Source organism: Moschus berezovskii, chromosome 15, assembly GCF_049115385.1.
Source record: "Moschus berezovskii isolate FMDL1 chromosome 15, NW_MosBer_1.0, whole genome shotgun sequence".
In the NCBI taxonomy this organism is placed as follows: domain Eukaryota; kingdom Metazoa; phylum Chordata; class Mammalia; order Artiodactyla; family Moschidae; genus Moschus; species Moschus berezovskii.
In genome coordinates, this window is record NC_142474.1 from 5,792,907 (window position 1) to 6,001,320 (window position 208,414).

Genomic DNA, 208,414 nt, shown 5'->3' on the forward strand with positions numbered 1-208,414 from the left:
GCATGACTGAGCGACTAACACTTAACACTATACGTGGTTCCAGGTGGCTCAGTGATAAAGAATCCGCCTGCCAATGCAGGAGACACAAGAGACACCGGTTTGATCACTGGGTGGGGAATATTCTTGCCTGGAGAAGCCCATGGACAGAGGAGTCTGGTGAGCTACAGTCCATGAGGGTCGCAAAGGGTCAGACAGGACTGAGCATGCAGGCACATGGTTAGTGTCGTGGTCTGTGTGGGTTGGAAAAGAATTTCCAGACACCAGGCAGAATGAAAGGAGAATAAAGTTTATTCCCAAGGCCCCCCTTGGTCTTTTTTTTCCTGCTCTTTTGTCCTTGGGAAACCACAGTTAGCAGTGATCTGTGGGGTTGGGGAAACAGGAAAGAACAAAGTGAAGTTGGAGGGGTAGGAAGGCCTCCACCCGGAGAGCTGGTACCCTCTTGTGAGGCCTTTGGCTTTGATGCCAACTCTGCAGCTACTTCCCTTCCTGGTGGAAAGCATCATAGCTCAGCAGCTGTGATAGCTGATTAAACCCTTTTTCTGACTGCTGTTCTTCCTTAAGCTTTTCCCACAGCGGAGGGACTAAACACACACAACAGAGGCCCCAGTGAACCTTTTAAACTTCAGTCACTCCCCTGCTCAAAGGGTACCCTGGCTTCCAGTCTCAATCAGAGGGAAAAAAAGGTGGAGAAACTCCAGGACTCAACCCCGCCCCCTCTGCCTTGTGAGGTCAATCCCCTCCCCTCCTACTGCACACTTTCCACTATGGTCACAGTGACTTCCTTGGAGGTACCTGAAACACACCAGGATCACTTCTACCTCTGCACTTTCCAAGCCCTTGGTCAGGCATCCTCAGCCCTGGGACTTCCCTGGTGGCCCAGTGGCTAAGACTCTGCACTCTCAATGCAGGCAGCTGGGGTTCCAACCCTGATGAGAGAACTGCATCCCACATGCTGCAACTGAGACCTGGGGCAGCCAAATCAATAAAACCTTTAAAAAAGAATACTCAGCTCCTGGGTTGCTCCCTGACACCCACCTTTCCAACTTTCTGTTTACCCTTTTCTTGTCCAATGTGCCTTCCTGACCAACCTAAAATCCAAACACTCTTCCCTTCCCTGCGTTCTTTCCCTCCATAACCCTGAACATATTATATGTTTACTTATATGTTCATTTATTGTTCTTCTCTCCGTGAGAACATAAACTTCTGGATGCCAAAGTTTTGTTCTCTTTTATTTCCAGTGCCTAGACTAGTACCTGGCATAAAGTAGCTGCTAGAAAGAAAAATGACCCTCAGACGTCCCTGATGCTCCAGTGGTTATGAATCTGCTGCAGGGCGTGAGAGTTTGATTCCTGGTCAGGGAACTAAGATCCCACATGTATTGGTGTAGCCAAAAGTAATTTAATTTAATTTAAAAATGAAAAAATAAGCCATTTTGAGTTTACTTTTGTGTATGGCATTTCAGAGTGTTCTAATATCATTCTCAGGAGAAAATGTTTGCAAGTGAAGCAACCAACAGAGGATTAATCTCCAAAATATACAAATGGCTTATGCAGCTTAATATTTAAAAAAAGCAAAACACAACTGAGTCAAAGAACGGGCAGAAGGTCTAGAGGGGACGTTGTTGTTGTTCAGTCCGTTTGCCGTGTCTGACTCCGCAACCCAGTGGCCTGCAGCGCGCCAGGCTCCCCTGTCCCTCACCACCTCCCTGAGTTTGCTCAGACGCATGTCCGTTGAGTCAGGGATGCCATCCAACCATCTCATCCTCTGTCGCCCCCTTTTCCTGCTTCAGTCTCTCCCAGCATAAGGGTCTTTTCCAAAGAGTTGGTTCTTCGCATCAGGTGGCCAGAGCACTGGAGCTTCAACTTCAGCATTAGTCCTTCTAATGAATATTCAGGACATAAAGATGACCAAAAGAAAACATAAGGATGACCAAAAAGTGCATGTTCAACATCATTAAAGATTCAGTTCAGTTCAGTCGCTCAGTCACGTCCAACTCTTTGTGACCCCATGAATCGCAGCATGACAGGCCTCCCTGTCCATCACCAACCACCAGAGTTCACTCAAACTCATGTCCATCGAGTCGGTGATGCCATCCAGCCATCTCATTCTCTGTCGTCCCCTTCTCCTCCTGACCCCGATCCCTCCCAGAATCAGGGTCTTTTCCAATGAGTCAACTCTTCGCATTTGGTGGCCAAAGTATTGGAGTTTCAGCTTCAGCATCAGTCCTTCCAATGAATACCCAGGACTGGTCTCCTTTAGGCTGGACTGGTTGGATCTCCTTGCAGTCCAAGGGACTCTCAAGAGTCTTCTCCAACACCACAATTCAAAAGCATCAATTCTTCAGTGCTCAGCTTTCTTCACAGTCCAACTCTCATATCCATACATGACCACTGGAAAAACCATAGCCTTGACTAGACAGACCTTTGTTGGCAAAGTAATGTCTCTGCTTTTTAATAGGTTATCTAGGTTGGTCATAACTTTCCTTCCAAGGAGTAAGAATCTTTTACTTACAGGAGTAAGCGATTTCATGGCTGCAATCACCATCTGCAGTGATTTTGGAGCCCAAAAAATTAAGTCTGACACTGTTTCCACTGTTTCCCCTTCTATTTCCCATGAAGTGATGGGACCAGATGCCATGTTTTCTGAATGTTGAGCTTCAAGCCAACCTTTTCATTCTCCTCTTTCTCTTTCATCAAGAGGCTTTTGAGTTCCTCTTCACTTTCTGCCATAAGGGTGGTGTCATCTGCATATCTGAGGTTATTGATATTTCTCCTGGCAATCTTGATTCCAGCTTGTGCTTCTTCCAGCCCAGCGTTCCTCATGATGTACTCTGCATATAAGTTAAATAAGCAGGGTAACAATATACAACCTTGACGCACTCCTTTTCCTATTTGGAACCAGTCTGTTGTTCCATGTCTAGTTCTAACTGTTGCTTCCTGACCTGCATACAGGTTTCTCAAGAGGCAGGTCTTGATGGTATTGCCATCTCTTTCCGAATTTTCCACAGTTTATTGTGATCCACACAGTCAAAGGCTTTGGCATAGTCAATAGAGCAGAAATAGATGTTTTTCTGGAACTCTCTTGCTTTTTCCATGATCCAGTGGATGTTGGCAATTTGATCTCTGGTTCCTCTGCCTTTTCTAAAACTAGCCTGAACATCTGGAAGTTCACGGTTCACGTATTGCTGAAGCCTGGCTTGGAGAATTTTGAGCATGATTTCACTAGCGTGTGAGATGAGTGCAGTTGTGCGGTAGTTTGAGCATTCTTTGGCATTGCCTTTCTTTGGAATTGGAATGAATTAAAGATTAGAGAAAAGCAAATCAAAACTACAGTGCGGCGTTACCATGTGCTATCAAAATGGCCACCATCAAAAAATCTACAAACAATAAATGTTGGAGACAGTGCGGAGAAAAGGGAACCCTCCTACTCTCTTCATGGGAATGTAAATTGGTACACCCACTATACTAAAAATAGAACTACTGTATGACCCAGCAATTCCTGGTCATATACCCAGAGGAAACCGTAGTTCAAAAAAGATACATGCACCCCAATGTTCACTTATCATTTACAATGACCAGGACATAGAAACAAACTAAATGTCCATCAATGGAGGAATGGATAAAGAAGACATGGTATATATATATATATATATATATATATATATATACACAATGGCATATTCGGTTCAGTTCAGTCGCTCAGTCGTGTCCGACTCTTTGCGACCCCATAGCCTGCAGCACGCAAGGCCTTCCTGCCCATCACCAACTCCCGGAGTTTATTCAAACTCATGTCCTTTGAGTCGGTGATGCCATCCAACCATCTCATCCTCTGTCGTCCCCTTCTTCTCCCGCCTTCAATCTTTCCGAGCATCAGGGTTACTCAGCCATAAAAGAATAAAATGATGCCATTTGCAGCAACACAGATTGTCATAGTGAGTGAAGTCAGACACAGAAAACCAAATGTAATATCACTTATATGTGGAATCTTAAAAATATATATATGAATGAAGTTATTTACAAAACAGAAGTTGAGTCACAGGTGATGAAAACAATTACCAGGGGATAAGTAGGGGAGGGATAAATTAGGAGATTGGAACTGACATATGTACACAACTATTTGTAAAATAGGTAACTAGTAAGAACTAGCTGTATAGCGTAGATATTCGATAACTGCTTATAGAGGAAAAGAATCTTAAAAAAAGAGTGGAGGGACTTTCCTAGTAGTCTAGTGGTTAAGAACTCACCTTGTAGTACAGAGGACACAGGTTCAGTCCCTGGTTGGGGAAGTAAGATTCCACATGCCTCGGAGCAACTAAGCCCACACTGCAACTATTGAGTCCAACACAGCCAAATAAATAAATAATTTGAAAACAAGAGTGGATATCTATATATGTAGAGTTGATTCGCTTCGCTGTCCACCTGAAACGAACACAACATTGTAAATCAACTTCACTCCAAATATAGTTTGTTAACTCCAGAAGTGCTAGGAAAAGGAGGGATTTGAAAAGGGGAGTGCTGTGGAGAGTCGGGGGCGGGGTGGGGGGAAGGATGGAAGATCTCAACTAGGAGGCCTTTGCAGTAATCTGGGCGAGAGCTGGTGGCACTTTGAACTAAGGTGATGCTGTGGTATGGTAGGAATGATTGGGCTGTGGGTGGGTATTGAAGGCAGGATTTGCGGGTGGACTTTGAAGACAGAGAGCAGTCAAGGATGATGTCAAGTTGTTGGCCCTTGAACTGGGTGGAGAAAAGATCTATCTATCTGGCTCAAATTCTCTGCCTAAAGGACATAAGCTCTCTTGACGCTTGTGGTCCAAGCTGACTGAGAGAATGGGCTCCTGATCAGCCGATGTTTGCGGTCCTTCCTGTGGGTGTGGTGCTGGGCTATCTTTTCCTCAATTCCTTACGTTTCTTTCAGGCAGGTATTATCATCAAAGCACAGCGACATCAAGCTACTTGCCTGAAGTCACACAGCTAGCAAATACTGAACTGGGATTCAGGTCAGTTCAGTTCAGTTCATTTCAGTCGCTCAGTCATGTCCGACTCTTTGCGACCCAATGGACTGCAGCACGTCAGGCTTCCCTGTCCGTCCCCAACTCCCGGAACCTGCTCAACCTCATGTCCATTGAGCCGGTGATCTCTGAGTCGCATTTATTAACTGAGACCTCAAGGCTGTCACTTTTCTTCTAGTCCCAGAAAACCCCACCTGGCTGGATTTGGGCTCCCGAGGGCTGGAGGTAGGTTTCTTTGCATCAGGCTGCAGGCTATGGGCCAATCATGATGAACACAGGGCCCTGAATTCATCGAGGGCTGCCCGGTTTTTTGTGTTTTTTTCTGTAACATCTTACGGAAAAACCTGAATGAACTTTTTGGCCAACCCAGTAGTCCCTGTGCCACCCACTGCTCTTGCCACAGGTCCTGCTATCAGGGCCAGATCCAGGCTTCATGCCAGTCACGGACCTCTGCCAACTGGGAGGCTGGAGAACACCCGCTCTCAGGACTGTGGGCCAATCCCAGGTCCTTCACACTGATTCCTGGGAATGAATCTAAAATCTCTGGTCACTGCCCTCAGGAAGGTAAATAAAGCCTTTCAGCACGTAGTTCTGGTTTCCTGTGCCATGCCAGCAGAGTGAGGGCATGCTCCAGGATCAGGCAGCCCTGGATCTCCACCCCAACTCAGGACCTGTTGGTTTCATAACCCTGGGACCCGCCCAACACCCTCAGAGCTGCAAGGTCCTATCTTAGTTTTGGATAGAGCCCCTCTTTGGAAGGCTATTGTAAGATTGGAGAGAAAACTCTTGCCTTGGTTCTCTGTTCTCTGTGCCCTCTTACCCCTAATCTTCCTCTTTCTTGGCTATTTAGGTCTCAACTCAAATGTCACCTCCTCAGGGAGGCCCTCCCTGACTGGTCTAAAGCAGGCGTCAGCAAACTTTTTCGGGTAAAGAACCAGACAGTAAATGTTTTAAGCTTTGTGGGCATTCGGCTTTGTGGCAACAACTCAACCCTGCCATCGCAGTGGGGAAGCAGCCATCTCCAGTTTAAATAGGCATGGCCATGTTCCAGCAAAACTCTGTAGATACTGAAATTTGAATTTCTTGTGACTTTCACATGTCATGAACTGTTCTTACTATTTTTTTCAACCATTAAAAAATGTAGAAAGCAGGCTTCTCTGGTAGCTCAGAGGTAAAGAATCTGCCTGCCAATGCAGGAGACATGGGTTCGATCCCTGATCTGGGACGATCCCACATACCCCAGAGCAACGGAGCCTGTGCACGGCAAATACCAAGCCCGCACTCTAGAACCCGGGAGCCACAACTCCTGGGCCCCTGTGCTGTAACTACTGCAGCCTGAATACTCTAGAGCCTGTGCTCCTCAGCAAGAGAAGCAGCCGCAGTAAGTCTGGGAACTGCAACTAGAGAGAAATCCCTGCCCGACACAACTAGAGAGGAGTCCACCCAGCAAGGAAGGCCCAGCACCACCAAATGAATTAACTGATTAAATTATTAAGAAGTATATTTTTTTAAAAATATATATAGAAACCATTCTTCAGTCACAGGCCATATGAAAACAGGTGGCAGTCTGGAATCTGGCCTGCTGTGGGCTGCCAACCCCAGACTAGTTTGTTTTTTTTTTTCCAGCCATTCATCATGGCATGTGAGATCCTAGTTCCCCTACCAAGGATCGAACCTCTGCCCACCCCATTGGAGGTAAAGAGTCTTAACCATTGGACCGCAAGGGAAGTCCCACCCTGGTCTAGTCTTAAACGTGTTTCTGAGACATGCATAGCTATCAGATATTTTCCCCTTTCTTCCCTCCTTCCCTTCTTTCCTTTCTTCTTGAGTTTGTGTGTGTGTGTGTGTGTGTGTGTGTGTATACTCCCTGGACCATCTTTTTTTTAATTAATAAATTAATTTTAATTGGAGGCTAATTACAATATTGTGGTGGTTTTTGCCATACATTGACATGAATCAGCCATGCGTGCACAAATGTCTCTCCATTCCTAACCCTCCTTCCACCTCCCTTCCCATCCCATCCCTCTGAGTTGTCCCAGAGCACCGGTTTTGGCGGCCCTGTTTCATGCATCGAACTTGAACTGGTCATCTATTTTGCATATGGTAATAGACATGTTTCAGTGCTGTTCTCTCAAATCATCCCACCCTCACCTTCTCCCACAGAGTCCAAAAGTCTGTTCTTTATATCTGTGTCTCTTTTGCTGTCTCAAATATAGGGTCATCATTACTATCCTTCTAAATTCCATATATATGTGTCAATATACAGTAGTGGTGTTTTTCTTATTGACTTATTTCACTCTGTGTAATAGGCCCCAGTTTTCCTCTATTTCTTTGCATTGATCGCTGAGGAAGGCTTTCTTATCTCTCCTTGCTATTCTTTGGAACTCTGCATTCAGATGCTTATATCTTTCCTTTTCTCCTTTGCTCTTCGCTTCTCTTCTTTTCACAGCTGTTTGTCAGGCCTCCTCAGACAGCCATTTTGCTTTTTTGCATTTCTTTTCCATGGGGATTGTCTTGGTCCCTGTCTCCTGTACAATGTCACGAACCTCCGTACAGAGTTCATCAGGCACTCTATCTATCAGATCTAGTCCCTTAAATCTATTTCTCACTTCCACTGTATAATCATAAGGGATTTGATTTAGGTCATATCTGAATGGTCTAGTGGTTTTCCCTACTTTCTTCAATTTAAGTCTGAATTTGGCAATAAGGAGTTCGTGATCTGAGCCACAGTCACTGCGGATGCTGATTGCAGCCATGAAATTAAAAGACGCTTACTCCTTGGAAGGAAAGTTATGACCAGCCTAGATAGTATATTAAAAAGCAGAGACATTACTTTGCCAACCAAGGGTCGTCTAGTCAAGGCTATGGTTTTTCCAGTGGTCATGTATGGATGTGAGAGTTGGACTGTGAAGAAAGCTGAGCGCCGAAGAATTGATGCGTTTGAACTGTGGTGCTGGAGAAGACTCTTGAGAGTCTCTTGGACTGCAAGGAGATCCAACCAGTCCATTCTAAAGGAGTTCAGTCCTGGGTGTTCATTGGAAGGACTGATGCTAAAACTGAAACTGCAATACTTTGGCCACCTCATGCGACGAGCTGACTCACTGGAAAAGAGTCTGATGCTGGGAAGGATTGGGGGCGGGAGGAGAAGGGGATGAGATGGCTGGATGGCATCACCAACTTGATGGACATGAGTTTGAGTGAACTCTGGGATTTGGTGATGGACAGGGAGGCCTGGCGTGCTGTGATTCATGGGATCGCAAAGAGTCGGACACGACTGAGCGACTGAACTGAACTGAACTGAATAGGCTCCAGTAACATACACCTCGTTAGAACTGACTCAAATGCGTTCTTTTTAATAGCTGAGTAATAGTCCATTGTTTACATGTACCATAACTTTCTCATCCATTCATCTGCCGATGGACTTCTTGGTTGCTTCCACATCCTAGGTGTTGTAAGCAATGCTGCGATGAACATTGGGGTACACACGTCTCTTTCAGTTCTGGTTTCCTTGGTGTGTATGCCCAGCAGTGCGATTGCTGGGTTGTATGGCAGTTCTATTTCCAGTTTTTTCAGGAATCTCCACACTGTTTTCCATAGTGGCTGTACTAGTTTGCACTCCCACCAACAGTGTAAGAGGGCTCCCTTTTCCCCACACCCTCTCGGGCATTTACTGTTTGTAGTCTTCGCTGTCTTTCTTCTGACCTCTAGCTCTCCTAACATTTCTTGAACATCTACTCTGTACCAGGCATTATTCCCAGTGCATTATGCTCAGCGATTTATTGAATCCACTCAGTAGCCTCATGAGGTACACTGGTTCACCCCATTTCACACATGTGGAAACTTGAAGTCTTATTCATCACTCTGCTCCCAGAGTTTAGAAAACGCTGAAGCTGTCAACAAAACCGAGGTACCAAGGAAAAGTTTTTTGTCAAAAGAAAGAAAATCAAAGTGATTACCACCAAATGATTATCAGTCGAGTTTCAGTCAGAGAAACAGAACAAATAGGAAATATTCACTAAGGGATTTAGTGTAAGGAATTTTCTGCAAACAGCACAGAGTTATTATAACTCCGTAGGTTCGAAGTGTCATGGGGAGATTTCCCTGGCTGTCCCGTAGTCTGTGCTTCCAACTCAGAGGGTGCAGATTCCATCCCAGGTTGGGGAATTAAGATCCTTCATGCCGTGAGATGTAGCCAAAAAACAAAAAAAACACCCCAAAATGCCATGGTCATCACTTCATCTCTGACTCTGACTCTCCTGCCTTCTCTCCTTTTGTGTTTACATTGAGTCCACCCAGATAATCTAGAAGGATCTCCCCACCACCCGGTCAACAGATTTAACCACCTTAATCGCCCCTTGTCATGTGACATAATACATTCACAGTGTCCAGGAATTGGCACGTGGCCATCTTTGGGAGCTAGTATTCTGCCTTCCATGCCATGGAAAATTAAGTTCTGTGTTCGCTTTCCCTGTAAACTTTTTTTAAACTATTTGGTGTTATTCCACACTCATTTACACACTGGGGAGAGCTGTGGATAATTTCTTAAAGCCAGCTGACACCAGTGTTTTAATCTGGTCCTGGCCACTGAGCAGGCACTAGAGTTACCAGGCACAAATGAAAAAACTGAGCTTGTAGACTTCAGTAAAGTCAGGCGCAGTAGATGTGCTTAAGATGTGGTGAAAATGTGCAGATTCCTGCTCTATCACGGACCACTGGATCTTGGGCTGGAGCCTGGGAATCTGAATTTCTTCTTGGCTCTCCCCAACTCTTCTCAGACTCTACTGGTGCCTGCTCATAACACCTTAGAGAGTCCTTCTGCAGCCTAGTGGCTTCCTCTCAGCACAACATGAGCCAGCTGTGCTGGGCAGCTGATGCTCCCAGAACATCCCTCAACCAGTGAATGGAAAGAATTGAGGGATAAACACCCTCACTCCTTTGCCCCTTGGGTAAGACAAGTCTGAGGTTATATGCTAGTGTCCCAGAATCCTCCAGTGGGGTTAAGCTGCCCACCGTGGTGACCCCCTAGAACACACACATGCACCCAGAGCCAGACCACCTTCATACCGTGGGTTCTGCCTCCTCGGATTCAAGCACCTGCAGGTCAAAAATATTTGAAAAGAAAGATTCCAGAAAGTTGCAAAAGCAAAACTCGAGTTTGTTGTGCCCTGGAAAGTATTTACATAGCACTTATTTAATGTATTGTGTCAAGTACTAAAGTAACCCAGAGATGATTTAAAGTACACCGAGGATGTCCTTGGCCATATGCTGAGGCTACATCACTTTATACAAGGGACTTGAGCATCTATGGATTTTGGTCTTCGTGAAGATCCCAGAGCCAGTCCCCCTAAAGATACCAAGGGAGGACTCTGTGTGTGTGTGTTTAGGTATTTATTCTTGGATGATATAAATGTCCAGGAGTTTACTTTGTTTTGAAAGCCTGCTTTGAGGATATCTTGTGAGTTTTGAGATGTGATTCTCTCTTTGTGGCTTATTCTTTGAGACAGACTTACTCAAGGACGTATTTCAGAATTTTGTCCTTATTGAGTAACTTTTGTTATTCATTTCTAAGTTTATTATACCCAGTAGTATATACTAAACATGTTCTGCTTTTATGGCTTCACAGAGATTTAGTTCATTGCCTAATTCATGAATAACTTTTGTGAAGTACAGAGAGAAACAATAAAATTTATGTTTTGCTTTTAGAGTAAAAATATTGATGTGTCTATAGTAACTCATGTTATTTAAACTCTATATACATTTAATTAGGTTTTTAGATCTGAGAAGGTTTTAAATGCATAAGAAATGAAAGAATACCTTTGATAAACATTAACATTCTGTATAATAGACAATGTCCCAAATACCTTCTTCCTAGTTAAATAAAAAATATATACTTTTAAAATACAACTTATAAATGGGACTCTGAACAAGTTTACAATCATATCTGAAGTGTCCTTGATACACAGTATTTTGTTAGTTTCAGGTATACAGCAAAGTGATTCAGTTATACATATTTTTTCAGATTATTCTCCATTATAGGTTATTAGAAGATGATGCTGTGAAAGTACTGCACTCAATATGCCAGCAAATTTGGAAAACTCAGCAGTGGTCACTGGACTGGAAAAAGTCAGTTTTTGTTCTAATCCCAAGGAAAGGCAATGCCAAAGAATGCTCAAACTACTGCACAATTGCACTCATCTCACATGCTAGTAAAGTAATGCTCAAAACTCTCCAAGTCAGGCTTCAACAGTATGTGAACCAAGAAATTCCAGATGTTCAAGCTGGATTTAGAAAAGGCAGAGGAATCAGAGATCAAATTGCCAACATCCGTTGGATCATCAAAAAGGCAAGAGAATTCCAGAAATACATCTACTTCTGCTTTATTGACTACGCCAAAGCCTTTGACTGTGTGGATCACAGCAAACTGTGGAAAATTCTTAAAGAGATGGGAATACCAGACCACCTTACCTGCCTCCTGAGAAATCTGTATGCAGGTCAAGAAGCAAAAGAAGCGAACATGGTAGAGCAGACTGGTTCCAAATTGGGAAAGGAGTATATCAAGGCTGTATATTTAACTTATATGCAGAGTACATCATGCGAAATGCCGGGCTGGATGAAGCACAAGCTGGAATCAAGATTGCCAGGAGAAATATCAATAACCTCAGATATGCAGATGATACCACCCTTAGAGCAGAAAGTGAAGAAGAACTAAAGAGCCTCTTGATGAAAGTGAAAGAGGAGAGTGAAAATGTTGGTTTAAAACTGAACATTCAAAAAACTAAGATCATGGCATCTGTCTTATCACTTCATGGCAAATAGATGGGGAAAAAGTGGAAACAGTGAGAGATTTTATTTTGGGGGGCTCCAAAAATCACTGCAGATGGTGTCTGCAGCCATGAAATTAAAAGACGCTTGCTCCTTGGAAGAAGAACGATGACCAACCTAGACAGCATATTAAAAATCAGGGACATTATTTTGTCAACAAAGGTCTGTTCTAGTCGAAGCTATGGTTTTTCCAGTAGTCATGTATGGATGTGAGAGTTGGACTATAAAGAAAGCTGAGCACTGAAGAATTGATGCTTTTGAACTGTGGTGTTGGAGAAGACTCTTGAGAGTCCCTTGGACTTCAAGAAGATCAAACCAGTCCATCCTAAAGGAAATCAGTCCTGAATATTCATTGGAAGGACTGATGTTGAAGCTGAAGCTCTAATACTTTGGCCACCTGATGTGAAGAACTGACTCATTGGAAAATACCCTGATGTTGGGAAAGACTGAAGACAGGAGAAGGGGATGACAGAGGATGAGATGGTTGGATGGCATCACCGACTCAATAGACATGGGTTTGAGCAAGCTCCAGAAGTTGGTGATGGACTGGGAGGCCTGGTGTGCTGCAGTCCATGGGGTTGCAAAGCGTCAGGCATGACTGAACAACTGAACTGAATTGATAGGTAATTATAAGATATTCAATATAGTTCCCTGTGCATGTGTGCTAAGTCACTTCAGTTGCGTCTGACTCTTTGTGACACTATGGACTGTAGCCCGCCAGCCTCCTCTGATCCTTGGGATTCTCCAGGCAAGAATACTGGAGTGGGTTGCCGTGCCCTTCTCCAGGGCATCTTCCCAATCCAGGGATCAAACCCAGGTCTCCTGCATTGGCAGGCAGATTCTTTACCATTGGTGCCACCTGGGACAGTTTCCTATGCTATAGAGTAAATCCTCATTGCTTATCTATTTTATATACAGTGGCATGTATCTGTTTATGCCATACTCCTAATTTATCCCTCCCTCCTTCCCCCATCAGTAACCGCAGATTTGTTTTCTGTGTCTGTGAAGTTTACAACCGTGTTGATTTCAGAGTCCTAAAATTAAGACTGTTAATGTTCTCCCTCCCTATAGACTTAATTTTTTATTTTTTACAAGCCCAAATTTTATTTTTAGATTAATCAGAAAATGGCATTTCAGTAAATACAATCAAGATAAACATCATGGGAAGAATAAAAGAATTATACAAACTGGACATGTTCTTTGGAAGGCTGTGTAGGCAATAGAAATAGAAAATTCCAACTACACTCATGGGGTTTTGCCACTCAGCAGTTGGAATCTTGTTCTCCCTATAGACTTTAAAAAATATATATGTAGTTTTTATTTGATCTGTAATTGACAGACAGCATACCTATACTGACTTCTTTGTCTTCCCAATCTTAGTTCTCCACTTCTGTACCTGGGCAAACTAAGACGTCCTCTTCCAGAATTTCTTACAATAATCACACTTGGTAACAACTGCTGGGGATGATCCTGTTTTAAAAAAAAATCCCTGTGCTTACCATGTGGCGGGCCCCACTCTTGGCATGGGTAACAGAGAGATGAGTCAGGCTTGGATCTCTAAGAAAGGAGGAAGTGGGATTTCAGCAGGTGTTCAGAGCATCATCTTGACGTTAACCCACTGAGACTCAGGGAAAGAAGGCCAAATGAGTGCAGACTTCTACTTTTTCTTTTTTTAGCTGCACCAGGTCTTTCTTAGTTGCTGCACGCAGGATGTTTTGGCATGTGAAATCTTCAGTTGCAGCATGCAGGATCTAGTCTCCTGACCAGGGATTGAACTTGGGCCCCTGCACTGGGAACTTGGAGTCTTAGCCCCTGCACCACCAGGGAAGCCCCTGGACTCCTACTTTTGCTATACCCCTTGACTCCTCTAGGTTGACAATAAAGGGTTTTTTGGCTGTTTTTTTTTAACCCTTAAGGACTGGAGAACAGGAAAGGAGACAAGAGTGAGAACATTTTGGAGAAAGCACGTGGATTAATCAGCAGAATTGAGAAGAACCCATTGTCAGGCAGCACTGGGGAAAGTCAAGGCCAACCTGATTTACCCCCAGAAATTCCTCCCAAAGGGTCAGGAGTTGGTGGCACCAGGTAACTCTGAAAGTAAAATTGAATGGGCAGGGGAGTGGGCCTCAGAGTGGAGGCTGGGAAATAAAAGAAATTGCCTAGAAGTCTGTTTAAGAAGCAGTCAAAGTTTCAGATCCTCCCAGCCCCTACCCAGCTCGAGGTAACTGGGCACCTACTTTGGCAAAAGGCTGGAGGTTTCTTCTTTGGAGGCAGTAAAACAGAGGGTCTGGGGGTGGGGACCCCAGCACATTTTAGGGCAGAGGTACTATATTGAAAGCAGGAGTATTAAGTGAAATCTTGTGTCTTAATTTCCTGGGAGTGCTGTAACAAATGACCATGAACTGGATGGCTTAAACAATAGAAGTATATCCTCTTACAGTTCTGGAGGCCAAACGGCCGAAATCAAAGTGTTGGCACGGCCATCCTCTTCCAGAGGCTCTGGGAGAGAATCCAGCCCTTGCCTCTTCCAGCTTTTGGTGTCTGTCAGCACTCTTCGGCTTGTGGCCCTATCTCTTTCTGCTGCATCTCCGCACTGTCTTCTCCAAGCTCCTCATCTCCATCTGCCTGTCTCTTAGAAGGACATTTGTGATGGCACATAGGGCCCACCTCTATATGCCAGAACTATCTCCTCATCTCAAGAGCCTTAACTTGGCACTTCCCTGGTGGTCAAGTGGTTAAGACTTCATCTTCCAATCTGGGGGTACCAGTTTGACCCCTGGTCAGGGCTGGTGACTCAGCAGTAAAGAATCCGCTTTCAATGAAGGAGACGTGGATAGACCCAGGATAGATCCCTGGGTCTGGAAGATCCCCTGGAGGAGGAAATGGCAATCCACAACACTTTTCTTGCCTGGAAAATTCCATAGACAGAGGAGCCTGGCAAGGTGTAGTCTGTAGGATCACAGAGAGTCAGACTCGACTGAGCACAGAGCATAAGCTCACAGAACTAGCCCACAGATGCTATAGTGTAAAGCACTAAAAAACAGGGAGCTAAGATCCCACATGCTTTGAGGCCAATAAACAAAACGTAAAACAGAAGTAATATTGTGACAAATTCAGTAAATACTTTAAAAATGGTCCACATCAAAATATATATATGGTCCTTTTTTTTTTTTTAAAGTCTTAACTTAATCATAGTTACAAAGACCCTTTTTCACAATGAGGTAACATTCACAGGTTCCAGGAATTTAACATGGAATCTTTGGGAGGAGTCTTTTGGGGCCTGCATGCTGAAGATAACCCTTTCCAGTCCTTCACCACATCTGCAGAGCTGGCCCCATGGCTCACATCAGGAGCCAGGCAAATCATATGCAGCAATCTTTCCCAGGTCATTCCACTCCAGGTAGGAGACTGGGGGAGTCTTCTCCAAAAAAATCTGGCTAGACTCAGAGGAATCACCTAAATACATTTTTATTTATTTGCTTGTGTTGGATCATAGCTGCTTTACAATATTGTGTTAGTTTCTGTCGTTACCTAAATATATTTTAGCATCAGGAGAATCCCAACAAATGGTCCAGTTCAATGTCAACAGCCCACTTCCCAACATATACAATGATCAGCTTCTTGGTCCCCTACTCTTAAATAGGATCAGAAAATCAAGAAATATCAGACATCTGAGAACACCCTCTTAAATGAAAAATTGAGACCATAGCAAATAGAGAAAAGTAACTAGAGGAAATAGAGACAATATAGGAAGGGAAAAAAAAACTAACAAAAATTGAAAAACAGCTTTTCAGAGAGTTACCCTGAAGCAAGAAAAAGATGCCATTAAAAGTGGGTATATTTTGAGGGCTTCTTGGAAATGAAAAGCAGAGATATTAAAAAATTAACAACAGGAGCAGAAGATAAATGTGAGGGTTTGTCTCAGAAAGTAGAACAAAAAGACAAAGATAGAAAATAGGAGAAAAATGAGAAGCTGTTTAGGGGGCCAGTCTAAAAAAATTCTACGTCTGAAAAATAGTCAATTTTATCAAGGAAGAAGAGAAACAGAGGAATCATCAATAAAATAATTCACAAAAATTCTCCAGAATGAAAGGACATACATTTCCAAATTGAAAATGTTTACTGAGTGCCCAGTGCACTGAATAAAAATAGATCCATAGCAAAGAAGATCACTGTGAAATTTCAAAATACCAAGAACAGACTTGCAAAGAAAAGGGGAAATGGGTCACGTTTAAAGTAACGAAAGCAGAATAATTTTGGACTTCTCCTCAAAAATGCAGACATAAGAAGGCAGGGGATTGATGCCTTCAAAAATCTGAGTGAAAATGACTTCCAACCTAGAATTCTCTACCCAGCCAAACAATCATCAAGGGAGCGGAAAGAATAAAACCATTTTCAGATATGGGAAATTGAAAATTTCCTACTTCCCACACGCCCTTTCTCAGGGAGTTACTGGAGGCTGTGCTACACCAAAAAGGGTGTGTGTATGGTTGCATAGGTATGTGTGTGTGGTCAGACAAGGAAGAACAAGACACAGAATCCAGGAAACAAACCCAGCACGTGGGAGAAGCAGACGGAATTCCCAGATGATGATGAAGGGACATCCTAGGATAACAGTTGTGCACCAGAGGGGTTAACTGGTCCAGACTCTGGCAGGCCTGAAGGCTCCAGGGAGATGTCTTTACAAAGGTGAACACACAGAGTTTCTGATGTATTGGAAGGAGCTGGGAGGATGCTTGGACCATTGGCAAAGAACTTGGAGTAGAACTGATAACAAATACTGAGAAAATGAGGTCACCTTGGGGTGGGGGTGGAGAACAAGATGATAATCAACTTAAAGAAAAACAAAACAAAACACTGTGGGGAAAAGCTAAAGGACATCACAGTTTACCATGGTGTTCAGTGATGAATGGTATATACGTAGTCACAGTTATGTAAATAGTAACCATTGGTCTCACCAAAATTACCATCCCCCTGTCCTGAGAGGATAGGGGAGTGGGAAGGGTGTAAACATCTGTGCTGGGGCCAACTTGAGAGAATGAAAGAGAACAGGACCCTCATATCCCGGAGTGGGAAAGCAGATTATTTTCTAAATATTTCCCTCTTTCTTTGACCGCAGTAGGTCTTAGCTGTGGCATATGGCGTCTAGTTCCCCGACCAGGGATTGAACCCAGGCCCCCTGCCTTGAGAGCTCAGAGTCTCAGCCAGTGAGGGGAGTTTCAAGCAGATTACCCTGAAAACCAAAACATTTAGAAGGGGCAATCAGTGGAAGCATGTTATTTAGAGAGATGAAATTGAGTATTTAAAAATTTAGCTAAAAGCAGTCAGAGGCGTTGCCTTTGGGGAGAGGAAAATGGGAGGGAGAAATGAAGTGAGGACTTCTATTTTTAGGAAATTTGGTACTTCCATTCGGGTGCATGTATCAGTTCAGTCAGTTCAGCTCAGTCACTCAGTCCTGTCCAGCTCTTTGTGACCCCAAGAATCGCAGCACGCCAGGCCTCCTTGTCCATCACCAGCTCCTTGAGTTCACCCAAACTCATGTGCATCGAGTCGGTGATGCCATCCAGCCATCTCAAATAAAGTCTAAAAATAAAAAACGATAGGCGCATTATACACTAAAATGTTGTTTTGATAATGATTGTCTGCATTGTATACCTTGGGTATTCCCTCCCATTTTCCTAACTATTATTTTAATAATTTTTGTCTGCAAATGATATATGGCATGAAATGAGAAAAAAAAAAAGGATCTTTTTAAAAGGAGAAAGGAAAAAAAGGTCTGCTTGGGGGCAGCCTGGAAACCAGTGTTTCCATCTGTCACCAGGTCTCAAAGCAGGGACGGTGAAAAGGATACAAAGGTGAACGGGAGGCGGGTCGGGGAGGAAGCGTTGTCAGAGCGTGATGACTCAGAGTGGGGAGCTGAGGCAGCGTCACAGACGGAAATATCAAATAACCACGGCCTTGACTTCCTGCTTTAAATAAATATGACAAGTTGGCATGTCTCTAGTTTATGAAAGACGACTGGCAGTTACTAAATGTTCCTAGTCACAGCGCAGTGTCAAAGGGCTTTGCTTACAGTTTATGCTTCTACTTTTACTCACCTGTTACTTACTTTATGTGGCAGTCCAAGTGGTCCTTCTTTTAAAAAGTTTTATTTTTTTAATTTATTTGACTGGGCCAGGTCTTAGCTGTGGCACTAAGAATCTTTAGTTGCCGCACGCAAACTCTTAGTTTTGGCATGTGGGATCTAGTTCCCTGACCAGGAAATCAAACCTAGGCTCTCTGTATTGGGAGCATGGAGTCAGCCACTGGACCACCAGGGAAGTCCCGTAAGTGGTCCTTTTTAAGCATTTGTCTGATCACGTTTCTCTTTTGCTCAAAACCATCCCTGGCTCCCCCACTGTGCTGTGAGCTAAACCCAAAGTCTTAGCTATCTACAAGTGCCCAGTTTGGTCTGCTTTCTGCCCCTGCAGAGGTCTCTGATCTCTTGTGTCTTTTCCTCTGCAACCCAACTCTATGGACTTCAGTTCATTGAATGCGCCAAGCTCATCCCCCAAACTCAGGACCTTTGCACTTGCTGAGCCTTCATCTATTAATACCTTCTTGTTGATATTTATATAGAGCCTCCGACAAGCCACTCCAGTACTCTTGCCTAGAAAATCCCCTGGATGGAGGAGCCTGGTAGGCTGCAGTCCATGGGGTTGCTAAGGGTCGGGCAAGACTGAGCGACTTCACTTTCACTTTTCACTTTCACACATTGGAGAAAGGAAATGGCAACCCACTCCAGTGTTCTTGCCTGGAGAATCCCAGGGACAGGGGAGCCTGGTGGGCTTCCATCTATGGGGTCACACAGAGTCGGACATGACTGAAGTGACTTAGCAGCAGCAGCAGCAGCAGTCATAATTCAGGTTTCATCACAAGTGTCACTTTGGGGACTTCCCTGGCAATCCAATGGTTAACACTCCACATTTCCAGTGCAGGAGGCTGGGATTCAATCCCTGTTCCGAAAACTAAGATCCTGTGTGCCGTGTGACGTGGCCAAAACAGAAACAAATGTCATTTCCTCAGAGGGGCCTTCAGGAACCACTTTGTCCACTTGCCCCAATCAGCTACTATCTCCTGAACATTTTACTTTCTTATCTTTCAATGTGCATATCACCATGTGAAATTATCCTGTTTTTCTCTTTTTAAAATGTTTTTAAAATAGTGTTTGGATGTAATTCATATAAACTTTAGCATTCAAAAGTATACAATTCAGTGGCTTTTAATATATTTATTATGTTGTACTACCATCACCACGGCCTGATTCCTAATTGTTTCCATCACCCCAACAAGGAACCCTGCACCTGTTAGCAGTCATTCTTTCCTCCCTCTATCCCCTAGCAGTAGAAACTAATCTACTTGCTGTCTCTATGGATTAACTATTCTGAATGTTTCATACAAGTAGAATCATATATATGTCATTTTTGTGTCTGGCTTCTTTCACTTAACATAATATTGTTTCTTTTAAAAATTTGCTTCCTTATTATCTATCATCTCCTTTAGACTCCTTTAGACTCTCAGAAGCTCTGGTACCTAGAATAGTGCTGGTATAAGTCATTACATGTGGATTAAGCACCTATTATGTGTTAGGCACACAGTAGCACAAAAAATTCTCTCAAAGAAAACTCTCTTTAATCTTTCTTTTTTCCTAAGTAGTCTTTAAGCCTCCCCTCATACATCCCCAAGGAGTGTGATGGCTCAAGTCTCAGTGGGCTGGTTTGGGGAAGTCTTCCCCTTCTTTTTATAAAAAATATTTTGTTTATGTATTCATTTATTTGGCTGTGCCAGGTCTTAATCGCAGCACGTGAGATCTTCGATTTTTCTTGTTGCAACATGTGAACTCTTTAGTTGCGGTATGTGGGATCTAGTTCCTCAACGAGGAATTGTACCCCGGCCCCTTGCATTGAGAGTGTGGAGACTTAACTACTGGACCACAAGGGAAGTACCAAGTCTCCGCTTTCTTGATCCACCAGACGCGATCCAGCTCCCTCCGGAAAGAGACACCTCAATCAGCATCGGGGCCCCAACCAGCACTGCAACAAAAGACAGGTCCCGACCAAGCACCTGCTTCTGAGGGGTTTCCCTGTCCCTTTGATTCTTAGTCAAGACAAATATATGAGACAGTTAAGCCACATTAAAAACATTTTGAAGAGACCGTGGGGCAAGGAATATCGGAGACATCTGGCTGCAGAGAGAATAGCCTCCACAACCAATAAGCAAGGAAATTAAGACCTCATTCCCACAACCACAAGGAACTGAATTCTGCCAACAACCTAAATGAGCCCGGACGTGGAGTCTTCCCAGAACCTCCAGATATGGACACAGACACGCTGCCGTCTAGACTTCACTTTTGGGACCCTGAGCATGGAACACAGCAGAGCCGGCATAGATTTAGGACCTAAGAACTCTGAGCTGGATGTAATTTAAAAGACAACAACAACAACAAAAATTCACTTTGCTGCCTGCGGTTCCTCCCTAAATGTAGGCTTGCTTTGAGGATCCTAGGGCTGGTTGGCTCATTTGGGCTGGTGGGTAGACCCAGAGGCTACTTAGAATAGGAGTTAAGAAACTAGATGCTGGAGCCAAATTTCCAGGGTCCAGACCCCAGCACTGCCACTTATTACTTCTATCATCTTGGGCAAGTTACCCTCCCTGTGCCTCAGTTTCCCTCAGTATAATGTACTATACTGTATATTTTTAGCCTGGAGTGCTGATATTCGTGAAGTCTTAGAACCATGCCAGGTACACGTTTCTTAAATAAACGTATCACACACACCCCCAAGATGGTGCATGTGTGCCTAACGGGGCAACTAGTTGCCAGTAATGCTGCTCTGCTCTCTGTAGGGTCTCCTGGGTTGGAAATACTGGTTGTGGTGACATCTAACCACAAGCTTTTTGGTTTTGTTTTTAACCTCATTTAAAGACCAAAAGGGAAATTCGTCTCTGTTCCCTAGTAGGAGAAAGGTGGAAACATCCCAATTATCCATTAATAGAAGAGCAAACGCAGATGCTTTAAATGGTGACTCACAGCTATGGATATTGGGTTAGGAGAGGGCCCGCGTTCTGCCTTGGTTAAGATCACGGGCCTTGAGGCCAGACGACCTGGTTCTGAGTCCCAGCTTGACTGCGTATAGCTGTGTGACTTTGGTAACCCACTCAGCCTCTCTAGGTCTCAGCTTCCCCATTTGTAAGGTTGTTGCTGTTCAGTTGCTAAGTTGTGTTCAACTCTTTGTAACCCCATGGACTGAAGCTGCCAGGCCTCCCTGTCCCTCACTGTCTCCCAGAGTTAGTGCTTATGTAAGTATTTGTCATCATAATAATAGCCCTTATCACACAGAACCATAAAATGAACACATTTTATCCTCACACAGAAGATAAAATGAAGTCATACACAGAATGCAATTAGCACGAGCACTGTCAGTACTCAAAAGGCCTTTGCTGCTGCTGCTGCTGCTGCTAAGTCACTTCAGTCGTGTCCAACTCTGTGCAACCCCATAGATGGCAGCCCACCAGGCTCCCCTGTCCCTGGGATTCTCCAGGCAAGAACACTGGAGTGGGTTGCCATTTCCTTCTCCAATGCATGAAAGTGAAAAGTGAAAGTGAAGTCACTCAGTTGTGTCCGACTCTTAGCAACCCCATGGAGTGCAGGCTACCAGGCTCCTCTGCCCATGGGATTTTCCAGGCAAGAGTACTGGAGTGGGGTGCCATTGCCTGCTTAATAAAAAAAAGTAGCGCAAATGAACTTTAGGGTTCAAGCATATTTCTATGCACTGAAAAAAATCTAGGAGATAGTTTATAAATGGCTCTAAAATTGTAACTGTTTCCCACACCCTTCTTCACGCTTTCCTGTATTGCCTGGAAAAAAATTTAATATTAATAAGCCAATACTACCTTTGTAACCAGAAAAAATTTTTTCAAGTTAATTCCACCTGGGGGTGTGGGCCTTAATAAACAACTCCACCCTCCACTGCAGAGGCAATCAATGCGTTACTTGCCTGTCCTTGCCTTTTGTGTTTGAAGACTGTTTTTGCCTGGGAAATTTTTGTGAGAACACAAAGTTAACCCTATTTACTCAGCTTCTCTCCCTGTGAATCAACCTGTTAAAAGCTGGGTAGGCTCTCCTTCCCCCTGCCTGATTCTGTTGCAGGGGAGGAAGTACTGACTCACGCATCCTCTGGTTCATCTGGCCATTTATTTCACTTACAGTCATTCAACAGGGTTGGGAAACAAACATGGCCCACCCAGTCAACAGAATTTCATGGGTTCGTCTCAAAGATCAAGACTGATTCATATCTATTACCCTGGAGAGATGCTTGCACTCAGTGAAAACAAACCAACCAACTACAGAATGATATTTATTCAACGAGTATCAAATACTTCGCCCCTTTGTTCAAAGCACTAGGAACACAGCAGAGAAAAATTCCTGCCCTTTCAGAGCAGAAACTCTGGAAGAAGAGAAAGAGTTTACAAGGAAAAGATAAGTTCATCTAGGTCATGAAAATTACTAGAGAGTGAGAAAATTGCAAGAGAGTTAGGAGGCAGGAATACTCAGGCGGCATGCCCATGGAAGGCCTCTCTAAGGAAGCGGTGTTTGAATTGAAAATATACAGTGACTCCGTTTCTGTGAAATGTACTCCTCTGTGTGTGAGAATACATCTGTTTACTGTAAACATAGAATAATTCTCAGGACACTAAGACGATTCAGGCAGGTATGGTCCTGGCCTCAGAGGACTATCTCCTTTTCTCATTCCCCACATCAGCTGGACTGGGCTGGACTCCACACTGATCACTGCAAGTAACAGAACCTCAAACTAGTTTAAAAGAGAATTTTTTGGTTCACATAAGGAAAAGTCCAGGGATATCATGGGTTCAGGCACAGCTGTATTCAGGAGCTCGATGATGTCATCACGTCTCTGCCTCCCTTCATCCCCCATCTCTGCTTTCCCTTCAGTCGGCCTCACTCTGAGGCAGGCTCTTCCCATGAGGTGACAAAGATGTCTTCAGCTTCTGTCCTCCCAACTCGCGATCCCAGGGAGAGGAGAGCACCCTTCTCCCTGGCAACACCGGCAAAGTTCTTGAGCTGCCTGTCATTGGGTCACTTTTGATCACATGCTTTCCCTGAGCCAATCACGTTGGCTTGAGGGATGCAAAACTCCAGGTGAGGATAATACATCTACTCTTGGAGTCAAAATGGAGTCTCCCTCACCTGGACCACATCTACTGAGGAGGGGGAAAAGACCACCCCGAAAGCATTATCAGCACGGATTGAGCATTAACTTTTTGCCACACAGTAATGACATAGATGGGGCTCCCCAGCTGGCACAGGGGTCAAGAATCCGCCTGCCAGTGCAGGAGACACAGGAGACGCGGGTTCAATACCTGGGTCAGGAAGATCCCCTGGAGAAGGAAATGGCAACCTGTTCCAGTATTCTTGCCTGGAGAATCCCATGGACAGAGGAGCTATAGTCCATGAGGTTGCGGGCTATAGTCTGTGAGATTGCCAGAATCGGACACAACTCAGCTATTAAATCAACATTACCACCCTGTGACCTACATCTGCCAAAGGGAGAGATTTGCCGGAGGCTTCTTAGGAAGTTAGTCCTCACTGTTTCAGGAGAAGGTCTGGAAGTGACCCTGTTCTCCTACTGGACATGGAAGAGAATGCCTGTAGCTCTGAGAGCTCTTGGCAGTCATTCTGCGATGACAAGGAGAACCAACATTGTGGCCGGCAGAGTGGAGAGGCCTAAAGAACATGGGTGCTTGGTGATACCATTAGGTCACAGAACTACCTCTGTCCTACATCTGATCTGAGCTGGGCGCCCCGTGAAGGGAGGCAGGATAGCCTGTTCTGGTTAAGCCAGTTTGAGTTTTATCGACTCCTTCTTTCTAGCAAAAGGCGTTCTAACGGACTTACTGTGGATGTTTAAATCTTTATTTCACAGATGGGGAGACTGAAGCTCAGAGACATCAAGTGAGTTCTTTAAGGTCACACAGCACGCCAGGCTTTAATCCAGGGTTTGTCTGATTCCAAGCTCGTCTCACGGTGTGATTTCTACACAGCAGTAGTCTTCCTTCCACTAGATACTTTTTTAAGCACTGAGACACTGAATCCTCACAACTATTCTGTGAACTAAGCGTTTTTATTATCCCCAATTTGCAGATTAGAAACATCCGCAAGGGAGGGGAGGGTTGTTTAGCAGATGGACTTTTGGATCCGAGGCTTTCCTTTCAGGTTTATGATTCAGAGCCAAGGGCAGATAATGGTCAAGTGGAAAGGGAGGGGAGTAGGATTGGGGAAAAGGAAATCCTGGAGGTTGGAAAATGCAAGAATCTTATTTTAACCCTGCCGAAGTATTGAGCCAGGAGGATTGGGAAATAGAGCCCCAGAAACTCTTTTGAAATTGGCTCTTAATTCATTTTAATTTGGTTTAAAAAATTCATGTAGGGAATACATTACCATTTTAGAAAAACATTGAAAATAAAAGCACATAGCAAGATAACATGATTTTAAAATCGTACCGATACTCCAGCTGTGTAATTGTCGACAATTATGTTTAATCCCTTTGTGCTTCTGTTTCCTCTACTCGAGGAGTTAGGAAAGCCTTTCCGAGGAGGCAGCGTTTGAGCCAAGGCTAGAAGGATGAGATGCAACCACCACTGGGAGATTATTCTAGGCAGAGGGACGAGCATATGCAAAGGCCCTGAGGTGGGAGTGAAGTTGGCTGATAGGAAGGTTAGGACGCCGGCCCGATGGCCCGTGGGGTTCATGAGAAACAAGGGAAAGGGGAGTTGAGGGAGATGCGGTCGGGGAGGGAGAGTCGGATCACAGAGGGGGCAATGGCTCTGGGGACAGGAAGCTGCCCAAAACACAGGTGAGCAGCCAGTAATCCAAGCAGAAGGTTTATTAATTAGCATCAAGCTTCTGGGAGGAAGGGCAGGTGAGAGACCCTGCCAGTTAGTACATTTTTACCAAGTGTCTGTTCTGTGCCAGGCCCTGCCTGGAGTTCTGGTTTCCAGGAACATTTGCTTTGAAGATCAGAATTTCAGGGGCAGCCAAGTCTATAAAGAGGCATTTTTCCAAAGAGGACGCCTGACTAGCCAACAAATGGATGGCAACATCCTCAAGAGCCCTCCAAAGCAGGCAGCACAGGTGAAATGCCAGAGAGATTTCCCAGCTGTGGACTGGCAACAGTTTGAATATAAAAAAACACCAAGCTGTAGAAGAGTGGGTAACAGCTCAGGCTCTGAGACCAGCTCACCTGGGTTTGTACCATGCTCTGCTATTTCTAGCTGGGTGATTTGAGGCTAGTTATATCCCCTCTCTGTGTCTCCATTTCTGTCAAGTGGGGATGATAGCTGTCTTTAACTTAAAGTTTCTTAGTAAGGTTACATGAGTCCCTGGAGGTTAACTGTTGAGAAAGGTGCTTGTCACATAGTTACCGCCATATGTGATGGTGGTACTATTATTGGTGAGGAAGTGGGAAACAGAACTTTCGTATACTGCTGTTTGGCATTTGAAAGGCATGTGACCTGTGACCAGTAATCTCCCTTGCAGACATCCACCCTAGAGCAGCTCTTACACAGGTAAGAGTGGGTGCGGCAGCTTCACCCCTAGTAGGCCAAAAGTGGAACTGACAGAACAGGAGTCAGCGGGTGAGTGAGTATAACAAGCCGTGACATATCCCTGTAAAGGAATACCAGTGAGCAATAACAATGATGAGCTAGATTTAAAGAGGTCTAAGGCTTCCCTGGCGGCTCAGATGGCAAACAGCCAGCCTGCAATGCAGGAAACCCAGGTTCGATCCCTGGGTCAGTGACAACCCCTTGGAGAAGAGAATGGCTACCCACTCCTGTATTCTTGCCTGAAGAGTTCCATGAACAGAGGAGCCTGGCAGGCTACAGCCCATATGGGTCATAAAGAGCTGGACACAACTGAGCAACTAACATTTTCACTTTTCAAAGAGGTCTTAAAAATATAACGCCGAATGAGTAAAGAAACTCTCAGGGACTTCCCTAATGGTCCAGTGGCTAAGACTCCCCGCTTCCCGAGCAGGGGGCTCAGGTTTGATCCCTGATCAGGGAAATAGATCACACATGCTGCAACTAAGACCCGGCACAGTAAAAAAAATATATATATATATATATATATATTTTTTTTTTTTTTAAGAAAAGAAAATATTCTTCCAGAAGTGAACTCTTAGTATGATACCATTTATGTAAATATTAAAGCCACAAAACAACATTATACAGACAGGAGTAGCAGGGTGATATTAAGCATTTAATAACTGGCATGACCCAGGCACCGACCAAGCAGAGGCTGACCATGTGGGCCCCAACAGGCTGTCCAGAAGTGGCTTCTCCATGTTCATAAGCCCTTCCCAGCCTCCCCGCTCCTCTCCTGTCCGTTCTATCGCTCATTAGCTATGTGATGTCAGGCAAGTTGATGAATCTCTCTGGGCATCAGCTTTTCCATCTGTAACCCAGGAATAATAGTGACAAAGATGAACAATGCAGAGTTCCCATGTGCCAAACCCTTATTGTCATCGTCATAGGAACCATCCGTGTTAAATTCTATTATTACTCCCATACGTATATGTGGAAACTGAGGCATAGATGGGGCTGAGAAACCTGCTCATGGTCTGTAGAACTTACCCTATAGGATTATTGCAAATATATAGTCGATGATGCGTGGTAAGAGCTTAGGGGAAGGTCTAGCACTGCACAGTGCTCAATAAAGGCCAACAGCGATTCTTATGTCACTGCCCTACTCGTAGGCTGCAGTGGCCACCATCGCCCTTAGGGGACAGTTTGAATTCATCGTGGGCTACAAGGTCACGGTCTTTTCCCTTCCCACCCCTCTATCTTATTCACCTGTTTCCCCTTGTTCTCTGTTCTCCAGTCAGCTGGCCTTCTCTCAATTCCTCCCACACCCCTCACCTTCCCTGCCACTGGGCCTTTGCATATCTTCTCCCTCGCCTGAAATGCTGTTTCCACCTGCTCTTGTTTTATCTGCTTAGCCTCTAAACACCTTCACAACCACATACAATGACCCCTTTTTCAGGAGACCCTGTTGAAGTAGGAGGGGTCCTCCTGGTCTATATTCTCATAACTATTTTTTAAGTTATTTTTTTCTTTTGATGGGGACCATTTTTGTAAAGTCTTTATTGAATTTGTTGCAATATTGCTCCTGTTTTATGGCTGGCTTTTTTTTTTTTCCCTAAGGCATGCGGAATCTTAGCTCCCCAACCAGGGACCAAACCCATATCCTCTGCAAAGTCTTAACCCCTGAACCACCAGGGAAGTCCCTGTGTTCTCGTAACTTTAAACAAATGTCCTTAAGTAATACTTTCCCCTCCTGGAATTACTTCTTCAACGTTGGTCTGCCCCACTCGACAGTAGCTCTTGGAAAACAGGGAAGTTTTCTGACTTCATTGTTGTTGCTGGCTTGTGGCAGGCAGTACAGCCTGGCTCTCGCTCAACACTTGTCCCAACCCCCTGTAATGTGGATTCTTGTGCAGTAACAGCTAGAAGTGAAAAACTAGATTCCTCAGACTTCTGTGAAGCAGGTGTGATACATGCAGCCCTGGTCGCCCTGGTAAGCCTTAGAGGCAGAAACAAGCTGCAGGGGTGCCAAGGGGTGGAATCTTCCAGCAAGCACCTTGGTGGAGATATCGGGTCCTTCCAGGGAGTCATAGAGGAGTTCGAGCTCCAGCCCCAGCTCCCTACTCCCTGAGCAGCAGGGGCAGAGATGTTTCTGTTGGAACAGTTCAGCCGTGAGGTTGTTTATTTCTCCTGGCTTTGATGCTCCTGGTTATACTGGAGTTATTTAGCATCTGTAGTACTCTTGCCTAGAAAATCCCATGGATGGAGGAGCCTGGTAGGCTGCAGTCCGTGGGGTCGCTAAGGGTCGGACACGACTGAGCGACTTCCCTTTCACTTTCCACTTTCACACATTGGAGAAGGAAATGGCAACCCCCTCCAGTGTTCTTGCCTGGAGAATCCCAGGGATGGGGGAGCCTGGTGGGCTTCCGTCTATGGGGTCACACAGAGTCGGACACGACTGAAGTGACTTAGCAGCAGCAGCAGCAGCAGTACTGCTTAATGCCTTGAATAAGTCCCTCGTTGCCTAAGCTGGCTCTCACTGATTCTGTTGTTTGCAACTTAGAACGCCTTGCTCGAGAAATCTTAGTTGGATGAGTGAGTGAGTGAGTGAGTGAGTGAGTGATGGCCTCTCGGCAACCTCCCCGTTCCCACTGATCCTATCCTCGAGTGGTGACGCCGAAAGCCCTGGATGGTTACCGTTCTTTCAAAGGTCAGGGACAGGAAGACGACGTGGACTGTCTTATCACTGGCAGGCCTTGCAGATGAAAGAGACTCCTAGGAAGGAACTGGGGTTATTCCCCGGGGGCTGGCAGGGGAGCTGGCTGGAGCCTGAGAATGATCGGACTCTGGGGAAGAATGGTGTGTGAGAAAGAGGGAAGAGGCAGGGTGGACCACTGAGCTGTCCCAGGTCCATTGGAGTGGGGGTTCTCTTATTGGGGATCACCATAGGTCAGTGCGTGTACTGCGTTTCAGCTGAAAAGCATGTTAGAAAAATACAGTCCGGAGCCAAATATTTTCTAAGAAAGCTTAAACTACGTGTCAGCCAGAGTACTTTTGGCTGTGAGTGACAGAAAACCAATATCAGGAAAGGCTTAGGTTGGGTTCCAGCAGAAGCAGATCTGAGATAAGGATTTGTGTGCAAGTAGTTCATTTGGGAGATGATTCTGGGACGAGCTGGCAGTGGGGGAGTGGCGAGTGAGACGAAGGAGGGAAAGAAGCCGATAGAAGGTGAGTTACTGAGCAGGGATTTGTGATGTGTAGCTGAGGCTAGACTCCACCGCGGGGCCCTGGAACACAGAGTAGAACACACTTCAGAACTGTCCACTCAGGGGGCAAGTGAATCCGGGTATTTGTCCACCAACTCCCATTGCTCCTCGGGGAAGGTGAACCCCCCAACATTCTCAGTCTGTTTGTACTAAACACTCATGGGGGGTGAAGCTCTTAGAGAGCACAGGGGCTGGGAATTGGAAGCTGTAAGGTCACTGAGCGTCAAAACAGTGATTGCCAAGGGGATATGGACAGAGGATCTGCTACAGTGACTTCAGCCAAAAAATAAAATAAAATCAAACACATTTGGCTCATGGAGAATAACGTGTCCCAGGATATGCTGGCTTCACGGACAGCTCAATTCAGGGGCTCATTAGTTATCGGGACACAGTCTCTCTCTTACTCTCCCAGCTGTGGTCCCCTTTGAGCTCTAGGCTCTCTTCATACTGGCCTAGCACAGCAGAAAGAAAACGGTGCTCCCCAATGATCGTAGCAAAAACTGGCATTGATCCACCTGGGGCACATGCCCACCCCTGAACCAGTCCCTGCGGGCAGAGGGTGCAGTGTTGACTGACTGCCTTAGAGCCTCCAGTGGAGGCAAGGATGGGATTAGCCCCATGTACTTCACACGGACAGGGAGCAAAGAAGGGCCGTCCCGGGAAAATCAGGGAGCTGTTACCACAGGATGGGGCGCCGCATACTGAGAAGGTGAACCCAGAGGACCGGTGTCGTCCAAACTCCCCACGTGTAGACGAGAACCAGCCGCCAGATAGCGAAAGGGACTTGCCCAGGCCCATTCAGTCAGACGGTGGCAACCTAGCTTCCTGTCTTAACCCCATTGTTGACCACAAACCGGTGGCCTCTCAGTGAATAGGATTGGTTTATCCAGCGCCAACCCTCTAACATCCTCCCATCCTAGCTACTTCTCTCAGTCCACGAGAGCCCCGTGTGACTCTGACACATTTCTTCCTGCTTTTGTTAAATAAGTATGTAATCCCCCATTTTCCAGGCAGAGAAGCTGAGGTTTGTTTATTTCTTTTAATGGTATTAATTCAGAGGTTAGCAAACTTTTTCTGTAAAAGATCAAATAGTAGATATTTTCCACTTGCAGGCCACTGAAGCTCTCTCTTGCATAGTCCTCTTCTTCTCCACCTCCTCCTTCTCCTTTCTTCAGCCCTTTAAAAAGGTTAAAACGATCTTCAGCTGCAAGGGCCCACAGGCCAGTTTGCCCATCTCTGACATTCTGGAAGAGCAGCAATCCTTGGTGTCCCAGAAGGTGGACTCTGCTGCTGTTCTAGAGCAAATCCCTGAATCTCTGAGCCTCAGGCCCTCAACCGTGAAAGGCAGGCCATGCTCCTTCTCTCTGAGGCTTAAAATCTGAGACATAAAGATTGTGAATATATATATATATTATGAATATATATTATATAATATGTACTATATAATAAGTAAAAACTGGGAACATAAAATAACCATGGCTTACCCAGGGAAAAATTGTTTTTGCAATCGAGATAAAATACACACAGTGCAACATTCACCATTTTAACCACTTAAAAATGTATACAGCAGTGAAGACAGCAGTTTTTTTATTTCTTTTTTCAATCTATCTTGGGTCTGCGTGGGTATGAGTGCTCCAGGGCCAGGATGCCATTGCTCCATGGAGTGGGGGCCCAGGCCCCTTCTCCCTGGTTGCTCCTCCATCCCTAGAGAGACGTCTTTGGTCACAAGGTCCCAGCTGGCTTCCCAGTACCTTGCCTGTCACTTCAGCCCAGCTGGAAGGGAGCAGTGAAGGGCAGAACATTGCCCATTCCTTGTGAAGGGCAGGACCCGGAAGTAGATCCAGGGGCTTTGTAAGGGAGGAGCTTTCCATTAGCTGTAAGTTAGTGCCAGGACTCCATCTCACTACCAAGAAGCCTGGGATATGTGGGAAGCTGTGTGTCCAGCTAAGAACCAGGCGATCTCTCATTAGGAAAGAGTGGGCCGGAACGGATATTGAGGGGAATCATCCATAATCTTTGCCCAAAGCATCTGGCTCAAAGAAGCTCTGCGAAAGATAACTGCTATTGTTGTCTCTTCTCTGAAAAACCCAGAGGCTGAATTTGAAAGGTGCACATAAATACTGGATACCAATACTGTCCCGCATTAGACTTTGGAATCAACACAGGAGGATTTAAATCTATTTTCATGCCTTCCTAGGTTGTGTGACCTCTTTGAATCCCGCTTTCATCATTTGTCAAGCAGGGCAAAAGTTATACCGTTCTTGGGAAAAATCAATGAACATAAAGCTTAAGTGCAATGTCCAGCCCAAAGGGGGTGCTCAATAAATGGCCATTATATTGATAAGAAATGTGTATGATATTTGTGATGAGCTCAGAGATCACACAGGTCTGGGTTCCAATGTGGACTCTGGTACTTCCTAGTGGGGCAAAGTCGATAACCTGGCCGTGCCTCAGTCTCCTCACTGTGAAATGGAGCAGAAACAGTTCCAGCCCACGAGATGGGTTTCAGGCTCCAAGGAATCGCTGACACATTGAAACCAGCAGCAGAGAGAGTTATTACCAGGTCCCCTTTCCCATTCTGAGCTTGCAGAGCAAGAGGCAGGGTCAAAAGGCTGTTGCTGGTCTTCCCCGGCGGTGCAGTGGTAAAGAATCTATCAGCCAATGCAGGAGACACGGGTTTGATCCCTGGTCCGGGAAGATCCCATATGCCACAGAGCAACTAAGCCCGTGGGCCACAACTACTGAGCATGTGCTCTAGAGCTCGGGAGCAGCAACTACTGAGCCTGTGGCCACAACCAGAGAAAAGCCCAAAGAGCAAGCAAAATCCACCACAGTCAAAAATAAATAAATAATGTTTTTTAAAAGGCTGTTGCTGCAAACATAATTTTGTGCAAAGAAGTCATGCATGAAAGAATCAATGCTGTGTTATGCCAGCTCATAAAGTCCGTGCGTGTGTGCTCAGTTGCTTTGTCGTGTCACTTTCCTTTGTGATACTATGGATCATAGCCAGGTTCTTCGGTCTGTGGGATTCTCCAGGCAAGAATACTGGAGTGGGTTGTCATGTCCTTCTCCAGAGGGTTTTCCTGACCCAGGAATCAAACCCGCATCTCCTGCACCGCAGGCAGATTCTTTACCGACTGAGCCACCAGAGAAGCACATAAAGTTTGGTTACCATTCAGGGTGTCAATAGAGACTGGCAGGGGGCTTCGAGAGGACTGGGAAAGCTCTGATCCTTGGTCAGAGGGCTTGCTACCCTGCTATGTTGCCTTGGTGAAAATTTATCGAGCTGTCACTGGTGTGCGAACTTTTCTATATGTAGGTTGCTGCTGCTGCAGCAGCTGCTAAGTCACTTCAGTCGTGTCCAACTCTGTGCAACGCCATAGATGGCAGCCCACCAGGATCCCCCGTCCCTGAGATTCTCCAGGCAAGAACACTGGAGTGGGTCCTTCTCCAATGCATGAAAGTGAAAAGTGAAAGTGAAATCGCTCAGTCGTGTCTGACTCTTAGTGACCCCATGCACTGCAGCCTACCAGGCTCCTCTGTCCATGGGATTTTCCAGGCAAGAGTACTGGAGTGGGATATGTAGGTTACCCTTCAATAAAAAGTTTCCTCCAGAGCATAGTTGTGGTCTGTTAGAAGCTGGCCATGGCTGAGGGGCACAGATAGGGACATCCTTCCTTGCCAGCCACCACAGTTTCTGTTTCAGCTTGAGGTACAGGTGTCAGCTTCCCCCTCAACCTAGCCTCTACCCCTGGAGCCTCGGGCCGCAAAGTTCCCTTTCCCCTGCGATGTGGCCTGATTACCACATCCAGGGCCAGTCTGGAGCCAGCAAGCATGACTGCCCAGGTTATCAACTCCTGGACTGTGGGAGAAACTTATTGAGACGGGGAACTTCAATAAGTCACCTGGAACAACAGCCTCGTTTCACTGAACTTACAGAAGGGACTAGTGTTGCTCAGCCTCCATTTCATTAATCCAGACATAATGTATGTAGTTCTCCACAAGGTTTGTGGTTGGTTTTTGTTGTTCAGTTGCTAAGCTGTGTCTGACTCTTTGCGACCCCATGGACTGCAGCATGCCAGGCTTCCCTGTCTTTCACCATTTCCTGGAGCTTGCTCAAACTCATGTCTATTGAGTCGGTTGTGGTTGGTACAAAGACATTTCATTCAATCACGCCATAAACATTAATTGAGCACCCACGAGGCACTATGCTAGGTACTGGGGTTACCTCTGTAGAGAACACAGACATGGTCCTTGCTTTCCTGAAACATTCTATGCAATTAACTGGCCTGCTTTCTTCAAAATGTTAATGTCATAAAAGACAAAGGAACGCTAAGGCATCAATCCAAATTAAAGAAAACTAAAGAGACATAATAACAAAAGGCATAACATGGTCTTGAACTGAATCCTGTACTTGACAGGAAAAAATGCTGTAAAGGTTATTGTAACAATTGACAAAATTGGAATATGGAAGGTATTAAAGTATTAAAGATTAAAGTATTATATTGAGGTAAATTTCCTGAATATGGTAACCGTGCTTGGTTACTTAAAATAATATCCTCTTCTTTGGAAAGATATGCTGAGATATTAAAGTGTAAATGGGCATGATGTATGTAATCTATTCTTAAATGGTTTAAAAAAAATGAATGTGAGTAATGAATAAATATTCACATGAAGAAAGAGAAGATGATAAAGCAAATGCAGCAAAATATGAAAAACTGCTGAATCTGGGTAAAGGGCATCCTGAAATACTCTGAATTATTCTTGCAACATTTCTATAAATTCAAAACTATCTTGTAACCTGTAATTGTGGTTGCATCTGGGGTGAGAAAGGAACAGGGAGGAAGGAAGATTCGCTTTTCTGCCCTTTTGTACTTTTTAGAACATTATCTAGTCAAATAAATAAATAGAAAGAGTGAAAAAATGAAGTTCATTTATTAGATACATGTTCTAGAAACTGTGCTACTTCTTAAATACTCCAGATAATTCTCATTTCTTCCTCTCTATTATGACCATGCACAGAGGAGAAAACTTAGTCTCAAAAAAGAGAGGTGATTCATTCAAGGCAGAACTCAGAATAAAGAATTCAGCCGGGTCAGTCTCATCTCAAAGGCCTCCAAGTCAGTTGAGCAGGATCTTTGCCTGTCAAGAGAGGTTTCTCAAAACCTTCTTCATTGTTTAAAGGAAGAGAAAAATGCGTCTGGCTCTTACTCTGTGGGTGTGGTTTGTCCATTGTGAAGATTAATCAGGGGTGTAGCTATTTGACCAATTAGTCATTCAACAAACATTTATGGAAAACCTTTATTGGGCTCAAAGGCAGAATGACCATGATTTATAAGTACAGGGAGGTATTAGGAGTTCTAGAGTGTTCCGGGGTGATTAAGGGGCAGCCAGGGGACAATCAGGAAGCATTTCTGTGTAAACTGCCCAAAGAGAATTCAGAAGCTGACTCTCCAAATGTCCAACAATTTGAGCTGAGTTTTATTTTTTGTCAATAAATACTTTCTTACCTATTTCATATGAATAGCTTGTTTTCCTAAAATTGCAAGAACTCCAAAACCCAAACCACTAAGAGTCGGGTAGGGGGCTCACAGTCTGGGGTGCTGAGCAGCTACAGGTGATGGGTGCTCTGCTGGGGGAGTAGAGGTACCGCAGGGGGCCCTGATCTGGTCATGCAGAAGTCCAAAGGCTGTCTCTCCCACTTCCGCACAAGCTCCTATTTGAGCGGAAATTGATATTTTTATTAATCGGGTGGCATGGGTTAACTGGTGATAGCTCTGTAATGTGACAGTATTAGGTAACATAATGAAGACTTGGTGTGTGCTGGCAGCCCAAGTGTGAATTTACTGAATTTATCTCATTTAAGGTCTTCCCTGGTGGCTCAGATGGTAAAGAATCCACCTGCAATGCAGGAGACTTGGCTTCGATCCCTGGGATGGGAAGATCCCCTGGAGGAGGGCATGGCAACCCACTCCAGTATTCTTGCTTAAAGAATCCCCTGGACAGAGGGGACTCTTTATAGGCCTAGAAGGGACACACTTTATCACCATTTTGCAGCTGAAGAGATTGAGGCATGGAAAGGTTAAGTCTTTGCCAAGGACATGGCGCTGGCACAGAGGGAAGCAAAACTCAAACTTGGGCGGCGTAGTGAGGGTCCCCCAATATTGTGGGCATCTGAGGCTCACACCTGCCCAGAATCCTAGTTTTCCTTTGGAAATTCACCCACTTTCACTTTGGACCACGGGTTTGGGTGAGGCTGACCATGCCCCTTGGCTCTGGAGTAGATCATGTCACCAATCCTGGCCCATCAGAGCTAGACCACAGTGATTAATTCAAAAGTGACCCCATGGAGAAGGAAATGGCAACAGTACTCTTGCCTGGGAAATCCCAGGGACAGAGGTGCCTGGAGGGGGCTACAGTCCATGGGGTTGGAAAGAATCAAACAAGACTTAGCAACTAAACAAAACAACAACGGCTAGGAGTGATGGGGGCAAACTGGAGAGTGATGGTTACAGGGTATGCAATTTCTTTTAGAGATTTGGAAAGTTCTCACGTTGGTTGTGGTGATGGCTGCATGATTATGTGAATATAATAAAAACCATTGCACTCTAAGGATAAAACAAAAACAAAAACACACAAAGGTGATCCCAGCAGGGTCAGTGAGAACCCTCCCTCAAACCTTTATCAGAACTATGTGGATGGGGGACTTCCCTGGCAGTCCAGCAGTTAAAGACTTTACCTTTTAATGCAGGGGGCCCAGGTTCCATCCTTGGCCCAGGAACAAAGATCCCACATCTTGCTTGCCATGTGGCGTGGCCAAAAAAAGCAAAATAAAAAAACCTGAAAATAACAACAAAAAACCTATGTGGAAAAAGGACCCCTCAGGATGGTTGGGATGGTAAGAGGGAAGCAGACTAGACTACTGAGAACATCTTTCTTACCTGCTTGAGAAGGAAGGCAACAGAGGCCAATCTGAGCATGACAGAGTCCCCACTGACATTGCATGAGTCCTAGATCCATCCATACCTGAAATGTCTACGAGCTTTTCCATTTAGTTCAGTTCACTTCAGTCGCTTAGTCGAGTCCGACTCTTTGCGACCCCATGAATCGCAGCACGCCAGGCCTCCCTGTCCATCACCAACTCCCGGAGTTCACTCAAATTCACGTCCACCGAGTCGGTGATGCCATCCAGCCATCTCATTCTCTGTCGTACCCGTCTCCTCCTGCCCCCAATCCCTCCCAGCATCAGTCTTTTCCAGTGAGTCAACTCGTCGCATGAGGTGGCCAAAGTATTGGAGTTTCAGCTTTAGCATCGGTCCTTCCAATGAACACCCAGGACTGATCTCCTTTAGAATGGACTGGTTGGATCTCCTTGCAGTCCAAGGGACTCTCAAGAGTCTTCTCCAGCACCACAGTTCAAAAGCATCAATTCTTCAGCGATCAGTTTTCTTCACAGTCCAACTCTCGCATCCATACATGACCATGAGAAAAACCATAGCCTTGACTAGATCGACCTTTGTTGGCAAAGTAAAGTCTCTGCTTTTTAAAATGCTATCTAGGTTGGTCATAACTTTCCTTCCAAGGAGTGAGCGTCTTTTAACTTCATGACTGCAATCACCATCTGCAGTGATTTTGGAGCCCGAAAAAATAGTCTGACACTGTTTCCACTGTTTCCCCATCTATTTCCCATGAAGTGATGGGACCAGATGTCATGATCTTAGTTTTCTGAATGTTGAGCTTTAAGTCAACTTTTTCACTCTCCTCTTTCACTTTCATCAAGAGGCTTTTTAGTTCCTCTTCACTTTCTGCCATAAGGATGGTGTCATCTGCATGTCTGAGGTTACTGATATTTCTCCCAGCAATCTTGATTTCAGCTTGTGCTTCTTCCAGCCCAGCATTCCTCATGATATACTCTGCATATAAGTTAAACAAGCAGGGTGACAATATGCAGCCTTGACAGACTCCTATTCCTATTTGGAGTCTGTTGTTCCATGTCCAATTCTAACTGTTGCTTCCTGACCTGCATATAGGTTTTTCAAGAGGCAGGTCAAGTGGTCTGGTATTCTCATCTCTTTCAGAATTTTCCACAGTAAAGGTAATATATTCTGTTTTCCTCCCCTGTTTTGTTGGCTCAGGCTAGTTAAGCACACAGTAGGAGCAGATGTTCAAACAGCAGTGGTGGTTTTGCTTATAGTCACAGGCCCATCCCCTTACTTAAAAAAAAAAACAAAACATTTTTTTTCTTTAATAGCTTTGGTGATGTGTCAAGGCAATGGCAAGCCACTCCAGTACTCTTGCCTAGAAAATCCCATGGATGGAGGAGCCTGGTAGGCTGCAGTCCGTGGGGTTGCTAAGGGTTGGACACGACTGAACGACTTCACTTTCACTTTTCACTTTCACACATTGGAGAAGGAAATGGCAACCCACTCCACTGTTCTTGCCTGGAGAATCCTGGGGATGGGGGAGCCTGGTGGGCTGCCGTCTATGGGGTCACACAGAATCAGACACGACTGAAGTGACTTAGCAGCAGCAGCAGCATGTGGAAGTCACTCCATCATGTCCAATTTTTGTGACCCCATGGACTATAGCTGGCCAGGCTCCTCTGTCCATGACATTCCCCAGGCAAAAATATTGGAGTGGGTTGCCATGCCCTTCTCCAGGATATCTTCCCTACCGAGGGATCGAACCTGGGTCTCCTGCAATCCAAGCAGGTTCTTTACCATCTGAGCCATGTTGAAATATAACTCACATACCATATAATTCACCCATTTAAGGTGTACATCATAGGGGACTGGAATGCAAAAGTAGGAAGTCAAGAGATACCTGGAGTAAGAGGCAAGTTTGGCCTTGGAATATAAAATGAAGCAGGGCAAAGGCTAACAGAGTTTTGCCAAGAAAATGCACTGGTCATAGCAAACACCCTCTTCCAATAACACAAGAGATGACTCTACACATGGACATCACCAGATAGTCAATGCTGAAATCAGATTGATTATATTCTTTACAGTCGAAGAAGGAGAGGCTCCATACACTCAGCAAAAATAAGACCGGGAGCTAACCATGGCTCAGATCATGAACTCCTTATTGCCAAATTCAGACTTAAACTGAAGAAAGTAGGGAAAACCACTAGGCCATTAAGGTATGACCTAAATCAAATCCCTTATGATTATACAGTAGAAGTGAGAAATAGATTCAAGGGACTAGATCTGATAGACAGAGTTCCTGAAGAACTATGGACAGAGATTCATGACACTGTACAGGAGGCGGTGATCAAAACCATCCCCAAGAAAAAGAAATGCAAAAAGGCAAAATGGCTGTCTGAGGAGGCCTTACAAATAGCTGAGAAAAGAAGAGAAGCGAAAGGCAAAGGAGAAAAGGAAAGATATACCCATCTGAATGCAGAGTTCCAAAGAATAGTAAGGAGAGATAAGAAAGCCTTCCTAAGTGAACAACACAAAGAAATAAAGGAAAACAATAGAATGGGAAAGACTAGAGATATCTTCAAAAAAAAATTAGAGATACCAAGGGAACATTTCATGCAAAGATGGGCACAATTAAGGACAGAAAGGGTATGGACCTAACAGAAGCAGAAGAATCTAAGAATTTACAGAAAAACTATACAAAAAAGATCTTCATGACCCAGATAATCATGATGCTGTGATCACTTACCTAGAGCCAGACATCTCGGAGTGTGAAGTCAAGTGAGCCTTAGGAAGCATCACTATGAACAAAGCTAGTGGAGGTGACGGAATTCCAGCTAAGCTATTTCAAATCCTAAAAGATGATGCTGTGAAAGTGCTGCACTCAATATGCCAGCAAGTTTGGAAAGCTCAGTGGTGGCCACAGGGCTGCCAAAGGTCAGCTTTCATTCCAATCCCAAAGAAGGGAAATGCCAAAGAATGTCCAAACTACCACACAATTGTTCTCATTTCACACGCTAGCAAAGTAATGCTCAAAATTCTCCAACCCAGGCTTAATCAGTACATGAACCAAGAACTTCCAGAAGTTCAAGCTGGATTTAGAAAAGGCAGAGGAACCAGAGATCAAATTGCCACCATCTTTTGGATCATAGAAAAAGCAAAAGAATTCCAGAAAAACATCTGCTTCACTGACTATGCTAAAGCATTTGACTGTGTGGATCACACCAAATTGTGGAAAATTCTTAAAGAGATAGGGATAACAGACCACCGTAACTGTCTCCTGAGAAATCTGTATGCAGGTCAAGAAGCAACAGTTAGAACTGGACATGGAACAGCGCACTGGTTCCAAATTGGGAAAGGAGTACGTCAAGGCTGTATATTGTCACCCTGCTTATTTAACTTCTATGCAGAGTACATTATGTGAAATGCTGGGCTAGATGAAGCACAAGCTGGAATCAAGATTGCCTGGAGAAATATCAATAACCTCACATATGCAGATGACTTCTGTTTCTACACATTTGTGTATACTGGACATTTTATATAAATGACCTCATATACTATGAGTTCTTCTGTATCTTTCACTTAGTGAATTTTCAGCGTTCATCCGTGTTGTAGTATTTGCCACTACTTCACGCCTTCTTGGGCTTCCCTTGTGGCTCAGCTGGTAAAGAATCCGCCTGCAATGCAGGAGACCTGGGTTCAATCCCTGGATTGGGAAGATCCCCTGGAGAAGGGAAAAGCTACCCACTTCAGTATTCTGGCCTAGAGAATTCCATGGACTGTATAGTCCCTGGGGTCGCAAAGAGACAGACTCGACTGAGCAACTTTCACTCACTCATTCTTTCTCGTTGTTTAGTAAGACGCCCTTGTAAGGGTGTATCACATTTTATGTATACAGTCATCAGCCTTGGGGTTGTTTCTGCTCTTGTCTATAACAAAGAATACTGCTATGAACCTACATGTACATGGTTTTATGTGGACATATGTTTTCCATTCTTGGATATGTATCTGGCAGTGGAATGGCCGGGTGATATGGCAGTTCTATGTTTAACCTCTTAAGGAACTGTCATCCTGTCTTCCAAATGACTGTACTATTTAACTTCTCCACCAGCAGTGTGTGAGCGCCCTGCTTCCCCAACTTACTTCTTTTGCTGTGTAACTCTAGCAAGTTGCTTCAGTTCTCTGTGCCTCAGATTTCCACATTTGAAATGAAGATATCCCATAGCTGGGTGATATGGCAATTAAAAAGAGATCATGCCTATGAGATTTAGGGCAAATCTCTTAAGTTCTGGACTTTTTCTTTTTTTAATAGTAAATTTTATGTTTATGTTTATTTTACTACAGAAATGGGGATAGCAAAAGCATTTCCTTCATCGGGTTCATCTGGGGAGGAAAGGGGACTCAGCTGCAAGACTCAGGACACACACAGTAAAAGGTGAGGTGGCGTTAGTGGTAAAGAACCCTCCTGCCAAAGCAGGAAACGTAAAAGATGCGGGTTCGATCCCTGGGATGGGAAAATCCCCTGGAGGAGGGCATGGCAACTCACTCCAGTATTCTTGCCTGGAGAATCCCCATGCACAGAGGAGCCTGGCGGGCTACATAGGGTACAAAGAGTCAGACACAACTGAAGCGACTTAGTACACACACAGACCTCCTGAGAGTGTGATTCCCTCTTTCCAGCTGAGCAAAACTTGCCTGCACGTCTGTGAACTACGCACCAAACTGTATCGTATGTATTAATGCCTCCCTGATTTTCAAGTCGGAATTCTTTTGCCTTGCGAAACCCTGGAAGACTTGCGACCTAATCTCTGGTGATCAGCTGACGTTAAGGAACACACAGAGTGTTTCAGTGGGGGACGTGATCTGCTGATGAATGACATACTCCTTTGGATATAGAAACTGTGCTTGAAGCAAGAGAGTGTGAAAACCTCATGACTGGTGAGTGGGATGGGGGTGGGGGAGGGTTGGACACAATCGCAGTCCCCTGAAGGCATCCCGCCTTTCTCTCTGATCTCACCTCTCACTCTCCTTCCTCCCACAGTGCCCATCAGTCAAAGTAAATCATTCACATTTTTCTGGAAGAAGCAACGCTCTCCAGACCTTCCTACATGCTGTTGCCTCTGCCAGAAGTGCCCTTTCTGCTCCTTTCTTCCCTGCTACCTAGCACAGTCCGGTTCATCCTTGAGTTTGCAAATTAGAGGTGAACTTCTCCAGGAAGCTTTCTGAAGTGGGGATCAGTTTTTTTTTAATAGCAAATTTTATGTTTGCATATACTTTACCCCCCAAATTTTTAAAATAGGAGTATGATTGCTTTACAGTATTGTTAGTTTCTGCAGTATAATGAAGCTGTATAATATAGCCATATGTATACATTTATCCCCTCCCTCTTGGACCTCCCGTCCCCCCTTACCATCCCAACTACCCCTCTAGGTCATCACAGAGCACCCTATGCTGGACGGCAGCTTCCCACTAGCTATCTGTTTCACACGTGGTAGTGGATATATGTCAGTCCTCATTTTCCATTTCAACCCACCCTCTTCTTCCCTTCCTGGGTCCACATGTCCGTTCCCTACGTCTGCGTCTCTATTTCTGCTCTAGAGTCTAGATAGGCTGGAGTCTATCATACACAGTGAAGTAAGTCAGAGAAAAGCAAATATCTTATATTAACACATATATGTGGAATCTAAAAAAATGGTATGAATGAACCTTTTTGCAGTGGGAATCTTTCATCTTGCCTATGCAACACTTCGGAGAAGGCAATGGCAAGCCACTCCAGTACTCTTGCCTAGAAAATCCCATGGATGGAGGAGCCTGGTAAGCTGCAGTCCGTGGGGTCGCTAAGGGTCAGACACGACTGAGCGACTTTACTTTCACTTTTCGCTTTCACACATTGGAGAAGGAAATGGCAACCCACTCCAGTGTTCTTGCCTGGAGAATCCCAGGGAAGGGGGAGCCTGGTGGGCTTCCGTCTATGGGGTCACACAGAGTCGGACACGACTGAAGTGACTTAGTAGCAGCATGCAACACTTATTTCCTCTGGGTCAGAAAACAGCATCTCGATTTCTCTTTGGGGAGCCATTGCCGCCCCATCTCTTATGCATGGGGTTCAGATGTGAGACCCTGGCTCGATAAGTGAGCCTGGCCAATGAGCATATCCGATTAGTGATTGGCTCCTGTGGGAGCCAATTGGGTGGGTGTATCATTCCAGTGAGGCCAATGAGACTCCTTCCCAGGAGTCTTGTTGGAATTGTTGGGAAAGACAACTGTTGGGGTTGCCAGTTACAAGAATTTAGCGAGCTTGCAGTTGCCCCTGGCTATCTTTGCCATTCACAGAAAGCCTCTCTGAGAGTAAATCTGAAACAGAGGAAAGCCGAGCCGAAAAGAGGAGAGAGAAAGATGAAAACGAGAGAGAGGTAGATATTTTCTGACACCGTTTGAGTCCTGGAGTCATGCCTCCAGGCAGTTTTGCAGCTTCATTTCTTATAAAATCCCCTCCCACTTTTATTTCACTAGTTTGGTGGGTATTCTTTCACTTACAACATGAATGTGTGCGTACGTGCTCAGTCACTTCAGTCATGTCTGATTCTTTGTGACCCCGTGGACTGTAGCCCACCAGGCTCCCCTGTTCATGAGTTTCTCCAGCAAGGATATTGGAGACAGTTGTCATGCCCTCCTCCAGGGATCTTTCCGACGCAGGGATTGAACTTGTGTCCCCTCAGTCTCCTGAATTACAGGCAGATTGTTTGCCCACTGAGCCACCTGGGAAGCCCTAAGCATAGACACACCTGAATAATTCTCCCCGATTCCATACACACCCTTCAGCTGGGATACCCTTTCTAGGCTTTCACACAACTCCATTTCCTCCATTTTCTTTGCATTTATTAGATTGTATTCTAATGATCTCTTTGTTCAGCTGTATCCCTCATGAGAAGGCAATGGCACCCCACTCCAGTACTCTTGCCTGGAAAATCCCATGGATGGAGGAGCCTGGTGGGCTGCAGTCCATGGGGTCACTGAGAGTCAGACATGACTGAACGACTTCACTTTGACTTTTCACTTTCATGCATTGGAGAAGGAAATGGCAACCCACTCCAGTATTCTTGCCTGGAGAATCCCAGGGACGGGGGAGCCGGATAGGCTGCCATCTATGGGGTCGCACAGAGTCGGACACGACTGCAGCGACTTAGCAGCAGCAGCAGCAGCAGCATCCCTCATGAGACTCAAGGAGCCTCTGTGCCTGGTTTGCTGCTATATCTGGAGCACCTAGCCAGGCCGAGCACATGATAACACCTCGATTCAATGTTCATTGCTTCTTTAAAAAAAAAAAAAAAAAGAAAGTCACAGACTGGGGATTTCACTCAGTCACTTTGCGCTAGAAGATGCTGGATTCGAGGTCTCTGCACGCCACACCCCATGAGCCAGTAAAACTAGACTAAGAACAAAAGAAAAAAAAAGTAGCCTGTAACCAAGCCTGCAGTATCTTCTAAGTCTGCCTGTGTACAATTGATGAGTCTGGGTATATGCAAACGGGGCTTCCGTTGTGGCTCGGCTGGTAAAGAATCTGCCTGCAATGCGGGAGACCTGGGTTCAATCCCTGGGTTGGGAAGATCCCCCGGAGAAGGGAACGGCTACCCACTCCGGGGTTCCGGCCTGGAGAGTTCAGAGTCAGACATGATGGAGCGACTTTCCCTATCACTTTCATATGCGAACACTCCTGAAACCATCATCATGGTCAAGGTGCTGCTGCAATTGCAGCCTGGGATAAAAAGGTAACACTCTAATGCTGAAAATGAGAGAAAGGGAAACAATCTTGAGAGCTTCCATCAAGATGATCGGATCCTGCGCTCGTCATTTCACGGAAGAGAAACCACGCCTTAGAGAAGGCTCCACAGATGACTGAGCAGAGTCAGACAGCAAGCCGTGCTAATGTCTTAGCTGAAGATCCCATGCCTGTTCCAGAGCCTTTTCAGGAAGTCCTTCTGATCTGCTCACTTTTTCCTACCTCTGGTAGGTCTGGAAGAGTTCAGAGCACAGGTGACAAGAAGTCTATGGAAGTTCTGTTCCTGGTCTGGGGACGTGGGCCCCAACAGGAATCATCTCTACCCCCAGAAAGGTGTATTGGACTAGTAAACACGACGGAATGGAATGCCTGCCGAGGGCCTGGCCAAGAATTTGACTTTCTGCTCCTTAGAAATTGATTTCTACTAAACCAGGACGCCAGTTATCAGATGGGAATGGCATTTCATCATCCTGGCCTTTGGTGGTGTTGTTCAGTCACTCAGTCCTGTCTGACTCTTTGCGACCTCGTGGACTGCAACACGCCAGGCCTCCCTGTCCTTCACCATCTCCTGGAGTTTGCTCAAACCCATGTCCATTGAGTCGGTGATCATCCAACCATCTCATCCTCTGTTGTCCCCTTCTCCTCCTACCCCTAGTCTTCCCCAGCATCAGAGTCTTTTCCAATGAGTCAGCTCTTCACATCAGGTGGCCAAAGTATTGGAGCTTCAGCTTCAACATCAGTCCTTCCAATGAATATTCAGGGTTGAGTGCTTTTAGGATTGACTGGTTTGCTCTCCTTGCTGCTCAGGGGACTCTCAAGAGTCTTCTCCAAACCACATTTTGAAAGGTCACCAGACACCCAGAGGTTAAAGTCTTTCGGACATAGTCCCCAGACTAGACCATCCTTCTGACTTAAGAGTGTGGGAGAGGAATGCGTTATGGGGACCTAATCTTTGAAGAGCACGATGTTGTACGTGAGAATGTGCAGCCGTGAACTCTGAGAACCCTTCAGTCAAGAAAGATGTTGGGTGAAGGGCCTCCCAAACACCATCCACGCAGCCCGGAGGGGACAGTCTGGAGAAGCTGCAAGGGGCTGCCTTGTTCGTTAACAGGAAGTGGGAACCTGTTTGTGTCTCTGTTGCTGAGGATAGAATGAAAACGAGTGGGCTTGGGTTTCCCTGCTGGCTCAGAAGTGGAGAATTTGCCTGCAGGTGTGGGAGATACGGGTTCGATCCCTGATCTGAGAGGATCTCAAACGCTGCGGAGCAACTGAGCCCGAGCACCTCAACTACTGAGCCTGTGCTCTGAGCCCAGGAGCCGCAACTACTGAACCCATGTGCTGCAAACATTGAAACCCACGTGCCCTAGAGCCTGTGCTTCTCAACAAGAGAAGCCACCACAGTGAGAAGCCCATGGACTGCAGCCAGAGAAAAGCGCACGCAGCAATGAGGACCCAACACAATAAGGAATAAATAAATACATTAAAAAAAATACCCTCCAAAAACAAATGGGCTTGAGAATACCAACCGAGGGAGACTGTAGAACCTCTATCTCTCACTGTAGATTTTAAAAACATGATAGCTTTTTACCATTTCAGGAACTATTTGATTACAGTGAGTTTTGAAAGCAGAAGCCCAGTTCCCAGTTGGGGGATGGGGACCACTACGGCTAAGAGCACTTAATCCAATACAGTCAAGAAGGGATAAAGCCAGGAAGTTCATATTTATTGATTGTCTGTAATAGGCTACTCAAAAAAAAAAAATCACAGACTAATTCATAGTAACATACGCACTGCTGCTGCTGCTGCTGCTAAGTCACTTCAGTCGTGTCCGACTCTGTGTGACCCCATAGACGGAAGCCCACCAGGCTCCCCCGTCCCTGGGATTCTCCAGGCATGAACACTGGAGTGGGTTGCCATTTCCTTCTCCAATGTGTGAAAGTGGAAAGTGAAAAGTGAAAGTGAAGTCGCTCAGTCGTGTCCGACCCTTAGCGACCCCACGGACTGCAGCCTACCAGGCTCCTCCATCCATGGGATTTCTAGGCAACAGTACTGGAGTGGCTTGCCATTGCCTTCTCCGAACATACGCACAGGTACACACAAAATGAATCTATAATTTTCTACAGGTCTATATGGAAATGCCCAGATATCTTTGGAAAGATTCCACCTGTGCATTAAGGTATAAGTTACCTCGCTCCATGATAGTCACAAGGAGTATGTACTTGTGTATCACTTATTATCAGAAATGAAAAACGAAGCTTAACAAACAAAAGCGGCTCATGTTCTTTGTAGTAACGAATGCAAACAATTCAAAAGTGTGTAGTTAAAAGTGCGAATTACCTTGCCCTTCCCAATAAATATTTGTTGAATGAAGGAATAAATGTCATAACCCAAAATAGTTGGTGAACGAGTGATTAAATAAGAGAACAGTTTGGCCCAGAGAGATCTCCATTCAAGGTGACCTCCCCTCCCCCACCAGCCCCCAGGAGGCCAGCTGGCTTCCCTGAAAGTCTGGGCCTCGGGCCAAGGTTTTCTTTCTTTCTAGACCGGGGCCCTGTCTGGGAGTCCTTTTCCCCCTGAGCCTCGTAGAATGATTCATGGGGATTTTTGTGGACAGAGTCCCCTGGTGACCAGAGCGTCACCTCCTGTTCTTCAAGCAGGTGGGTTCTGAGTAGACGTCTCAGAACTGGCTGGTGAAGGACGGGGCTTCCTGAGTGCCTGTATGACCCGCGGCTGAATGCTGTCCCCTAGCAATCGGCCTCCAGCGGACCGTCCATCCCTAGTTGTAACAGTCTACGAGGAGACACTGCTGGCCCAGACAGTGAACCCAAGGTCCAGTCCTGCCAATTAACTTGCTGTGGGGTCTTTCCCATCCATAGAATGAGGGGCGGGTGTGGCAGACACTGGCACTTGCCTGTCTAGTAACCGTCCTGTCCCTTTCTCCTTGCTTCCAAAACCTCAGTGGTGGGGGCTGGGGGGGTGGGGAATTGGATTGCCTTGTGTTTAAGGGGACGGTTGGACCTCTCCCCATTCCCAGTGTTTCTGTGTGCAAGTGAGAGTGCACGCACACGTGTATCTTTGTGTACACACACAAATCTTATGTAGTCTGAGTGAATAATTTTATGTCCTTACTGCAGTGTAGTTGCTTTACAATGTTGAGTTAGTTTCTGCGGTACAGCAGCATGAATCGGTCATACATATACATACATCCCCCCTCTCGAACCTCGCTCCCATCCCACACCCCTGTATCACCCAGCTAGGTCGTCACAAAGCCCTAAGCTGGGCTTCTTGTGCTTTACAGAAGGCTCCTGCTAGCTATCTGCACAGGCAGTATCCACATGCCAATCCTGATCTCCCAGCTTGTCCCACGTGCCCCTTCTCCCGCTGTGTCCACACGTCTGTTCCTTACCACTGCAGCTGTATTCCTGCCCTGGAAATAAGTTCATCTGTATCATTTTTCTAGCTTCTACATATATGCATTAACATACGATATTTGTTTTTCTCTTTCTGACTTACTTTACTCTGTACAACAGACTCTAGGTCCATCCACATCTCTACAAATGACCCCATGTCTCCACATCTCCTCTTCACGGCTGAGTAATATTCCATTATATATATGTGTGTGTGTGTCTGTGTATACCACTTTTTTTTTATCCATTCATCTGTTGATGGACATTTAGGTGGTTTTAGCAATCCCACTCCTGGGCATTTACCCTGCTGCTGCTGCTGCTGCTGCTTACCCTGAGAAAACCATAATTCAAAAGGACATGTGTACCCCAGTGTTCATTGCAGCACCGAGGGAATCATTTGAACTCCAGAATACCCCCTTGGTAGTAATGGGGTGAGGGCGCAATAACTGTCTTCGGTGTGTTTTGGACAAGTCACTTAATCTCTTGGTGCCTCAGTCTCTTTTGTAAATTGGGAAGAGTCCTTCCATTCTAATATTTGCTATGGGCCTTAAAAGTAAGCCAGCTCAAGGGCCCAACATCCAGCAGGAGTTAGAGTAGCAGTTCTCAGACAAACCCTGTTGACTTAATCCCCTGGTTGAGGGCTTCTTTGTTCTTTTCACAGGAAACGGTGTGACAATCAGTTTATTAACTACATTTGCTAGTCCCACTTGGAATATGTATAAGTTATCATGTTGTAAACACATTTTCTTCAATAAGCAAGTTCATCTCAAAATATTAAGGGTAGGTAGGAGGAGAAAGGCTATGGTTTTTCCAGTGGTCATGTATGGATGTGAGAGTTGGACTATAAAGAAAGCTGAGCACCGAAGAATTGATGCTTTTGAACCGTGGTGTTGGAGAAGACTCTTGAGAGTCCCTTGAACTGCAAGGAGATCCAACCAGTCAATCCTAAAGGAAATCAGGCCTGAATATTCATTGGAAAGACTGATATTGAAGCTGAAACTCCAATACTTTGGCCACCTGATGCGAAGAACTGACTCATTTGAAAAGACCCTGATGCTGGGAAAGATTGAAGGCAGAAGGAGGAGGGGGCAACAGAGGATGAGATGGTTGGATGGCATCACCGACACAATGGACATGAGTTTGAGTAAACTCCAGGAGGTGGTGACGGACAGGGAGGCCTTGCGTGCTGCAGTCCATGGGGTCGCCAAGAGTGGGACACGACTTAGCGGCTGAACTGAACTGAGGAGGAAAAAGGCTCTAAGGACAGAGGATGTGGGCTGTGACGTACGGAGATCCGCTGGGTGTCTGGAAATCACCCGTGTCTGAAAAGCCAGCCTGTGGGAAATACAGAATGGCTGGCCCCTTCCCTATCGTTCCAGATGTGCTGGGGTCTGGGATGGCACTAGGGCCTCTGTTAACAAGAATTGAATCCGTTGAAGAATTTGGGAAACACCGGTTCTAGAGATTCATTCTAATCTCTGATTTAACCCTTTACCATCTGGGGAAGGCATCCTACTTCCATAAGCCCTGGTTTTCTCATCTGTAAAACGGTAATGATGTTACCAGCCTACAGTTTGTAGAATGAGTCAACAGTGGCTCCCAAATGAGGTGACTTTGTCCCCCAGAGGACATGTGGCTGTCTAGAGACATTTTTGGTTGTCATTCCTGGGGAGGGGGGTGGTGAAAGGATGGTGCCACCGGTATCTAGTGGGTAGAGGCTAGAGATGCTGCTAAACATCTTACAGTGAGAGCATGGCCTCCACTGCAGAGAACTGTCTGCTCCCAAATGTCAATGGTGCTGAGGCTGAGAAGCTCCAGGGTACGTGTATTAACATGCCATGAGTTCTACAGACGGTGAAATCAAGGAGACTAGTTTTTTAATGAATGGATTGTATTTATTTATTTACCTTTTGGTCATGCCCAACAGCATGTGGGATCCTAGTTCCCTATCAGGACTCAAACCCACACCCCCTGCATTGGAATTCGAGTCTTAACCACTGGACTGCCAGGGGAGTCCCCGGAGGAGATTTTTTAATTGCCTTAGAACAAACAAAGCATCAGCCCTGGTGGCTCAGAAGGTGAAGAAGCCACTTGGGTTCAATCCCTGGGTCAGGAAGATCCCCTGGCGAAGGGAATGGCAATCCATTCCAATGTTCTTGCCTGGAGAATCCCATGGACAGAGAAGCCTGGTGGGCTGCGTCCATGGGGTAACAAAGAGTCGGACATGACAGAGCGACTAACACACATCAACAAAGCTGCCCACAACATAAAGGCCATCCCCAGTTCAGTGAAAAGTGAAAGTGAAAGTTGCTCAGTCGTGTCCGACTCTTTGCAACCCCATGGACTATACAGTCCATGGAATTCTCCAGGCCAGAATACTGGAGTGGGTAGCCTTTCCCTCCTCCACGGGATCTTCCCGACCCAGAGATTGAACCCAGATCTCCCACATTGCAGGTGGATTCTTTACCAGCTGAGTTATCAGGGAAGCCCTTCCCCAGTTTAGTAAAACAGTTAAGAGTGGGGCGTGGAGAAGGAGAAGGTCGGAGAGCCAAAGAGAGCTCTGTTATTCTGTGTAAAGGCTGGTGGGGAGGTGGCAGTGGTGCCAACATCTCTGTGTGTGACCCACTGGGAAAAGCCCACTGCCCACCAGGGGTTGTCAGGGTCTTTACTGCTGGTTGTGTCATGTGTCAAGCTTGAGGTTAATACATAGGTGGGATCTACAGCTCAATGAAAGTGACTCTGTTTTCTGAAGTTGCTGGTTTACCCCTCAGTCGTCATTCACCTAGACAGCATATTAAAAAGCAGAGACCTTGCCGACAAAGGTCCGTATAGTCAAAGCCACGGTTATCCCAGTGGTCATGTACGGATGTGAGAGCTGGACCATAAAGAAGGCTGAGCACCAAAGAATTGATGCTTTCGAACTGTGATGTTGGAGAAGACTGTTGAGAGCCCCTTGGACTGCAAGGAGATCAAACCAGTCAATTCTAAAGGAAATTAAACCTGAATATTCTTTGGAAGGACTGATGCTGAAGCTGAAACTCCAATTCTTTTACCACCTGATTCAAAGAGCTGACTCATTGGAAAAGACCCTGATGCTGGGAAAGATTGAAGACAGGAGGAGAAGGGGACAACAGAGGATGAGATGGTTGGATGGCATCACTGACTCAGTGGACATGAGTTTGAGCAAATTCTGGGAGATGGTAAGAACAGGGAAGCTTGACGTGCTGCAGTCCCCGGGGGGTCGCAAAAAGTCGGACATGACTTAGCAACTGAACAACAACATCATTCAGAACGTGAAGGATTTACCTCATGGCCCAAAATGTCTGCCTTAGCTCCAGTCATCATGTTTCCATTCTTGCTAGCAGTTAAAAAAAAAAGGCTCACCACCATCTTTGAGAACATATTCTGAAAGTTACACACACTATCCTTACTTTCATCTCATTGACCGGATCATAGTCACATGGTCACAACTAGTTACTAAGGGAGACTGGGAAATGTAGTCTGTATTCCAGTGTCCATGTTCCCAACTAAACCTGGGGTTTCTATTATTCATGAAGTAGAAATAACATGAGTAATCAACTGCCTTTCAACTTCCCAACTCTAGGTTCATTGGGAAAGAATTAAAGGTATTTCCCTGACTCTTGACCCAGAAGGTAGCCAGAATCCTGTGATTGAAAGATCTGGATATTTTTTTAGCCCCTGGATGGAATTAACAGGCCATTCTTTCCCCAGGTCAGAGTCTCAGATTGTGGTGGGCAAAACAGCCTACACTGAGGGGCCTGGAGGAGCATTTTCCAAAGTGGAGTCTCAGGCCCCAGCCCAGGTGACCCAGTCACAGTTTTGGGGAATCAGACCTTGGGATTTGCCTTTTGAACAAGTGTCTCCAACGGCTAAGAAAGTTAGGATTCTTTTATTTGTAAATGACAGAAAACCATCTGAAATTGGCTTATGGAAAAATTCAATTTATTGACTTAAGTAACCGAAAAAGGACTGGCTTAAGTAATGGAAGAGTTCTGGCTTCAGGCCTGGTTGGATCATGAGCCCAAGTGAGGTTGCCAGATACAGCCTTTTGCCATCTCTTGGCTTTGCTTTTTGGTACATGGCTCCCTTCTCAGTCACCACTTAACAAGATGGTAACCAGTAGCCTCATCTTGCCAGATAAAAGTCTGGTGGGAAAGAGGATCATTTCCTGGAAACTCTACTGAAGTTCCAGCATTTGCTCTGATTGCACTGATTTAGGTCATGGCCCATCTCAGAACTAATCCCTGTCCCACTCAAGGATGGCAGTGCTTTGATTGTCCAGGTCTGGTCACTTGTCTGTTGGGATACGTACAGCCTCACCTGAACTGCAGGGACTAAACATGGGGGAGGGAGTTAACCAAAGAAATACTGGATGCTGTGAGCAAATTGGAGTTGAATGCTGGACAGGCGGGGCAATTGTTTTCTGTGTAGAATCAGTCCTAGGTCCTACATCTCCCCAACCTGCCCAGGGACTCTAGACTTCTTGGCACTCTTGTGGGTGGGTACAAGCTGCCCTTTGGTCCAGATCATGAAAGGAGAACTAAGGTACCCAGTCAGGAGACCATCGGAGCATGAAGCAGGCTTTGTGGATTCCTTTATTCCCCTTCTTCCTTGCCAATAGAACCTAATTTTTGATGGGTCCAAGCCAGCCATGACTATCCTGTCTCCCTTTGTCTTAGTCTTGGGATAAGCTTAGGACCCAGTCCTGGCTAGTGAGGCAGGAGGGGAAGTCTGCTGAGGGTTTCTGGGAAGGATCTTCCTCCCTGTTAAAAGAAAGAGAAGCCCTGTCATTGCAGGAGACACGGATTCAATCCCTGGTCTGGGAAGATCCCACTTGCCGAGAAGCCACTAAGCCCATGTGCCACAACTATTGAGCCTGAGCTCTGGAGCCCAGGAACTGCAACTACTGAGCCCACGTGCCCTAGAGACCATGCTCTGCAAGAAGGGAGGCCATCACAATGAGAAGCCTTAGCACTGCAACCAGAGAGTAGCCCCTGCTCACCACAACTAAAGAAAAGCCTGAGCAGCAACGAAGACACAGCACAGTCAAAAATAAATAAATAAAATTAATTTTAAAAAAAGAGAAACTTTCTCCCCCAATCTCTTTTCTTTCACAGATGTCTTCTTATAGCTTTTGGATGTTGTTGTGACATTTGGAGCTGCAGCAGTCATTTTGAGATCATGAAGGAAAGATCAAGGGACTCCTCCAAAAGGTGACTCATTGTCCTAATACTGAGATGCTGAATTATCCAACCTTGAAACATCCTACTTGTTAGCTTATTGTTACCCAAGATAAAAAATATCTTCATAATTTAAGGCCCTCTTAACAGTATATAGTATCTGTAGTCCAAACCACCCCAATAAATCTACCTCTGTACTAAGTTGCTTCAGTCATGTCCAACTCTTTGCAACCCTGTGGACTGTAGCCCATCAGGCTCCTCTATCCATGGGATTCTCCAGGCAAGAATACTGGAGTAGGTTGTCATGTCTTCCTCCAGGGGATCTTCCCAACCCAGGGATATAGAACCTGGCCATATTATCCTAAGCAAATTATACTGCTCTTTGAGCCTTGGCTTCCTTATAGGTAACAAAAGAGGATTGATTAGAACCCCTTCCTAGAATTCTACTATCATTTTTCTTATGACACCAACCTTGTCAATTCTTTCCTTCTTTTCTTCTAACAGGAAAAAAAATGAATAAAAAGAATTAATAGTAGAAGTAAATAGTCACTGACAATTTTGGAATCATTCATTCAATAACTATTAACTGTTCACCCATGTTGACCAGGACTCTCTCAGTTGGAAGGAACTTTATTCATCCTAGTCTGAACCACAAACAGAGAAAGTCCAGAGGTAGCTTTAGCTTCAGGTAAAGTTGGGTGAGGATCCTCAGGTGATAACACGCGGAATCTACACCCCTCCCTTTCTCCATCCTGCTTTTCTTTCTGTTGGCTTCATTTTCTGGGGGGCCCTCTCCACATTGTGGGGAGACGGTCACCAGCATCTCCAGATTTGCAAACAACCAGCTTAGTAACAGAAAAGGAAAGATGGTTTCTACCTTCCAGCTCTCATAAATCCTGGTGCGGGCTCTCATTGGCCAGGGTTGGGTCATGAGCTCATACCTGAACCAATCGCTGCAGACAGGAAAGTAGAATTACCTGAATGGGGGCCTGGATCATGACTCCACCCAAGAGCCAGAAGGTAGTGCCTGTCCTGGATTGTGTGTCGATCAGGGGAACAGAGTCACTGTGAGGGACTATCCCATAGGACAGGAGATTATAGGAAGTAAACCTACAAGTGTGGGAGGAGGAGGGGGTGGAAGGCTTGGAAGAGGACTCAGCAGTTCAAATAGGAGTCATCAGTCAGATTGAGAGACCAGGGGAGTTCACTGAGAGATCCATAGGAAACAGTTGCCTCTGTGAGTCTGTAGCCAAGAGTCTGACCGTGGGCCTCAGCCTTTTGGTCAGCAGGGCCAGCGCTCAGGAAAAAGAGCTGGAAGAACCATAGTGGAGGGCAAGGACAAGGTCGCCCGTCACAAAGACGGACAGTGATGGCCCAGTTTGAAAAGTGCTCTAACAGAGGAAAGCATAAGGCACAATTGAGTCCTGAGGGCTTGCTGAATCCTCTCTAGAAATCAAGAAGGTCTTCCTGGAGGAGACAACATTTGAGCTGAGACCTGAAGAATGAAGAGAGGACCAGATGAAATGGGGGGTGGGGGGGGAGGTAGAGGAATTAGCACATGCAAGAGCCTAGAGCCAAGATAAGATATAAGAGAGCTAAAAGTAATTTAATCTGGCTAGGACCAAAGTATGAAGTAAGAAGGGTTAGGGGTCATGCTTGAGGCCAGCAGGGACCAGATTGCAGGTCCTTATAATGAGGAATTTGAACTCTGTCCTAAGAGCAAAGGTGAGTCATGGGAGGATTTGTAGCAAGGGAGAGGTAAGCGTCACATTTCGGCGCTGGCGATTTGGAGACAGGAGGGTTTTCCTAAACATCTTTCTAGGAAAAGCCCAGATATTTCACTTGGAACTCTGAGTCTTTACCTTCATGGGTTTGCTAGCTCTGGTTTCCTTCCTTGCAATCTGGGCAATAAGACATTGGGAAGGTGACCCTGTTGGTTATGATATTTTTAACTTCAAGTTACAGCATGCCTGACTCACAGTGGCTTAAGGAAAGAAACAAATGTTGATATCTTTTATAACAAAATGTCTGGAGGTTGGCAGCTCCAAGGTTGTTGCAGTTGGTGGTGTTCTCAGGGACCCAGGCTCTTCTCATCTTTCTGCTCCGTCATCTCCAGCCATTGGCTTCCATCCTCAGACTCATCGCCCACAACAGCTGCTTCCAGTGCCCTGCGTCGTGTAGTTGCAGGACACTCACTGGTCAAAGCAGAGAGGAAGGGGCAGGGGCCAAAGACTCTCACCTCCCCAGATTCTGTTATTAGTGAAACTAACCCCCAGATTTACCCTGACCTCACATTGGCTAAGAGTTGAATCGTGTGCCCATCCTGGACCAATCACTGTTGAATGGGGAATGGGATTACTTAAGATGGATAATGATTTATCGCCTGGGGCTGGAAAACAACCTATCTTTCAAAGATCAGGGGATTTCTGTCCCTTAGCTAAGCCCCAAATCAAGATTTCTGGTGAAGGAAAGATGTGGAAATGGAATGCAAATACCTGTGGGGTAGCAAAGACAGGGCCAGATTGCAGGTCCTTATAATGAGGAATTTGAACTCGGTCCTAAGAGCAAAGGTGAGTCATGGGAGGATTTGTATCTGTTCAGGTCCTCTGTGAAGACCTCTGTGAAGCAGATGCTCAAGTGGAGTTAAGAAGGCAAGAGGCTGAGGGTGTTATTTTGTATTTTAAGTTAAAGGACACCCAGAGCCTTGTCTGAGGGGCTACATTTCTCTGCATCATTGAGCCACAGAACAAGGAATCTGCTCTGGGAAGCCAGGAGGCAGTGAGATAGGAAAGGGGTAGGGCACAACCTCTAAAAGAATGGCATAAGCTTTTCAACAACAAATATAAATAGTATGTAAAATATACACATATTTTAGAAAACTTATGGATTTTTGCCTAACTAAAAAATTCATCACATTTTGATTCCACTTGTTTGACTTAGTATGAATAGAATGTTATATTTCTAATTAAAAAAATAGATATGCAATAAGCAACACAGATTTACTTCAGCACAGGGAACTATAGTCAATATCTTGTTATAACCTATAATGGAAAATAATCTGAAAAATAATATATGTATGTGTGTATAACTGAATCACCTTGCTATGCACCAGAAACATTGTGAGTCAACCATACTTCAATAAAATATATAAAGAAAAAATTTTAAAAAATAAGAGTAAGAAGGCAAGAAGTTTATAGTAAGTGGGAGGAGTGTTGTACTTATGAAAGATAGAATATGGGAGATAGCAGAATTGATCAAGGGAGCTTCAGACTGCAATGCAGATCCGACAAAGCCTTCGTCAACACCCTGGGGAGCTCCAGAGCAAAGACTGTTGATTAGAAAAGTCCTAGGACAGAAATGGCCAGCCTGGAGACTTTCCTGGTGGTCCAGTGGTTAAGAATCCACTTTGCAATGCAGAGGACACAGGTTCGATCCCTGGTTGGGGGACTAAGATCCCACATGTCACTGGGCAACTAAACCCATGCACACCACAATAATGGAGCCCGCGAGCTTCAACGTAAGAGCCTGCATGGTGCGACTAAGGCCCGAGCCAGCCAGATAAATAATTTTTAAAAAGAGAGAGAGAGATGGCTAGCCCAAGTCCCCCACTGTACTCAATCATTGCCTGGGGGCTACTTAGGAAGAGACTGGCCTTGGCTTTAAGTTTAGACGGATCCCAAAAACACTGCAACTGGAGGCTGTCTGCTCACTGAACTCTTCTCAGGGGAGCAGCGTGCCCTTCCTTGAAGCCGTGTCCCTCCAGGACTGCTCCAGGGCACCTGGGACCTGGTTTGGTTGTATCATAAGAAAGTCAACTTTGAGGTGAGAAATCTATTTTTGCCCAGATCAGCATCAGCCTTGACAGATGGAATCAGAACAATTGTGAGATGAAGCTCAACTCAGAAATTGAGTTTTTTTTAGAAAAATATTTTTTCCCCACACATAGACTATTTTCATTATGGTAAAATTAGAAATTACACATATACACCAAAATTTTTAAAAATCAGCCATAATTCTTACACCATTGATGAGGATGAGATTAATAAGATAGCACCAGGTGACATTTACAGGGTGGTGATCATGTGCCAGGCAGTGTGATAAACAATTTATATTCCTTACCTTGTGTAATCCCAGCTCTGCCGCTTGAGTGTGTTACTTAGTGCCTCTGTGCCTCAGTGAGAACATCTGCCTAATGGGTACGTATGACAGTATCAACCACACGGGGTTGTTCTGTGGATTCAGTGATGTTAATTCATGTGAAGTGCTTGGAATACGGCCTGACTCAATAAATGCTCAATAAATATTAGCTATTCTTTTCACTGCAAGTCCTCATTCTTTTAGCCACAATCCTAAAATTTTTTTAAAAAGTGATGAAAACCAACAGCTGCTTCCTAAAGTCTGGTTGGTGCCAAAACTCATCTGAGAACAAACCCTCACGTGATCTGAGGTTATGTACTGGCTTGTTGAACCCACTTGGTGTGAATATTCAGGAGTTTCCTGTCAATGGGTTTGACTATTTTTCCGAAATGTAAAAATTTCCAAATTTTGAAACGTTGATTTCTGATAATGGTTTGTGGACTCGTGCTCTCAATCCCCATGACAACTCTGTGAGGATCAGTAGCCTTATTTTATAGACGAGGAACCTGAGTGTCAGAACCGCTTATGTGAATTGCCCTGCCCACCTGCCTAGGAAGTGAAAGAGTAAGGATTTGAACCCAGGCCAACTGACTCCAGAGCTTATGTTTGGGGAAATTTTTTTAAAAACAAAGAGTAGTTTCCTTTACTGAGGACTTTCCAGAGACTTTAACCTGTTAACATGCTCTGTAAGTCTCCAGGTGGGGCTTCTAGAAGGTGGCATTCCCCACACTCATAGGATGTGGATGTCAAGGTCATTTTCGCATAGGGGATCTCCAGAGTGCTAACACCGCGAACCAGGAAGTCCCCTCAGAAGAGATAAGAAACCTGTGCTGGCCAGGATCATGAAGGGGCCAAACCACGTGCACTTGGGCCAGCAGGGGAACCCTTGGCAACTCCCACCCTGTCACCAATTGACTATGTTTGACCTTGAAAAAAAAATTCCGTGTCCTGACTTGTATGACAGATGATGAAACTGTCTTGAGATTTCTTAGCCCACCAGAAGCATTTTGGTGGGGTGGATGGCGGGGGGATGGGCCATTCAGCATCTGGGATCTTAGTTCCCAGACTAGGGATCAAACCCGCGTCCCCTGCAACCTGCTTCAGAAGCACACAATCTTAGCCACTGGACTTCCGGAGAAGCCCATTTTTTCTCTTACCACCAGCAGCATTTTGTACAGTCTTTAGAATTGACTCAATGGGAAAAACCTGATGCTGGGAGGGATTGGAGGCAGGAGGAGGAGGGGATGACAGAGGATGAGATGGCTGGATGGCATCACCAACTTGATGGACATGAGTCTGGGTAAACTCCAGGAGTTGATGGACAGGGAGGCCTGGCGTGCTGTGATTCATGGGGTAGCAAAGAGTCGGACACGACTGAGCGACTGAACTGAACTGAACTGAATTGAAGAAGAGGCAGGCTAACGCACTTGAAGTAGATATTCAAAAAGAACTTCAAGGGGGTGCAACTGGTGTCCAGTTCCTGGAAACCCTCTGAAACATGGGGCAGGGCTGGTGGCACTGCTCGCTGGCAGGAAGGCAGGCAGGAGACGTTCTGAACATCCCTCAGGCTCTGCCCTGTGGAGTCCCAGATCACCTTCCAGGCCTTCAATAGCTGAATCTGTCAACATCGCTTTTTTGGCTGTCCTACCATTTGTAGTAAGGACCGGGCTGGCCAGATTCAATTTCTTTATTTCACGCCTTTAAAAGAAATGTAAAACTCAATTGTTCCCCTGGCTTTTGAAGTTTTATTTTCCAGTTTTTGAAATGCTAAAGGCTGACCCCAGAGAAACAAAATTCAAGCAGAATGAAAATATCCAGAAAAAGCAAATCTTCCGTTCATCTTCTTCCCCTGACTGCCTCCTGGTCCCTTCCCCACAGTCATTCACGGTTACACTTACGGATCTCCTTCCAGGTAAACTTGAGACGTATATAAGCGTATATTATTGTATCTATTGAGATGCTTTGGGCTGCAAAACATGCAGCCTACAAGCATACAATTTACTTGGAAGATGCGTGGATGTAGAACAGTTTTTAAGCTGGTTCTTTTAATGCTAGGACCCCCAGCCTCCAGGTCCAGGCCAGTACCTCCTTTCAGATCAGGCATTAGATTAGAAATAAAGTGCACAATAGATATAATGCTCTTGAATCCATTTCCCTCCTTCACCGATCCATGGAAAAATTGTCTTCCATGAAACTGGTCCCTGGTGCCAAAAATGTTGGGGACCACTGATTTAAGGGACCAATAATACATTGTCAAGAATTCAGGTTCTTTCCTTCTTTCTGCTCTGGCCTTTGCAGTGTGACCTCTGGCCCTGCACTTTTGAGTCTTGATAGCAGATGAATCAGGAGTGTGGGCAATCGGAATATTCTGGAAGCCACTCCTATGCCAGGACAGCCAGCAGTACTTTGGCTCTGCAAGGAAGAGCTTTTGAACTCTGTGATCACATCCACTGGACCCAGACTGAATGTGTCCCCAGTCCAGCTTCTCTTTAGCTGCCCCTGCCCCTGAATGCCCATGCTTCCCCAGTGCCACCGGGTGCCGAGGCAGGGAGTATGGAGGAGGTGGAGAGATAGCCGTCTTTATGACTACAGTTAAAAGTCCTCACCTTGGGCTTCTCTGGTGGCTCCGTGGTAAAGAACGGAGTAAAGAACCCTCCTGCCACGGAGGCAGCAGATGTAAATTGCTCGTCTCGCTGCCTACCTGAATCATAGGCATCACTCCCGCCTCACCCACTCCCTCCCCCTACAGGGCCTTAGCACATACTGTTCCGTCTGCCCGGGATGCTTTTCCCTTTCCTATTTGCCTAATTAATGGCTGTCTGTCCTTCAGATCCTCCAACGTTTGACCGTAACTTTCATGAGGGCAGGATCACTTTTGCCCTCCACTGTGATCCCGACATCCAGCACACACAAATTTAATATGCAATCGGCATTCATTCAATATGTGCTCGGAGAGTGAATGATTAAGTGAGTAAGCGAGGTAAGCGGGCAGTTAATGCTAAATCATTCAACAAATGCTCTGCGAGTGAGGAAAAGAAGTACCTCAGTCGCTGTATCACTGTGGGATTAAATATGTTGTACATTTAAAGTACCCGGAGTGATGCCTGGCTGTAGTGCTTAGTAAGGATTTCTCTTAGCACTGTTTTGTGTTGTTGCCACGGTTATTATTTCCTGTAGGTGTTCTTGCAGCTTCCTGGTGGCAATGGGCCCTCTTGGTCCTGCTCTGATTGGATGCTTCTCTGGGGACCCTGTAGAGCTCCACCCCGACAACTGGGTCCACGCGTTCATCCAGGCAGTTTCATCCATTCCCCAGAGGCAAGGATTGGTCCCGTCCGGAGGGAACACATTCTTGGTGTCCTGTACTGCTTCTGGGTCTTGGCTCATCTGGATACAGAGTATCGTGGACACAGTAAGTGGCACCTACCAGTCCATGGTGACTTTTCTCTCTGAAACGGGGGTGGGCACCCCGGAAAGCCGTGCTTACAACTGCACAACCCTGCCCTCAAGCCAGAATTGACTGGATAAAGGTGGGTACCTGACTTGATGAGCCAATCAGATCCTCTCTCCTGTGAATTTGGGATTATGGCCCAGTGACTTCTGTGGGTAGTTGCTTAAAGAAAGGGGTGATGGACTAAGGCTCTGTGAGGCAGCCATATTTGGTCGCAGGCTTAGAGAAGAAGAGGGAAGGGGGAAGAGAAACAGAGGTGATGGAATCTGTGGGCAGGGTGATGGAGGAACACAAAATACGCTGCCAGAATTCCTGCTGGTGTTTCAGATGCTAGTTTGAGAAATGTCTGAAGCCACTGCCCTTCCTATTCTCCTGTTTGCTATAACAGTGGTTTTCACATAAAGGTAGTTGGGTGCTTGAGTGGACACCTATCGTCTTAGCTTTGCAGGTCTTGTTCTCCCCTCTTTCAAAAATAGGACTTTGATTTTCCCAGGGGAACTACCTCCATTTTACTTTCTGTCCTTGGTGTTCAGCAAAGCTGATTCTATCTTCGAGTGGCTCTAAGCTGGCCCTATCACATTTTATCCCCTGAAGATAAGTAACTGGCTCAGAAATGAACACAAGACGCAGCTAGATCCAATGAGACTCCATCTGGGGACATTGGGAGCAGTGAGAAGACAGATTCGCTTGACCCTGCAGTTGCTGAGAGGGCTGGAGCCACTGGTGCCTTGTTCCCAGGAGGAGAGGCTCACCTCTGAAATGGAGGGGATGGACCTGGAGCATCATTTTAGCCTTAGATCCAGCTGTGCCTGAAGCTGGTCTTTTCAATTAAGTGAGCCAAATGACTTCTCTTTTTGCTTAACCCGATTTTTTGTTGGTTTCTTCTGTCACACATGAAATGCTCCTCCTTTTCACTTGAGCTAGTGATGATTTGGAAGGACTGATGCTGAAGCTGAAGCTCCAATACTTTGGCCACCTGATGCAAAGAATTGACTCATTTGAAAAGATCCTGATGCTGGGAAAGATTGAAGGTGGGAGGAGAAGGGCACGGCAGAGGATGAGATGGTTGGGTGGCATCACTGACTCAGTGGACATGAGTTTGAATGAACTGCAGAAGTTGGTGATGGACAGGGAGGCCTGGTGTGCTGCAGTCCATAGGGTCACAAAGAGTTGGATATGACTGAGCGACTGGACTGAACTGAACAGTGATGATTTAAAGACGCTGGGTTAGGATTAGAATTGAGTTTCTATTCTGATGACCATGCTTCCACTTCTTTCCCAATGACTCTCCTTCTCCTCACTTTCTATTTTGAGAAACTGTCTGGGAAAAAGAGAGCTTGGGACTCCCCTTCATCAAACGATGACAATTTTAATTGTATCTCTGAGGAGGGGATTATAATCAGCCAGAAGTGAAAAGAGGATCAGTGAAGGCAGGGTTGTACAGATTGGGAAACTGAGGCTCAAACAGGTGAAATGACTTGCCCCAAATTAGCCACATAGTGGGTAGCCAATCTGGGATTTGAACCCTGATCTATATGACTTTGCAGCCTGGCCTTTAACCACCACCTGTCCTGCTCAGCAATAAGAACACACCCACGCTCCACCACCTGCTAACATTATATACGTGGAAAGGCTCCCCAGTCGATGCTCTTTGACCTGCAAATCCCGGGTCAAAGGTTTGTTTTAAGAACTGAAGATGTGCTTCACAACACGGAAAGTTAAACCTGGAGATAATGTGAATGCCTCTGAAAGGAGATTCGATCAATTACGATATCACAAATTGTGCTAGGAAAGCTATATTTATATATATTACATGATTGTTGTTAAGGTCATAGACTCTGGAATCAGACTTTCTTGAGTTCAAGTCCTGACTCTACAGTTTACTAACCATAAATGGCATATGTGCGTGCTCAGTCGTGTCCAACTCTTTGCGACCCCATGGGCTGTAGCCTGCAAAGTTCCTCTGTCCATGGGATTCCCCAGCCAGGAACACTGGAGCGGGTTGCTCTTTCCTTCTCCAGGGGATCTTCCTGACCCAGGGATCGCAGCCTTGTTCCCTGTGTCTTCTGCATTGGTAGGTGAATTCTTTTACCACTGAGCCACCTGGGAAGCTTCTTTCTAATCATATACTCTTAAGTCAATTTACTTGACCGCTATGAGCTTCACTGTCCTCTTCTGTAAAATGGTTATAACAATGGTCCCCAACCCAGAGCAGAGGGTGCCTAGAAATATCACTGGGTGTAAGCAATTGTGGGCTCTGGAATTAGATTCTATGGGTGAAGCTTCTAGCCCTGCTGTTTAATTTCTCTTCTTTCCCCATCTGTAAAGTGGGCCTAAGAATAGGATTATAGTGATCAGTGAATACATACATTTAAGTACAGTGCTTTGGACAAGGCTTGGCATAGAGCAAGGATTTAATAAATCTTAGCTATGAATGGGGAAGGGTCCTGGTTCCTCCTCAAGGACATACTCACGTGACAATCTGGTACGTATCTCTGAGTTCTTCTACACGAACTAAAGCCCCCATCAAGATGGAGAATGATAACTTCAGGCTGAGCATAAGCCCTGGACCCCAGATTGGTTGGAACCAGAAAGCCGATGATTGAGATTCTGGAAACACCATCCTGTTACCTCACCACCAATCAATCAGACGAAGATCACACATCCTGCAGACCACCTCTCAAATTTTGCTTATAAACATTCTTCCCCCAAAACCATAGGGGAGTTCAGGTCTTTTGAGCATGGGCCACCTGTACTTCTTGCATGGCTGTTGCAACAAACCTTTCTCAGCTCAAAAAAAAATTTTTTTTTTAAATACTATTATTATTATACCTGCTAAAGTCTTAGGAGATCCAACCAGTCCATTCTAAAGGAGATCAATCCTGGGTGTTCATTGGAAGGACTGATGCTAAAGCTGAAACTCCAATACTTTGGCCACCTCATGCAAAGAGTTGACTCACTGGAAAAGACTCTGATGCTGGGAGGGGTTGGGGGCAGGAGGAGAAGGGGACGACAGAATGAGATGGCTGGATGGCATCACCGACTTGATGGACATGAGTTTGAGTGAACTCCGGGAGCTGGTGATGGACAGGGAGGCCTGGCGTGCTGTGGTTCACGGAGTCGCAAAGAGTCGGACACGACTGAGCGACTGAACTGAACTGAAAGTCTTATAGGGGCTTCCCAGGTAGCACTAATGGTAAAGAACACGCTCACTAATGTAGGAAACATAAGAGACAAGGAATCAATTGCTGGGTTACAATCCCATGGACAGAGAGCCTGGCAGGCTACAGTCCACAGGGTTGCAAAGAGTCGGACACGACTCAAACAGCTTAGCATGAGTGCACACACACAGTCTTACAGAGCCACCTGTATCTACTTTTTACATATTCTAAGTGTTCCCCTCAATGTGGTAACTGTTAATGTTCTGGAGCCCTTATATGTGCCAGATACTGTGTTTAACTCTGTGCTGAGTCCTCTACCTGATTGCTTGTTTTCCTAGATGGGAGATTTATAGTTTGATTCTCCAGTGACATATTTATGGTTGAATATAAATTAAAAGTCTACTTGCACACCAAAGCCGGGTCCTTTGGGAGGACATCACCTGCTTTTGTACACCTCTAGGGCTAAGATTTCCTTTTTTTTTTTTTTTTTTGAGCTAAGGTTTCTTTTTACATTTTTAAATGGTTTACAAAACTCAAAAGCTGAAAGTTCCCTGGTGGCCTAGTGGTTAGGATTCCAGGCTTTCACTGCTGTGACCCAGGGTTCAATCCCTGGTCGGGAAACTGAGATCTGACAAGCTGATCTGTGTGGTCAAAAAAAGTCAAAAGCTGAAAAACGTTTCGTGCCACATGAAAATGATATGAAATTCAAATTTCAGTATACAAAAATAAAGTTTTATTGGCACACAGCTGTATCTATGTGTTTTCTTGCTGCCTGTGGTTGCCTTAGCCTCTGATGGCAGAATTGAGCAGTTGTGGCAGAGACTGAGTGGCCCTCAGATATTTACTAAGTGACTTTAATCTAAAATGTTTGTGAACCTCAGTCTTATTTGGGCCTTATAACATTTTTATCCCCTTTGTACCAATCCCATTTGAATCTGCTCTCCTGTTCTTATTTTCTTTCCATTAAGGAGAGGAATCAGAGGTTATGCCTGGCCTGGGGTCATTCCCCAGTTCACCCTGATACTCAGGTATCCTGGCTTCTGAGTTCAGGGCCTGCCCAACGAGCTACAGTAGACCCTGATGCTGGGAAGGATGGAAGGAGGGAGGAGAAGGGAACGGCAGAGGACGAGATGGTTGGATGGCATCACCGATTGAATGGTGAGTTTGAGCAAGTTCCAGGAGATGGTGAAGGACAGGGAAGCCGGGCGTGCTGCATCCCATGGGGTCGCAGAGAGTCAGACATGACTGAGTGACTGAACGACCACACTGGGCTAGAACCTGGCTCCTGAGCCCTGCGGGAGACTCACCCTGGGACTCACGCTGGCCGTCAGCTGGGTTTCAGCAGAGGCAGGAGCAGCAGCGTCTCCTGGTCTAGAGACCGCAGCGTCTCCTCAGATGGCCCCGCGGGGCGCCTCGCCAGCCCTTTCTTCCTCCGGAGCCCGGCCTGGCTCACACAGGCTGCTCTGGGAGGCTGTGGGCAGGCGGCCTCTGTCTCCAGCAGTGTTCAGTTACCCCAGTGACATTCAATTGTTCCTGGGAGAGGAGGCCCGCGGTTGGCAGCTCCTAGACCTGGATTCCAGGAAGCCTCTGCCTGACTCCTGTTTGTTTCCAATCAGCAAGCGGCCTGTATCGCTTTCCCCCAGTTGCGTAAGTCCGCCTGCCACTCTCGCCGCCTCTCTTGCTATCGTCTTTATGTCGTGGAGCTCACTGCCGGTCGTGGAGCTCACTGCCGGTCGGGGAGGAAGACCTGGGGCCTCTTCGGGGAGGGGGCACGATGCGGGCGTGTCCCCGGGAGCTCACCGCTGGGGACACACCGCAGCCCACACAGCAGATCCGCGGGCCGCCTGGCCGAGCCCTGAAGTTTGCAGGGCTGCGCGTCTCAGGCAGGCTCTCCGCTCCGAAAAGAGACCCCCGAGGCGGCAGGTCAGGCCCGCAGGGGAGGCGCCTGCGTCTGTGTGTACGCTGATGTGTGCCCTCCGCACGGCGGTTTGGCAGGAGCTTAAAGCTGAAACTGCAATACTTTGGCCACCTCATGCGACGAGTTGACTCACTGGAGAAGAGTCTGATGCTGGGAGGGATTGGGGGCGGGAGGAGACGGGGAGGACAGAAAAATGAGATGGCTGGATGGCATCACCGACTCTGGACACGAGTTTGAGTGAACTCCGGGAGTTGGTGATGGACAGGGAGGCCTGGCGTGCTGTGGTTCATGGGGTCGCGGAGAGTCGGACACGACTGAGCGACTGAACTGAACTGAACTGAACTGGAAAACCGACGTTGAACACACAGCTCGCCCGGGTTCAAACGCTGGCTGTGCCACTCGCTGGCTGTGCCTCTGGGCAAACTGCTGAGCCTCTGTGCCTCGGCTTCTGTGTCCGTACTGTGGGAGTGATAATAAAACCAACGTTTTTAGACTGGAATAGGAATTGAATCATTTAACACATGTACAGGGCTTAGCACAATGCCTTCTACATACTAAAGCCGCAACAAATGCAAGTGATTTTACTGTAATTACAGTAATAACTATTATTATTTTTAAACTTTTATTGGAGTATAGTTGCTTTACAATGTTGTGTTAGCTTCTACTGTACAACAAAGTGAATCAGCCACATGTATACACATATCCTCTCTTTGCATTTCCTTCCCATTTAGGTCACCTGTGAACTCCGAGTTTTCTATGCTATACAGAAGGTTCTCATTAGTTACCTACTTTAACTCACTGGAAAAGACTCTGATGCTGGGAAGGATTGGGGGCGGGAGGAGAAGGGGACGACAGAGAATGAGATGGCTGGATGGCATCACCGACTCGATGGACATGAGTTTGAGTGAACTCCGGGAGTTGGTGATGCACAGGGAGGCCTGGCGTGCTGTGATTCATGGGGTTGCAAAGAGTCGGACACGACTGAGTGACTGAACTGAACTGAACTGAATATTTATATTCAGAGAGCAAAGGTCACATTTGTGCCCAAGGAGATAGGAACGATAGCATTTATTGAAGCACTGTTTTTAATAATGGCAAATGGGAAGCCATCTAAATATCTCTCAGTAGGGAATGGCTAAACAAGTTATGGTAGTCACACACTGTGGATTTCTGAGCAGCAGTTCAAAGAAAGGGGCAGATTTATACAGCCTGATGTGAAAAGACTTCCAAAATATAATGTTCAGTGACAAAAAGCAGGAAGCCGAAGGATACACAAACAGGAACACAGATGTAAAACACAAATAAGCAACACAGTCTGTGAGCAACATTAATATGGAAATACACAGGGAAAACGTCTGGGACGCACCATCTGAGATGGTTGTCGGTAGCCACACACGTCGCTATTTACATTCAAATACAAGTTCATTTGAAAAGTTTAATTAAGATTAAATAAACAATTCAGTGTCTCCATGGCATCAGTCACACCCCAAGTGCTTAGTAAGTCACCTGTGGCCAGTGGCTAATATATTGGACATTGTGGACACAGACTAGCTCATCAGTGTAGAACATTCTATTGGATGGTGCTGGTCTAGATGGGTGAAAAAGCCAAACTGATAGTAGTGGTTGCCTTGTGAGGAGGAGGCAAGGGTCTCATTTATTCTATTTATTCTATTTTTGGACTGCAGCATACCACATGTGGGACCTCAGTTCCCTGACCAGGCACCGAGCCTGCATCTGCTGCAGTGGAAGCAGGGAGTCTTAGCTACTGGACTGACTGCCAGGGAACAGTGCTTACTGAGCACTGACTCTGTACCCGCGCTACACCGGAACCACAGCTAGGAGTCACACAGATCAAACTACTTGCCCTCTTGTTTTCCAGTGGGTGATATGTCAAGTGGAAACTGAGGCTTCGGTGAAAAATAGAGCAGGCACCTGGATAAAGAATGTTGGCAGACCGCATGGGGTGATTGTTAAGAGACACTTTCCACATTTACCTGAATCTTTAAAAAATGTGTAATTAAAAATTTATAAAAGGAAACCAAAGTACCTCAGCCCTGGAGAGAAGAAACCTGGTTACCTGCCCCAGCTCTGTCCCTAACCCTTGCACCCTGTGCCTAGTGGCTTAAGCTTTCCGGCCCCCATTTGTCTATCCTGATGCGCCTCAGATAACTCTTCCGAAACCCCACCCCCAGCCCCTCCATCCTGTAGTTGATGTTTCCGCCAGTCTCTTCATCTGTCCAGGAAACCCATGGATCACTGGAGTCCTTTGGAAGTGTTAACACGTAAAGACTCTGCAGGAAGCTGTTGCAAGAATCACAACAACCCAAGAAGGAAAAGGAGGATAGGAAGGAGGGGGCGGAGGAGGAGGACTGGGGAGGACGGGGGAGACCACTTGCAGTCAGCAGAGGCTTGGATCTCCAGCAAACTTAGCCTGAGAGCTGCTTCAGCACACCCAGTAAAGTCCACACAGAGTTCTTGCTGTAGTCGTGCAGACAGACACTTCATAATCAAAGCTGATATCTATTGAGATTGACCATGCTGCAGGCACGCATTCCGTGGATTAGCTCATTTCATCCTCACGATAGCTTTATTGAGGTCAGTGTAATTTATCAACCCCACTTTACAGATGAAAAAACTGAGGTTGCAACAAACTAAATAACACCCAGTTGTTAGGAGGAGAGGCTGGACTTTCCAACCCAGATGTGTTTACCACCATGCTTCAGCACCTGTGGCTTACAGTCAACGGGAACAGAGTGAAGGCTTTTGCTTGTTGAAAGTGGTCCGTGCATGTATTCTGGGGACATAGATCAAGCGGAGGTTAATTCTGATTGAGGGTGTTGGGTCTTCTTGCTTCTGCCCTTGCCGGCCACTCCCCAGTAGCCAAAGGAATCCTCAGTCAGATGCTGACCCTCTGCACAAAGACTGCCCTGGCTCCCAGCTCACTTAGAGTAAAATGCTTTACACGATCAGCAGGGCCTTCTGCGATGGCCCCCAGCCCACATTGCTTCTGGTATCAGTCACTCGCTCCTCTCACTCCCCTCCAGCCACATAGGCCTCCCTCTCTGCTGCTCCCACTGGCAGCTGGGTCCCTTCCCTGGGCTCCCGTGGGAGCTGTAGCCGCCCAGGACTTCCTGGAGGAGGTGAGCTCTGAGCTGAGCCTGGCAGGGTGTGTGGGTGTATGTTAGCCCCAGAGAGTGGGAAAAGAGGGGAGGTTTTCAGAGAAAAGGGGGCATGGGGGTGAGAGAGACAGACAGGGAGAGAGAGGCTCATGCAAGGGGCACAGAGAAAAGCGGCAAGGCCCGTGTTCCCGAGAAAAGAGACAGTGGCCGCGCGGCTCTCGTCAAAGACTATGCGGACTCTCTCTTGAGGGTCCCTGGGGGTTATGGGAGAGTTTGAGCAATGGCCGGACACATTCGAATTGGCTTTTCCGCCGCTCACTCAGTCCTTCCTGGGAACACTTTGCAGCTCATGACTTGCCATCTGGTTGGGTTCCAGGTGACTCTCTGTTCCACCTCTGTCAGTAACTCTAACTGTATATATAGTTCAAAATTATGTCTTTTTCCCTCCTGAGGAATGTGTCTGGGTGCATGTTAATTTTTGCTCTGTTTTCTTTAAGTGCAGTTTTAAGTTAAGAACAAAATTGAAAGGGAGGTACAGAGATTTACATAAACTCCCCCACCCTACCCCCTGCCATGCATAGACTTGCCCATTGTCAACATCACTGGCCAGAAGGGTACGTTTGTTTTTCTTTTTAATCAACGATGCACCTACATGGCCACTTCATAATCACCCGGAGGCTACAGTTTACCTTAGGCTTGTATGTTTGCTCTTATTGCAGATCCTATGGGTTTGGAGAAATGTACAATGACACATGCACGTGTGCTAAGTCGCTTCAGTCGTGACGGAGTCTGTGCGACCCTAGGGACTGTAGCCCATCAGGCTCCTCTGTCCAGGAGCATTCTCCAGGCAAGGATACTGGAATGGGTTGCCATGTCCTCCTCCAGGGGATCTTCCTGACCCAGGGATGGAATCCACATCTCGTGCATCTCCTGCCTTGCAGGCAGATTCGTTCCTACTGAGTCATCGGGGAAGCCCTCTTGTCTCCATAGCTTTGCCTTTTCCAAAATGTCATATAGTTGACCTCATAGAGTGTGCAGCCCTTTCAGATTCGTTCCTTTCACTGAGTAATGTGCTTATAAGGTTTCCACTCTTTGGCTCCTATGACCGTTTATGTACAGGTTTTTGTGTGGACACGTAGTTTCACGTAATTTTGGAGTATACCTCAGAGTGAAACTTCTGGGTTGTGTGGTAACTAACTCTATGTTTAACCGATTAAGAAACTGCCAGATTGTTCCCCAATGTGGCTGCGCCATTTGCATTCCTACCAGGCTGCGCATGAGGGCTCCAACCGACAGCTTTTTATACTTGTTTTTCCAGTCACACACTGTATGATCATATATATAGAGAGAAGAAAGGTGAAGATAGGGTGACCAGCGGGGGTCAGAGGGGAAGGCTTGTTGGTACCTGATCCTGCAGGGTCTATAGGCCTCAGGGAGGTGTTGAATTTAATTGTGACTTTAAGGGGTGGCTATTGGAGGTTTTTAAGCAGGGAAAGAGCATGAACTGATTTGCATGTGCGTGTGTATGTGTGTGTTTTCATTATTTAGACATTTAATCCATTTTACCCATTTAATAAACGGGTAATGAATGATTTATATGGTTCCTTCCCCCTGCAACAAGCTTCACTGTTTATTTTCATGCAAATACAAACATATAGTCTTGCTTTCCTACTGTTTTTATGTAAGGTAGATATCATCACACTTATTTTTTCACATGACAATGTATTTTAGAGATTTTTCCATATTGGTATATACAGAGCTTCATCATTTTTTTTTTTTTTATTCCTGCATCATATTCTGTTACATGGATGGATCACAGTTTATCTTAGGGCTTCCCAAGGAGTATGTCAAGGCTGTATATTGTCACCCTGCTTATTTAACTTATATGCAGAGTACATCATGAGGAACACTAGGCTGGAAGAAGCACAAGCTGGAATCAAGATTACCGGGAGAAATATCAATAACCTCAGATATGCAGATGACACCATCCTTATGGCAGAAAGTGAAGAGGAACTAAAAAGCCTCTTGATGAAAGTGAAAGAGGAGAGTGAAAAAGTTGGCTTAAAGCTCAACATTCAGATAACTAAGATCATGGCATCTGGTCCCATCACTTCATGGGAAATAGATGGGGAAACAGTGGAAACAGTGTCAGACTTTATTTTTTGGGGCTCCAGAATCACTGCAGATGGCGACTGCAGCCATGAAATTGAAAGACGCTCACTCCTTGGAAGGAAAGTTATGACCAACCTAGATAGCATATTAAAAAGCAGAGACATTACTTTGCCAACAAAGGTCCATCTAGTCAAGGCTATGGTTTTTCCTGTGGTCATGTATGGATGTGAGATTTGGACTGTGAAGAAAGCTGATCGCCGAAGAATTGATGCTTTTGAACTGTGGTGTTGGAGAAGACTCATGAGAGTCCCTTGGACTGCAAGGAGATCCAACCAGTCCATTCTAAAGGAGATCAGTCCTGGGTGTTCATTGGAAGGACCGATGCTAAAGCTGAAACTCCAGTACTTTGGCTACATCATGCGAAGAGTTGACTCACTGGAAAAGACTCTGATGCTGGGAGGGATTGGGGGCAGGAGGAGAAGGGGACGACAGAGAATGAGATGGCTGGATGGCATCACCGACTTTATGGACATGAGTTTGAGTGAACTCCGGGAGTTGGTGATGGACAGGGAGGCCTGGCATACTGTGATTCATGGGGTCGCAAAGAGTCGGACACAACTGAGCAACTGAACCGAACTGAGGTGGTGCTAGTAGTAAATAACCTGCCTGCCAATGCAGGAGACATAAGAACCCTGGGTTCGATCTCTGGGTCGGGAAAATCCCCTGGAGGAGGCATGGCAACCCACTCCAGTATTCTTGCCTGGAGAATCCCATGGACAGAGGAGCCTGGCGGGCTACAATCCATAGGGTCGCAAAGAGTCTGAAGTGACTTAGCAAGCATGCACACTCCTCTTAATGGGTAATATATTTTTGTTTTTATTTTGCTTTTGTGACCCATGTTTTTTTTAAATAAATAATTCCATACAAATGTCATCTCACACATATGTAGGGTTATTTGTGGGACGAATTCCCAGAAATGAACTTGCTGGATCAAAATGTATATGCATTTACCATTTTGATAGATTTTGCCAAATTGCCCTTCAGAGAGGTTGAACCAATTTATTCCCCACCAGGAATTATGAAGGTTCCTGTGCCTCAAACCCCTATCACTCTTATCAAGCTTCTGGAACTTTGCCAGTGTGATAGATGGAACATAGTGGTTCCTGTAATTCTAATTTGCGTTACTTAGACGGAGACAGGCTAAACAGCTTTCCATATGTTTAACAGTCATTCGAATTCCCTTTTCTATGAACTGTTTACATCCTTTGTCCATTTTTCTTATCTGTCTCTATGAGCTCTTCTTACATGAGGGAGAGTAGTTCCTTGTGGGGTGAGTTGCAAGGATTTTTTTCTGGCTTTTCATTTGTGTTTTGACTGCATCTGGTGGGTTTTTTTTCTTTTTCTCTCTTTCTCCCTCTCCTTGCCGTAAGTTTTTTTAAAAAAACATAGTCAAATTTATCAATCTTTAAAAAAAAAAAATATTTTTTTTTTAGCCACACCGCACAGCATGCAGGACCTTAGTTCCCCAACCAGGAATTGAAACTGCACCCCCTGCAGTGGAACCTGGAATCTCACCACCGGACGGCCAGGGAAGTCCTCAATCAATCTTTTCTTTTATGGCTTCTGGACATTGAATCATAGTTAGAAAGCCCTTTTTCGTATTTTTTTTTTTTTTTTAGTATTTATAGTTCCATTGTTTATGTGTTTTAAATTCCGCCAAATGTTCTCCTGTATGTCTCATTTGCGGTTCTTGCTAGCAAAGCTTTATTTCATTCATTTTAACTGTTGCATAGTATGTCATTATTTGACCAGTAAAACCACTTTCCCCCACAACTCCCCTAATAGCGACTTCAGGTTGCCTGTAATTTTTCATTATTGCGCTCCGGGCTACAGTGAACACCTTTGTGTGTATCTCCTTATGCTCACTTGCCAGGATGTCTTTGGAGTGTGTATCTAGAAGCAGAATTTCTGTCAGTCTCTGGATGTAAAACAGTATCCGACTCTGGCTTTAGCTTGTATTTCACTGTTCTAGACCGGGCATCTTACCTCTGCTCGCAGAAAAGCTTTCCAAACCCTTTAGTCCTTTTTCATTGGGGTGATGGTCTTTTATTATTATTATTATTTATTGATCCGTAAGAATTCTTTATAAATTCTGGATATAATTTCTTTGTTAGATTGATCGTGAGTATCTTCTCTGGCTTGTCACTTGTCTTTTCCCTTTGCGGGGTCTTTTGTCATAGAAGGATACTCAATTTTGATGTATTAATAGTACAATAGGCTAATCTTTTCCTTTGTGCCTTTCATGCGTGGTTTAGGAAATCCCTTGCTCTCCAAGATCATAAAGATATTCTTTCATATGTTCTTTTAATCATTTTAGAGTTTGAGGGAAAAAAGATTCTTTTGAAATCTAAATGATGCCCGAGGAGATGGAGGTGCTTTTATGTGAAACTGGGTATAGGGTCAGAAAACAGAGGAACAGCTCTAAGCTCTGCCCATCCTGAGGCCTCTCGCTCAGGGCAATATTACATCTGCTGCCATGTGGGCTGATTGATTATGGCCAGGCTCCGGGATGTTTAGACCCCACACTCAGATGATCTCTCACTGCCTTTGATCAAGACTCCTCATCCCCGCCTAAGACCCTGGGGCGTAGCTGCAGCCACAGTGTCTCCCTCCGGCCCCATCACTGCTCAGAGCACTGCTGCTGGCTCAGAGGATGCGAGAGGGGAGCGGCAGACACAGCTGTGTTTCCTTTCCGAGACTGTGACAACATCTGATTGCTCCAGACACCTGCTGCAACATAATGCCTTTGGCTAATTGGCTTTCCTGGTTGCGGACATGGGTGGCCTTTCCTCCAACTGTGGGGTGATATTTGGAGCTGTGTCCGTCTCCTGGGAGTTGGGGTATTTTCGCATCCCAGCAGAGAATGAACTGAGCCCAGCTTTGGAATGTCAGCACTCTGTTCAGGAGCTGGGCTGGCAGCGGGCAGCAAGTGGGTTGGATGTGAGAGTCCTCTGACCTTCCCACGGGAACTTTCCAGCGACTTTCCCATCTAGGGTCAGGTCATTTTAGGATTTTCCTGGGCCGCTGGCACTGTTACTTTGTAAGGACCCATTCACATCCTGTTAAGCAGAACAAAATGCCTCCCCATGGCTCAGTAGATACAATCAGAGGCACATGTGAGTTCAGAGGCAGATGACTAGTGGACCTAACATAACATGTATCTTTTTTATGGTTATTTATTTATGGCTGTGCTGGGTGTTTGTTGCTGCGCTCAGGCTTGCTCTCCTCTAGTTGTGGTTAGCTGTGGCTCCTTTTTCTTGCGGTATGTGGACTTACTGCGGTGGTTTCCCTTGTGGAGCACAGGCTTAGTTGCCCCAGGATGTGTGGAATCTTCCCGAACCAGGGATCGAGTCCATGTCCCTTGCATTGCCAGTCAGGTTCCTGTCCACTGTACCAGGAGGGAAGTCCCTAATATTATATTTTGTAGATATTTTCATTAAATGTTAGTTTCATTTTCTGCTGTTTTCTTTTTATATTTTGGAGTCAGTGTTGGCCTCAAACATCTTTATGCACCCTTGAAACATTTAGGGACTTTGGGCTTTGTCCTTTGGTGTTCCTTGATAAAACTGCCCAACCCCCAGCTTTCCTTCCTAAGATGAGATTTGCCAAGCCCACTACAGCCTGCAGAATCCCCAGACACTCACTAAGCACTCGCTTGTGTATTAAATCACGAACTGCTTCCAAACCCTCCTGTGTGTAACATCAAGGGATATTTGTAGAGATTCTTTGTCTTCTCAGCAAAATCAAGGAGCATTTGCTGGACTCCCTTCATCTGTGCAAAATCTTGGAATGTGTTTGAATCCCCTCCTACATATAAAATGAAGAGATATTTGCAGACTGCTCCCTGTGTGAAATCAAGGAATATTTACAGAACACCCTCCTATCTGTAGCATCATTAACTGCACACAGAGTTTCCTGTGTTTGGTGCCATTCAATCTTTACAGAGCATCCCTGTTCTAGGTAGAATCTGGGAAATGATCACCTTTCTCCAAGTAGAATCATTAATTGCTTGCAGATCCCTCTCTGGGATGACCAACGGTTTGCAAAACACCTTGGAAAATCAAGGGAGAGTCACACAGCTCTTTTCTATTTATGGAATTATGTAATATTTGTAAGTCTCTTCCCAGGTATGAAATCATAAAATGTTTACAGAGCTCTTGCTGTGTATAGAATTTTAGGGTGTTTGATCACTTTTCCTTCCTGTATATAGAATTATGGACTGTTTTTGAGGAACATTCCTATATATATAGAATCATGGAATGTTTGCAGAGCCCCTTTTTGTGGTTTGAATCTTGTACTGTTTGCAGAACACCTGCTTCTGTAAAATCATTGGATGTTTGCAGAGCCTCTTTGCTTATCATTATGGAATGTCTATAGACCTTCCTCATCTGTATAAACTCAAGGAATGTTAGCTGAAACCCCGTCTCCTGTGTAGAGTCATGGAATGTCACCTAAGCACACTGCTCAGTACAGAACTTGACATATTTCCTCTCTATCCCCACTTACACCTTGGAGGGAGGGAAGAGATACATGGCCAGGTCATGGGGTCTTGAAGGTCAAATGAAGATTATACTTTCTTCTATAAGCTAGAGAGAGCCACTGAAGTTTTTTTGATAAAAAGAGTGACATGATGAAAACTATGTTCCAGGAAGTTGAACATACTGAAGGAAATAAAGGGGATAAACTGAAAGGTGGTAACTTAAAAAACATTTTTCATAACAAAGTAAAAATTAAGGTACTGATGCATTTTTACTAAGTGTGATAATCTGTAGTAAACACTTTGATACATTAAAAACTCATTCTCTGTTGCAGGGGTTAGCGAACTACAACTCATGGGCCAAATCTGGCCCACCGCCTATCTTTGAAAATAAAGTTTTATTGGAACACAGCCGCATACCTATGGCTGCATCCGTACCACAGCAGCAGAATGAGGTGGCTGTGACGGCAACTGTATGCCCTGCGAAACCAATAATATTTGTCACCTGGCCCTTTACAGAAGAAGTTTGCTCACCCATGCTTTAGAGGGGAAAGACATACCTTGAAACATTTTAAAAATGATTCCATGAAAGGGGTAATTTTTCGTTTTCTTACAGCAGAGTCAGTTGAGTTCATAAACAGTTTTATTCATTTAACCAATAGTTGCTAAAAATCTACCACGTGCCAGGCCCAGTTTTAGGCACAAAGAGTGCAAAGATGAAAAAGAGACATTTTCTTGTCCTCAAGGAAATGTATAATCTAGCCATAACCATCACATAACTCATACAAAACCAGCTGTGTGACCTTGGGCAAGTTCCTTAATCCTTCTAGACTTGAGTTTCTTCTTCTGTGAATGAGGGTGATAATATCTACCTCAAGATGTTGTTGTAAGGATTGAGTAAGTTCCTATTTTCCACAGTGCTTAGAATAGCACCTGATACAGAGTAAGTGCTATTTAAGTGCTTGTTTTATTATGTACACACTCATGCATATACACCCACATGCTCGTATGTGCATATAAAACAGTGTGATCGGTGCTCTCACAGAAGTGTCTGATTATTCTACATAGGAGAATTTTATGTCAGGAGGTAGTTCAGGAAATAGAAACCACTCCAGGTATTTTAGTTAAAAACAGATTTTTAAAAAATAGATATTTATTTATTTGGCTGCACCAGGTCTTCCTTGCAGTATGTGGAATCTAGTTCCATGACCAAGGATTGAACCCTAGGCCCTTGAATTGGGACCACAGAGTCTTAGCCACTGGACTACCAGGGAAGTCCCAAAAAAGGATCTGATACAGGATTTTGGTGCTTGCAAAAATGCCAGGAGGGCAGTAAGAGTGGTCAGAGTGACTTAATTTTAAGGTTCCTCCACCACGCCATGCTTCAGAAGTCACCAACTGCTGCTGCTCCTGCCATCACCACCCACCTCCTTCTCCTCATGCCCTCCAAACTGGGGACTAGATGGTGGACTCCACTGCCCATACTCCTCCCCTCTTCTAGGACTGGCTGGCCAGCTTAGAGCCACAGGGAGAGGACCACTGCCTCCCTTTCACCCTTCAGATTTCACGCAAATGCATCTAGTTGACAGAGCTTAATTTACAATTGACTTCCTTGCTCCAGAAGAGTCTGGTAAATGTCATTTTAAGCCTCTTGCAATAGAAGGAGAGGGAAATGGAGGTCAAGAGCACCCATCTGAGTATCCAGACCCAGAATTCTGCAAGATTTCATGATAGGGAAACAAATTTGAGCTGGGTCTCAAAGGATGAAGAGAGATGAGAAACCAAGGTTTCCAGGAAGCAGAAACAAAGTATGTAGAGTCACGAAGGCATAAGAAAACTTAGTATAGTCCACAGATATCTGTTGGTGTCACTGCTCAGCATCTATTCCACTGCACTGCACAACAGCTGCACAGTTGGTCTGCCTTTGGGGAGTCACCCTTTTCCACTATCAGCCACATGGTTCATATGAAGCTCTTCTTGCTCCTTGGCTCTAGAGGTGGGCATGTGACCAGGTCCAGCCAATCAGCACACTCCATCCCCTTAGTCACAGCAACTGGTTCAGGGAGGATCATGTGACTGAAAGCAGACCAATTAGACTTGATCACAAATACTGTTTTTTGGGCGCAGATCCCTTAGCTGTGGGGACCACCTTCTCAGGGCTGGTCAACAGATGAATCTGATGAAGCCAACCCAAAGGAAAGCAGAGCTAAGATACGGAGAGAAATTGTGTGCTGATGATATTACACTGAGCCCTTGGATTCAGCTATGCCTGAAGCCGTGTAAACTTGCCTCAGGCCATTATAGTCAAGGCAATAAATTCCTTTTTCCTTTAAGCCAGTTTGAGTTGAAAGTCCTACTTATACATTATGTCAAGAGAGTAGTTTACTAGTATCAGGGCCACTACACTAAAGATTTTACAGCGGCATTATTTATAGCAGCCTCCAACTAAAAACTTCCCAAATTCCTGATGATAGCTGATTGGATAAGAAACTGTGGAATACTATTCAGCATTAAAATGAAATACTTGCAACCTCACTCCTCCATATGATTGAATCTCAAATATAATGCTGAACAAAAGAAGTCAGACATAAAAGAATATGCACTGTGATTCTACTTAAACAAGTGAGAACCAGTGATGTTCTTTATCTTAAGTGCTTGTTCAATGGGTATATTCAGTTTTAAAAATTCACTGTGCTATACATTTGAGATATGTGTACGTTTCTGTGTGTGTGTTATACTTCTATTAAAAACAAAACAGAAAAACCTCAGCAGGTAGAAAACAGGGGACAGGATTGGGGGAGCAAATGGCAGGCCAGGACTAGGTGGATTCGTGACAGAAATTATGTCATCAGGACTCAATTTCTCTTTGTTTCTTGCACCAGTTCCTCTCCACATGCTGTCTTGATCCCCAGGTGCCACATGTTGATAAAATGGCTGCCATTGCTCCAGTCTCACAACCTTTCATATGTATGTCTAGCATGAAGGGGAAAGTTGGCTCTCCAAAAGCACAAATTTAAATGTCTAGGAATTGAGTCTCACTGGCTCTGATGGGTCTACCCAACCCTGAACCAATTATTACTACCAGAGGAATACCATATTCTGACTAACCAGGCTAGCTCACCTAACGAGTCAGAAATGGAGTTTCTGAGAGACTGAGAGAAGAGGAGGAGGAGACTGGAGCTGCTGCGGAAGAGAATGGGTGTGAAGCAGGAAGAAGTCCAGTAAATGCTGGCACCTATTCTTTGGGCTCCAAAATCACTGCGGACACTGACTGCAGCCATGAAATTAAAAGACGTTCACTCCTTGCAAGAAAAGTTATGACCAGCCTAGACAGCATATCAAAAAGCAGAGACATTACTTTGCCAACCAACATCCGTCTCGTCAAGACTATGGTTTTTCCCGTGGTCATGTATGGATGTGAGAGTTGGACTATGAAGAAGGCTGATCGCTGAAGAACTGATGCTTTTGAACTGTGGTGCTGGAGAAGACTCTGGAGAAGACTCTGGAGAGTCCCTTGGACTGCAAGGAGATCCAACCAGTCCATTCTAAAGGAGATCAGTCCTGGGTGTTCATTGGAAGAACTGATGCTGAAGCTGAAACTCCAATACTTTGGCCACCTCATGCAAAGAGTTGACTCACTGGAAAAGACTCTGATGCTGGGAGGGATTGGGGGCGGGAGGAGACGGGGACGACAGAGAATGAGATGGCTGGAGGGCATCACCGACTCGATGGACGTGAGTTTGAGTGAACTCCAGGAGTTGGTGATGGACAGGGAGGCCTGGCGTGCTGTGATTCATGGGGTTGCAAAGACACGACTGAGCAACTGAACTGAACTGATACTTCTCCTCCTCCTCCTCCCCTTTCTTCGCATAGCATTTAGAAAAATGCCTGGCACCTACTTTGATAGATATAAATCACTTCTATCACTGGACACTCGGAAGCGACCCAGGCATGCCCTAGGCCAGGCTGTTCAGGGTAGAAAAAACAGCGTCAAAATGTAGAAAGGGGGTGTGAATCAGTCTTGATAGCAAAGCCATAGCGCGCCATAGAATCAATGCTACCAGAGGACTTCTGCTAACTTTTTATGCCAGTTCCTCCTATCTTACTCTCCTTCTTCAGAGGGATCTCGTGGCAGAGGGACAGAACCCTGGAACAGTCTCATCGCAGAAACTGTGGGTGAGGCAGGAAGTCACGAAATCCTTGTTCACTGCTGCGGAGAGTGTAAACTGGCACACCCGTTTCAGAGAACAATTTGGAAACTTCATCAGGAGAGGTGCATTCCTACTGCCCAACAGACTGCGCTCACATGGACGTGCTCTGGAGAAAGTCTCGCCCTGGTGCGCAGGGCACATGCAGAATGGGACTGTTACAGGTCCTAATGCTGTGCAGCAAACCACCCCGGACTTCACGGTGTAAACGAGGATGACTTGACAGCTGGGGGCTCGGCTGTCTGAAGGTTGCTCTCTCCAGGATCTGGTGACTGATGCTGCCTGGCATTGGGGACCTCTGCCAGGGCCTTGACCAGGGTACCTGGACATGGCCTCTTTACATGGCCTGGACTTCCTCAAAGTGTGGTAGCTAAAGGCTCCCAAGGTGGGTGTTTCAACCAACACGTCAGAAGCCACATTTCCTCAGAAATTATGTGCACTGTCATTTCCACTTCTTTTTCTTGGCTACAAGTGATTCACAATCCCAGCTAGATTCAAAGGGAGGCAAATTAAAGAAAGTTCCAGAAGAACATGGCAATGGGAAATATTGCTGAGGCCACCTTTGTGAGTGGCATCCTGCCAGAGATGCTCATTGCAGCTATGTTCGTCCTGGGCCACCATCCCTTATCCAAACCCCTTGGGGTCTGATTGGTTTGCAATTTTGTAAGAATCTCAGAATTTTGAAAGGTAATATGGTATATACACTGAACATTTACATAACACCCTTTGAGAGGACTGGGTCAACTTCTAAGTAAAAATCTAAATATTTGCTCATATAGGAACATAGGAATATTCATATTAAGTGCGATAAAGACTATCATTTCTGTCTATTAAGGTAAGTTTTGTTACTAGTTCAAGTCAGGTTGAGTTTTACTGCCAAATAAATTATGAAGAAACACTTAAGTTTTAGATTTTTTTAGATTTTGAATAGTGGCTAAGGATCTGTGGACCAGTAATAGCAAAAAAAAAAAAGGAAACAAAATAAGCACCATTAAGAAATGAACAAGCTCCTGCCACATGTTTCATTGCAGCTATATCTTATTAAAACATATTGAGAGAAAGCAAATTGCAAAAGAGTTTATTTGTGATCGGCTAGGATAAGCCAGGTTGCATATGTGCATGCATAGTCACTCCGTTGTGTCCAACTCTCTGCAATCCTATGGACTGCAGCCCACCAGGCTCCTCTGTTCATAGGATTTTCTAGGCAAGGATACTGGAGTAGGTTGCCATTTCCTCCTCCAGGAGACTGAACCTGACCCAGGGATTGAACCTGTGTTTCCTGCGACTCTTGCATTGGCAGGCAGATTCTTTACCACTGAGTCATAAGCCTGGTTATATTGAAGTAAAACGAACAGCCCCTGGGACTTCCCTAGTGGTCTGGTGGCTAAGACTCTGAACTCCCGATACAGGGGACCCGGTTTCAATCACTAGTCAGGGAACTAGCTCCCACATGGCGCAACTAAGAGTTCTGCATGCTGCAAGAAGGTTCGACGGTCCTGGGTGCCATAACCAAGAGCCAGCGCAGCCAAATGAATAAATAAATATTAAATAAAGGAAACCAAAGCAAACCCAAATAGCCCTTGTATCTCAGAGGCTTAAAACAAAGTCTTATTTCTTGCTCAGGTTGTATGTTCATCCCCACCCGGTGGGCTCGGGGGAGTTGTTTCCTCTCTCCGGGACTCAGCCGGGGGCAGCTGGTCCGTGAGCACCGAGGTGGAAGGGCGGGAGGACCCCCTGGCTCGTAAAGCTGCTGGCAGGAGATGATGCCTGTTTCTTCTGCTCCGTGCCTCAGTTTCTTCTGGAAGGGCTGAGGGACTACCCAGCTGGAGCTTACCAGGGGGACCTCCCAGTCAGGGTTTCCTCGGCAGGGGTTTCTGGCACCAGAAGTAGTCGATGCCAAGGCTCCTGGGGCCTGGAAAGCAGTCAGGACAAGTCAGCAATCTTTATCTACTCGCTGCCTCTGGGAGGGTGAACTCAGCTGTCACTGCTGTGTGATGTTATCACACTGCTGGTGATTAGCATTTACGGATTAGGCAATGGTTTCCTCAGGGCAGGTGCCTGGAACAGGAGAGTTTGAGGGGTTGGGGAGGGCATGGTGCTATTTCTGACTCACTGTAGGTTCTAGATCCTTTGAGGTGTTTTACTCCAGCGAGTCTGTAACAGAGTGTTGACTAGCATGTGAGGCCCAACTCACGCTTTCCTGGAATTTCTCCAGGGACCCCCAGCCCCCACCGCCCTCCACCTTTCTTTAGGTCACTCCTCTCCTCCAAAACCTTTAAGGGCTCCCTGTGGCCCATAGGAAAAAAAAAGGTGTAAGAACAGGACAGTTCCCATTGACTGAGAGCCTGCTACATGCCAGCCTCTTTACAGACACTCTCTCAAATCCTCACAGCAACCCCAGGAAGAAGGAGCTATGATCCCATTTTACAGATGTGGACATGGAGGCTCTGAGAGGTGCAGAGACTTGCCAAGGTCATGCAGTCAGGGTCAAAAAGAGGCAGAACTGGTTGGTCACAAGATCTTTCTGACTCCGAGGCCTCTACTGAGCTACAGGGTCAGGGCCCTTTTCCTTGGAGGAACCAGCTGCTCCAGGCAGGCTGGCCTCCCCTCCCTGCCCCTCGAGCAAGTATGTCTCAACTCCCTTTCAAAGGCCACCTAGAATCTCACAGGCCACCTCCCCAGACTGCTGGTCGTATGAGTCCCGCATTGTGCCGCAGTTACTCACTTTCCTGACCGCCCTGCCACCAGGCTGCAGGTACCTCCTCTTAGTCACCTGTGCATTTGTCATGCCCAGATGTGCTCTGTGCAATCTGCTATTCATTCAGCATCCCTTCAACAACTATTGAGCACCTACCCATTGGAAAGTGAAGTTGCTCAGTCGTGTCCGACTCTTTGGGACTCCATGGACTGTAGCCTATGAGGGGATCTTCCTGACCCAGGGATTGAACCCGGGTCTCCCGCATTGCAAGCAGATGCTTTTACCATCTGAGCCACCAGGGAAGTGGCTCAATGGGTAAATCTGCCTGCAGGAGGCACAGGAGACAAAGGTTTTGATCCCTGGGTCGGGAAGATCCCCTGGAGGAAGAAATAGCAACCCACTCCAGTATTTTTGCCTGGAAAACCCCATGGACCCAGAAGCCTGGTGGGCTATACGGTCCATGGGGTCACAAAGAGTCGGACATGACTGAGTGCTGATGCACACTGTGTGCCAGGCACTGTGCTGGGTGCAAAGATTCAGCAGAGAATGAAACAAAATCTCTGACCTCATGGAGCTTATGTTCCAAGGTGGGAGACAGAAAAGGAGCAAATAAAGACGTACATGTGATGCCAAGGATGAAAAGTAACATGAAGAAAGAGAAACTGGGTAAGGAGATAAAGAGTTCTGGGTGGGGAGAAGGAAAATAGTTTAGAGGAAAATCTCTTGGAGGAGGTAACATGTGAGCAGAGACCAGAAAGCAGAGAGCTTGTGTGACGCAGAGACTGGATAGTGAATGAATGAAGGCTTGAGTGAGTTGGAAACCCGACTTGGAGATGAAAGGTGTGGAAGAAAGATTTTACCATCTTTTCCCCCCTTCCATTTGAAAACAATAACCAATCAATGCTTTGTTATTTCAGATGAATCTGAGTGGAGATTGGCCATCCGTATACAGTCCATGTGGAAGGGTCTCCCTATCTCTTTTCTTGGGGAACAGGGGAATTCCTTGCCCGCCTAGGCTAGGGTAGAGATGGATGGTAAGGGAATCCAACTGTGGAGGACACTTGTTCTGAGTCAGCTTGATCCCTGCCACCCACTTCTTAACTGGAGCCCATTTTGGATCTGACTCTTTGCAACCCCATGGACCATACACCGTCAGGCTCCTCTGTCCATGGGATTCTCCAGGCAAGAATACTGGAGTCGGTTGCCATGCCCTCCTCCAGGGGATCTTCCCAACCCAGGGATTTAATATCTCCTGCATTGGCAGGCAGGTTCTTTACCACTAGCACCACCTGGGAAGCCCACAGAGGGGACAGACCCTCTTTTTCCCTGTCCCAGCATGGTTAGCACTCTGAGGAAGTCAGTCCTGTGAGTGTCATTTACCGTGCAATGATGGAGGGAGGGGTTCTAAATGACGCATCCAAGGATGGTTATTGATCCCACTCACAAATGCAGGGGCACCTCTTCCCTCAGCTTCCAGAACACCCAGCCTCCAACCTCTCTGACTCCTTGGCAGAGTCACAATTTCTTGCTCTGCCATTCAAGGTAGACTTCCTCCAGGCTCAGCCCTAGATGTTCCCTTTTTTCCTCTGAACCAGCAGCCAATGTTGTATCAAGGTGTGGTTTTAATTTGCATTTTTCAGATGACAATAAATGCAAGCATCTTTTCATGTGCTTATTGGCCATTTGCATATCTTCTAGCTTTTTCCTTCTTTCTTTCTCTTTGGCTGCACCGTGGGGCAGGTGGGATCTTAGTACCTGGAATGAACCCATGGCCCCTGCAATGGAAGTGTGGAGTGTTAACCACTGGATCACCAGGGAAGTCCCAAAGATATTTTTTAAACCCAGGGGGAAATTTGGGAATTGCTGTTGTTGTCTCACTAAGTCATGTCCAAATCTTTGTGGCCCCATGGGCTATAGCACACCAGGCTTCCCTGTCCAAATTTGGGAATGGACTGGATATTACACTTCACTGTAGTATAACTATTCATTTTCTTAGGTGTAATAATATTTTTGTGGTTATGTAGGAAAATGTACTTTTTCTTAGGATTTCCTGTGGAAGTATTGAAGCATGAAGTACCAATAAGGCAGCAACTAATTTAAATAATTCAGGAAAAAAACTACATATGACTACAGATAAATCTGAAAAAAATAGGAGGAGGGGCAATGTAGGGATGAGAGAGTGGAACGAATAAACTATTGGATGTAAGATAGACTCAAAGGTGTATTGTACAGCATGGGGAACAAAGCCAATATTTTGTAATAACTGTAAATGGAAAGTAACATTTACAAATTGTATACAAATAAATTTGCTTTTAAATCTGGAAAAAGAACAGTCCAGGCGGAGAGTATACAGTTGCTCCTCATACTAGTGTTTGAACTTGTCTGTGTGCTTGTAAACTCATTCAAGACAGAGTTGGCAGGGAGGCAGCGTTGCACGGTTCAAAGAAAAGAAGTAGCAGGTCAGATTATTCCAGTTAGTTTGAGGTTTCTGGTCTAAGGCCTCACCTCTGTATCTCACTTACCCTGCAGTACTTTCCTATAGGATGGGCACCACTGGGCCCATTTCACAGGTAGTGAATAGAGGCTCAAAGGGTGAAGGGACTTGCTCAAGGTTACACAGCCAGTTGAGACCAAGTTAAGATTTGAATTCACGTCTGTCTGAGTCAGAATATTTGCTTTTCTTTTTTGTCGTTCAAGCCTCTTTTCTCTCATCCCATTTCTCAGGGGTATTGCTCAGCTGAGAACTAGCGTGCATGTATTGCTCAAATTCTCACAACAATCTGATGCAGTCCTTAATGATAATATCCACCATTTTACTGAGAGGCAGAGAGGTTAAGTAACTTGCCTAAGGTCGTGTTCAGCAAAGAATGCAAGAGACAGGAGTCAATGAACCAGGACAGTCTGACTCTAGAAGCCCTCATTTAAAGAGCCAAAGAAACACTGTGAAAAGTGTAAACCACTTTAGGAATACAAAGCAGGATAACTGTTGGTTTTCACAGAATCCCTGCAAAGTCCTTTCTTCCTCTGACTGCTCTAGCATTCCAAGGGGATACTTGGCTCCCCAGTTCAGCTGGCGGCCCACTGAGGCTGAGGCAGGTTCTACTGCGCCCACTGCCTCAGAGGTCTTCCAGCCTGAGGCTGATCGTAAAGTGTTGTTTGGCTATGACCGCACACTATCCTACACAGGAGGATACCAATTTGTCTTCAGGACAGGAATTAGGGTCCAGATGGAATGCTGAGGCACTTAAAATCTACAATCTACTCATCAAGGGTACTTTGAGATGGATCATTTTAAAAATATTTTATTTATTTATTCATTTATTTTTGGCTTATGTGGGCTTTAGTTGCGGCGAGAGGGGGCTACTCTCTAGCTGTGGTGCACGGGCTTGTTACTGCTGTGGCTTTAGGGCACGGGGTCAGCAGTTGTCTTGCAAGGGTGTAATTACCCCACAGCATTTGGAACCTTCCCGAACCAGGGATCAAACCTATGTCTCCTGCATTGGTAGCCACATCAGGGAAGTCTGAGACCCATCATTTTTTATTTAATCCCTTACTGCAAGGCTTGGGTGGATTGCTTCTCCATCCAGGAGCCTCACTCTTCATTTGTACAATAGGAATAACAAGAGCACACATCTCAAGGTTGTTGGGGGTGATTTAATGAGGTTAAGTAAAGGGCAGTGTCTCTCAAGGGCAAGTCTTCCCTTTGATGACTGTTATCATTAAGTTCCTTAGGAGTCTTTGGGATGTGGAATCTGCCCAGAGCTACAACCTGTCCTTGGATTTTATCCATGCTTGAGTCAACCTGGGGTCAGATCAAGCTTTTTTAACCTCAGGGCTTTGGCAACTGCTGTTCACCCTTTGATTTGACTCCTTAGGGAGGGCTTCCCTGACGTTAGTCCCCCTCAAACATATTCTCCTGTTTTATTGTGTTCACATCACTTATCAGCACCTGACATTATGAATTGATCTTTCTTTTTCTCCTCCCGTTTGAGTATTAGGTTCAAGAAGACAGAGATTTTGCCTGTTTTGTCCTATGTAGCATCCCGACCGCCAAAACATGCTCACGCACCCGTCTGACTTGCAATAAACGCTGAACCGAATGGATGATTGAATGAAGGTGTGTACTGAGCCCCCTTGCTTACGATCCCCGCTGTCCTGTCGCAGTGGGTGACCAGCCGCGTCAGACATTGCAGAGTGTCCCTGGGCTCCCAGGTTGGGGGCGTCCGACGGGCACTTCAGCGACGCTCCCCAAAAGCCAGGGCGGCGGCCGCTCCGGTGAGAGGGGCTGTCGCCATTTGGCGACGTTCCCCGCGGGCCGCCGCGGGGGGCCGCACGGCGGGGGCAGCGCGCGGTGAGCGCGCGCGCGGGTCTTTTGCGACGGTGCCCGGCGGCGCTGGCCCCGCCCCCGCCCCGCCCCGCCCCGCCCCTGCCGCTGCGCTCTCCGCCGGGCCGCTCAGGCCCCCGCCCGCTTCATGTGGCCGGGCCCGCGGCGGCCGGCGGCTGGGAGGGCGCGGCGGCGGCAAGAGGCGGCCGGCGAGGCCGGGGAGGTGGAGGCCGAGGCCCGCGCGGCGGCGGCGGCGGCCCGGGGGGCGGCAGACGGGGAGCGGCGGGAGCAGGCCCGGCCCGGCGCCCGAGCGGCGGCCCGGCTGCAGCATGCGCGTCCGCCGGGGGCTGCTGCGGCTGCCGCGCCGCTCGCTGCTCGCCGCGCTCTTCTTCTTCTCGCTGTCGTCCTCGCTGCTCTACTTCGTCTATGTGGCGCCGGGTATAGGTAGGAGGGGGCCCCGGGGCGGGGGGTGCCGCTCTGGCCTCCGGGTGGGGGGGACTCCGGGAACACCCCGCCCCGCCCCGGGGGACCCCGGCTTTCGGAGGACACCCGGCTGGGAGGCGACTGGGAGCCTGGCGCTTGAAAAACTACGGGGACTCCGGCCCGATCCTCGGGGGGCCAGGACCTTCCCGCGCTCTGAACCCCGACGGGCTCCGGAGCCCCCACACCCCGCCAGCCTCCCGCCCACCCGCTGCCCTCCTTCAGCTCCATCTCCCCGCGCTAACCCTGCGGTGCCTGCGCGCGCGCACACGCCGATACACACACACACACACACACACGCACGCACGCTCGTCGTGCGGGGACGCCCCCTGTTCTGGCCCTGGCCTTCCCAGAGCCCCCACTTCCCGCTGCTCGCCTCGGGAGCTCCCGCCCCGGGGTCTCCTCCAGCCCCGGCTCCCGGCATTCCGCGGGCCCCGAAACCCCCGCCGCCCGCAGCCCGCCCGCCCGTGCCCGCGGAGCCCCGGTGGGGGGTCTCCCGGCGTCCCACCTTCCCGGTTCCCATCCATCCTTCCCCTCTCCGTTCGCCGGCGACTCCACCGTTTCCTGCTCGCTCCCCCTCCCTGCCCTTTCTTCCCTTCACTTTCCCTCGTTACATCCTCCTCCTGGTCCTCCGCCCCAACGCACACAGCCTCCTCCGAGTGGCCAGATCCCTCTCCTCGCCGGGTGCCATCCCGCCGCTCCCCCCGGAGTTCCACCCCCCATTCAATCTGCGAGCCCCGGAGCGTCCCACGCCGCCAACTCCATCCCCTCCCCCTGCCCCGCCTACCCCCAAGGGCACACCCTTGTCGTTCCCCGCTCCCTGCCCTCCTGCCTATCTTTCCCCGGCCCTCACCACCCCTCTCTGGTCCTCAGCCAGTTTCTTCCCAGCTGAAGTCTCGGGGAAGGGGTGCTGTGTGGCCTCTTCCTTTCTTCCGTTCTTTCACTTGTGGCCTCTCCTGGCGTTAAGGGTGGAAGGGGACCTGTTCAGGGGCCGGGGCGGGGGTGGAGGGCCCTAGAGGAGGAGCTGTGACAAGGGCCTTGGGGAAATGGTGCAGGTGGGAAAGGAGGAGCGAGGAGAGAAGAGGCAATGGGTACTGATTCTTCTCGCGAAGGCTTAGCCTTTAAAGGAAAGGCAGCTCTGGAGAAACTGAGCCTTGCCCAAGTAGAGGCTGTCTGAGACCACAGAGCAGACAACAGGGAGGAGGGGAAAGATACTAGAAGGAAGTAGCCGCGTGAGGATTAAGGTCAGGGAATTTGGAGGTCAGGCTTGGATTCTGGTCCCTGCCCAGTATGACCTTGAGCAAGTTACTTAGCCTCAACTTTTCTCCTCTGTAAAATGGGGTTGTGCATTAGGATTTTAAACCCCATTGGGTTTTAAAGCTGAAAGTAGATAAATACCTTTTTAAGGCACTTACCACTGTACTTGATGCTTAGAGAGTTTTAAAAGAAAGAGCTATTGTATGTAGCTTTTGAGAAAGGAGAGAGTAGGTGAAAGGTTTAAGGTATGTATTTGCTTGACTTGGCCTGACCATGAGGCCATGAGAAAACCTCAGTTTAAGGTGAAAAATGATCAGAAGATGCTGTTGTGGGTGGGGCAGTTTTGCTCTAAAAAGGCTGGATTATTTGGATGTTAGGAAAGGGTTGATGGTTTAACTCTAGAAAAAAACCCTTTAGGATTGTAGTAATGATTAGTGCCTTTCTGTTGACCTGTCATCACTGAACTAGCTGAATACAGAAATTTCCAGAGACAGCAAAAGATTCTTTCCTGATTTTTTTTGAAGAGCATATTTCATTTGGTTAATATTGATGATTTGAACTGCAGACTCGATCTTGAAGATAGAACAGGTAACATCAGGTTGCTGTGAGTGTTTTAGGAGAAGCAGCTCCCTCTGGGAAGGAACTGTGGGTGGCCTGGTGAAGAGGTAGGAATTTGGACAGAATAAGAACAGGTGAGTAATTAGGGGAATTAATTGAGAAAAGAGTTCATTAGCATATTGGATATTAGACTCTAATAAAAATGAGTGTAAAATGATGGATTTGAACCCAGAGGCAATCTTGGAGCCATAACCCCTTTTGTGAAAGGAACAGGTTTTTTCCCTGGTGTGGGTGCATATATCAACTATGTCTAAATGGAAAAATACATCCCACTGGGTTGGTAATCACCCTGTTGATTAGAGAGATTAGAAGCAGGATTCTGAAACAAAATGGAACTTATCAACTTAATTAAAATTCTTCAGTGGTAGATTTTTAGGTCAGTGAAATCCCAGTGTAAAGCAGTGGGCTCTGCCACACCTCAATTCCTACCTCATTAGTAACTGGAAAAGATGGAAAGCACTGAAATAGTCACTAATTTCTCCTTAAGTGTAAGTCTTCTAAAGGGCAGATCAAGTTAGGATTCAAATTCTGTTAGTTGGAAAGGGGAATGGTGGGAAGGATGTGGAGCGGTTTTTGAGTTCTCACATTGAGGAGTTTGGTGGTTTTCTTTATCTTGGCTTTCCTGTTAGTTAACTGACTTAATTTTTTTAAATCAGCTTTGGACAGAGGGTGGCAAATCTTCAAAAGGTTAAGGCAAACTAGAGAAAGAGAAGCTTTTTATATGCCTTGGGCTGTGAAGACCTTATTTGAGACAATTATTAAAATGAGCTTAGAAAATAATATTAGATGATATTCATGTGAAATTTCTGTTTTTGCAGGTCAAAACCAGTTGTATGTCGGCAGTTTGATATAGCTCAACCTAATACATTTTCAATTAATGACAATTCTGTGTTCTGGAATAACGGGAAGTATCAGGCTTGTATTTCCTTCCAGGTTTCATTTTTTCCAGTCCTGCTTTTGGTTTGCTTTGTATACCCTGTGGCCACATTGTGCTCAAGGGCTAAAATGAAGTCCTTAATCCAAGAGTGTGTTACAGCTGTACTCGGAAATAGGCAGACTTGAATTTGAGATGTGAGAAAAATCACGTTAGTTATAAATATTTTAAAGTTGCTCACATGTAATATAGCCGAGCTACAGTTTCAGCGTAACTATTGTTGATATTTTTGAGATCTGATGCTGTCTGTCAATATCAGTAACCCATGTAGTCTGAGAGCGAAGGGAAATTTTCTTGGGCTTGAGGGTCATCTGAAATGGGTGGTACCATTTGACTTGGAAAATTGGATGTGAGGAGGATCACTATAAATAGGGCTATAATGTGTTTGTAACAAATACAGAGTGCTCTTAACTACTTTGATATATCCACATGATCCGGTTTAAGGAATTTAAAAATACAGCTTCATTGGCCATTATGTTTTTGTTATTAAATCAAAAGCAGTGTTTTAATATCAGCAGCTTAAAAGTAGAAATGAAAAGGATGGGGCAGAAGTGTCAGGGAGGTGGGGGTTTTGAAAAAGGAAGAGGAAAGGAATGTGGTTATGAAAGTGCGTACGTGCCTCTTCTCTGTAGCCCCCTGCCCTCTACAGCCTGAGTGGTTACTGTTGATTTCATCACTTGTTTCACCTGCACTGGTGAAATATCCCTGTTCCTTTCAGAATTCTGAAGAGAACTTTGGACATATTTATGATCTTTTAACTTAAAAAAAAAATCCAAGAGCTCAGAGTACCTCTGTTCCAGTCTGACCAGGTCTTTTAGAAGATAAGTGAACTATTTATGGATGTACATTTGAAGGGCTGATTTTTAAACTCTTACGAAGTTTATGGTGCTGTCACATGGGAAGATTGTTACAGCAGTTACTCACGTTTGCAAATCGTTTCAGTTACTGATTTTGAGACATGCCTGTGCATTGTTAGAGCAGTAGTCTATATACTGAGGAAATTTTATTAAAGTTCCACTGTTTAATTTTGCTTTTGATTGTTGAGGGAAGGAAAGGAGGAGTGATTTTTCCCTTTGGGCCTGCTTAGTTCTAAGACAAGTTTGATGTGTGGCTGGCTTTTGGAAGGCAGAGATCAGTCATTTCAATCCCACCTGATTTGACCAGATGACCTTGAGCAAGTTCCCTTGATTCTCTGATCTGATCCTTGACCACAAAACAGAGCTGTTTGAAAAACTAGATCTGCGTCTTAGCCAAACTTCTAGTGAGAAGTTTTTTTGTATAGAAAGTTGTTAATTCATGCACATTCTATACGAGATTTGGACCTAAGATTCTAGGTAAGATACATGTTTTATATAATCAAACGCAACCTTTTCTAATAACCCCAGGAAAATTTCAGATCCCCTCCTGAGTGTAGTATGAAAATTGTTGTTCCTCACATGAAAGTCGCCTCAAAATACTTCGGTGCACTTAGTTCCTGAGCTTTTCTGGAGTGAAATACGCACTGTGAATGTGGATTATTTAGAGAATTAAAAGGCACCACCCCTTTTAAGGACCTGCTTCTCCCCCCTGCTGGCTCCCTCAGATCCTTCCTCTGAGTGAGTATTACATTGTATCAGTCTGCTTAGAAGGAAAGCACATTTGGAGAGCAGATTGAGGTTATAAAACTGAACAGCGGCACATTTGAACAGGATTTTGGTGATGTTTTATGTCTTTCTGCAGTTTGTTGCGTCCCAAGCAAAGTCATTGGAAGGACTGATGCTAAAGCTGAAACTCCAATACTTAAGCCACCTCATGCTACGAGTTGACTCACTGGAAAAGACTCTGATGCTGGGAAAGGTTGGGGGCGGAAGGAGAAGGGGATGACAGAGAATGAGATGGCTGGATGGCATCACCGACTCTGTGGACATGAGTTTGAGTGAACTCCGGGAGTTGGTGATGGACAGGGAGGCCTGGTGTGCTGTGATTCATGGGGTCGCGGAGAGTTGGACATGACTGAGCGACTGAACTGAACTGAACTGAAACAAAGTCTTAGGTTTGAAGTTGAAGTCTCTCGAACAGTGAAAATGTGCTTGTCCCACACAGACTTGGGAAGCAGTGTTCAGACAGTATCAGTTGCCATTCCAGGGCCTCAGTACTCCAGCCAGTAGCTAATTCTGCTCCGACCCTGACATTTCCCCAGTGAGCTTGACAGGCCCGTGGGAGCTGCCCTTAATACGGTATAAGATCGCCAGGAAGGAGGGTCTCCTTGTGTGGCCACGACTCTTTAGAGCTCTCCAAGACTGTGGAATGCTAAAGCCATAGAGGCTGAAGTGCTGCTGACTTACTTGCTTCCTTAAGAATCTGCCTGCAATTCAGGAGACCTGGGTTAGATCCTTGGGTCGAGAAGGTTCTCTTGGAGAAAGGGAATGGCTACCCACTCCAGTATTATTGCCTGGACAATCCCATGGACAGAGGAGCCTGGCAGGCTACAGTCTGCTGCTGCTTCTGCTAAGTCACTTCAGTTGTGTCCGACTCTGTGTGACCCCATAGACGGAAGCCCACCAGGCTCCCCCGTCCCTGGGATTCTCCAGGCAAGAACATTGGAGTGGGTTGCCATTTCCTTCTCCAACGTGTGAAAGTGAAAAGTGAAACTGTATGGGGTCGCAAAAGAGTTGGACACGACTGAGCGACTTAACACTAATTTTGCAGCTTTTATTTTTTAAAAGATTTTTCTGGTGTGGACCATTCTTAAAAGTCTTTATTGAATTTGTTACAGCCTTGCTTCTGTTTTACATTTTGGTTGTTTGGCCATGAGGCATGTGGGATCGTCTTAGCTCCCCGATCAGCAGTCAAACCCGCATCCCTGGCCAGCGGTCGAACCCGCATCCCCGGCATTGGAAGGCAAAGTCTTAACCACTGGACCACCACGGAAGTCCCAGCAGCTTTTTAGATCATGGAAGATATGTTGTGCACATCCAGCTGCACAAAGCAAATAGAACTTCAGCAAGCGAGAAGTAGGTGCTGTGATGCTGCAGAGGCCTGCCAGAGAATGAGAGAGAGAACTAGTGGTTAACACTAGCCACAGTGAAGGTTCGGTTCAGTTCAGTCACTCAGTCGTGTCTGGCCCTTTGCGACCCCCATGGACTATAGCACGCCAGGCCTCCCTGTCCATCACCACCTCCCGGAGTTGAAGGTTAATCAGAAGCAGAAGAAGCAAACGGACTGGGTGTTGGCTTCAAAGAAGTTCAAGGAGATAACGTAAGAGGAGGCAGGCCTGTGTACACTGTTAGTGAAAGGGCAGTTATTCTTTCAGTTCAGCCAATTCGGTCGCTCAGTCCTGTCTGACTCTGTGACCCCATGGACTGCAGCACGCCAGGCCTCCCAGTCTATCACCAACTCCCAGAGTTTACTCACACTCACGTCCATCGAATCGGTGATGCCATCCAGCCATCTCATCCTCTGTCGTCCCCTTCTCCTCCAGCCTGCAGTCTTTCCCAGCATTGGGGTCTTTTCAAATGAGTCAGCTCTTTGCATCAGGTGGCCAAAGTATTGGAGTTTCAGCTGCAGCATCAGTCCTTCCAATGAATATTCAGGACTGATTTCCTTTAGGATGGACTGGTTTGAGTTATTCTTTAGTTTCTAGATTTTTGGCTGCTTTATAAGCCCGGATTGAGTCATTAACTTGTCCAAAGTTGAGAATTTTTATAAAATATCCCTGAGGCACACACCACATAATTGAAAAGATAAGGTTCATCATGAGAAACACTTAGAGAAAAATTGAAGATAGTACGTAATCAATTGATGCTTCCTGTGTAGCCCACTCCAGTATTCTTGCCTGGAGAATCTCACGGAGAGAGGAGCCTGGCAAGCTATAGTCCATGGGGTTACAAGAATCAGACATGACTTAGTGACTCAACCACCACAACCAGCTAATCAATTTCTAAATTCTCTGATACTAGCTGTTAATGAGGTGGAGGTTCAGATATAGGCATTCATTCATTTATTGAATAAGTAAGTGTTTTTTGATTGCCGCCCCTCTTGTCAGATACTCTTTTGGGTATTGGGCAGTCTAGAAATGAGTAAGGCAGAACATTTCTGCCGTCCTGGTGCTTTCATTCTAGTGGGAGGTTTTTCCCCTTTGTGGTGCTTTTATTCTGGTGGGGAGACAGCCAATATGCAAGATATTTTTGGATAGTGGTAGGAGTAACTGAGGGTCTATTTTAGACTAAGTGGTTAGGGAAAGCTTCATTGAAGAGGTAATGTTTGACTTGAAGGGTAGAACTGGTCACTGTCAGGTCTGGAGATTAGGGTGTTGATGGGGGTGTCAAGCGTATGTAAAGGCCCTGAGGCAGAACACCTAGTGAAGGTTGACTGGATTTTTATAAGTAATGGGAAGTGGTAGGAAGTGAGCTTAGAAAGACTATAGGTATCAGGCCACATAGGACCCTGTAGGCCAAGGTAAGGGCCTTAGGATAAAGGTGAACTAGTGGCTCACACGGGAGAAGGCAGTGGCAGCCCACTCCAGTACTCTTGCCTGGAAAATCCCATGGGTGGAGGAGCTTGGCAGGCTGCAGTCCATGGGGTCGCTAAGAGTGGGACATGACTGAGCGCCTTCACTTTCACTTTTCACTTGGAAGTGAAAAGTGCATTGGAGAAGGAAATGGCAGCCCACTCCAGTGTTCTTGCCTGGAGAATCCCAGGGACGTGGGAGCCTGGTAGGCTGCTATCTATGGGGTCGCACAGAGTTGGACACGACTGAAGTGACTTAGCAGCAGCAGCAACAGTGGCTCAGACAGTAAAAAATCTGCCTCTGATGAAGGAGACCCGGGTTTGATCCTGGGTTGGGAATATCGCCTGGAGAAGGGCATGGGTACCCACTCCAGTATTCTTGCCTGGAGAATTCCGTGGACAGAGAAGCCTGGCAGGCTACAGCCCATGGGGTCATAAAGAGTCAGCCTCGACTAACACTGGAGTTAACTGTTAGAAATCAATCAGACCTGGGTTTGAGTCAACTCTGACTGAGTGGGCAAACTATTTTCAGTTTTCTCATCTGCCCAGTGGAGGATACCATCTTCCTCAGGGTTGCTGTGAGCATTGAGTGGAATATGCATGGAAGGGGGCTTGGCACAGAGCCTGGCACAAACACTTGATAGGCTCAGAATTGTTATAACCATAGGAGATGTCCTATAACAATTGTATAAATTGTTATAGCCATAGGAGATGTCCTTTTGGCCTAATGCTAGTGCTAAACTCAGAGGAGGATCGGGCGCCAGTCCAACTTGACCAGTAACTAGATGGAAGCCTTTTATTTCAGTTTTCCCATCTATAAACTGAAGCAATGAACTCAAGTACAGATTCCAGGGTCCCTCTCAGACCCGAAGTTCCAAGGTTCTGAGCAAGTGTGAGTTGAACCTTTCAGGGGAAGGAATAGTGAGTTCTGTCAAGTAAAGGTGTCCCATTTATTAATTAAAAAATTCGGACCTCTCATTCACTTAGTTTCCCACCTTTAGTGAAATACTCAGCGGTGGGTTCTGTGAAGTGTTGGTGTGTAACCAGACACAGTTGTGTGTAACCATCATGAGGACAGTCTGCCCTGAAAATAAGACTTAGAACGTCTGCATCACAGTCTGTCTTTGAAATCCCTGTGACAAAGAATGGTCAAAGGGAAAACACCCTAAAGAATTCTGTGGAGATATCTTTGGGGTGGTACGGCTTTTTTTTTTTTTTTTTTTAACTTCTTTCTTTGCCCCCTTTTGTCACCTGGGTAATCCTTTTAAGTTTTAATCTGCTAAATCAGTTTTTTTTTCCCCTCTAGCTTCACACTTTTGCTTTTAAGCATGAAATAGAGCCCTGACTCCTTAGCTTCTGCTCCATCTTCAGTCCTCTAGGTAATTGGATGTTAAATGAAAAATGACTGTTACATTTTGACCCAGTAATTCTTTTTAATATTGTGGCTTGTATCGAAGAGCATTCATACCTCCTGCTGATCACATGAATCCAGTGTTTTTCCCAAGCCTGGGAATCACACTGAATAATTTAAAGTGGTGTCCCTTCTCAGATTCCACCCCTTCCCGCCCCTTTTGTTAGTTTGAGTGAGTAATTATTAGACTATAAGTAGTGTTCCGCCTCCTTCCCAGGTGACAGAGATCCTAGGTACTTTGCCATGACTAGAAGGAAAGCTGGTCATTGTTCTGAAGTACCTTAGTTACTATCATCAATTATGAACAGTTCTCTGAGGCGATGAGTAGCATAATTATAATGATGAAAAATGTTGTGGAGTGTCATGTGCAGGGATGTGTGGATTGTAGGAAAGTTCAGTGTCATGTTTTAAAGCTTAACCTAGAAGTGTGCTAGTGAGCACAGCTGTTTATTATTTTTCTTAAAGAGCAGTAAAACATTTAAATATCCATGGAGAAGGAATTTTTTTCACCCCCAAGTGGTCCTAAAAGTATGGTTAATAGACACTTAAACTTTTTGCTTAATTTTCAGGTGTTGAACAACTGTGTACTTGGAACGATGGAAAAATAGTAGATTTTTTTTTTTTTTTTAAACTCATGGAACTGCTAGTTGCCCCATTGTGAGGAGGTGTGCTTTTTAAGCACTAAGCTTAAATTATACTCACGATTGTGATGTTTATCAGTATTTTCTGATTGGTAGACTGTAGGCTTTTAAAGGTCAGAAAATGGTATTTTCTTAAATGTTGTGTTGTGGTCTTGTTTGTGTAGTTAAAAAAATAATAATCCTTTATTCTCTTGTAGAAAAATGAAAAAAAAAAATTGCCAGTTTAGGAAAGTTAAATCAGGTGGGCCAGAGGTGACAGTAGACTGACTTCAGGATTCTCGATGTACTTATTGTAAACCTTTGTATTTTAAATAGACCCAATTTAATCATTAACTTTTAAAGAAAAACTCATTTTATCCATATCTTCATGGTCTATGGAGTCGTGATAGGGAGGTTCTCTGGGCTGGAATGTCCTTGTTGTGCTTAGCACACTAGAAGCACTTAAATGTTAATTGAAATGAATGGAGAAACTGTTGTGTGGTCAAACTAGCCTCTTTGTTGTTGGATTGCATTTAACCTGGGGAAAGAGTCGATTCTTCAGTTAATCCTTATTTTGAGTTTTAATGGGGGTGAGGGGAGGGAGTTTGAGAAGAGACACCAATTTAAATGATTCAGTGATTTTGTGATTTTGAATTCACTTTGCCCAAAACAACTCTGTCCTTTTTTTCCCCTTGCTATTTCTCTGTGGTAAAATATTTCTGACATGAAATTTGCCATGTATTTTGGTAATTTAGATGTGCAATTCAGTGGCATTAATTGCATTCACAATGTTAAGCAACCAGGACCACTATTTCCAAAAATTTCTGTTGCCCCAAACAGAAATTCACTATTAAGCAATAACTCCTTATCCACTGGCCCACCCCCCAACTGCTAATCTGCTGTGAATCTGACTGCTCCAGGTACCTCATGTAGGTGGAATCTTAACAATCCTTGTCCCTTAGTGTCTTCCCTGTTGACTTGGCAGAATGTTTGCATGCTTCACTCCTAGCATAGCATGTGTCAGAGCTGTATTCTTTTTATGTATGAGTATATTCCATCATGTGTATACCCCATTTTGTTTTCTCATCTGTTGACAAACACTTGAGTCGCTTCCACCTTTCGGCTGTTGTAAATAGCACTGCTGCAAATGTTGGCACACACGTATCTGTTTGAGTCCCTGCTTTCAATTCTTGGCGTATTTACCTGGAAATGGAATCGTTGGGTCATATGGTAATTCTAGGGCTTCCCAGCTGGCTCAGTGGTAAAGAAGCTGCCTGCCAAGCAAAAGATATGGGTTCGATCCCTGGGTCAGGAAGATCCCTGGAGTTAGAAATGGCAACTGATACTCCAGTATTCTTGCCTGGAAAATTCCATGGACAGAGGAGCCTGGCGGGTTACATTCCATGGTCACAAAAGAGCTGGACATGACACAGCGACTAAACAGTAACAGTACAACAACAGTAATTCTGTTTAATTCTCGGAGGAACTGCCAGACTTTCCACAGTGCCTGCACCGTTTTATATTCCTACCAGCAGTATGTGGGGTTTCCAATTTCTCCAGTGTGTATCTGTTTAAGTGTAGGGCGTCCCCATAGGTGTGAAATGGTAGCTCCTTGTACTTTTGGTTTGCATTTCCTTAGTGAGTAATGAGGTTGAGTGTCTTTGCATGTGTTTATTGGCTATTTGTATATCTTGTTTAGTGAAAGGTCTGTTCAGGTTCCCTTACCCTTTTTGTTTATTTCTTTTTTTTTCTTTTTTGATTTTATATCCTGCAACTTTACTATATTCATTGATTAGCTCTAGTAATTTTCTGGTAGAGTCTTTAGGGTTTTCTGTGTAGAGGATCATGTCATCTGCAAACAGTGAGAGTTTTTATTTCTTTTCTTTTTTTTCTTTTACCCTCCTTACATTGGATTGTCTGTTGTTAAGAGCTCTTTATGTTGCTCAAACATTTAACCATTACAGACACATGATTTGTAAGTGTTTTCTCCCATCCTGTGTTGTCTTTGCATTCTATTGGTGTCATTTGATACGCAAAAGCTTTTAACTTTAATGAGATTCAGTTTATTTATATTTTTCCTTTTTACTTTAAAAAAATATACTACTTGGTAAGTTTTATGACTTAACTTCTGCTCCCTACATTGTACCCATTTCTTTTTTATTTATTTATTTATTTTTGCTTGAGAAAGGTTTCCATAGGCAGCCTGTCAGTAACTTATGGAAACCTTTCACGAGCAACTGAGCTGATTTTTGAGAAAGCAGAAGGCAAGGTTTTCTGGTTTATCTTTCTCTTACTTTTTTTTTTCCCTCTTGTTTAAGTTTGATCTTCATTTCTTGATTTCTGATTCTTGGTCTTTGAAATGATTACTCTTTTTGCCAAAGTTGACACGCTCTGCAGATTCCATTCGATATTTCAAGTATTTGGAGAGTCCTATGACTGTTCCGATAAAGGAGGGGAAATCTAAATCTTTCTGATGTTTGTTGATTATTTTGCTCAGTAGGACTGAAACGTCACTTGCATTTAAGTATTTTTTGTTTCTAATCGCAGTTCTCCGAAAATCCATGTAAGACAGGGCCAGATGTTAGAACACCAAATTTTTGGTGTTGGGGACAGTACAATTTAGTGATTAAACATAAGATTTAGAAGAGAAATTTAGAAAGTGTTATAGATTGATAAGCATAGTCCATGAAACACTGGGCTCACTCTTTCTTCCATACAGAAATGAAAGCATATGTTGATTTTGACGACAGTGAAAAGTAAATATCACTTGGCATTTTGTTGGCCTCGGATCTGGATTAACCAGCACTTTTCATGTTTTGCTGTTTAATACGTGGTGACACTTAGAGTGTAGACCTGGATGCATGGCTTTGAGTTTGATGTTAAGTATGATTGTCTTTTTCCCTTCTGATTGTTTGAATACCAATAATTCTTTATTCAGGAGAGTACTGTTTCCCCAGTCCCCGGCACAGGCACAGGGTGGCAGGCGGTGATGGGGAACAACCTGCCAGCATGGTGGCCTGGCTGACTTAGGAGCAGTATGATCGGAACACGTGATTTCTTTCTTTCCGGTTTCCTTTATAATATCAGAAAATGAAGAAAATGTTAAAGAATGAGGAAATAGAAGAGTCTAACATGTAAAACCTGCTGGACAACGGTGACATAGTAAAATTTGGTACTTTGATTTTTTTTTTTCCCTCTGGTATCAGCTTAGTTTCAAATGTACTTACCCAAATGTGAGTGCTAATGATAGTGACTTAAAACAGGTGGGTCCTTGGGAAATTTTTGTGTTTGGAGCCTGTAATAAAAGAAAAAATTTACAAACCTGACTTTGTGTTCATCTGATTTGGCTGTTTTCTTAAAGGTAGCTTAATCTCTGTGTTAACTGCTTACTGTGTGCTAGGTCTGGGGATACAGTGATGAATCATCTGAACACCATTGCTCTGTTACTTTTAAGTCTTCAACAAGAGAGCTTGGCTTCATTTGAGTAAAAGCGTCTCAGAATTTTGAGTGATTTTTATATTCCCAGAGGGTGTGTTTAATTGAGGGTCAGTTGATGTTGACATTCCTTAATTGCCATGAATAATAGTGGATATGTTTTATTGTAAGTATTTAAGGCAGCAAAATTTTTAAAGAAATTCATGAAGACATTTCATTTCTTTACACCCTCCCCCATGCCCCCGCCTGGGCCCATTGGTTGTACCTGTTTTTGGTGGTGTTTATATTTGTTATTCTTTAGTCACTAAGTCACGCCAGACTCTTTTGTGACCCCATGGACTGTAGCCCACCAGGCTCCTCTGTTCATGAGATTTCCCTGGCAAGAATTCTGGAGTGGGTTGCCATTTCTTACTCCAGGGGATCTTCCCAACCCAGGGATAGAGACCGAATCTCCTGCATTGCAGGTAGATTCTTTCCCCCTGAGCCACCCAGGGGTGTTTATATTTAAACATGGAATGTTTCCGATGTTTATCTCCTGAACAGAGTCATGGCAATGGTGGTGAGCAGTGACCTGAAGTTTCTTAATAACGTAGATGCTCTCGACCAGCAGAGGGAGGATGGGTTTATATGCTGAGGCCTCTTCCTTTTCACCTGGAAGTATCAGTTTTAGAGTAGAGGCCTGGTACTTTCTCAGTGCCACAGAGAGAAAGTGCCCAGAGGGACCAGTCTGCCCTCTGCCCTTCAGTGCTTTCGTGGCTTTCAGGGTGAAGTTCAGTCCCCTTACGGTAGCTGAGAAAACTTTTTGTGGTCTGGCCTCTACCTTCCTCTCCAGTTTTACTTATGCCTTTTCTCTCCCTCCCACCCCATGGACTTCCTGCCTGGTTTCCAGCACAGATGAGGCTCTTCCCTTAAGCGTTTCTCTGGCTGACTCAGATACTCTTGCTTGTCCTTGGATCTGTAATTCGGTGTCAGATGCATGGGCCTCATCTTTCTTGTTCACTGTTGTATCCCTGCCTAGAACGTTGGTTTGGCACACCGCAGTGTTAGTTGCTCAGCCGTGTCCGATCCTCTTGCAACCCCATGAACTGTAACCCATCAGGTTCCTCTGTCCATGGAGTTCTCCGGGCGAGAATACTGGAGTGGGTTGCTATACCCTCCTCCAGGAGATCTTCCCGACCCAGGGATCTAACCTGGGTCTCTTAACGTTGCTGGCAGATTCCTTACCATCTGAGCCATCAGGGAAGTAGGTTCTCAATAAATATTTCTTAAATCGGTAAAGTAAGGTGGAGGTGGACAGATCTGAGGTCCTGAAAAGTACAATTAGCTGATTCTCTGCTTATTTGGGCATGTTGTGCTATTAAGACTTCAAGGTGAAGAATTAAAAAGAATCAAATGAAAACACAATGGATTTGTAAAGATATTAATTGTAATAAAAAGTATGATTCCTAGCTCAGTTGCAGATTAATTATGCCCAGTTCAGTCAGATGTTTGTTTTTGAGCTTGGGGGGTGTGGGTGGGTGCTGGTTTGTGGGCAGATGACAAGTAGGGGTTCTAAACTTTTACCTATTTGAGATTCAACATGGATTTTAACCCTCTGAGGTGCTTTGTATCTTACACAGTATGTGTAGGATAATGCTTCGAACTTGCAAATCACAAATGAATGTACTAATGATTTGTCTTGTTCCTTAAGTTGAAATTAGATGAAAAATGATAAACAGGGAATTCCCTGGCAGTTCGGTGGTAAAGACTCAGCACTTTAACTGCTGTGGGCCTGGGTTCAATCCCTGGTTGGGGAAACCAAGATCCTGCAAATCACATGGCATGGCCAAAAAAATGAAGATAAAATAAAAATCGATAAACAGGAAAACACTCAGTCCTGATTTAGGAAGAAGCAGATACAGTAATTCTTGTATATTGCCAGGGGCATTGCTTCTATTTTTGAATTAGAAAAATATTTAGGTTAGTGGTTTTGGTGTTTTCAAATTTGTGATCAAAGCTATACTCTTTGTCTTGAGTATGCTCATCAGTATTTAATTTGAGAGGTAGTTTTTGCCTCGGCAATGAGAAATTGTTTTATATTTTACTTCTTCCGAGGAATGATAAGGAAGAAACCCTTTCTGAAATTGCAAGTCCATATGGTTGGTATGAAAAGTAAGTCTGTTATTGCTAAGCAGCTAGTCTTGCTGATGGGTGGAAGGTGGAAATAAGCTTGCCTCTGTTGCTGAGCGTATTTGTGAGCTGACTTGTGTTAGGCTGGCGCCCATCGTTTGCTTTGTCTGCACGGGACGAGTGGAATCCCAGAGAGAGAGAGTGTGGCTGTGAGTGGGACGAAGTGAAACATTTGGGTTTGGCGTTGGCTTGCTTTTTCTGTGTCGTGTTGACTCGGCACGCCTGGCTTTTTCTTTCTGCTTGTAAGTATCCAGAAATCCTCAGGTCTCTGTGAATTAGAAGGTTTGGATTTAATTGAATTTTATTTGGCACTGTGGGAAATTAACTTTAGGTAAGAGTTACTTTTTGGGTTAGCTTAATGACGAAGGTATTTTTTCCCCCTTAATTGTTGTATTTCATTATAGAAAATTTCAAACATATATACAAAAGTAGAATGCATAGTATAATGGACTCCCATGAACAAAGGTGATTTTCCATGTGACCTTTATATTTGTGAAAAATGTAAATGTGAAACGGCCGCTTCCCCTGCAACAAGACAAAAGTCTAAGCTTAGGCTAGTTAATAACCCGTACTTTTAAAACCTTTGGATAATTGAGTTTCATTTTTGTTCAGCTGTCTTGCTGATCCAGTTACCTAAATGAGTGTTTCTTGATATATCGAAAGGGAAGACTAGAAGTCTATAAATGTAGGCTTATTGAGAGGATTAAAGGAGAGAGTGTTTGTCAGAGTTTGCGTGGCTTGGTACCAGGTAGATGCTGAACAGATGATTGTCCTGTGCCCTCTCGCAGTTCTTCAAACAGGGCTCGGCTGGAGTAGAGCGGGGCAGACACGTGGCTGAACTGGTACCCAGTGGAGCGTTTCCAGAGGATTTGTTTTTTCTATTATCCCATCCTTCTTTCGAGCCTTGGATGTTTAGAGCTGGAAGAACAGAGGTCAGATTTTGCCACGGATAGACCTTTCTGTGCTCTGGTGATGCCTTGAAGGCAGTCCTGAGCTTGAGAAGCAGGTGCTATGGTTGAAGATGCTGAAGCCTGCCCTGGGAGGTGCCCTGGGAGCAGATGGTTGCTGCTCGCGTGTGTACCACCTGTGTTCTTTTGGTTCTCTTGGCCTGTTTTTCTGAGACTGTATTGGTGGGGTTTGCAGCAGTTATTTATGAGTTTGGGTAAACTCCGGGAGTTGGTGTTGGACAGGGAGGCCTGGTGTGCTGCATTTCATGGGGTTGCAAAGAGTCAGACACGACTGAGCGACTGAACCGAACTTGGCCAAAGCCAGGTGCCAACCTTGCACAGGAAAGAATGCAAAAATACAACTTTTAGGACTTGTGTTGGCACAGATTTTGTGATTTGTGTTTAGTAACATTCCCAAGCAACCACACACGAACACCACCACCGATTTAATTGTATTATTAGTTATATTAATTTATTAGTTCTATCATTAAAAAAGTAAAACAGGCAGCATAGGTGAAGCCATAGTTTTGGGTTGTATTGTTTCTGTGAAAAACTGTCTTCATTGTGAATTTTGAACAAACTCAGTAGATTATTTTAGTAAGCTTGTGTCATCAGAAGCATTCCAGGATGAATCATGTTTTTTAGGATCTAACAAATGTTACCACCCTTGTTCTGTTGAGCAATGTTTTTAAACTATTTAATCAACTTTAAGGATGATAAAGGAATTTACCGTAATTTATTCATAATCATCTTTTCATCCCAAGTGTTTTCATTTCATTGTTTTCTTCTTTTTATATATACAAACATATTTAAAAATTTTATACAGTAGGAGTTGCTAGGCTGAGAGAATTGACATTATAAGGGTGGCGGCAGTTTAATGAATGCTGTGAGTGTGTAGGAATAATCTTGTACCATCTCTTTGCTGTAATATCTTTTCCTGGTTAGTTCTGTTTCTCTCATTTTAACTAAACATAGCATCTTTATATAAGATTATTTCTGGCAGATGACTCTTGAAAGCTCTGAAGAAAACATGTGGAAAACTTGATGGGAAATTCTAGACCTTGTGACGTCACATCAGTTTAGTCTCATTCCTAAACACTTATTAATAAAGTTAAAATAGAAGGACCTCAAATTTTATTAAATGTTGCAGTGTGGCTAATTTAATGGGAAAGTGTAATATTTGATATATCTCCTCCTTTGATTGGGTTCTACAAAACAAATAAAATCTTTCTTAAAAACCTGTTAACAGAGTTCCCTGGTGGTCCAGTGGCTGAGACTATGCCCTCTTAATTAATGAAGGGGGCCTTGGTTCAATCCCTAGTTGGGGAACGAGATCCCACATGCTGCAGCTGAGACCCAGTGCAGCCAACTAAATAAATAAGTAAAATATATATAGAAAAACCCTACTTGTCCTTGGTTATTTTTCTCGTCTGATGTTTTTTTCTCCAGTTTGTCAAGAGTTAACCAAACTTTCTTTCTCCACCCTCTTTTTTCCCCATTCCTATATGTACAGAAGGGGGACACCATTGATGTCATGCAATTTATTCTTTTTGGTAAAGATGATTATATCAAATGCAGTTAGTTCCGTTATAACATGATTTAAATGTTCCTGAAAATCATTATGCTGTACAAAACTGTTGAAGAAAAACCATAGAGCTTATGGGCAAGATGGGGTTAGGCACACAACACTTAAAAACTAAATTAGTGTCGTATTAACAAAAAAATACGGAACCTAATGAAACCAGCACAGTTTTACACATGTTAAATGGTTAAGAAACACCAAAAAATAGGGCACTTTGTTTTGAAAAAGACCTGAAATGTGCTGGTGCAAGTGGGCAATCCGAAGAATTGCAACTCCAGAGTTACTGTGAAGTGTGCTGAAAGAGTACTGGATGTTGTAACACCCAGTGTATATGGGATGCTCGCTCGAGATGAACTGAGGTCGCCGGCAGATGTTGGACATAGGTGTGTGTCTGGTCAGTCAGTTGTACTTTTCTGGGTGTCGCTCATGGACGAAACTGCACATAAGCAACACAAAATTCCAGTTATCCTCAGGTTGGTCCCAAATATGTCACTTGTGTTGGAACAAATGTGTACTTTCAGAATAAGTCTGATAGCGGAACTGACTTTAAGACAAAATAATGGTGTATTTTGAATAAATATGTGAAATAAAAAGCTTTTTCAGTTTCTATTGAAGTATGGTTGATTTACAGTGTTGTGCCTATCTCTATCGCACAGCAGAGTGACTCAGTTATACACGTACAGACATCGTTTAAAAAAAAGGTTTTAAAAACGTTTTGAAATCTCAAGCTTCCAAAAGAGTTGCGTGTGTAGTACACTGACTTTTTCTCAAACCATCTGGTGACATTATGTCCCCTCGCTCCCAAATATCGGAGTGCGTTTTTCAACAAAGAAGGATATTCCAGCCAAGGACAATCCGTTAACGTTAATGTTGATACTCTACCTCTGTGGCCGTCTAATCCCTGACCCCCATTCAGGCTTTGCCAGTTGCCCCAGTAAGTCCCTCATGTCAGAAGGGTACAGTTCAGAATCGCCCACTGTGCTCCATGTAATGTTTCTTTAGTCTCCTTCAGGAAAATCTGGGAGAGTTCCTCAGTTTCTCCTTGGAATTCACGACCTCGACATGTCTGAGGATGATAGGCCAGCTCTTGTAGCCTGTCTTTTACTTTGATGTTTCCTTGTGGTTAGATCCAGGTTCTGCATCTTTGGCGCTGAAATCGCAGAAGTGGTGTTAACGTCCTCATGATGCGTGTCAGAGGACCCGAGACCGTGACTTGCCCCATCGCCGGGGACGTTTGCTCTGATCCCTCGACTGAGGAGGTATCTGAGGAGGGTTTCCGCCATAAAGTGACTCCCTTCCCTTCTGTATTCAGTATGTATTTTGTGGGAAGGTCCTTAATAAATTTAAAGGAAAATAAAGAAAGAAAAACTATAAATATCTGGTTCTTCATCAGACTTCTCCATGTATTTATTTATTTATATAAAACCATGCTTTTTTAATGAAGAAATTTGTTATCAGCATAGACGTGTGGTTTTAATCTATTTACTCTTATTATTTGTATTCATGCTTAATTGTCCTGATCAGGCCAGGGGGGCTCCCTTGCCCTGGTGTCGGTCCTTTTGTCTCACTCATTCTCGAACACTTCCTTACTTCCTGGAATAACAAGTTGTTCTAGGCACACTTTGTGCTTTCTTTATCCCAGACCTGGAATCAGCTGTTTATCTAAAACATGATGCTTTTTAGTGGAGAATGGGTTCTTAGAAGCCAAGATCCTGGTTCTGGATGTACTCATTGCTGTTGGAGTGTTGTGACTTATAGGTTTTCTTACCAATGTATAGAGATCTGGAATATATGTAGGTATACACACACTGTTACACACCCACACACTACATCTGTATTTATTTCTCCGTGTGTGTGTGTGTAAAATAGTGAGTTCACAGCAGTATCCACAATTTAAACCTAACATCTTGGGGTTCATTTTAGTGTTTTTTTTTAATATATATTTGTCACTCCTTTCTCTAACAGTGAGAGTCACAACTCCCATTTTCCTTGCTGTTATTAAAATTTCCTTATTTGATTAATCCCCTGTGTGTAACCCTCTGTTCCTCTGTGTCCAGTCCCTGTTTGGACATGTTTCTCACCCTGAACATAGTTTGACTCTCTCTCTTGGCTGGGCTGTCTTCCCTCATCATCCCACTTGGGTTCTCTACAAGCGTGCCCCAAGCTGCTCCTTCCACCCGTGCTTGGGCTCTGGAGCCCCACCGTGGCATCCCCTCTTCTCTTTTGGATGCTTTTCTCGCCCTTCCTGGCTCTGACTCCGTGCAGGGCAGTGCCCTCGTCCTGCGCGGCTCAGACATCCCTCTGTGTCCCCCCTGTCTGTCCCTGATGCATGCATCTACCTAGCTCGGTGTGGCGACCCCATGGACTGCAGCCCACCAGGCTCCTCTGTCCATGGAATTTCCCAGTCAGGAATACTGGAGTGCAGTACCATTTCCTTCTCCAGGGGTCTTCCCGACCCAGGGATTGAAACCTGCATCTCCTGCGTTGGCAGGTGGATTCTTTACCACGGTGCCACCTGCGAAGTCCCACTTAGCTTGGCCCCACCTAATGGCTTCCTTTAAGGCTGAATTTTTTTTTTAAACTTTTTAGAAGGAAATGGAAAGGAGATGGCACTGTATAAAACTTCTTTGATAAGTAAATTCACATTTTTGGGGGAAAAATTATTTGCCTTGAGCATGTCACCTGAGTTTTGCATACTGAAAATAGTGTCACCATGCTGCTGCTGCTGCTAAGTCACTTCAGTCGTGTCCGACTCTGTGTGACCCCATAGACGGCAGCCAACCAGGCTCCCCCGTCCCTGGGATTCTCCAGGCAAGAACACTGGAGTGGGTTGCCATTTCCTTCTCCAAGTGTCACCATACCTGTCTGGATTTCTTTTTAGACTATTTTCTGTGTCTCTTGACGCACAAGCTACTCTTGATTTCTTCCTATAGACTCCACATATGTAGCTAACTAGAGGCTGACAAAGTGACATTTAGCCCATGTAATTGTGATGACTCTTCTTTCCCTCTTGAGTGTTTCTTCTGACTGAGGGGCCGGGGTGTTGGAGAAACCCTATTTTGCAGAAGTGACTGTGTCTGCAGTAGTTTGTGTTTCTGGCTGGCTTTCTCCCAGCTCAGTGGTCCGTCTTTCTGAGGCAGCAGGTGCCGCTTCCATTTGTTGAGCCTTTCTAGGAGTGTTTTGCATTTATTATTCTCTTAAATTGACACTCTAGCTCCTTGAGACAGATGTTTTAGAGATGAAGAGACCAAGGCTTGGAGAGGTTAAATAATCTGTTCAAGGTCATAGAACTTGTTTTGAGGCCAAGCCTGCTTTTTCTTTAGAGTGGATGCTCTTGGATAATCCTACGCTGCTAACGGACATGACTTTGAGCAAACTCCTGGAGATAGTGGAGGACAGAGGAGTCTAGCGTGCTGCTGTCCATGGGGTCCCAGAGTCAGACACGACTGCACAGCAGCAGTGATGCTGCCCTAGAAGAGGAAGAGGAATTTGATTATACTGTTTTCCAGTCATCATGTTTGATTCCTTTTGATTTAGGAGGAGGAAGTATAAACTCTTTACAGTTGGAAGAAGAGAAATAGATGTCATTAGCTGAGTGGAAATACTGACACTTAAATGACTGTATTACTGGAATAGGCCCACAGAAGCGGTAGGTGTGAAGCCTAGATAAGCCCTCTTTTTTTTTTCCTCTGATCTGGGCACAATTCATCTCTTTGTACTTAGAAAGGGTACTTTGAAGTAGGAGGATCAAAACTTTTCAAACTTCTTTTTGGAAACTAATGTGAAAATTAAGGTCTTCAAAGTATACTTAAGCTGTCTGTTGCTTTTTAAGGAAGAGCAGCTTAGACTTCTTAACTTATCAGGCCATCTCTGTGCTGTCATTTCTTGGCGAATGGAATGATGTGGCTAATTGTCAGGTTGAAAGTGCATTTCCGTCATGTGGTTTTGAGTTATTTTCCAGGTACAGAGATGATTTTGTGCCTGTGTCTCCATTACGCTAGCTCTCCCTTGTGACTGGTGTTAAGTGTGAGGAACACGTCAGGGATTGGGGAATTTCCCCCAGGGCTTCCCTGGTGGTTCAGCTGGTAAAGAATCCGCCTGCCATGTGGGAGGCCTGGGTTCGATCCCTGGGTGGGGAAGATCCCCTGGAGGAGGGCGTGGCCACCCACTCTGGTGTTCTCGCCTGGAGAATCCCCTGGTGGGCTGCAGTCCATGAGGTTGCAAAGAGGCGGACACGACTGAGAGCTCAGCACAGCACAGCGCAGCACCCCAGGCCCCTCCTCCTGCTCAGAGTTGTTCTTTCCACAAAGCTGCAGGCCTGCCCTGGGGGTCAGACTGGCACCGTAACCTCGTTTGCACTGCTGTCTAACGGCAGAGCACAAACGCAGTCAAGTCGGTCAGGCTTTTGGAAAATGGTGAGGAAAGGAAGCTTGTTCTTGATCGTGTATAACCGTGAGACCAGTAAGGATGTTTGCACTTAGAATTCCTAGGGCGCCGGCAGTCAGAGGTATGGCATGCTTTCTCTCCTTCTCCCTCCCTCCCCTTTTGCTCCACTTTTCCTCCCTCCCGCCTCCCTCCCTCTCTCCAACAGCCAGTCAGTCATCTTTCTCACAGGCCTTTAGAAACACGAGTCTTACTGTCCGCCTGCCAGTTTAGGAGGAGAATTTGCCTGCCCCGGGGAGATGTAAACCCGCAGTGAGTTCTGGAGTCACACCTTCGAAGCTCTTGTCCCACCTCTACAGTCTGCTGGTTCTGTGACTTCAGGCAAGTTTATTGAACCATTCTGTACCTCCTTCAGTTTCCTCGCGGGGTAATGTCAGTTTCCTACCTCATAGTGAAGCGCTTAGCAAGGTCCTCGGCGATGGTGAACATGCCCCATAAATGTTAACTGGCCACGATGGTGGATAGTCTGCCTGCTGGGAGCCTGTAACCTTGGATGTGTTTTCCAGACCAAGTCACAGACACAGGGTCACAGCGAGAAAGAGTGGGAGAGGACGTTCAGGATTACTGCAGCAGCCTCTGTACGGTGCAGGCGGGGAATGGAATCTGAGAGACGCTCCAAGGTGGACTCAGTCTCCCTGCGATACCAAGACCAGAGCTGATTCTCAGTCTCATAATTCCAGGGACTTTTCATCAAGATGGCATTGAATGATGGTGATATGATGATACCAGGATTTTTTTTTTCCTTTTTCTTTTTTTGGTGGGGGATGAGGCAGAGAGAGGTTTGTGTATAAATAGAAAAAGCTCGCTCAACATACCTATTGTTTTTATAATGCAGACTACAGTGAATAAGTTAAAAAAAAACAAAAAAACTTGGCAGGTGGGACTGCACCAAAGGTAGAAAGCGTGATTGCAGGGGGACATAGGTTTAAAACAGTTGAATCACTGTTGCCCTTTCAAACATGGGGTAGGTAAGATGTCGTATTGGTTTGCTGCTGGGAGAACCAGGCTATATGCAGGTGAGCAGAAAGATAGAACAGATACGAAGGGCATTGTAGGTCTGTAACCAGGGTGAGATGGGGGTTGTTACAGGTCAGTTGCTGCTATAGTTTTTGCTTGTTTTATTTTTTTAAGTATGTGTTTATTTTGGATTGTAAAACTAATACATTCACTGTTTAAATCTGGAAGATACAGCAAAGCACAAAGAAAATAAAGACAGCCTAAAATCGCAACCCAAAGATAAATTGCTGTTAACATTTTGTGCTATTGTTTCTCTCTCTTCTTTTTCTCGCTATGTGTGTAATATTTTAAAAATATATTCGAGCTCATATGATGTGTGCAGTTTGATATACTGATTTAAAGTGTTAATCTAGAAGCAGAGTGGCTATCCTGTCTTCAGTCCTGTAAGGAAATCTGGACTTCACCTCTGGTGTAGAAGAACGTTCTTTATTGGGTGCTGCATTTAGTACCGATGTCTAAAGCGGCCTGTTTGTGCTGCACCTTCACTTTTATCAGAATGACTCATATTTCCTCGCCTATTGGAAGGCTCGGAAATGAAAAGGATAATTAATCCTCAAGGAAGTTTTGCCTGGTTCAACAAGCACCATTTGATCACTTACTTGCTCAGCTCTTATCTGCTATCTGTCTAATAATATTCCAGGACCAGAGTACAGGCATGATCTGTTAATTTATGTTAAATTAACTGGTTGCCAAATACCGCCAGGTAACTCCAGTTCATAGTAGAGAGAGCAATCAAGTCTTGCCACAAGACATTCATTTTGGTCATATGCAGAAAGGAAAGCCAAATATTCATGAAATGTAAATTATAGATAAAATGGAAGTCTGAGGGTAAGGATTCTTCCCTAGATTACTTTGTGCTTGCCTGGATTCATAAAAGTAGAATTTTAGAAAATAAGAACAGTTGTTAAATAACGGCTACATACGTTGGACTTAGCAATCAGAGTGTCTTCTTTGGCGCTAAATATGATCACATTGAGAGATACTGGCAGAAAATTAGCTGTTATTAATACCACACTTTAGGTAGTTTATTGGAATTGAAAGATATCACTTTCCTACTTGTATAGACACATTTAACTTCAGGAATGTGCTTCCATTTAATGTATAATTAAAATATTCATCCTTTTAATTTTTTGTCCTTAAAACATTACTTTTCTAAGATTGACTCTTTATACTAGAGACTTGTGAAGATGTTTTAAATGCAGTTCTGAAAAATAGTGAGTTAAAAGTAGCACTTGTCCTGGGAGTGGGGAGTGAGCATGGAGACGGATAGGAGGGTCTCAGGGAAACTTCAGGGCGATGGTTGTGTTTCTATCTTAATAGGGATTTGGGTTACACAGGTATGTGCATCTGTGAGAACTCAGCAAATGACGCGCTCATTTTATGGAATATTTATGTAGATATTGATCTCTCATTAATGATATGTATGCTGAAGTATTTAGAGGGCAGTACACTAAAGCTAGTGGAGGTGATGGGATTCCAGTTGAGCTATTTCAAGTCTTGAAAGATGATGCTGTGAAAGTGCTGCACTCAATATGCCAGCAGATTTGGAAAACTCAGCAGTGGCCACAGGACTGGAAGAGGTCAGTCTTCATTCCAATCCCAAAGAAAGGCAATGCCAAAGAATGCTCAAACTACTGCACAATTGCACTCATCTCACACGCTAGTAAAGTCATGCTCAAAATTCTCCAAGCCAGGCTTCAGCAGTATGTAAACTGTGAACTCCCAGATGTTCAAGCAGGTTTTAGAAAAGGCAGAGGCACCAGAGATCAAATTGCCAACATCCGCTGGATCATGGAGAAAGCAAGAGAGTTTCAGAAAGACATCTATTTCGGCTTCATTGACTATGCCAAAGCCTTTGACTGTGTGGATCACAATAAACTGTGGAACATTCTGAATGAGATGGGAATCCCAGACCACCTGACCTGCCTTTTGAGAAACCTGTATGCAGGTCAGGAAGCAACAGTTAGAACTGGACATGGAACAACAGACTGGTTCCAAATAGGAAAAGGTGTACGTCAAGGTTGTATATTGTCACCTTGCTTATTTAACTTATATGCAGAGTACATCATGAGGAATGCTGGGCTGGAAGAAACACAAGCTGGAATAAAGATTGCAGGGAGAAATATCAATAACCTCAGATATGCAGATGACACTACCCTTATGGCAGAAAGTGAAGAGGAACTCAAAAGCCTCTTGATGAAAGTGAAAGAGGAGAGTGAAAAGGTTGGCTTGAAGCTCAACATTCAGAAAACAAAGATCATGGCATCTGGTCCCATCACTTCATGGGAAATAGATGGAAAAACAGTGGAAACAGTGTCAGACTTTATTTTTTTGGGCTCCAAAATCACTGCAGATACTGATTGCAGCCATGAAATTAAAAGACGCTTGCTCCTTGGAAGGAAAGTTATGACCAACCTTGATAGTATATTAAAAAGCAGAGACATTACTTTGCCAACCAAGGTCCATCTAGTCAAGGCTATGGTTTTTCCCGTGGTCATGTATGGATGTGAGAGTTGGACTGTGAAGAAAGCTGATCGCTGAAGAATCGATGCTTTTGAACTGTGGTGTTGGAGAAGACTCTTGAGAGTCCCTTATACTGCAAGGAGATCCAACCAGTCCATTCTAAAGGAGATCAATCCTGGATGTTCATTGGAAGGACTGATGCTAAAGCTGAAACTGCAATACTTTGGCCACCTCATGCGACGAGTTGACTCACTGGAAAAGACTCTGATGCTGGGAAAGGTTGGGGGTGGGAGGAGAAGGGGACGACGGAGAATGAGATGGCTGGATGGCATCACCGACTCTGTGGACATGAGTTTGAGTGAACTCCGGGAGTTGGTGATGGACAGGGAGGCCTGGCGTGCTGTGATTCATGGGGTCGCGGAGAGTCGGACACGACTGAGCGACTGAACTGAACTGAACTGAACTGATACTGATCTGTGTAATTTGCTTGGAAATGCATGAAAAAATAAGATGAATTGATGGATAGGTAGATGGAGATATTTATGATGAGAAAGTTAAGAGTGAAGGAGGGCAGGGGAGAGATGAACTGAGAATTTGGGATTAGCAGATGCAAACTATAATGCAGAGACTGGATAAACAGCAAGACTTTATTGTTTATCCCAGGGAGCTGTCTTCAATACCCTGTGATAAACCATAATGGCAAGGAGTATATATATTTATGTATGTATGCATAACTGAATCGCTTTGCTGTATACCAGAAATTAATATAACATTGTAAATCAACTATATACTTCAAAAGAAAAAATGTTAAGTGGAATCAAGATGGTGAGTATCTGGGTTCACTATAAAATTCAACTTTGCTGTATGTTTGAAATTTTTCGTAGTAAATATTGGTTGAAAATGTTATAAATTAGTATTTTTAAGGTTCTAGTTACCATAGGGCAGAAATGGAGCCATTTGAATCTGACCACCGACTTGATCATTTTAATTTTGAGACAGATAGCAAGTGAAGAATTGTTAAATTCTCTGTCTTCACTACGTGAAGGCACTCACAGTCTTTCTCATTGAGTCCAGAGATTATTTTTCTGATTATTGTACTGTCCTGGAAATGGCCAGGTAACATAAACCCTGTATAATTGTCAAAGGTCGCACCAGTGTTCATTTCTACATGCAATATCCAGTGGGTTCATAAACACTACTTTGCTAAGGCACTTTCTAAGGCTAGTGCTCAGTTCAAACCTGTATTTTTCTAGTCTCTTCCCCTACTCTGCAAGCTTCAGTCTGGATGTTTTCAGTTGTCATGACTTCTAGTTCACTAATTCTTCTTTTTGCTATGTCTAATCCAATATTAAACTCAATATTAAATTCTTAATTTCTGAAATTTTATTTGATACTTTAAAAAAAAAAGATTCCAGTTCATGGTGAAATTCTTTTTTCTCCCCATCTTTTTTCTTAAAATTTTTTCTCTCTTTTCTCAAATGTACTTATTTTGAAAACTCATGAGTGATGACTCCAATACCTGTATCCCTGATGAATTTTTTTTTCCTGTTGTTTAGTTCTTTTGATATTCAATCATCTGGTGTCCTGTCTCTTGGCATGCCTGGTAATTAAGATTGAAAACTGGTTGTTGTGTGTAAAAAAGTGTAGTTGGCCTTACATGATTCATCCTCGACTAGAGAAGGCTCGCTTCATTTGCCAGGCAAAGCGGATGGGAGCTGATCCCATTGTCCTGCCGGAGACCGAGCTGACCGCAGCCAGGTGGGGTTTACTTCTGCTCACCTGCTCTTGGGTCGTAGCCCTGCAGGAGTTCCAGCTGACAACCTGGGCTGTTTCCCATGGCCCTCCTCCGCGACGTGCCCTGAACTTTGATCTTTGACTCCTCAGCACAGGGGATGGATAAAAACCCAGCTGTGCTCTTCAGAGGCTTTCTGCCCTCTTAGCCTCCGGACCTGTGCATCTTTGGGATTCTACTGTACAAATCTCTTAAAGGGAAAACTGGTGCAGTTCTTTTCAGTGGGATCCTGGCCCCTTAAGACTAGATTCTTTAGACCGGAGATAACAGCCCAGAGCTCTGCTGATTCCTCTGCCTCATAGTGGCGTCTTCTGTCCTTTGCCCAGACCGTCTGCTTCCTTTTTCAGCGTTGTCCTTGGTTCCCAGAATTGGCAAATACCCTGAAGAACAAACCAGCTGCAGTGTGTTGGCTCACACTGCCAAGGGATTCTCCCTTTCCAGGATCTTGTCTCCTTGAGTCCTGGTTACCTCAGCAACTCTCTGAAGTTTTCAAGTTTTTTTCTTTTTTTTTTTTTTGACTTTTCTAGCTGTTCTCCGAGGAATCCCTGGTCTGAAGTAGCTACTTAGTAATAGTCGGAAGCATACACTGGTTTATATAAATCTTGCTCAAGTGTTTTTTCTTTATGTTGTAGAAAAGATGGTATTAGTCTTTGCTCCATTTAAGGAAGACTATTCAGTTCAAAGGGAATTTGAAAGAAATATGACCTGTTGATTAATCTAAAAGTGAATATATAAGTAAGTCATCATCACTAGTGTGCTTTTTGTCTAACAGTGTTAATGGTTAATTTAAAAGTGTTTTATTTCAGTTGCTGAGTCTTGTCCGGCTCTTTGTGGCCCCACGGACTGGAGCACGCCAGCCCCTTCTGTCCTCTTCTGTGTCCCGGAGTTCCTCAGATTCGTGTCCATTGAGTCGGTGATACGCTCTAACCGTCTCACCCTCTGCCGCCCACTTCTCCTCCTACCCTCAGTCTTTCCCAGCATCAGGGTGTTTTCCAGTGAATCAGCTCTTTGTATCAGGTGGCCAAAGTACTGGAGCTTCAGCTTCAGTATCAGACCTTCCAATGAATATTCGGGTTGATTTCCTTTAGGATTGACCAGTTTGATCTCCTTGCAGTCCAAGGGACTCTCAGGAGTCTAATCCAGCACCACAATTCAGAAGCATCAATTCTTTGGTGCTCAGCCTTCTTTAGGGTCCAACTCTCACATCTCTACGTAACTGCTGGAAAACCCATAGCTTTGACTATACAAAAAGAAAATAAGTGTTTTATTACACTTACAAGTGTTAGTCTTAGGCAGGCACAAACAAGTTAAATGGTTTATCTAAGGCAGAGTTTCTCAATACCTGCACCAGTGACATACTGGGTTGGATAATTCTTTGTTGCTGGGGGCGGTTCTGTGCAGTGTGGAATGTGTAGCAGCATCTCTGGCCTTTTACTTAGTAAGATCCTCTAGCAATGTCCACCCCCAGCTATGATAACCCAGAATGTCTCCAGATACTGCCAGGTGTTCCCTGGGGAGCAAAGTCACTCCTGGTTGAGAGCCACTAGTCTAAGAGAAGGGCTTAGTTGTCCTAATTTGATATTTTGCCAGAGAAGTGGAATTGAATTTTGATTTACTCGAGTTATTGTCTTTAACCATTGAACTATTCTCCAGCTGCATTCTTGCCTAATCATTCCATGGTAGACCCTGGGGCCCTTAAATGGTTATCAGAAGAAATAGGTTCAAGAGGGAGAGGGTGTAAGTGTACTTAATGGCTGATTTAGATCCTGGTATGGCAGAGACCGACACACCGTTGTAAAGCAATTATCCTCCAATTAAAAACAAATATAAAAAATAAGAACATCTACCTACAAGAGAAAAAGAATATATCAATTTTATCACCCTTAGCTTGCCTATTGTGAATTGGGAGCATAGGTCACTCTTGAAGACAGACTCTTGACTTGCAGGTGGATGGTAAGGGGTCCAGCCTGTGTGTGGCGTCTCCTTGGGCTTCTGCAGAGCAGTACTGTGGCCGGCTGTTTCCACTGTGATCTCACACATGGCCAGGCCAAGCGGACAGGAGCAAGTTAACACAGAGAGGTCCGCTCAGAATGTAAACAACTCTTTGGAATCTAAAAGACAAAGGGCACAGAGAGATCAGAATTCGGGCTGAAACTAAGGGTTAAAAGCAGAAAAGACAGCTTAGAAGAAAAGTGAGCTGGAGGGGACTTTCTGACACTGGCAAAAATGACTTAAACTTTTTGCTACTCTTTCTCTTACTCTGCAGACATTTGCCTGTTTTCCAGTTCATTCTGCTTTGATGCCAAGGCTCTTATTAATAATGCATGGCTTTTTTCTGGTACTCCCTGCCCATCGAGCCTCTTAGGTGCTGAGTCAGAGAAGATTGTTAGAGCAGCAGCTCAGCGCTGTGGAGAAGCCCCGAGGCGGTGCTCAAAGGCTGCCCTCTTTCCCGCACGCGAATCCTGTAGCAGCTCTCACCTTAGTTACTCTAAACCTCCCGTTCAGAGGTTGCTCTTTTCTTTCTCTTAAAGGCTTTCAAAATTATCCAGAAATGTCTATGACAGAAGGTTTCTGAGAGCTCTTAAAAAAGTGGGTCTGAAAAAGAAAAAAATTTGGTCTGAATGTTAATGTGAACTGCATTTGATTTCTGGTACAGTATTGTTCTTTATTTCAGTACTTTTCCAGCTGTTGCCTACATATGTTGATCCTAAGTTCCCTAATATCTGTTTTGTACGATTTAAAATGATATTTTCGGCTTACCTTTTTGATAGGCAGCTGCTAGGAGTCAGCGGAGAAGGCAATGGCAAGCCACTCCAGTACTCTTGCCTAGAAAATCCCATGGATGGAGGAGCCTGGTAGGCTGCAGTCCGTGGGGTCGCTAAGGGTCGGACACGACTGAGCAACTTCACTTTCACTTTTCACTTTCCACTTTCACACATTGGAGAAGGAAATGGCAACCCACTCCAGTGTTCTTGCCTGGAGAATCCCAGGGAAGGGGGAGCCTGGTGGGCTTCCGTCTATGGGGTCACACAGAGTCGGACACGACTGAAGTGACTTAGCAGCAGCAGGAGTCAGACAGATGTAAAAGAATGGGACAAGCAATTAATTGCCTGGGGAGCACTCAGGTGCAGGCTTGGAGCCAACATTTTCCTCCCTGCCCTTTGCCAGCCCACGACCTTCTGGATGGCCACTCAGAGCCTGACCTTTGAGAGCCCAGCCACTGCTGTGCCTGCGGTTGTCAAAAGCAGGTCTGTCTGGGCCACAGTTTTATTTCTGGTCGGTTAGGAAGTAGCCGTGTTGGGATGCGCTCTGCGAACAGAGAAGTTGTGGACACTGCGGGGTTTGTGCTGCAGGTGGAGGGGAGCGCGTGCACCTGCTGCCCCTTTTGGTGCAGCTGGTCACGTGGGGCAGGGGTGGCGCGGTCTTGGACGCGTCCTGCAGCCTCTTTCTCAAGTCAGCCTTTAAACCACAACACATCTGAACAAACTCGTTAAATCAGTTTATGGACCTGCTGCCGTGCGTTTAAATGCTGATTTTCCCAGAACAATCATCCTCTTTGTTACCCTGGGTTTTAAAGGTAGCTTAGAAGTTATTTACCTCTCTTCACAATCAGAAATAACAATATGGATAAAAAGAATACTGGAGTGGAAAAACTCACAAATATCATCACAGCTTTTTTTTTTCTGGAAGATTATCCTAAAACAAGACTTACGAAAATAACAACTGGAACTCATACGGAAGGCCCACTCCGTTCTATTTGCTAACTTTGGGGTCTGAGATTTGTTCTTTCCAACCTTCACAGGACTGTGAGACCCTCAGTCTTGAGCTGCAGACCACACGGCCGAGCAGGGTCCAGACTCAGCTGTTGGTCTTAGCTGAATGGAAGACTGATCCCACCCCATCTCGCTTCCTCTCTGTTTGGAGAAAGGGGATAGCGTTATTTGAACGAGTGGCTCTCCAGTGGGTCATTTAAGTCTACACGGAAGCCTTGATCGCTTTCTGTTTTAGCACTGATAGTGTTGCACAGCACATCATTAATTTGCACGCTCATGTTCTTGGCATTATATGTGGCCTCCATTAGTTCAGGGACCAACTTTTTTTTTAATTAAAAGAAATTCTAAGCTAGCATGTGAGCGCTAACCATACGCAAGTTCCTGCTCTGTGAGCGTTGTGGGTGTACTCATCTTCCTTACCTGATGAGGTAGGTGTTATCTCCTTCATTTTACAGGTGAGGAAATTGAGGTACAGAGAGTCTAGGTAACTTGACCAAGGTTCTTTTTTTTTTTTTAATTGATTAATTTTGTTTTTGGCTGTGCTGGGTCTCCATTGCCGTGCACCGGGCTCTTGTTGCAGTGTGTGGACTTCTCTTGTCATGGGTCACGGGCTCTAGGGTTCTCAGGCTTCAGTGGCTGTGGCTTACGGGCTGAGTTGCCCACAACACGTGGGATCTTCCTGGACCAGGGATCGAACCTGTGTCCTCTGCAATGGCAGGCAGATTCTTAACCACTGGACCACCAAGGAAGTCCTTGATTAAAGTCAGCACTCAAGCCCAGGTTGTCTTATTTTGGAAGCCAAGCTCTTAAATGCTAAGATGTAGTCCCATTTTAATGTATTTGGATCCCCATTGCTTTGTAGTAGAAGCTTAAATATTGATGAGTGGTTAGATTAAAAAGTTGATGACTATAAAAGCAACTCCTTGGAGGCTGGGCACAATGAAATTCTGATTTTAGAACGTATTTTCCTTTTTCAGGTAGATCAGGGTGTAAATGCTGGTAAGGACTGGACAGGCCCTGGTGAGGATTAGAGGCAATTTAGAAGATGTAGTCTGTTGAAAGGGGACAGCCACTAGGCTCTGCAACACTGAAATTTTAAGAGAATCTAGAAATCTGGGTTGAATAATAATAATAGCAAATATTTAAATAAGTCTAGTGCTTATTATGTTCTGGGCTTTATTCTTAGTATGTCACAAATGTTAACTCATTTAATCCTAAATGAGATAGGAGTATTGTTATCCCCATTTTATTGATGAAGAAACTGAGGCACAGAATGGTTTTTTTTTTTAATTTGCCCAAGGTCATTTAGCTGACTGGGAGTTATCCCTAGGTAGTTCTCTTCCAAAATTGTTACTTTTAAGCACTACACTGTCTGGCAGTTAAATAATGTTTGAAAGTGAAAGGAAAACCAGAAGCCATCTGATCAGCCGGACACCACGTCTGTGTGTAGATAATTTGCAGCTTCTCATCTGAACCGTAGCTTTTTGTGAGATGAAAACAATTTATTTCTGAGATAACTGCTTTCCTTGATCATTCTTAGTTGGCAGTTTTTTTCTGTTGTATACAAACTTACTTCTAAATCATTTCAGGTATGCTAGTGTTGTTAAATCATTAAACCCTCTACCTGCAGGGCTGGTTTGCTACTTGATAAATTCAAAACCTGGAGTTCTTACAGATTTCGGGGTTCCTTGGTATTTTTGATAGTGGGGCAAAAAAGTTACCATCCTAACATTTTTAACTTTACTTGCATGATGCATTTTGCTTCTTTAAAATATTGCTTATAAAAACTAGAGTTGCCAATTTTGTTAGCACAGGGTTGTTGATTTTTTTTTGTTTTTTTTTTTTGGCAAACATCATTTTTTTAATCTACTTCTTTAAAACAGGGTTTTTCTTCCTCTAGTTCTGGTCATTTCAGCTAAAAGGGTGATAGTGAAAAGCAATGTTAATGGGCTGTTGGCATAGAATAACCAGAAATGTATAAGTTACGATGTTGATTTTTGAAGTTTAAAAATTGTTGAGTAGGATATCAATAACTTGGAGATTTACAGCTTAAAACAGGTTTTGAATTGAGCATGTATGGTATTTATTACTTGATTGAAACTCTAGGCTGGTGTTTTGATTATTTTAATTGAGAGATTTAGCTTTGGAAGTATTTGTCTCTATTTGAAATGTGTTAGAAGCCAAAATTGTGTTTCAGATTCTTTTAAAGATCAGATCCTAATTTTCCCCATCTCTTTTGTGAATTATTTGATTTTTACCCCCAACGATTAGAGCAGAAATCTTGAATTTGGCCATAGGCTAACCAACTGTACCACACCTACTCTTTCAACCATATTTAACAAATCTTTATTGGGTTGCTATGGTATGCCAGGCCCTGTTGTATAGACATTGGGATAATGAACAAAACATACAAAAAAAAAATCTCTGCCCTCATGGAGCTAATATTCTAATGTGTTGCGGTCAAATCAGACCAAAAAAGAAAATCATGACTCATATTAGATGATTAGTGATATGGAGAAAGATCATTGGTGAGGGGGAGGTGTGGATACGTGGGGTTTTTTTTGAGGCGGGGGAGGGTTGCCATTTGAAATGAAGTGTGGTTCGGGCTCCTGCCTGAGTTGGATGAGCAAGCCATGCAGTTGTCTGCAGCAGAGCAGCCCCACCAGAGAGCCACGTGGGCAGGGCCTCCAGGGGCCAGCTTGCCTGGTACCCTTGAAGCGGCAAGGAAGCCGCGGTGGCTGGTGCAGAGCGAGTGAGGCGGAGGGTGAAAGGGGATGCTGGCAGGAGGGTGAGGGCGAGATGCAGGTCTTTGCGAGCCGGGGTGGGCAGGTTGACCCGGTGAAGGGCCAGGCGTGAGCGCTTCAGGCCCTGCCGTCTCCGTGGTCGCCACTCTGCTCCGCCCTGTTGCTGCCGGCCCTGAAGCAGCCCGAGACAATACAGACCCCAGCCGGCGGTGTGCCAGTAATACTTTGTTTATAGAAACAGGCGGTGGCCCCCAGCATTTGCTGACTCCTGGTTTAGAGCCTTGGAGACCATTGTCCACAGTTTGACTTCTTCTCTCAGTGAAATGAGAATTCACTGGAGGGTTTTGAATGGAGAGGAGTGAGATTATTTGACTGCTGTTTCAAAAGGATGCTGCTGCCTGCCTTGACACCCCTGCCTGTGAAGGGGTGATGAGGGTGAAAGGGTAGAGTTACCATTAACCAGGATAGGAGGACCATAGTGGAGCAGGTTCGTGGGCAGGAACAACTGTGCTTTGACTTTGGACCAGTTGAGTTTGGACATCCAGGTGGAGACGTGGACGATGCGATTGGTACACGGACAAGGTGTTGAGGGAGCAGTCCAGGCTGAACTTACATGTGGTGTGTGAGGTCCTGAGGCTGGATGAGCACAGCAGCATAATAGCAGCAGTTAGCTTTCTCTGCATTGTTTTGACACTTTGGGAGTTTTGACTCTTTCAACTCTTAAGTGGATTTTATTTTAATATTGTTAAAAAAATTTTTTTTATTGAGGTGTAGTTGATTTACAATATCATGTAGGTTTCAGGTATACAGCACAGTGATTCAGTTATGTGTGTGTGTGGGTGTACTTTTTCAGATTCTTTTCCCTTATAGGTTGTTACATAATATTGAATATGTTTCCCCGTGGTATACAGTAGGGAGGGTCCTTCATTGGTTACCCTCAATGAATTTTAGAGAAAATTTGTGCCCCTTTGGTTCGGTTTATTATTTATCACCTATAATTTTATTGTTATAATTCTGGTATTTTACATGCGGCTTTTTAAAAAGTATGGTGATATAAACAAAGTTAAAATTTACTGTTGTAACCTCCTTAAGTATAAAATCCAGCGGCATTAAGTACCTTCACAGTATTGTGTGGACGCCACCACTGTCCTTATCTAGAACCTTTTCATCATCCCAGAGATGATGGGATGATGCACTCTTTAAGCAATTCCCAGCCCCCCTTTCTGTGGGCCCTTGGTCATCACATTTCTGCTCTGTTCCTATGAGTTTGTCTGTTCCAGGCACCGAATGTAAGCAGAATCATGCAATGTTTGTGCTTTTGTCTCTGACTTAGCGTAATGTTTTCCAGGTTTATCCATGTCATAGGACATGTAAGTGCTTTTATTATTCTTTGAAACGTCTTGGAATAATTACTACAGACTTCTTGTACTGAGTCTTACTTCTAAGAGGAGTACTTTGCTACACAGCAGTCTCGAACACCCATCCTTGTCACCCAGAACACCCAGGGTCCCTGTGTCTGGAACTTGAAGAGTTGGTGAGGGGCCTCTGCAGCCTGTGCAGCCCTCTTTATTTGTGCTCGTTGAACAACAGTGACGATGGTAGTGCATAGCTGGATGGTTTACTCTCCGGCCAACATGACTTGATGGGTTTTCTGATATTATATGGCATGTTTAATCACAGGATAAGCTTGTCTCATTTGGAATAGACAGAAAACCTGAAAAAGTGGCACTGTAAAGGAAATGATCCAGATTCCTTCTGGAAGAGGGTGGAGAGGTATTTGGGGGAGTGGAATTCTACAACTGGCTTATCTGACAAATGGCTGAGCTTGGGGTCAAGTCCTGTAAGCCTGCCCCTCCCGTCAAAGCAGTTACAGTGTTACTTGCCATGTCTCCTAAGTAACCTCTTCACTGTTTGCTTGATGACAGCAGTGTTTATGGCATTGTGTGCATTGAGGAAGAATCTGGCTGTCCTTTGGGCTTGGGGGTTAAGTCCACTGTGAGCCCAGCCGACATGTGAACAAGGTGATATTTGTTTAACCAGCATTAGGTCTCACTCGGAGAAGGCAATGGCAACCCACTCCAGTACTCTTGCCTGGAAAATCCCATGGGCGAAGGAGCCTGGTAGGCTGCAGTCCATGGGGTCGCTAAGAGTCAGACGCGACTGAGCGACTTCACTTTCACTTTTCACTTTCATCATTGGAGAAGGCAGTGGCACCCCATTCCAGTGTTCTTGCCTGGAGAATCCCAGGGACGGGGAGCCTGGTGGGCTGCCGTCTGTGGGGTCGCACAGAGTCGGACACGACTGAAGCGACTTAGCAGCAGCAGCAGCAGCTGCAGGTCTCACTGGTATGGCTCCGTGATGTTCCTGCCTGTGGCGGCGAGAACGACAGATAGAAGAGAGCCATGAAGGACAGAATGAAAGTGAACACTCACCTTGACTTCAGAACTGGCAATCGCGAAAAACCTGAAGAACAGATTAGTTTAAAAAAAAATTGAAGAACAAAATTAGAGACAAGAGGGCTTTTTCAAGATGCAGTCCCAGTTTAGTGGCTGCAGCGGCTCTTTCAGGTCATTTCCCATAATTGAGCCCCGCAGTGCTGAAAACAGCGTGGAGGAGAGGCGAAAAGGATGATGAGAGTATCTGTTGTTCTTTCGAATCGTAGTTGGCTTTGGGTCTTGGCCCTCGGTTTTGAATTTTTTTTTTCTTCTTTTATCAAGTGGGCAAAGGGTAAAATTATTGTATCTGGCAGGTTGGAGGGGACATTGCTTGGGGCTTCAGGAACCCAAGAACTTTTCACTTTTATCCCTGTTGGCAGTAACAGCAGTAACAGTGTGTGTTGAGAATATATGGAGGCCAAGGGTCTCCACCGTCTTAGTAGCATGATGAATGGGCACTTTTAAGCCAGGTCAGAGCAATGATGGACTCCCAGGTTGTTTTTCTATAGAAGGGTAATAATAATACTTGGTAAAAATGAAATGAAACCCCCTGATCCCTTCATCTTGATCAAGGCTTGTGAAAGGAGGGAATTTGGGAGGAGTATGTCCTTACCCTGTTGCACCTGTGTCACTTCACCCTTCCAAAGACCTGGGGAGCTCCTGGATGGCTTCCAGGGCTCAGCGATTATGTGTTTTAGCAGCCTTACGTTGGGAGGCATTTTTCAGGACCTCGTGGCCAGCCGATTATACTTCTTGCCCTTCAGAGGCATGCCTGCCGGTACCAAAGGGTGTATCCATTAAGGACGCCCCGCTGGCATCTAGCTGGTGGCTACACTGAGAAAGGCATGTGCCTCCTTTGAACAGTAGGCGAAGAAACTCAGAAAGGGCCTACACTCTTTTCCAGCCAAATTATTATCCACTTGTCCTGGGCTCTAATTAATGCTGTGACATGCCTTCCATCCTGTCTGAGTTCCAGGGTTGGTTCTGCTTTTCTCTTTTGCTTCCCCTGGACTGTCTCTGGGAAATTAGTAACCAAGTTGACCTTCATCTTCTACTTTAGCCCAGGAGCCCTCAGCTGTATCTGATTGGCATCTGGGCAGGGGTGAGACCTAGGCTCTCTTCCAGTGCTGTCTGATTCTCTACCGTACCGTTCTTGGCTCTGAAGAAATAAAATTAGTTTGTTCTGAGTTCTAGGGTGGGACTGTCTTTAGAGCACTTGCTCACATTTGTTGTAAAAGATACTTCACCTGTCATCAAATCCATATGTAATTTTGGAGAGTGTGGCTTATTTTGTATCGTGTTCTGGTTATATTTTATTTTTTGTGCATAATAAATGATAAAAGGCTGCATCATAATAATAATAATAAAAAGCAATTTCAACTCTCTTCCTCAGTAGACAGTTCCACTTCAGAAATCAGACAAGGATCAAATAAAATTAAAAAAGCTTGACTTTAACATAATCGCCAAGGGTTTGCACCTAGCATTTCGGATTAGAGATTTGTGTGTTTATGGTCTAAATGGTGTGAAATGGGATTTTAAAAAAAGTAGAAATGATAGTGCACTTTAGTTAGTGTTGAAGCTTCTGGTGGATTGAAGATTTGTGTTGTTGGAAACACTGCTTTGGGGAAACTAGAGTGGAGTTCCGGTGCTGGGGGGTGGGGAGGGCTGGAAAGACCTCGTGAACCTTTTACCAGGAGGGGCTGCCATGTGACCTCAGGGCCAGACTTTGGGGAGGGAGACTACTCGAAGTGTTCTCGTACCCAGGACGAACTTGTGCTGGAGCTGAGTGTGGATCATCTTCTCACAATAGGTGGTGTGGTTGTGGTCATCTTTGAAGCCTGTGGTTCCCTTTCTAGCCCACGTCCCCTACTGACATCAGAAAGTTGTAGCGTTTCTGGCTGATATCAAGGTGCCTCTGAAAAGACTGTGGAAATTCCCTTGGGAAGAAAGACATCATCAAAACCGTAGCATGTTTCTTTTAAAAAAAAAAGAGGCACGCACACAGCTCATAGGTTGCTATTAGAAGGGCCCAGCCCCAGCGTTAGAGTGATGACGCCTTTGTGTGGTAGAGGAATATGGAACTATTATAATTCTCTGCTTTCCTGGATGACTTTCCCTCCTCACTCACCAGAAAGCAGCAGGCACTAGCCATCTTAGAGAATGGATGCCATCGTGATTCCTTTAAAGGCTGAAGACTATTGTTACTTGGTTTTTTTGTCTCTCCTTCCTTTGAGGTGGGGCCAGGACAGGCTGGCCACAGCCTTGTGTCCCTTGTACCGCCCTTCCCGCCGGCGGGCTTCCTGCTGGTTTTGCATGTGCCAGCTCGAGTGGTGGTAGAGAGTGCCTTCACAGACTTCACAGCCCCGCGCAGCTGCCAGGGGCGGAGAGTGCACTCTGGAGAGCAGCGGGGTTTCTAAAGGAGGAGGAGACGAGTTAGCAGGATCTTGCTAACACTGGATCCAGTCAGCACTGGATCTTGAAGGGACTCATTCATCCTTCTCTCTCCTTTTTTGGGGGGGGGCAGGCGGAGGTGATCACGTTGGTACAATTTCCAGTCAATAGCTTAACTTCATCTCTGCTTTTATTACCACTCCCAGCATAATTTAGCGCAAAGGCAGGCAGAATCTCACAGAATTACTTAGCACTAGTATCCTGCTGTGAGCATCATTTCCTCAAGCTGTGCTCTAACCACAAATTAGCACAAGACACTTTAAGAAACTCTTCTGTGGATCCACGTAGAGAGGTCATATGGGTAGAAGGTTACAGTTGGAACTCCCTGATTTTTTTTTTTCTTTTGGGTGAGTTTTTTCCTTTTTTCTTATGTAATTCATTGCTCTACTAGAACAGTGTTTTTTTTTTTTAACCCACTTCTTACCTGATAATATTTCAATCCCTTAAAAATTTACCAGTGACCCCATCTGTAGACTTGAGTCATTTTATGAGCAGGGATCCAGAAAGTGCCAGGCTTTGTCTGGGGAGCTAGAGTTGGAGTAGGGGAAGGCGAGGCAGTAATAAAGCTTCAAACAAAAGATCCAGGGCCTACGGTTGCGTTCAAGAACTAGGTTTGTTTCAGGGTGGCCTCAGAGTACCGTGACCCTACCCTTAAGATGAAGTCACTCGCTCACCCCTTTAATGATCTGCCCGATTGCTGAAGTCAAGTCTGGAGCTGAAAATTTTGCTCCTTTTAACAGGGATCTAATTGTGAAAAGCACAGATGGCCACCGACGGTTTACAAATGTTGGGCATTTGCTGATTTTAAAAATAACTGTGAGAAGGGAAAACCAAGGTGAGAAGAGAGAAAACCAAGTGGTCACGTTAGACTTTGGATTGTCAGACAGCAAAAGACAAAAAAACAAAACACAGGCAGTACTGAGTTTGCTCAGCTAGTTCTCTCTTGCGGTTCAGGTTTTCCTCCTGGTACGCTGAACCCCTAGTGCATTCACTGTAATAGTTTTTGGTCAGAGGCACCTACTAACAAATCCACAGGGTCATAAGCAACGCTGAAGTCCTGGAGAGCCAGCGTAGTTGGGCGTGGTGGGAAATGGTAATTGGCCAGGATTCCTATCCCTTGATAAACTTAACTCCCTCTGGCAGCCTTGTTAATACTTAAAGTGCTGAATCTATCACAGAGGACCGTAATTTAATTTTCATGACATTTCAGTCCCATATGGTTGCCAGCAGAGCTGTTGTTTTCAGTCGCTAAGTCGTGTCTGACTCTTTGCAACCCCAGACTCCTCTGTCCTCCTCTCTCTCCCAGAGTTTGCTCAGATTCATGTCCACAGAGTCGGTGATGCTATCTAACCATCTCACACTCTGACGCCCCCTTCTCCTTTTGCCTTCAATCTTTGCCAGTATCAGAGTCTTTTCCGAGTCGGCTCTTCGCATCAGGTGGCCAGAGTACTGCAGCTTCAGCTTCAACATCAGTCCTTCCAGTGAATATTCAGGTTTGATTTCCTTTAGGATTGACTGGTTTGATCTCCATGCAGTCCAAGGGACTCTCAAGAATCTTTTCCAGCACTGCAGTTTGAAAGCGTCAATTCTTTGGCGCTCAGCCTTCCTTATGATCCAACCCTCACAGCAGAGAGTCAGTGTCTTAAGGTCTTTGGACATACTGCAGTTTTTTGATTGTGGGGTGTGCAGGCCTAGGGATTGGCCTAGAGAATAAGTCCAATCTCAGAAATTAGTCATGGTTAATCTGGTGAACCTACGAATGGAACTGAAGAGAGCCACAAGCAGGGCGCCCCCAGGAACGTGTGAAGGGAGAGGGAGGCGCAGCTGGGTTTGCTCTTCCCTGGAATCTTTTCTCCTCCCCTCCCTGTTCACCCCAAACACATGATTTTTCTCAGTGAAGGTGCAGGCAGTGGAAGCGGCCCTGTCTGAGATCCTGGAGGACTGCTGATGTCCCTTGTGACTGGAATTGGGGCGTGGCAAGATCTGAAATTGTAGCAACAGGGGACAGGTTTTATGATCACTCAGTCACCTAAGCATAAGGAATTTAGAACTTGACCTTGGCGGCTGTGGAAAGTCATTCAGAGATTAAGTGAGGGAGCAACAGGAAGATTTATGTATAATTTCTCTTCGGTTCTCCTGAGATAAAGAATAAGTGCAATTTTGGGTTCCAAAAACAAAGAATTGGGGAGTGAGGGGCATAGAATAGCCCCTGAATGCTCTAAGTTTGTATGTGACCATTACCAAGGTGTTTATCCCTGTATTATAATTTATGACACGGTTAGAGAATTCTTGGTGCAGTATTACTATAACTTAGATTTAGTTGTCATTTTAGGTACATCCAAAATCAGACTTTGCCCCCAAATTTTTATTATGAAAAAAATTCAAGCATGCCGGAAAGTTAAAAGAATAACACAGTGAACATATGACCCTCCTTCTGGAGTCTACAGTTTTTACCACTTTGCTTTTATTTAACTCTGGCTTTCTTTTTCCTCTGAACCATGTAAAATTAAATTGTAAATAGACATCAAGATATTTAAATACCTCAGAAGGCATCTCTTTAAAAAATAAGGATATTCTCCTATATAACCACATTACTGTTACTGCAACTAACACAATTAACAGTACTTTCTTAATATCTTCCAGTATCTAACCCGTATCCACACTGCCCCAGTGCTGCTGCAAGTGTTCTTTATAGCTGCCCTCCCCCAGTCACGTATTTTTATATTTGATTATGTCTTTTTGGTCTCAGTCTGTAGCTGCCTGTCCCCTCCTCAACCTCCAGTACATTTTTGAAGAGTCTAGGCCAATTATTTCGTAGAATATCCTACAATCTGGAATTGCCTGGTGTCCATTTGATATGTTCCTTAATCCTTTATATTTTTTATAAACCGGAAGATCTGAACTCTTGATTAGATGTAGGTTAAAAGTTTTTGGCAGGAATACTCTTGAAGGTCATGTTACCTTGTTTTAATGTTAGTGATGTCCAGTTTGATCTCTTGGTCAAGAATGCTGGTCTGCTCTCCCCATTGTAAATGTGCGTTTTTGCCCTTAGCCATCAAGTGATCTGGGGGAAGCATGTATAATGTTCCAGAATAGTCTTACTAGTGTTGGCCGCAGTTTACACTCTAATGGCAACCCACTCCAGTGTTCTTGCCTGGAGAATCCTAGGGATGGGGGAGCCTGATGGGCTGCCATCTATGGGGTCACACAGAGTCAGACATGACTGAAGTGACTTAGCAGCAGCAGCATTCCCTCATAGAGTGGGTTGGCCTCCTGTTTCTGTGGACTCGGTGGGCCTTGCATGGCTGTAGCGCGTGAGCATCGCTTAGCTGGAGAAAGAAGAGTTAATGCCTGCTCATCCTGGGTCAGACAAAGCCGTTATTACAGATGACAGAAAATGAGTGCTCAGAAGACCCCTTTCTGGCACTGCAGTCTGATGTTTGCTAAAGACAGACCATCTGATCTGGAGGAAGGGCGTCGTACCCACAGGGTGTTAAGGAAAGACCTTATTCTGCTGAATGTTTATGCCTCCGAGTCAAGGCATTTCCAGGTGCTTTCTTTGATAATTTTTGTCCTTCTATAGAAACCATGGCTCTGATTCTGTGTATTTGACAACTGGGGGGCTCATTTCAGCTAGAATGTTGCCGTCTGGAAACACTTAAATTCCCAGAGAGTAGATAACCCTATTAGTCTGTTACAATCTTCTAGGCTAAAAATAATATGATTATCGTTATATTATCCCCATGGGACATGGAGAATAATCTCCTTTGCAAAAGAGGATCAGGAGGGGGACCAAAGGACTGTCTGCAGGAAAATACTTTGGGGTCATGGGCTTGATGGAGAGAACTTGCTCGGTCAAGTTATGACTGGAAGCCCCAGAAGTTTTAGGATGATAATAAATAAGGCAAAAGCTTGGTTCTGTTATTATGTGCCTCCCCCCATATAAATGTATGATCATTGTTTACAAAAATGAAAAGAAAGAAAAAGACCATGTCCCAAGGCAGCATTCCTAGAGTCTGTTCCTAGACATTAAATAGGTGCTGTGTGAAAAAGGCATTCTCAGTAATTCTGGAAACTTCGTAATTTTGGATCAATTTGAACAGATTTGGTTACTGCAATAATTTCTACCTTTATTCTGTTTATAACGTTTCATAGCTTTTACTTTTAAGGTTTTACAAGATACGTATCTGTTCTTTAGTTGTTGCTTTTGAGTTTTTTAGTTTTCCAAGGTTTTATTTTTAGGGATAATAGAATTAAAACCTTTGTGTGTAGAATGTCCTCGTATTTCAGATAATTGCCTTAAAATTGCTAGATCAGAGAATATGAGTGTTTTTATGGCTTTTTGTTGAACTTGCAAATAGTTTTCCCAAAGGGTTGTACTAATTTACACTTACACCAGCAAAGTTTGTCAAATATCAGTTTCACTATGTCATCTTCTGGCTTGGAGAATCTTTCTTGTATGGTTGCAGGAAAAACCAGTCTGCTTCTAACTTGAGAAAACAAGGCACCTCCACCAAATGGCCATAACAGCAAGCTGTGTGCTGAGCTGTAATTCATTAATTTAATAAACAGATAAGTGTCTCCTATTTATCAGACATTGTAGATGGAAAAAAAGTAAGACAGTCTGTACTGGTAAGGAATTTATAGCCTGCTGGAAGAGATAAGCTCACATTTATAGGGATCATGGTAAGAGTTTATATATATCAGTTGGGAAAGAGTCAAGACCACCCAAGACTAATCTTGGGGGTGGGATGGTACCAGTAAAAGCCATGAAAAGCACCATTAAAGCCTCTTCATGTGAACAGGTGTCACCCGAGCGCGTTCGTACAGAGGCCAGGTGTCAGCTGCAGGAGCTACTCTGCTCTCTGGCTGGTGGGACTAAGGCCAGAGAGCCTGGTTCAGGCCCAAGAGGTGGGCAGAGGCAGGCTCCCACCTGTGACATGTCTGCTCACTCTGCACATTTACCCCCAGGGCATGGCCGCGGTCTGTGTAGGCAGCCCAGTGCCAACGGCCTCAGAAAAGTCATTTTTGATCATCTCTGAGACAAAATTGGACATCCTTGTTTGCTCAGCCTCTCCCGCGCGTGTGTATTTCTGGAGGTTGTTAACTGACCATGCTGTTGAGAATTTGTGGGGAGGGACTTCCCTGGTGGTCCAGTGGTTTAGAATCTGCCTGCCAATACAGGGGACATGGGTTTGGTCCCTGCTCTGGAAAACATCCCACATGCCTCGGGCAACTACGTGCATGTGCCACAGCTACTGAGCCCGTGCTCTAGAGCCCGCGAACTGCAACAAGGGGAGCCGTGGGATGAGAAGCCTGTGCCCTACAGCTAGAGTAGCTATTCGAGCGGAGTAGCTATTCAAGCGGAGTAGCTATTCTAGAGGAGTAGCTATTCTAGTGGAGTAGCTGGCAGCCCACTCCAGTGTTCTTGCCTGGAGAATCCCAGGGACGGCAGAGTCTGGTCGGCTGCCGTCTATGGGGTTGCACAGAGTCGGACACGACTGAAGCGACTTAGCAGCAGCAGCAGCAGCAGCTATTCTAGTAGCCGGTCGCCACATCTAGAGAAAACTCTCGCAGCAACAAAGACCCAGCACAGCCATAAGATAAATAAATAAATAATGTTTTGGTTTTTTTTTTTTTTTTTAAAGAACTTAAAATTTTAGAAGAAAAATTGGGGGGGGGGAAGCTGAAGTTAAGCGACCACCATAGGCTACCCAGCTAGCTCATATCTCTCAGGTAGCACTTTCATTTTTAATCTCATGTACAGTTTAATAATTTAACAGATAATAGACTAACAGGTCAGTGGAAATGTTTACAGGGTATTTCAAAGCTGTTAATTTTTACTACTTGGACTTTTTTTTTTAATAGCTGGGGATAATAATTAGAGAGGGTGGAAAACAGAACCTGTGTTTGATATGGTGGTTTGTCTGCCTCAAGTGGGAAGGACCAGGAAAGCAAAAAATTCATCAAATGAAATTTTTCTCAAGTAACTGTTGGGATTCCTTACAGTTAATGTCTCTCGTTGCCAGCCCCCCATTTTCTTTAAATACTTTATGTGTGAAAATTGTCACACAGTTGCTCCAGAACATTAAAGTAGATGTGCCAAAGGGTGTAAATTCATTGTGAAAAAAGAATTCCTTGTGTCTTAAAAAAAAAAAAACTTCCTTTTCCTTCTTCAGTGTGTGTCACCGTACCCACAATTTTGGATCTTCATCTCTCTATGTATAGTATGATTATCCAGCATTTTAAGTAGATCTGAAATGCAAAAATTTGGGATTCATTCTTGAGCCTCAAACTGGTAACAATTTTAATAAAATGTTAGGGGATGTACCATAGTATGCCATAATCAATGGCATCACCACTGAAGTGGAATATTGGAGGCGAGTCACTTGAAAGAGTTTGATGTAAAGATTCAGACGGGAGGAATCAGTGAGCAAAGTGGGATGACAGCAGGGTTCCTGCGCATCTAGCACCTGGGAGACAATGGAACATATTTGCTAAAAACCTGGACTCTGGAGTCAAAGACCTTTTGGGAAGTCTTGGCTCCAAATTTTCAAGTTACTTATCCACACCTCGGTCCCTTCATCTATAAAATGAGAGCAACCACCTATTTCTCGGTTTCCTGTGAGGATGAAATGAGATCAGGCATGAGGCGTTTAGAAAGGCACCGGCACACAGAACCTGCTCTTTACAGGAATCCGTCTCATTGTGAGCAGAGTAAGTTGGCTGATTCTTTACAGAACACCCAGTGTGTGAAGCAGTGAACACTGGCCATCTGATCTGGGGGGAGCAGTCAGTTTATGTTTCAGGTTCTGGTATATCTCAGACAGTCTTGGTCCAGGAAGGCTGTGCGAGTTTTGCAGCTGTTCTAGCGTGACAGAAATCAGACTTCAGCCTTCCTGTGACATGTTCAGTCCTTGTTTCCCCTGGATTTTTATTGTGTCTCATTTGGGTATTTTATAGCTGGGGGCAGGAAGAGAGAGCGAGCAGCCTCCCTGTTTTCTTCTGTCTACTCCTTTTCTGCTCTGCTCCCTTTGTATTCTCCCCCTTTCCACGTCCTCTACTTTGAAATCATACAAATGTGAATGGGTACAACCCTTGGTTCACAGATCTGCTCCGTTGTTTTCCTGGCGTGTACTTGACCCTGTTAGAAGTCACACATTGGGTGGGCTGAAGGAGGTGTTCGGAAGAAAGACGCCATCCCCAGAAAACACCTAGTCTGATGGGCCCACCTTTGCGCCCCGCCCGCCACCAGCTCTCCCCAGCTGTGTATCAGGAGTTGTTCAGTCGTGTCTGACTCTGTGAGCCCATGGACTGCCGCATGCCAGGCTGCCCTGTCCTTCACTATCTCCCGGAGTTTGCTCAAATTCATGTCCGCTGAGTCGGTGATGCTGTCTAACCTTATCTCCTCCTCTGCTGCCCTCTTCTCCTTTTACCTTCAGTCTTTCCCATCATCAGGGTCTTTCCCAGTGAGTCAGCTCTTCACATCAGGTGGCCAAAGTATTGGAGCTTCAGCATCAGTCCTTCCAATGAGTATTCAGGGTTGATTTCTTTTAGGATGGACTAGTTTGATCTCCTTGCTTTCCAAGGGACTCTCAAGAGCCTTCTCCAGCACCACAGTTCGAAAGCATAAATTGGTGCTCAGCCTTCTTTATGGTCTCACATCTCTCACATCTGCACATGACTGCTGGTCCAGCTCTCACATCTGCACATGACTGCTGGAAAAACCATAGCTTTGACTAGACAGACCTTTGTCGGCAAAGTGACGTGTCTGCTTTTTAACACACTGTCTAGGTTTGTCACAGCATTCCGTCTGCTAATTTTGTGGCTTCAGTCACCGTTCTCAGTGATCGAGGAGCCCACGAGAGTAAAGTCTGTGACTGCCTCCACTTTCTCCCTTTCTGTTCGCCAAGAAGTGATGGGACCGGTATCTGTAGTACCGGCTTTGCACCCTGACGTCCTCCCTCCATCTGTCCGCTCCAAGATTTGGCAGACAGAGGATTCCTCCTGCTGCTTCATCTAGAGCGAAAATATATTTTTGGTAAGATTTGGCACCCAACTTGTAGTAACCAAATGGGATTCTGTGTACAGCACCTTATTCAGTTCTATCCGAAGCAGTTCCTCCCATTTAGGAACTGAGTTCTGTCTACTGAAAAGCTCAGTCTTTTATCGGAGCCGTGAATTTGAGCAGGGAGTGTGTATTCGCCTGTTTTGACGGATTCCTACTAGTTGGCCCACCTGAAATCTGATCCTGGGCTATTTCGTCAGTGTCAGGCCCCTGAGTACAGCTCATAAAGCCCTTTGTGATCCTCTCCCCTCTGCTTTCCTACCCCTCCCCACCCCCACCCTCCAGCCTCCTGTTTTTGCACACATACCCTTCATTCCTGCCGTGCCCAACCGCTTTTAGTTCCTCGATGTCTCTTTCTGCCTGTGTGCCCCTGCATCTCTGCCCTTCCCTCCCTGTTCCAGCGTTCTTATTTCTAGACCATCTCCTAGAGGTCACCTCTCCTTGAGAGTATTTTCTGCCCCCCGCCACCCTCACAGTATGAGTTATAGCTCCTCTCCTGGGCTCCCTTACAGTCAGCACTGGTTGCCGTTTCCTTGTCTGGCTGTCATCAAGGTAGTGGCAAGGACTGCACCTTGTTTATAATTATCATTCTTTTCACATAGCGGAGGGCAGTTCCCGGCACATAGCAGGTGTGTAATAAATGTTTACCTGGTTTGCCTTTCATCTGTTTCTTCCTATAAAAATATGTATGTGCCTAAAATTTCACCGTATTTCTGTATCAGCATAATACACACATGCATGCACACGCACATGCACACACATAGGTACACGCTGTGGCTCTTTGCAGCTGACAACATATCCTAGAAATTAGTTCACAGATTTTCCTCAATCCTTTTTTTTTTTGGTAAATTTATCGAAGTATGGCATACATATTAAATTGTGCACAAATAAATGAACAGCTTGATGACTTTTTCCAAAAGGCGTATACCTATGAAACCAGTATCCAGGTCAGGAAACAAAAGGTGACCAGAAGCCCCTCCCAAACTGCCCCCCCCCACACACACACACCCCGGCCCTACAGGTGCCTCTTCCCAGGCTTCTGACACTACAGATGAGTCGTGCCTCTTTCAGGACCCCGTGTGCATAGAATCACGTGTGTTGCATGAGAGACTCGCCCGTGTGGTTGCGTGTAGTTGTAGTGATCTCTTCTAGTCGCTGTGTAGTATTCCGATGGGCTGCACATGTTTAATCTGTTCTGTCACAGGTGAACTTCTGGGTTCTTTTCCAGTTTGGAGCTGTTTTGACTGATTCCTCATTCTCTGGTATTAGCCTCACAGGACCTCATCCGTGTGAATGTCCAGTAATTCAAGCAGTCTCCTTTGGGTGGACATTTAGTTTTTTTCTGATGTCTTCCTATTACAAATAATGTGGCACAAGGTTTTGAATACATTTGTGCAGTATGTTAAGGAACATTACAAAACCAAGCCACTTAGTGGGGACCAAGCGTAAGTGGAAGTCTCTCAGTCAGGTCTGACTCTTTGCTATACAGTCCTTGAAATTCTGGGGCCAGAATAGTGGAGTGGTTAGCCGTTCCCTTCTCCAGGAGATCTTCCCAACACAGGGATCAAATCCAGGTTTTCCACATCGCAGGCGGATTCTTTACCAGCTGAGCCACCAGGGAAGCCTAAGAATACTGGAGTGGGCAGCCTGTCCCTTCCCAAGGGGATCTTCCAACCCAGGAATCGAACCAGGGTCTCCTGCATCGCAGGCAGGTTCTTTACCAGCTGAGCCACCAGGGAAGCCTGAGAATACTGGAGTGGGCAGCCTGTCCCTTCCCAAGAGGATCTTCCTGACCCAGGAAAATCGAACCGGGGTCTCCTGCATCTCAGGCTGATTCTTTAGCAGCTGAGCAGGAGTGAGAGTGCCAGAGAACACTTTTAGGGAAAATGTCGTCTGTTTGGCAGCTCTGCTCGGCTGGCACAAAGGAATTGCTGAACTTTTCGTGAACAGGTTTGTGAATGAAGCTGGTTAAACTCAAAACATTTTGAGTTCCTCTCATAGTGGAGTAGGGAGCTAATCACTAGAGAAAAGCTTGAAATCCCATATCCATGCACAGCTGAGTTCGGAAGGCTCCACTGCTCGTTGTCCCAACTTAGATATTCATGTATTCAAGTACTTACTGTGCATCCTCTGTGTTCCAGACACTCTGTTCCAGCCACCAGGGGCATTGATCCTGCCCTCACCGAGCTCACATTCTAGAGGGCGATAACACGACAGGTTAAGAAAAGGTGTCATATGTTAAAAGAATAAAGCCAGAAAGGACTGGGGGGTGTGCACACACACGTGTTGGATGTTGGCGTTAAGACACAGATTTTAAAGGGTAGTCAAGAAAGGGATGGCTTTCTTAATTCTGTTTACCTTACCCAGCCAGATGTGACAAACATTAACGATACACGTTTAGGTTAAAATTATGAGCTCTTTAAGTATATAGACTCCAGTATATAGAGTCCTCTAATTGTGGCAATTCCTCTTGGGTTCGTTGTGTCAATTTATTTTGCTTTTAAGCCGAAATGTCAGATTTCATTATCTAGTGAGGAATTTTTTATGAGTCAGAGTCATTTATTAACCTGTGTGTTCAAGTGAAAACGGTGTTCCCCGACTCCTAAGGATGTTGAGGCCGCCTGGAATCCTGATGGAGGGAGGAGAGGATGCCTTTCCATTAGGGTGCCCACTGCTCTGCTCCCGGAAGCTCTCCAGTTAAAGCCGTGGCCCAAGGCTGCCTCCATGGGCATCTGGATGGAAATTTCCAATTATATAAATCTGAGTGAGCCTTATTTCTCTCAGCTGAGTTATGATCACAGGAGATACCTCAATCTAGAAGAGAGGCAGGACAGTAATTACCATTTCTCATGAAAGTGTAAAAAAAACTACAAGTAAGCCTGAATTTGTAGTAAATGTTATTTTAGCATGTATCACAGGGCAAGGGGGCTTCCTTGGGCAATGGTGGATTAGGTAATTCAGCATCTCTGTTGTAGGATTTCTTTGGCCCTGAGCTGTTGAGTATTTGCATCTCCAAGAGGGGGTCGAGTTGTTGACAGCGCTTTGGTAACGGATGGCTCTGGGCCCATCAGACTGCACCTGGCCCACTGTCAGCATGGGCCACACTCTTTGTCAAGTGTGGACTCCTGGGCTGAAATCCGGGACAGTGAGTGCAGTCATGGTGACTCCAGGAAGAGGGGGTAGGGTGGTTAGCGGAGGAAGCGGGGGCTGTTTAGCATGAGGTTGCAGATTAGGCGGGGTGGGTGTGAGCGTGGTTGACAATGTCTGTCTTCCGATATCTGAAGGGTAGGAAAGGAAAGGAACTTGACTCTTCCGTCAGGGGACAGGATGAGAACCAGTGCTTAAAAGTGACTGGAAAACATTTTGGACCCAACCCAGAGTAGAGTTTTTTTCTGAAGACAGTTCTGCTGTACAGAGTGACTCTGCGTTCTTGGAAGGCACAGTTTTTGGGTGGTGGTGTCTGAGGAGGTATTGAAAAGTGTTCTTTAAAATCCCATCCAACCCTGAGTCTATGAATCTGTGATTATTTTCTTTGGCAAAAATTTGCTTCCTCAGGCTTTTTTTTTTTTTTCCAGCCTTTTGCTAATTCCTGTGGAGAGTTTACAAAAAGCATTAATAATATGTGGTTTGTGTAATTTGTTTATTGAATGACAAGACGAACACATGAGACAGTTGTTAGCAAACTAAGACAAAATATAAACAAAAGGCACATTTTTGAATACCACAGAAATCCTAGACGGGGAAGACTGGAGAAGTATCTATACTGGGGTTTGAAGGATTAATGAGATTTGCACGCAGCAGGGAGAGCAGAAGCATTGAGGATCAGCAGAAGCCCAGGCATGAAGGCCAGAGATGCAGAAGGCTTTTGAGGAGGAGCTGTGTGGATCTATCTGTAATTAAGAAAGATCCGCCTGGCAGCTTTGTGTAGGAGATAAAGACTTGAGTGCCATCTTCTTAAGAGCAATTGTTTAAGTCATGTGGGTGTGAAATCTCTGAAGGACAGGTGGCTAGAACATGGATGAGCACGTTCTTAAGCTTAGCAGTTAGAGCATAGTTAGACCTGGTTCAGATCCATCCCTCATTGACCTTGGAGAAGAAAGGTGGAGAAACCGAAGCCTAGAAGTCCCAGGGATGGGGGAGCCTGGTGGGCTTCTGTTCTTGGGGTTGCACAGAGTCGGACACAACTGGAGTGACTTAGCAGCAGCAGCAGCAGAAGTCAACCCTGAGTTGGATTGTATTACTTGCCTCTTAGGTTATGAGGATTAAGTGAGATAAAGAATTAAGTGCTCAATATGTGTTACTATTACTGATTATGTAGCTGAAGTTCCCTGCCTAGAGTGGTGATTCTGGAAACTTGCTCCTCTGCCCAGCCTCACGGGTGTCACCTGTGAGCTTGTTACAAGTGCAAGTTCATGGGTGCCACTCAGATTTAGGGAATTAGGGTCTGGGGGTGGGTGGGAGGTGTAGGAACGGGCTCTCTAGGTAATAGGCAGGAAAAGGATTGAGAACAGCCCTACGGGAATCGTATAGAACTAACATAGGGAGGGAGTTGTTTTTTTTCTCCCTCATTTATTTATTTTTAATTGACGGATAATTACAATATTGTGTTGTTTTCTGCCATACATCAACATGGATCAGTCCTCGGTCTAGAGTTTTTTAAAGCGGGGCTAACAATGGTATCCTTTACAGTGGAGAGGATAAAAAGAGAAGATGAAATTTGGGGGAAAAGAAGTAGTGTGTATTTTTGGCAGTGCCTGACAGTTTTGCACACAGTGTTCAATAAATATTTGTCTTTATATTATTGAAGACAGCTGGTTTAATAGTATGCTGGGGATGGAAGGAAGAGTTGGTGTAATATGTATAATATACATAATATACAGCCTAAGTGATTAAAAAATATATATACTGCAGAAGCACATGAGAAGTACGATATGGGGTGAAGTTTAAATCTTAGGTTTAACTGCCTGCCTACTGTGACCAGGCAAGCTGCTCTCTGTCACAAATAGAAAGTGAGGTGCTGCTCTTTGTTTTCTGAGGCTTCACAGCATTATACTTTCTTTAAGGATTTGAAGCTGTTCCTCCCCAACCCCCACCCCGGAAACTTTTTTATGTGACAGAGAGTTAACACTGTGTCTGATCTCTCCGGCCACGCCAAGAGTTAAGCATGCCCTTGTCTTCCAGTCACTGCCAGGCCTCATCTGAAACGCTCCCTCATTTCTGAACATTGACTTCTTTTGTTAATTATTTGACGGCTCTGGGTTTACCTTAGAGAAGGTGTGAAAGCTTTTATGTCCCTGGTTAATGTGGGCCACCTGGGGGTTTTCCACATTAAGCGTTGTGCCAGTTGACTTGTCCCTGTCCCCACCCCCATTGCCAGCACAAGCTCCAATCATGGTAGCTGGAAATAAATTGACTTCTAAGCTTCATCCACTTAGTCCTTATTTACTGCCCATTATGTGCAGGACACTGTGATAATAATGAGACAGTGTCCACAAAATATGTCTTGCTGAAGAGCCAGGACTGCCCGAGGCCGTGTGGATTGAGTCTGGAGGAGAGTCCGGGGCTGTCTGTTGTGCACCTGCCTGGAGCCTGGATGGAGGTCAGCCAAGGGTTCAGATGAGCCCTGGCACACGCCAGAGCCCAGACTTAGGAACGTGCCGTCCACTCAGACAGCCCCTCTCACAGTGACTGGTGAGGGAAACGCGAGTAAATTAGAATGGCTGGTGAAGAAGCTATGCTTATAAACCTTACTGCTGCTGCTAAAGTCGCTTCAGTCGTGTCCGACTGTGCGACCCCATAGATGGCAGCCCACCAGGTTCCCCCGTCCCTGGGATTTTCCAGGCAAGAACACTGGAGTGGGTTGCCATTTCTTTCTATGATGCACGAGAGTAAAAAGTGAAAGTGAAGTCGCTCTTAGCGACCCCATGGACTACAGCCCACCAGGCTCCTCCGTCCATGGGATTTTCCAGGTAAGAGTACTGGAGTGGGGTGCCATTGCCTTCTCCGTATAAACCTTACAATTTCTTTCAAATACATAGCATTTGAGATTGCAGACGGAGTACAGGAATTACACTTGAGATGGGCTAATTTCATGCTGTAGAGAGACTTCGGGAAAACCCGAAGGAAGGTTGCTTTCCAAAGATGATAGTGATTGGGCAGTTGATCTGTTGAGTCTATTTTTTTGTTTGTTTTGCTTTGTTTTTATTGAGCTGTAACTTGCATGTAACGTTATTTTAGTTTCAGGCACACAACATAAAGACTGGATGTTTCTGTGTATCGTGAAGGGAATCTGTTTTAATTGACACCCGGATCAAGCCGCTTGCTCCTTTTCCATTGCTGTGAACTGTGGGGCTGAGGCGGATGGATAGTGAGGACTGCTAGCATTCTTTCATTATCTTCTTTCTCTCCAAATAGTGCAAAAAAAAAAAAAAAAGGTAGTTGAAGCCTTCATCACCACTTTTAAAAGATAGCCAGGACCAGACCTACATCTAAGTGATTCCAAAAGGCAGGGCAGTTGGTGGCTTCCTTTTTCTCTGAGGATAACCAGTGAGTCTGAGACTGTGAATTTAAAAAGAGCAGAGATCTTTTTCAAAATGTTTTAATTGATCCAAAAGGTCTTTCTGGTCATATCAGGGCTAGAATACTGCTTGGGTATTTGAAGATCAGGTAGAATATAAATTTTTAAAGCTGTCGAATATGGATGGATATTCCCCTAAGTCCTACTAGCTCCCCGAGGAAGATCAGTATCCCGAAAACTTAGACCCCTGCATGGAAAAGAGAAGTTGTGGCCTTGTAGAACCTTAGCACCTAAAGACGTTTCACAGAGGAAAGGGGAAAAGGAAAGGAACGCAGGGTGCAGTGGTTTCTGGTGTGTCTTCTGTTCCTGCTGCCTCTGAATTAAGCCCTTTTCCGTCCCCTCCTGTCTCCGCAGTGAACACCTACCTCTTCATGATGCAGGCCCAGGGCATCCTCATCCGGGACAACATGCGGACCATCGGCGCGCAGGTTTACGAGCAGGTGGTCCGGAGCGCCTACGCCAAGAGGAACAGCAGTGCGAATGACTCAGGTACGTTTTAGTAAAGGGGGGGTCTGCTCAGCATCCCTCCCCCCATCAGAGGGAGATGCGCTGGGAATAATTCTCTTCGATGGAAAAAACATGCGTTGTGGAGGAGGGACGGTCTGACTGAGTCTTAGGTTATCACCAAAAGAAGCTCTTGCCGAAGGAGTCCTTGTTTGTTCTGTGGACAATATATTAAGGGTGATTGGTTGACTCCACTTTGACTTCATGAAGAGTATCTTTCAAGAGCCCCACTTTTTGTGTATTTGCCCTAAGTAGGCAGATTAAAGCATGTTTCTTTAGGACACCAGAAAGGAAGGAGCACCAAAAATATTTTGAAAATGATTTTATTTAAAAAAATACATCCATATAGCCTGTGAGGAAAAATCGGTTGGTTGGACTTGACCCGCACTTATTTTCTGGGTCAAGGTCGTGGGGCCTGTTGATCTTGTTTTCTGAGCTCCACATGGCAGGGGTGTGCCCAGGGCGCTTTCAGGGCCAGTCTGGTCCTGGCGGCCATACCGGGGGAATTGCACCGTCTCGTCCTTTCCTTCAGACGCTACTTGAGCTTGGCCAGCCCAGGAGGCCTGGCTCACCTTGCAGTGTCTAAATGCGTTCAGACTTCCATTTCGTAATCATCAGGCAGTCTGGGACAGTTTCCACAAATTATAAAAGCGACTTAGGAAGAGAAATTGAATGGATCACCTAGTTTGCCTTCCCCAGTCAGGTGTGATTTTCACCCGGTGGCTGAATGCCAGTTGCGTGCCCATGTTTGGTGGTCAGACTCCTTTAGCTTTGAAGAAGGCTTTTCAGATTATTCAGCTTAGCAGCGGTGATGGACCCCAGACTAAACATTTCCGCCTCAGTTTTTGGAACTTGGACCTGTAGCTTTTATTATCTTTTAAACGCTAATTATGTAACGAGAGAAAAAGAACACCAAGGTTAGATAGCTTGCCTAACATTATATTGTTAGAACTTGAACCTGAATTGTGGGTTTGACTTTAGCTATTTTTTACAAAAGACTATACATAGCAAGTTCTTTTTGAGAGAAAGCTGTCTTTTTTTATGTCTGTTTTTTTAAAATCTTCCAAAAATTGAACAGAGGAAGTATTTCCAGATGGTTAAATGGGTCTGTCGTGAAGCATCTCCAATCTGCAGCCAGCAATGGTTTTTATTTAGAAAACGGATTTTGAAATTTCAGTTTACTTCGAATTCATGATTTACCTCTTGTTTCTTTAACTGAGGACTAATGTGCTTTCCCTGTGGCTTCTTACTGATCTCACTCAAGCCTAGAATTGTAAAATACGTGTATTTTTAAAGACACTCTCCTCCACCTCAACCCTTTGTTCCTCTCTAGTAAGTTCTAAGATTATCTGGAACTCACTGCAGAATGTGAAATTGCTCTGCAAAGGTTGTAAATGAGAATTCTGTGATGTTGGGATCTCAAGAGGAAGCACTACCTTCTTAAAGGGAAGTTAAGTCCTGAGAAGAACTGACCATGTAATAATGGACCAGTCTACCCCACTGGCGGGCCGGTTTAGCAGTAACCACGCGCCACAGATTAGCAAACTGATAAGCTTCGATACTTCCTTTCTTCTTGCGTGTATGCTAAGTCGCTTCAGAGATGTCTGACTCTTTGCAACCCCATGGACTCTAGCCTACCAGCCTCCTCTGTCCATGGGGATTCTCCAGGCAAGGATACTGGAGTGGGTTGCCATGCCCTCCTCCAGGGGGTCTTCCCAACCCAGGGATCCAACCTGTGCTTCTTGGGTCTCCTACATTGGCAGGTAGGTTCTTGACCAGTAACCACCACCTGGGAAGCCCTCCTTTCTTCTTAAAAGTTTGCAAAGAGCAGGCCGTCAACTTTTCAGAACTTTTAAGCCACATTGTGGCCTCACAGGACAAATGGCCTGAGGCCTGCCCCATGCCTCGAAGAGGAGTCACTGTAGCTCCTGAAGTCAAGGGCAAAGGTGAGCACTGTTCATCATTTATGGCACTCAGTTTGAAAAGGATCCCACACGCATCGTCTCACTTGATTTGGGTATGGTTCCATTGGGTAGGCAGGATTTTACTTCCATTTTTCCCATGTACGTGTAATCTTGGGGGTGTTGGTGTGGTTTGATCATGTGACTTTCCCTAAATCCTGCCCCAAACCTCCTTCAGGTTGTGTGATGACTCTTTTGACTGAAGGATGAAGCCATTCAGAGCTCTTTCCCCCTGTGTCACTCTGGATAACGAAGCGTGTATGCTGTGCTGACCTTTACCCCATCCGAGTATTCAGGCCTTTCCAAGGGCAGAGCATGCTGGGGCTTCTCGCTGGGCCATTGGCGAGTTGTTCCGTTTTCTCTCAAAGTTAGAGGGTGTGGAGCAGGTCTGTGGTCCCCCCCACCCCCGCCACCGCCCACTGCCGGTCTTGCAACACACGCTCACGTTAATTCCCTGAGGGGTCGTCATCCTAGAAGCTAATCAGTGCATGAGTTAGTCTTTTGGAAGGCTTATCCAGGGACCCATTATTATTTGAATTTGCATGTGTTTATCTTCAAATTATCATCCACTAAAATAATTCTTCCCAGCATCACTTGGGTCAGATTGGTTAATCATCCATTTTGAGTTTAACGTGTCTCTTTTCCTCGTAAATTGTACGTCTTTGTCGTTGGGATGATTATGATGGGGTTCACATTTTGTTTGCATTACCTCATGGGCTCCTCACGAGAGCTCAGGAAGACCACTGCCGTGTCCCCACCTTAGGGGCGAAGGGGTCAGAGCACACGCGTTCTAGGACCCCGTGCCGTGCGGGGTTGGGACTTGCTGACCTCTGACCCCAGCATTGCCTCCTTGCCTGTGTTGTCTTTGTGTCCCCTGTGCCTGCTACCCTGCCTCACACACAGGAGGCGCGGAGAAAGTGATTTCTGAGTGCACGAGTGGACAGATTTCACGAGGAAAGCCACCTTTAAGTGCTGTGACCTAGATCCCAGATTACCATCTTGATTGGCTTCTGTGTTACTGGCACATCCTTGGTGACTTAACTGTTGAAGAGGAAACATCATTTCATTGGAGCTTATCCAGTAAAAACCAACTCTTTTTAAAATTCATTTCAAAGTCGTTTTCTGCCTAGCATAGTCAGAGGGAGTGTTTGGGGCCTAAGGCTGCTGAGACAGCCAGATGACCGTCGCTGCTGACCCGGCCACCCTCGCCAGGAGCTTGGTGAGAGTAGCCTGGCTGAGACAGTTCATGAACTGTGTTGATCCGCCCTGAAAAAAGTGCTGTTGAACACATCCATGTTCAGAGGTCTTCAGGAGGCCGTGTGTGGCTGAAAAGCTTAGTGTATCGTTGAAGTAATGCCAGCTTTCTTCACCCTTGAAAGCAAACAAGGCTACTGCCTAAAAAGAACGTCCCTTAAGAGATCAGGACCGTGACCTGGAAGTAGCCTGAAATAAGGGCTTCCCTGGTGGCTCAGTGGGTAAAGAAGCTGCCTGCAGTGCAGGAGACCCGGATTTGATCCCTGGGTCGGGAAGATCCCCTGGAGGTGGGAGTGGCCACTGCCCCAGTATTCTTGCCTGGAGAATTCCACAGACAGAGGAGCCTGGTGGGCTGGAGTCCATGGGGTCGCGGAAAGTCAGGCACAACTAAAGCCTGCACGCGGTGACGTGGAGGACCTTCTGTCACCGAAAGCCACCAGTATGCGAGATCGCGGGTCTGGTGCGGTTGACTCGGAGTGGCTGGGAGAGGTGCTCAAGAGACTGTTGGCATCAGCAGAGACGTCTCTGGGCTCATCCAGGCCAGCCGCTTCAGTCGTGTGTCGGAGGTGAGTGGTGGGGTGGCCTGGCATTTCTCATTCTTCAGTACAGATTTCCAGGTGCCCTTCTACCCGGAGAGACAGTTCTTCCCCCCATATACACGCACACACACACCCACCTCCCCACACTGGTGACCTGAGTCCCCTTCTGGTCATGTACTCAGAAGGACATCCTCTTGCCAAAACTCTTCAGAACAGGTCTGTTGTTGTAGACAGATGAAGTCATTGCCAGGATGTTTTGTACTGTTCAAGGAGGTGGATATTCTTAACCTCTTTCTGTCTGGTTTTTGGGTGGTCAGTCCATAGTTGTAATGTCTCCTGTCCTGGCAGGTAGTCATTCTTGAGTGGGCTAAATCCTGAAGAAGGCAGACTCCTTGTATATTACAAATACTTATAAAGGTGTCCTGATGACATCTTTCTAGTGTGTGTGTATGTGTGTTTTTTCTTTCCTCACTTTTTTCAAACAGAGAGGCAGGTGCTTGGCCTTTTCGCAAATGGGAAGAGAAAGTAGTGATTCTTCCTGGATCTGTTGGTCAGCACTTTTAAGTCCCCACTCAGCTGGATTTGGTAATTTGAGGGAGAAAGCAGAATTTTAGCACCCGCACATATTGGGGTAGCCACATAAACCTGAGTGCATATTGGACTTCCCTGGGGGCTTTACAAAATACCAGTGTCTGCACCTCACGCCCAGAGGCTTTTATTTAATAATTCTAGGGTATAGCCTGGGCACAAGGATATTTAAAAAGCTTCCTAGATGATTCTGATATTCAGCCAGGACTGCCAAACCACGGATGTAAAGCAGAGTTGACCAAGTAGGCTGTTTGAATCTACAGGCAGGAAGCATGTCACCTGTTATAAATGTAAAAACAGTTGCCTTCTTTGCTGTCTACCTCCCTTGCTGGAAGAACATGTTCTGGTTCAATATGGTTTACATTTAAATTAAAAAGTAAAACCATGGCCATAGAAATTCAGCAGGCTGGCTTTTTCTCTCAACGATTCCCTCGTTCAGTCTGGTTGTACTTTAGAAGGCCAAGAAATTGGTGTTTGGAACCCCTGAGGAGAGTAGGCAATATAGTCTGCCCATTTCCAGGCAGCTGGAGGAAAAGAACTAGGACCCCACAGTAACCAGGCACAGTTTTTACCATGTCGTGCCTGCGTGCATGCATGCGTGCGTGTAAAGTTGCTTCAGTCATGTCTGATTCTTTGCCAGGTCATGAACAATTAATTTTCTCTGCCTCTTCCACTTTAAAAGGCTTCTACTGCTAGTGGAAATGTAGATTTTGTTTAAATTTTATGTAAAGAACTGAAAATTAAAATTGATGGAATTAGGGTTTGGTGGGGTGGGAGTTCTCCAAGGTGTAGGATAAGGTTATGGACTTTCACTTAGGACTTGTATATTTGAGGTTTTCTTTTTTTAACAATGACATTAATTTAGTAGCTGGAAGAAAAAAATAAGTGGTCTTTTGCTTCTTGCTTGCTGCTGATGAAACAGGAGGGAAGTGGGCAGGGCACAGCCTTTAAAAGAATGACGTAGCTGCTGAATACGACATAAACTGGTTAGAACCAACTAGATCCAAGATAGTGGATGAGTTGACTTCCTCTAGACTTTGAGCCTCAGAGTAGTTCATTGTAACACATCAGCAAGCTGATTGACAAACAATAGGTACCATGACAGTTCTGAGGCTGACCATAAAATGTCAAAAAGTGGACGATGACCCAGTTCCTGAAAATCTCCGCCCTTTCCCGAAAATAGTTGCAATAATCCTCCCACTCATTAGCCCATGAAATACCAAGCCCATAAAAACTAACCACCATGTATTTTGGGGCCTCTCATCTTCTGAGATGGGACTTGCCTGATGGCTCAGTGGTAAAGAATGTAGAAGGCGCAAGTTCAGTCCCTGGGTTGGGAAGATCTCCTGGAGAAGGAAATGGCAGCGCACTCCAGTATTCTTGCCTGGGAAACCCTATGAACAGAGGGGCCTGGTGGGCCCGCGGGGTCACAAAATTGTCAGACACACTGAGCAACTAAATAGCAACGACAGATGTCAAGATCATCAACCCGTAGTTTCATCAGGTCTCAGACTTGCACCAGGCAAGTCTCCTCGTAGGAGTTGTGTATACGGGGCCTCACTTTCTTTACCTGTAGAAAGATAAGAGATTGGAGGACCCCCTTCATACCTCCCTCGAGAAAAAAGGCACTTGCAATGAAGTTAAAACGTCACTGAAGTAACTCTGGATATTGTGTGTATGTCTGTGTGTTTAGTGCTGTAAACCCTTAAAAACGAGAAGCATAAGAAAGGAGACCACCTCAAAAATTTATGGAAGTTGGAAAGCAGGTGGAGCAGTGATAAAGAACTTAACAGACCCAAGAAAACTCACTGCTAATGCGCAACAAGGAAAGCCAATCACCCCGTAGTTGATACCCCAGAGTCGCTCAGAAGCTCAGAAGTTAGGATATCAGGTATTTCTGGAGATAAAAGTACAGGTGGCAACTAAGATAAAGATGGGTTGAAAGCTGTCTGAAAAGCAGTCCGATGTCCAACCTCCAACCTGGCAAAGTACTGGAGACTTGATAACCTCCAGCCAGAGATCGTAAAACAGAGGGCCTGTCGGCTGGGGCGCCTAGCTTTCTTCAGGGTGCCCCCAGCTTTTCCTCCTCCTGCTTCAGGATGCTTGTGACAAAGACTGTACCATTCTGGCAGGAGATGAGAATGACTTCTCTGGGGAACCTGACCGGACCAAGAAGAAAGACCCAAAGATACTGACCCTGGAGGTTTCCCATCCAAACCTCTGACCAGAACACCTTCCAATGAAGAACCTCCATCCAGATGCTTCCAGTTAGCTGATTCCAAGCCCCACTCTTAAATGTTAGCAGATGGCCAAGCGTCACTGTGCTGGCGATCAAAACAAGTAACAAATTGGAAGAAATAATATGCTGGGAGGAGAAAACTTAACCATCACATATGTTCTCAAGGGTCAGAGGAAAAGGATCGTAAACATGGAACAAGATATTGAAGAAGATGAACATTCGGAAAATTAAAGGGACACTGGAAATTAAAAAAAGTAATAGCAGGAAATGATAATTAAAAGGACTAGATAAAATTGCGGAGAAGGCAATGGCAAGCCACTCCAGTACTCTTGCCTAGAAAATCCCATGGACGGAGGAGCCTGGTAGGCTGCAGTCCATGTGGTCACTAAGAGTCAGGCACGACTGAGTGACTTCACTTTTCACTTTCACACATTGGAGAAGGAAATGGCAACCCACTCCAGTGTTCTTGCCTGGAGAATCCCATGGATGGGTGAGCCTAGTGGGCTGCCATCTATGGAGTCGCACAGAGTCAGACATGACTGAAGCGACTTAGCAGCAGCAGCAGCAGATAAAATTGAGGAAATCTCTCTGAAGGTAGAGCAGAAAAATGGCAGGATAGAAAGTCAGGTAGAAAAAATGAGAAAATTATAGGACCAGGAGGCCCAACATCTAAGTCATATTTCTGTTCTCCAGAAAGAGAGCCCAGAATACAGAAGGCAGGAAATCATCACCACAGTGATACCTCCGAAAAATTCTTGAACAGGACTTGAATCCCCAGACTTTAGAGGCCACTGCATTGCCAACAAAGTGGAGCAGGCACACCAATATCAAATTTCCTGAACAAAGAGGAAGTTCTTCACACTTCCAGAAATTACTGTCACCTTTTACAAAGAACAGGAATTGGAATGACTTTGGACTTACAGGCCCAGAGGACTCTAGAAGGAAGTGGAACAGCACCTTTACAATTCCAAAGGAAAATTTATCTCCAGCCTAGAATTCTGTAAAACCCATGTATCAAGTGAGGAAAAATAAAAATAGTCAGATATCCAGGGTTTCAAAATCACTTCCGTTTCACCGCTTTTAGGAAGCCACTGGAAGAATGTGCTTTACCAAGTGAAAAGAAAGAAGTTGAAGTTAGGAAAACTGAGGTTCGACACTCTTGGGAGATGAATGGACTCCCCTGGCCACTGATGAAGGGAGATCCCAGAGTAGCACAGGTGGGTCACGCTCCCAGGAAAACCTGTCCATGTTGGAGTGGGTTGGGAGGCGCTGGACCTTCTTAGCAAGAGGAAGACCGGATGCCTGTGTCTTGAGGGGAAGTGAAGTAGCGAAGGGCAAGACACCCACTTGTCATCATTCCACGTAAAACTGAGCAAACAGGAAAACAAGACAGTTACTCCGGGGGTGCAAAAATCTTTACAGGAAAGGAAACGTAATCATCCTTTCCACATTTCTCAGCAACAGAGAATGTTTATTGAATCATCATCATAAAAATACTGAAGATTGTCCTAACCACAATTAGCATGTCTGACTTATAGGGATACTGGAGGATGGGAAGGGTATGTGTGCGGTGGGGGCAGGGGAAGAAAGGTATAAAATCTTCATCCCCCATAGTGAGAAGTCAACTGACCTAAAAACGAAGCATCGAGATCAACTGTGTACCGTAAGAAGGAACAAAACTGTGCCATTTGCAGAGATATGGATGGACCTAGAGACTGTCATTCAAAGTGAAGTCAGGCAGAAAAGTAAACAAGTATCGTACATTCTGAACACATGTATGTGGAGTCTAGAAAAGAATGGTGCTGATGATCTTATTTGCAGAGCAGAAATAGAGACACAGACATAGAGAATGAATATATACCAAGGGGGGCGCAGGGCGCATTGGGAGATTAGGGATGGACATATATACGCTATTGATACTATGCATAAAATGAATAACTATTAAGAACCTCCTGTAGAGCACAGGGAACTCTACTCAGTGCTCTGTGGTGAGCTCAATGGGAAGGAAATCCAAAATAAAGAGGGGATATATGTAAACGGATACCTGGCTGACTTTGCTGTACAGCAGAAACTAACACAACATTGTAAAGCAAGTATACCGCAAAAAAGAAAAAAGAGACACCCCCAAAAGGAAAGATTGGCTGTATAGGCTGATGGAGAGAAATGCTAAGGTTATGCGTATATGTCCGTGTTAGTCGCTCAGTCGTGTCCGACTCTTTGCAACCCCATGGACTGTAGCCTGCCAGGCTTCTCTGTCCATGGGGTCCTCCAGGCAAGAATACTAGAGTGAGTAGCCATTCTCTTCTCCAGGGAATCTTCCCAACCCAGGGATCGAACCCAAGTCTCTTGCATTGCAGGCAGATTCTTTACCATCTGAGGCACCGGGGAAGCCCAAAATACTCAGGTAGTTGACTTAAGAGAGGTGAGAGCATTTCCTTTCAGAAAAACATGGGAGGGGGTGCTGGTTTCTCTTTTTTAGTTATGTTGTAGGGTTGTTTGTGTTCTTGCCTGGAGAAGCCCAGGGACGGGGAGCCTGGTGGGCTGCCGTCTATGGAGTCGCACAGAGTCGGACACGACTGAAGCGACTTAGCAGCAGCAGCAGCAGGGTTGTTTGACTATGAACTGACTGCATATAAAGCTATGATAACAGTAAGAATAGAAACACTGGTGAGATAGTATCATCTGATTAACATTTCTATTGATGTATTCAGATTTCAGCTGAAGAGCTAAGGCAGCATCCTCCCTCACCGAAAGATAACGACTTAGAAAAATCCCTGTTTGGGGGGCATCTGAGAATTGCAGAGATGATGACTTGTACCAATCGGAGCTGCCTTTTCTTTTCTTTCCTCTCTAGATTATCCTCTCGACTTGAACCACAGCGAATCCTTCCTACAGACCACGACTTTTCTTCCTGAAGACTTCACCTACTTTGCAAACCATACCTGTCCCGAAAGGCTCCCTTCCATGAGTGAGTAGAGTGCTTGCTTATCTTCCTCTGCTTTCAAAACCAATGTCTTTCTATTTGATTAAAATAAAAGGAAGAGTGTTCTTGATCTCTCAATATGTCTACTTACAGAGAGATTATAAACTCCTGGCCCTTGGAAATAGGAACTGTGTTACATGTGTCCTGGCTCCTCTACAGCCCTTCTGCAGGGTTGCCTGTGTTCCTGGTGACATTTTCCACCACATTTTTCACTCTTTGCTTTACATGTTCCACTTCCTTTGTAACTTGAGGTCTGTTAAGATATCCTTGAGAAAGTGTAGGCAACCAGCCTTGTCTTTTACTATAAATCTCACACTGATTGTATAACTCATTTAATATGAGGGAAGTTATTTTCTTAACAAAGTGCTGGTTAAGAAAAATTCTTGCGTCTTTTCTTTCTCTTCCTTTTTCCTCTTCCTCTTCCCTTCCCCTTTCCTTCTTAGAATCTCGTGTGCAGTCTAAAGCAATGACGATGTACTGTTACACCTCTCCTGTGCTTTGGGGCTCCTTGGACTGTCTTCTTCCCGACTTGAGTTCGAGAGATGCACGTTCTGAGTTTGGCCATGACCAGTCAGGGTTACTGATCAGTGAATTGGGACAGCGTGTCTGCACTCTCCTAAGGAGCACACAGAGATGCTACCAAGCTCAGCTGCTTTTCTCCTTCCTCTTTGAGAAGTTCAGCTGCTGTTGTACTTGGTCTTCATTTCTTTCTACATCCTTGGCAAAAGCAAAACTCCCAAGTCTTTATTTCTTGGTTTGCCGCTTTACCCAGTAATAGGGATGAACTGAAACCCAATGGGTTGGTAAGCAGACGTAGTGACCCCCGTCCTTGTTAAAAAACACAACACACTGGAAAAGCACTGAACCATGCCAGAGATTACAACCCTGAACGTAGGAGTTTCGTGGCCTCTTACTATTTTTTTTCCCCCATCTCTGTTCAGAGGGCCCGATAGACATAAACATGAGTGAGATTGGAATGGATGCCATCCATGAACTCTTCTCTAAAGACCCAACCATCAAGCTGGGCGGTCACTGGAAGCCGTCAGATTGCGTGCCTCGGTGGAAGGTAGGGGTGGGGTCAGACCCCAGGTGCTGGGAAGCCTCCCTGGCACTTGCTGTCATGTGAATCACCATGGATTTCACTCTGACATTTTGTAATTTGCACCCTACTTAACACTTACTGAAAAGGATTTGCATCTGATGGGAACATATTGGAGGAATGGGTTTCTCTGAGGACTCTGCTGTAGCCACAGACATATGCATTGTTCTGGTCACTGAACCAGGACCCTTTTTCTTCCTTCTAGGAATATTGGCTAAGCAGTAGGGGAAGGGGGGTGGTGGGTCTCTTTTGATAGATTTGCAGAGGCCATCTTCACGAATTCAGCACTTTATGCTTTATTTGGCATTGTTGCCATGAATCTAGTGGTGTAAAAAGCAGAACTATCTAGCCTGACACTGAGAATTGTTTAGGTTTTTTTTCTGCATGACTGTAATCAGGAGACATCAGTAGTGTGGCTCAAGCTTATGACACTGACTTAAGTCAATTCTTTCAACAGTGTTCAGTAAAGTGCTTATTCCATGCCAGCCCTGTGAGATGCTATAGTGCAGCAGTGATCAAAGCGGATCTGGAACAAAGCAGTGTTTCCACCCCATCACTGGGATGTAAAATCAATTTAATGACCAGCGTTAAATGTATATATATATATATAAATCTTTTTTCATGTCAGTTAAAAGTATTCATTTAGTATATGTGTTGATAATAAGGGGCTTCCCAGGTGGCTCAAATGGTAAAGAATCCACCTGCAATGTGGGACAACCCCTGGGTCAGGAAGATCCCCTGGAGAAGGGAATGGCTACCCACTCCCGTATTCTTGCCTGGAGAATATATGGGACACAGGACAAGGCTTTGCTCTGATATAAGGGAGTGTTAAGACATCTCACCTCCCCTCCTAATCTCTTAGTCTAGTGGTTGGGACAAGCACACCCACACTGTTGTGAAACAAGCTGCGCTAGAATAAAGAAACAGGAGATACTGTTGGCATAAAGGGTGACCGCAGAGAAGTGGAGGGTACGGCAGCTCCCCGGAGCCCCCCAAGCGAGCTGGGCCCCAGTGCTGCAGGGACTCGCTGACCGGCGGCCTCTGTCGCTGTGACCCGCTGCAGGTGGCCATCCTTGTCCCCTTCCGGAACCGCCACGAGCACCTCCCGGTCCTGCTCCGACACCTCATTCCCATGCTCCAGCGCCAGCGCCTGCGGTTTGCGTTTTATGTGGTGGAGCAAGTGAGTGGCCCTTTCTTTCTTCTTTCTCTTCCGAGACTACAGTTGAGAGAGCTTCAAACTGATCCATCCTTGGGGTTACGAGTCTATAAGACTGAAAACTCGCGATTGAGTGGCCCTGTGGTGGGCAGGGAGCAGAGGGCGTCCTGCACTCCTCCATGGAGATGGTCAGTACCAGCAGGTCTGAGTGCTGCCTGGAACTTCGTTTTCCCTTGAACTCTTTACATTTCAGACCCAGGAAATTCCCGGGAGATAAGGGGCTGCAGGTAGAAATGGCCGTGGTGTTCTTCCTTCTGTGTAGGGGGTTGGGTACCCTTCTAAATGCCGTTACACAGCTGACTGACTGCCTTCAAACGGCCTTGGGAGAGAGAGGCTTAGCTTTATCGTTATCACCCATTTTTATTCCTGAGGAAGTTGAGGCGAGAGGTCAAGTGATGGTGAGTCAGGGATGAACCAGGCCGGACCCACCTCCCTTCCGGCCCAGTGATCTCTCAATAAGCTCTCCTTTAGGCAGGGCTGAGGCAGCAAAGATTCCTCTTCCAGAGTCCTTTTAAAAATAAAGTTCTGCTTCTTTTAGGTTGGCACCCAACCCTTTAATCGAGCCATGCTTTTTAATGTGGGTTTTCAAGAAGCAATGAAGGACTTGGACTGGGACTGCCTTATTTTTCATGATGTGGATCACATACCAGAAAGTGATCGCAACTATTATGGATGTGGACAGATGCCAAGGCACTTTGCGACTAAACTGGATAAGTATATGTATCTGTGAGTATCATTTCCTTTTAATTAAAGAGATTAAATTTAGAAGGATGATGAAAGATGCAAAGATGACCAAATCAAATTAGCTCCACCGTGAATCGCAATCTACTGATGAACGGATAAACGAAATGTAGTATATCCATCCACACACGATGGAATGCTATTTTTCAGTAAGAAGAAATGAAGTGCTGATATGTGTAACCCCCTGGACGAACCTAGAAAGTGTTATGCTCGGTGAGAGAAAACTAGCTACAGAAGACCGAGTATTATATGATTCAGTTTGTATGAAATGTCCAGAATAGGCAAATCTATAGAGACAGAAGGAAGAATAGTGGTTGCATAGGGTTGAGGAGAGTAGGGAGAAATGAGTGACTGCTGCTGATGGGTACAAGGCTCCTTGGGTGAGAGGGGAGGGTGATGAAATTGATTAACACTGATTGTGGCCATGGTTGCAAATCTCCATGAATATATAAAAAAAAACCCATTGAATTATACGCCTTTAATAAGTAAATTAGGGACTTCTCTGGTGGTCCAGTGGCTAAGACTCCATGTCCCCAGTGTGGGGGACAGAGGTTTGATCCCTGGTCAGGAGACTAGATCCCACATACTTCAACAGAGATCAGAGACCCCACCTGCCACGCTCAAACCAAACCAATCAATATAAGACTTTTTAAAAATAATAAATGGGTAAGTTATATGGTATGTCAATTCTATCTCAATAAAGCTGTGATTTAAAAAAAAAATCAACTAGAAAGAAATGTAATTGGCTACTCGGGTTGATGCATTTGGCCCGAGGAAACATTTCAGGTGGTTTGGGGCAGTAGCACAGAGAATACTGTTTTACTTAAGACTTAGTCCCCAGGAGCTGGCCTCTTCCGGGGGAAAGAGAACACCCTTTCATGCATGGATGACTGATGCGACGCATCTCCTTTTAGGCTTCCTTATACTGAGTTCTTTGGAGGAGTGAGCGGCCTAACAGTGGAACAGTTTCGGAAGATCAATGGCTTTCCTAACGCGTTCTGGGGGTGGGGTGGAGAAGATGACGACCTCTGGAACAGGTACTGCCCTTCTTCTGATGTCTTCTAGAAACACTCCCTTAGGCTTTCCAGACCAGCACTATCTAGTAGCAATATGACGCATTAAGCCATGTATTTCATTTTTAATGTTCTTGTAGCTTCATTTAGAAAGATTTTTAAAAAGGAAAAAGGTAAAATTAATTTATTATATTAATAAAAATATTTTAACAATTATACTTACCACAGTATATCCAAAACAATACCATTTCAACATGCAATCCCTATAAAATTTATTTTAATATAAAGTATTAATGAGATATTCTACATTCATTTTTTTTCTTACTAAATCTTAGAAATCTGGTGTGTACTTTACACGCATAGCCCATTGCACTGAAACCTTCCCAAACCAGAGGTCAAATATGAGTTATATTTACACAGATTTATCCATGCCATCAGGTAAGGTTCATCTTTTAAGTTTGTAGTAACAATCTCATGTGTGAGAAGGGTCAAATAGTATTTTTGTACAGTAAGTAAATAGTAGGGGCTTCCCTGGTAGCTCAGCAGTAAAGAATCCACCTGCCAGTGCAGGAGATGCTGGTTCGATCCCTGGGTCGGGAAGATCCCCTGGAGAAGGAAAAGGCAACCCACTCGTGTTCTTGCCTGGGAAATGCCATAAACAGAAGAGGAGCCTGACGGGCTCCATGGGGTCACAAAGAGTTAGACACAACTGAGCAACTAAACAGCAGCCCAGCAACTATGCCATTTTTATATAAGGGACTTAGGCATCCTCGGATTTTAGTAACTATAGGGTGGGTGCTGGAACTAGTCGCCCCCCGCCTGGAGACTGAGGAACGACTGTATATAACACTGACAGTGTAAGTTGGATTCAGAGGAGGCTGGTAAAAATTCAGATAATATGGAAGTATATAGATAAAAGGGGCTTCCCCGGTGGTTCAGCGGTAAAGAATCCACCGGCAGTGCAGCAGTCGAAGGAAACACAGGTTTGATCCCTGGGTTGGGAAGATCCTCTGGAGGAGGGCATGGCGACCCAATCCATGGACAGAGGAGCTTGGCGGGCTGCAGTCCATGGGGTCGCCAAGAACTGGACACAACTGAAGTGACTTAGCACGCACATAAACAAAAGAGTGTAAGTCCTAATCCCCATTGTTATCCTGTTTCCTCCCTAGGAAGCAGCCATTTGAACAAGCAGTTTCTTTCTTTATAGTTCTTTCCATTCATAAAGAAACAGCCCAGACACATCCCTTCTCCCCTTCCAGTCCTGTCAGTACAGAGAGCCATTTCATTACCATTACAATTGCATGGTATTTCCTTGTGTAGACAGCAGTTTATTTTTAATCCTCTCCTATTGATGAACAGTGTTGTTTAATTTTGAGCATCTTTTGTTCACATGTGCAGATATTTCTGTAGGTTAATTTCCTGGTCGCAGAACTGCAGAGTCAAGAAGTAAACGCACTTTTAAAATTTTGATAGTTATTGTCTGATTTTCCTCCAAAAGAGATTGCAAAAGTATTGTGACCAACAGTACAGATTTTCTGGCTGCACCACCCGCTTTGGGATATAAATGGCCATTGAAAGTTGTGCCCCATTTCAGCAGCTCCTGGACAATTCTTTCTCAGTCTGTTAGGTAAAAATGGCATCTCATCCTTTTAATTTGGGTTTCTTAGGAACCTGGTGAGGATGAGCAGCTTTTCCATACTGGTTTGACTGGTTTCTGAATCTAGTTGGGCTCCCCTAGGATATCTGTTCTGCCGGCTCATCTTGTTCTTTCCCCAGCTCAGCAAGGAGTCCCTCAGGCCAGGAATGTGTGACTGGTTTTCCCCAGCACCCCCACACAATTCCAAGCACACAGTAGGCATTTCATACATATTTATCAAATGAGAGGGAGAACACATCTTCACCCTGTCAGCCCTCCATATCCACGGGTTCTGAATTTGAGGATTCAACTAACTATGGATGGGGGGGGCGGTGCGGAATTCCAAAAAGTTCCAAAAATCAAAACTTGGATTTGCTCCCCGCAAGTAACTATTTACATAGCACTGACGCTAGAGATGATTTAAGGTCTGCTGGAGGATGTGTGGAGGTTATATGCAGATACTATGCCATTTTGGGCTTCCCAGGTGGCTCAGAGAGTAAAGAATCCACCTGCCAATGCAGGAGACATAAGAGACACAGGTTTGATCCCTGGGTCAGGAAGATCCCCTGGAGAAGGAAATGGCAACCCACACCAGTACTCTTGCCTGGGAAACTCTGTGAACAGAGGAGCCTGGTGGGTTACAGTCCATGGGGTCACAAACGAGTCAGACCCGACTTAGAAACTAAACCACAGACAAGCTGACCCAGAGGGGGCATGTGTGCACCTGTCTGCAGGGGGTCCCACATGGCTGGACCTGTCACTGAGACCCCATGTCAAACCTCGGGAATTTTTAATTTCTCTTCTTCTTCAAAACTTTTCATACTGTAGGCTTCTTTTCTGAAACCATGAACTTATCCAGAGGGAAAGTGACTTGAATATGTAGATGCAAAAGAAGCACTGTTGTTCAGCTTGGCGTTCCTCAGCCTTGGGATAGGTTTGGTCTCACCTGTCAGACTTGATCATTTTACCCATCTTCTTTGTCTTGGACAGAGTCCAGAATGCAGGCTATTCTGTGAGTCGGCCAGAAGGTGACACAGGGAAGTACAAGTCCATTCCTCATCACCATCGAGGAGAGGTCCAGTTTCTTGGAAGGTTGGTGCAGTTTGTTTATTCCTCATACAAAAGTCCTGTATTTCCAGGGTCCTCAAGCATTGCAGTCCCTGGGCCTGCTCCTCACCCCTTCCAAGGTCTTGTTCAGACAGCTGTTTGAGAGTTCCTGTTTATCACTCATTTAAGTGTGAGGCAGGTGTTTGGGGGCAAAATGATACTGTTGGTGAAAAATGTGATTGTAAGATCTTTTAAGGCAATCCCTCCTTCTGCACCTTAAGCTTTGTAGTCTGCGCTGTAGCTTTTCAGGGAGTTGGAGAAAAACCCATTCAGGTCAAAGTCTGTGTGACTCACGCTCATGTGACAGTGTGGCGCCCTCTCCGCGAGCTTGGTTCTGGAAGGGTGTCCCTGAGCCTCTGTTTGTGTGGCTGCAGCTGCTTTATCACCCTGTACACCCTCAATAAAAAAAACCTCCAGCTCAGGCTGAGCAGAGGCGAGTGGATGGCTTGCATCTCCAGGCCCTCAGGAGTGGCTCTTTCTGGCTTTTTGTTAATTGTTGGGAGGACTGTCCTCACGACAGTCAATCCAACTGCATGAACTGTTTTCCTGGCGAGTAAGAGGGCACTGAATACAAACAGAACTTTCTCGTACCCCCTGTTTAACATCTTACCTCCCGCTTCCCCTCTCAGTGAACTCAGGCGAGCCAGTTAGGATTGTGAACCCCGGTTTCCTGCCCCTCGGCAGACGCGTTAAATGAAGCCCAACAGCTCCGTGAAATAGGAGGTGTTTCCAGTTCTGATAATGGCGCGCCGCCTGGAGGAGCCGAGTGGCTGATGACCCGCCCTGCGGGGCCGGGCAGGAGCGTGGTCTCCCGGGTTGTGCTGCTCGGCCCCCCGCTCAGAGCCGCCCCCTGTGCCCCCTGCTTCACAGGTACGCTCTGCTGAGGAAGTCCAAGGAGCGGCAAGCGGTGGACGGCCTCAACAACTTGAACTACTTCGCAAACGTCACGTACGACGCCTTGTATAAAAACATTACCGTCAACTTGACACCCGAGCTGGCTCAGGTGACTGAGTACTGAGAGGACAGCCTGGCTTCGCGCCCGCCCGCGGGACAGCAGCCGCCGGCGCGTCCGAGGCCGCGCCACAGAGGGACAGAAGCCCAGCGCCTCCTGAAGGGTCACAGGGTTCAAGGAAACAAAAATGTGAACGGAGCACACGCACAAAACGCCTTCCCCTCTGCACCCGCCGGGGTGGAGGGAGGCGGCCGGGACCTGCCCTGCCCTTTCCACAGGACCGGCGTATGCCCTGCTGCCCTCCTCCCCGGCCTCCCGCCCCGCCGTCGCCCGTCTCCGCCGCGGGCCTCCGCCACCGGAACCGGAACCGCCCCGGAGCCGCTCCCCCGCGAGAACGGCCCGGGCAGCCTCTCGGCCTCCCGCGCAGAGGCAGACCCGCCGCAGGGCCGCTGTGTGTTAGGAAGAGCAAAAGGAAACTCCACACAACCATCCTTCTGCGCCTCTGGTGTTCCCTCTCTCTCTCTTTTCTGAATTACCTGCTTTGGGTGGGGTTGAGGGTGGAGGGGGAGGGCTTGGGGAAGAGAAACAGACGTGCAACGATCACTTCTTGAGGAAGTATAATTGTAAATAAGCCATGTAAAATGCCTTTTTTTTTTTTTTAATTTAACTTTCTCGCCGGCTCCAGCTCAAACCGAGGGTGTATACATCAGCTCCTATATTGGTTTGGCAGACGCAGGAACTCGGCTAAAAGGGAACGACAGCATCTGGTTGCTGTCCCTGTGGAAGGGAGTGGATATAGAGCATGGCACGGCAGAACAGAACGGCCCGGTCATTACCGCCAGTGGCCAACTTCTTCTGCCTCACCTCCCGTCCCCTTTTCCAAAAGCATTGCTGTTGACTTTGGCTTCGGTTTTCTCTTCCCCGCTGGGCAGGCCTCCCCGGTCCCAGCCTCGTGCTGAGCAGGAAGCTGTGTTAGGACAGTGCTGTCCTGCCTGAAGCAAGCCTTTCAGGTGGGCCCACTGCACACCGCTGGGTCTCTCACCTTGGTGTCTCAACCTTTTTCCTCGCCATCAGGAGAGAGTGGGGGTGTTGGTTTTTCCTACTTTCTGTTTCTTTCGCTTGCTCTTGTGGACTGTGGCCACAGTTTCTGAAATCTGTGCCTAAATTACCAACCAGCTTCAACAATTCCTCTGAATATTCCCCTTTTTGGTTTCTGGAAAGTTTTGTGTTGTCTTTTTTTTTTTTTGGTCAACATTATTGACTAGTATTGGGTTGGCCACAAAGGTCGCTTGGGTCATTCTGTACCAACGTACGGGAAAGCCCAGACGAACTTCTTGGCCAGCCCAATATACAGAATCCTGAGCAACTGAATGATGCGGAACTTGCCAGGGAGCAGGTGACACTTGCGTGCTGCGGATCAACTGGGATCCAGGCTAGACCAAATCAGGGCTTTGGGATTAGATTAACAAAGCTGCCGGACGGACAGACACAGGAGCCCAAGTGCTCCTTTCACACCCCCATGTGCTTTTTTGAAGTCCGATTCTAAATTGCATTTGAATTTGTGCCTCTCTGTTTTCCCCTGAGCCAAATCCCTCACCTCATAGTCCCCTTTTGCTCCTGCAGAATTCTGAGAAATACCAGGTTTCCCCCATCCTTTTCCATAAAACATATTTATGTATCCATACTAAAGAGTACTTTCTGAGGAGTACTTCATAGGTTTTTTTTAAATTGCCTTGTTTGCCTTCAGTTTCCTTAATTTTCATGGTTTACATGGATGTGTGTGTAGGGGCTATATTTGTGTATATACACGTGGGTTGGGGTTTTTGCATGTGTGGGTTCCATGGACGTATGATCCCCACAAGCTGTGGGAGTGATTGGCCAGGCCTTGTTTTTTTTGTGTGTTTTTGTTCTTTGGAAGAAGAGAATGCTATTTAGAAAAGAAATCGCATTGCAAAGCTCTTACCAGCTCATATGAGAGAGCAGATTCTTGCCCTTGAGCACGCTGGTAAGTTGTTATCATAATGTTTTAAAAGAGTTTTGAGCATTTCATGCTTTAAAAGACCTTCACAAGGAACACGACACACGGAAGTTCTTTTGGTTTTCCTTTGACGTAAGGTGCGTAAAGCAATAAAAATTTCTTTCCCCCTTCCTCCATGCGCCCCCAGGCCTCTGTGCTGGCCTGGCCTCTTCTTTCTCTGAGAGCTGTGAGCTGCTTTCAGTGTGACAAAATTACGATGTCCTTTGGAAGAATTTGCCAGGGCAGACTGCATTGGTCAGGGATGACCCGTGTTTTTGAAGCCTTTCATTAGCGTATTTGCCATCAAGAACAAACGCTGGCAGAAAGCTAACACCTGATTTAACAAAATGCTGGCTTGAGGACGAAAGGAAAAGTCTTTCCAGGGCTGGAAGTTGGGTGACTTAAATCATCTTGCAATCATGTGTGAGTTTGTTTTATCCATGTGAAATCTCTTACTGTGCACTGTTAATCATTTATCCACTAAACTGAGTGGGGAAACGTAAAAGCAAAAAAAAAAAAACCACAGCCAGCCCCGTGTGCTGTTGATCTCGAGAAATTATCATGTTAGGAAACAACAGGAACCAAATGTGGCCTTGCACGAGTTTGGCAGCTGAAACTCCTTAAGGCTACCAAATGGATGGCCCCTTAAATCAGCCTTGTCTTTTGATTGCAGCGTGCAAGGAAAAGTTTTCTTTCACACTGATTTTTTTTGAGGGGGAGGGAGTGTCCACAAAGCTATTCATTTTGACAACACAGGGCCTCCCCTAAGAGCTGCTCCATCACAGACACCTGTAGCTGAACGACAGCCACACGGACTGATGGTATCCACTCACCAATGACGATGACATTGAACTAGCTTATTTCCATCACTACGATTTTTTGAGCTTGCTCTTATGTTTTAAGAGGTGCCAGGGGTACATTTTTGCACTGAAATCTAAAGATGTTTTAAAAAACACTTTTCACAAAAATATAGTCCTTTGTCATTACATTATTTACTCATGTGTTTGTACATTTTTGTATGTTAATTTATGAATGATTTTTTCAGTAAAAAATACATATTCAAGAACCAAAACTTGGTGGTCGTCTCTCTTTGTCCAGGACAGTTTGACTTAGAGTCTTGGCTTCTGCTTTTGCTGGGCTGACCTCAAGGTGGTCCTGAGAGAAATACTGCCAACCTGAGCCCTGCAGTGAGGCCAGTTGAGTGAAAAATGCTGCTGATGTAACCAAAGCATTGAACCCCCTGTGCTATGGGGCGTCCATCCACACTTGGGTCTTCATTCAAGAACTGGCCCAGGAAGGGGATTCTCTGGTTAGGATTTCATGTTTCCACTGAAGGGGCCACAAGTCCAATCCCTGGTTGCAGAGCTAATATTCTGCATGCCGAGTGACCACAACAGCAAAAGATTTAAAAAGGGGATTCCCTGGAGGCCTGAGCTTCCCTGGTGGCTCAGATGGTAAAGAATTGTCTGCGGTGCAGGAGACCTGGGTTTGATCCCTGGGTCGGAAAGATCTCTTGGAGAAGGGAATGGCAACCCACTCCAGTATTCTTGGCTGCAGAATCCCACAGATAGAGGAGTCCATGGTTTCGCAAAGAGTCGGACACAACTGAGCAACTTAACACTTTTATTTTCCCTGGTGATCTAGTGGTTGACTCCACACTTCCACTGCAGGGGGCACAAGTTTGATCCCTGGTCAGGGAACTAAAATCCCACGTGCCCAGACGTGTGGCCAAAAAAAAAAAGGAATTGTCCCAGGTAATGCCCATCAAGTCAAATCAGACCCCTGGACAAGGGATGGGGTGAGGGTCGATTGAGTTTGCCTCCAGAAGGTCCTCTGGGGCCAGTCCAGAGTTTGCCGTCTGCCTGTGTCTACTTGGAGGTTGTAACCAGAGGTTCTTTTTGTTGAAGGTTTACCGCTGACTAATATTCTGTGGAAAGTTCTGTGTCCAGGTCCTAGGGATATAACGATTAGCAAAATAATAGGTCAGCAGCCTCGTAAAGCTTACCTATCCATTTCTCCTCCTGCACTCCTGATGGAAGGTAGGATTTAAATGACAACCACGGTCAGTGCCATAAGGGAGGTAACTACAGACCGTAGTGCATGGCAGGGAAGGCATCCCTGAGGTGCAGCGGGTGAGCTGAGGTGAGGTGAACAGGGTACCCTGGTGAGGAGAGGGCAGAGAGAGCAAAGGGCACAGCGGGCAGTGTTGGGCTGGGGAGATGGACAGGGCCAGACTGCAGTGCAGGCCTTGTGAGCCAAGGTAAAGCATTTGGGTTTGATCTTTACAGCAGTGGGTTCAAGCATTTCCAGTAGGCAAGGCTGTGTGATGTAAAGTGAAAAAACCAGTGAAAGTGTTAGACACTCAGTCGTGTCGCACTCCTTGCGACCCCATGGACTGTAACCTGCCAGGATCCTCTGTCCATGAGATGTCCCAGGCCAAGAATACTGAAGTGGGTAGACATTTCCTTCTCCAGGGGGTCTACCCCACCCAGGGATCGAACCTGCATCTTCTGCATTGCAGGAGGATTCTTTACCATCTGATCCACCAAGGAAGCTATGTGATGTAAGTAAAGGATAATTTGAACAGATGTCTGGCAGCAGGGAGAATGGCGTATTATAGAGAAACAAAGGAGACATAAGGGGACCGAACAGGAGAATGCCGTCCTGGTGGGGGCAGGATGTGTGGGATGGAAGGATGCTGACGTCATCCAGGATCCGGGCACGCATTGCTGTTGGGGTGGAGGAATCCACTACTGGCTTCCCCACTTGTATGGATGGCAGGGCCATTTTCATGAGACAAGGGCACTGGAATTGGACCAGGTTCATGACGAAGACCACGAGATCAATCACGAGTGTGTTGACTTCAGAGAGTTTTGAGAAAACCAAACCGAAACAGCTAACAGGCTGTTCTACATCTGCTGGTTTGGGTGGCTCAAAGGAACGGTCAGGACCACAGATGGATTTGTGAGTCTCTGGACTAGGAGATAAGTGAAGACCCTGGTAGACTACTGTCCATGGGGTCGCAAAGAGTCAGTCACTACTGAGCACACACGCAAGGAGTGGATGAGATTGCTTAGTGAAGGAGTAGAACAGGATGGACAGAGGGAGCATAGTGTGGCCTTGACCCGGGCCTCTAAGTTCTCCATTAGTAACAGTTGGGAAGAAGATTGAATGAGCAAGGCAGACAAGAAGAGTGGTAGGAGGAAAACAGGAGTGGCTCGGACAGGAAGGTCAAGGCACTGGTCAACCGCATCGCATGCAGCGAAAAAGTGAAGCAAGATGAGGCGTGAAGAATGATGATCAGCGGGGAGGATGCTGGTCCAGGCCAGAGCCGATTTGCTGAATCGAGTCTGCGAGGGACGCCACCCTGGAGAAGACCCAAGAAAGGAGGAGATGGAGTAGCAGCAAACGCAGGCATTTCTTGAATTTCATGTACGAGGGTGAAAAAAGAAGGCTGGGGGCTGGAGGAAGTGTGTGAGGCTCAGGGCAGGCTTTGATTTTCCAAGAGAAACTTGAGTGTGTCTTTGAACCCTAGGGAGATGCCCACCCATGAAAGGTAGCTGAATATACATGAGACAGAATAATTAAACAGGAATGCTCCTGAACTAGTAGTGGGTGAGTGACACCAAAACAAAAGCCCAAACCAGGAGGAATTAGAAGTCCTTCCAAGCCATCTCCAATAAGCAAACACCCTGTGAAGACCTGTGTTGCTGTTAACAAGGATCCAGGATCCCGTCCAGTAAGTCACCAGAATCGGAATTCGGCTGAATGATCTCTGGTTCTACCACTTCCTCCCCACTGAAAGTTTTTTTAATTTAGGGGAAGTCCAGTTGTAAAAATAGTAGTTCCCATTTATTGAGCGCTGCTTCTGTGCCAGGGTCTGTGCTAATTAAGTGCCTTGTGCCCTCTCAGTCTTCAGACCTGCAATGTGAACTCTGCCCTTTTTTAGAACACCGTTTCTCAATCTTGCCTCTAGACTCTGACCTTTGGGGCCAGATAATTCTTTGTGCAAGATGGAGCAGGAAAGGAGGGTTGGCGTCCTCTCTGCAATGTAGAATATTTAGCTGCACCTTGGCCTCTACTGTTTAGAGGATGGTAGCATAGCATGCCCTGCTTCCAATTGTGACAACCAAAAATGTCACCAGACATTTCGAGGTGACGACAGGGAGAGCAAAATCCCCCAGCTGGGAACTTCTGCTCTAGAGTTGAGGGATGGAAGCCACTAAAGCCTCCACTTGCCTGAGGTCACAAAACTAGCCAATGGAGCCCCCAGCATTTCAACACCACGTGGTTTTCACCCCAAGGTAATTGCTCTGAACCCCCAGGCTATTTCTGATGTAACTTCTTTTTTTAGTTTTTGCCTAAATACTCTTACTAGCTTTTGTTCACAAACACACCTCACAGATATTTTTATTGTAAAAGTAATGCCTGAACACGTTTGCTGAAAAAGTTTTAGAAACTCCCTTTAATGTTAGCAGTTTAGCGCATGCCTGTATGCACCTGTATACCTATGTGCAAGTACAGGGAGATAAAGACAGGTGTATTTTTAAAGAAATATTAATTGTAATTACTTTGGGCTTTTTATCTTATATTTCCTGGAGATCTCTATAATGAAGAGCTTTCTCACATAAAGTCAAATACCACCTCCTCCAGGAAGTGGTGCGTGGGCACCCGGTCTACAATGCCTTGGGCCTCTTTCACCTTTCTTTTGCTTCTCAAGGTTTCTTACTCTGAATCCTCTGTATGTTTGTTCACTCTTTGTTCATTGACTGTTGACCCCACTCCATGAAGGTGGAGACTTGTGTTCCCTGCTCTAGCCCAGTCCTGGCACATAGAAGGTGCTCAGTGAATACCTGTTGAAGGAATGAATGAACACATCCGTATTATCTCTTTGAATGGTTGCACGTGGTAACCTATCATATGGATGCTGCTGCTGCTAAGTCACTTAAGTTGTGTCCAACTCTGTGTGACCCCATAGACGGAAGCCCACCAGGCTCCCCCATCCCTGGGATTCTCCAGGCAAGCACACTGGAGTGGGTTGCCATTTCCTTCTCCAATGTGTGAAAGTGAAAAGTGAAAGTGAAGTCGCTCAGTCGTGTCCGACCCTTAGCGACCCCACGGACTGCAGCCTACCAGGCTCCTTCATCCATGGGATTTTCTAGGCAATAGTACTGGAGTGGCTTGCCATTGGATGTGATTTATTTAGCTCTTCTGCTCCTGATGGACATGGCGTCTGTGTCCAGTTTTCCACGGTCACATTATATACCACAGTAAACGGCCACATGTAAATTCGGGTGCACCTATGTAAGTAGGTCAGCTTGAGAGTCCAAAAAGTGAAATTGCTAGGTGAAGGATTTGCATATTTTAGATGTTGATGGAACACACCAAACTGTCCTACAAAAAGCTAGCTTGGGGACTCCCCTGGTGGTCCAAGTGGCCAAGACTCCAAGCTCTCAATGCAGGGGGCCCGGGTTCAATCCCTGGTCAGGGAACTAGATCCTGCATGCCACAACTAGAGATCCTGCATGCCACAATGAGATTGAAGATCCCACATGTCGTAACCAAGACCTGACATGGCCAAATAAATAAATATATTCTTAAAGGCATTTTGGATTGACCCTTCTCCATCTATGTATGACCATGCCCTTTATACCTTGGTGTGTGTGTGCTAAGTCGCTTCAGTCATGTCTGACTCTTTGTGACCCCATGGGCTGTTGCCCACCAGGCTCCTCTGCCCATGGGATTCTCCAGGCCAGAACACCGAGTGGGTTGCCATGCCCTCCTCTGGTGTCTTCCCAACCCAGGGATCCAACCTGTGTCTCTTACCTCTCCTGCACTGGCAGGTGTTTCTTTACCACTCGCACCACCTGGGAGACTGTAATCCCTTGGAATTGGTTTTGTGTGTTGAGATGAGGTGGGGGAAGGGCCAGATTTTTTTTTTCTCTGAATGGACTGTTGATTGTCCCCATAACATTTGTTATAATATGTAATTTCCTCACTTTTGAAATATGTCTCAGACATTAAATTCATTAGCAAGATTCTTGCATTCCACCAAGCTCTTTGTCTCATTCTGCTTTACATGGTTTATACTTATCCCTACAATATATTTTAATGAGACAAGTGCCTCTCATCTTCCATACGCTCCTCCAAACTTTTAGATGTAAGCTTTCCTAGAAGTGGAATATACATACAGAGAAGTCCATAAATATAAGTGAATAACTCTTTGAATTGTTAGAGTGAACATATCCATATAACCTCATCATTGTTAATTACTAAAAATGTCTTGGCTATTTTTAGGTATATTTTTATTTTGTATTGGGGTATAGCCGACTAACAAACAATGTTGTCACAGTTTCAGGTTAACAGCAAAGGGACTCAGCCATACACATACATGAATCCATCCTCCCCAAGCCCCCTCCCATCCAGGCTGTCATGTAACTTGAGCGGAATTCCCTGTGCTATATAATAGGTCCTTGTTGGTCATCCATTTTAAATATAGCAGTGTGTACATGTCCATCCCAAACTCCCTAACTATCCCTTCCCCCATCCTTCTTCTGGCACAATCACAAGTTTGTTTCTAAGTCTGTTAGTCTCTGTTTTGTCAGTAAGTTCATTTGTATCATGTCTTTTTAGATTCCATATATAAGGGATGTCATGTGATACTTCCCTTTCTCTGACTTTCTTCACTCTGTATGACACTCTCTAGGTTCATTCATGTTGCTGCAAATGACATTATTTCATTCTTTTTTATGGCCAAATAATATTCCATTGTATACACGTACCACATCTTCTTTATCCACTCCTCTGTTGATGGACATTTAGTCTGTTTCCATGTCTTGGCTATTGTAAACACTGCTGCGATGAATATTGGGGTGCATGTATCCTTTCATATCATGTTTTTCTCCAGATGTATGCCCAGGAGTGGGATTGCAGGATCATAGGCTAGCTCTATTTTTAGTTTTTTAAGGAGCCTCCATACTTGCATTTTCTTAATTCAGTGAAATTTAGATTCATTTTGTCAAATTCTATTTAAGAATTATTGTAGGACTGATGCTAAAGCTAAAACTGCAATACTTTGGCCACCTCATGCGACGGGTTGACTCACTAGAAAAGACTCTGATGCTGGGAAAGGTTGGGGGCGGGAGGAGACGGGAATGACAGAGAATGAGATGGCTGGATGGCATCACCGACTCTGTGGACATGAGTTTGAGTGAACTCCGGGAGTTGGGGATGGACAGGGAGGCCTGGCGTGCTGTGATTCATGGGGTCGCGGAGAGTCGGACACAATTGAGCGACTGAACTGAACTGAACTGAACTGAATAACTGACCTGACATGACGTTGAAGTATTAATTTGGGAAGACTTAGTATCTTTACAATATTAAATCTAATCTCCAGAATTACTAAATCCTTTTGCTCAGAGGAAACATGAACCATTCCCTCTAGCTATGACCAAGTCATGATCCCACAACTATGTTTTTATTAGTCGGTGGATTCACAACCAAAATACTGTGAAAAAAGAAAAGTCCCTAGGACTTCCCTGGTGGCCCACTCGCTAAGACTTTGAGTTTCCAATGCATGGGGCCCAGGTGTGGCCTCTGGTTGGGAAACTAGAGCCCACGTTTCGCAACTAAGACCTGGCATGGCCAAATAAATAAAAATATTTTTTAAAAAAGAAAAATTCCTAAATGATAGGAAAGCAAATCTGGTGGCATCTTTCTATTTTGTTGTATTATTTTGTATTTCATTCCCTTCAGTTCAGTTCAGTCACTCAGTCGTGTCCGACTCTTTGCAACCCCATGAACCACAGCACGCCAGGCCTCCCTGTCCATCACCAACTCCCGGAGTTCACTCAAACTCATGTCCATCGAGTCGGTGATGCCATCCAGCCATCTCATTCTCTGTCGTTCCCGTCTCCTCCTGCCCCCAATCCCTCCCAGCATCAGAGTCTTTTCCAGTGAGTCAACTCTTCACATGATTTTTGACAGAAATGTCCACGATCTTGTCACCAAGTAGAAATCCTGGCTCCAAGTTACTTCTCTTGTAGGTGAGTTGGTCTTAAGAAGCAGGCTTTACTAATAATAAGAGTGCCTTAGATTTATATATCTGCTTTATAGTGAAGCTGCCATGATGAAGGAGACTCTGTGGGCTGACCACCTACTATGTGACAAGCACTGTGCTAAGTAACTCACGTCTTTGCATTTACTCTTCAAAATAACCTCATATGGAAAGTATTGTCCTCTCCTTTTGCAAAAGAGAAAACAGAATCATAGCCTTGTGACTTCCCTTAGGGCACCTGAGTGGGATTTGGTGCTGAGTGTGTCAGGCTCTTTCTACATCTAGCTTATCTCACCTAGTTCTTTCCCTATCAAATTGAGATGGTTCATTTTTTTGTTTACTCTGCAAATATTTGAGCACCTACACAATACCCTAGGTCCTGCCCTATACAAGTCCTGGACTGAACTATTGGGAGTCGAACAGTGTGAAAAACAGAATCCTTATTCTCCAGTACAGTTGGGAAGAAAGACAAACACAACAAAACCTACTTCATAGTATCCATTCAGTTCAGTTGCTCTGTCGTGTCTGACTCTTTGCGACCCCACAGTGTATATGTACATCAATGTATCATGTCAGGGAGTGACAGGGTGCAGCTAAGATTTTAGCTCTAAACTGTTTTGCCTCCAGTAAGTGTTGACAAGGACATGGAGAAACCTGCAACCCTTGGGCACTGGTGGGAATGTAAAATTGAGCAAATGGTATGGAAAACAGTCTTTCTTTGAAAAATTAAAAATAGAATCCCACATAATCCAACAATTCCACTTCTGGGTATACATATCCGAAAGAATTGACAGTCTTGGAGAAACAGTTGTACACCCACGTTCATAGCAGCTTTGTTCACAATAGCCAAAAGATGGAAGCAACCCGTGTCCATCAACAGAGGAATGGATTAGTAAAATGTGGTACGCATGATGGAATATTATTCAGCCTTAAAAAGAAAGGAAATTCTGACACATGCTGCAAAAGGCTGAATCTTGAGGATGTTATGCTAAGTGAAATAAGCCAGTCATGTCACAGACTTTGAGAATGAGCTTATGGTTGCTGGCGGGGAAGAGGAGTGGGAAGGGATGGTTAAGGGGTTTGGGAAGGGCATTTACACACTGCTGTATTTAACATGGATAACCAACAAGGCCCTGCTGTACAGCATATGGAACTCTGTTATGTGGCAGCCTGGAGTGGAAGGGGAGTTTGGGGGAGAATGGATTCATGTGTATGTATGGCAGAGTCCCTTCACTGTTCACCTGAAACCATCACAATATTGTTTGTTAACTGGCTACACCCCAATACAAAATAAAAAGTTTAAAAAAAAAAAGCCAGTCACAAAAAGACAAATACTCCATTTATATGAGCTTCCTGGAGTAGACAAAATCAGAGACCAGGGGTAGTTCCCAGAGATTGAGGGGATGGGAAAATGAAATTTTGTTGTTCAATGATAACAGACTTTCATTTTTGCAAGATGGAAAGTTCTGGACATGGTGGCCCGACACTATGGATATACTCAACAGTGCTGAACTGTTCGTGGGAAAATGGTTAGCATGGTAATTTTTACATTATGTATATTTTACCACAATTAAAAAAAATTTTTTTAAATAATTATCAAATTCTGCTTCTCACTAAACCCCTCCAATGGGAACTGCGACTTTCCTCACTACAAATCATGGTAGCCCTTAACATAGTAGGTCCTTATTAAATATTTATTGAATCAACTTGTAAATTAAAAAAGACTGTTTGGGCTCTGTTCTGTTTTTGATCATCTGTTCAGATGACAAGCATAAACGTTTGTCAGACGTGAAATGACAGACACAAAAATGCCATGGCCCCATTGCTCTAAATCTCTGGTTATCTCTCCCCAGCCACCGGCCAGGACCAAAGAGTGGGCGGTTTAACTGTAATGGGCACGGCCCTCCTCCACTGTCAGGCTTGCTTTGTCGTGTTTCTGTGTTATCTGTCACTCCTCACTGTCACTTCCTCTTCCGTGGTGTAGACAGAGCCTCGTGTGTCTGTCTGTCCTTGCTGACTTCCTTCCCCGGGATTGCTATTGTTGCACGCTGAAAAACCGGCCAGCACGCATTGTTGGCTTTATTTTTCCTGGACTCCTTTTTATTCTGTGATCCTCCTTCATCATTCATATTTACCCTACTTCAAGAGTTGGCAAACTCTGGCCTGCTGGCCAGCCTCCGGTTTTTATAAATAAAGTTTTATGGGCACATAGTCATGCCCATTGGTTACAAAGACAGAACTGAGTGGTTGAATTGCAACAGAGACTACCTATGGCAAAGTCTAAAATATTTACTATCTAACCCTTTACAAGCTTCCCTGGTGGCTCAGAGGTTAAAGCATCTGCCTCCAATGCGGGAGACCCGGGTTCGATCCCTGGGTCGGGAAGATCCCCTGGAGAAGGAAACAGTAACCCACTCCAGTATTCTTGCCTGGAGAATCCCATGGACGGAGAAGCCTGGTAGGCTACAGTCCACGGGGTCGCAAAGAGTCGAACACGACTGAGCGACGGAACGGAACCCTTTACAGGAAACATTTTGCCAGTCTCACGCCTAATTAATTCAGTTTAAAAAATTATATTTAGTAGGTGAGTCTGGCATGTCTTAGGTATCAATAACCTCAGATTTGCAGATGATACCACCCTTATGGCAGAAAGTGAAGAAGTAAAGAGCTTTTTGATGAAAGTGAAAGAGGAGAGTGAAAAAGTTGGCTTAAAACTCAACATTCAGAAAACTAAGATCATGGCATCCGGTCCCATCACTTCATGGCAAATAGATGGGGAAACAGTGGAAACAGTGGCTGACTTTATTTTCGGGGGCTCCAAAATCACTGCAGATGGTGACTGCATCCATGAAATTAAAAGACACTTACTCCTTGGCAAGTTATGACCAACCTAGACAGCAAGTTAAAAAGCAGAGACGTTACTTTGCCAACAAAGTTACATCTAGTCAAGGCTATGGTTTTTCCAGTGGTCATGTACGGATGTGAGAGTTGGACTAGAAAGAAAGCTGAGTGCCAAAGAATTGATGCTTTTAAACTGTGGTGTTGGAGAAGACTCTTGAGAGTCCCTTGGACTGCAAGGAGATCCAACCAGTCCATTCTAAAGAAGATCAGTCCTGGGTGTTCATTGGAAGGACTGTTGTTGAAGCTGAAACTCCAATACTTTGACCAACTGATGCGAAGAGCCGACTCATTTGAAAAGACCCTGATGCTGGGAAAGATTGAAGGCAGGAGGAGAAGCGGGTGACGGAGGATGAGATGGTTGGATGGCATCACCGACTCAATGGACATGGGTTTGGGTGGACTCCGGGAGTTGGTGATGGACAGGGAGGCCTGGCGCACTGTGGTTCATGGGGTCGCAAAGAGTTGGACACGACTGAGCAACTGAACTGAATGAAGACCCATAGCCCTGGCAGCGAAGTTTGTTGGGACTGACGGTCTTGCTGGGCTTCTTCTGGTCTTTGCAGATCTCTCGGGCCCTTTCAAATCTCTTGGTGTGCAGGCGAGATGAGAGCAGAGCTGTGATGGAGGAGAAGCAGCTCTGTGAAGCTGCCTTGGCTCAGCAAACTTGCTATGTTATGCGCGTGTTTATCTGGAGTGGCTTCAAGGGTGTTGATGTTGCAGGAAGAGACAAGCGCTTCTCACGGCCGTCGGCGCTCTCACTGACCGCGATAACGCCCCTGGCCTGAAGCGACAGGTGCCGGCGCCTCCTCCTAACCTGGCCCCAGGACCCCACGCTGCCGTAGGGACGAGCTGTCTCTTCAATGACCGTGATGGCTGAGCAATGATTCCTAGGCACAATCACCTGTGAATTAGTCTTTCAAGGAAAGACTGTTCCGGGTAATTTATGCCGCTTGTGAAATGAATTCCGCTCTTCATTCTGGTAGAACACTTCCCTGGGAGGTTATGAGCTGTGCAGCTCCAGACGGCACAGCTCTGCGTCCTTCTCTCCTTCTTTGCCACTGCAGCCCCTGCTTTGTGGGGAGGCTGGGTTGGCGTGGGGAGGGGGAGGAAAAGGGGAGAAAGAGACTTAAAACTGCTGCTCTTCATTCTAGAAAGAAGGATGAGGAGAGAGGCTCTATACCTGGATCCCACTTCTACAGAACTCCGCAGCCTGGGAACTTCTCTGGGACTCCATTTCCTTGGCAGTGGTTCATAGATAGATAGATGTAGGGCTTCCCAGGTGGCGCTAGTGGTAAAGAACCTGCCTGCCAATGCAGGGGACACAAGAGACATGGGTTCTATCCCTGGGTCGGGAAGATCCCTTGGAGGAGGAAATGGCAAACCACTCCCGTGCTCTCGCCTGGGGAATCCCATGGACAGAGGAACCTGGCGGGCTATGACCCATAGAGTCGCAAAGGAGACACAACTGAAGAGTGTGTGCACACGTGCGCACACACACACACACACGCACACATGCACACACACGCACACACACACACGCACACACACGCACGCACACATGCACACACACACGCACACACACACACGCGCACACACATGTGCTGGGTCTTGGTTGAAGCATGTGGGATCTAGTTCCCTAACCAGGGATCGAACTCAGGCCCCCTGCATGGGGAGCAGGGAGTGTCTTGGCCACTGGGCCCCCAGGAAAGTGCCCATATTTTTGTAAGAAGGACAAATTGAAAAGTCAAGAAATCTGGATAGCTGGATAGCAGGATAGGCCTCTCTCTCAGTCAACAAATACTTTAAAACAATCTACTGTCACACCCTTCCCTGGATGGCAAGGAGACCTGAGAGTTTTGCCTTCCAGAAGTTTACAGTGTAGAGAGGGAAGAAAGACAATAAACCAGTAAACATATGGATTCATCTAGTGATGCGATGTAAAGAAAAATAACCCAGAACTGGGACAATCGGCTGCTCTGAACAGGGTGTTCAGGGATGACGCCTGAAATTGAAAGCATTCTCCCAGCAGAGGGAGGAACAATCCTTCAAAACTAACGTCTCAGTGTCAGCTTTCAATGCATTCCAATTCTGATCTCCTTTAGGATGGACTGGTTGGATCTCCTTGCAGTCCAAGGGATTCTCAAGAGTCTTCTCCAACACCACAGTTTAAAAGCATCAATTCTTTGGCGCTCAGTTTTCTTTCTAGTCCAACTCTCACATCCATACATGGCTACTGGAAAAACCATAGCCTTGACTAGACGGACCTTTGTTGGCAAAGTAACATCTCTGCTTTTTAATATGCTGTCTAGGTTGGTCATAACTTTCCTGCCAAAGAGGAAGCATCTTTTAATTTCATGGCTACAGTCACCAGTGATTTTGGAGCCCAAAAAATAAAGTCTGTTTAAAACCTGTTTCCACTGTTTCCCCATCTATTTGCCACAACGTGATGGGACCAGATGCCATGATCTTTGTTTTCTGAATGTTGAGCTTTACGTTTACTTTTTCACTCTCCTCTTTCACTTTCATCAAGAGGCTCTTTAGTTCCTCTCCGCTTTCTGCCATAAGGGTGGTGTCATCTGCATATCTGAGGTTATTGATATTTCTCCTGGCAATCTTGATTCCAGCCTGTGCTTCTTCCAGCCCAGCGTTTCTCATGATGTACTCTGCATATAAGTTAAATAAGCAGGGTCTTATTTGGAACCAGTCTGTTGTTCCATGTCCAGTTTTAACTGTTGCTTCCTGACCTGCAGACATACATGCAGGGCTATGGGTCTTCGTGGTTTGGGTCAAAATTACGTGAGAGTGGTTTTTACTAATCTGATGCTGCACAGCTCTTAGAATTGAAGGATCTGATCATTATCATTCAAATCAGCCCTTCCTGGGAGGGCTGATTGCTGATAGGTTTCAAATTTTCTCTGTTGTCACAGAGCCCTACCTTTACAAACACCTCTGAAACCCCGACCAGGAGCAGTGACCTAAAGCAGCGGAAGTCCTCCTGTTTTCTCGCTTTGGAAAAGTGCAGTTCCCAGTTTGAAGTCTCTGGGTCCTGAGCCCTCTCACTTGGCTTCTCGAGTCATGCTCACTCAGTTGCCACTTCTTGCATTTCTTCATCAAACATCTCTGATGCGGCTGACCAGGGCTAAATGCCAATAGACCAAGATGAAGACTCCCGAGACCCCAGTTGACTTGTGGCCAGGTGGGGGAGGCAGACAGCCAGTCGGTCCACTTCCTAATGGACCAATATGAATGATTTCTGGGTGTGCTGTGAGCACCCAGTCTGGGACCAGTTCAGAAACCCTTGAAAGTCACAAAGAAGAGTTTGCTGTCTTTTCTATAGATGGTGGGAAGCCAAGGAAGATTCTTGAGTGGGACAGTGGCAGGATTATGACTTCCCTGGTGGCTCAGACTGTAAAAGCGGCTGCTTACAATGCGGGAAACCCAGGTTCAATCCCTGGTTCAGGAAGATCCCCTGGAGAAGGAAATGGTAACCCGTTCCAGTACTCTTGCCTGGAAAATCCCATGGACGGAGGAGCCTGGTGGGCTGCAGTCCATGGGGTCTCGAAGAGTCGGACACAACTGAGCGACTTCCCTTTGTCTCACTGTCACTTTCTAGGTTTGTCTGTCTCGCTACAAATGAATTAGTCCGTCCCTCCATCCACACAACAGACATTTACTGAGCGTCTGCTCTGGGCCACACACGGCTCTGGATACCCGGCTTCCATCTACAGCAGCAAACAAGACAGACATGAATCCCTGCCTCCACGGAACCCACTTTCTGGGGAGGAAGGATGAGTGGACAATCAACAAGTGAGCAAATAAATGACTGAGTTCTGGATCTGCTGGGAGCTGGGAAGGAAATGACAGGGAGGCGGGCTTGAGGATGACCAGGACACACGTGGGGCTGTTTTGATTGGATGGTCAGGAGAGAGACGCCTGGGAAAGTGATGATTCCCCTGGGGTTTAAAAGAAAGGCAGTTAATGACAAGACCTGGGGAAAGAGTCGCAGGAAGAGGAAAGAGGAAGTGCAAAGGCTCTGAGGCAGCGGAGAATTTGGCTTGTTGGAAAAGGTAGAAGGGTGCCAGAGCAGCTGAAGGGGAGGGGAGGAGGCAAAGGCGGGGCCTTGCTGGCCATGGTGAGAGCTGAGACCATTGCCGACTGCCAAAGGCCAGCCAGGAGCCACCGGAAGATTTCGGCAGGCGGGTGACACGTCTGGATTTATGTTTCTGAAAGTTCCCTCTCGGGGATTTCCTGGCGGCCCAGTGGTTAGGACTCTGCAGTTTCACTGCTGAGGGCCCAGGTTCAATTCCTGGTCAGGGAACTAAGATCCCACAAGCTGTGCAGCATGGCCAAAATTGTTTTTTTAAAAATACAAGGTCCTCTGGCTTGCTGTGGGGAACAGAGCGGGCAGCAGAGAGACCAGCAAGGAGGCTGCAGGCGAGGGTGGTCGTGGCTTGGATTAAGGTGGCGGCAGTGGAGGTGAACGGAAGAGGATGATTCAGGACCCCTTTTGGCGGTGGTGGTGGTGAGGGGCGGGGAGGGATCCAGAGCAACGTCTAACTTTGGAGCTTGAGCCATCGGTGGGTGTTTGAGGAGCAGAGGCTGCAGGTTGGGGGTGGGGATGGCAGAGGAATAGTGTTTGGAGAGGCTCACGATGTCTTTTTAGGGTATTTCAGGCTGGCAATTAGACATGCAAGTCCAGAGCCTGGGAGGCATCAGGGTGCCGACAGAAATGTGAGATTCATCAGCGTGTTTACTGAAGGCCACAGAATGGGTGAGGTCACCCAGGCAGGGGGCGGAGCACTGCTGGCAGGGGATCCGGGAGCATGGGTGCCATGCTCAGACTTGGCAGCAAGGGTTGTGACATCAAGGGCCATTTTGGGGGCACGGAGGCTGGAAGCCTGGCTGGGGGACAAGGAGGGGGTGTGGACGTCGGCCAGGGAGCACGGACGTTCATCAGTGTGGGGGAGGGGGATGAGGGAGGGGGCGCTTGTGGGAAGATGCTCGTGGGAAGGCATTTTATGCTTTTTAATGTAAGAGGTCCTGGGAGGGGGGGAAACCGAGGCTGCATCCACCCCATGGCCTAGTGGGGGTGATTTTATCCCTATCTCACAGAAGACGCCGAAGCACAGAGGGGTTTGGTAACTTGTCTAAGGACACACCGCTAATGCAGAGGACTTGAACCCAGCAGACTGGCCCAGATGCTTTCTTCTGCCACATCAGCCCTTCAGCTGGTCCTTTCCAGAAACCCTTCCTGTTGTCAGGGGACACCCTTTACCCTTCCCACCTGCCCTCCCGAGGCTGCCCTCTGAACCCACTTCTATAGCCACAGGCCCCATCCTGGGGGCTTCACAGTCAATCGTCCTGTGTGCTGCTCTCATCATCCCGGTGCTACAGGTGGGGAAACTGAGGCAAGGAGCAGGGTGATCTCAGCTGCCCCAGGCCAGCAAGCAGGAGATCCGGGTCAAACCCAAGCTGTCTGACCCAGAAAACCATGCCCCTCTACTGGTCCTCATACTTAGTCCAACCACGGCCGGCCTCCTGCTGTCAACACCCAGGCCCCCCAGCGCCTCACTGTAAGGTCAGTCCTGTTTTTCACCCCGTTTTGTTAATTTATCTGTTTGTTTGCACCGGGTCAGAGTGGCAGCCTTCAAACTCTTAGTTGCGGCATGTGAGGTCTAGTGCCCTGACCAGGGATGGAACCCAAGCCCCCTGCATTCGGAGCTCAGAGTCTTGGCCACTGGACCAGCAGGGAAGTCCTGGAGGCTCACCCCCCATGTTAGAGGTGAGGGAACTGAAGCTCGGAGAGTGGGATGATGTGGCCAAGGTCACTCAGCTGGGGGCGGGGGCTGGACTTACAATGGGGCTGTGGGACCTCAAAGCCTTCACGTGACTGCCCCGTGTGTCCAGGTGACCGGGCCGCACGCGTTTCTCTCCCCTACCTGGGGAAACCTGAGTCTCCTGGGAAGCTCCTGACTTTCAAATGTTGCCAGCCAGTGCTTCCTGGGCGCTGACAAGAGGGAGCCGCCCTCTTGGGCTGCCCCGGGTCCTTCCCACCTGGCCATGAATGAGCCTTTGTGTGGCAGGTCTAACCCATTCCCTGTCTACACAACACGGCTTCCTGATGACTCAAGGGCTCCTAGCCAGCAGCTGTGCCTGGCCCGGGAGCCCACCCCCGAAATGAGCAGACAGGCTTGCTCGAAGTCAGGCACTGAGCAGCGCCACAGGGGTCTTTGCAAATGCTACTGCCTCTGTCAGGAACCAGGCCCTTCTCATTCTTCAAGTCACAACTCAAAGCCACCATTCCAAAGAGAGGCCCTTCCTGACCATCTGACTCACCAGAACATGGGCTCTAAGAGAGCAGGTATTCGCCATGCAAAGAAATTAACATGTTGATAAGATCCTTTCTGCTAGTGATACATGGGGTAGAAATATTCAGGCAATTGGGTAGAGAGTGTCTGGAACAGGGAGTCTCTGAGGTGGTGATAGCTGAGCAGAGACTGGAAGGAAAGGAGCAGCCCTGCCAATATCTGGGGGGAAGGGAGTTCCAGACGCAGGAAACAGCCAGTGCAAAGGTCCTGTGGCAGGGATATGCAGATGAGTGGGAGGAGCTTCGAGGAGGCCAGTGTGTCTGGCACAGAGTGGCTAAGAGAAGAGCTGGGGTAGATTTTTCCCTCTAGGGCATGACCTGGCAATGTCTGAAGACAATTCTGGTGGTCACACAAGGGAGTTAATATTCCCTTGTGGCTCAGCTGGTGAAAAATCCGCCTGCAATGCAGGAGACCTGGATTCGATCCCTGGGTGGGGAAGATCCCCTGGAGAAGGGAAAGGCTACCCACTCCAGTATTCTGGCCTGGAGAATTCCATGGACTGAATAGTCCATGGGGTCGCAAAGAGTCGGACACAACTGAGCGATTTTCACTTTCACTAGGGAGTGAGGGTATGCGGTGACATTGAGTGAGTGGAGGCCAGAGATGCCTCAATGCACCGGACACCTCTGACCACAGAGGCCTTGTCCGGAGGTGGCTAGTTGAGAGAGGCCGGCCTGGCGGGGGAGGGCGGAGCGGACTATGTCCCCCGAGGGCGGCCTCGGGTCTGCCTGCTGTGCGCTGGTGCCACCTGGTGGTCTCATGACACACTGCACCAGCTTCCGGAGGAGCCGAGTCTTCCTGTCACAGTGACACCAATAACACCCGTGCAGTGCTTGCTGGGGACTCGCAGTGTGCCGGGTCAATGCAGGATATTTTATTCCGATGAGCTCAGACTCCACATCCCCACTAACAGGCAGCTCTGAACAGACACGCCTGTCCCTGAACCCCTCCCCAGAAGTCGTCGTCCCCAGCCCCTGTTACCCCCACGTCCCTCTCCTGCTCAGAACATGGCTCCCACTTCTCATTCACAGAGAAAACCAAAGTCCCTAGATGGCTCCAAAGGCCCCTGCCCTCCTACTGAAAGTCAAAACACACTGCAGCCTGCTTTCCCCTCCTTCTCACTCTATTTTTTAACATACAGCAAGAATCACCAAGTGGCATATATTTACTTGGCTTATTTATCTTGCCCATCTCCGCTAGGTGAACAGCTCCCTGGGGGCAGGAGCTGTCTGTTCGTTCACTGGTCTCTCTCTGGCACCCAGTCCCAGGCCTGGTACACAGTAGGTGTGCAACAAACATCTGGTGAATGAATGGACGTGGATGGATCCGCCCAACCTTTCCCCCCTGGCACTTGGAACTCTGTGGGTTTTAATCTCACCTCCATCACCAAAGCTGTGTGACCTCGGTCAGGCTCATTAGCCGCTCTGGGCCTCAGCTTCCCAAGAATAGAAGCAGTACCCTCCTCACTGCATTCTGAAAACGTTAGGTGCCTCCCCCCACATGTTTACAACAGTGTGGCGCCCGGTGCGGGGGCAGTCCTGTGCCTCCGAGCCCATTCCTGGCCTCCGTCCCCCTCCCCAGCCACCCCGAAGGGAAAGGCTCCGAGCCTCAGTCTCCTTCTGCACGCCTCTGCACGGCAGGTGCTCCTGAAATCCTGTGTTGAGAGCAGGACACCGATGATGGAGGAGGGCCTCCTGTTTGCCATGCACTACGAGACAAGCTCTCCTGCCCTGGTGTATGCGTGAAGAAACTGAGGCTTCCACAGCGGCAGAAGCAGGACCTGTGCCTCAAAGCTGGCGAGGTGACTTCCTTCCATCCAGCTCTGAGGGTGTGGCGCTAGTTGCTCAGTCGTGTCCGGCTTTTTGCAACCCCATGGAGTGAGGCGAGGAGTGTCATTCTCAGGAGTGACCAGAAGGGGGCAGCAGACATCTGGCTTCCTTTGCAACTCCCAGCATCTCTGGGTCTGCACCGTCCTGAGATAGAGCCCTCCTTACATTTCGTACCCTAAGCACCTCACGAGCCTCGCCCTAGTCCCAGCCCTGATCTGAGAGGTCCCCTTCTACCGAGAGATACCTTTCTCCTGCCCCGCATTGAACAGTGTGCTCAGAGCTTCCCATACACATTAATCCTTACGGTAGTCAGAATGAGGTGGCTACGGTTATCGCCCCATTATTCAGAAGCGGTAACTAAGGCCAGAGAGCTGAGGCCGTTGGCCAGAGGCAGTGCTGTTCCACAATGTGTGTTCGGTGCATGGAGGCAGATCGCATGCCTTTGGATCATAAGCCGTGACTGTGCGCATCAGATATTTGCATGGTCTTCTTTGGGGAAGGGGTGAGGGCTTCTGCTGAAGAAAGGGAGGCCGATATTATGCCCAAGGAAGAATTATTTGTTTACAGCGTTCATGGATCCTCCATATGAGAAAATGGAGGACTGAGGAGCTGGAATGGCCCTGAGAGAGGAAGCCTGGCCCGGCCTCAGGGGATGCTCCAGGGAGGGCAGGAAGCCTACTTGATTTTCCCAGGAGGAGCAAAGGTACCCACCTGGAAGCAGCAGGATATTTCAGACTGGAGGAACCGTGTACACAAAAGCCCCGGAGTGGCTCAAGGAACCTCAACAGCCAAGTCTGGCTGAAAGAGCAACAAGAAGGTGGGGTGCGGGGAGTCAGGAACAGGTGGCGAGATGTCGGGGCGCAATTCACTGAGGCCGAGAGGCAGGGACAGACCCAGGACACACGGTGCCGTGGGGCTTCCTGCAGGAGGGCAGATGGGGAAGCGGAGGCTCAGAAGAGAGGAGGAGCTGGGAGCATCAGAGCTCAGAGCAGCTGACTGGAGAGGATCCTTGTGGGGAGAACTCCTGCCTCTCTGGGACTCGATGCCCCGCGTGACCTAGAACAGCCCACAGGCATCAAGTCTCCCGGTGGCTCAGCCCCAAAGCCTTCTCTGTTCGTCCAACCCGCCCCACCCTGGTCCCTGAAGTCAGAGCCCACTCATCCAGGGTGGGATGGGTGATCCAGGGGACAGGGCCCAACTGTCCCTCTCACCGTCTGCACCTTCTGAGCAGAGTCCCGCAAGGAGGGTATACAGCTGGCGCTCAGCCAGACCTCCAGAGCCTGGCTGGCAGGAACTCAGCATCCAGTGTTTGGTCTCGTTTTGTTGTTTTTAATAGAAAAATGTTCCCTGCACCACCAACTCTTTCCTGGGCAGGGTTTGGAAACCATCTCCAGATGGGGAATAATTTTAGGGCAGAGGAACGGCTAAAATTATGGGCCAGTTTGCCGCCACTTCCCACCAGGATGAGCCAGCCTTGGCCCTGGAACTTTCCAGAGGTGGGGCAGCCGGGTCTGAGTCGCGGAGAGAAGGGAGGGTGGATCTCTGAGCCTGGGTAAGCTGCAGTCTGGTCACAGGGCCACCCTGGGGAACCTTCCCGACTACTGTGTTCGGAGGCTGCCCACTCATGCCAGGCTCCTCACCCATCCTTCTTCCTCATGAACATCCCCAGTCAAGCGTCCGCACTTGACTGCCATTTTGCAGGAAATGCCACGGCTAGAGTGTGTTGTGCTGTAAGCAGTCCCAGGGAAACTGACGGGTCAGATGGCCCAGGCTCTGCCACAGGTAAACCATAGGGAAAAGGAACGAGGCCGAGAGGCAGGGACAGACCCAGGACACACGGTGCCATGGGGCCCCAGAAGGCACCCCCCACTTCCTGCAGACATTGAAAGACTGAACAGATATTAGTTTTGTTGTTTTGGCCTCGCTGGCTTGCGGCATCTTAGTCTCCCCCTGCAGGGGTCGAACCAGGGCCCTCAGCTGTGAAAGTACAGACTCCAAACCACTGGGCCACCAGGGAATTCCTCATCAAAAATTTTTTAATGGGCAAGACAAAATATAGTCTAGGGATACATGCAGAAGTGATAAAAGTATAAAGAAACACAAACATTGACTCTAGAAGCCAGGGTCCTTCTGGAAGGAGGGAGGGGCTGTCCCTGAGTGGGACAGGGCTCCTGTGAGGGCTTCTGGGGTAACTGCCCAAGTTCTGTTCTTCACCTGGAGATGGTCACAGGGAAGTTCAGTTGCCTTATCAGAATCATGAAGGTATGTGTTTGCACTGTGTGGTTTTCTGCATCTGTGTTTTATTTAAAAAAAAAAAAAAAGATTGAAGGGAAAGACTGAAGGCAGGAGGAGAAGGGGACGACAGAGGATGAGATGGCTGGATGGCATCACTGACTCGATGGACATGAGTTTGAGTGAACTCCAGGAGTTGGTGATGGACAGGGAGGCCTGGCGTGCTGCAGTCCGTGGGGTCGCAAAGAGTCGGACATAACTGAGCGACTTAACTGGAAAAAAAAAATGGTTTTTTTTTTTTAAAAAACGGAAATGTCCCCATGCAGATCAAGGAAGGGAGGCTTGGCGGAGTGGAGTGGCTTTCCCAGGAGTGAGTAGAGAGCTGAGATCGGAGCCCAGCCTGTAATCCAAGGGTCTGTGCCGGGCCCTGGGGGTGAGCCAGACACGCTCCTGCCTCACGGGGCTGGGAGGCTGAGCAGTGGGGCCGGTCAGGAGCCTCTCCCACCAGGACACCCAAAGATTCTGGATAAAATGAGGCACGGAGCCTTGTAAGGACATGATTGGGCTGGCAGAATTGAAGGGAAATACTTCTTCAGGGGCTACTGGCTGGGGGTGGTCTAGTCGTTAAGTCGAATCCGACTCTTGCGACCCCATGGACTATAGCCCGCCAGGCTCCTCTGTCCATGGGATTTCCTAGGCAAGAACACTGGAGTGGGTTGCTGTTTCCTTCTCCAGGGGATAATTCCCTGTGCTACACAGACCTTGTTCATTTCATCTCTTTTCATCTGAGAGATTCTATCCTTAATGTTGATAGTTTTTGAGGAGTATAGGCCAGTTATTGAAGTAATTATTGATCATCATTAACATTTATTAGTGATGTTCAGTTTGATCAGTTGATGGCTGGTGGGGGTGCTGAGGGCAGAAGCAGGGAGGCTGAGGAGGGGGCTTATGGCAGTTGTCCATGCAGTGGTGGCAGGAGAGGTATAGGGAGTGAGGAAGGTTAGATTCGGGACTCTGGGGGGAAGGGACCTCCTTTGGGCTCAGGGGTGCATCCTGCCTGCCCGCCTGCATCTCCCATAAGCTGTGTGATTTGGGCAAGTCACTTGTTCTCTCTGTGACTTAGTTTTCTCATCTGTGAAATGGGGATGATGGCACCTCCCTAGAGGCGGTTATTAACACATCTAAAGGACGTGACTTCTACTAAGTGCTACAAAGTGTTGGCTGCTGTTACTCATTATTAGAATCTTATCATCTCCCTCCAAACTTCCCAGCTGTGAATCCAGCCTCTAGAACTCCGTGTAAACCTGGAGTTTAACTCTTGAAACTGAGTTTCTCATCCATGACATTTGCTCTGACCCCGAAGGTTCCAGCCCCTAAAATCCAGGACTCCTCGTGCCCCGTGACCCCCATCACTGAGTTTCTGACCCTGACTGCAGTCTCCCCCGCCCTGATGGGGACTGGCACGTTGGTGTCCACTGGACGTGGGATCGCGGCACACCCTCCTTTCTGTCCCTACCTGCCTGCACACTTGTCCCTGACACTTGTCTCCCGCCACCGGCCACCTCACCGTCTCCACGGCCTGTCCAGGACAACGTCTCTCCTCACCCTTATTACTGCAGACACTTCCTTGCTCACATCTTGAGTTAAAAAGAAAGTGGTTGTATGTTTAACTTCAAGTCATGATGCCTCCCATACAAGTTCAAACAATACAGAAGCATGTCGACATTTAAGTTGTTCAGTTGCCACGTCATGTCCGCCTCTTTGTGACCCCATGGACTGCAGCTCACCAGGCTTCCCTGTCCTTCACTAACTCCCAGAATTTGCTCAAATTCATGCCCATCGAGTCGATGATGCCATCCAACCATCTCATCCTCTGTCATCCCCTTCTCCTCCTGCCTTCAATCTTTCCCGGCATCAGGGTCTTTTCTAATGAGTGGGCTCTTTGCATCAGGTGGCCAAAGTATTGGAGATTTGGTCTCAGCATCCGTCCCTCCAATGAATATTCAGGACTGATTTCCTTTAAGATCAACTGGTTTGATATCCTTGCAGTCCAGGGGACTTTCAAGGGTCTTCTCCAACACCATAGTTTAAGATCGTATATTAAATCTAAAGTCATTAATGGTAGTGATTTGTGTGTGTGTGTGCAAGGTGGGGAGGTACATCCATATATTTTCCTATAATTCCATTTTCCCACTTAATTTCCAGAGCCCACTTCGGGGTCAAGAGACATGAGAAGGTCCTCCTGTACTGGAATCTTGGTCAGGCTGCCACTGTTTACTCTTGTGTCAACGTGTATCATCTTTTTAGATTCCATGCATAAGTGGTACCATATGTTTGTCTTTCTCTTAAATCCACATAAACTTACTTCACCCAGGGTGACAATCTTTAGGTCCATCCGTGTCACTGCAGGTGGCATCATTTCATTCTCTTTATGGCTGAGTAATATTCCATTGCGTATATGGGCTGCACCTTCTTTATCCACTCATCCACTGATGGACATTGAGGTTGCTTCCATGTCCTGGCTATTATAATAAACTTCTGTTTTAACCAGGGCTTCCCTGATAACTCAGCTGGTAAAGAATCCGCCTGTAATTCAGGAGACCCCGGTTTGATGCCTGGGTCAGGAAGATCCACTGGAGAAGGGATAGGCTACCCACTCCAGATTCTTGGGCTTCCCTGGAGGCTCAGCTGGTAAAGAATCTGCCTGCAATGCAGGAGACCTGGGTTCGATCCCTGGGTTGGGAAGATCCCCTAGAGAAGGGAAGAGCTACCCACTCCAGTCTTCTGGCCTGGAGAAATCCATGGACTATATAGTCCATGGGGTCGCAAAGAGTCAGACATGACTGAGCGACTTTCACTTTTCTGTTTTTGAATCGAGAGTGAGCCAGACACCTTTTATTTGTTGAGTTAAACCTGCTATCGTTGGTTTGTATCAGGGATCTCCACGGCTTGGCTTTGCTTGGTTTTGTTTTCTCCCCTCATCCTTACTGCCCAGGCCCGTGATAGCTGTCTCTGGTTGTATATGTGTCTTTTGTAAAACAAGTAGCATTATTTTCTTCATGGGTGTTTTTAATTTAGAGACACGTTCTTCTGTTTTCTCTCCTCTTTCACTCAACATTCTGTCTCCAAGATCTCTGCATGCTGCTGTGCTGAAAAGTCATTTATTTCTGCTTCCTTCCTAGCAGGCCATTTGCTCATGTCCTTTTGTGCAGAACATTTTTTTGTCATGAGAAAACCTGGGCCCTGAGCCTGCCTCCTTTGAAGCCAGGAGGGCCCGCACCGCTGGAAGGAGGAGAAACCTCCAGCTGCTATGTGACTAATGGGGTCCTGCTGGGCCCGGGGACGGATCGGCCGGGGCTGGGCAGCTGTCTGCACGCGCTGGAGGCCGTGGGAGGAAGGTTCGGGAGGGTTGTGGCGGCAAGCAGAGATGGGGTCAGAGCCGGGAAGATCCGCCCTCGGAGCTGCCCAGACCTCCGGCCTTCTCTCCGGGCCTGGCAGAGCCACGAGCAGCCGGTCCAGGAACAGGCAGAGCCAAGCGGTGAGGGAGGGAGGCCACGCACTCCCTCCCCCCTTTGTGGGCTCGCGAGGACATCGTGGGCCGCGCTCTGGCGTGTATCGCGAGGCCAGGGGCCAAGTCACGGCACCCAGCTCTATGTGGGTGAGCTTCCTCTGGACCAAGGTCGCCTGAGTAAGACAGGGAGGACCCCTGGGGTGTCTGAGTCGCCTCCCCCACCTCCCTTTCCTTCATTTCCCCATAGTCTGCTCCATTCAGCCGTCCACTCACCAAATGTTACTGAGCTCTGATTAAGCACCGGGCACTGGGCATAAAGCAGGAAACCGGAGGGACAACAATGTCTCCTCCTGGAGCTTTGTTGCATGTGTGTGTGTGCATGTGTGTGAGTGCACATGTGTATACATGTGTGCACGTGTGTGCGTGTGTGTGCGTGTGGTAGGTAGACTAATAGCCATCTCACCCCTATCCATGTCCTAATGCCTGGAACCAGCAAATATGTGAGGTCACGTGGGGAGTTAAGGCGGCAGGTGGAATTAAGGTTGTTGTGCAGCTGACCTTGAGCTGGGAGATGGTCCTGGATTATCTACTGGGCCCTGTTTTTATTTATTTACTTTTATTTGGCTGCGCCAGGTCTTAGCTGCAGCCCATGAGATCTTCGATCTTTGCTGCGGCGTGCAGGACCTTTAGTTGCAGCATGTGGTGTCTAGTTCCCTGACCAGGCATCAAGCCCTGATCCCCTGCGCTGGGAGTGTGGAGTCCTGTCCACGAGACCACCATGGAAGTCCCAACTGGACCCAGTTTAATTGCAAGAGTCCTTGTAATCCAAGAGGGAAGAAGGAGAGTCGGAGCCAGAGGGACAGAGCAGGAGACAGACCGGACCCGCCTCTGCAGCTCTGAAGACGGAGGTGGGGCCCACGAGCCCAGGGATGCAGGCGGCCTGGAGAAGCCGGAAAAGACACAGAAGCAGACGTTTCTCTCTGAATCTCCCCAAGAAGCTCAACCCTGCCCCTTCATGGTGGCCAAAGAAGATCCCATTTGAACTTCTGACCTCCAGAACTATAAGATAAATTTGTATTGTTTTACGCAACCAAATTGCGATGCGTTACAGCTGCAAAAGGAAACTCATACCCAACAAACACGTGAGGCATCCAATACATGAGACCGCGGTAAATGCTGTGGGGAAAATAAAGCCACGTGGACGAGCGGGGAGGTGGGGGTGGCGTGCAGTTTTGAGCAGAGGGGACAGGCAGGCGGGGCCTCCCTGAAAAGGTCACACTTCACAGAGGCCTGAAGGAGGTGAAGACGTGAGCCAGGCGGTTAATGGGGGAACATGGTACCAGCTGGAGAGACAGGCAGGTGCAAAGGTCCTGAGGTGGGAGTGAGCTTGGTATGTTTGAGGCACAGCAGGGCAGCCACCGTGATGGTGGCAGAGTGAGCTGGGGGGATGGAGGTAGGGAGGTTGGGGGATTGTGGGTGGTCAAGTGAGCTCTGGTGAGGGGGCCTGGCATGTTGGAGCCGCCCTCCCTGGTTTGGGAAGATCCCACATGACGCGTTGTAACCAAGCCTGTGCGCCGCAGCTACTGAGCCTGTGCTCTGACCCAGGAGCTGCAACTACTGAAGCCCGCACACCCTAGAGCCTGTGCCCCACCACGAAGGGCATCCCCAGCTCATGGCAACTAGAGAAAGTCGTGAGCAGCAACAAAGACCAAGCACAGCCAAAAATAACGAATTAATTAATTAAAAAGAAAAGATCAGCCCCTTTCCCAGGTCTGCCCAGGCTGCTGCTGTGGTTTCCCACTCACTAAAGTGAAGAAGGAATGTGCCCACCCCCTACGCCATCATCCCATCCCAGGTCTTGCTTCCTAGGTCAGCCTGTTGCTTGGAATCCTCTGAATCTCAACGCCTGATACAGCCTGGTCTAGGCAGGACTGGCAGACACACCGTGACCTCCATCTCACCCTAGAACGGCCAGGCCTGGGAGGAGACGGCTGCACTGCCTCCCTTTGGGTCAAGGCCAAGCATGACCACTTGGGCCCTGGGCTTGAGCAGCTGGGCTGGCGGCCGGGGGACGAAAGTCGCCAGCCGCCTCCCCTCCACTATCTGTGCTCTGTGACCTTGGGCTGGTGGCTCACCCTCTCTGGGCCCCGGTCTCCACATCCAAAGGCAAAAGAGCTTGGATTAATCAGGGGTCTCGAACTGACAGTCTGTAACCACATCCTGCCCACAGACATGTTTACATGTTTTAGATTAATGGTCAGCACTTAAGAGTTGAGAAACTTCTGGTAAACTGCAGATTTCTGGCTTCTTTTAAGAAATGAGAGGGTCTGGCAGGTGGTGCCTGGGGCTGACTTGGGGCTATCACAGTCAGTGCCCCACCCATTCCGTCATTTCTGACTTGTGTCTCCAGATGCTGGGGTGTCTGAGTTTACAGCCCTGGACATTGCGGCCCTTCCAGCTCCAATTTCGTTCACTCAACAGATATTCCTTGAGCATTTAGTACATGTAGGACCTATGAGAGAAGCTTTACAAGCCCGTTTTACAGACGAGGGAAGCGAAGATCAGTGATGGGAGGACTGTGGTTGACTAGGCTCATGGAGTCGGCGTTGAGGCTGCATCTGAGCCACAAATAACCAGTCGATTGACAACTGATCCCAAAGATCTTTTGCCAAAATGTATTAAGTACTGACAAGGGCCGGGGCCATGGCCCTGAACCGGACAGACCAGGTCCTGCCTACATGGGCTGATGTAGTTCCTGGAGCCACAGCGATCAACCAGGAAAACCTGGGATTCCAGGAGACAGGTAGAAGAGCAGGGTGGTGGCAGGCCCAGGGGGGAGGAGGTGACGCTGGAGCTGCTTCCCACGGAGTGAGGGCTTGAGGCTCGAGCCCCGAGGCCCCCCTTCCTCCTCCTGTGTCCATCGTGGACACTTCACTGAGACCCGTCCCTCTCCAAGCGCTGACTTTCCACTAAGATTCCGGTGACATGTGGCTCTGGAATCCCAGTCCCTCTGCTTACCTGCTGTGTGAACTTGGACAAGGGGCTTAGCCTCTCTGTGCCTCAGTTTCCAAGTCTGTAAAATGGAGACAGCATGGGTATCTACCACCCAAGTGCGTTGGTGGTGATACGAAATGAATGACGAATTACAGTCGCCTAGGATGTAGCTGGGGCTCAGTCACCAGGAACTGTGATCAGAAAGTCCTTCCACTGGGGAGAATCCAGAGGCTAAATCGAATACAGAGTATCTGCTCCCTGGAGGATGGGGTAGTGAGAGGAAGACGGTGTTGCAGGGCACATTCCCGGGGAACCCCATGCACAACAGTGGGATTGGAACCCACCACTGACTCTACCTGTGGGAATTTTCCACCACAGTGGAGGGGCCTGGGCAGCTTCTTGGGCAGACAGGAGGCTGGGGTCTGTGTGGGACCCTCTGCTGTTTGCTCCCACCAGGAAGCTGCTGGAGAAAATGTTTTTGCCACCCATGTTTAAGCCCAGCCCCACTGGCCTTAAGCTTGGGAAGAAAATGCAGGTTTTCACCTTTTCCACGTGCTGAGAGGGGCCAGGACCTCTGCAGAGAGACACCGGGAAGCTCTGACGCAGCCTCCTGCAGCTCCTCCTAGTCCCTGGATCTCCCGGGACAGGGATTCTCCTGAGGAGAGGATGGAAGTAGAGATGGGGGGGAGGCTGAGAAAGGCCTGTGTAGGCCCCACCTCATTCACACAATGCAGACACAAAGTAGGTCTTCAACAATGTTCTATCGATGGATGGATGGGTGGGAGGGAGAATGGGAGGGTGGATGGATGGATGGTTAGGACTTAACCCTGAGAACACTGATCTTGGAGGAAAGTTACCGGCTCATCACGATCCTGACCGCAGACTCATCGACGCCGATGGCAGCTCCCCCCCTTCCCAGCCCCTCAAGTCCAAGTACCTCTCAGAGTGTCTTCCTCCAAGGACTGAGCCATGCGCCGCCCCGGGTTCTGTGTGGGTGTTAAGTCCCCTTGACGCCCAGCGCAATGCGTTTGTGCCTGTGACATGCTGAATAAATAAACACATGTGGAGCCCACCAAGCTTAATCAGGCAGCTCTGCTGTCCCAGGTGTTACACAGTCCTGGGGGCATCTAATCACAGCCAGCCCGTGAGAGGTAAGATTGCTGACATTCTGCAGATGGAGCAAGTTGAGTCTCAGCGATCTCACTAGGGAGGGATTTTAAAAATAAATAAATAAATATATATATATATATATATTTAATGAAAAGTCACTCAGTTGTGTCTGACTGTTTGCGACCCCACCAGGCTTCTCTGTTCATGGGATTCTCCAGGCAAGAACACTTGAAGTGGGTAGCCATTCCCTTCTCCAGGGGATCTAGGGATGAGCTCTTTCACCTGTGTCTGCTGGTCTCAGAATGACTTCAAGACGAGGTCTGCTCTTTTGGGTGAGGGAAGGGGAGCCATATAAGGAACCACAATGGTGTTGGTATTTCTTGAGCATTTGTTTTGTGCCAGACTTTCTAAGTATTATTTATCCTTCCTGAGTCAGTCAGGACCCACCAAAGACACAGGACGTATGAAACAGATGAGTGAATGAATCCGTAATGAGCAAAAGCCTCCATCCCAGTCCTTTCCATCCCCCAGAGGTAGCTGATCTTATTTCTTCCAGATCTTATTCCAGTGGTTCTACACCACAGAGGATCTTGCCAGCAGGGCACATTTGGCAATGCCTGGTGACATTTTGGTGTCACACCTGGGGGAGCGGTGCCACCAGCATCTAGTGGGTGGAAGCCAGGGATGTTTCTAAATATTCTGAAAGCCCAGGACAGTCCCCAATGGAAAATTATCTGCCCCAAATTGTGTCCAAGCTGAGAAACTTTGCCTAATTCTTATTCTGTGCAGCCACACAAATGTATACAGACATGTAGTAGATACAAAGATTTTTTGGGGTGGGTGTTTTAAAATAAGTGGCATAATACTGTATCGTTCGGAGCTTGCTTTTCTTGCTTAAAAATACATTTTGGAGATTTTTTGGGTCAGCATATGCAAACCTTCCCAACTTTTTTTTTTTTTTAATGGCAGGACACATTAAGATTGGTTCCAGTTTGGGATTAGTACAAACATTGCTTCAATAAATAATTTTGGATTTCTCATTTCTGTGAGCCAATAAGTCACTAAAAATTTTTTTCTGCTTTGGCTGGGTTGAGCTGAGATTTTTGCTCTTACCACTAAAGCACCTGGAACTCTAGGGAGGGTTGAAGGAGATTATTTCAAAGATCCTTCAAATGTAGACATTTCCTGAATCCTTAAGTGGAGTGCATACCAGCTGCAGGAGGTGCCCTGTAAGAGAAGGTGGGGAGCTCACAGAGAGGTTTAGCAGAGAAAGGGAGGGCATGCCAGGCAGCAGGGAAACAAGAGGCATGCTTGGTAACCAATGATAAAACTTGCCCTGGCAATGACCTCAAGTATCAAGCCAGGTGCTAAAGCGCCCACCCACCCCTCCAGGTGCAGCATCAGCCCTGCATGAGAGCCTATTGGAAAGGCAGAATCTCCTGCTCTGCCGCAGCTCTACTGAGTCTGCTCTGCTTTTAGCAAAACCGTTAAGAACTTCCCTGGTGGTCCAGCCTCTGCCTTCTCATGCAGAGGGAACAGGTTCAATCCCTGGTAAGGGAACGAGAATCCCACATGCAGCGGGTGTGTGCCATAACGCAATGAAGACGCAGATCAGCCAAAATTAAAAAAAAAACAAAAAACAAAACTGAGACCTCCAGCTGTCTCCGATGCCATAAAAGAAGGAGAAGGACCAGTTTCAGTTCAGAAACCTCCAGAAACATGCTTTTATCCTACAAGAGAGAAGAGTGGACTGAACTGCTGTGTCTCTCTGCTTTCACACCTCTCAAACACCTTTCAACACTTTCCACTTTGGTGGAAGAACAGAGGAGGAAAAGAAGATGCAAACACGGTCGCCTGTGTGCCTGTGGACCTGCGTGCACACAACCCAGGCAACGTCACCACCACTCACGTGATGGCTAACAGGCGCCTATTTCTTTAATGAGCACCATTTCCTACCAAAGTAAGGGCAACGCTCCATGCAGTCTCCCAACAAGATCGTCAAGCTCTGGGAGTCATCCCAGGCGAGAGGTCAGAGGTGATGCTTCAGACACTTAAAGGACAGTAATGGTAAAACCAATAGCATGAAGGTCCTTTTCAGTCTTTTCATTGTCGAAAGGTCTGTCATCTCTGACGGAGAGCAGAGCCCACTGTGGCTTTCATTGTCAGGACCTTGACTCTGATTACTCAACTCACCCGAAGGCCCCTCCGTCATAAATCCACCTTCTCCAACAGCTCAGAGTCACGTCTTGGACGGCAACCATCTGTGTAAACAAAGTATTTCTGGGTCAAGAAAAGTGGTTCTTCTCTGGGCACCATTTTTTAACTTAATTGTCCCCTCACTTCTAACTCCTTGCAAGATTGGGCTTAAAGAAACATATCATTTTCTTCCACATCTCTTAAGAAAACAAAAACAATTTGAATTCCACGGCTCCCTGAGGGAGGTGACTGCTGGCACCCTGTTCTGCCCCGGAAAGCTTTGGATGTCGAGCAGAGAAACCGGTCTCCAATCTCCTGGCCTCTGGCCTCAGCTCTTTTCTCTTTGCCCGGATTCTGTCTCCCCAAATCTCCCAGACCACCTCGAAGTCACCATCTGTCCACCCAGGAAGGAAAAGAGAGTTTACACTGTAAATATTTAGCCTGAAGGTCTCGGACAGAGTTTGGAGGAGGGTCCTAGCAGCAAGGTTCCAGGCTAGGATGCCCTCACTGCTTCTCCCAACAGCCCCATCTTGGTCCTCCCCCGTGCTCGTCTCCCTCAGCCCCATCATCCAGGGCAACCTAGAGGATGCTTGGTGACGATGGATGAATCTGGATCCCCCATAATCTCTATCACTGCTCCCAAAACCAGCCCCATAAGCATACAATCTAAGGTAATGTGACTCACCTCCCCAGCAGGCTAACCCCAGGTCACCTCCCAGACCACTGTCCCCGAGAGAGTCAATTCCTAGGCAGGTTGATAAGTCCAGGGGTTCCCAAGGAGAGAGGGGTCTGGAATTCTCAAGGAGGAAGAAAGGACCATCGTTTTTTTTTTTTTTCTCTCTACGTTCCTTAGGATTATATAACAATAATGTATCCTGCTTGAGGACAGTCTCTGGAAACAACCATCTGGCTAATCCTGTTATCTTAAAATGTAAATTATGGGAGTGGGTCTAATGAGGTCTTTACAACGTCCAGACATTCTTTTGATTCACTGTAATAAGTAATTAAAAAGTATGTAACTCCATTGCTAACACTAGCGAGGGGGCACTCTTTCTGCCCCCTTCTGATGTCTATGTCAGAAGCTTCCTCTATCTCCTTTATACTTTAATAAAACTCTATTACACAAAAGCTCTGAGTGATCAAGCCTCGTCTCTGGCCCCAGATTGAATTCTTCTCCTCTGGAGGCCAGACTCCTTCCGGTGTCTTTTGTGGTTCAGCAACAACCTTTCATCCTGGAGGTTCGTCCGGGATCTTCAGGACAAGGTAAGGATGCTTGGCGCTCTAGTTCTTTGTTCTCCTAGCGAACACGTTTTCTGCTAAACTTTACTAACTCTACGGTGCTTGTGTGAATGAGTGACGTCCTGCGTGAAGCAAGTGAGGAGCCCTGCTCTGCTATTCCACGGTGACCTCATACGGCTTATGGCAGGAACCTGTCGGGGGCTTGTACCGACCTGCCCATGCCAAGAGACACCCAATGTCTCCTTCAGGGACCGACCAGAAATGGGCAAAGCGTGTGGCCCGAACTCTCCTTTCTCGGTCAAACTATCCGGTTTCCTTGACCATTTCATAACTTCTTGGGAATTAGAACTATTAATCTGTTGGATCATAGACTTTCAAGGGACTTGTGATCTGTGCTGTTACTGTGTACTGTGACTTAGGTCCCAAACTTGGATTGGTAGTCAGGAAAGCGCCTAACCTCGCTAGGAATCGAAAGTTCGGAAGCTAGATGGAGCTCTAGCTCCAAGAGCATCTTGGAGGTTAAAGGTTATCCAGATTGGACGTGCAATGGGTTTCTGCCTTTGGTAACGCTAACTCTGAGTGGACCAGGGGAGGCTTTCCAGTGGATTTTCTCCCGAACTCCTTAGATATTCTTCCTGTGAAATCTGTGGGAATGAACCGGAAGGACTGGCCCTAAAAAATCTCAAGGACAGAAATCCCTTTTTCCTTGCTGGCCAGCCCTTCACCATCTCTTTGGCTATCGTTTATGCTGGTATGGTAACGCTTGGAAGGAACATCTCAGTTTTACGTTCATACCGTCTTGTTGTGGTCAGGAATATACTCAGGGTCATGCACAGGCACTCAGGTGACGAATGTCTCCCCCAGCGGTCTTAGCTGGAGAGGCATTCCGGAAGGTTACTCTGATTGCACCCCGGGTGGCATCAGAGGCAAGCAAGGTTTTAATGGTGAGGAGCTGGGCATCAGTCTGGGATGCATCAGGTCTACCCCTGGTACATCCCCACCCCATCTCGGTGGTAGAACCGGGAGGGACGAGTAGGTCACCTGCGTCGGTAAGGGACAAAGTCCTACCAGGGAAGGAAAGCTTTGGTATAAAGTCTGTCTGCACCCCCATCTAGAGCAGGTAGGGACGCCTCCAGTAGAATGATGGCTCTGGTCACTTTTTTTCTCTCTTACATATGGGAGCTAACAATTCCAGCCTCACTCATTTGAACTGTGTCCTGAAAAACTGGGATAGCTTTGATCCCCAGAACTTAAAGAAGACACGCCTGGTCTTCCTATGTAATACTGCATGGCCACGGTACCCACTGGAGGATGGTGGCTGGTGGCCGGTTGGAGGGTCTCTTAATTATAAGACTGTTTTGCAATTAGACCGGTTCTGTAGAAAACAAGGGAAATGGGTAGAAGTAGCATACATGTCTCTCTCTGAGAAATATGCCAGACTTATGTCCTAAAGGTATAAATTTCAGTTGTTCTTTAAGCTATAACTGAGGCTCTGTGCTATTTTCTGATCTTCTGATTTTCTGAGTTTCTGATCGTGCCAGAGTCTCCCTCACCCCTTTTGGGGAGGGATATACTGACAAGCTCCATGCCTGTTTTCATGAAAATGGAGCCCTCCCTTTCTCTCTCTTTAATTGAACAAAATGTAAATCCTAGAGTACGGGCTGATGGAAAATCTGTGGGTCGAGCACAAAATGCTATTCCTGTAGCTGTCAAGCTCAAAGACCTGCACTTATTTCCACATAAGAAGCAGTATCCACTGAAACCTGAGGTTAAGGAAGGGTTGAAACACATCGTCGAGAATTTAAAGGAGCTGCTGCTGCTGCTGCTGCTGCTGTTAAGTCGCTTCAGTCGTGTCCGACTCTCTGCGACCCCATAGACAGCCCTGGGATTCTCCAGGCAAGAACACTGGAATGGGTTGCCATTTCCTTCTCCAATGCATGAAAGTGAAAAGTGAAAGTGAATTCGCTCAGTTGTGTCCGACTCTTAGCGACCCCATGACTGCAGCCCACCAGGCTCCTCCGTCCATGGGATTTTCCAGGCAAGAGTACTGGAGTGGGGTGCCATTGCCTTTTAATTCCCTGTAACAGTCCATGCAGCACTCCTATTTTGGGTATAAAGAAATCAAATGGTAAATAGACTAGTTCAAGATTTATGAATAATAATTGAGGCTGTAGTTCCTTTACACCCCGTGGTGCCTAATCCTTACACTCCATTGTCTGAAATCCCTGAACAAACCAAATACTTCTCAGTAATTGATTTAAAAGATGCCTTCTATTCAGTGCCTTTGGCGGAGGAAAGTCAATTTCTATTTGCCTTTGAAGACCCTAGCAGCCAGCTTCTCAGTTAACCTGGACAGTTTTGCCCCAGGGAATAGGGCCATAGGCCCCGAGAGAATTAAACCTATACTAAATCATCCCCTACCTATGACTTTAAGACAACTGAGAGGATTTTGGGGAATCACAGGCTACTGTTGCATTTGGATTCCTGGTTATGGGGAACTTGCCCGGCCTTTATATAAACTTATAGCTCAGACTCAGCAGGCCCAAACCGACAAACTGGTTTGGTCTCCAGATACTCAAAAGGCTTTTGAGGTTCTTCAGACTGCTCTCCTACAAGCTCCCACTTTGAGCTTGTCCACAGGGTCAGAATTTAATTTGTTTGTCACTGAAAGAAAAGGTATGGCCTTGGGAATTTTGACACAACCCTGAGGGCCTCACCTGCAACCTATTGCTTATCTATGCAGAGAATTAGATGTAATTTCATGCGGGTGGCCACACTGTCCAAGAGTAATTGGGACAATGGCTTTCTTAACACTTGAGGCTTTAAATATAATCCATGGACGAAATCTTACTGTATTGACGTCTCATGATGTGAGTGGAATCTTAAATTCTAAGGTTAATACTTGGATGAGAGACTGTAGGCTTCTTAAATATCAGTCATTGTTGTTTGAAGGACCAGTAAGTAAGCTTAAAGTTTGTGGAAATTTAAATCCTGCCACTTTCCTTCCTGAGAAGGAAAATGAAACACCTGACCACGATTGTCCCCAATTTCTAACTTTATGCCGCTCGGGAAGATCTAATGGATACCCCCTTAGACAGTCTGACATGGAAATATTGCCAGTTCTTTTGTCTGGGAGGGGAAGCGTCAAGCAGGTTACGCCGTGGTGATGGCTGAACAGGTTTTAGAAGCAAAATCTCTCCCCCAGGGAACCAGCGCTCAGCTAGCGGAGCTTGTGGCCCTGACCCGAGCTCTAGAGTTAAGCAAAGGGCAGCGAGTAAATGTCTACACTGATGCTGAGTGTGCTTATGTGACTTTACATGCTCGCGTGCAACATGGAAAGAAAGAGTTTAGAACGGCAACAGGAGAACCTGTTAAGCATTTCAGAGGATCCAGAGACTTGTAACTGCTATATATTGTCCTAAAGAAGTAGCTGTTATGCACTGCAAAGGGCACAGCAGGGACGGGTGTAAAGAAGCTGGAGGTAATCAGCTGGCTGACTGTCAAGCCGGAAAAGCGGCACTTTACGAAACCCCTTCACTGAAGACGCCTTTGATCTGGACAGGTGCTGTGAACGGGAAAAACCATATATACTGAGGAAGAATTAGAAAGATATTGTAGAAGGAAACGGACAGAACAGGCTCCATCTTGAAAGCAGGACTCCATCTTGGGCCGGACTGTGGACATTGAGCTATACGCCCAGTATCTATGGAAACGACGTCATACCAACTGGAAAGCCAGGCCCCCCGATGGAAGAACCCCAGAGCCCATACCTAGACTCTCCATTGCCTAAAAGAATACCCTAATTATCTGTGATACCAAATAGAATCATAAGTTCTATTATGCTTATTGGGGTATGACCACAGGCCTATTGATAATTGTCCACTTGAAGAAAGAATTCGTAGGACCTGGACTCCATCTTCGGCCTGTTCATGCTGATCATGCTTGGCCACCTTTCCAATGGACTCTGAACTCTGTGCTTAGGGCCTATGGAAACTACAACAGAAGGATAAGACCCCTCTGGACAGGGGAATCTTGAAGATCACATCCAAGTTACTCATCGCCTAAGAGAAAACATACTCGAATCACCCCTGCCTCTGGACAGGTCTTAAATTTTTTCTGTATCTTTCGGAATGTAACCACAGGCTTATCGATTATTAACTGGTTGGAATGTAACCGCAGGCTTATTGATTATCAACTGTCTGAACACATAACACATGAATGATGGGGTTGTTGTGATTGTATTTACCCTTCCTTGGTTTATGTAAGTCTCAAGGAATTTGGAGTGGTGGGCTGGGACACGTACACATGGGGTATAAAAGATTTTCAGAAATGCTGGTCGGGGTCCTTGGCTAAGAGGAGACTCTGCCTTGGGCCAGCTGGTGTAATAAACTGCACTCCACTATCTGCATTGTCCTTCTGAGTGAGTTTGCTTCCCGGAATGCGTGGCTGTAACATTTGGTACATTGGCCGGGAAACTCCTCACTTTGAGGAGACAGGTCTCATCTGAGGCCACCCCGAGGCTTTGTGGCTTGAATCTCCAAGAGGGGGGAAGGCGCCTCGCCCCTCTGGAAGAATTCGGCCTTTCAACGCCCGGTTTCTTCGCCTTGGCAGGTAGTGAACGGCAGCAAGGGAACTGAGCCCTCAGGTTGGGGGGAGCCCACCCGGCAGAGGGGAGGAGGGGGCCTGATCACCCCCCGGGAGGGGCCAGAGGGGAGACGCACAGGAAACTGGTCTAGGTCAGCAACAGTAGCTGCCCGGCACTCAGGCCCACGGCCGTGCCAGGGATAAAGAAAGGGAACTTAGGGTTTAAGAAAGCCAGTCAGGAGGTGTGTCCACGCCTTCTCAGGGAACATGCCGAGCGGTCACCACAGGGTTTTAGAAAGAGGATATCAGCTTTTTCCAGTAAGCGGTCTGAGGTGAATCCTAAAAATGGTGCGCTATTTACTTGACCCAGAAAACCCCACAAAATCATGCAGATCAAGAGGTTCAAATCTTCATGTTCACTTTAAGAACACTCGTGAAACTGCCTAGGCCATAAAGGGTGTGCATATCTGAAAAGCCTCCAAGTATCTGAAGGATGTCACTTTAAAGAAGGTGTGCCATTCCATTGCTACAACGGTGGAGCTGGCAGGTGTGCACAGGCCCAACAGTGGCGCTGGCCGCAGGGCCGGTGGCCCAGAAAGACTGCTGAAGTTTACTACACACGCTCAGAAACGCAGAGAGTGATGCTGAACCTACGGGCTTAGATGTGGATTCTCTGGTCACTGAGCACATCCAGGTGAACAGAGCCCCCAGGATGCAGCGCAGGGCTCAGAGCTCACGGTCGGATCATCCCCTACATGAGCTCTCCCTGCCACACTGAGATGATCCTTACCGAAAAAGAACAGATTGTTCCTAAACCAGAAGAGGAGGTTTCACAGAAGAAAAAGATATCCCAGAAGAAACTGAAGAAACAAAAACGTATGGCCCGGGAATAACTGCCGCAAAAAAAATGCAAATAAAAGTTAAAAAAATAAAAGAAAGAAAGAGGATGTCGAATTCCGCGTGCTCGTATTCTGCCCTCCCCAGGAGGTGCCCATCTGCTGTGTGACCCATCATCTCCCCTGCCAGTAGAATCAGGTAGATTGGCTTCTCGGGAAGGCCCTGGGACATGGGAATCCAGAGGTAAGAAAATGGGAGGAAGCGGATGTAAGGCCACTGTATTGGAGAATATGATTAAGAATTTTAAGAAAGGATTCGGTGGAGACTAGGGGAGGAAAATGACGCCCAGCCGGCTCTGCACCCTTTGTGGAGTTGAATGGCCTTCCATGCGGGTTGGCTGGCCACCGGAGGGAACTATGGACTTAAATCTCATAAAGGCAGTCTATGCTATAGTTACGGGACAGCCTGGACACCCCGACCAGTTCCGGTACATAGACTCTTGGCTGGGAATAGCCCAAGACCGCCCCCCCACCCCTGAAATGGGCCCGTTTTTACGCTCATGGCGGGGAAGGAAAAATCTTGATGGCCCAAAAGGTTACCAAGGCTGAGGAGGAAATTTTACAGGACCCTGAAGGAGATGAGCTTCCCCCACCGCCGTATTGGAGGATGGTCCTGCCAGCTAGTAACACCGCGGCCACCGGAGGAATAAGCCCGAGGCTGGTAAGCCTCCTGGACTCCTCAATGGTCCCGACAGCGCCACAGGCTGTAGGGACAATCAGCACACTGAACTCTACCACCTGGATGCTGCCACTACGTTCCCTAAACTTTACCCTCCACTCCCGGTAAGTACTCCCGGACAAGGGGGAGGAACCACTGGAATTAAACAAAGGCTGCGCTCTGCCAGAGCCAGAGGAAAGAATATCCTTGCAGATGCCCCTCAGAGAAGTTCCACAGCCCCCAATGATAGGGGAGGACGGTAATTATCACCAAGCTCCTGTAGCCCATTACTATTAGCCCTTTTCATCAACCGATATCCTGAACTGGCAAAAACACACCCCTGCTTACTCGGTGGAACCCCAGGGCATGACTAGACTAATGGAGACTGTCTTCCGCACTCATCGGCCAACCTGGGACGATACAATGCAATTACTAGTATCCGTCTTCAGTACAGAAGACAGATATAGGATCAACACTGAGGCAAGGAAATGGTTACAGGAGATGGTTCCTGAGGGCACTGCTAACTCAGAGAGGTGGCTACAGCAAGGCTTCCCCACTGACAGACCTAATTGGGACTACAATACAGAGAAGGGAAAAATCAGACAGATACCGGATGGCGATTATACAAGGACTTAAAAGGGGAGCCCGGAGGCCGATGGACATGTCTAAACCGGCCAGAATAGTTCAGAAGGGAAACGAGTCACCTTCCCAATTTTACGAGAGACTTTGTGAGGCCTACAGACTCTATACATCCATAGATCCAGAAGCTACGGGCTCCCAGATTGTTACCAATTCAGCATTTATCGCGCAAGCATGTCCTGACATAAAACGAAAGCTTCAAAAGACCGATGGAGTTCTATCCATGTCTATTCTCAGCTGATTGAAATAGCAGATAAGGTGTTCCAGAATAGGGACACGGAAATAGAAAAGAAATAGGAGAAAAGGTGTAAAGATGCGCAGAGGAGAACAGACGAGAGGTTTGCAGTGCTGGCTGCTGCACTTGGAAAGTCTTCCGAAGACTTTTCCACCGCCAAAGCAAAGAAACCCCCTTAGCTTCAAGATCAGGACAGTCCTCCAACCGGTCCCAACAGAAGCCATGGGCTCCATTACAGCCAAATCAACGTGGCCGATGCCGTGGGTTCAGTCATTGGAAGAATGAGTGCCCAGAAGGTAGAACGGAGAATAAACCCCTCCCGGTTGCACAACTCACTAACATAGAGACTGAATAGGGATGCCGGGGCTCGAAGACATCAGAACCCTGAGAGCCCGCGGCGACCTAAAAACTGGGGCCAAGACATTGACTTTACGGTGCACACCGGGGCAGAATTGTCCGTGGTAACTAAACCCGTGGAGCCACTGTCTCAAAGGACCGCCGCCGCAACTGGGGCTTCGGGAGAAGAAATAGTTAAGTCGTTTTGCCAGCCCAGGAAATGTCAGATGGGGGGTTACCAAGTGACTCATGAGTTCCTCTGTATCCCTGAGTGCCCAGTACCCCTGCTGGGGAGAGACTAACTCTCCAAGCTGGGAGCACAAGTGACTTTCTCTCCTGAAGAGAGGCCCGCTTTTGGGCACAGCAACCTGCTTACTCTCCCTCTCCCTGCCCCCTCGAGACGAATGGAGGCTCCACGTGCCCCGCGTGGCTACAACATTTGGTGCATTGGCCGGAAAACTCCTCACTTTGAGGAGACAGGTCTCATCTGAGGCCACCGCGAGGCTTTGTGGCTTGAATCTCCTAGAGGGCGGAAGGCGCCTCGTGCCTCTGGAAGAAGTCAGCCTTTCAACACCCGGTTTCTTCGCCTTGGCAGGTAGTGAACAGCAGCGAGGGGACTGAGCACTCAGGTGGGGAGGAACCCACCCAGCAGGGGGGAGAAGGGGGCCTGATCCCCCCCGGGAGGGGCCAGAAGGGGCGGGACCCATAGGGGCCTGGAATAGGCAGGCAGCTTGGTACACAGGTCGACGAGCGTGTTAGGGCTTAGGAAGGAAATTTGTGAAGGTCATTTAGGAGGTGGTGTCCATGCCGTCTTGGGGAAAATTATTACCAAGCAATTGCCAGGGGATTTTTAGGAGAAGAACCTTGGTCCTTGTATGCTCATATTCTGCCCTCCGCCAGGAGGTGTCCCATCTGCTGTGAAATTGTTGACCCCCTCGGAATTGTCAGACTAGAAGGAGGGGAATACATAAGTGAGTATGGATTGGCTTTTCTGGAGATGGCCTAGGACGTGGGATATTTAACCCATCTGTGTTTTCATCCACACCTGATCAAGCCCACCAAAGCAGAACAGACTTTGAAAGTTAAGGGAGAAACAGTCTTGGACCATGTGGTGTTCTGGTTTGGCCATGCTGATCGGCAGGTGAAGACACACCGATCCCCCTTCTCCCTCTGGGATCTGGCAGGTAAGGCTCTTCTCACCCCAATTAGGAAGGAGGCGGAATGGCAATGTAAGTGTTTCATTGAGTTGGAATATCAGAAGTGCATAGGGTACCGAGAACTTCGTAGACAGAACGAAAAGGAAAACTAGAAGAAGGTCTGAGAAGGTAAGCAAGATGGGGGGAAGTGAATCTAAGGCAACTGTATTGGAGTGCGTGACTAAAAATTTAAAGAAGGGATTTGGAGGAGATTATGGGGTGAAGATGACACCTAACCGCCTCCACATACTCTGTGAGGTCGAATGGCTCCCTGTGGGAGTAAGATGGCCACCAGAGAACACCATGAACTTAAAAACAGCGGAAGCAGTCTATTCAGTAGTCACAGGAGAGCCAGGACACCCAGATCAAAATCCATATATTGACTCATGACTAGGGTTAGCTCAAGACCCTCCTACTTGGACAAGATTCTGTATCCAGAAGGGAAAGGGACAAATATTAATGGCACAAAAATTGACTGATGATAAAAAAGGAAATTCTACAGGATTTGAATGGGGATGACTTGACCCCTCCCGCATACTGGATAATGACATGCCTGCCTCCCAGTGCTCGACCAGGACCAGAGGCTGTCTTAATGCCCAACCCAGGGCCAGGTGAAGTCCTGCGGCAGCCACTGCTCCTCCGCCAGCTCTCCCGGAGGTTGTAAAGCCGCCACCTCGGCAGGCTCCGATCCCGGTGACAGAAGCCTCTGGCCATCACTTCCAGGATCCGGCTCCAGCTGAACCGCCCAAGCCTCTCCCGGTGAGTACTGACAAGAAGGGGAGGGAGACGCTGGAATCAAGCAGAGACTGTGCTCTGCCAGAGAGCCGGAGGGAACGAAAGAGAACAGACAAGAGATTGACAATGCTAGCTGCTGCTCTGGGAAAGTCTATCTTGGGCCCTTCAGAAAACCTCATCTGCCCCAGGGGCAGGATAGTCCTTCAACCAGTCCCAAAGGAGGCCCCGGGCCCCGTTACAGCCAAACCAGTGTGCCTGGTGCCAATCTTTTGGCCACTGAAAGAATGAATGCTCCAAGGCAAGGAAGGAGAAGGAAGCTCCCGCAGTTGTGGGGCTTGCTGACTTGGAAATCAAATAGGGTTGCTGGGGCTCAAACATATTAGGTCCCCGAGAACCCATGGTAACCTTAAAAGTGGGGGACCAAACATTCTTGAGTGCCCCGTACCCCTGTTGGGAAGAGACTTACTCTCCATACTAGGAGCACAAGTGACTTTCTGCCCGGAGGAGAGGCCCACCTTCCGGATGGTCACTCTGACTTATTTGCTCTCTCTCTCAATACCCACCCAAGATGAGTGGAGGGTGCGTGAGCCTCCGAAGGAAGAACCAGGTGGGCCGGAACAGCATAAGAGAGAGTTAGCTCAATTATTCCCTGAGGTCTGGGTGGAAGACCACCCTCCCCCCCACCAACCAGGCTGGCTAAATAGAGGCCCGGGCCAGCATACTACCCCACGTCAATAGATTGAAACAAGTGGGCATTCTGGTAGAGTGCCAGTTGGCTTGGAATATGCCAATCCTGCCAGTCAGAAAGGAAGGAGGACAGGATTATAGGCCTGTACAGGATCTCAGGCTAATCAACCACACTACTGTGAGTTACACCCCACTGTTCCAAACCCCTATACCTTACTTAGCCTCCTCCTGCTGAGGACTAAAGTTTATACTTGCCTAGATCTCAAGGATGCCTTCTGTATATGCCTCGGCCGAGAGTCACAGCCCATCTTTGCCTTTGAATGGGAAGATCCAGTCGGAGGCACCAAACAACAGCTCTCCTGGACTCCCCAACAAGGGTTTAAGAATTCCCCAACCATCTTTGGGGAAGCCTTGGCTTCTGACCTGGACTCATTCCATCCGGAAAAGTACAGATGTTGGCTTCTACAATATGTGGATGACCTGCTGCTGGCTGCTGAGACCAAGAAAAAATGCTGGGAAGGGACAAAAACACTGCTCCAGCTGCTGATGAAAGCAGGTTACCAGGTGTCAAGGAAGGCAGCACAGATCTGCAAAAAGGAGCTAAGGTATCTGGGGTTTGTTTTAAAGAAGGACACAAGGTTCCAGACCCTAATTGGGTCCTATATACTGATGGCACTAGCCTGATAAAACAAAGACAACGGTTGTCAGGTTAGCCAAAGCAGAATTATTGGTACTGGAGGATCTGGCACACATTCTGGTAAGCCAAACACACCAAGCGACCCACCTGGGCCATGCTGCCTGCTCACAGGTTAATGCTGCCTCTCAACACAGACAAAAACCTCTGGAGATTCAGCTGAAAGGCACACTGCCCTTTGAATACCTGGGAGTGGACTTCACTGAAATGAAACCTCACCGACACTACCGTTACCTGCTGGTCATGGTATGTACGTTCTCGGGATGGGTAGAAGCTTTTCCTACCTGGACAGAAAGAGCACCAGAAGTAGCCTGGTGCCTGCTTAGGGAAATAGTTCCCAGATTTGGGTTTCCTACCAGCACTGGATCAGATGATGGCCTGGCTTTCATAGCTGATTTAGTATAACAAGTAAGCCAAACTTTAAACGTCAAATAGAAACTGCACACTGCATATAGGCCCAGAGTTCTGAGATGGTGGAATGAACGAACCGGACACTTAAAGAGACTCTCCAAGTGGATCATAGAGACTGACCGCTCCTGGGTGGACTTGCTTCCTACAGCTCTGCTCAGACTCAGGATGACCCCACGGTCCCAAGGCTATTCTCCAGACGAAATTGTGTATGGGAGGCCCCCTCCCATAATAAAACAGGTGTCAACAAATTTGCCTCAGGTAAGGGGAGGTGGGATTTCACAGCAGATGGAACTGGGTAAGGTAATAAATCGGGTAACTAAGTTTGTACAAGAAAGGGTGCCGTTCCCCCTTGGGGAACAGATTCATGAATTTGTGCCTGGGGATCAGGCGTGGGTCAAGGACTGGAAACATGACTCCTTGGCCCCACATTGGAAGGGTCCATGTACTGTTGTTCTAACCACTCCTACGGCTGTTAGAGTTGCAGGTGTCACTCCCTGGATCCTCCACATGAGGGTGAAGAGAGCATGCCACGCAGACACAGAGGACGCTGAGTGGACTACACAAAAGGACCCCACTGATCCCTGTGACACCAAGATCATTGTAAAGAAGAAAAAGAGCTGAAGCTCTACAATCAGCTGCTGCTACAAGGACTTGCTGGTATCATCTTGAGACTAACCATAGTTTCAGTACAAAGAGGGACCTGTGCTATAATTAATGTTGAATGTTGTGTATATATTCCTGATTTATCTGGCAATGTATCAGCCACCCTAGGTGACATGAAAGGTCAGGTAAAAGCTATGTCTGATGATGATCTTCCTTTCTGGACTTCGGTCCTGTCTCGGGTGAAGGGTGATTGGTGGAAAACTATGTTTACCATTATTATAGTTGCCTTGATAGTTCTGCTTTGTGGATCCTGCATTTTAATGTATTATGAACTTTGTAACACAGAGGTTGGTGTCTCCCAAATTGGTGGTCAGAGAGTCAGGGAGCAATATATCCCTCTGAGTGATGCTCATACCATGAGTTAAGAGCATCAGGAGAGGGGAATGTAGGAGGAAACGGACAGAACAGGCTCCATCTTGAAAGCAAGACGCCATCTTGGGCCGGACTGTGGACTTTGAGCTATATTCCCAGTATCTATGGAAACGACCTACCAACCGGAAAACCAGACCCCCCCCTGCCGCCCATGGAAGAACTCCAGGGCTCATGCCTAGACTCTCCATTGCCTAAAAGAATACCCTAATTATCTGTGTAACCAAATAGAATCATAAGTTCTATTATGCTGCTACTGCTAAGTCACTTCAGTCGTGTCCGACTCTGTGTGACCCCATAGACAGAAGCCCACCAGGCTCCCCCATCCCTGGGATTCTCCAGGCAAGAACACTGGAGTGGGTTGCCATTTCCTTCTCCAATGTGTGAAAGTGGAAAGTGAAAAGTGAAAGTGAAGTTGCTCAGTCGTGTCCGACCCTTAGCGACCCCACGGACTGCAGCCCACCAGGCTCCTCCATCCATGGGATTTTCCAGGCAAGAGTACTGGAGTGGCTTGCCATTGCCTTCTCTTCCTAGGGCTGAGTCTTAAATCTTTCTCATTCCTTACTTAAATGATTGATGAAATGAATGATAAAAGAAGTCTTTCATCATTCTTTTATCATTCACTGGGGTATGACCACAGACCTACTGATAACTGTCCACTGTTACCTAGGCTTAAGGGATATGAATCACGGGTTAACTTTGATTGCGTCTTTCTCTTCCTTTGTTCAGACTAGCTTCAGGGAATTTGGGGAGGTGGGTTTGGGCGCGTACACTTAGGGTATACAAGGTTTTCACAAAAACTTACCTTGGGGTTAGTGTGGTCGGGGCCCTTGGCCAAGAGGAGACTCTGCCTGGGGCCTGCTGGTGTAATAACTGCACTCCACTATCTGCATCGTCCTTCTGAGTGAGTTTGTTTCCTGGAATGCGTGGCTACAACACTATGAGAAAAGAGGAGCGAAGATTACCGATAACGGACGGTTACAGTCCGAGGATGGACGATTAGTAATTCCTGAGACTGCTCGGTGGAACGTTCTTAAGGGTTTACACCAGAGTTTTCATTTAGGTGTAGAGAGTGCTTACCAGACAGTTTCTCGTTCGTTTGAAGGTAAAAATGTAACAAAAACTTTAAAGAACATCATCAAAAGATGTGAGGTTTGTCAGAAAAATAACCCAAAGCTGAAAAGCTAGCAAAATCCGGATTACAACAAAGTGGAAAATATCCTGGAGAGGACTGGGAAACTGATTTTACTAATATGCCAAAAGCTAATGGATATTCTTGCTTACAGGTTTGGGTGGATACTTATACTGGATGGATTGAGGCTTTTCCCTGTTGTAGTGAACAGGCTAAGGAGGTTATAAAGATTTTAATCCATGAAATTATCCCCAAGTTTGGGCTGCCATGGAGCCTTCAGAGTGACAATGGCTCCGCCTTTAAAGCTGCTGTAACTCAAGGGGTATCAAAAGCTCCAGGAATAGAATATCACTTATACTGTTCCTGGAGACCCCAGTCCTCAGGAAAGGTTGAAAAAGCTAATCACGTTATCAAAAGACATCTGCGCAAATTAACTCAAGAGACATAGGACAATTGGATTAAAGTTCTCCCCATAGCCTTAATGAGGCATCTTTCGTGGTTCAGCAATAACCTTTCACCCTAAAGCCCAGAGGTTAACATCGGAGCTCTGAGTCAGACCTGAATTTGAATCCTGCTGCTGCTTAGCTGCGTGACTGTGGGCAAGACGGCTTGGCTCTGTGGCTCTTTCCCCTGTACAATGAGGATAACACACTTGGACTTAACTGGGGGTGATTCTGTCCCCCGGGAACACTTGGCAAATTCTGGAGACATTTTCGGTTGTCATCACTAGCAAAGGGCACTACGGCCATCTAGCCAGGGATGCTGTTAGAATATCCCACTGTGCAGCCTGGTCCCACACAACAAAGAATCACCTGGCATGAGCTTCTCGTGGCTCAGATGGTAAAGAATCTACCTGCAGTGCAGGAGACCTGTGTTTGGTCCCTGGGTTGAGAAGATCTCTGGAGAAGAGAATGGCAACCCGCTCCAGTACTTTCACCTGGGAAATCCCATGGACAGAGGAGCCTGGCGGGCTACAGTCCCTGGGGACACAAAGAGTGGGATACGACTGAGAGACTAACACACACACAATGTCAATAGTACCGAGCCTGAGAAACCCTCAGGATAAAGTGATCCCACATCGTAGGGTTATTGCGAGGATGAAGCTCCTGAAGTGGCTCACACAGGTGTCAGGACTGCAGATGCAGCTGTGGTTCCTTCCTGTTTACTCCCCCCTCTTCTCTCCCACCCCAGGCCATCTCCTAGCAGGATGTCAGGGGTGCCTTTCACAGTGCAGCGGACCTGCAGGCACTGCAAGGTTCTCTGCAGGGAGAACCCCGCCTGTGCTATTTCCACATCCCAACCTCAAGTGCATCCTAGGGCCGCCTCCTCACTGGTCTCCCTGCCTCCGTGTTTCAGCTCTGTTCAGTTCAATCGCTCAGTCATGTCTGACTCTTTGCGACCCCATGAATCACAGCACACCAGGCCTCCCTGTCCATCACCAACTCCCGGAGTTCACTCAAATTCATGTCCATTGAGCCAGTGATGCCATCCAGCCATCCCATCCTCTGCCATCAGTCTTTACCAGCATCAGGGTTTTTTCCAATGAATCAGTTCTTCACATCAGGTGGCCAAAGTATTGGAGCTTCAGCTTCAATCCCAATCCTTCCAAGGAACACTCAGGACTGATTTCCTTTAGGATGGACTGGTTGGACCTCCCTCCTGTCCAAGGGACTCTCAAGAGTCTTCTCCAGCACCACAGTTCAGAAGCATCAATTTGTCGGCGCTCAGCTTTCTTTATAGTCCAGCTCTCACATCCACACATGACTACTGGAAAAACCGTACCTTTGAGTAGACCGACCTCCACGCCTGCTCCCCTCCAAGCCTTCCTTCACATCACCACCGTGGCGAGTCCCTAACCACCAGTGATTCTGAGCACTGTGAAGGTTCTAGGTTTTCAACCTGTGCTGAGCCCTTTATATACGTTATCTTACTTGGCCTTTAGAAGAACGCTGAGAGACAAAGATTGTCTTCATTTTCGAGAAGGGGAAACTGAGGCTCAGAGGGGTTCACTAAGTGTCCTAAAGTCACACAGCAAGTGAGTGGCACAGCTGGGATTGGCAACCAGGTCTGGCTGAACCCAGACCTTTAAACTGGAAAGTTACCCACATCTCTGGACTCACAAGAACAGTGGGTGTGCCTCAGAATTACCTCGGAGGAGGGTCTGTTAAAATGAAGAGCCCGTCTATGTTAGACCCGAGGAGTCTGTGGGGCTTCTTTTTTTTTCTTTTTTTGGCTCATAGGAGCATTTATTACTTATGGTTGCACTGAAGTGCCATTTTACACAAAATGGAGTTTCATTGATTTATAATGCCTGTACTTTTCCCAACCTATGTATTTAAAACTGGACTGCCTGTTATATCCTGAAGCACCCATGAGTGGTTAACATTTCTTTGCTGTTTTTTTTCAAAGTAATTTTGACTGGAGTGTAGTTGATTGACAATATTGCGTTGGTTTCAGGTGTGCAGGAAATGAATCAGTTATCCATATACATATGCACACTCTTTCTTCGATTCTTTTCACATACAGACCATTACAGAGGATTGGGTTCCTCGTGCTGTGCAGTAGGTCCTTATCAGTTATCTATTTTACATATCATAGTGTGTACACCTCAATCCCAACCTCCCGGCTTATCCCTCCCCAGAAATCTGTTTGACTGCCTCCTCCTCCTCCCCAGTGTTGCTCTCATGCTGACAGTCTGGGGACCACACTTGCAAAGAGACTCAGGTCTAGCTGGTCCTCTTCCTAACAGCATCCGTGGTTTCCCTTTCTCCTCAGAGTTGAGTCCAAAGTCCTGGGTATGATGTAGCTCCCTTTCTCTCCTCTGCCCGAGTCTCTGAGTCTGTGTCCCGCCTCTCACCCCCAGGGGATTTGCACTCACCACACCCCCTGCCTGCAGGGTTTCCTCTCCCTCTGCCTGGTTGGCTGCTACAAGTGCTGGGCTGAGTATCTAGCCTTGTCGAACGGCGTAACTCTGGACAAGGTCTTCATTCCTTTTTGGGTCTCAGTTTCTCCACTCGGACCATGAGGATCTGAGTAGATATCAGCTCTGTGAACAGGGACAACTAAAGCAGGTTTGAAAATCAGGCATCTGGGAAGCCCCTCCTGGTCGTGAGTCAGCAGCCTGTTTTCCTGGCAGGTGCTGAGTTCCAAGTCATGCTGCTGAAGAGTTCCAGAGAAGTCCAGACCCAGCGCTTTGGCTGCTGCTTTGGCCAAATCAGTGTTTCCCCACCTTATCTCCAATTGGCTTGCTCATAGTATTCAAGCACTTGACCTTAAGTTGAGAAATCTAGTGACTCAGAAAGAAAGCAGCTGCAACTGTCCCCTGCCTCCACCCCCAGACCTCTACCCTTGACAGGGACATGCCCTTCTAAACAGAGAATGTACTTTTCCCAACAGCTGTTCTTCATGGAGGCAGGAGGAAACCAAGCCCCAGAGAGGGAAAACAACTTCCCTAAAGCCACACAGTCAGCCTGTGATTGCGTG

At 46.3% G+C, this 208,414-nt stretch overlaps 1 protein-coding gene and 2 long non-coding RNA genes across 3 annotated transcripts; 1 reads left to right on the top strand and 2 right to left on the bottom strand.

Moving 5' to 3' along the window:
* The first annotated feature begins 85,845 nt into the window (after nucleotides 1-85,845).
* Nucleotides 85,846-160,326, top strand: B4GALT5 (beta-1,4-galactosyltransferase 5). Its single transcript, XM_055393324.2, has 9 exons — nucleotides 85,846-86,151; nucleotides 139,766-139,900; nucleotides 149,351-149,464; nucleotides 150,421-150,545; nucleotides 151,642-151,758; nucleotides 152,333-152,520; nucleotides 153,450-153,572; nucleotides 156,175-156,276; nucleotides 157,162-160,326. Exons 1-9 carry the CDS (start codon nucleotides 86,037-86,039, stop codon nucleotides 157,307-157,309), a joined length of 1,167 nt encoding a protein of 388 aa, XP_055249299.1. The 5' UTR covers nucleotides 85,846-86,036; the 3' UTR covers nucleotides 157,310-160,326.
* A 20,192-nt stretch (nucleotides 160,327-180,518) lies between these two features.
* On the bottom strand, nucleotides 180,519-188,195 carry LOC129556066 (uncharacterized). Its single transcript, XR_008685910.2, has 3 exons — nucleotides 188,089-188,195; nucleotides 187,695-187,806; nucleotides 180,519-180,918 (listed from the first exon to the last, which is right to left on the bottom strand). It is a non-coding gene; the product is annotated as an uncharacterized LOC129556066 (long non-coding RNA).
* A 1,934-nt stretch (nucleotides 188,196-190,129) lies between these two features.
* On the bottom strand, nucleotides 190,130-207,965 carry LOC129556050 (uncharacterized). Its single transcript, XR_008685894.2, has 3 exons — nucleotides 207,810-207,965; nucleotides 204,605-204,737; nucleotides 190,130-190,522 (listed from the first exon to the last, which is right to left on the bottom strand). It is a non-coding gene; the product is annotated as an uncharacterized LOC129556050 (long non-coding RNA).
* Between the last annotated feature and the right edge of the window lie 449 nt (nucleotides 207,966-208,414).

Excerpts from the sequence above, each read along its gene's own strand:
- B4GALT5 (XM_055393324.2), top strand. The coding sequence starts at position 86,037 with ATGCGCGTCCGCCGGGGGCTGCTGCGGCTGCCGCGCCGCTCGCTGCTC. Across the intron at positions 149,465-150,420 it reads CGAAAGGCTCCCTTCCATGA|AGGGCCCGATAGACATAAAC; the intron begins GTGAGTAGAGTG and ends ATCTCTGTTCAG. Across the intron at positions 150,546-151,641 it reads ATTGCGTGCCTCGGTGGAAG|GTGGCCATCCTTGTCCCCTT; the intron begins GTAGGGGTGGGG and ends GACCCGCTGCAG.